This window comes from Pithys albifrons, chromosome 1 (genome assembly GCF_047495875.1).
Source record: "Pithys albifrons albifrons isolate INPA30051 chromosome 1, PitAlb_v1, whole genome shotgun sequence".
Classification (NCBI taxonomy): domain Eukaryota; kingdom Metazoa; phylum Chordata; class Aves; order Passeriformes; family Thamnophilidae; genus Pithys; species Pithys albifrons.
In genome coordinates this window covers 102,124,176-102,377,208 of record NC_092458.1, presented here as the reverse complement: position 1 = coordinate 102,377,208, position 253,033 = coordinate 102,124,176, and the positions used below count along the sequence as shown (strand labels likewise).

Here is a 253,033-nt window from a genome sequence, read left to right as displayed (position 1 = left end):
TCCTTTCATGTGACCCTGCTAACTCAACTGTTAGAACCATCCTTGTTAAAAAGAAGGTAAAATTCTGGTTATACTGGTAGTACTTTATTTTAAAATCATGTCTCAGTAGAAACATTCTCATTATACCTCTGAACTCCTCCATCTGGACTGCCAAGTTCAAGACTGAAATATTTTGTCACCGTTAAACCAGCCACATCACTTGATTCAAAATGTTTATGTTTAGCATAGCAGCAACATCTAATGGACTGAAAATACTGAGTTGAGAACATTTCAGTAACTTGTTGGACTGGATGATCGTAAAGGCCTTTTCCAACCTAAATGATTCCATGATTTTAAAGTGCACTTCACAAGTGTTTGTTATTGTCTTAGTTGAGGACCTTTTATTTGTGTTTATTGTTATTAATATCTGTACACCAGTGTGAACTTGTTTTGGGATTCCTATTCTCATACAGAGATTGTTATTGGAGCAATATAGGGCATTACAGCTGACAGCTTGTAAGCAAAATAAGCTGACATTGAACTCCATTGACTGATAAAGAAGTGTTATAAGGTCCATTCACACAGGTTTATGGGGAATGTTTTTGCTGACTAGACGAGTATTTTGTTTTTCAAGATCATACATATTCTTAAAGGTTGTGGGTTTAATACATCTATATGAGAACTACTACAACATATTTGGGATGATATTGTATATTTTTTTTCTTTTGGAAGTAATTCTTAATATGAATGATGCTAAATGAGATAATTAAAGGAGAGGAATTAATTGACTGGTTTTGAGGGTAGTAATGCAGAACTGCATGCATTAGACATATGACTCAATTACCTTTTGCATCATTATTTCAGAATTGGAGACCACAGATTCTAATCAGGCACCAGACTGAAATTTTATCATCTTGTAACTTTATTGACATCTCAGCTGGTAATGATTTGAAACTAAGGTTTAAAAGTGCTGAGGAGGGAGACACAAATACTGAGGGTCTGCCTTTAGTTAAAATTGTCTTACTTTTGGAGCTAGTCTTCTGAAAACCAAAACTGAATGGTGCTAATGGCAGTTTTATCAGAAGATAGCAACAAAACAGTTCTCATTTACATTGAAAAAACTGAGATACCAGTTGTTGAGTTTGTGGTTCGGGTCACACAACAGCCATGGAAGTTCTTTTTGTAGGTGGTGTCACTGTATTTGTCTGGGATAGCAAAGAAGGAATCCAAGGAATTAGTGATTGGTCATAGTTTTAAGGAACTTACTTGTGCAGTTACTTGATAAAAATTAAGTCAGTTTAAAAGAGGAGATAACACTGTATCAGAAACAGTTGGAATCCTCGTGTTGGCTGTTACCCAAAACAGCTAAAACTCCCTGCAGAGCATTAGTTTTTCTTTGTCCAACACTACTTATAAAACAACTGCTAGACACCAGATAGTATTAAAAATTTAGTTTATAGTCACTTTCAGGTTGCAGAAGTTGAATGGTTGTTTAGATATGTCAGGAAAAGTGCTTGTTTCGCACAGCTTTGGGGAGTGAGAATTATTGGAAACATTTCATTTTGTCTATTGAATTGCTTCAAGTATTTGCTAGTAATGATTTAAACAAGCTGTGAGTCTTTGGTAGTAAAAAAAACCACATTGTCCATAATCTGAAATCTTAAGACACCTTTTTTTTTCTAAAGGTGCAACCTTTGCAACCTGCCTGTAACCTAAATGTAAGAAATCAGCATTTAAGACCTGTATTTCTAGTCCTATGGGACCTACCTGTCAGAATTCACTGATGAAGGTAAAATACCCCCATCTCAGCAGACAAAAGCAAATTACATAAATTATATATAAGAATATGTAATATATATATCAATTATTGATTGTAATAGAAGCAAATATGGATGGCACTAAAACTGTTTCTTAGAAATTAGATCTGCTTTTTATTAGAAGTTCCTCACAGTTGGGGAAAGGTAATTCGGGATGAGAAAATGTGTTAGCTGTTTCTTCAGTTTTTCAATATTCTTACTTTCAAGGGCTCTGCAGGAGCTGCTTCAAGGAACTGGGTTTGCATAAACTCAGCTGCAGAAGACAATGAGAAACCAGCGTGTTTTATACAAATCTTGTCAGGGTGAAAGCTGCAAACAAAAATGAATCTGCAAGAGTGAGAATGTGAGAGCTGAGCTGTAATGAGATTAGCTAGACATTAATTAGACACCTGCAGGGTGCAGTTCTGTAAACTGCAGGGTTAGGATAGAAAAGATGTTAATTTTTTTCCTCCATGAAAGCAATGTTTTATTCCAGAAACTTACAGCCTTATTCTTCCTACATCCTGTGGTGTCCAGCCTGTTGGGCTCCACCAAAAGTGCTCCATGTGAGAATCTGTAATACCCACCTTGGGACTTTGATGTCCACACTGAGAGCTGCAAAGGGAGGTCATGGACAGTCAGGGAAGACGTGAAAGTTGCTGTGAAACTTGAGTCTTTCTTGGCTCTTTTCCTGTAAAATTTGCTGAGGGAGGCAGAACTGATGGGAAACAGCTTGGCTAAGAACCATAAATTAATAAGATGACCTGAACTGTACTCAACAAGGAACTAGAAGCTGTAACAGAAGCTTGAACTTGTTCTCAGGAATAATTCACCCAGTCTACAGTGAGCTTTGTAAGAATAAGAATTAAAAAATCACCTGGTGGATAGTTTTAGAGTAGAGTAGTTTTTATGGAGAAAATTGGTGTCTGTCTTTCTTGCTCTACTGACTTTTCAACCCATGGAGCAGTTACTTCTAAAGGGTTATGAGCAAAAGAGCACAAGTTCTGTGAAACTGAAGAGCTGGGTCAATGTGGTCATGCCCAAATTATTGTGCCCAGGTAGGAAAATAAAGCCTAATTCAGCCTTTTTGCAATCAATAGTGTACTGTTATAGACTGGCCACTTGCTGAATTTTGCTCAGCTGGAGAAGCAGGAAAAAAAACATGAGAGCTGTAATTTATGGGCCTGCACATATCAGGATGGAAAGACCTCAATTATTTTGGAAAACAGGTTTCAACCATTAGTTTCATTGAAATATTTTGTCAAAAGGAGGATAGTTCTTCAAGGAGAGGCAGTAACCAGCCAGAGCATAGTACTTACCCATAGCTGGTTTAGGACACTAACCTGAAAATAGCAATAGGAATTAATTATGTAGAAAGCTGATAAAACCAGAGAAATGGCAATAGACCCCAGACCAGAAGGTGAATTAGACCATGCTGGAAGATACAGAGGATAGAGAAGCTTTGCCTGGGTGCTCTGCCAGGGTAATCAAGGGTCTTTGCCCAAGACTGAAGTAAAACTGGCTTGTGTTGAGGGAATGAACATGTCCTGACAGAAAAGTGCTCTACAAGTTTATCAATATACATACATACATATATTAAATATATAAATAAATATACATACATATATATATAGGGGAAGGGATGTCTGCCTAGGGTCTGCTTGGTCAAGTAGTATTGCATCCTTGGGACTCCACTGTGCAGTAGAGAAAGCTGAAACAGGTGAGTGCTTTAATATTTCTTAATTATTGTTAAATCAGATCTGGCTGAAGAGAACAAATTGAGAGAAAAAAATACCTTCCTTGGAGGTGCAAAGCTGCTTGGAAATGTCAACCCTCAGGCTAGAGGAGTTACTGAATAGACTGAATATAAATGCAGGTAGAGCACTGATGTTGGCTGAAGGTGCAAAGCAAGCCATAGGGGATGGAAACAAAGCCATCACTGAAAAACAAAAATGCAGGGAAGCAAAGAAACTCCTGACTCAGCTGAAGCAGCTCTGGGAAAAGCACAATGAGAGCCATAGCCACTGGCTGGGAGCAAAGGGCCTGTCTACTGTTGGTTTCCTCTCCCACAGAGCCTCTGTAACTAAACCAGATGGTGTCAAGGTAGTTCTTGATTTTATCTTTGCTGGCTGCTGACCGAAGCAACTGGCACTTACCATCACATTGGGCCAGGAAGTAGATAGATAAATGAGTATTCCTTCTATCATTTTCAACAGTGCACACCCAGAAACAGGTCATTTCTCATTATCTAAGTTTCAGTGAAGGCTTCTTCAAACCTGCTGTGATTAAACTTTGGGAGTCCTATGCAGAATTATTTTCAATATCAGATATGTCTGGTGAGCAGACAGCTTCCAACACACTGTTACAGTACAGTGTTATCCAAGGAAGCATTTTATGTGACCCATTTAAAGACTTCGGTCTTGAAGCCTCTGCCTGCAGGGGGATCTTGTGTTTCATTTTTTTTTCTAATTCTATCTGGCCTTGTGATTGTACAGGAACACTCACTAGAGAGAAGCATACTGTAATGATCTACATTTTTCCTGCACTTTTCCATTGCTTGAGTTACCAATGAGAATTTTATTTCAAAAAGTTTGTTCAGTGCAGAGAAATTCACTAACTTCACACCAACTCAATCTGACTTTGGCAAATAATTTGTGAATTACTGAAGCTATTTACTCCAGTAAGTACTTTGCTCCTTCCTTTTACTTATATCACCTTGAAAAGTCTTCAGTGAAATGGGAGAACTGAAGGCAAAAGTACTCCCCCTTCCTGACTGGTTCCAGGGATTGTGCTGGCTCAGCATCTGCCTTTTTGCCAAAGGGCATTGGTGCCAAAACAAGTCCAGCAGTGATGTTCTCCTGGGAAACTCAGCCTTTTCCCTTCTTCCAGAAGACATGCTGTGTGCAGTCTGGTTTTCAGGGGATATTTCCAGCATCTCCTCTCTCAGCTTGAACCTAGAAAATTCAGGTTTTCCCTGTGACCTTCAGGGCAATTAGTTTTCTGCATGGAAAAGGGGCAATTTCCCTTTCCAATACTTATGTTAGACAGTGAAAAATGCCTATCACTTGCTGGAACTGAAAACTTTAGTAATTAAACAAAATCCTAATCTGAAGCCATGGCAGTGGTGGCTCAGCAAATCAATAATGGATGTAAGAGCAGCAAACATCATAGTAAGAGCTCATAGAACTTCTTTTCTCAAAAGATGAGTCTAGCTGCACCCATGGAGACTTGTGACTAAAAAAATTCATAAAGATAATTCTGCCCCAAGAAAATTAAACCTTTTTCAATGCTGATCTGAGTCTCTGAGAATTTCTTTACCTATCTTCCTCTTTGAGAAGGATTCCTCCACCCGCACCTATCATGTATTTAGAAATATAATACTCATGTTTTCTTGCCAAAGAAGAAATCTTAATGTATTTCCTGCACATCTGTGTATGCCAGAATTGTCCACAGCACATTACAGCAATTGTTGATATCTTTCAGAAAGAGATATAATTCTGATTTATGCCCAGATCATACAAAACACATTAGGCTTTTGCATAATATGTGTTGGCAGCCAGAAGCAAAATTATTATGAACATGTGTTAATCACTTAGAATTGTGTTGCAACTGCTTTGCCCTTTAATGAGAAGCTTGTAGACTTAATATAACATTAAAAGACAATTAATACTACCAGAAGAACCAGGGGGAAAAAAAACATACCAAGCAGCCAGCCTTCAGTAGGACAATTTTCACCTTCAGCCCCCATGACAGCTGATTCTGAATCTTCACTCCTGTGTGACTGAAAGAGAGGCCCCTCTGTGCCCAGCTCTGTCCCTCAGCTGCATAGGCATGCTCCACTTTGCTCTTACTCATTTCATCTATAAAGAATTTACAGTGACGATGAATAATTCAAGTACAACTTCATTTGGTATTAATCTGGGTATTAATCTGGTATTAATCTCTCTTTAAGAGAGAGGTCATTGGTTGCTTTCAGATTATGGAAAGGAATGATTTGCCCAAGATTTTTGGATTTCAGAGGAACTGAGGCATTTTTTGCATGCTGTAGGAGGAACTTGTTTTGAGTGGAAAGAAACTTCTCTAAAATAAAGTTCTGCTCCAGTACCAGCATCTCCCAGCTGATGTCACTCTGACAATGGATTCAAGCACAAATAGTTGAGAACAGAGAGAACACCAGCACTCTAACATCCACTGATGCTCCTGAGTAGAGACACACTTGTGCTGGGGGTGTAGGAGGGAGATGCATTAACACATGTGGTGGAGCTGAAGGCTCAGTGTGGGCACCAGTGGGTAGCCAAGCCCATGCTGTGGGGGCAGAAATGGTGCAGGGCATTATCCGGGGCATTTCCCAGGGCATGGGACCCCTGACCGTGGCCACCTGCCACCCTTAGGCTCTGCCCTCGCCAGCCCCCCTGCTCACGGTGAAGACTCTGCTGCAGTGTGTGGGGATGGGGATGGGTGGAGAACATCTCCCAGCAGTCTGATTGCCCCTGTCCTTCCTGCAAGAAACAGGAGGGGCCGCCTGGGAGTGCCACGGGGATTTGGCAGCTCGGTAGGGGAAGTTTCTTGTTGTCCACCTCTCTGCAGAGTCATCAGGCATTTGCATCCCAAATATATTATTGCCAGCCAAGAAACAAATGACTAAGGCTGCCAAGGGCGTGGGGGAAATGAAACCCCGAAGAGAGGTAATGGTGAATGTGCTCCAAGGCTGTGCATGTAGCTTGGTCGTATTCCACATCAGAACAAAGCCTGGAAAAATCAACGAAGATAACATGCAAAAGCACAAAGAAGTATAAAAACTCAAGAAAGTGAAAAATATTTATAGAGTCAAAAGTAAAGAATTAATTATAGGTATGAAATGTATCTATAAGTTTATGTATATGCATTTATGCTAGATATAAAAGTATATATAGTATAAAATGAGTAGGCCTAGCACATGAGGGAAGCATAACAGAAGAGTGAAAAGTAATGGCAAGTAGCAGGATGTTAAAAACATGAGGAAAAAAGACTCTTCATCTTCTATAACTGTTGTCAGAACTCCCTCTTACATTACCAAAATAAGACGATGCCACATGGCAAAGTTTTGTGTTGAAGGCAGACCCTTTGTTTTTTCCTGTGAGAAAGTCATGCATGTGTGTTAACTGCTTAAGTGGGTGCCTGCAGAGTGACAAAGAGCTGAGAGCCACAGTGACAAAGCATTCTCAGGGCCCCTGGTCTGACTTTTCAGTAGTCTGGCACAACTATGCTGAGAAATATGAACTACCCTCAGTTTTTTACCGGATTTTTTTAATGCTGCTTCACACCATTTAGTCCAAAAGCCCAACAGACCTTCCCACTTGCTCCTGCTGCACCTTCACCCTTCCGAAGCTGCTTGTTTGGGTTCCACCTTCCCGGTCCTTCACCTCCCCACCAGCTGCAGCTGCTGGCTGGGGACACAGAGCTTCTGCATTTCTTGCTGCAGGCAAGATGTGTCTTCTGGGGCAGCAGGTAGTGAATTCATGAATCCGCTGAAAACTGTTATTTTCAACCCAGGCTTTTTCCAAGTATATGAAAGTTACTCTGTACTTCCTAAACAAGCACTTTGGTTGCCTGCTATGACACCCTCTGGAGATAGTTGTTGTGGTTTCTGAGCTTTGAGCTGAATTAAAGTGAGCATGGTTAGCTGCAGTAAGACTAAAATCCCAACACTTCTCTCTTCCCTAGGGGAATAGTGTCATGTAGCATACAGAGCAGCAAAGCCACAGCAGACAGAAGTCCCTCCCTTCACATGCGAAGCAGTGTATCGACAGCACTCCCCTCTCAATGCTATTGATTTGTTCTCTGACATTTTCAGTGGTGTGCTTGAAGCACTTCCACTGAAGTAATGCAGGAGGTGAAAAGAGGCTGTGAAGCTACCCTGTCCCTGTGCCTCCTGTGTCACAAAACTCTGCCCTCAGGTGTTTGCTGGAGAGGCATTACATTTCCCTGGGACCGTGGGCATTGCTGCAGCTTCCTCTACTAACCTTGGGTTGTGCTTTCAGTCTCTTGCTGGTAAAATCCTGGGTGTATGTGTCTGACAAGATGAATGGAGGGTATACGTTCCGTTAAGCACATATACAAATTACAGGGAAATTAATAGAAGACTGCAGTATCAATAAAGAGGACATCATCTTTAAAATTCCTACTCACTTGTGCCTGATTCCAGCTTCCTAATGAGCTGTTTCTAAAGATTTATGATCTTTTTACCTCTGGCTTCAAAAGCAGGGCCATTTTTATTAAAATATCATTCCTGTTACACTATGACATAACTTAATGTTTTAGTGAATAGGAGACATGGGGGGAGTGGGGCGACCACTCTGGGGCTGCAGTTCCCACAGCAGTAGAGACACCCTGGCCTTTTCCTGAGTGAAGCCTGGCCCCTACAAAAGACCCCTACAAAGGGCACAAGCCATTCATTAAAACATGCACAGCACTTCAACCTCCCGAAGCGACGTTTTGTTAGGAGCTGAGAGGCACCACTGCCAACCTCTTGACCTGCCCCTGGGTCTGTCTGCAGACATGAAGCTGAGCAGAAGCACAGACACCTCCAGGTTTCACAGGGAGCATCCCTGTGCCTTGTGTCTTCCCACCACAAGGTCACAGACAAGCCAGGAGCACTGGTTCAAATGGGTAACCTTTTGGGTGGCCATCATAGTCAGTGCCTGGATTTTGTGCTTGCTGAGGACGATAAATGATGTGTCCCGACTATTTGGCTGTGCATTTTTGAGGTGTCAGAGTCTGACCTGGAGTGTCAGCTGAAAAGCAGGACCAGAGGCCATCAGAACTAGCAACAGTACATGGCAGAGGCTTTTTGAAATACGAGTACGTTAAAAAAGCTATGCTTCAGAGAAAGGTAAGCCATGACAATAAACTCATCTGGGTTAAAAATGACAAGTTATGATGTTTGGGCAGATATAGTAAAAATACAGATTTCCACTTGTGAAAACATACATGACAATTATACATGACATAATGTATAATTACATATACCTAACATTTGTATAGATTAGATGAATTATTTTTTTTAAAATCTTCATGGTATGTTTTGTTTGGTTTATTTTCCAGCTGGATCAGTTCTGCGATCCTGTCAAAGTTGTGTCCCCATGAGCTGTTGTATGAACTCAGCAGAGAAAATTGCAGGAGGACAGAAACATGTACGGGTATGTGACAAACTCTTCTCAGCTTTGCCACTGGCAACAATGTCCCTGGGGCCACACCTGAGAGGTGCCTCAGGGCTGATGCTTAGCTCCGATCGCTAAAACTTTGCTTTCTCAGTTTGTATGTATGTATGGCCAAACTTTGTGAACGAAGATTTGGGCAGGGCTCTCCCCACCTGGGTGTGCCCTTCCAGCCTGCGCAGTGGATTTTTTAGGTGAGGCACAGCATGCACAGAACTGGCCCCACCGTTTAAGTCCTAAGGTCCATTTGCCATGGCTGAGCGAGCTTGGACAGAGACAGTGAAGTCCTCAGGACTGTCACAACACCTGGTACTAACCAGGGCTGACCCTGCTGAGCATTCGAGATGTGACAGGATCGGATGCCAGGGAGGCATTGAACTGCCAGGGGACGATCCCCACTGAGACCCGAACTCACAACCTTGGGATTCGGAGTCCAGAGTGCTCTCCATTACACCATGGGACCACCCTTTTCTCAGTTTACTGGAATGTGATTTGTAAAGAGACATGAAGGATCAGCCAACACCACTATGTGTCCTTAGCATTAGTAATACACCACTGAGCACATCCCTGGAATGCCAGTAGCTGGTAAAGTTACACTTGGGCTCCAATAACTGGCCTCATGGTGTTGCTTGACAATTGGAGGGAAGCCTTCTTGCCTCAGATTTCTTGGCAAGTGGTAGGTGGCTCATCTCAGTGTGTTGGCACTGAGTCCTGCTCACAATGCATTATAGGGTGCCATGCTGTCACACTTACAGAAATCAGAAGCTTCTCCCTTCAGATGATTTGTCCTTTTCCCTTTTCCTCATTTTAAACCCAGTCTAATTTTTGTTGTTAAGATATGTCACTGTTGATGGTGCTGGAACCTATAATTCAGTAGCCAGTGGCAGCCAATTCCTGCATTGATAGTCAGAACAGCAAGCTGGGTTAGTGGATGCCTAGAGAGAAGTTAAAATGGGGTAGCTATTTTCAGGGATGGATTCACTAAAATGCCTCAATGAGCAGTAATTTAGAGACACAGGAGTCTCACATTTTGTAACCACTATTCTTTAACGAGGCAGAAAGTCCCCCCCTTCCTTCAACCACCATATTAATCCTCAATTCTGTTAAAACTATGATATTTTTCATTTTCATAGGCTTCCTGATCTGCAGTCACACTGAACCTCAAGGCAGCACATCACAGATTTTCAAGAATCCTGTCTCTTGAGCTAAGCAAACCCAAACAGATGACTGTGTGCATTACTTACACTGTTTGACTCATGCCAGCGTCCTGCTCCAGGCTCCGATGTCAAACAACACTGACAGACTGAGGCCATGGCACGTAAAAACTGATACTCAGATCTGAGTTCCCATAGCACTTGCAGGTTTGAGCAACTGGTGGTGTCAAGGTGAAGCTTACTCCTCTTCAGCTGTGACTGTGCAAAGGCAGTCACTAAAGCAGCAGAGTAGGGGGAAATGATCCTCCTGCACAGAGGGGTCTAACAGGTCCTTGTGATACCTTCTGGATTCTGTCTGGGTTTTGCATGATGTATGCGGCAGGATGCTCTGCCTGGAGTGGGGATAGAAGAGCTCAAATAAAACCCTGTCTGCGAAGCTCTCAGTAGTAATGGAGAAGGAGCATCACTCTGCTTTTGTTGTTAAAGAATGCTGAAACTAGCCAGACTCATCAACCCCAAAGTTAATCATCCTGAGTAAGAACAATATCTCCTAATTGATATAAACTGGCACGGGTGAGGATGTGACAGCCAAAGTACCTGATAAAGGAACCAACAGGTGATACTACTGATAATGTGTGTGATCTTTTAGGCTAATAATAATCATTATCATGATCACTTTAAATAAATAATTTTATTTCTATAAATATATTTGGTTCTTCATCCTTAATCCTGTGGGACAAAGTTGGATAAAGGCTCACATACAACTAAATAATTCTTTAGACATAAATGGTTGACCAGGTGTGGGATTAGGATTGGATCCAGCTGCAACTAGGCTCATGTGTGAGGACTTTAGAAAACAAGGGAGTCCTTTCTGCACCTTGTGACTCCACAGGAGGGTCTCCCTGATAAACTTTGTTTAAAGTTCCCTTTCTGCCTGTGACAATGTACAGCTGTAAAACACTGCCCTATTCAACCCTAAAAGAGAAGGCAATATCCAGTCAAGGTTATCCTGTTTTACTACAAGTCTGTTATTTCTGAAAGTTTGATGCACAGATGGAAGTCAACAGGCACCTCGAAGCCTTCTGAGCCTTCCATGCCCATCACCTGCATATGATAAAAAAAAGGAAACCCAAATATTTTGTCTTAGCAACCTGCTGTCTTATGCCACAGTAGGGGCTGCTTAGCAAAATATTTGCTCCTGGCACCTCTGGGATAACCTGATCCTTTCATCTTTTGTCTTGGGAGTAAAAAGAAGCTGAAGCCATAATGAAATATTCTTCTACACACAAGCTGCCCATGTAGTAATAATTATTATGCTGTGATACAGTCTTCGAAATTTGTTTAGATTAGTGAAAAAATCTAAACAAATTATTTAAAGGTTTGTAACCAAGATTAATCAAGTGTTAACTGAATAATGCTGAAAAAGATAGTGTAAATCATGTAAAAACAAGACAAATAAATACAGGTTGCCTGAGAAATTACTCCTAAAAGCACCTGAAATAAGAGAGCCCTGCCATAGTCCCAGGTAGCAGCCTGGGAATGCGTGGCTGGGGAACACTCCTGCAGACGGCAAACAGAGTAGATATTCAGGCAGCGCCAAGCCTAATGGATGAAGTGACCCTCAGCCTCAGGAGTGATCCTGCATCTGGGCAACACAGATGCCCTTGGCTCCTTTCATGACCAGGAGCTCTGTGAAAGTTGTGTCCTGCCAGAAGGAATTGTTCACATGTATCTCCCAGCCCCATTGGAAAGCACACGGACATACAGATGTCAGGAGTGCTTTTCCATATCTATCTTTCATTACAAGCACCAAGGAAAGAAAATCAGTAGTTTTGTAAATAAAGGGATGCCATCAGAAATCTCTCAGCGGAAGTGGTTCATGGATGCCTTGGCCTGTGCTGGATTTTTTTTTCTCTCTTTTCCTCGCTCTGATGTGAAACTTGGCAGCTACAACACAGGTGACCTTGATGGCACACAAATGAGCCTTGGCTTGAACTCTGACTTACCACTTAATCCCCTGCTGGCATTATGCACGGGATTTGACCAAAGGTATTAATGAGTCACTAGTGAAAATAGCAATCTTAAGTGGGTGTTTGATTAACAAAATTGCAGTACAGCTTGTTACAACTGCTGGTCAGAAAAGGCCCACTCAAGATCAGAAAATCAACGCAGTGCTGTGACTGCTCAAGAACCATGTCTCCTGCTAGACCTTACAAAAGGGAATTAATGCCTGATGCTAACACAGCCACTTGTCTCCCCGTGTTTCTGACCTCCAAAGTCCCCTGCAGTTATTAAGATACAGTACAATATTTCCTTAAGTGTGCATTTTAAATTCAAGTGGGTATTATGGGCTTCCTGTGAAACAGATGGATTCCACATGCTCATTTGGCTGTGGAAACATCTGAAGTGCAAAAGGGTCTGTTAAATAAACCTCATTATACATCTGTCTGGTAGAATTTATTTAGGTCTTTACAGAGCAAGAGATATCTTATACCTCATTTTTCTGAGTTAGAGGATAAAAGGACATGACCAAAAAGCAAAGAAGGATCTTTTCCATATCAGCATCAATACTGGCAGAGCTTTTGGTCAGATTGAGATTTTTGCTAACAGAAATTTTATTTTTTTAAGAAAATGCATGGATTTAGGCTTTTCCCATGACATAACTTTTTCTGTTTTCAAAAAATGGAAATATTTTGCCTGAAAAACCTGGATCCAGACTTCTCAGTGTCTTTTGCTATCTCGCTGGAGAGGTAAATATGGCAAGTCCAAGGTGTTGCCCGTGGGGAGAGGGAGCATCTGCTGTACTCCACACACCCAAGCAGGGATCCCCTGCAGCTGTGGAGGATCCCATGCTGTAACAGGTAGATATTTCCCAAAGGACTGCAGCCCATGGAGAGCCCATGCTGGAGCAGGGGAAGGCTGTGCAGGGAATGAATGGCAGATAGAAGCCATTAGGACTGACCACAGCCTCCCATTCCGTACTTTCCTGCAGCACTTGGGATGGAGAGCAGGGAGGAGGTAGAGGAGCTGGGGATGAAGGAGTAAAGCCTGGGAAGAAATGGGGGCAAGGTAAGGATGTTTAATTTTTGTCTTTGTTTCTAACCACCCAACTGGATTTTAATTGTCAACAAATTGAATTACTGCTTGTCCATGACAGTAACTGGTAAGTGATCTCCCTGTCCTTATCTTGTCCCATGAGATTTGTCATCTTATTTTCTCCATCTACCCTGTTGAGGAAGGAGTGAGAGAACAACTGGTTGGATGCCTGGTAGCCAGCCAAGGTCAACATACCAGGTTCGCTTTCCCTTTGGATTTTTGTGGAGATATCAGCTCTTTGGAGACTTGACCATTTTGGCAGCACTGCTGACGGCCACTTGCCAGGAAGGAGCATGCACAGGAAAGTCACTGCTCCTTTTCATCCAGTCTGCAAACCACAATTCCCTGCTGAAGAGGGCACGTGGCTTCTGGTTGTAGCAGTTGCCAGGGAAAGTCTCCCCTCTATGTCTCTGTCTTTTTATGCAATGCCTGGAAGTACATTGTCTCTTCTAAGCTGTTGAGTTGCTGTTGGTCCCCTCTCAGGTGCTCCCTGCTTGTCTAACAGATTTATTTACTCTGCAGCTCTGTTCCCATACCATTTCTACTGTGAGTCATTCCAAAGCTGGGATCAGTGCAAGCTCTCATGTACTGAACCCAAGTATTTTCCTTGATCTGCTGCTTTGCTTTAGTCAGAGAATCATCCACTGCTTGTGGGGCAACAGCCTGAGCTTGTTGCTACTCAATTCTTTTTTTGAAAAAATGAAACTAAACCATATTAAGATGGTCTTTTTCCTTCAGGGTCCTGTGATATCCTCCCTACAGATGACAGGTTGTGTTGGGTTTCCATGGCAAGGTTCTCATAGCAGAGGTGCTGCATGTGTGGCGTCTCTGAGAGGGTGCCAGAAGCTTCCCCCATGTCCAGCAGAGCCAATGCCAGCCCGCTCCAAGATGGACCCACCACTGGCCAAGGTCAAGCCCATCAGTAGCAATGGTAGCACCTCACAAAATTGCAGAATTGTTAGGTTTGGAAAGGACCTCTGGAGATCATCCAGTCCACCTCTGCCAAGGTAGGATCACCTGGAGCAGATGACATAAGAGTGTGTCCAGGTGGGTTTGGAATGTCTCCAGAGAGGGAGAATCCATGACCTCCCTGGACAACCTGTTCCAGTGTTCTGCCACCCTCAGTGTAAAGAAGTCCTTCCTCATGTTGAGGTTTTAGTTTATGGCCATTGCCCCTTGTCCTGTCACTGGGCAACATCCTCTCGACACTCCCATTTGAGACATTCTCATGAACCGATGATATCCCCACTCAGTTTTCTCTTCTCCAGATGTCCTAGTTCAGCAGGAGGGACCAGCTAACCCTGTGTGGTGGTGATCAAAGCTGTGTATTCTACCCCCTCTATTCATTCCCCAAGGTCAATGGGCCATTAGCAGCAGCTGCCCAGGGAGCCATTATCACTTCACACCCAGCCTGAGGGGGGCGGAGCTGCTAATGGGCCATCAACAGCTCAACACCCCCTGGCTCCCAGAGTCAATCACCCATTGTGTGAGTCCCCGCCCAGGGGGAGGGACTGAGAGCTCCCTGAGGGTACATAAGGGGTGGGTAAGAAGACCTTGGGAACTTCTCGTCGGATCCAGAGCAGCAGCAGGACCTCGACAGCAGGAGATCACCGCTCTCGCCCAGACCACAGCCCTCGCCTGCACCAACAGGTTTTCCTTTTCCTTTTGCTCTGGACTTGGGGGAACCGCAGGGGTCTCAGCACAAGGGCAAACAAACCCCCTTGGGTTTGTGCCCCAGGACACTGGGTTATACTGCTGGGGTATTGTGAGTTGAAAGCAATTTCCCTTGTGTGTCAGTGTTGTTATTGTAATATTATTATTAAATTTTAGCTCTGACTTATAATCTCTCTCGTGGTGAGTTCATTTCCCCTGCTGGTTCACCTTCAAACCAGCACATCTTTTGGCGCCCAACTTGGGGCCACGACAGAGAAGTCAGAATTACAATTTCATTTTGTGTATTTGGATACAGAAACTCCCTGACTACCATGTTGCTTGATGTATTCATGTGGATGGTGTATCTGGGCCTGTTCATATTTCGACACATGGGGAACCATGTGCCTGTTTTGATGCTCTCTTTAATACCAGGGAGAAGGATCAAAATTGCTTTATTAATATACTATGTTTATGTTGTCATAACATCAGAAGCAATGAATTTCATTGTGAATGTATATTCAGTCTGGTGTGCCTGTCCTGGTTTGGGTTGTTACCTCTGGGATCTCATTAAAAATAGCACCCAGACTGTGGGGAAAAGAGGCGGAGATGGTTACTTCCACCTTTTCACCTCTGCTACAACAATCATTGAAAATATTGAGCTTCCTTTTGATGTTAGGGACAGCATAATCCTGCTGTTAGTGTTGCTTTGTCTCCTCTGTACTGTATACACCATGTTTAGGGTCAGAACTGGGCTTTCTAAGGAGACTTGCTGGAGGCCTGCCCTGGGAGCGGATGATGTTGAGTGGCACGGGAAGTGGGAAGATATGGGCCAGTATTTGGAGACCTTCTCTCCTCAAATGATCTGGAAATTCACCCCGGAACAACTGCAGGACCCTGCCAAAATGCTAAGCTATGTGAAAGGAAGATGCTCTGGTAGTCCCAGAGATGTGCAGCTCACAGCAACCTGCTGGGCCCTGGCCACTGCCTACCGCACACTGCTTGGTGTGGTACAGCATCATCAGGAGGAGGGGAAAAGGAGCAAATCCACAGGCACCATGTCCACCCAAACCACGGCTGAGCCAGAGAGGAAGAGAGATACATCAACTAGCACCATGTCCACCCAAACCATGGCTGAGTCAGAGAGGAGAAGAGATACATCAACCAGCACCATGCCCACACAAACCACAGCTGAGCCAGAGAGAAAGGGAAACAAATCAACCAGTACCATGTCCACACAAACCATGGAGGAGCCAGAAGGACAACAGAAACCGATAGCAGTTGCCCCTGTCCAGAAAAGAAAATCAAAGACCAAATCAGTTCGTATAGTGCATGACGAGGAAGAGTCAGGACCTTCATCTCAAGCAGAAGAAATGGAGCCAGAAATAATCACCCGGTCCCTATCCCTGGGAGAGCTGCGTGAGCTCCGGAGAGAGTTCACACGACAGGCAAATGAGTCCATCTTGACCTGGCTACTTCGAATCTGGGATGCTGCAGCCAATGATACAATTCTAGATGGGAGTGAGGCAAGGCAGCTGGGATCCCTGTCTCGAGATGTTGTCATTGATCAGGGCATTGGAAAGAGACAGGAAACTCTCAGCCTCTGGTGGCGACTGTTGTCAAGCGTGAGGGAGAGATATCTTTGTAAGGAGGACCTCCACGTACAGCAAGGACAGTGGAACACGATGGAACAAGGTATCCGGTGCTTAAGGGAATTAGCCGTACTGGAGATAATCTTTTCAGAGGATGAGAGATTCCCTAAAAGTCCAGATGGTGTCCAGTGCACATCCCAGATGTGGTTAAAATTTGCACGACTTGGGCCAGAAATGTATTCTCGCTACCTTGCAACATTGCAGTGGAGAGAGGGAGAAGACAAGGTGGGTGCACTGGTCAGCAAACTCAGGATTTATGAAGACACTGTCACTGCTCCATTACGAGCCCACGTCTCAGCTGTGGAAACAAAACTGGCTGAACTGGAAGAGAAGATTAAGGAAGGACTCTTCCATATCTCTCCAGAACAAACGAGAGTCTCTGTCATCAGAAGCAGGCGTCTTCCAGCTAAGGAGAAAGGGTACACTCCATGCGGCAATCTGTGGTTTTACCTCCATGAGCATGGAGAAGATATGAGGAAGTGGGATGGGAAACCCACCTCTTCCTTAGCAGCTCGGGTACGTGAATTGCAAAGAGGCACAACTAACACAGGGAATTCTTCAAGGTTGAAGGCTGCTCCGGTCTCTCGTGGGCAAGGCTCCAGACAGTATAGGAATGATGATGTTATGCCCGATCCTCTTGAAGGAACCTCCTGGTCATATTCACAGGGAGAGCGCAGTGAATACCATGACCAGAACTAGGGGGGCCCTGCCTCTAGCCAGGTAGAGGAGAGGGACAATCGGGTTCATTGGACTGTGTGGATTCGGTGGCCTGGCACATCAGACCCACAGAAATACAAAGCTTTAGTGGACACTGGTGCACAATGCACGTTGATGCCATCAGGATACGTCGGGGCAGAATCCATCTCTATTTCTGGGGTAACAGGGGGATCCCAACAGCTGACTGTACTGGAAGCTGAAGTCAGCTTGACTGGGAAGGAATGGCATAGACACCCCATTGTGACTGGTCCAGAAGCCCCATGTATCCTTGGCATAGACTACCTGAGGAATGGGTATTTCAAAGACCCAAAGGGACTGCGTTGGGCCTTTGGCATAGCTGCTGTGGAGACAGAGGAAATCAGACAGCTGAGCACCTTGCCTGGCCTCTCAGAGGACCCTTCTGCTGTAGGACTGCTGAAAGTTGAAGAACAATTGGTACCGCTGGCCACAGCCACAGTGCACCGTCGGCAATACCGCACTGACCGAGACTCTGTGACCCCCATACACAAGATGATTCGTGAGCTGGAGAGCCAAGGGGTGGTCAGCAAGACTCACTCACCCTTTAATAGCCCCATATGGCCAGTACGAAAGTCCAGTGGAGAGTGGAGGCTGACGGTGGATTACCGTGGTCTCAATGAGGTCACACCCCCCCTGAGTGCCGCTGTGCCGGACATGCTGGAGCTTCAGTATGAGCTGGAGTCCAAGACAGCCAAGTGGTATGCCACCATCGACATTGCCAATGCTTTCTTCTCCATTCCTTTGGCAGCAGAGTGCAGGCCGCAGTTCGCTTTCACCTGGAAGGGGGTGCAGTACACCTGGAATCGACTGCCCCAGGGGTGGAAACACAGTCCCACCATTTGCCATGGACTGATCCAGACTGCATTGGAAAAGGGTGAGGCTCCAGAACATCTACAGTACATCGATGACATCATTGTATGGGGGAACACAGCAGGGGAGGTTTTTGAGAAAGGAAAGAAGATAATCCAGATTCTCCTAAGAGCTGGTTTTGCCATTAAACGAAGTAAGGTCAAGGGACCTGCTCAGGAAATTCAGTTCCTAGGAGTGAAGTGGCAAGACGGGCGTCGCCAGATTCCAACAGAGGTGATCAACAAAATAGCAGCTATGTCCCCACCGACCAGCAAGAAGGAAACTCAGGCTTTCCTAGGTGCCGTGGGTTTTTGGAGGATGCATATCCCTGAGTACAGTCAGATTGTAAGCCCTCTCTACCTTGTGACACGGAAGAAAAATGATTTCAGGTGGGGCCCTGAACAACAACAAGCCTTTGAGCAGATTAAACAGGAGATTACCCATGCAGTAGCCCTTGGGTCAGTCAGGACAGGACAGGATGTGAAGAATGTGCTCTACACTGCAGCCGGGGAGAATGGCCCATCCTGGAGCCTCTGGCAGAAAGTACCTGGGGAGACTCGAGGACGACCGCTGGGATTCTGGAGTCGGGGATACAAAGGATCTGAGGCCAGCTACACCCCAACTGAGAAAGAGATCCTGGCAGCTTATGAAGGAGTTTGAGCTGCCTCAGAAGTGATTGGCACTGAGGCACAGCTCATCCTGGCACCCCGACTACCAGTGTTGGGCTGGATGTTCAAAGGAAAAGCTCCTTCTACTCATCACGCCACTGATGCCACATGGAGTAAGTGGATCGCTCTGATCACGCAGCGAACCCGGATAGGGAATCCTAATCGCCCTGGGATTTTGGAAATCATCACTAACTGGCCGGAAGGTGAGAGTTTCGGATTGTCCTCTGAAGAAGAAGAGGAGCAGGTGACACGAGCTGAGGAGGCCCCACCATATAACCAGCTACCAGAAGAGGAGAAGGAATATGCTCTCTTCACAGATGGCTCTTGCCGCATTGTAGGGACAAGCCGGAAATGGAAAGCAGCTGTATGGAGTCCTACATGGCGAGTTGCAGAAGCGACTGAAGGACAAGGTGGATCAAGTCAGGTTGCAGAGCTGAAAGCTGTTCAGCTGGCTTTGGATATCGCTGAACGAGAGAAGTGGCCAAGACTCTACCTTTACACTGACTCGTGGATGGTGGCCAATGCTCTGTGGGGATGGCTGGAGCATTGGAGAAAGGCCGGCTGGCAGCGCAAAGGGAAACCCATCTGGGCGGCTGAGATGTGGCAGGACATCGCTGCCCGGGTAGAGAAGCTGAGTGTGAAGGTCCGTCACGTAGATGCTCATGTACCCAAGAGCCGGGCTAATGAGGAGCATCGTAACAACGAGCAGGTGGATCGAGCTGCCAGGATCGAAGTCTCTCAGGTGGATCTGGATTGGCAGCATAAAGGTGAATTGTTTCTAGCCCGATGGGCCCATGATGCCTCTGGTCATCAGGGCAGAGATGCGACATACAGATGGGCTCGTGACCGAGGGGTGGATCTAACCATGGACAGTGTCTCACAGGTTATCCATGACTGTGACACATGTGCTGCCATCAAGCAGGCCAAGCGGATGAAGCCTCTATGGTATGGTGGACGGTGGTCGAAATACAGGTATGGGGAAGCCTGGCAAGTTGACTACATCACACTTCCCCAAACACGCCAAGGCAAGCGCTACGTGCTGACCATGGTAGAGGCAACCACTGGATGGCTGGAGACATACCCCGTATCTCACGCCACTGCCCGGAATACCATCCTGGGCCTTGAGAAACAAGTCCTGTGGAGACACGGCACCCCAGAGAGAATAGAGTCTGACAATGGCACCCACTTCAAGAACAGCCTCATAGACACCTGGGCCAGAGAGCACGGCATTGAGTGGGTGTATCATATCCCCTACCATGCTCCAGCTGCCGGGAAAGTTGAGCGATGTAATGGACTGCTGAAAACCACCTTGAAGGCGTTGGGTGGGGGAACTTTCAAACACTGGGAGCTGCATTTGGCAAAGGCCACCTGGTTGGTCAACACCCGGGGCTCCATCAATGAGCTGGCCCTGCCCAATCAGAACTCTTGAATACTGTAGATGGAGATAAAGTCCCTGTGGTCCATATGAGAGGTATGTTAGGAAAGACTGTTTGGGTGAGTCCCACCTCAAACAAAGGCAAACCCATCCGAGGGATTGTCTTTGCTCAAGGACCTGGTTGCACTTGGTGGGTAATGCAAAAAGATGGAGAAACACGTTGTGTACCACAAGGGGACCTAATTTTGAGCGAGAAGAGTTTGTAATGTTTCATCGTATATATGTGTATATATATGTATAGGTAAAAAGGGGATTAATTTGGGAATGACTAGATGGAGTAGAATAAGGGGTGGATAATGTCCTAGTTCAGCAGGAGGGACCAGCTAACCCTGTGTGGTGGTGATCAAAGCTGTGTATTCTACCCCCTCTATTCATTCCCCAAGGTCAATGGGCCATTAGCAGCAGCTGCCCAGGGAGCCATTATCACTTCACACCCAGCCTGAGGGGGGCGGAGCTGCTAATGGGCCATCAACAGCTCAACACCCCCTGGCTCCCAGAGTTAATCACCCATTGTGTGAGTCCCCGCCCAGGGGGAGGGACTGAGAGCTCCCTGAGGGTACATAAGGGGTGGGTAAGAAGACCTTGGGAACTTCTCGTCGGATCCAGAGCAGCAGCAGGACCTCGACAGCAGGAGATCACCGCTCTCGCCCAGACCACAGTCCTCGCCTGCACCAACAGGTTTTCCTTTTCCTTTTGCTCTGGACTTGGGGGAACCACAGGGGTCTCAGCACAAGGGCAAACAAACCCCCTTGGGTTTGTGCCCCAGGACACTGGGTTATACTGCTGGGGTATTGTGAGTTGAAAGCAATTTCCCTTTTGTGTCAGTGTTGTTATTGTAATATTATTATTAAATTTTAGCTCTGACTTATAATCTCTCTCGTGGTGAGTTCATTTCCCCTGCTGGTTCACCTTCAAACCAGCACACCAGACTAAACAGGTCCAACTCCCACAGTCTCCTCATGAAAGATTCTCCAAACCACTCATCATCTTTATGGCCTTTGCTGAACTCTCTCCAATGGCTCCTTGTCTTTCTTGAACTGAGGAGCCCAGAACTGGACACAGCACTCTAAATATGCCTCACTAGGGATGAGTAGAGGGGCAAGGTCACCTCCCGTGACCTGCTGGCCACACTCTCCCTGGATGCATTCCAGGATACCGTTGGCCCTCCTGGGTGCAAGGTCAACTTATCCACTGAGACTCTCAAGTCCTTCTCCACAGAGTTGCTCTCTAGTAAATCAGCCCCCAACTTGTGCTGGTACTTGGGGTTATTCTTCCCCAGGTGCAGGACACTACACTTGCCCTGCTGGGGCATTGAGGCATTAAGGCATTATGACTTATATTGAAATAGGGGGTAAAAAACCCTGCTGCCTGTTTCAGTGCCCATCTCTGACTAGCACAGTGGTGAATGAGCCCACAGCTCCAGAATCTTTAACGAGGGACAGGCTAATGTCTTCATGTGGAGACAAGAAAAGGAGAGAAACCTGAGAGTCTGGTGAGGAACTGATCATCTCCAGGCTTCCTGAGCCTGCTCCTTTTTCACTGAGGCTTCCAGTCTCCTCATCTCCTCTCAGGGCCTGAAAGCCTCCCCTGACATGTCCACTGGGTAAAGCCCAAAGGAGAAGATAACTCCTGGAAGTTGGTTGGTAACGGCAGGTGTAGCATTCCACTGCCTTTAGGCAGCACCAGCAGACAGACCTGGTATTAAAAAGAGCAAGGTATTTTCTCATGTTCTTTTTGTAAAGTTGCTTTGGTCCTATTAGAGCTTGGGGTCCTAAATGGGATTTGAATGCCTTAAAGACTGTGTAAAAAAGGCAACCCCACATTCAAAGGCCTTTTAGTGTCAGAAGGCCCTTTTTGGTAGGGAGAGAGCAACTATACATGCAAACACAGGTGAATCAAAAGTGACAGTATAGGTAGTCACATCACATAGGCAGGTGGTCAACATGAGGGATGCAAGCAAAGAACCAAGATCTGTCCTGTCATGTTCCTAATGGCTATTTGGAGACAGGTTTGTTAATCTCTGGTCTATACTGTAGCATCACAAAAGCCATCTGCAACAGCTGTGTTCAGCAGCTGGTTCCCAAATTTCACTACCTAGCACCCATTCACCTCAGCACCAGATCATCTCTTCTTGTCACTGTGTGGTGGCCAGATGACCCAGGCTGCAGCAGCTCACCCATCCTGGACTGGATCTGCACAGAGCGGAGAAGCAAACCATGAGCTCAGCAATGTCTGAGGCATGACACCCCTGTGGCAGTGTCAGGTATGGATGGATGCTCCTGTACTTCCATTGCTCCCACACTGCTGCATTTAATTCTGATCAGTGAAAGGAACATAGACCACGTACACCCTTAACCTCTCCCTGGTCAGAGCTTATTCCATGTCAGCACTATGGTGGTACTCCTCTGTTTCAGTTCACACTCTTGCTCCAGAACTGGCATAATTTTGAATTTTCATACTAATTTTCTAATGCACACAGAGCAGGAGAAGAGAGCAGCAAAATGACCCCACCACTGATCTCTGCTGTCTGCCCATAGGAATATTCCCCCCAGTTCTTCCTAGTGCTGTCTGCAGTGGTCCAGAGGGAATGGGCTTAATGCTGCAATGAGGCAGCTCCTGGCGTGGCCAGCACTGCCAGTGCTCACAGGACAATAAGGGCTCCCTTTGCTTTTCTCACTTTCTGAAATCACAGGGAAGGGTTTTTCTTTTTCCTACCCCTCCCCTACCTGAAGGTTGTTTTCAAAATGACAAATGCCCTCCTGAGTCAGATTAAGGGGCCATCTCTGCCACTCAGCATCTCGACTCTGACAGTGCCAGCGGGAGATGCCATTTAGGGTGAGCACATGAGCCCAGGTACCACCAGCAGTCCTTCCTTCCTCCTCTCCCTCCCTGCATTCCCACGTGCTGTATTTGGGCTGATGGAGTGTACATCCTTGCCTAGTCCCTTGGGTATTTATTGACAGACCTGTAGATGAATTCTTCTATCCCCTTTTGGACCTGATGGTCCTGTCTTGCCCCTCAGGCTCCTGAGGCAGTGAGTGCAGTGACAACCTGCTGTGTAGATGTCTCGGTTTGAAGGGGAAAAAACCAAAATGTTTTACCCACAAGCAGGGGAGGGGCCTCCTCCACGATAAGCACACCACTCTTCATCAAATTTAAGAAAAGGAATTTTAATACAAGAAGGATAACTGATATATATATATATATATATGTAAACAGACTAGTGCAACCCACTTCCCCAACACCACAAGAGAAAGAAAAAAACAAAACAACAACAAAACCCAGCAGGTTTTCCTCCGGGAGGAAAGGTTATACTTAAGTGTCCATGTCACAGCCCGGCTGGCTGCAGAGTGAGTTTCAGTCCCTCTCCAGCGAGACAGACGAGCAATGAGCTTTCAGATGGACTCAGTCTCTTCCCCCTGTGTTCCCCGTCCAAGAAGCAGAAAGGTACGAGCAACCAGCAGCAAATCCAAGGCAGGCAGCAGCAGCAGCGCGGCACGAGAAAGTAGTCCGGGGTAGGCAGCAACGAGACAGCCAGGAAAACCCCAGCAGTAACCAGCAGGGCAGCCTGCCTCCTTGGAGCCCCCACTCCCACGTTCCGCCGAGCCAAGACTGGGAAGAATATCCAAAAAAACCCCAAAAGAGACAAACCTGCCCCCACCCAAGCGATCAACAGTTAACTGCTTCTTTTGTTAACCGCTGGCCTGGGCAGTTAAGTGGCAGGGGAGAGAATTTACATAATAATCCCAAACTACAACAGTAGAGATGCATTTTCTTTTCCCTGGGGAACGATGGTATGGGAGGTTTAGCAGGTGCCCTCCAACTCTGGCTGTGCACAAGGTGGGGGATAAGAGTTCTGCATCCAGCATCATGATTTTGTAAACTTTGGGTCACAAGCCCCTACCCTGAGGCCTCTCCAAATGATGCTCTCTTTGCTTTTTTTCAAGTGGTTGATGAGTTCTTTATATTACATATGATGGGGAAAGCTGTTGGCTTGTTAGTGTTAGGAAGAGAATATGCAGCTAACATGTGGGATGTGTAAATGTATTTTTAGGAGGTTAAAAATAGGATCCTGAAATGCTGATATCTTAAGTTGTGCATATTACATTTATTTTTTGTCTGTCTCCTTACTGAGGTTTCCATAAGTTGACATGTGTCACTACTTCTGGTTCAGTTCCATATTAATGAATTACAGTGCATTAGTCTGAAACCCTTCCTCTAATGAATATGGCAGCAGAATGTGGATGTTTTAGACAGATTTTCTGCTGTCTTGATCTGCTCAAAAGAAACTAGAACTTCTCACCATCCCTCTCTCTCCCCAGCTGTGCATTACACTGCTGGTGAAGGGTTCACTTGTGGCTCATTTGAGGCAGGTACCTGCAGGCAAAATCTTTTTTGTAGTACAAGGCAAAATTGTTGTGGATCATCAGTTAGCTGGGATATCTTGGGAACTGCAAGTCAACCTGTGTTTTCTTCTCCATTTCTGTCTCTCTCTACAAAACTACAAGCAGGGTTCCTTGGGAAGGAGAAGGACCTTATCCAACACTTCCAGCAGTACACTGATAGTCAGCTTGAACCCTCAGTTTTTGTTTTGATTGCCCCTTCCTCTGGCCTTAGTGTTTTATACCTTTAAACTACCTTGCACCTATTCTGCCAGTATTGCATTTCTAAAATTCAGCTGCTATTTGTTTATGGCAGAGTTACTCAGTATGACCCAGAGCCTGTGGTGCTCTGTACCTGCAGATAATGCAGAGACTGTGCCTGCTGGGGGAATGCTTGGATCTGATCTCTTCTGTGGCACGCAGCCGTGACTGAGTGACACACATCCAAGTCTGCCTTCTCTGACTCAGCCCAGAAGCTCTGTATCCATGCCCACAGAGTGAGCATAGGACAGCTGATCTCCTAACTTACACCCAAACCTTGTGTGCTGCCAGTTCTCCTCTGGTGTGATAAGCAGCATCCACACACCAGCTATCTAATTAATCACTGGTAGGCATAGAGGCAGAGATGGTGTCTTACAGTCAGAATGGCTTTGCACCAATAAATGTTTAATGTTGATTGAAGAAACTTCTTGAAGCAGCCATCAAAAGCTTTAAAAATCTCCTCACTGCCAGACATTTTGAGCAAAAGGTTTAAACTGGTGCCTGTGGGAATTCCTGCTATTTTTTACCCTTGAACCAGACTCCTCTGGCTTACCAAGCCTCCAATATTTGCTAGCTATGTGCTGCAATTTGGTACTTTTGCTCCCAGTTTTGAACCAGAGTCCTTGTAGAGCTAGTGACCCTTTTAGCTGGATCCTTTGTTGCTCCACTGCATCTTGCCTCATTTGAAATCTCTGTCATGCAGCAATACAATTCCTGTGACCAAATCAATAATTTTTGGGTAGAGATGACTCATTTGAGATGACTGTAATGCATAGTGTAAAAGGATAGAAGCACTGACAAACTGCATGGCCTGGACTCACATAACCAGGATAGTGAGAAGACCTAATGCAGCTTTTGCTTTTTGGTGTTATGTCTGGTGAATTCAAAGGCTGGTCCTGTACACTTGTTAGATGGGGAAAGTAGTTACTATGAGCAAACTCAGGACAGCCCAAAGGGTAAAATATAAATCCGTAATTGTTTGTCATACAAAAACTGATCTATGTTCCTTGCTGAGCTGACTTAGGTTCAACTACCTTTAGCTTGTTCCAGATTCAAGATGGAAACAAATGAAAAATCACTTCGCATTTTGAGAGTTGTGCTAATATTTCTTACTGAGGGGGCATTAGAGGTGGAAAGGAAGAGGAGAGGAAGACAGGAAAGACTGACTATGTCTCATACCTGAAAAAGGAGACACTGTACTGACTCTAAATGGTCTGGTTAGAAACTGCTGTGTGGGGATTTGAAACAACTCACCCAAGAATCTTCATGTCCCCTGCTGACATGTTTGTTTCTCAGAGGAATTTTGGTGTAAGATAGATCCCTTTCAGAGACATGAACCTGTCAGCTCTGTTTCAAAAATGCACCTGTGCCTGACAGATATAAGAACCCAAATCACCAAGGGCCAGGGACAATGTAATCCAAGTAACCTTGCTTGCTCCATGCTTGTAGATTGAATGTTGCTACTCAGGAGAGAGAGAGTGGAGTAGGCAAATCTTAGAGGGGGGTATAGGGAGTCCTCCTCTGAGGAAAGAGAGTGGAGAAAGATGTCAGAGAGAAGCATCAGGATTTTTCGTATTAACAGTACATTCACTACAATGACAAAAGCATCAGTGATTAACCACCCTGCTATTCCCTCCTGGTGACCACTGTGTTTGTGGCCCTTGTCAGTGACAGCCATGAGCTCCATGGGCTGGGTTCCATGGGAGGACTGGCACCTGTCGCTTACACGGGACTAGAAACTTCCACTTGACTTTCACCACGAATGTGGTGAGGGCTTGAAAAGAATGATACCAACAGAGCTATGCAATCTAAGACTGGGAGCAGATGCCATGGGTGACAGGAGTCCTTCTGCAGAGATGTCTATGACTCTAATTGTGAGGGTCCACCACAGCCTGTATATGACCAGGCAGCCTTGGTGGTCAGTGCAGTCAGAGCCTCTCTGAGCTAAGCTCAGGATGGGAAGATGAGCACAGCCAGCAGCTCCCACAAAAGAGAGCCTGACAAGCTCTGGGCACTACCTTATCCTGGCAGTCTTGCCCACCCTAAACTGGGTGATGGTTGACTGGCAGGATTAGCATGGTGAGTTGCCTCAGGGCAGCAGCTCTACTTCTGATCCCAGGGATAAGCTCCCAAAAGGTGATATGGAACACCAGAGCCTACTCACAGCTGATGGCTTTGACTGTGGCCACTCACATCCAGAAGCTGCGTGTTTGTCAGGGTGATAAGCCTGCTTGTGTCCTCAAGGCCATGGTGGCCACCCTGGAGGAAATCTTGCCATCCTCATCCTTTGGGAAAAAAACAGCCCAGGACAGCAGACATCAGGATTACTGGTGTCTCAGTACTCCCAGTACTGCCTTCAGGATTAATTTCCCACCCTTGGCTTACAGCCCCTTGGAGAACCGGCTGTTCAGACATGAGCAGGGAGGTGGATGGAGAAGCTGGCTTTGTGGTGCCACTCAGGAGGAGCACCAGGCAAGAAAGAAATAGAGACTTTCCTGGCATTAAACCTTAAAAGGGAGATAATGTGCATACAAACTGAAGTGGGCAGTGACAGTGACAGAAGACAGACGAAAGGACACTGCAGTACTTTCTAGAAGGGGTGGTGTGTGAGTGAGACAGGGTTTGATGGGGTCACTTGGCTCATGAAAGTGCCAGACTGTACGTGCAGACAAATTGTTTAGCCCTAAAGGCTGGTTTATAGATACTCTGAAATAAACACCTTGAATTTAGCTTGTAATAGGGATGTGAGATGCATCAGGACCAATTGCTTTGATCAGCAGATCCACACTTTTTACACTGCATTAATTGCTAAGGTAGACTGAGACAGATGTCACACCAGCTTTCTCTTCATCAAAAGCAGCAGGAGCATGAAGTTTCCAATGCATCTCAGCCCTTATTCCCTGCAGAACAGCTTTTATATTTCATGGTTCCCCTGCTCTCTTTTCCAGTTGCTTGAACAGCTCTATCTAATCCACCCGTGAAAGAACTTGCTTTTTTGTTTTCAATATCGAGACCTAGGCACTCCCCCTTTATGAAGTCCTGAGCTGAACACTTACAAGCTTGAAGTAAAACAAAATGAAAAATGGTATATGTTACAGAGACAACACCTTGACTGATTTTAAATTATTAAAGACCTTTGCACTTAGATAAGAAAAGGTTATCAGTGCTTATTGAAGACTAATTATTTACTGTTGAAGAAGGTCTGACTTTGGACCAGAATTTCTTTCAGCTAAGTGCCATCAAAGCAGATAAAAAAGAGCCACTTCTGAAGAGTTTGCAGTCACCATGGACTGTAGCCAGGTTGGAGGAAAACAATCAGAGCAGACTTATAAACAAATCCATGGGTTTGTGTTAATGGAATCAGAGTTTGTTTTTGAGTTGTGTAATAGTCTGCAGCACCATAAAACTGAAGGAAACATTATGCAGTAGCAAAATGTTGAGAATTTCATTGTGTACATTATGAAGTAGTTTAATCAAAAGCATATGGAGCCATTTAAAATGCCATTTGGCGAACACTGACTTACCTACACTATGCATATATTTAGTGTTCACTATAGTTTTAGAGAGAGATGCATCTACAAGTGTGTATTCTTACTGTGGTTGACTGTGAGACAAGCCATTTTTATGATGACCTTTGACTTGCACCATTTCCTGAGTTGTATAGTTAAATTTGAACTTTAAATATAAAAGTCTATGCTAATGAGAATCTCATGTATTTTAAAAAGATTTGTGGAGCTGAAGACTTCCAAAGACTCCCAATTATTTCAAAATAGGCATAATAGTGGCATTTTTTATCTTTCTTCCCAGCCATCAAGAGAAATTGTTTCATTAGGTATTAGCTGTGTTTGTGTTTTTGCTTACTGTTGGGTTAAGAAAGAATTTGCAGGGGGAAAAGTGAATCTTTATGATTGTCTCTGAGTCTGAAACCCTGACTTTTGGTCTCTTGCCTGCACACAGGCATTCCATTTTGAACAAGTATGTATTTTAGGTATGCTAACTTGGTAAGATTCCACACATAATTTCTTTCTTTCACAAGTGTGCTATGGAAGTGGTTTGCGTTTTTTTTAAGGGCGATTTTATAATCAGAGAAGGGCAATATGATCTTTTGCTCTGTGTCAGCCTCAGCAGTATCAGGGATTTCATTTGGGCTGATGATACACTGAATAATCTCACCAGCATCTCCCCTGGTGCTTTGACCACAGAGTCACGAGCAGCTATAACCATGTGACTGCAGCCAAAGTGAGATGTGAGCAGACCTTCAAGGTCCTGAAAGGCAGAGGCAGATAAGAATGCATAATATATTAAAGTCTCAGGATCTTGCATTGCTCAAGCACATGTTTTGAATGCATAGGACTGTGGATGCTGCAGAATGCTCCTTCTTTCAGCTAACCTTGTTACAGCTCTTGCACACAGCTATCAAAGCCATATGCAGGGGCTCATGGTTTTAGGCAGATCCATACAAGACTGATGTACATAAAAGTTGTGTGTTTTGGGTTTTTTTTTTCAGATGTCTTTGGTTTCCAAGCCTCAGATGAGATCTTACAGTCAAGATGATTGGAAAGCCCTTTAGAGCAAACCAGTAAGAAACCCAGAGGTTGTGGGTGTTTATTCCATATCCTCAGGGCTTCAGAGCTCTGTCTCTGCTTTGTCTTAAAGTAGGGCAATAAATCCTTCCCAGAAAGTAGGTTTGTATGTCTCCTCCTTCCAGAAACTGTGCAAGATTTACTTTTCTGCTCATAAAATACAGTTGAAGTTTTCACTACTTGTTTATTTTATATTAAGCTGATTTTTAAGACAGAACTCCACTACTTCCCCCACCTGGATGAAAAAACCCCAAACTCTCATGACTATGTTACAGAAACTTTCTTAGGTTCTTTTTTTCTCCCAGGCTCAGTTAACTTGATGCTCTGAGATGGCACAAGCTGAGCAGAAGACCCCCATCACATGCTGAACAGCCAACCCCCTGTGCAGGCAAGCTGCTGTGCCTGCAACAAATGGGAAAAGCAGGTTTGACACCTCTGCAGCTGAGGGCTTTAGCTTTCTTGTGCCCTGTATGCTGAGAAAGGCTCCTGTCACTGGGTTTGTCACTGGAGAATAGAAACTATGATGAGATTAACTAACTCTTCATACTCTGAATCATGAAGAGCTGTATCTCTTCATTATGGTACATTGAATGGACCCAAGTTGGTAGGGTCATGGGGCTGAACCCACACTTCAGGAGTGACAATAAGAAAACTGGCTTCCTTGGCACATTTCCCTGAAGTGTGATGGAAAATGTGGCCGCTGTGTGGTCTCATCACCCCCTTGTACTCCTTCTGTCCCAGGAGCAGCCATGTAAAATCACAGGCATCTTGCCAGGACAAGATTCACCTGGTTTTGCTGCAAAAGCAGGAGAGACTCCCGGTTGTTCTAGTTCAGAAAGTTAGGACCAGTTTAGCACTGTATGGGTGTGACCAAAGCTGTGTATTCTCCACCCTCTGTGTCATTCCTCATGAACTGTTAACAATGAACCATTTGCAGCAGCTGCCCAGGGCACACCCAACCCCTCAGGATATAAGTTGGATGTTAAAGAAGCCTGTGAGATACGAGCTGTGATAACTCCCCTCTTGGGAGTCAGCACCTTCACACCCAGCCTGAGGGGTCATGTCTGCTAATGGGCCATCAACGATTCCAAAAGTACCCCCTAACTCACAGAGTCAGATCACCCATTGTGGAACTCCCTGCCCTGGGGGAGGTACTGGGTGTTCCCAGCTGAACCAGAGGCTATATAATCTTGGGGTTTGGGGGCTTCTGGGACCACTCATTGGATCCAGAGGAGGATCAGAACCTCAACAGGACTACGACCACCACTCTCAACCAGACTGTGACCGTCATCTGCACCAACAGGTTTTTCTTTCCCTTCTTTTTACTTTGGACTCAGGGGAACCACATGGGGCTCAGTACAGGGGCTTACAAAGACCATTCTGTTTGTGCCCCGGGGTGCTGGGTTATGCTTCTGGGGTTTGTGGGTTAAAACCAATTTCTCTTGGTATTATTGCATTTATTGGAATATTTTTATTAAATTGTAACTCTGACTTATAATCTCTTCTGAGGTACGTTTGTTTCTCCTGCTGGTTTATCTTTAAATCAGCACACCAGTCCAACAGAGTTTAGCTTGGGGTGGCAATATGGATGGATGAGTGGGGTGTGGAAACTCACTGAACTCAAGCCCATTCTCTTGACCAGGATCTGAGGCTTGGTGCACTTAGGCTGGCCTGTTGTTACTGTGACAGTCAGACATCCCATATATTTCTAAGTGCTTTTTTAACATGGTTTTACAGGGAGAAGTCCAAAATGCCACTTACTGCCACCGTACTGAAATTACTTTTCTGTCTGTAGTTCAGATTTGAAAGCTGAAGCCACTTTCAATCTGCATTTATATTATTTAGTTTAACCATGAGGTCAGTAGCAACTTCACGAAGAATCACACAGAATTCTGATTTTTTAATACTGCCAGAAGGCTAGAGAAGGTGGGAGTTGTGATGAATCCACAAAATTATCATTCTTATTTGCATTATGTTGTTTAATCATTATGTTTAAGCATTCTATTATTTGATCAAAGTCATGCCTAGAATGGTGATTCAGTCCATTGGTGGGACTGGTATACTTTCAGCCAAAAATAAAGAGTCGATTCTCAGGCCTGTCACTCACCTAAAAGCACTTGGTTTTACACTAACGATTATGTGTCACAGAAGTGATTCTGCATTAACACGTCAATTGAGGCCAAAGGCAGTAGCAGCTATCTTGGCTAGACAAACTCTGCTATGGTATTTTTATTATATAGAGGGTCTATATGCCTGCATCCTATCAAAGCCCTACCTTGGATTGCCATGCTCTAGATGGGCTTATCTGGACCAGATGTGGTAGATGTTAAATGTTGTCCAAGGTTCGTGTCAGGTACCGCACACTCAGTCACAGAATCACAGAATCATAAAATTGTTTAGGTTGGAAAAGATCCTTAAGATAACACCCCCAGATCCTTCAGGTGCTCCTCATGAGACGTGCTCCAGACCCTTTCCCAGCTCTGTTGCCCTTCTGTGGACATGCTCCAGCACCTCCGTGTCCTTCCTGAAGTGAGATATCTGGGCAAAGTGAGATAGCTTGGGTGGAACACAGTGGGTATCTAGGAATCTCCTATACCCTTCCCCAGCCTTCAATTTTTGGTCGTGATGGGAAGCAGGATGCTGGGTTCAGGTGGACCTTTGCTCTGACACTGTATATCCATTTGCGTGTGTTGGGTAATAGCCCTGATATGAGTTGAGGGAAATGCCTTGACCCCCTGGAGGGATGCTGGCAGGACAAAGAGACTCCAGTGTTTCCCTGAAAGTGCTTATTGATGGGACGTTACTGAGGAATGGAGTGTTATGGAAATTACATGGCCTTTCTTCGCCTGCACCTTGTGGCACCCTGCAGAGACCCAAGGAGCCACCCCTCAGGCATCTGTCTATCACCCCCAAAGTATTGACTATAGTCACTCAACCTACCTAAAGGAAAAAAAAAGGTATAAAAAGAGATTGGGCATGAGCAAAAACTGGGGAGAAAACTTCCACCATCTCTGGGAGGGCAACCTATGAGCTATCCTGTCTCCCTCCCCCACCCCCTTGGACATTGCAGGGGTAAGCAGCCAAATTCTTACTTTATTTTCCTATGCCTTACTAATTATAATTTGTTATAGCTCACTGGGTGTATGCATGTTAGTGGGAAGCAGCTATATTCTTCCTGTTGCTTTTGCTTTTAGTTACTGAATGTGTTCAAATGTCTGGTGGAGCTGCTGTGTTTCGAATTAGTAATCCTCAGTCAAGTTTGTCGTGGGAGTGGGATACACTGCTGTATTGAAACTTAAGTTTGGTATGCTTCTCTGCAGAATGTGTTTTGTGCCAGTTTCTTTTGTTTTTTGGTTTTTTTTGTCATCATTTAAATACAATCCTGCAGCTAAATGTTATCACCAACTAAGCAACCCCTGTAGTCATTGTCAGATACTTGTATTAATAAAAGTTGTGTCAGGAGCTGTTCTTGCTCTTAAGTGTGGCCCATAAACTGAGTATCAAAGACCTTTCCAGGCAGTGTGCTGTCCTGTGTTGTCTCTTCAGGTGAGACACAGACGGGCTGATCTGGGTTATATAAAGCTTTGATGTTCTGGGATGCTTATAGTTAATAAGTTTTCCCTGGCTAAAGTGTGGTCTTCACAGGAAGGCTGAAAAACTTTCCAGCCTCTGTTCTGTCCCAGGTTCGACAGGCAGTGCTGGGTTCATAAAGTTTTGATTGTTCCGAAGATGCTTTTTAGGCAATAACTTTATATTAATACGTGTGGGACTAGAAATCTTTGCATTTCTGTCCCTCTGCCCCCTTTCACGTGACAGTGTGTTTCTCCTGTCCTGTATCTTTTCTTCTCTGAGTTTGCTTAGGAGACCTTGGGTCATGCCAGTACTATGCAGTGCCAATCAGAATTTTCTGTCTCTACTGTGAGCTTTCATTGGTGTGTCCTACACCCTTTAGGAGGTGTCCTCTGGTCCCTGTTTGGGACACTGACTATGCATTAGAGAGGGTCACAGTGGGATGTGGTTGTTTCTGGATAAACTGCAAATCATGGAATTTGGATCATGGACAAAACTTTTTTGTGGCTGCAGGTGTTTCCTTCTCTGAGAAGAGACTCAGTTGCTTCACTCTATGTGGGCACATGAAAATTTAGTGGGTCTCAGTGTCAACACCTTTGATAGAGGATGTCCTGAAACTTTCTCTGGACCAGGCCAGAACTGGGGCATTAGAGCTGTCCTGGGCAAGCAGTAGAGAGAGGCTTGGCCAGACCTCATTGAGGGAAAGCAGCTCTTTGCTGTCGTTGGCTTGCTCCTCCTGACTCCTCCTTCATTTATGGGGTCTTTTATGGATAACACCTATCCTGGGAGATTGAACTGTGAATGTCTTTCTCTACATCTAGTTTTTATATATCTTTTTTTATATCAACCATGTAAAATTTAGGCTTTGCAAAATGCAGGATGTTGACTACAAAACTCTTTTGGCTACTGATTTTTGGCAGCCCACAGACACTCATAGTAGATTTTCTAGCAACCCTATTGTCAGAACCAGCTAAGTGCCTTGGCAATGTAGGTTTTCTGTGCCAAAGAAACAAAAGACAAACTGTACAACAACACTGTATAGGTAATGGGTACAAATGATATTAAACAAAATACTGGGCTAATTGCAGCACTGTGTCAAGACTGCCGTAGCACCAGACCAGGGGCTTCATCCTGACTCCCCAGGTGCTAAATCCAGTCTAGCCGAGGACCAGCTCCCAAGACCAGCTCCTTCTGGTGTCAATAAGCCCAGCCCCCCTGGCTGGTCACTGGGCAGCACATGTGTGAGAGGTGGAGTGGGATTCCAGTCCTCACTGCTGCTGATGTGATTCTGCAGCACCAGACTGGTCAGGCTTGGGCTGGATCTTAAACATAAAATGCTGGTGCATTCCTGAGTAGCCTGAACGTTCCAGGCACTCAGGTCAGTAAATACTTGGTGAAGGAGCAGTGAGTTCAACATGGTTGGTGTGGGCAGGCACAGCCACACACCAGGGCCAGATGCAGCTCCCCCCAGGCAGCCCCAAATGAGTGTCCTGGGCCTGCAGTTTCACACTGGCTGGGTGTCAATGTAATGCAATGACAAGTGTCTGTGGCAGCTGTGAGCCAGAGCCACCAGGCACAGGGTCTCCATGCCCTGCTGGCCAGCACAGCCCACGGGGGCACAGCCTTCACCCCTCCCCAAGTGCCAGCCAGCTGCTTCACACAAAACCCACATGAAAATAGACCATGCTCTTTTTTTATAAAGCAGGTTGAGAGATAGGGCTGTTTAAAGCAAAACTAAACCCAGTTCCTCAGTATTTATTTGTTCTAGATTTGGTTTTTGTCTTCCGAGGAGCTCTAGAAATCAAATTAAGATGCCAGAGCTCAGTTCATTCTTGCCAGCGTGGCAGGGACTGCTGCTGGCCATAGCTTGGGTTTGCTCCCATCTCAGTACAGTGGCTGGTGGGGATGCAGAGCTTTTTTCATTAACCCTTTTTTAGAGGAGCAGCATGTGGGGAAAATGCGATTTTTTCCAATTTTTCTCCCAGTCTAATTAAATGAAAAAATGATCCTGCACTTGCAATGCACCCAGAGCTGTAGCCCAAAGTAGCATTTGGGCATAGTTAAATGGAGTCACTGTGGTGATCAGGGACTCAATATAACCATAATTACCATGTCCTATTTTGAACCAGCAGCAGTGTCACAGCTAGTTCAAGGATCTGCTTCCTGCAGGTGCTGGTCAGCCCCTGCTGAGGAGTGTCTGCTAGTTGCCAGCTAGTTTTTCTCCTCTCTCTATCATTATTTAGTAGCACTTAAAAAGACAAATGCCTACCTTTTGATCTAGATTGTATCCTATCTGAAACCGATAAGGATCCTTTCCTCCAATGATCTGCATTAGAGAAATGGGGTTACAAACATGGATTTATGCAATAGCTGGGGTTGAAAGGGACCTCTGGAGGTCATCCAGTCCAACAGCCTGTCAAGACAGTCACCTAGAGCAGGTGACACAGGAACACAGGTGGGTTTGGAATGTCTCCAGAGAGGGAGACTCCATGTCCTCCCTGGGCAGCCTGTTCCCATGCTCTGCCACCCTCAACAAAAAGAAGTTCTTCCTCATGTTGAAGTGAAACTTGTGTTTTAGTTTATGGCCATTGCTCCTTGTCCTGTCACTGGGCACCACTAAAAAGAGTTTGACACCATCCTCTTGGGACCTGCCTTTGAGATATTTTTTATTTATTGATGAGATCCGCTCTCAGTGATCTCTTCTCTCGACTAAATATGTCCAGCTTCTACAGTCCCTCCTGTCCTAGTTCAGCAGGAGGAACCAGTTAACACTGTGTGTGGGGTGATCAAAGCTGTGTATTCTACCCCCTCTATTCATTCCCCAAGGTCAATGGGCCATTAGCAGCAGCTGCCCAGGGAGCCATTATCAGCTTCACACCCAGCCTGAGGGGGGCGGAGCTGCTAATGGGCCATCAACAGCTCAACACCCCCTGGCTCCCAGAGTTAATCACCCATTGTGTGAGTCCCCGCCCAGGGGGAGGGACTGAGTGCTCCCCGAGGGTACATAAGTGGTGGGTAAGAAGACCTCGGGAACTTCTCGTCGGATCCAGAGGAGCAACAGGACTTTGACAGGAGGAGATCACCGCTCTCACCCAGACCACAGCCCTCGCCTGCACCAACAGGTTTTTCATTTCCTTTTGCTCTGGACTTGGGGGAGCCACAGGGGTCTCAGCACAAGGGATAACAAACCACCTTGGGTTTGTGCCCCAGGACACTGGGCTATACTGCTGGGCTTTTTGTGAGTTGAAAGCAATTTCCCTTTTGTGTCAGTGTATTTATTGTAATATTATTAATAAATTTTAGCTCTGACTTATAAGCTCTCTCGTGGTGGGTTCATTTCCCCTGCTGGTTCACCTTTAAACCAGCACACCTCCTCATAAAAGAGATGGTCCAGACCCCACACAGGAGGCACTAGTTAGAGACACTCTCTGGTTCAGTGTCCAGTTCAGCTTTAACTAAGAATTGCATTAAACACAGAATATTTCATTGCCTCTATATAAATCCCAATGGTTCTATTTGGAACCTTTCCTGTATAGTCAGACAAACAAATTTCCCAGGACTGTAGAAAGTCACAGGGAAGATTTAGGGCTTCCTGCTTCTAGGAAGGAGGTGGAAGCGAGAGAGCAGAGCCATCCTGACTGAACCTAATCATGCTCCTCATTTTCAAGTAGTGGAAAAATTACAGAGAAGCACAACCAGGACACTGCACACAGCATTATTTGTAACCTGTTCTCATATGTCATTAGGATATTTTCAATCTCGCTGCCTGGAGGTATTTTAACAGCAGCTTAACCACCACCCACAAAATCCATTAGTTTAAACAATAAAAATGAGCCATTTGGCCACACAGTGAAGGCCCTAAAATTGCTTTGGTAACTGCTGATATAATAAGGATGGAGAGTTCAGAGCTGTGCAAGGATCACAACAGACTTAATGGCAAACACAGCTGTTGTGAGCTGTTTTCTGCAAGGGCAACACCAGGCCCCGGTTTGCTTTTCCTAGAGCAAGGGTGGCTGGAGAACTACAGCATCATCAAGGCTGGAAGACACCTTCAGGATCATCTAGTCCAACCATCAACCCAGCACCACCATAATCACACCTAAACCATATCCTCAAATTTTGTTCTTCATTTTGGAGAAGCAAATTTAGCAAGAGGCAGGTGCTGAAAGCAGAGCATGCCACACACAGACATGTTTTTTTAGGTGGCTCCACCATCATGTGCCTGATAATGTCTGAAGCTTCCCCTTGCATCTGGTACCCATTAATCTGAGTAAGCCAATGCAAACCAACCAAGAAGAGCACTGTCAGACACCAGCAGGTGTGTGAGAGGCTGAGGAGGCTGGGGCTGGCCCCTGTCCCTGCCTGGCATCACCCCCACCAGCTCTGCTGATGGACCTAAGTGCAAACACGCTCTAACCCCATTCTGTTGAAATGGCACAGCCTAGAAGATTTTTCCCATTAAATGTATCAACTCAACAGCCAGGGACATTTTTATTTATTTCCCTACCCCTTCAAGAGTCATTTCCTCAGGGCTGGAGAGTGGAATTTTGTTTCCAGCCTACAGTGGGCATGCAGCAGCCCAGCTGTTTATTGCTGAAGGAGTTGATGCCCAATCACTCCCACACTTGGAAATGAGGCGCTCGGCTACTGTCCTCTGTCAGCTTTTCTACTTTATGAGCCCATCAAACTGTTTTTATTCATGCTTAATACAATCTTTCCACAATAAGGAGCTTCCATGGCTGGAGACAGGCAGGACCCTGCCACTATTACCTGCTCATCAGCTTTCAGGATTGCAGAAGCTGTGGGACCATTCCTCCTGAAGTTTCAGGAACTTTGTTCATGCCTTGTGCTTTCTAAGCACATCACAGTGTGCATTTATTGCCTTTCTTTCAAGAGAGTGGCTGTCTGGAGGGAATCATAAAACCTGACCACTTAATCAGTGGATAAAACTGAGTGATTTATTAACAGATCATCCACAAATAGCAAGAGCAGAACCAGTGTCTCACTGGACACATAACCCCACACTGAGAGGCTTGACTGTCTGGGAATTACTGTTCAAAGCAATTGCATTTTTCTATAACTAGAATTGAATGGGATTATGGTATTATAAATGGGATTTGCTCTAAAGGCCAGTGGCCCTCTGTATCTTGTGGATTACTCCAGCTTCTCCTAAAAGGAATTTTGATAATGCTTCCTTAATGAGACTGGGCTAAATTGAATTACATCCTGCCTTCCCTCCAAAGTGGGATCTTATTCTATGATACTGGACACGCACACAGAAGAGAGTCTTACATATTCCTTTCTAGAGGATATGCATGACCTATGTAACAACACTTACACAGACACAAACCTAACCCTAAATATTAGTAAATTATTTAACCTCTTTTTTTGGGCAACTTGGGACCTGAAGACCTCTGGTCACCATCATACATTATTCTGACCCAAACAGCTCAGTTTTAAAACTGGAGATGGTAAATCCTCTGTGAATATTTTGTAAGTTCTTTATAATGCAAGGATACACCAGGGCCTACAAATAAAATCTCTTCCAGGACTCTGATCCTGTGAGGTGAATTCCCTGGATGTAGCAGGGATGGAAGAGTAAAGAGTATATAAACATCTGGTTGGTAACAGGAAATAGGAAGGTCTCCGGTTTTTTGCACTACTGGTTTTATAGTAGCAGGTGCCTCCCCATCATCCTGAATCTTTGCAGATGGCTTGTGAAAGAAACTCCCTGCCCTATCTGTCCCCTCTGTGACAACATCTCTCCTGGCCAGTCAGCCAGCAGAGCTGTGTCCCAGGCCAGCAGGTGAACTGGCTGAACAGGCAAGGTTTTGTGGAAGATCATGGATGGGGAAGGAGAAGTGAATTCAATAGGGCTGGAAACCATAATTTTCTCCTAGCTGAGGTCTGGAGCAACTCAGCCACTCACCACTGCAGCCACACTTTCATCCTGCTGCGGAGACAAAACCTGCAGGTGATGTTGGAGAAGAGGCTGCCACGACTTGCAGACAAACCAAGTTAAGAGGCTTTCCCTAGAGAGATAATGCTGTCCTTATTCTACTCCTAGCTCTTCCCTCACTTCTGCTTTATTTAACCCATCTGCTGTAGAGAAACAGTAATTTGTTCCCTTTTCATGCAACATACACCTTCAGTTTTATTCCACAACCCAGCTTGCAGCTCCATCAACTGATGCCCAAGCTAAAGCTGAGGAAGCTCTTAGCTGAACAATGGGCAGACGGTGCTGGGCTGGGGTTTATGTGTCACAGCCCACCAATGGTTTTGCTCTCCTCCTGCAGCTTTTGGGAAAAAATTACCACTCGTGCTGTTTGACCTTACCCTGCGCACCTGTTGTGAGGCAGGACTACCAGGCTGGATGGTCCTGCAGCCTGGGAGGCTCCTGGTTGCCATCACCGATGGAGCATGTTTCAGTGCATGGATCTTGCCAGAAAGCCATTAGAGCACTGGTGGTGAGGGAAGAGCTTGCTGGCAAATGGCTCCTGAGGATGGATAGGGAGGTGGGAGGTTGGTTACTCATCCGTGCCACGCTGCTCTGTGTGAGCGAGGGTGGCTGGTTGGCGCAGAAATACACCACTACAACAGGGCTCCTCCAGGAATGTATTTATTTACATTAAAACACTATTATACAAACTGAAAGAAAGGAAAAGGGAAAAATAATAAAAGAGACAACATCCTAGAGGAGAAACTGTGCCAAAGTCAGCACTCCCCCTTTCCACCCTGTCTCGCTGCTGCCCTGCCTTCTGCTCTGGTCTGACTGTGAGTGCCACAATCCTTGTAGGAAAATCCTTCCCAACCCTCTCAGTGTGAACATCCATGTATTCTGTTTAAATGGCTTTCAGAAATCTTAATTTTGTTCCTCCAAAGAAAACTCTTGCCCACACATTCTTTTTTGAATTTATTTATGTAACACAGTGTAGAAAGCTGTCAATTCATAAGCAATGGATCTGTACAATCATCCTGCAGAGGACCCCTGTTAATTTTCGGCCAGCAGGCACTTCTCCCCCCAGAAGTGCTCACAATTAACAGGGATTCTGTTTAAATTTTTTTTTCAAGATCAAAAAGATACATGGAAAAGAAAATAAAGTTTACCTTTCAATGCCTAAAGTGTGCACATAAAACAGGCACAAAGAAACGAATGTGTATTCCCATGATTTCTACATCACTAATACAGCAGGAGCAACAATCTGTACAATAAAATGCAGCTGCAGAGGAAAAGAATTTCAATAACTCATCTGGAATACTTTTTAAAAAATGTTGTTTTACTTTAAAATGCATAGTGATCAGAAAAAAATGCTCAGCAAAGAGAAGCAGCTAAACCCCACAGACACAGAAAGCATCCCCCATCAATTCTTAAAGCATATTTCAATTAGGACTTAATTTTTGTCACAAATCACAAGAATAATATACAACTGGCTAAGGAGCTACATGATAAATAATTGGGAAAGAGAATCTATCCATGCATTAGTTAAATACAGCTAACCTCTTTACAGTACACAAAAAACATTCATTAATAATGTAGTGTAAAGACTGAAATGTAAAGAGAAAGAGAGAGAAAATACATTACTGATTTTATTAATTCAAGTTCAGGCATCTACTTGTGTTACAGCACAGCTGTCAAAAGGCGAAAATGAGTAAATAATAAAACAGAGTGTTTTTCTTTCTTTCCACATTACTCTACAACTGAACACCAATGGGCAGTGAAGCAATCATTCTGCTGTCCAACTCATGAGGCTGCTGTGGTGTCCTAGTTCTGCATCTGTTCAAAGAACTTGTAGGTTGGATTTTCGTAGCCATTTTGCTGCATCTTGGAAAGGTGGCGTTCCTCTGGTGTCACTGCAGCATCGACCTGTCACAGAAGGGAATGACCAAAGTCAAATTCCTGCTTAATTCACAGCACAACCTTAGGGCCATCCAATGTACTTTGTACTCTTCCCTGTGCATTCAGGCAGACAGCATCCTCTGTCTGGTTCATATTTTGAACAGAGTAATATGCAGAAGAAGATAATGCACCAAGAACAACTCTGCAACTGGTTTTTTTGCTGCAGGACTTAAAAATCAGCTGACCAAACTCAGTCCCAGCTTTAGTTTTTTGTCTGGCTCTGGAAGCATGCAACTCCACAGACAAAAAAGGGGATAAAGTTTCCATCTCCTCACTAGTCCCTCATTACCAGGTTTCCCCCCCATCCATAATATATATTGATATCTATACCTTTTGAGATCAGATGGATCTCAAAAGAAAAGAAAATGCTCACTAAAAAGCTGAAGAAAGTGGCCTTCTGTCTGCACTGTGCTCTCAGATCTGTCACAGGTAGGGTGGTCTTGAGACAAAGAAGAATTAATTGGAAAAAACAAAATGAGGGTAGCAAGGAAATCGCAGAATTGTCAGGCACAAGGTGAGCTAAAAAATCCCATTATTCTCATGGACACAGAATCCTCTGTCTCCAAGGTCGAGTTTGGTTAAGTTTAGTGACAAAAAACTTCATATGTCTATACTGGTTTTATTTCTACTTAACAAAAATTGACCGTTCTTGATTACTGGGAAGAGAGGCACAAAGGTCAGTCAAGACTTCTCAGTTGAATACCTACAGCTCCACAGATTATTTTCTTCCTTCACTGGACATTACAGTAATATTAAACTGTCTGAGAACAGGCTCTAAATCTCAATTAGCTGTTTTACCTCTGCTGTATGTACTCAATAAATGTGTATTCAAAACCTACTGTATCCTGGCTATTTTGCTACAGCCAAGAACTGCTTCTCAGTTATTTGTTTTGCTACCTGATATTTCCAGTATTTGACAGCTCTTGAAAACAAAGGCAAAAAGTGCATTTTACATTGCCAAAAATTTACAAACAGGAAGGTCCCTAAAACTCTACCCTTAAATATCAGGCATGAACATTTTCCTGTGGATTCCTGTAAACAGTGACCTCTAGTAAAAACAGCAATTCACGTTTAGCATCAAAACAGACTTCAGGATAATGCAAAGTGTATTCTGTCAAGAAATCCTAACTTACTCTATCTAAGCTTTTAATAAAAAAGCAGAGGAGGAGAGGTACCGATGTTTGATACTCACTTGAAATCTACTCTGCAATACTAGTACATGCTTGGGACAAACACAGGCTGCTCAGTTTATTTTTGCAGCTGTTCTTTTATTGGGGTAGGTTGCAAGAGTACCTTTCCCGCAGTACCACCAGAAAATGGTTCCTCTCAGAGCCATCTCCTCTTTATACAATCTTTTATTTGCTCTTTAAGAGAAGGAACAGTTCTCTGTGTGGCATGTGCATTAGATTGTTCAGAAGAACTGCTAAACCCAAATCTGATCCATTTTCTGATTTGTGCCCCTTCTAACTCTGCTTGTCTATGCTCCAACTCTCAAATTGCATTTTCAAGCAACACTGTATTTTCCATAAAGTATCTTGTTTTATATACAACAATTACGGATTTTTGTGAAATACCCAACTTTAAGGGTTATATATTGCTTTTGCTTGCTCATGAGCTGTTGTGAACTTCTCCATAGCTGGGAGTGCTCAGCCTTTCAGCAAGCCCTTGACTCCCATGGTCAGAGAGCACCATGCCAGGCAGAAAGGATCACTGGGCTGAGCTGACACCGGGCTCCCTGTGTTTCCAATTCTGCAGTATAACTCAAATTTTTAATACTGCCATTCACAGGTTTTCTCTCTTTTTCTAAGTTGTATTTGCATGCAGTAATTCTCTTATGCAACAATCCACAAATCCATCTATCCCTTCAATTCCTGTGATATGCTTTTAGGGACCAAGCCCCTGTTTAGCGGTCACTCTTGCTTTATTTCCCTTGTTTGAGAAAGTGGGGGATAGCGTTTTTCCTTCCCTGCACCTCTCCCTCACAAGTGACAAACTTTTCCATCTGAAGGATACAGGCTTCCCCTGGCCAGCCCACGTGAGCGCTGAGTGCTCAGCTCAGCTGTCAACAACCATTTTGATTCATAAAGGACAGGAGAACTCCTGGGAATTTCACAGCCAGTCTCCTCTTTACCTGCTTGCTCCCAAATCCCCAAGACATCCCTGTACAGTCATGTGCTCACAGACAGGGTACAGCTATGCATTTGCATTTTAAAGACTGGTCCATACCTGCTGCTCCCCTGTACCCTTTCCTAGTGGTGGGGCTCAGTGAGGGATGGTGAGACCCATCACACCTCACAGTACCCACCACTGCAATCACCCAGGGGCTGGGCTGCTTCACCTGTCCTTTCTCCAGGGGTTACCAACTTCTCCCTCCACAAAAATACACCATCTAGAGCCATATGCAGTGGATCAATACCTGGCAGTCCCTCGATGCTGTTACTGTTCAGCAGAGCACTTGTTTTCTGTGTATGCCAGCAGTGAAACAGCAGTAGGGCCTAACAGTGAAACAGCAGTAGGGCCTAACAAATCCTTTCCTTATAGATTTTCTACAAACATGCAAAAGGCCTAATCCCTGTCCTGAGGACCATACAAATCTAACAGCATTAACTATGTCTGTTGTGACAACGTCGCCCTGTGCCATCTGCTGCTGCTGAGGTTGTCACTATCATGGCTGTGAAGGCAAGAACAAAGCAGGGAAAATGGTAAATGTCCCTGTAGCCTTTTCAGCACTTACAGAAAACAAGAGCAAAAGTAGGTGCAGAAGAAAAACCACCCTTCCCTTCATTTTTGGAGGGGCTGCTGCAGCACCAATCAGCCCTCGTTCCTGTGCACTGTACCACCACACTACTGGAGTATCTAGTGCTGCTCCAAATCAACCAGTGAGTTGCACAATTCACAACTAAACCTACTAACAGATTTCTTTCTAGTATGAAATTAAAGCTCAATCTGAAGTTTTGGGGTTTGATGGACCAGGAATCCCTGTGTATCTATACATGCCCAAGTGCATCTTCCTTTCTCAGAGGCTCCCTCTCTAGGCTGGGATGCAAAGGGTGGGGATGCCAGAACCTGTGCTGGACTTCTTCATCTTTAAGCTCCAAACAACACCATATTTAACTTTGTCACCTGTTTTAGTTTAAGCCTCCCACTCAGCACTTCTTAGTCAGGACTAGAAAATGTGGTAAGTATGCAGCATAACCTGCTTGTGGGAAATGGGGTGAGACACCAACATAAATTAAAAAGTAATCAAAGAAAGTGCGAGGTAGAAGAGACTAAAGAATTGACAAGAAATTTGGAAGAAAATCAAGGAGGAGAAAAAGATTAGGCAAAAAATATGAGAAAGGACAGTAAAAAAAGACTGAATTTTAACACCTTTGCACAATATTCTATATTAAAAAGTCTCACTTTGATGAAACCACTTTCTCGTGAAAACCCAATAACCTCTGAAATATGGCATTTATAGATGAAAGAGATTTACTGAAGCTTCTACTTGCAGTCTTAGCTCATTTTTCTTTTAAATTTCCCCTTTAGCCTTTAAAATGACTAGTGCTGGTACTGCCTCTCCTTCCTGTCTGCTGCAGGACATCCATCTCACTGAAAACCTGTGTGCACTGTCTGCTCATCCTGAACAGTCTTCTCTTCTACTCCCTGTTACCCATTTTGAGGCTGTCAAATTCCTCTCGTTCCTTACCTCTGCCCTAGGTATTGCTCTGCCAAATGACATTCTTTGAACCCAATTATCTCCTTGTCAGTAAATCCCTAAAGCCCCTCACAATTTTAAGAAGCTTTTTGCACCCATTATGGAGGTGGCAGAAGCTGAAAACAGTGTGTAAGAGGTGTGGGCACACTTCTCTTCTCTATGACATGATGTCTCTCATGAAAACAGTTCAGTCAGGTAGATAAACTCTTTTGAGACTGTTTGTTCATATATTCCCAACCTGCAATTTCAGTGCCCCCTGTGCTCCTGCTGTGAGCCTTCCTGTTGTCGCCTCTCCTCACATTCTCCCGCTGGAGGTGCTGCCTCCATCAGAAAGCAAATGAGTTTTGAACAGAATATCCTCAAAGAGGACAAGCTGAGATAATCAGCTGTTGCCCAATGCACAGAAAAGGTGAGAATCTCTATTTTGCCACCTGCTTTCATGGAGAAAATAACCTCCTGCAGACAGCTGAGGTGGGTGCACCAGCAAAAAACACTTTCATAACATCTGTCAGAGCCCCTGTGTGCACATATAATAAATAATTTTCAATCTCTCAGTCATTTATTTACTTAACTTAATGAGTACTCAAAGTTCTTAACCTAAAGTTCTTTTCCTGGGGAGCCTGAACCACTTTGGAACATTTTTATTCTCAGACTAGGGAAAAAATCATCATAACACTTCTAAATAGGACAAGTATATCCCTCCTCAGAGCTTGAAAAAAGTTTAACAGGATTTTTAATAACTTATTTTGTTAAAAAAAATGAGAGTGAAGTGAGAAAAAGTACAACAGAGTTGAACGTTTTGCAAGATAGGAACACAGGTGGAACAGGATCTGTTTTGTAATCCCATGTCCATTATCACAGAGTTAAATTCTCACTGTAACTTCTGACACGTAACAAGAAGGTTGCAAGATTTGTTAAAAATATAGTCAGCCAACCTAGAGCTGATGTACAGTTATTTTTACATCAAGTGATTCTGCTCTTTCATGCTTTTTGTGCACAGCACATGAGATGTGCACCGTGGCTAAAGAAATTAATCGTCTTTAGAATGGAACAGCTTCATTTTGAAGACATTTTGATACTAAACATCAATGGTATACGCAACTTTGGGTGGGTTTTTTTGTCCTCAATACAAGTACTACAAAATTTTCACCAACTTCGGACAAAAATAGATGTTATGCCTTTCTTGCAGGTGAGAAGCTCAGAAAGTGAGGCCATGCACTCTGCCAAGACCACAGACCAAGTCTGGCAGAAGGAGGAATCCTGGCTGCCAATGCCAGACACAATGGAGCAAATCCACAAGGCAACATCATCTCCAGTGTGATACTATAAATCAACCAACATTCTTGGTACATCCACACACTAAAAATTTATAGTTTTATCTGTAAATTTTTTTATTCCCTAAGTGATGCTGTCATTCTGACATGAGTTACTTATTCAGCTTGTGCGTGTTATTTCTAGGCCAATGTTTCCAAGTTCACTGTCGCCAAAGAAAGCTCACAGAAATCCAGGATTACCTTTTCCATACCACTCTATCAGGCAAAGCCCACCTGGAATATTAAGGTAATACTGCAATAATGGTATGTCTACATTCAATGTTTGATTTGGGGCTTTGGCCCAGCAACCCTCCAGGCCCTTCTGCTGTCACTAAATTTGGCCAAAGGAGAATTTCTGGTGGCACAACCATTGGTGCAGTTATCAGCTGGGTGGTTTTAAAAATAACACCTGCTTCAATTTTCTACAAAATGGGCTGAAAACTATCATACTGGAAGTTTAAGCTGAGAGTCCTGCTTGCTATTTTCTGCCTCTTGGTCCAAAATACTGCACAGGTTGGTATCTGCAAATCTCACCCCACATAGTTGGTGCTCTTTTCATCACATCTCGGGAAGGTTTCAAACTACGTGGAAAAGCACAGCATGGACAGAGGGATGCACAAGCACAGGCTTAAGCAAAGGCTTACTCAAATATTTATTAGACCTTTCAATGACCCAGACAGTGGAATAAATGCATCACGCAGCATGTGTGTCTCTAGCAAGAACAAAGAAAGGTTCATTTGACTCTAGGTGAAACCAGCATAAAGCATGGACTTGATCAAGACTTAAGTTTCAATGAAAAATGTAAAATACCAATACTGGAAGGCAAAAATATAAAAGTCTCTTGAGTGCTTGCTAATACAAGTATGATCTGAAAATCATATACACAGCAAACTAAATAGGGGGAAAAAAGTTACATGAACCTCCTTTCAGTTCTCATAATTAAGTTTTTCTACTTACAGAGATCTTAAGGCCATGCAACAGATGAAGTATTTTAAATTACTGTAAATTGACCACAAATTTCCTTGGTAGAGAGACAAGTTTTATATATTATTTGTTTCTCAAATCTGTGAGTTTCAGATTATTCATAAATCAAAAGCTGTTCGTGGCAACAGAAAATCTTTTGAAAGGACAGAGTAATAAAATATCTGTATAGGGAAAATCCTTGCAGTGTACAGCACAAGACATGGAAGACCAGCCTCAAACATTAAAGCTAAATAAAAAATCAGTGTGTGTGTGAATTCTCAATGACAGTAAATCCAAATGTTTCCTTTTGTGCTCACTGTCCTTTCTCCTATAGAATGTGATTGGTCTGGGAGAGGTCCAGAAGAGATTTTTGTGGTTTTACACCCAATGTAACATGAGCTACATTGCATTTGCGTTTACCAAATAAAGCAATTTTATTCCATGCTGCAAGATTCAACTATGACAATTCTGAACATAGCCAAAACCACGATTTCTTCCTTTGAAAATCATTATTTCTAGAGCAGTGTGTTGACTGTGATGTACAGGTAACACCAGTTATGCCTGGAAGCCTTTTCTTACCTCCACAACCCCATGGTGAATAGACGTGTACTGCTTCTTCTTCAGCATCACCAAAGTAATGACAATCACTGTTGCTATGACAACGCCTCCCACCATTAGTCCAATGATGGCACCTTTATTTGAACCCACATCTTCAGCAAAGAACACCTACAATAGAAGAACAAAGGAAGGCAGCTAATAAAAAAGCTCATTGTATATTTGACTAATCTGTCCAGCTACCACAGCAATATAAAGCCTATCATCAGTAATTAAACAGCATTGCAAGTCTTCCTAATTACTCAAACCTGGGTCACTGTGCCACAAAGTGCTCATAGGTGGGCAAGAGCAATTTGGGAAATCTATACGGTCTGAGGTGTGGCAGTTCTGTGGCTTAGTAGGGGACTCAGCTTCATGCTCAGATTCACACAGGTCTTGGACAGTAGCTGCCTTTTTTTACCTGAGTGAGTCCAGCTAATTGCACAAAGACCAATAAGCTTTAGCAAAGTAACCCAGGAGCACACACATTTCCCTATTTTTAGATTCTAATCATAAAAGTGTTCATAAATTTACATCTGTGTGGCTTGTTTGGACTATGATGCATTTTTTCAGTAGACTAGTAAAGGACCTGTAGCACAACAACCAGATGGGAGAGAACTCCCACACCAAGGAGACAAGAGTCAACAAAAACTAACATGCTGATTTAAGAGACCACCAAGGGGTGTTTCATGATTTTGCAGGGCAAAGGGAGAATGAGCTGTACCTGGATGATGTCAATACTCATGTGTGACCTAACAGGTAACAGTGCTGTGAAACCCAGAGAAAATCACTTGAATTATATGCACTGATAAGGCAAAACAGAGAACAGCAAGATGCTTTACTATGCATTTAATAAGACTGGCTTTTATCAGCAGGAGCAGGTATGAAAAAGTGGGTGATTGTTTTCACTGTCCTGTTTTGTATTCAAGGAATACATTGGATTATTTTGCATCTATGCATATCTTAGAACCCTTTTGTCCGCTTGTCAACAGCAAGATTATTATTATTTTTAGCCAAAATGGGCAAAAAGGATTAGAGAATAAATTACATTCACAGAATTGTAACACTACCTCATGCTGAAAGACTAAATACTTTGACAAGTATTTAACGAAAATGTAGAGGGAAGCAGGAAACCAGCTGAGAAGTATAATGAGCTGTATAACATTTGCACTCTTTAAGACACATAACCTTGCTCAGAGAGGTATTAAAGCATACAGTATAAATATTTATATTGTTCTTAGTCACAGGCAAGAAATATATTTAAACAAAGTTAAGAATTCACTAGAAAGTACACAGAATGGACAGTGTTGACATGAGCTGATGTGAAGTAATAATTTCTCTGTCAATTTTACCTGCCCAGGACTGAAATTCTGTTACTATACTATTTTTGAGCACTGTGAAGTGCCCCAGCTAATATGCACGTGAAAGAGAGGAAGGCCTTAAGCACTCTGTTCCATGAAAATCAACTTAATGTACACTTCAAAGGTCAACATCCATAAAGGAGAAAATAACTACTATTTCAGCTCAATTCAGAGGTTTGTGGTATAAAATACAATGTGCAGATCAATCCAAAGCGATATTCTTAATAGACTGTTTCAGAAAATCCTACCAAGACACAGAAGGAAAGCACAGATTAAAGTGTTCTCTGCTTCCTGCTTTTGAATTAAGGCTAGTGGAGAAGGGCCTTGGATAGGACATGGTGTGTGGTAAGGAAGCATTGCCCTGTAAGCATCAACCCAGTACTGTCTCAGCAAGACCGGACTTACTGCTCTGTCTTAATTGAAAAGATAATTTGGAAGACAACTCACTAATACTTAAATAGTGGTTGTACCTATCAGTACGAAATATGGCAATAAAGGCTGTAAAAACTAGAAAGGTCCCATTGTAAGCAATGCACTCCCCCATCAGCCACAACAGTAAGGCGAGTTCCCAGCACCAAATTGCTTGGGATAGTATTAAGACACTGAACAGTGCTGATGGGAAGTGCTTATGACAAACCAGTATCTACTGTGCCTAAACACATTCCTGCAAGTTCCTTTCCTTAAGTACAGGTTTGCTCCATCCGAGCTAAGCACATCAGACTTTCCCAAATTAGTGCTAATGCATTCTGGATTAGCTCTTCAAACTGGGAATTCTCAGTTTTCAGCATCAAAGAGATGGCAGAATATCTTTTCACACACTGATTGCTGAGTTCAAATGCAAATTTGAGCCCCATGTTAATTTTAATTTTCAGCACTACCTAGCTTTAAGAATATATCAAGAAAAAAAGGTTTCAAGTTTAATATCAGGATATTGAAAGCCATGGAACTGGAAGCAGAAAGGTTTATAGTCAACACTACTGTATGGGTTCTTCATTGCTTATTAAGGGTTTGAAAAAGCTTTTAGAAGATGCTTGTTTTTACTATGTTGCTTTTGGTTTTTGATTTTATGTTCATAAGAAGCACAGCTCAAATGGGGAACAATACTTTGCTCCTACATGCCCTTCACCTGTTAGTAATCATTTAATATACCTTAAGGAACAAAATACACAGATACAGCCAAAGTAAAATTAAGGTCAGTGGAGAAACGCCTCTTATCCCAAGCAGCCAATCTTGTGAAAAGGTTATGCTCCATGGAGTTCAGCCTCCTTCATGCACCACCACCATCTGTTTTGACAGGAAAGGAATCTATTCCTGAAACGGTGTCAGCCTATTTCTTGCTGCACCATGCTGTGTGCCTTTTTTATTTTCATTTTTTAAACTTAGCTTTTTCCTTCCTTTGTATCCCTTCTCTTTAGTTATGAGACCATGACAGATGGACTGTGGGACAAGTATTGTGCATATGACCACATCCAGTGACATGGCAGTGCAAGGACAGGAACTGTCAGAATTTCCTTTCATATGAGATTTGATGACTTTCCATACTTTCTGCTGACATTATTCCAGATTTACTCTCACTGGAAAGAGAACCAGAAAAACCATAATCTGCTCATGTGGTGACTTTTTGTTGGCACTTTCAGCATCCACATCACTGAGGGGAAACAAGGCCAGTAAATGACTCAGTAGCTCGAGACTGAATCAACAACTCAAAACGCACGTGTGGAAAGCACAGTTTGTTCACTCACCAGCTTTTGATGATGAACTTCATACCCTGAGTCATGCCGGAACTCAGCATCCATCTTCACTTCAGATATCTCTTCTGTTTTAACGTTGGTCAACCCTGACCCTGCATTGCATCACAAAGACAATTCATTAAATAAAGTCAGTGATTCGGATCCAGTGAGATCCTGCTCAACTCCACCCTCACCAGAGCAGAAGGCACTGGAATCATTCGCACACAGGAGGTGGGAAGCAATGTAAAAGGGAACCAAAAGGAAAGTCAGGTACATCTGATGTTTCAGTCCCACTGAGGTGACACAGAATGAGCTGATAAAATTTCTCCTGTGCTAAACAACACTTAATCCACCACAGCCATATTGGTAGGAGAATCAAAGGCTTTCTGCATGAAACATGACATGAATTGCACTGTGAGGGACCAAGAGAGGCCTCCTGAACTGGCTCACAGACTGCAGACAGATCTGCTCTGACAGTCTCTTTAGCAATGTCAAGAAAATTTGTTGTTTAGGCCAAAATCTTTCTCCTCCCCAACCTCAGACTGCTGGGAGGAAAAAACGCAATACCCATGGTGTGAGGAGGGGAACCCAAGAACTGCATTTTCTTGCTTACTGTGAGTCTGCACCTTTTGCACAAACAAGTTACTAAAATGTCTGTGAAGTTTACATAGTTCTCGTTTTCAGATTTCATACTGCTCAGAATTAGTGATTCAAGCCTTGTCTTCTCTCTGAGACATAACCACCCCTCTTGATTAGAAACATCCAGTAAAGCAAGTGAGCACAGCTTATAGCAATTGTAATTGTAGATAGTTTGCAATCCTGGTCTTCACTTATGAGTGTGAAGGGGAGATGCTGCACTTGTCTAACTGGAAAGGTGAGGATTTCCTCCTGGAAAATAGCCTTAGGAGAATGAGCCAGATGTAACAGCAGCAGAACAGTGTATCCTGTATGTGTATCCATGAATCCTGAAAAGCTGGCTCTGGTTTATACAGAACATATGGATATTCACAGAACTGGTTATTTTCCTTCTCAGAATCAATGCTCTGACATTTGTCTTTCTTTGAGGTACAAACACTGCAGAAGAAGGGTGTTCATGAGACATTATTTTCCCCCTCTACTGGATATATTAAGAACAAACTGGTTCATATTCCTTGTCTGTATTTATTTTAGCATTTTGGCACCCCCAGTTCTTCTCTCCAAGGCTTCATTTTTCGTATCTTGGGCTGACCTTAAGCTCTGATGCAGAGGAAGAACCTTTTAAAATTCTCAACATTACTGACTGCTTATGTGCTCCACTGTCTCTCTGGATTCTAAATAAATTCCTGAAGAATTCCATGTGCCAATGAGCTTCACAGGACTTAATGCAAGAATTATTGCCCTTTGACTGCCTTTGAATGTGCAATTTCTTTTTTTTCATTAAGTGCTGGTTTATTTTTGAATTGTGAGTCAGCAAGAATAGACCTTCCAAAGAAACTCTCTGGACTGTATAGACAATCCTATTCTAAGGTTCTGATCCTTCTTTTCATAGGAAACCATGAAAAGGAGAGAACAAGAATCATCTTTATGGAATAAAGTATTTATAGTTATTTTCTTGAACAGTCTGCCTGCCCTATATATTCTACCTTACTATCTTTTTTCTTCTTTTTTTAAAAGAATAAAAGCACTTAATCCCCTACAATTTCTATATTAAACATCTGGGTTTTGATGGTACATCACAGTACTTACACAGCTATATTATGACATTTACATACAAGAGACTATTTCTAAATGCAAGAACCATAAAGTACTTAAGGAATTGCAGTCTGAAAACAAACAATATGCTCTGTCAGTGGAAAGCAGGACAAAATGGAGGTGCAGGAAACAAGACCCCATGTGGTACCTGAAAACAGGTTTAACTTTTTATCCTTGAAGCAGCTGTGGTTGGTTTTCCAAATTAAGAGTACAAGTTACTCTCTCTTGTGCATCACCTCAAAATAGCTCCTACACCTGCATCAACAGGAAATGGGGAAAAGGAGAACATGTATCTGGCTGTAAGGAAGCTCACCTCTTCAACCTCTTCATCTCACCCTTGCCTGTTTGGTTTTAGGATTCAAAGCAGGAAAGGGGTGAAGTCCCAACAGTGGAATACCAGAGCTTCACACAGACAAACTATCCCAGAACTTGTTTCACTGACCACACTTGCACCCTCTTATAAATACCCTGGCAAAAGCACCATGTGGAGATTCCCCAGTGCACAGGCCTAGGAACTGTATTACTTTCCTGTTATAGCTGGCAAGTTCACTGAAGCTACAAATATTGATTAGAATAGATACACAGACATATGAGATAAATCAGTGAGGAATCAACGTGTCTTTTCTTGAGGGAGTCCTGCCTTCCAAACCTCTTAGAGGTGACTTGGAAGAGTTAGGAAGCACAAAGAAAACAGTGATGATGTTTGGAGTAAACCTGAATTTCCAAAAAGCCTTTGAGAAGGCCAGAGCTCTGGCAGAAGCTAAGGTGCCAAGAATAAGGAGGTAAAGTCCTACGTAACTTCCCATAAATGATTAAGAGAAAGGAAATGTAATGTAAATACACATCCATTTTTCACAATGGAGCAAGGTTACCAGCAGGTCCCATAAGGATCTGTGCTGTGCTGTTTGCAAAGTGATCTGGATAAGGGAGTGAGTAGTGACATAACAGTTTATTAACAAAAAATAAAAGAAAAAATGAGGATAGTCAAAGTAAAAACAGCTGCAAAGAAGTGCAGAAGGATATTACAAATTCTGAGTGCACAATAAAAGGGAAATTATATTAAATGCTGATATAATATAAAGTGGTGCTTGTGCAGATACAAAGCCCTAACTATACATGCACAGTAAAGGCTCTAGTTTAGCTCTGCTCCACCCAGATACAGAGACCTTGCAGTCCCTGTGAGTAACTCTGTGGGCACTTGGCTCAGCAGCAGTCAAAAAGGCAAAGACAAAGCTGGGAGCAGTTATGAGAAAACAGGAACACTGGTTACAACACTGGTTAAATGATGCACCCTCTTTTTGAATCTGGCTATTCTGGTCAGCCCCCCTCGCACAGAGGCAGAACTACAAAAGATACAATGCAGGGAGACACAGATGATCATGGGTATGGAATTGCTTCTGCATAGGCAGGACTAAAATCGGGAGTCTTCAAACTGGAAGAGGCAAATGAGGAGAAACATGGCAGAACCCTGTGACTGTGAATGACAAGATGAAAGTCTACAGGAAATGGTCAGTTATTCCTTCTCCTAAGAAACACAGGACACCAATAGGGCTATGACACAGCAGACTAAAAATTAACACAGCAAAGCATGTGTACATATACAATTTGGTACAATGCAGAATTTGACTGTGGAACTCACTGGCACAAATCACAAGGATGTTCAAAATATAAATGAACAAATGTGAAGAAGAAACGTTCCTCTAGGGCTACTAAATGTAACAGTGAAAATAAAATTTCCAGTCCTGAAACCTGTCAAATGCTTGCTGCCAAAAGCTCAGTGGATGTGCCAGGGGTATAAGGCAGAGGTGAAATCTGTACATATCCTGTTTGCACCACTGCTAAAAGCAGAAAAATGGACTTGGGCACTTGTGCTCTTGGGCTCTGACCCCTTTTGCTGAAGGCAAGTGGCAGCAGCTCAGACTGTGGTCTTTGTCAGCCTCAGTTAAACAGCCAAACACCGTGGGCAGGAGTTACAGCAGCGTTTCAGGGGCAGGACAGGTCACACCAATGAGCAAAAGGGGGTGACAAGTTCACGAGTAGTCTCAGCTACTGGAAAAATGTGGACTCAAGCTTCCCTAAAGCCACAATACTCTGAGAGTTCCCTTCACTCCTCCCATACCCATGAAACAGTTGCATGGGATCCACACTCCCATGGCATGCAGCAGGTTAAACTGTCTTTTTTTGCCTTGAGATCAGGCATAATTCTTTTGTCTTGAGACAGGTGACCAAGGTCTGGTGGCCTACCTGGCCTCACCAACACACAAAAATGCCATGGGATCTGAACACAAGGTAGGACCTGATATTAGGAAGTTAACCATGTTAGACTTACTGAAGCTTGTTTTTGGCAGATGGCACAGGCAAAAGGTCAGAAACAGGAAAATCTACTGTTGCACTAACAAACCTGAGAGCAATTTTTCCCTTCCTACCTCCCTTTGAAATGAGGAAAAAGACTTCTAAAAGTACAGCTAGGGCACACTGGTGGTCTTCTGCAAATAAGAGAAGCATGACATTGCACCAAAATCAATTAAGTACCTGGTATGAGACAAATATACATCTATATGGGGTTATATATGCCTTTTCACAATGTTAAATTATAGAATTGAGACTTTCTATTTAACAGATTCTCTTTATTTCCAGTTCATTCACTTTCCTGTCCTGGACACATGCTAAAATCAAAGATAAATTTTTCAAAGGTAGGAACTGAAGAAGTAAAAACTTCAGGGTCTTTCCAAAACCTTGATCAGAGGTAAGATGTAAGGGCTTCCTAATACTCCTCTACCCTTACACTGAAGACAAAGATACAAAGAAAAGTTTGCTCTCAGACAATAACTTTAATCCTAACAAAAAAAAAATGTCTTTTCACTACAAATTCTAAAACACATAATACAAACACAAATGCCAATGTACAAGATGAGAAGTGAGAGCAACATCCTCACTTGAAATTCACAAATAAGAATTATTAACACCTTTTCTTCTGAATTAACTACTATCTTCAGGGAGTGGCATTCCTAATCACTTCAATTTAAAATTACTTCACCTCAGCTGGCAAATATATTAACTTGCAGCTCCTTAATAAAACTGACAAAACTATTTTGGTATTCAAAACCACAGGCTTAAAAGAATCTAGTGAAATTCAACAAAATGGGGTACCTATGACAGGCTTTTAATTATATAGCTGTTAATAAGCAATAGTAACTGCTTTTATATATGCACATATACCTATGCATGTGTGCTCACTACATAGCCAAACATCAAAAAGAGTAGTGTACAAATGCCTTATTGTTCCTTGCCCTAATGGAAAAACAAACCATATGGAGGGAAAAACTATTCATAAGAAATAAAAACCAAGTAGCTGCTCTGGGGAACACTCACACATCTGAGCTTCTGTGTTTGTGTAAATATATATTTAGGCTATCAGAAGAATAACAAAAAAAAGGATACAGTGAATTCCACCAAGGATGCAATCAGGTGTACATTACCTGCTACACTACTTGTAATTGCTCCATCTACTCATTACATAAAGAAATACAAAGGTTTTGTGATTTTGTTTTGCATGAATCTGAAACAACAGTAGCTGTGTCTGTGGTCTAGAGTTAAAAACTAAGCCTTCAAGTGACACTCAGTTGAAATGACTTGATCTGGGAGGTCTCAAAACAGAGAGAAGCAAAGTAGCAGTTTGAGCAAAGGAGGCACTGACTGCACTCAGGAAAACATTCAGCTCCATGTCCATGAACTCTTGAGTCATGGCAAGAACAAGAAAAGATTTGTTGAATCACGGCCTGTTGTAGGAGTAGTAAACAGCTTTATCTGGGTAAAGCTTCATCTAAAATAAAGCAGGCAGATGGAAAGGAATGCAGCCTTTGAACAGACATTTGGGCAGACAGCTGTGTGTTCCAACTAGAAGTTCAGCTATTACTTCCATATGACCCTGTGACTTTGTGCAGGTCACTTAATTTTGAAATGAAAGAAGAATGAAGATTGTATGAAGACTATATACTCAGTTTTGTAAGGACAACTCAAGTATCTTTGAGGACTATGCGGCATTTTGAAGACTGCATGGAACTAAAACTTTCTGGTCCGTCCTTTGAAGTTAATGGTGGTTCACTTTTACATCATGGATGACTATGGGGCTCTCAAATTAGAGAAAGCAGAAAATAAGTGCAAAACAAAGAATCTAATTTGATTTGAGCATAAAATAATTCTCTCAGAATACACGTGTGTAAAAATGAATAATCAAAGTAAGTAAAATCTGGTTCAGTAATTCTGGCATCTCAGTGCAGATGCTGTGCATATGTACCTATAATTGCATTCCCAGTTAGTAATTATCTGATTTATAAAACAAATCAAAATGATTTAGTGGAAAAAAAAACATTAATGATTTTTATTTGGTAGCTGCGGACAGTTCGTTTAAGTCACCTGTATTGAACCAGCAACACTAAGATAGGGAAAAAATATACCCTGGCAATTTCTGGCAATAAAATCATAAATAATTCACTAAGCTGCTATATGCTCTCACCTCATACAGACTGCAACATATGTGCTAATGATTCTGCGGAACAGCCATTAGGCTTTACTGACCCTCTGGAACTGTGACTTAAAATAAACCCCTCAGCCTTTTTATATAATGTAATAAAGACACCATGTCATGACTTATCAGCAGAAGGGCCAGGGACATAGAAGCCGCTTTATGTGCAATATTTCCTCAAAACAAGTAAATGTTTGCAAAAACGATCAACTGACAATGAGCTGGGATAATGCAAAAAAATCCCAATAAACCTAAACTTTACTTCATGGAAGAAACCAATAAAGTTAATATCGTTAAATCCTTGCATTGTGAATTATGGACATCCTGTGAGTGATGTAATTACAGCTGTTAGTGGTATAATTACAGCCACAACTCTGCAACAGATGAAAATACAATCTGCTCTGAACAGAGCACTGGTTGTTTTCTTTATCACCTTCAATTACAGTAAATCTGCTGATACTAAGCAACATCCCTTCTGATAGCCAGTTTTCTAATCTTCACTCAGTTTCACTCAGGTCAGACCTGCCAAATTAACATGAGCAAAAATAAGTATATAAAGATGTTTTAATATGTATTTTTATGTGTGTATTTGTCTCTCTATATATGCACACAACACCAAGAAAAAGTTAATAATAAACAGGTACTCAAAATTCAGCTGCAAGAAATTAAGGAATTTCATCATGAAAAAGTGACCTCTGGGGCAGAGGTGAGAAGGAAACACCACTGAAAAAGCTGTTACAGTGAGGCTATCAAGGAAAGAGGTCCTCGTTCTGTCCGAAGCTCTTCCTATAGTAGGTCTCAGGCTGGACTGGAGCCTTCTTGTGTCTCCCTGTATGAAGCAATTTCTAAATAACACAAAATATGTCATAAATCTGTTACATCTGTGCTGTATTAAAAAATAGCTCACTGATGACCATTTAGTACATCTAAATATTTTCCTTCCCTTTGACCTTTTACTATCTTGTTTACTTCCTTTTCAGGAAAGAAATCATAAGAAAGGGTTTGAGGCATAATTCTTATTTTTGCTCGCCATTTGTGAATTAAGAAGGGGAAGGACAGTAAACTGAAGCACAAGGTTCCTTTTCAAGCATTCATGTGAATTACACAGATGTTTCATCTATACTAGGAAATGGGATTCCCCCTGACATTATTCTTCTCCTGGGACTGATGTAGATCATATTCCAATTAAAGCTTCCAACGTGGACAGCCAAGATGGAGTGCAACAGAGGTGGAGGTTTAGATGACCGGCACAAGGTTCAGTAAATGCTTTAAACTTGGTCCTTATTCATAAGCTTTTCTGCTCTATGAACTGGAGAACTCTTCCTGACTTCATTCATAGACTTCATTTTTTGAAAGAGAGAATGGTGAGGTGAAGTAAAAAGATTCTAGGCTCGAAAAATACTATTATAAACTAAATACTTGTTGGACCAGATGATCCTCAAAGTCCCCTTCCAACTGTGTATTCTATGACTCTGTGACTCTCTTCTTACTGTGACCAAATTATCTCTCTTGTGGGAAAGTGACAAAGATGATCTGCATGATTTTGATCTACCTTTAAGAAAAACATGGTGATCATTCAAAGAATGTTGAGTGGGCAGAGAGTGGTAAAAAGAAGATCAAAAAGAGAAAAAAGGGCATGTGTTTGCTTGTTTTCTTAGTCCTTTCAAAGCTCATTTTCTTCAAGCATTCTGAGGAACTACAAAAAATTCACTTGTTCTTATTCCCAGGCTTGGACTGTTGCAGGTTGACATGACACCTCTATTTTCACCCAGAAGGAGGTCACCACCTTGTTCCCTTAAGCCAAGCAAGCAGAAACACCAGTGGGACCATGAAAAGGGCAAACCTTTCAGGAAACCTGCAAGAAGCTGGGCAATCAAAACAAAAAGTTACAAGCAGCTGCATGTATTAATCTGCCCCCAGGTCCCTTGTTATACTTATTCACTGTAGAATAATCCACTACTTTTTAACATTTTGCTTTTTCAATGAAGAATAGCCCCAAACTGTAAAAACAGACTATCCCAAAAGGACACTGACTGCCCAAGAGGTTTTTATTTTCCTTTTTGAACCTTTAATATAGTAATTTCACTTGTAATAAGCAAGTAAAAGAGTTTTAAACCACAGATTTTTAAACCAACAGAATCCCTTTTGTGTTTCACAAGACACATCCATTTGCTTTCCTCTATTCCTAGTTTATGAAGATACTCAGACTGATACAGTTTTTTGTTGAACTGAAATTGTATCACAGACAAATCACTTTTGAAGGATGATGAAAAATCATGTTGACATTTATTGACAGAATCTGTCTCAGTAAGAAAAAATTTGCCAAAGTTTGGAAATGGTGATGAAAGACATAAGGAACTTAAGGTCTACCAGGAACAGTGAAGAAAACATGTTTATGAGATGTATACAGTACATTTACCACTACTGTAAAGTGTCAGAATTCCTATTTCACATGTACATGTAAGACACTTTATACTGTGAAACTGGGAATGCAGGCACAGCAGTAGAGATTTCAGTCTCTCCAGAGAGGCAAGCAGGGATCAGTGCAGTGCATCCTTGGCAGGCTGGAGGGGTTTACTCTCTGTGCCGAACACAGAGGATGGGCCTTTGCAACACTTAAACTCTGTGCTAAGAGCCAGGACGGAGGCCCAGGCCCCTGGACAGCACTATGTCTGCACTCGAGCAGAACACTGAGGAAATATCCCATGTGATAGTCACAGTGCAGAAGTTACTACACCTGCTGGAAATTTCAAGACATAATGGTCACACACTGAAATATTTTTTACCTGTCCTCAGTAGTCTATTGTACCCATTTGCAAAGATCCCTCATGACCTCTGTCAGCCCTACTTTTAGTACTATTTGTATCACCCCAATCAACAAAGTGCTCTGGTAAGTTGACTAAAACATGTAACTTCCCTCTGAAGCCAGAAGGCAGCAGTGTGAGGAACAGAAAGGAGGAAGGCACAATATTTAGTAATAAATATGGGCCTTGTACAGGAGATTTTCAAGATGACTGAAACTAAAGTTGTTAATAACCACAAATTTTAATATGACAATAAAAATTCTAGATTGAACTTACATTACAAAATTCAGATTAAACATATTAATGTTTCATTTGCGATGATGTTTCTAGTGCTCTTGGGGAAGAAATCTAATCCAGAAGGCAGATAATGCATTACCGGGGGGATGTCCCCTGATCCCATGGCTTTTAGCAATGTTGCACAGCTCTGTACCTCTTTCCAGGTTCTCATAATGGAATGAACTAAGACTGTGAACACAAGTGAAGATGTCAGACTTCTAATGCAGTGCTAGAACAAACCACCTGTCCAGTTCTGACATGTATCCCAGTTGCTGCAACATAGGAGCTTATTTTACCTCCCACTGTTGCAATTTCTGTAGCCAGTAAACACGGTGAGTTATCAGAAAGATTTAAACTCTGGAAAGGTGTTGTCCATAATGCTAATAGATGTTTGGAGGACAAGATGAAGGGAAAAATTGAAGGGCTACAAATTGATCAGTTTAATCTGATCTAAAACAAAACCCCACAATTATGATGAGAGACAAGTAATTCTGAGCCTAAAATATACCAATCTCATCTAACTGTGTGTTGGAGAGTAACTTCTGAAATAAAAGGCAGTTTGGTCTCAATGAAATCAGCTGTTTCCAGATAAGCCTAAACAAAAACCAGAGGAAAAACAACCCAAAATGCAAAACAAGTTAGCATGAAAAGCAAAAGTGTCTTCCTTTTGAAAACTGAAACATTTTAACTTTCGAGAACATCTGCAGCCTGACCTAAGATAGCATTACTTTGAAATAAAAAAAAAAAAGGCACAGATACCTACAGAGGAGAAACAATCACCCTTCTCTGTCCTAGAATGGAATGAACAGCTGTGTAAAGGTGTCCTTAGGGAATCCAGAGGGTAATACATATGAATTTTTAGATATCTGGAGTTAACTAAGATAAGCAAAAAATATTAATGCCCTCCAAAATTCTGAAATTGTATGCAAATTCTGTAATTAATTCTTTATTAGCCCAAATTTTATTTAACCTGTACACTCTACAGAAAGGATTTGACATTTCTATCATACATTCCCAAATTAAAAGCAGTGTCTGCACTGCGTGGTACCAACTCCAGCCCCTGTGGGAATCTGAAATCCAGCTTACAGCAAAAAGAGCTAGAAATCAAACAGCAAGCCTTGGTCAACTGAAGGCTGAGAGAAATTCCATCACCAAGAACAGAGGAAGTCTTGGTAATGCTCAACTTGAAGATAAGCTGTCTCCTGCCTTAATATAAGAAAAGAGTCTAGAATGAATGTTATCAGATTGTGTTGTAATCCCCTGCTGTCTTCCCTCCATAAATTCCTGAAATTACCATAACCCTTCCTACCTATTAGCATGTGTCTCCCTGAAACCTTAAAAAGTGGTCAGGTGTTCAATAAAGGATTCCAGTTTTGTTCCCCATGCTGGGATCGTGTAGTTTTTGACCGTCTCAAGCGCCTCCTGCACCTGCCACAGCATTATTGCTGGAAGGGATGAGAACTTCATATAAATCACTTGTGTGGGTCCCACTCCCTCTGCAAGCACATATCCTGAGCACTATGGACACAAGACAACACTCACACACGGGAATTTGTGTCGGAACACTTCCTTGGGTCATGGAATAGCATCACCTTTTACAAGAGGGTTACACCAAAGCAAAGGTTAATCCTTTCAGCTCAAGCAGACCACATGCATGCCAGGGTAGGTAAAAGCCATGCAAGTTATATACCTGGTCGTGTGGTGAGTCCTCTGTCTGCAGCCGGGCGGGCATCAACGGGCTCAACTGGGCAGGTGCAGGAAAGAAACAAGAAAGCAAAGAAAAATAAACAAAATCCCCAAAATCATAAAGTCTAATGCTCTTCTGTTGGGACAGTGCAGGAGACACAAAGTGCATAAACAGAGTTACCAAAGCAACAGCTAGGAAAGATGTCCTGGAAGTAAAAGGAAGGGATGGGCATGACTTCACAAGGAAAGCTTCACAGCTAATGCATCAATTTTATATCATATTCTGGTTACTACTTCAAGTGAGAAACCATTAAGATCAAAGAATTTCTGCCAATAGAATGACACTATATTCATTACATGCAAACCTTTTACCACTGTATGACCAGGACCAGAACTGGTAACCAAAACAGACATGATGAGATTCTGTAGCTGCTCTTAATCAACACTGACTTGTAAACCTACTGAATCCATCCTTTTCCCTTTCAACAAAGATATTTTACAACACTAGCTATAAGGTTTGAAAAAATAAAAGTGCATTTTGAAAATACAATCAATACTTCATTCCCGCATGTTCTGATTTGTAGACAGCATATTTGTCTTTCAGTTTTTGAAAGGGAACAAAAGAAGAAACACCACTTTCTATCCAGCTGTGTCATGCAGTTTTACAAAACTCTTGTATTACCCTACAAAGGATTTATCATCTAAAATCTAATGTTGATGGAACTCACTGACATTAACAGAAAAACAGGATTTGCAAAACTTAGAGCTGTTTGAATCAGTGCCTACTGCCTCAGTTAAGTCCAAAGATACTGGAGATTTTAATTAAAACATTCAGGTTTTTACTCCTTTTTTGTTTCTCTTTTGCACCAATCCTGTTGCCTTCCCTATCTACCCAAGTGGCAGTGTCAGAAAGAACTTCAGTTCAGAAATGAAGTTCCTTAAGAATTGAGAATTTTTAGCATATGGTATCTCATTCATTTGAATTTCTGGATTCAGGTATGAGGCTTCAGCAGCAGTAAGTGAGCAGCAACAACATAAGAAATGTGACAGCTTTCAATCACAAAGATCTGCTCATCCTACTTGGCACCAGAAAATCACACAAACCTGAGGATACTGCTGACTTAAGCAATGGAACTGCCCATCTTCTCAGAGAATTTGTGCCTATGTTCCTGTGGGTTTGACAGACAACCCACCATGCTTATAAGTGAGAGCCTGTAAGTGTCTCCCATGTCCTTTGCACACAGGAGATGACTGCAACAGCACCTGCCTCTGGAAAAAAAGCAGTCAGCCAGCTTTAGAGTAGCTGCAGAATAAAAGAGCATTGGCACATCTGACTTGCATTTCCAGAAGGGCAAACTCTTCACAGAGCTCACTGGTCTCTGGTGCTGCAGAGACAAGCCACCAAGTCACTTTCCTTCACAGCAGTTCAGAGTGACACCAGCAGATCATGTAATTGCTTTCCTTACATAGCTCTATGCAAACCCCAATTTCCACCCTTAACTAAAAACTACAATTTTGAGTCTTTTCCTATTTACGTCTTCTGACAGTTTTTCAATATTGTTGGCACCAACCCTCAGGCAGGTCAGCAGTGATTTTCAGTGGCAAGAAATGAAGGGAAGGAGCAACCAAAGACCAAGAGTACCCAAACAGTTCCTGGAGATCCCTCCTCTGCCACCGTGGCTCTTGCCTCCTCCCTGGAAGGCTATGTAACCCTACATGCCCACAGCTACGGAGAACGGAGGGAGCAGCTAAAAGGACAAAAGGATGGAGAAAGTTTCTATTGTACAGTAGCGTGGACCTGACCTCAGGGTAATGCAGCAGTTGTGGTGAGGTGAAAGTATTAATAATAAACAATTCTTCTTGTCATCTGTAATTTTGGAAGTCCTTTACAGGGGAAAAGGCAAACATCACTGGCACAGTTCATAACTGACACAGAAGAGAAATGACCTGGTCAAGGTCACAAACCAGTTGCAGGCCAAAAACTGGAGGCAAAAGCTAAGAGACAAGGGTCTTCCAAAGTAGATTGTGATTCCAGGCAGCACAATACAAAGAAAGGCTGGTTTCAGGAGAGCCCTTTCAAATTTCATTTGCATTTTAAAACTTGCTTGCTCTGCCCCAGTATTGATGTATGCACAAACCCAAGCTAACTCTTGTCTGCTCCAGTAGATCACATCACCTCACAACAGCTGATGAAGAGAGGAGAAACTTAAACCTATTACAGCATTGATCAATAATCAAAATTCAAAGATATACTGTGTGTTACTATAAAAACCTGCATTCATTTTGCTACTCAAGAATGATATTTCTCTTTAACATACTTCTATGTGCACAGAGGTGCACAGACAGACTCATCAAACTAAATTGGTAGGTATCTGCTTACACTGACTGCTCAGGCTTCATACAGGCCACACATCCCACCTTTATGTAACACTAATACACCTCAGAAGAGCAAGAGAGAATATGTTTGCTTCTCTTTTCAAAAATAAAAGAAAGGTGCATTAAAGAGCTGGTACAAAGCAGGAGGTGGGGAGTGCGATGTGATGCTCACCTACCAGGAACAGTGTTGAAGGGAGTGACTGGACAAGTCATAAGGATAACACAGTAGATTTACAAGAATCTCACTTCACAGAAATACTTTGTCAGGCTTTGTAAGGCTCTACCTGTAAGTGCAGACTAAAATACAGGGAGCAAACCCCCAAACCCAGTTAGTCACTGGCAAAATGCCCAGGGGCTTGGCAGTGCCAGAGCTTCACAAATCTCGGGGGTTTGCTCCCATCTCTGAAAGTGTGTTTTTCTTTGTTAAAATACCATTTCCTGACAGTTTGGTGGCACCTACTGCAGGGTCCTCAGAGAGTGTTTTTTACCAATCTAATTTGAGTCACAATACACTCAATATCCAGTCAGCTATGCCAGTAGTGTAGTGAATTACCTGCTGCTTTGGATTGACTTCTGTGGACATTTACAGGGAATCCACCTCAAGGGAAAACAAGGAAGGAAATACTTGCAGAAAATACTGAGCTAGGCTAGACTTTTAAGGTCTATTTATTTTTAGACTATTTTCATTTATTAATCAGTAAAAGAAATTTTAGAAAAATAAACTATTTGCATAAAACCTATCCTTTCACCTAAAAATGCAGTTATGATTGTTTGGAAAAACTTCACATGGAGTCATAAAACCTTAAGATTTCATGGAAGCATACCAATCCAATCTGTTATTAAATCTCTCAGTGAGACCTGGGATTAGATCACTGCCATGGAATGGGAACTAACGACAAATTTAAGGTATTTTTTTGTAGTATAACATCATCACTTCTACATAGAATACTGGGTACTTAGAAACCAAGATTTAATGGCTGCACTTCCTACCACTTTTCCCACAGTCACATTTTGGTTTAAACATTCCCCAAATGGTTCATTAAAAACAAGTCTCATCGTAGTGTCTGCTAGAGGGCACAAGATCCCAGGTCCTAACCCAGCCCACTCCAGGATCTGTTTTGTTGCCTCTCAGACACTGACAGCCCTATCAGAAATTTAACAGTAAAGCAAATTTGCAATGATGTAAGTAATTTACCTGATGTGCCTGCTCAGGACTGAAGAAAACCACTGCTTACACAGCACAACAACTCTTTGCAGTGAGGAAGTTGGGACCCTCACTCTATCAGGAAACCCACTTGCACGTGCTGAGCTGGCAGCACACTGGGTTTGTGTTCAGCAGAGTTTTAAACAAGTTGACTTCATACGTCAAACTAGACCAAAACAGTATCAACAACTGACCCTGCAACTTGCTTGCCATCTGAAAATCTTCTGGTAGTCTCTCTTCAACCTGCTGTGTCACTCGCTCAGCATGTTTCCCAGACACCAGGCTGTTCACAGGGAACATGCTGTGATTTCTTGGCAATGCTGAGCACCCTCAGCTCTCACCCAAGTAAACAGGAGCTGAGATGATGACCATCACTTACACTGCCATGGCCAGTCACTCTGTGGTATCTGAGGTCTCTCTAGCAGATGATTTTTGAACTGACACCTTTTTTGATCAATGGTTATTCGTTCTAAAAGGGTAATGATTTGCTCAGTACTGCATAAGATACAAAAACCTTCTTCCATAAGGGAAGCTTATTGTTTGAAAAATAGGCTATGCAGAAATACCTTCAGTGGATGGGGAAAGGAAAAAAGGGAAGGAGAAAATCATATCAATTGTTATTTACTTCTTGCTACTTCCAAAGCATATTATAAGAGACGGAAACCACATTTTTGGAAGCTATGAAGGCAAAGCCTGAAATAAGACAATGGTCACAGAGAAGACAAATGGCACAGTCAGTCCTGGGATTCTGGAACAAAGAGCTGAGAGACAAACACAAAGGAAAAAAAATGAAGCTGTGAAATTCCCTTTTGATGCTTTAGGCAAAGGTATAGAATAGGTGTCTAAAGAAAAAAAGAAGGTATTACAGGCATGATCACACTAACAACGTTGTGGATTTGGTAGATGACAGAGAAGCATAATGAAAAACAAGAAGGACTTGAAGAGGTTTAAGTCACCAAATAATTTCCACTTCTGACTGTTCAGACTTGAACAATAATAATGGTTGGCCTAACAGACTTGTTTGCTGCAATAGCTTCATGACAAATACAATTCTGATATAAAAAACCAAAACTAAATCCCAACAACTTGAAAGCATGAAAGTTAAAAGAGATTTCCACAGTAAACATTAGGAAGTGCTGCAATAAACCACATACTGCATTAAAACACACAGGATTCATAATTAAACACTATTTGATTCCAGGCAGGATAGTTTTTGGTTTTTATTTGCTGTCATACATTTCAAAAGGAGAATCATGCTCAATATACTTGCCTATGGGAATTCAGTGTCACACTGATGTACTTTTCATTATTAAATTCTGAGCTTAGCCAGGTTTCTGAAGGAAAATTCCGCTTTTATGATTAAACTGGAGGTATGTTTGGGTGCACCTGTCTACCTACCAACTTGGTGACTGAAATCAGTACATTCTGAAAGCTGGGAACACAGACATCAAAAGCAGTTAACCCTTCCCCAAGATTCATAAAAGCAGGCAGTGGTTATAGAAACTGATGCCCTGGATGCCTCAGCTATGGGAAAAAACTGCAGCATGAGCTGCACTGGAAAATTCCTGCAGGACAGACACCAGCAGCCAGATTGTGACCTGCTCCTGGCAGACAGCCTTGACATGTGCACTGTAGCAGGCTGCAGCTCGTTCGCCAGAAAAATGAGGTTCATCCTGCCAGCCTGGCCAGCGTCTGCAGCCCTCGCCTGACGCGCTCCAGCCAGCTGCTCTCACCGTCACTGGGCTGCAAGTGCCCTTCACACACGTCTGCAGCCCTTGTCACCTCCTCCCACCTCCTGGACCCCAATGCAGGCCCCTCTGTTGGGTTTGCTCTGGCTCTGTTCTTCTCCTTGGTCCCTCCCTGGCACTTTGATTTTAGCCCCACTCCTGAGCAGCCTCTCCTCTTCCCCTCAAATCTGCCTTGCTGATTTGCTGACCTTTGTGCAGCTCTTTTCTTTTGCCTGATCCTAGGCTTCTCTGACTCCTGAGGACAACCTGCTTTGATCACAAAACTGGTTCTAACCCCACTGATTTCACCAGACACCAACAGCAGACCTGGCAAATCCACGTCCATGTCTCATGCTTCATCTCCCAAGCAGCCAGTTGCCCACAGTCATTCACACATTGCCTTAGAACCCATTCTGAGGGCAGGTACAGCCTAAGACAGTGGCTTCGAATGACTCTGGGGAGGATATTAATGTCTGTGCAGTTCAGCTACAAATTACAACTTTGTCTGAAAAGATTTCTGTAGTTCCAGGCTCTGTGACTCTGCTATGGCTTTGCAGTTACAAATTTTCACTGATGTGATTAAGTTAGCACCAGCAACTGTACAGTTGAACTGATAGAGGCAAATAAACACAATAGGAGGAACTTGAATGACATGATCAAAGTCCCTCAGGTTTCTGATTAATTGGCTCTAGTGCCTAAGTGAACTACCAATTCCAGATTATATATAAATTATTAAAGCAGTGTGCAGTCACTTCAATAAATTAGCCCATGAAAACATAAAATACTCCTCAGGAAAAAACTTTTACTAGCCAGTTGCATTGCTGAGCATGTAGAACATTTCTGCAGTACATTCTAGACAACCACTGCAGGGTGGGAAATCAAATCATCTGTCATCCTAGCATTGTGCTCAATCTGTAATAATTCTCATACCAGCAAATAAAAAGCTCTACCTTAACCTAAACACTCTTTTCATTGTGGCACAAATCTAAGACTTATCTGCCTCCCTTGGGTCATTGTCATGTATCTTATAAAGACTGTCACTCATAATCTCCTCGAATTTATTATAGTTGTTTCTAAAGGAAAGAAAGCTTAGCACTGAAGTGTATGTTGTGTCTAAATTCCGAATTTTAGTCAGCACTTTCTGTTCCATCAAAGACACACAACTGACATGGCAGACTAGCTCTGAACTAACATTTCAGAACCTCTATCCTGCTTATGTCAGAAAAATGTCAATTTTCAACATGAAGAGAAACCATAAAGCTCAGAATATTCTGTGTTTTCTCTCTCTACTGTACATACCTTCATTTTCAGTATTGGCTGGAACAGAATCAACTCCAAAGGGATGCCATGGCTGAAGGTCATCTAGGCTGAAGTCTCCGTCCACTGGAAGAAGTTCAACTGTGGTCTTGGTTTCCGTCAATGAAGGCATGAGAGCATCATTTCCATAGCTGATTCTGGGTTCGCTGATCATATTGGCCAAAACATCATCAGAGTAGTTCTGTTCTTTCTGAAGCAGTTCATCTGCAAGGAAATTTCAGTGCAGAAATTATCTGAAAAAGCCTGCATTTCAGAGGATTTATTTTCAATGCCATCAAAGTAATAATTCACTGTTGCAATACTGTGTTTTCTTATGATAAAGAAAAACATAAAGGCTCAGAATAGTCAAAACCCTGTGATAAGCACTGCAGCTAAATCAGGCACTTTTTTGAAATATCAACCAGAATGGCCCAATACTGTTTCTTACCCACATTTCCACCACATAACAGTTCACAGGTCTGTGCTATACAAGTTTCTTGACTCTCACCACTTTTTAAAGGAAGCACAAAACAACTCCCTCCAACTCCAGCCACCCAGGCCTCCGGCTGCATAGACTGTTTGAGCCTGGACCTACTACCAGAGGACAGTATGAGAAGCGCCTGCATACGATGTGAGCAGGTGAACGATTTGCTGTGTCTGGTGGCAGAGCTAAAGGAAGAGGTCGATAGGCTCAGAAACATAAGGGAGAGTGAAAGGGAAATTGACTGGTGGAGTCACACCCTTTCCATTCCTACGGAAGCCCAGCAGGAGGTGGTGAAGCCCAGCCCCTCCTGCCATCAGGCAGACGGAACAAACCATAGGGTTGGGGATGAATGGAAACAGGTGCCTGGTCGTAGAGGCAAAAACACCCCCTCTCGTCCCCTTTCACCTGCCAGGGTGCCCTTAAAAAACAGGTATATGGCCCTGGACTCGGACAGTCTGTTGGAGGACAGTCAGGAGGAGGATCTATCTAGAAGATCTTCTGGTTACTCCCAGCCTACCGGACGGGTTACGACTACAGGTAAGAGGAAAAAGAGAAGGGTTGTTGTAATCGGTGACTCCCTTCTGAGGGGAACTGAGGGCCCTACATGTCGGCCAGACCCGTCCCACAGGGAAGTTTGCTGCCTTCCTGGGGCCAGGGTGAGGGATATTACCAAAAGACTTCCTAAACTTATCCAACCCTCAGACTATTACCCACTGTTGGTTGTCCAGGTTGGAAGTGATGACATTAATAAAAGGAGTACCAGAGTAATTAAAAAAGATTTCAAGGCACTGACCCAATCTCTTCAGGGGACAGGAGCACAGGTAGTAATTGCTTCAGTCCCTGTGCTAGCTGGGATGAATGAGGAGAGGTTTAGGAAAGCCCAGCTTACCAATAGGTGGCTTAGGGGATGGTGCTATCATCAAAATTTTGGGTTTTTTGATCATGGCGCAAACTCTGTGTTGCCCAGTCTCGTCAAACCAGATGGGCTTCATTTATCTAGGGAGGGCAAAAGAACTGTAGCCCATAAGTTGGCAGGGTTAGTTAGGAGGGCTTTAAACTAGGTTTGAAGAGGGGAGGGACGGCAACTGGGCTCTCCAGAGATAGGCCTAAGGGCATAGAGCCCGAGTTGAAAAGGAAATCAATGGCCCAGCTGAAGTGCATGTACACCAATGCACGCAGTATGGGAAACAAACAAGAGGAGCTGGAAGCCATAGTGCAGCAGGAAAACTATGACATAGTTGCTGTCACAGAAACGTGGTGGGATGAATCACATGACTGGAGTGCTGCTATGGGGGGCTACAAGCTCTTCAGAAAGGACAGGCAGGGAAGGAGAGGTGGAGGGGTGGCTTTATATGTTAGAGAGTCTCTTGACTCTGTTGAAGTTGAGGTCAGCAGTGACAAGGTTGAGTGCCTGTGGGCCAGAATCAGGGGCAAGGCCAACAAGGCTGACACCCTTGTGGGTGTCTGTTACAGACCGCCCAACCAGGATGATGAAGGAGATGAATTATTCTACAAGCAGCTGGCAGATGTCTCAAAATCTCCAGCCCTTTTTCTTGTGGGTGACTTTAACCTGCCAGATATCTGCTGGGAGCTTCATACTGCAGAGAAGAGGCAGTCAAGGAGGTTCCTGGAGTGTATAGAGGACAATTTCCTTCATCAACTGATAAATGAGCCTACCAGGGGTAAGGCCCTGCTAGACCTACTGTTTACAAACAGAGAGGGGCTGGTAGATGATGTAGTGGTTGGAGGCTGCCTGGGGCACAGTGACCATGAAATAATAGAATTTTCAGTCCTCAGGGATGTAAGGAGAGCCACCATTAAAACCTCTACCTTGGACTTCCGGAGAGCAGATTTTGGCCAATTCAAAGAACTGATTCAGAGCATACCCTGGGAAACAACCCTTAAAGGCAAGGGGGTCCAGGAGGGATGGACATGTTTTAAGAGGGAGATTTTGAATGCACAGCAACAGGCTGTCCCAGTGTGCCGAAAGGCCAGCCGGAGGGGAAGACGGCCAGCTTGATTAAATAGGGAGATTCTGCAAGAAATCAGGGATAAAAAGAAAGTTTACAGACTATGGAAAAAAGGGCTGGCTACTTATGAAGAATTTACAGAGAGAGCTAGGTCATGCAGGGAAAAAATTAGGGACAGAAAAGTGGAATTTGAAGTAAATTTGGCTATTTCAGTTAGGAATAACAAAAAGTCCTTTTATAAATACATTAATAACAAAAGGAGGGGCAAGGAAAACCTCCATTCTCTGTTGGACTTGGAGGGAAATATAGTTAAGGAAGATGAGGAGAAGGCTGAGGTACTTAACACCTACTTTGCCTCAGTTGTCACCAGTAAGACAGGTGGCCCTCAAGACAACTGGCCTCTGGAGCTGGTAGACAGGGAGAGGGAGCTGAATAGCCCTCCTGTATTCCAGGAGGAAATAGTGACCGACTTACTGAGCCAGCTGGATCCTCACAAGTCTATGGGACCAGATGGGATCCATCCCAGGGTGATGAGGGAGCTGGCAGAAGAGCTTGCCAAACCACTCTCCATCATCTTCCAACAGTCCTGGCCCTCTGGGGAGGTCCCAGATGATTGGAGGTTGGCGAATGTCACCCCAATCCACAAAAAGGGCTGCAAGCAGGACCCTGGCAACTACAGGCCTGTCAGCCTGACCTCCGTGCCTGGCAGGGTTATGGAGCAGTTCATCCTGAGTGCAATCACACAGCACCTTCAGGGTGGACAAGGGATTAGACTCAGCCAGCCTGGGTTTAGGAGGGGCAGGTCCTGTCTGACCAACTTGATCTCTTTCTACGATCAGGTGACCCAGCTGGTGGATGAGGGGAAGGCTGTGGATGTGGTCTATCTGGACTTCAGCAAGGCCTTTGACACTGTCTCCCATAATATACTCCTGGAAAAGCTGGTAGCCCATGGCCTGGACAAGTGTACCCTCTCCTGAATTAGGAGCTGGCTGGAGGGTCGGGCCCAGAGAGTGCTGGTGAACGGAGCTGCATCCAGCTGGCGGCCAGTCACCAGTGGTGTTCCCCAGGGGTCTGTATTGGGTCCAGTCCTGTTTAACATCTTTATTGATCATTTAGATGAGGGGATTGAGTCCATCATCAGCAAATTTGCTGATGACACCAAGTTGGGAGGGAGTGTCGACCTGCTGGAAGGCAGGAGGGCTCTGCAGAGGGATCTGGATAGACTTGAGAGATGGGCTGATTCCAATGGGATGAAGTTCAATAAGGCCAAGTGCCGGGTCCTGCACTTTGGCCACAACAACCCCCTGCAGCGCTACAGGCTGGGCACAGAGTGGCTGGAGAGCAGCCAGGCAGAAAGGGACCTTGGGGTACTAATTGACAGGAAGCTCAACATGAGCCAACAGTGTGCCCAGGTGGCCAAGAAGGCCAATGGGATCCTGTCCTGTATCAAAACTAGCGTGACCAGCAGGACCAGGGAAGTGATCCTTCCCCTGTACTCTGCATTGGTGAGGCCACACCTTGAGTACTGTGTTCAGTTCTGGACCCCTCAGTTCAGAAAGGATGTTGAGGTGCTGGAGCGGGTCCAGAGAAGAGCAACAAGGCTGGTGAAGGGACTGGAGCACAAGTCCTGTGGGGTTGTTTAGCCTGGAGAAGAGGAGGCTCAGAGGTGACCTCATCACTGTCTAGAACTACCTGAAGGGAAGTTATAGCCAGGTGGGGGCTGGTGTCTTCTCCCAGGCACTCAGCAATAGGACAAGGGGGCACGGGCTTAAGCTCTGCCAGGGGAAATTTAAGTTGGATATCAGAAAAAAATTCTTTACAGAGAGAGTAATCAGGCATTGGAATGGGCTGCCCAGAGAGGTGGTGGATTCACCATCCCTAGAGATTTTTAAACACAGATTGGACGTGGTGCTGGGTGCCATGATCTAGTAAATGGACTAGAGTTGGACCAAGGGTTGGACTCGATGATCTTGGAGGTCTTTTCCAACCCAATTGATTCTATGATTCTATGATTCTAATTCAGCATGTTGCCAATAAGTCAGCTGGTGAGAGGCTCACAGAAAGAAATGTCTTTGTAACTTCCCCTTTTTCTTAAATGCTCACTGCCAAAGTTCATCACAGTTCTTAAATCCTAAGTCAACACAGCAGTTACTGTATTAAATTGGGTTTACTGCACTAAATCTGAGGAAACATTACATTTTTAACATATATAACTTCACCAAAAGACTGAAATAGTTATTTGTTAAAAAGCAGTACTAGACATCAGCAGGCAAATGATTCTACAAGTAACCAGGATCTAAAGCTGTGCAGTACTATGTAGGTTGTGGGGTTTTTTTTATTTCCTTGAAGCAACCTGAGAACAATCAAAGAATTTTTCAGCCGCATCAGGTGTACAGAACAATCCAGCATTAAAAATAAGGCTGGAGATTGTGTGTGCTTCATTATTCCAATCCCTTCACACATCAAAGTTCATCTACTCTCATCACAGAAAGGACATGAACCTGTTGGAGCAAGTCCAGAGGAGGCCACAAAATTGACCAGAGGGATGGAGCACCTCTGCAATGAAGAGAGGCTGAGACAGCTGGGGTTGCCCAGATAGGACGAAAGTTCCAAGGAAACTCACTGTGGCTTTTCAATACATACAGGGGGCCTATAACAAAGATGTGCCAAACTTTTTAGTGCAGCTTTTGTGACAGGACAAGGAGTGGTGGGTTTTTAAGGAGGGTCCATTTAGGGTAGATATAAAGAAGTTTTTTACAATGAGCGTGGTAGCAGATGTCCCATCCCTAGAAACATCCAAGGCCAGGTTGGATGGGGTCTGAGCAACCTGATCGAATTGAAGATGTCCTTGCTCATTGCCAAGGAGGCTGCACTAGACAACCTTTAAAGGTCTCCTGAACACAAACCATTCTACAGTTTTACTCTTGATCTCTCCCTTTCACTGTCATTTGTTTTTGCAGGAGCAACACATTATTTTTAAGTACTTTGAGGGAACTTGGTGCACAAGAACACATTCAAGTGAGCAACTGTAATGAGGAAGATAAGTAACTGCTAATAAGGCATCAATGTAATTAGTAAGCAGGTGTCACAGAGCTAAATAGCTCATAACAGGAGACTGCTGTAAAGTTGCATTACTATAAAGAAGTGGTCATGCACGTGAGCACACACAGGACAGCTTGTCAGCACTTCATTAAGGACCCCCTGACTGCCACTGCTTCACACTCACATCTCAACCCTGTAGCAATTCAGGGACAGGAATCACCACTCTACTGCTGGACCCTGTATGTCACTTATTTTCCAGTAACATCAGTGACAAAGGACATGTAAATTTCTATGCACATCCTAGCTTTAGATCTCTCAGTAAAATTCTTTGAATGTAATTTTCCTCCCAACTTTACACCAAACCATACCACCTCAGAAGCACAATGTAACCATGCAGCAGCCCTCAGCAAGGGCCCTCCCCAAGGCACGAGCATTAGACCTGGCACTGCTTCAGTGCCTTTATCAACAATGATGTAATAGGGCTCTGCTCTGCAGTGTGTCTTAAAGACCACCTTGAGATGGCTGATACAACTCTTTGCCACACTATTTCTACAACACTAAATTCAGAATATCAAGAATAAACAAAAAGTTTTAACTTCAGACTCAGGACAAACATGAGGTCTGAATATAGCAAAACTATTTTTTAAAGCAAAATTTCCTGTTTAAATAGCAATTACTTGAGCAGAAGGTAAGCCTGATGTGTACACAAAATTCTGTGATTTAATTTGTTCATTAGAATAACTTAATAAGATATTATAGAAAGCCTACATCGTACTGAATTTTTCTCTTAATTTTATTGAAAACACTGTATAGGATACCTACTAAATCTTCAGAATGGAAAGAAAGTTTGATTTTTGTCTCCTCACTGCACTTACAGTAATCCTTTTCCAAATTAAACCATCTCCTTGTATCAGAGGACAGACACGTGAAGCACCTTGATATTCTGAGCAGATACTGTATCACATGACAGGTATCAATTTTCATTAGAATGGGATGAAGAGATTTTGCAAAGAGGAGATGGATGTTAGTGGCCTGAGGGAGATGTCTGGTGCCCATGGGCCATGCAGGGAGCCACAGATGACTGCAGCTGAGAGCACTGTAACACCGTATCATCATGGAGCACAGGAGAGAGTATCACAGTACTACTGAGCATCTTAGTGCCTGGCAAGCCTTTCTAAACACGGAAACTGGAAGGGTTTTGGGGTGCAGTTCCCCTCCTTTCCACCGTACTCCCCATCCTCAGAGGATGGTGCGGGGCACTTCAGAGAGCTGCAGCCTATGCAGCAGTGGCAGGGAGGGGTGCTGGGGGAGCTGTGCCCCAATCACCCCTTTGCCCTGGGCAGTGCCAATCCTGCACAATTCCTGTCCCTTCCCTGCTGCTGATGCACTCTGTAGACAGCTCCTGCCCTTGGAAAGGGACAAATGGTGCATGGAGAGGAAGGAAGAACTTGAGCTCTGGCAGCAGAGGAGCAGCACCACGTGTGGCAGAACATTTGGGGAAGGTCACAGTGCCAGATGAGAGGCACTCAACTCCCACGATTATATCCAAACCCATGGGGGCTGGGAGGGATTGCACACTAAGTCTCTCTCAATGGTCCCAAGCAGGAGTACATCGTCACTGGCACTCTTAGGCTCTGTTGTTTCCCACTCAGCTGCAGTGCAGAGCACGGACAGGAACTGACCTGCACAATAGCTCAAGTGAGGCAGACAGATACTACAACCAGCAGATTATGATCACATTCATTTTACAAGCAGGGAAACAATGGGCAAAATGAATCAAGCCCATCTGACAGGATGAATCAGACACTGAATGACAGTGAGAAATTGGAAGTGCCTGGCGTAGACACTGTGCTGGAGTCCATCACACTGAGGCAGCTGTGTCTGCATCGAGTAAATGATTTGCAAACAATTGCATCAATCTCCGAACTGCTACAAAAAGTTTGCCTTAGGATTTCCAGTTACTGACACTAGCTGGCAAAGCCCAGGATCAATTTTTCAGTGTTGATTTTGTTCTGAGTATCGATGGCTACTTGACTCATCAGTTACACTAACAGAAAGCCACAGAGCCCCATTGCTACCCATCAACACAGTTCTCCCATCCTTCTTCACAGCTGCCAATTCAATTCCCTCACCCTGCAAAAGACAATTCTCTAAATAAGCAGAGAGTACAGCCACAGCTGGAGGCTAGGATGTGCATTCAAGACTATTTCAGGGTTTTTACTTGTATGGTGAATATCTTATTAGTCACTGAAAATAGAGAGACTACAGGCTGCTCCTCAAAATTACATCTCTCATCAAACCAACACAACAAAAACTATAACAATTTTCCTATAATAAATGTTTTGTTGCGCATCTCATTATCTCCTTGTAGTGTTCTGATAAGCCCTATCATTGAGAAGAACAAAGAAGATGTGCTCAAAAGCATCCGTGACCTTAGGAAAACCCATGCTCAGCTGGGATCTCAAACCTCCGCCCAGCTCTGGATTTGGTGTGAGGGTGCACAAATGCTGCTTCTCCTCCAGACACCCAGAATTTTCCTTCAGATATCTAACCCTTTTCTTTCTTAGGATAAGAGAGAGGCTCATTCCTGGTACTTTAATAAACCTCTTCTTGGGCTTCTCATAATCTCTAAGCAAGTTTCACTCATTCTTGTGCTCACTGCAGGCATTTCCCCATGGGTCAATACTACTCAACAACAGCATCAAGAAAAATTGAAATGAAATATGTTTGGGGAACTGGATAAAGTGTAATACCAGTACACGTGCCTTCAAGACTATTGTCTAAACCCACAAAAGCAAAGAAAGAGCTGAAGAAAGTAAATAAAATCTATTACAAAGTCTTCTGGTGGATGTGGATTGCTAGAAGCCATTTGTCCACAACGGCCCTAGACCACATTTCTATTTGTAAAGCTTTGCAAAGAGCACTGTGCTAGAAAAGATACCATGACGAATCCCAACAGAGGTGATGGAGCCCTGGAATGGCAAAAACCATGCTATGCTCTAACCGTAGCTACCTTTTACTGGCACACAACATTGTTTCTGATGTTGGACTCTGGGGCTACTTCCCCGCCCTTCACTGGCACAGCTATAATGACAGAAAATTTATGTGGAACAGCTTCATTTGCTGCCCAGGAACACCAGCAAACTATTAGCTGTCTTTCAAACTGTAGTTTTTATTTAGCTCCTAGTTTATTATTTAAAATTTCCAAAAATAATTATAATATTTGTTTGCTGTGTTTTGAAGGAGCTCATCTACTAAATGAAAAGCTCTGCAATCACTATTATGTGCAAGGCTTTTGAATTTACTTGAAAAGCAGCTTTAAAATTAGCAATTATAATTTTGGAAGTTCTATAAAGCAATTTAAGGTCTTAAACCAGATTAGAAACAAAGTGCACCCAAAACACCTCTAATTAAGACTCATTAGGACACTACCAAATTATATGCCATAGTTTTGATGCAGCACCAAATCCCTTTTGTTAAATGCCATCTACGTGATAGAACACACACTGATCCAACAAAGATGGGCTTGGGAACCAGCTCAAATAAATTGGTATAAATGCAGAGTCTTATTGTCTTGTATTTATCATCAGTGACCACTCAGTCTGAACATGTGGTTTTCCCAAAGTGAGTTGCTTTTGAGCAGATCCTGTCAAAATGACAAAATTAAAAAGTGTCAGCACCCTCCCTGTTCTTCTTGACAGCAGAAATTGGAGTGTTTCAGTCATAGCGATGGCTCCATTTGCATGGGCACACACATTGCCTGATAGCAGTCTGAAGGCACTCAAACTGTGCACATGCTTTATGTCCCAATTAAGATTCACCAAGAACACTGACACAAACATTTATTACAGTGGATGTGGTAAGAGGTAACATGTTTAGCTGCAGCTTTCAGTTGTACGCCTACTTTACAGATTAATTCAATATGCCATGTTGTCTTCTAAAGGAGTTGCACTGATGTAATGCAGCCAGGTTTTAACTAACTTTGAGTGTCTCCATCTTGCCAGCTGTACGAATCAGAACTCTCTCAGCCTGGTAAATATGAAATCAAGACCTCCTGTGCCTTACTGCAGAGTGAAGCTCCACTGAATTTCAAGCATATTGTTATTCTAAGATGTTTTGCTAAATCAAGCACTCTGTGATCATAATGTTACATCCTGGTAGGTGTCATAATTACAACATTATCAAGCTGCAAAACACAATTATGTGGTATTCAGCATTGAACTAATTGATTTGTGTAGTAAAAGTCAAATATGATTTAGAGAGCAACTCTGGTGAGAACTTTATTGAAAGTGACCTGCCTGCTGGAGGATGTGAGAGTGGTTTTGTTGCCTGCACGCTTTGAGGATGACAGAGGAGTGATATGCTGGATCATTACGATGAAATATTGGAAATGAGCCCATCCTGCAATGCTTAGATCCACACTGACAGAGAAATGTGACCACCCCACCACATTTAAGCTCTGCCTCCTGGCCAGCCTGTGAAATCATGCCACAGACTTTTTATCTGGAAACTTTTACAGCATAGTATGTCTCTCCTTCTCAGGGTTAAAGGGAAACAGAAAGAGCAAGAACCACGGAAAACAGCATTTCATAGTTTTTGTTTTCTCTTCTTTAGTGACATCACCTCTAGGGAAGGAGCAAGTAGCAGCAGCACTCTGCATTTCAGAAATTTCTTATGTGTGTGAAAATCTTTTTCAATAAGGTGAAAAGACTTTGCCTTTTTCAAGTTCTCATAAAGGGAACATTTAAGGTATCATGAAACAATTGACCTAAGACATTTTTTCCTAGAAATCAGTAGGGGAATAACCATCCCATAGCCTTGGACAATACCTTGTTGGCTAAGGACCTAACTTTAGAAAATAGACATCTCAAGTTAAGAATACATGCAATAATTAGAACCATACTAAAACCCCCCATGCTTCTAATGTATTTTCAAAAAAATCACAACTTGAAACACTTCCATTTCTTTACCATTTCTTACTGCCTTCTCCTCTTTCAGCATATGTGGATTTTGCTGTTTCCGGATATAAAAACAACCCAAGCGAGTCTCCTTCTATCATCAGGTACATGGAATAAGGTTTCAGTTCAATTTGCCTTGCTCACTTTTCACCTTACATCATAAAAAAACTCCCAAAGATGTGTATCTTATATACCAAGCAATTGCTCTTTTCCAAGTTTTCTGGTAGCGAATAGTGTCCAAAGCTTGGATGATCCAATTCAGGAAAACATCTATTACTGTGTAATGATTAATTTCAATAAGACCTTAGTGCCTTTTTCATTAGAGATGGACTTCAATGCAAATTTAGTTTTGTACATGGCTATGTAATTACTGAGACCTCTGAGCAAAGGTTCATGAGAATTTCCACACCACTTCTTCACAGAAGAACCAGAATCATCCTCTCCCCTTTTCACAGTCTGCTATGAAACTCAAGGTCTGAAATTTTGTCTAATTGTCTAAGAAGGCTGCTATGACACCCTTTACCTCCAGTGACAGAACACTGTAATTACTACAGATCCTTAACTACCTGACAGCTACATGAAATAGTTATTAACTAAAATTAATATCAATATATGGTTATAGCTGTGAGCACATTTATAATATTTTTAGTATTTAACAGCCAGTCATCTGTTTAATGATTGCAGTTCCCTCACAGTTCAAAGCAGAGAGTATTAAAGGAAGCTTGTGTGATAAAATAAGTCCCAAAAAAGAAGCCTGTGTCATCTTTGAGAGTTATTAAACAGAAATTAAAGACCCTGCTCTTCTCTTTAAAAACTTTATGCCTTTTTGTCCATTTCTGTGGTCTCCTCATTCAATTTGGTTAAATTAATAATATTGCCTCAAAAAGGTAATTCACAATTCATAGCCTCAAAAGCTCTGGATTGAATGCAGAAAAAATCTTACAATCATGTTATGGCACTCTTCTGGGTAAAAATTCTGAATGAAACACAGTATTTTGTGCACTCAGCCCAATGTTTTCAGCACTGACATCTCTCATTTCTAGTATGTTAAAAGTTCCCCTCCAAGTAAGCCATGGCAACAATCCAGTATTAAGGTAGACAAGGAAAAATTAAAAAATATTTGGGAAAAAAATTGAATTGAAACTATACCATAATCAAGAACACACATTATATGTCATCATCCTGATCCACATAACTGTGACAAACTCCCCAAGTTTAAATTTAACTCCATATTTAATTCCAAATTAACATGTCATTAAGTTCTTCAAAATAGGCTGCAGATTCTAAATTAAAACAAATAAACAACTCCACCAATTGTCACTGATATTTCTGTCAGCTGAATCAGTAATGATTATTCCTCCGCAAGCTTATGAATAGAAAAGGCCAAGTACATTTCCATCTTAAGTGGCTTATATAAGTGAAACTACTCTGCAAACCTCCCCATTTTTATGAAATAGTACTAGAGAATTTTATAGTCCATTTTCTAAAAATAATTATTTACTTATTTATTTATAAATTATTTATTGGTCTTATTTACTGATAAAAATAATCATATTTATTTGCCAACCTTATAATATGCAGTACAACTCAAAACTGAAGTAGAACCCAACACTCCATCACTACCTAACACCTGAAAACAGTCAGTTACCCACCATTTTCCATAAGCACTGCTAAAAGTCAGCACAGCAACTTCTGATGTGTACTGAACTTGGAAGCAGCTTAGAAATCACTAAATAATCCATTAAAATATAAAAAATTGAACAATATTGTGTTGCCCCTGATACCTTTGGACAAGAGAGAACATTTATTTGACTTATAATAGTTTAAATCAAAATTCACCAAAACTTATTTATTAACTGCAGTTTCAGCACTTTATAGGCCAAATGTATCCTGGGTTGCCCAAGTATTCTAAAGAGATACATTTATTAAATTTAGTGAATATATCTATGAAGTGGGATGTGACTTATTGTGATGGCTTTTATGCCAGTTTTCATATGCATCATCTAAAAGTAGGTAGCAGAACAGAGCAAAAACTGGAACTCAGAAAATGTGTTTTTCAGCTGAATTGGGTATATGAGAATTACATGGCAGGAGAAGGTTGTACTGATCAAAGATTGTTTTGTTTGCAACCCCACATGCATGGGGACTGACTGCAACATCTCCATCAATCCAGCCATTCTGTAAAATCACATCTCCCCAGCAACTCTTTTCCCTTCGTATCCCAATAGTAAGAGCTTACCTAGCAAGAACACCACAGATATTTTTGACCATAATAAGCACCTGTGAATTTCCACTCTGCACATCTGAAAAGAAAGCTATGTTTGAATAAAGCAAAACTTTGTACATCATTGGCATCAGGGGCACAGCCATACCCCTCAGAATACCTGCCCATAAGGATGCAGTTCAGATGTTAGTGTTTGAATTCCTCTGGACAACAATTCCAGAGACTTCTCTGGCGGTGACGACTGACACATTAGCTCTGTAATATATCATATATAAGGCTATACTACATAGCTTGCGCAGACAGTCTGTAACTGGTTCTCACTGGACACTTGCAATGTGCTGGCATGTAAGAATTAAGATGATTACTTTGCTTCTTTCACGGTCTAACACTCCCTACTAGGAATCTGATCTTAGAGTGAACCACCCAGAATGACACAACTGTGTTACCAAAACAGGTTAACTGGGAAAAGAAAATTCATCATTCAATGGCAAAAATGAAGCAAGAGAGATGCTGTGGAGTGCCTGTGCTCCCACAATTTTGGGCTGCTTCAGTACTTGAGGACACTGACACCATTAACCTGATTTAGGATGACAGGAAGATGACACATTTATGAATAAAATTACACATATATTTTTGCATCAAGAAAATTTCTAGTATCTCAGCATAATGACATTTCCATAAGCAGGCAATGTTTGACCCAGCCAAAGCCTCCCCATCTGAATGGGTGCTATGCTTTCAGAGGGTGCAGCTCAGCTGAGCTCACTTGCTCTCAGATCCTATTGGCAAACTGGACAACTGTAAGATATTTTCAGAAATTTGTTATCTACCCAAAAAAAGGAATGGCATCTTTAATTTGGCACATGATGAACTAACTTACTAGCTCCTTACAGCATAATGGTAGAAGGAATTATTAGGAAATACTAATGAGAGAGGCCGAGAGAAAACATCTCGCTTCATGAGAGACTAAAATCATACTTTAAAATTTTGGTACCACTATGTGTTTTATCTGTAGCATCTCAAAAACAAGTGCTCCAGCTTTTCTTTTCACTTTCACTGAAGACACAAAAGAGCAGGAAATCAACTCTACTAGAAGTTTACAAGCAAATCTGTAGCTATGAGGTACTTCTGACCTATGCTGCTTTTTAAAATCAAACATATGCAGTATATTGATTTAAAATAATACAAATTCAACATTTTCACACAACGTTAGCCCCACTGCTAGCAGAAACAACACTTTCCAAAACAGAATTTCTCAGTCTGTTGTCTTCATGACACCAGAAAACAACAAGTGAAATGACTGGAGATTTAGAACACAATCCTGATGAAATCCACATTTCCATGTATCCAACCAAACAAGAAAAAACAGGAAACAATACAACCAATAATCAAATAGTCAAAGCTTAGTGCACTTTTTTCGATGGTGCACAAGATCACCTCTACACTCCTCCAGAGGGGTAATGAAACAAGTGGACACTGCCTCACTCTGCTGTCGCTGTGACCCCAGAGTGGTCTCATGGTCATAAATTCCCTGTAGGAACTGTAGTGGGGATGACAACTTGGTATTTAAAAAGAAGTGTCCATGAAAAAATACTTCAGGCTGGAGTAATGGAAAGAACACAGAACAGGGACTTCAAGTAGGATCTATCAATGCAGGACAGTACTCTGGCCATCAGCTCCTGACGAAAACCAAGGCAATACCTTTAAACCTTCTCTGCTAAAGGATTAATTATTTTAGAATGGAAGATTTAAATACTCATTGAAATAGCAGATGCTTAGAAAATTAAAAAATTACTTTGTTTATAAACTACAAGTCCACAATTATTATCAGAAGTTCCTGGTTTTCAGTTCTAACACTTGGATCATGAGATCAGATTTCTTAGAGGTTCAGGTGAAACAGAACTGCGTTACTCAAACCAGAGGAAAACACTCTTCTAATAAACTTTATAAGACCTTTTTATTCTGATTAAATTTCTGAACTAGAAAACAAGACGTCCCACTTCTTTCCCTGATGAAAAAATCATGTGAAACCATTTATCCTTTTCTTGGTATCTTTGAGCCCCGGAGGAAGCTGGCTCTTTTACTGGCTGAAGTTCACAATATTTATGAGATGGAAAGAGGGTTTGTGCCGAGAGAAGTCAGGATTCAAATCTTTTCTGAAGAACATTAGTGCCCTTGACAGCACACAATAGACCATTTAGCTACAAAAGACGGGGAGGATATAGTACATTGCTAATGAAAGCATTTCAGAACATCAGTGTCAGTGAAATACATTTATATCTATTTTAATCATCTACAATTCTCTGTCTAATTTTCCATGACAGTTCAATATTCTGGACAGAAAATAAGAGATGCTTAGAAGAGGCAAATGTTGGATCTATTTCCAGGATTTTTTTCCTTCTCTCCTGAGCTGCAGCAAAGGACATCTTATACCAGCAGACAGAGCTGAGTCTCCAACCTGGAGAAGTAACTAAGGTTCTTTGGCTCTTTTAAGCTCCAAAATGGTGTGCAAAATTTACAAAGCAACACAGAACTGTCATTCCAGCTGGCAAATACCCTTGCAGGTTAGAATATAACACAAGAAGGGAGCACAGTTCATTCACCTAGAAGTGCAAATTCTTGCACCTGGCGAACAACTCCATGCACCAAGAAATGCTGAGGGCTGAGCAGCTGAAAACAGCTCAGCAGGGAATAGCTTGGGGTGGGTCCTAGTGGGCACCAAACTAACATGAGCCAGAACTGTGCCCTTGCTGGAAAAGAAGGTGGTCTCCTGGGCTTCACTGGCAAAGCAGGGCAGCAGGTGGAGGAAGGGGACCTTTGTCCTCTGCTCATCACTGGTGAGGTCTGGAGGACTGTGTCCAGTTCTGGGCTGCTCAGTAGAAGAGAGACATGGACATGCTGGAGAGAGTCCAGTGCAGGGACACAGAGGTGGTCAAGGGACTGGAGAGCATCCCTCCTATGAGAAAGGCTGGGAGAGCTGGGACTGTTCAACCTGGAGAAGTGAAGGCTCAGGGGGATCTCCCAATGTGTATAAATATACACTAATGTGGAAGAGGGCAAAGAGGACAAAGGCAGGCTCTTTTCCGTGGTGCTGTTTCAGGACAAGAAGCAATGGGCACAAATTGAAATACAGGAGGCCCCCTCTGAACATCAGTAAACACTCTTTTACTTGAGTGTGACCAAGCACTGACAACTGGCTCTGGGTAGCCCTGCTTGAGCAGGGGAATGGGACCAGATGATCTTCAGAGGTTCCTTCCAACCTCAGTCATTCTGTGCTTCTGTGACATTGTTGATTCCCTACAAAAACCAACTACATAACCTTACTCCAACAAATGGTATCTTCCTATTTATGACATTTAAACAATTGTAAAAATATTTTATAGAGAATAAGAAGCGGCAAAATTGATGGCTTAGTAAAGACCAAAAGTTTGTGATGATTAAAGAAAAAAAACAACTGAAGTAAGCGCGTGCACGCGCGCGTGTGCGTATATATGCACATACATGTATGAACTAGCCAAATGTTTTAAAAAACTATGTCCTTGGGTGGAAAAGGCCTTAACTGTTATTCAGGCAGTCCACCTGAGCCATATGTCAGTATTCAAGCATATGAAAATCTATCTCAATGTTGCCACATAAAGCTTAACACAGACTTCATTTGCTTTTGTGTGAGAACTCTGTGATCTTTAACCACTGACTCAGCAGCACATTTTTCACTGGAGTCCTAACAATCCATCTATTCAGCTGAATGACATAGGTCTTCAAGGGAGAAGATTAAAGGTAAATAACAACTTCACAGAAAATTAAAATTTTTTCTTTGAAAAGCTAAGGTTATTGGATACACACAAGCAAGTCAAATCAATTGGGGGAGAAAGCACAAGCATAGTTAGTGCTGCAAGTCACTCCAGGGCACCTGTGCAAATACACATTCTCTGAAGGCTGCTTTTGACTGCTTATTCCAGTTGCATTATCCTTATGGGCACAGAGGGCAGAGCAGAATGTCAGGAATGGTAAGTCTGTATGACACAGTACAGACACACCAAACAGCCCCTTGAGAACTGGAAGGCAGTTTTTACAGAACCTTTTGCAAGACCGACACATAATCATGCTACTTCTAGAAACTCTGTTTAAAGTTCACTGGGACATCTGTGTGGTGCAGATATACCAAACAAATCTCCATGGAAGACTTGCTCCCATGGAAAAATGTGCTGGTTTTAAAGAGATGAAGGTGGAAATTCAATACTTATGGTTTGGCAAAGATGATGTTTCCTTGCCCCCCAAACTGAACACTCCCCTACTCAGTATTAGCCAAGTGCCTAGGGCAATTTAGAAATGACAATGTCACTGACCACCAGACTGACAGAAAGCATAAAAGTCATTGTCCAACCTTTCTTAGTTATGGATTTCTGTAACTACTGCAGCTGCACACTGGATTTACCTTGGTTGGATTAAGCACACTTGTCAACTGGTGCAAAACTCAACTCTCCTGAGCAAGGGCAACACTGATGACAATTCCTCATCTTTCTCTATGCCAGTTCACTGAATGTGATCTGTCCCAGTACAGACAAATCCTAGAGTGCTAATTCATCTGTGAGGGCAGTTAAATGACACCCCGATATCTGATCTCACCAGATCTTGGAAACTAAGCAAGGTCAGGCCCAGTTAGTACTTGGATGGGAGACCTCCTGAGAATACCGGGGGCTGTAGGTTCTAGTCCTGAGGACTTCACTGTCATCACCGTCCAAGCTCGCTTGGTCGTGGCAGGTGAATCTCAGGAGTTAAACGGTGGGGCCACTTCTGCACACGCTGTGCCTCACCTAAAAAATCCACTGTGCAGGCTCGAAGGACACACCCACGTAGGGACAGCCCTTCCCAAATCTTTGTCCATGAAGACTGGCCATACATATATACAAGCAATTCATCTACCCATGCTTCAACAACACAGTTTTACTTGATCAGAAAAAAAAGGCATTATAACCACACTGATGCATGACATTATTGCATCAATCAACTGCAATTATTGCAATCAATCAACCAGGCCCTCTGCCTTTACTGTAAGAAGAAGACTAGAACTGGTCCCTATGAAGCAACCGAGAACTGCCACCACCCCAAACAAAAAGTAATTTCAAGAATTTAGTAGTCTAAATAAATCATAAGGCAATTACTATTCTTACTTGCCATGTACTAGACCATTCTGTACCACCAAAGTGCAACACCCTTGGAAACCTTTCAACAGCCTTTTAACAAGCTGTTGACACATTTAATGTACGTCAACTTCCCTTTATTATTCTGATATCTTGATACAGCGACCCAACTTCAAATAAAGGTTCAGAAATTGCTTCAGGATCTTAAATAGTTTTGCAGGTAGAATTCTTCCCTTCAGCTAAATCTTAAGACAGAAAGGAACAGATACAGAAAAATGAGACATTGAGAAGTCTTATTGCAGTCTGAAGCACATTTCTAAATAAATACTCAAAATATAGTATTTTAAGGAAGAGGATGAAGAAAACAATCACAAAACAAAAGGTACCGAACAGGACAGACCAAGAGTTTGGTTTTGCAAAGCCCCCAAGGGCATGTTTTAGTTTTGCAATATGAGTCCCCAGTATGAGTCCCCAAACCACAATGGTTTTTTGGACTGTTAGCCTGTGGCAAGCAACTAATGCCCTCAAACTTCTTAAGCAGGATACCACAGAATGAACAGAGAACACCATCCTCATTCAACTCATGGTAAGAAATGCACAAAGCTGTGGATCAACTACAGGTCAGAAACTAGAAATAAGAAATTAACAATTAGTCTAATAAATGCTGAAAGAACAGAGCCAGTTGAGGCAGTGCTAACTTGGCCCTCCATTGACAGGTATAGAAGCCTGATGGTTAAGGAGGAAGGGTTAAAGGAAAGCAAGACTTCAGATATCTTTAGCCTACAGCTTGTCTTTTTTCTAAAAATACAAAAATCTTCACAGGAAGTTGTAAAGCAAATGTCAGGAGGAAAATCTCTCTTGTTCAAATTTTGTCATGCTAGGCTGGAGCACACAAATACTTGACCCAGAGCACACTCCATGAATCTGAAAGCAAGCAGTGATCCGGGCTCTGCCTGGCTTTGTCCTCTCTTCTAGCTATGTAATTTGAGTGTGGTACCCAGAAAATGCTGCAGCAGAACAAGATAGGCAGAGTGGAACAGAATAATAAAATAACAATAGCTTGATTCCATATGCCAAGGGACAGAAGAAATCGTATTCTTTTACTTACTGCACATAGCTGAGTATTTCTGAGCTCAGGTACAGCACTGCTGTGGTATTAATAGACTGTTTAATATTTCATCAGTGGTGGGCTAGAAAATATGGAGCTGAGGACATCAGTTTGGAAATGAGCAACGAAGAGAGAATTAAAAATTCAGTTCACTGTCTGCTCACGTGACTGATGCACAAAACTCTGACGTTGCTTCTGATTCAGAAGCAGTGCCTGCTGTGCCACTCTCAGCAATAAATTGCCTTTTGCATACATGGATAAGCAGTCTAATCAAATAAGGATTTAAAGCAGGATGTGCTCAAAAGACCTGCTGATTTCTTTTAAAGCTTGCTATTGCTTTCTCTGGGCTTCTATACATGTTAAATAGTATATGAGATTTATCAGAGGGAAAAGGTGAGTACAAACACCTAAGTAGGCAAATACCTACAGTGTGCAAATAAATGTATCTTCTCAGATTTTCTGTGCCACTCTCCTATTCTTGGGGCATACCCTTGCTTGTGAGAACACCCATTTAAGGCCAAGAACTATATCAGCTGCCAACAGTGACCTGGTTTTCAGCACATTTGCATTACTGCCCCTTGAGAAATCGCTTGCAGCCAGAACGCCAAATGGTCTCCTGCCCAAATGACCTGCTTATGCTTTCCAAGCTTTGTCAGAACAGTCATGGTCACACAGACCTCCTTCTGCAATGCTCACACTGGCCCTTTTTGCCCTGCCCCATCATGGATAAAACACAGCCAAGCAGTATCCTTTCTCACACATCTAGTGAGTGCCTGTCACTCCACTGGGGCATTTGCACATTGTAGATTGATCAAATGCTTAGCAAGAAAACCCTCACATCGTTTAAGTGCTGCTTTCTACCCTCTGGGTCTTTCCACCTATCCATGTACTCCTACCACAACATCCACTGTTAAGGCCAGGGGACACCAACTGGTGATGAAAACCTGCAGATAAGGACAACTCTTAAATTTTACCTTAACTTCTTCCCACCATCTCTGCTGGAGTTATGAAAACAACAAGAAAAGGCTGTTTCAAAAGGCATAAAAGCCTGCTTTTAGCATAGAAGTTGAATTTCGTATTTTTGGATTCTGCACATTAAAACTATGGCTGTAAACCTGTCTTTTGAGAAAGGAACTTCAAATAAAGCCAGTATTTTTAAAGGAAACTTCAAAGGACCCACTGCTACACCGTGATTTATCTGATCACCAATCAAAAAATCTTCAGATGGTTGAAGAAAACACTCTCGGAGCAACTCTAGAACCTATTTCATACAATTCAAATTCATTGCTCAGAAGAAAGACTTCAAATAGAACAGACAAGAGTGTGCAACTTATTTTCAGGCACATCTGTCTTTCAGTGACAGAACACCACCTACAACTCATGGTTTGAACTTTTGGCAGTGAACTGCCACAAAAGTGTAAGGGAAATTTTCTAGTATTTCTAGTTTAGTTTCAAATAAAAAAAATTATTCATATACATATACACACACACACACATATAAATATATGCACATATATATGTATGTATGTATGTCCCAAGACCTGAGATTCAAATTTCTCAACAACTACTATGGAGAAACTGTGCAAAACAGGTCATAATATCTCTGGCAATAAGAAAAATCTAGTAAAAAAGAGCACGTTATTAGATGTAAGAGGAATTAACACCCTGGTACAAATTCACAGTAAATTAGATATCATTTATTTTGCTACTAAGAGAGCTACTTGTTCAAATTAGGGAAAAACTGCCTTTGTCAGAGTTCTGCCTTCTAAAGGAAAGATTACTCATTCCTCAAGGTGAAAACTGCTCATGAAGAACTCTGCAGTAAAAAGTGAAACTTGAAACTGAAACTACAATGCACAAAAAAAATGAAGTAAAACTATTTTCAACCATGTCTCCTTACATGTAATTTATTAATCAGGCACTGTGTGTGAGATGGTCCTATCTAGTTTATTTTTCAGCTTTTCTGCTGAGCTGAATCAGCAGAATTTCTAAGTAAATGATTCTAAAAAAGGTATTTAATGAAACACTTATCTTCTTAATGAGAGTTGTAATAATTCTGTGAATGCTACCAAGTGCAATTTTACTAGAATTTTACTTCTCCACAGGTTCTGCAGCTGTAATAGATGTCCTTTTCCATGGGTTTAGAAAGAGTAAGGAGGTTAAGAAATTCAAAAATTTCAGAACAGAATTTGAAACAGGCTGATCAGTGCTCAAAACTAGAATACTGAATCCTTTAACAGACGCAATGAGCCCCACAAACTGTCATTAAAACCAACGTGCAAAACCAAGCATACAGCCAATGTTATCAACAAGAATGCTGACACTGAAAGACATTGGGCTTTCTTCTCATAACTGAAGACTATTTTACCTAGATCTGATATTTTACCCAGCTCTGAGAGTGCTTTAATTTGTAGAGAGAAATTTGAACTTAGAGGCTTGTATGCCCAATCCAGTCTATGCAGAACATAGCAAAGCTGGTGGCCTTGAAATAGTTTCAAAAGAAAACAAACTTGCAGTAAGCAGCAGCAAGCAGAGACCAATCGAATCGTGTTGTAAAGCATGGACACTAACTATTAGCCAATAATGTGCTTGTATTATTCACATGCTTTTAGAAGTATGAGATATAAGTTTGTGTGTAATAAACAATAAATTGGAGCATTGATGATCACCTCTGTGAGGAGAAAATCTCTGACTTTGGCACCAGAACTCCAGGGCTCTAGCAACCTTTTTTCTATATTAATTTGTGCTGCTTCTCAGTATGAGAATACTGTATTCATTGCTTTAAACTTTGCAATACTTTGAATAATTTTCAGCACAGCCTAAAACACAAAAAAATCAAGGAAGGGAGAAAATACTCAAGAGACTGTGACAGAGGTTTTCTATGAGATTTCTTAGCTGCTCTCATCTTATTAAAATAATATCCTATTAATTTTAGGCTCTTTTTTCCCCTAAAAATTAGTATGACATTTGAGATTGGGAGTCAGATTTTTCTAAACCACTCAGCAGTTAGTAGACATTTGTTCTCATGTCCCTTCAAAGACTCTGAAATTTCCATTCTATTTCAGTTTTTAGAAAAGAGAAGAAAATTTAGAAGAATGTCCTCACCCACAAGCATTACCAGGAACAGAAGAAACTGAAACTTGAAGCAAACACCCCAAGGGAATGATAACAGTGCACAAGGAAACAAACTGAGCATCTCAAAGACCTATCAGTATTGACATCTTCTTTGCTACAGAAATGATATGTTTTCAAATTGTCATTAAGATGTTACTCCCCAAATGACTCTATGTCAGACTGAGACTGGAGATAGTGCCTCATAATTGTAGAGCACAGAAACACATGGTGAAGGATAATTACTAACCAGTTATCTTTTTGTTTCCTCTCAATGCCTTCCACAACTTCCTGATCTCATCCCCAGCCCCTCTCAAGCCACCTCACAAGTAGAAGCACATCTCCTTCCTTACTTAGGCTTTGGGCAAATGAATCCATCGCTACTACTCCCAGTCTGCTGCCTCCCTGTGTCCTAAATGCATCCTAATCCTTACTGCAGAGATACGCCTCTCTCCCTTGTGTTTTAAAGAAATCAATAATTTATTTAGTCACGTGAGGCTGGTTATTTGTGAAACTGATCTGTTAGCTGCCATTTACATCTTATCAAAAAAGGTGTTCCATCCAACAACTGTCCCATCTCCAGCCTTTACATTTAACCATGTGTTATTTCTCTTAAAGAATCACATTTGCAATGTGGCCCTGGATGGAAGGCAGGACTGCTCTCCCTGTGGCAGCACTCAGGGAAGATGCAAACATGGGACTGTTGCTACTTGATTCATCCACAGCCCAGCTCATGTTCTGGAGATGTGGAAGGGGAGGAGATACCCTTTTACCCAACTAGCCAAGAACTAAATGCAGGGTCATTAGGATATGGTCAAGCTCATACTTACACTTTTCTTGGGTGCTTGAGTCTGCAACTAGGTTTTTAGCTGTGCAATGTCCAAAACATCTACCATGCAAATTAGATATCCAAACTCAAGGATTTGCTAAATCCTATTGTCAAGAGCTGCATCCCTGTAGCATGGAGGCTCCAAATACCAATTAACATATTTCAGGGAAGACATTTATAACAATATGATGATGCCACTGCATGGGTTTATACAGGATTTGTCTTCCAAGTGTTCATTATAACTTAATTTAAAATTTAAGAACATTGGTATGTTTACTTTCCCATTTTTCAGTTGAGACAGTGTATCAATAGGAAAAGTGAGATGATGTATTTTAGCTTTTGGTGGTGATTTTTCATTACAGAAATATATCCCTTATTTCACATTAATAGTTGGCATACCAACTTCATCCTGGATCTCCTCTGCCACAGCAGGCACATTGTAGAGGAAGGAGAGAGACTGGTTCATGCGTTCATATATCACACGTAGATGTGTCATAACCTATGGAAAAAGAGGTATTTTAAGAAGGGGAATACTATGGATAACTTGACATTATCACAAATTTCATATGTTACAGAAAGCAAGATAGTTTTCACTTGTTCCAGGTATAAGATTTCAATATGCTCTATGTACTAAAGCTGTCAAATCCATTACAAAATTCCCCTCTCTCCTATAGCTGCTACAAAAACAGCTTCTAGATGCTTTTCCATAGCAATTACCTGATATCCCATAGGAATGCAGTAATTTTAAGTAGGGATTTACATTTGCTGTGGGGCAGAGCATGTACACAAGCAGCTATTGTGGCAGAAATTCACAGCCTCATTCATCTTTCAGCACCATTTACATTTGCCCAAGTTTTCACAGAACACACAAACCAAGTGAGGCACAATGATTGCTGCATCAAAGTGTTTCAGTTGTTTTGTTTAATTTATTTATTTATTAAATCCCAATATGGCAAAAAGAAATAGCTCTCTGAAAAAAACCTAAACAAACAGCTTTCTAAAAGCACTTGCCAGCATTTTCAGCTGAAAACAAAAATATTTCCACTCAGAAGCATTACTGCATTGCCTCATGTGATTACAGCTCTATTGCCTCAGGTGTCCTCACATTGCTATGGGTTGAGTCACGACATCACATGATAAATGCTCCCCCAGGGTACTCTAAGTATCACCTGTCTTCAGTAGAAAGAGGAATTGAAATGCATTTTAAAAGACTTAGAAGACTGACAGGATAATTAAGCCTAAAAAGGAAAACCAGCTGCAAAAAGCAATTTTAATGAAACAGTGGTAGGATTTCTTAGAATCCAAACACAGTATTTATGGTTTGGAGCAAAGTATTTTGTTTTCCATTTTCTGCTGAAAAGAAGTTTCACAAAAAGATCCTCCATGCTGTATTTCTCGACCTTCTGACCAATTCAAGAAACAAAGATGCTGTATCAATACTCATTCCTGTAACAACATACTAAGTAATACACTGTACTTCTTGCATTGAAATATCAGTTTCCATTCTTCACCTGTGCTGCCACACAACCTGCAGTGGTGTTTGCTATTAAACAATCCAGTGACTTAGAAACTACAAAGTCATGTTAGGTGACAAGACAAAAGCAACGGTCACTGCAGAAGAGTGTTAGAAGGATGCATTTCTAACTCCAGCAATTTCAAGACAGCACGATTTCTGTGTACACATCTGGCTGACATAATTGTTTGAGAAGTCTAATCTGCCATTCAGGGAGGTACATGGTTTGATTTGGCTTTTAGCAATACCAGTCAGTTCAAAAACTATGTCTGGAACAGTACCTGGCCTTGAATCCTGCAGAGGGAACAACAGCAGATTCCACAGATTACAGCATACTGTTTTTACAGCTTATCCATTGTGCCTCCAATTTTAATTGCTGTTTTGAAAGCCAGCTACATCTTCAACCTTGGGGGTTTTTTTTTGCTTTTTTAGCCTTCATGATTTATGAAGGCAACAAAAACTGCTCCAAAACATACACATTAAGTAACATTCAGCAGCTAAAATGCCATGAACTACAGTGCCTATTTTAAAAGAACACATTAAACTCAAGTGCATCGCAGTAATCACATTTATAGACATTACAAGTACCTCTGCAATGACTATAGAAAGGTTGGTTGCAGTCAAATGGCTACAGCACTTCTGGTTCTGCTGCTTCAGCTGAGGGAAGCACAACCATGTGTGGCTGCTAAATCTGCTACTGATGTTTTCCCAGGGGTATTATTTACCAAAGCACTAATAAAGGCTCTCAGCATTAATGCTTTGGAAGGCTCCTCACAGGAAATGCCCACAACTGACTCACTGTCTGGGTAGACAGAAAACCTGTTTTCCAATTCTTAGACAAAAAATCATACCCACACTAACACACCTCTTTGCTTTCCAATGGAGAGCAGATTATTTTTATTGCATGTAAAGCTGTCCATAGAAAGGAGTTGGGCAGTTTGTAAAAAATACATTGACAGAAATTTATGAACAGTTTATGAAACTATTTATGAAACAGTTATGAACAAACAGTAACCCTCAGTGGGGATTACCTGAGACCTGATTTGGGCAGCTTTCTTTGGGTCTACCATGCGGACGTGTTCAAAGTGTTTGAGGGTGTGCTGTCTGTCCTTCTGCTCAGCACGCACATACTTCTTCAGCATGTTGAACACGTGACGAGGCTACAGGGAAGAAAGGGGAAAAAACATCAGTTTAGAACAGCACATGTTCTTCGTACTGGAGATATACCCCAAGCCATCCCAAGACCCTGGTACCTGCAGCTTTCTTCTGAAGCAGGTCTGACTACCGTAAAGGAACATCCACTCACTGAACCCATTCTTCAGGATGCACCATTATATCGTAGTTGCAGGAAATAGATAGGTCCCTGGGGCAGGTGTTCAGGTTTCCTCCACAACCTTTAGTGGAAGTTTAGCTATTGCATTTTCTTGTTCAAGTATGGCCCAACCGGACAGCAAGTTCTATAATAGTTAATGGACACCCAACATCCATTTCTTTTGGGCTTTCCTTCCATTCTCACCATCAGGCTCTACTTGTCTTCTTCCCCAGCTCAGGAAGCCCACATGATCAAAGCTCCCAGTTTTGTAACCTTCACAACCACCAGGCAAAGCCCTCCCAGAAGACTTGTTGAAACCCCAGACTCCACTGGAAGCATTTCAGGGATTCTCCATATGTGGTCTACTATGCTGAACACTCAACCAGTATCAACATCCGTCAACTACAGTTAAACTTTAGCAACAAAATATTTACAGCTGGTAACTTTTATCAACAGTAAATGGAATGTGCACATTCAGATTCAAGCAGAAAGTAACCTGCCCAACAGCTGCAAGGAAGACTATGTGAAAACACTACTTTTATCTAAGCCAAGGAATGTTCTGCTCTACTCTGCACTGGAGTGTCCTCACCTCAAGCTGTGTGCAGTTTTGGGCATCACAGTGTAATAAAGACATTAAGCTATTAGAGAACATCCCAAAGGAGAGTCACAAGAATTGTGAAGCCTTTTATGAGGAGCAGCTGAGGTCACTTGGTTTGTTCAGCCTGGAGAAGAGGAGACTGAGGGCAGAGCTTATTGCAGTCTGCAGCCTCTTCAGGAGAGGAAGAGGAGGGGCAGGCACTGATCTCTTCTCTGTGATAACCAGTGACAGGACCTGAAGGAACAGTCAGAAGCTGTGTCAGGGGAGGTTTAGGTTGAGTATCTGAAAAAGATTCTTCACCCAGAGGGTGCTTGGGCACTGGAAGAGGCTCCTAGGGAAGCGGTCACTGTATCAAGGCTGACAGAGTTTGAGAAGTGTTTGGACAATGCTCTCAGGCACATGGTGTGATTTTGGGTCTGTCCTGTGCAGGGCCAGGAGTTGGACTTGATGATTCTTGTGGGCCCCTTCCAATTCAGGATATTCTGTGAATAATCACAAGACTTGACCACAAAACTTAGGGGCACGGCAGAAAATAATTAAGATGCTGTCACTATTGCTACTCCACAAAACAAAGAAGAAAGGAACCACCAAGCTGGGGTACAGAACATACACATCCAGAACACAGAACTGACTGAAAAGCCATAAGAAAAAAAGAGACAGCCTCTTGGTCTTCAGAAGTTTCTTCATTTAGATACCAGAGTTTGTAAAAATCTTAAGTTTATGTTTGTATTGCAATTCATTTAAATTAGTAAAAGCTATTAAGTATATGCATTAAGGCATATAATTGAATACAAATGAAGGAAAGGTCTGGAGCTGAAGGGAAGTTGAAAATATACATAGACTGATGACAAAACAGTGAAGGTTAAGACTTGTATTCCTATCTACTTTCCTGCTCTGCACAATATTAGAACATCAAAACAGGAAATCTTGCCTAGCATCCAGCTAAGACATTCTTTTTTAATTCAGAGTTTATGATGGATTCTGGAAATCTGCTCCTCCTCTCTCCATTCCTGCTTGCGGTGCTATGCCTGTGCATCCTACCTGAAGCTGCCAAGCAGTGAGAAGACAGGGAAAGGTGACCTTACTGTGCAGCAGATTAAAGAATGTGCAGAAGTGGAAACAGCTGGTCTGGACACTGGCAGTGACACAGGGAAGAGGGTGTGGAAGTGACAAAATGAGTGTCAGAGGGTCTGTGCAAAGCTTTCCAAAGCAGGAAGAACTGTGGGACAAGTTAAAGTTTTAAGACTTAGATTCATGGACAAATATAGAGCCTGAACTAATTTAACATTTACAAAAGATATGAATACTAAGCTATGGAGCTCAAAGATTTAAAAGTCTCTTCAAGTTCAAGAGAAGCAACAGATTTAAATATGTCTGAGGAAAGTAAACCAAAGGTTATTTGGCAAAGAACTGTCGGACAGAAACAGAGAGATGTGAAGCCATTTTCTGCCAGAGAATTAAACTTAGAGGCTCCATGACTGAAAATTCATTCATGAGGAAAGTAACTCCAAGCCCTCAAAGCCAAGTACCCTCGGATGCTGCTGCAAGAAACTGTAGACAAATGCTGGAAAGTGAGCAGTACCCACAATGTTCTGGTAATGCCTAAACAACTGAAATGCCAACTGTAAAGCTTTATAGAAATGAAGGCTAAAAGACCAGAAAGATTAACAAGAAGAAAAGTTTCAAGACAAAATTCTGTTACCTTTCCTGATAATTCAGCTTTCCCTGCCCCCAAGACCTATTAAGGCAACCAGTTAGGGCAGACTAGAGAGAAAAGCATTAATTTGCATTTTTAAAAAAGATATTCCAAATTAAATACCATGTTTTAAACCAGAAGATAATAGCTTTTGTTTTCCTGTAGTGTGTTTTTATTCACTGCAATATGCCAAGAAACTTTACAAGTGGCTTGTTAATAGGCTAACAATCTTGAAAATACCCGTCAAATACCACAAACAGCAGTTGTCACTTGGGTAGTTGGCAGCCCACCTTAAGTGCCTTAGCTAACATTGAGAAATGTCACAAAATTATCACTATAAAGGAGAAACGGATGCATGCCTCTAGCATGTCTGGCCAAGAAATCTTCCTGTGATGGCAGCAGAAATCCATAATTCAAGTTTAGGACAATGCAGAAAGAATATTAAATGCAAGGTCTTTCCTTACAGGAGCAGAGACTGCTTCCTCTGAAGCAGAAAAAACCCTCCAAACCACTAGAAACTAGCCACATGTACGTTTTAAACGCTGATCTAGTGATCTCACATGGCCTAAATGCCTGTGACATTGCTCATTGCTTTGCATATCCCAGTGTGGCAGCCACAACAAACAAGGACCACATTCTACAGCTGAATGTACCTTAGGGAGAAAAAAAAACATTTGATGATTTTCTTCTCAATGCCCAGAACTGTAAGACCTACTGCTCACCAAACTTTAACAAATTCCTGGATCCACAAAAGTACCTCACCTCAAGTCCCACCTCTGTATGGTACTTCATATACATTTTCTTTCAAATGTCATTGTTGAGGGAACTGGTTCTGCTTAAACATCCCACAGATGTAGACACTTTCTGCAGAGATACTTTCAGCAGGATTCGCTCCAAAATCTAATACAGCAAGCAGAGATACAAATCCCTATGATGGTGGGACAGAGGGACCACAAGGAACAGCCAAGGTCAAGCACAGAGGTGGGGAAAGGCACCACAGGCTGAGGAGATGCAGTCAGATCCCATGTCTGAAGCCATTATATCTACAGTCATTTATTACTTTGACCCTGGGCTGGAACCTTCAGACTAAATTATAAATGAAAGCTGTGCTATTATAAGCTAAATTAAGTTCCCAAGGCCTCAGCTCTGACACTGTCTATGACAAAAGAACAAATGGCTGACACATCCCTGGGCCAGCTTGGCACCTCTTGCTCCTCATAAATAATATAGCAACCACCAAACTTCATTAAAAAATTCTGGGTCTAGCACTTGAAATGTTGATGTGTTTTTTGCCAAGGAAAACTGTGTATGTTTAATCAAACACATCTCATAGGAAAACTAACTTGGATCCGCCACCAGGGGCTACCTAAGTCTCAGGAAGCAATTCCACTATTTTCAGTGGTTTGTACCTGTTTTCTTGGCTTGTTTCCTTTTTGCCCCCGCCCCCATCATCTTCCTCTGAAAGCAATTAGGGTGTCACCAATTATGATGATGACTGTGATTTAGGCAGTGACAGAAATGGCCAGCGACTTCCTAAGCAACAGGATCCATCACCACATTCAGAATGCACTTTATTTCATTAGCAATGCTGTTCAGTTAGGACTAATACTGGCTACTGAGTACTCCAAAATCCTGCACTGGTTGTCAAGAAGCTTAAATCTACAGTGTTATGGCAGATACTCACTATTCGGGAAGATGCAGAAAAAATAGACACAAACACATGTGTGCAGGTGTGCAGTGGCCAACCCAAGCAGTGTGAATGCTACCACCATGAGCTTCCAACTATTTTAAGCACACACTGTCACACTGTTTGCTCCCATGAAACTCATTTCAAAGCTCCCCTTTCTCGGCAGTTTCAAACAGCACAGATCGTAGCCCTTTTATAAGCTACTGTGACAGTCCAACAGATGTACTCATGTCTGCAGGTATTTCAGTTGTTTAAAATTCTATTTATGTTGGAGAATGTTGTCAAAATATTATTTTATATGGTTTTCACGAGTGTGTTGGAACTCGCATGCATTCAATACATTTGGTACAAAGTGAACAGGTTCACAGACTATGTCTTTGGGCTATGGAGACTGCCCAGGCTGAAAATGCACCACTAAAAACTGATTTTCAAGCTAAAACTGTAGGGAATATGCCCTGTCTCTTATTTGGAAGACAATTCTTTCTGTGGCTTTATATGCACCAGGGAAGAGGTAAAGACCTGGACTGCAACCCCCTGCTTTGAAAGCATAACCAGACTGTTCTGAAGCTGGTTAACAGGTTTCCAGCTGCACAGGGAACAAGCCAAATGAAATAGAAAACACTGATGGGTCCTTAGCTACCTGGTGGCAAGTTCCAGACTCACTTATTCTAAAATCCAATGTCTTTATTTCAGGTGGCACCAGCACTGAGATAAAGTCATCCTCACAACGGAGTCACCTGTGAGATCTAAAATGCCCCAAACCTGGTTTCTATCAAGTTACATATATGCACACACTTATAAATATGAATACATAACAATGCAGATGCCCTCCCTAATGAACTCTACACTAATCCTAGGCTACTATTTCAGATTTTAAGGGACTGATGAAACAGCACAGTTTCACTGAGGTTGGAAAATGGAAACATCAAATATAGTTTGCATTGCCAGATTCTAACTTAGACTCTCCTCTTTGAAATCTGAAATACTACAGAGAAACCGCACAAAAATTAGAGCACTTCTGTGTATTGAAAATACAACTTCCTGGCTCTGTGCCATGAAAATTCCATGGGAAATTCTGAGCTGGCCTGTCATTTTGATCAAAATTCGCTCTAAATCAGAGAGGAAGGTCCACAATGCTCTATTGTGTTATTTCATCTTGCCTTTAGAGAAAAATTAATCAGCAGTCCTTTCTGATTACTGCTCCTGCAACGTGCAACAATTGCTTCTTTTTATTCACTATTGGGAATACCTTGTGTATCATATTCAGTATATTTTACCTGCTACATTATTAACTAGCAGGTCATGTTTCACACACGAGGAGTAGCTCATTTTAGAAATATTCAAGAAAGGCTGGACAGGATGAATTCAAGACTCATGGGCAAGACATAACTAAACCCCCATCTGGCTACCTGTCCTGTGGAGTTAAAGATGCCTTCTCATAATTTCAGCAAATTTATAACCAAACATGTCACCTTACAAATCACAAACACATGGCTACAGTGATACCCTATGTCTCTCCTCCAAAGGGTTTTCCTGGGGCCAAACAAAATTAAAAGAGTATTTGATTCAGTATCATTATGTGTCTTGTAGTATGTGAAGTTACTGAACTTGGACAAATTAAGACAAATTTTGTTTCTGCTCACTCTTTTAATTCCAGATACAACAAATCTGACAGGGTTTAAAACATAACACTCTGGATTTAGTCACATAGAAGCTTCAGACGGTGCCGGAAAATGGAGTTAGGTGACCATGTTGGTTGAAATATGACTTGGTTTAAAACAAGAGCTGAAATCCATGCTATTTCACAAAAATCCTACTAAGTTAAATGTACGTGAGAAATTCCACAGCTGGAAGTTTATGGATTTGGAGGAGTAGAGCTAAAGGGTGGAGTATTAGAGCTGGACTGCTCCTTCCTGCTGCACAGGAGGATTTTATCACTAGATCAGTAGGAGCGCTTTGGCCTCCTTCCAACTGCATATTTCCACAGCAACCTCGTTGGACTCAGGAAAGGGTTTGATCTTCCCAAACACTGAGGCACTGAGCACGGGTCCCTCTGCAGATTCCTATTTCCTGTCCAAATAAGCCAAACTTGACAAGTTTCAACCCATGCTGTGCTCTCTCTGTGAACAGACAGTGGTCCCACAGCACAAAAAGTACCAGGGCAAATTCTGAAGGCAAAATTCTGAAGGGAGAAAAAAAAGAACAATTCAAATGGATTAATGTACACGCTAGGGTCAATCTTAATGACCCTGCTCTGTTCAGCCAGAATTTACATTTTAGTAAAATAGTGCTGAATTAGAAGGGAAGTATTTAAAGCTAATTTTAATGATTATATGCTTGTTTTAATCTATCTGCAAAGTAAGGAGGGTAATTAATTACCTTTCAAAGTTTTCCTGTATGTTTCCCTCCTCTGAAACCCTTTATTTCATCACTGGGAGCTGGATTTCTTTTCTGCTTCTCTTTGTCCCCCACCACCAGCTTCCCACAGAGAATGTGTCTCTCTTACCAACAAAGATTAGAAAAGGAGACATAAATCCACCAAAATTTGACATGCACGTGAAAGAGGGAATACAAGCAAATTACAGAATCAATCTGCTCACAGAGAATGATGGATTTGAATTCCCCCATTTAACTTGCAAAATGAAGGGGAAAATTTCCAACTGTTTTTAAAACTAGAGGCATATTGCTTCCAGCTGCCACTAATCCTCCTTTTCTGTAGTAAGCCCATCAAGCAGGATGAAACAATACCGTATTTTGACACTGGATACTGAACAGCTGCACCCCATTTTCAAAGGCAACAAAGTAGAGCAGCACAGCTAAGCTGGATCAGGAATCAAGGATGAGGATCAAATTTTAAGTTTCTGGGCAGCCTGCATGACAGGGCTTCTGAGAACCGGAGTACAAATATTTGGGTTTGCTCAAATTTATTTTCTCGTAGACCTCAAAGCTACGCAATTTCCCCTCTGTGTGCTTCCTCCTCCCTTGCTGCCCACAGTGGTTCTCTCAGGCACAACCACTGACACTGGCACTGGGCAATCATCCATTTAACACAAGCAAAAAACCTGCAGTTACAGTTTTTGGTCTGGTGCAGAAGCTGTTCATAAAGGATTCTCAGACTTTTGTATTTTAGGTAGAACAATGCTGAAAATAGCTGTTTTTCTAGGCAAGACCATCCTGACTACCACACTGCCCCAGACCAAAGATCCCCCTAGTTCCATATCCTGCTATCCTGCAAGGAAAGCCTCTTTCAAAGAAGTAAGTGATGACACTTCTCCTCAAGGTTCCCTCTGTCCACAGCTCAAGGACTTTCCTAGACAAAAAGGTTTCTCTTCAGCTCCCCCAAAGAGCTGACTACCCTTGAACACAAGCACCACATGATCTGTGCACATACAGAAAAGAGGAGGTCCCAGTGGGTCAGGATTTCATCACTCATGAAGAACCATTTATCATATCCATGATCAGTCTGATAACACCAGGAGTGTCAGACTCACTGTACTCACATGAAAACTGATCTGCACGCAAGGAGTGGTCATGGATTTCTAGACATTCAAGAGTAAAATGAAATCCTGCTGCTTCAAGTTATCTGCCAGAAGTCCAATAAATCTTGGGAAATGTTCAAATTCAAGTACAAGGCAATAGGTCCAAGTTATTAAACAGCACATGGGAACTACTTCTTTGTACACACACACACATCTACATATATACATCCATACACACCAGATTTAGGGTAATCCTCCTGGCCATGTGCAGCACTTCCAATAAAAAAGCCTAACTTATTTTTAAATTTAAACCCAAATTCTGTCCTTAAAAGTCTAGAGAAAGAGATTCTATGACTTTAAATACTGAGAATCTACTTTTGTAGTAAACATACTAATAGCAAACCACATAACTTGAAGGAGACTCTGAAAGGGGGTTCAAACTGCCAAAGCAAAATACAGCTAGGGTATCAGAGCTGAATTTTCCATTAATCCCATTTTCTCTTTGGCAAAGCAGCCAAAGTTTGGATTCATAGTGTATTTGGATTTCTGGCTCCATATCCTGCAAAGCAGTGAGTGGATTTTATTATTCATTAGGCCATTCAGCTATCATCAATCGCTCCCCAGGTTTCATCCTCACAATACAACCAGACAAATCCTCCTGCTGAATTCAAGGTCAGTGTTTCCATGGGTTTTGGCCCACACCTGACCAGCACTTCTGGGGCACACACCTCAACTATCAGCAGCAACAGAGCACACAACCAAAAAACACGAAAGCAAGGACAGAACCAACAACAAGACTGACCAAGGACTTGTGTAAAGATACTATTTCTTACAATGCTCACTGCTGATACTTTTGAGATGCGTCCCCATTTGGTAGCACCTTCAGCTGATGTTACCTCTGTGCTTGCGTCCTGCTTCTTTCAGAATTATCAACTTTTGTAGGATATATACTCAATATAGGATGCACTTCAGTCTTTTAAACAGTACCTTCAAAACTTCTACTGGAGTCATGTATCAAGCCATGGTCTTTGATATAGCCTTTCAGGCCTGCTGCTCTCCCTCTGACACAGGAAATGTATCATTAATTTTAATGTCCTAGGAGCTGACTACAAGCAGCACAAGACCAAAATGCAAGTTCTTCTGGTCCCGAAGTCACTGTTAACATTTTTGTCCCTTAGACTTCGGCAGCTGAAGTTCATTTTGTGTCCTCTGCTTTCCATAAATAGAAAAGGTTGAGTTCTCCTGTGCCAGGAATGAAGTAGCAGATTTTGGAAGCTACAGAGGCCATTCTCCTGTTATGTGTGGTCCCCATTATCCTCTTCCACAACCCTGGATACCTGCAGAACCAAGCTGTCAGCCTGATCCACACACAGCTTGAAACCAAATTATTTTACTGGGATGCTTTTCAGAGAGGATTACATTTGCACAAGGCTCAACTTGACAGCAGGAAAGTTTGGCTTTAAAGCCAAACGTGACACCCCACCTCGGGTGAATTGCCCAAAACCACACTGCAAGAGAGCAAACATGACCTACAGCAAGTCCATGCTCTCATATCAGCTCACTCTCAGTTCTGAGATGCAGACTCCAGTTTCTTAAAGGAAGCTGCATCCCAGCTTGGAACTCACTAATCTGCCCCCTAATGAGCCCAAGCCCTTCACTACCCTCACTGTGGTCAGAGGTTATAAAAAGCCAATCACACTCAGGCCAAATAACATCCTCTGCCAATTCCATACAGAATAGCTTCATCTTCCACAGATTACTACACCGCAAAATTCATGTTAACTCTTCACACAACTACCATGAAGTCTCTCCATGACGCTTTAACCTAAGTAAAAGATTTCCCTTTCACTTGGCATACACAGTAAAAAGAAGAGAGCTTTTCCACCACAGGGTGGAGAAAAAAGTTCAATGATGGTGATAAAGAACTAAGACGATGATCACTTTTCCATGCTCACCAAAAATGCAGGTTTCTCTGCAGAAGGAAATTCTCTTAAAATACGTAATTTAACCAAGTTAGTAATATTGATGTAATTCCCTGTGAGACCAAATTCACTAAAAGACTCAGCAACGCAACAATGTTTTTTCCATCTAGGACATGTTCAAGGTGAGAGGTATATAAAATATTTTACTGCTTTTCCAGTGTGCAGATTCTCTTCTTCTGGAAGTCACTGACCAGTTACTGTGGTATGGAACATAAACATCAGAGACATGGAAGCATTAAAACCTCAAATCCTCATTCTGAAATTAAGTGTTTACACCCACCAAATCAGACAACTTTGAATTGCTAGTGTGCTGTCTTCACACCATCCAACAGTCCTCACTAGATCCTTTACCAAACACTTGAACAGTTCAGCAAACAAAACAGAAAGTCACAACCATCCTCATCTTTAAGCTCCATGTTGACATCCTGCTGTGCATCACTTGAAGGGACACTTCATCATCCTCCAGCAGGATCCGTGAAGAGCTGCAATTTCTGACAGTCAAATCACTTCCACATCATTTGCTTAAGTATCTTTAAGTATGTGTCTATCCATCTGTAGGTATGTATGGGGGGAGCCTGTGTCTGCATTGATGCACTGCTGTAGTAGCTCTTGCATGTGGAACGCCTGCTCCTAGGTGGACTGCACCCGGGCACACCTCCTTTATCCCCAGGACAACCACAGTGACCTTGGCACAGCTGCAGAGGTTGTGGTACCACACTTACCCTGGGTGGCACAGTCTGCAGGGCTGTGATGTAGTTCTCCAGAGCAATGCGGCGACGGTCATTCAGCATCGCTTCCACCCGGGCCATGTGAGTCTCCACCAGCTGCTGTCTTTCGTTTGCTGCTTCTTGTTCCAGAGATTCCACTTGCTCCTGGAAATGCTGAAAAAAACATCCATCACAACAGAAACAGTGAAGACATCAGCAGAGATCAGCAGACGTGAGCACCTCTGTCTCAAACCACCAAAATCTTTCCCCATGTCAATCTGGTCTGCTCCCAGGAACTCTGCCCTGAACACACCTTGTACTTCAGTGAGAACTCCAGTGCCCTCTATTCATGACCACCTGGCCATATTTTATTGATCTAATAAAAATACTCCTGATATCTTCAGAAATCCTTTGTTTGCCCCAAGACAAAGATTCAGCACTAGAGAATTGTGTCTACAGCAGGGTGGAGTTTGACAAGTATACACCTCCATCATCAATGTGAGTTCATGAGCAAACCTACATAGGGAGAAAAAAATGTCCAACCTGAACAGAGTCACTATAATTTCACACAAACTATTCACCAGGAAATAAAACTGAGCCCAAATTTCCTCCAACAGAGGAAAAGACTGACTTGGTAAAATGCACAGAGAGCAAAGCTGTGGGATCCAATCTGGTTCTGAATGTTTCCTTTTTATAGTTGTGCCTTGAAATCATTCCAGTCGTACTGAATAATATCTGACAGTGGGATTCAAGGAGTGTCTGGCTTGTCAGAACTTTTGAATTATAGTATTATTTTGGATAAAATAATTTTTGGCTGAGGGTTTCTTTCAGATAAAACTGATGGTGATCCCTTCCTTTAATCACATTTTCCATCTCTGCTTTGAGCTTAGGTTCTGCAGCTCATATTAGTTTATCATGGCTTAAATTTTGATAGGAGCCCATGGGAACCAAGTTTTCAGATCTCACTGAAGGCATATCTAAACTCCAGTGAAACTCTATCCCTCTGTGCAGTCAAAAGTCCTACACTACTGTTCCAGGGTCTGGCTGTGAAGTACAGACACACTCAGCAGCCACTAACAGCTGGAAGCAAAAACAGCAATAAGAGCAGAGAATAACATTAAATCTCCATGAAAGTAGGTTTTGAAATTACATCACGACCAGCACCCCTTGCATTTTAAGTGGGCCCCAGCTGAAAAGGCTGTGGTTGCGTTTTCCTTTACCTGGATAACGGCTTTCTTGTCAGCTTTTGGTAAGTTCTTCGCTTGGCGTTCTGCCTCTTCCCACTCTCTCATGACCTAACGGAACAAAACAAGGAGTGTGACTTTCCTATTACCCTCTCTTGTCTCAGGGCTTAGCCACAGTCAAGCCCTGCGGCTCCAACAGTCATCGTTTTACATTCCTCTCCTCCTTTTATCTCCATAAAAAAAGCGGTCGCAACATTTAGTGAAGGTAGGATCCTGTTATTAAATTAAACAAAGATGGTACTTCTGTGTCTCAACACCATGCCAAACCCTCACAACTCTGCTGTGAAGCAACACAGACCTCGACCAAGGGAAGTGAACGTCTCCATGGGTGAACACACTGATCCTTTTTCATTTCAGACAAAAAGAAAACTGCTTCTATCTATGTACCTTGGATAAAATGAATGAATTTCAACTCATTCTGTCACCTTTTTTTGGGCATCACAAAATTTTTTAGATTTATTTGGGCTGCATTGCTGGCCTTTGAGTAGGACAGATCAAAAAATGACACATAATTTGTGCTAGTCCACCTAGTTGTCCAGAAATAGAGGTTCTAGCAACACTCCAAGAATTGAATATATATCTCAAGTACAACACTGACAGATAAATAATGCAGGAGAACTTTCAGTACCATGTCTATCAGCAATGTGAGAAGCCACCTTCCCCCATAACAAAGAGCAGTATTTAAATACTCAGGGAATGGTTACTCTTGCTGTCCATAATGTCTGAAACCTTCCTGCGGTCTTGCCTAGGGCTTTTACTCATTTCACACCTAGAGAGCAACCTCCTCAGGTAACATATTTTACACAGGATCAATTTTTCTCACTGAATGCAGTGCGTACCGATAGATGACTTGTTTATGTGCAGGATTAGCACAATGTCCAAAGTTGACAGAAAAAACCTATAAGCAATTACTCACAATGTGCATTTCCTTTCCTTCCTTTCTCAATAAAACACACATTTTCAAAGAATTTAAGAGAAATATTAAAAGCGAATTTTAAAAAAAGTTCAGAATTCACATGCCTTACTGAAATTTTACCAAGACCAATACTAAAGGCAGGAAAAGTAAGACCTGCTGTGCCTCATGTTTGCAAGTTGAGCCTCTTTCACTTAGTTCCTGTTTTAGGCTTCCCAGTTTTCCCACACACTGGACATTGCTAATCAGGCTCTTTGATGGACAGTACTTGTGGTGCCTCAGGGTACCTGGTTGAGTTGTATCTTGAAAAAATCCCACACAAACCTGGGCTCAAAGAAGACTTTTACAAGTCCCACATCTTGAAATGTAATCCCTCTCGGTTCTATATAAAGTTGTAAGCCTTAATGATTGCCCAACACGCTGACACCTGCACTCTAGAATGACTCAACATACAAGATTTTGTTGTCAAGTTTTCATTTTCCTTTTCACCCCAAGCCTTGGAGTGTATCTCAAGACAGCAATAAATTAGTCATGGTGAAAACAGATCAACTCGCTATCAGTGCAATTATTTATCTGGCCTCAATAACAGGCCAAGAGAATGGAGACTTCTCTCTTGAGAAGCTAAAGTGATGCTGAAAATTTTATAGTGAGAAATCGTTTTGCCTGCTTTTGGGCTTCATCAGGGGCATGGTTAGCAGTTATAACCACAGAGATCTGAAGTTAAATACTTAGAAATCAGTGTCTTAATCTCACCTCACTCTTTTACTGGGAACTGTAAGCTGGAACTTAAGTCCCAAGAACTGTACTCCAACCTACTCAACTGGCAGCCTAAAGTACCTCTCTGATTTACATTATCTTTTCATCAGACAATACTCATTGATGTGCAAATCACAGTAAAGCTTTAAGGCAGTAGGAAAACAAAATTTACAAGGAGACATGAAAATTCATTTGCAAGGAGTTGTAGGAAGGAGGTGAGGACAGAGAACATGATGCACAGAGCATTGAAGTTGCAGGTCACCCCCATCAGCCACTATTCCAGTACTTTGGCATAGGAGATTTACTAATTCTCTGACAAAACAGGACTAGATGACATGAACCAACATCACAATTTAGAGCACTGTGATGTGTTCTGGCAAAAACTTATTAATGTTCAGTGTTGCTGTGTATTCAGTGCACATTAAGCATCCATCTCTAAATGGTGTGCTCAGGCCATATGACTGTGAGGGTGGAGAAAACTTACTTCCTGCATATAGGCAGCATCTTTCTAGGACCTGACATGTCACTGGTGCCAGGAGGTGAACTTATAGAGGATTCAGAAACTACAGGATTGAACCAAGTCATAAACTACAATGATGGGCTCAAGTTTGAGTATTGGCCTAAGTTAGCAACTTATGATTTTCTTGTCCCTTTGTGTCTTCAAAAGATGTCTCTGACATCTTCCTAATACTCTTTTTGACTCTGAAAGATCAGTTGATGTTTTTTCAGAACAATGTTTCCCTTGCCATCTTTATCTCCCTTACTAACAATACTGTGGGTAATGTGACAGACGAGGTCTCTCTGCTTGTTTTATTTCTCCAAACTTTTTAAGGCTTGGAGGGGAGGATGATAAACTGACAGCCTACACAGCTAGCTGGGAGGGATGTAAATTATAGGCTTCAGAGTTCAGCTCTGGTGACATGAGAGTGACTGGCTTGTGAAAATAAACCAGAATGAGACAGCAGTTTGCAGAAACAATATTCTTGTCAAGATTGTTGTGTTCTGAGTGCCGATTTTTTGCAAAAGAGAAAACTTCAGTGGTTGGGAGCATTACTGTGTGTATGGCAACCAACTGGAAATATAGCTGCCTTAAAAGCCACACCACCACCAAGAAAACTGCTCTCACTGAAGACCATTGCTTTAGAGAATTATGAGTCACTAAGAAATATGACACAGAGCTACAGAGGAACCCAAAGAGCCAGAAGGGAAGAAAAAATTCCCCACATACATGTGTCCAGAAGAAGGCTTGAACTTGGCCTCTGTGCACTTATATACCTATTCTCCCTCGTTCACAGCACAGACCTATGAAAGACACACAGATTTATGGCTCTTCAAGTGTTGGTAGCTTTGTGCAGAGAAATAGACAACTTCTGATAGAGATTTAAGCAGCAAGCCATTTCAAAGACAAACTACTTCAGAACTCAGGACTTAGTGACTCTTTGAAACTGGGCTGTAGGGAACAACAAGAAGAAAAGAGGCAGTACGGAAAACGTCATTCATTTTCACAAGAGATGCTAAGTACAAAAATCTCATTACACTGAAAGCAGCAGAAGTCACTCCCATTTTTCACACAAGAGCACAGAAGCATATCTGCAAGAGAAGGATTTATGGCAGACATTTGGGTTACAGCAACCAGACAAGCAGAGGTGATTGCCTGAAAGTTGACTTACTGAGAAGGTCAAAGTCATGCCAATAAGGCATCTACCTTTGTCAAGGGCTTTTGTTCACATTAAGGATTGACCTTTTTTCTGGTAATACCATCGTTAAACCTCTCCAAAGAGCCCTGACTGTAACTGAGGGGGGCAATCCTACTAGCCTGACAGTTTTAAGGAAGGAAACAACCTTCCACACACAGCAGTAGAGATGGTGGGATGCAGGGAGTACATAAAGCATTATTATTTAACATCTTTGTTGGGGACCTGAGAAGAAGGATTGAGTGCACTCTCAGAAAAGTGACTACAAGCTCAGTGATGTAGTTGATGCTCTAGAGGGAAGGGATGGCATCCAGTGGGTCTAGACAGGCTTGAGAGGCAGGCCCATGCAAACCTCAAGTTCAACAGAGCCAAGTGTGGATGCTGCACCTAGATTTGGGCAATCTCAAACATCAATACAGGATGGGCAAGCAGTGGACTGAGAGAAGCCCTGCCCAGGAAGCCAAATGTATCCTGGGCTGCATCAAAAGGAGCATAGGCTGCAGGCAGAGGGAGGGGATTCTGTCCCTTTACTCCATCTGCAGTCCACATTCAGCTCTGGGGCCCAACACAAGAAGGACATGGACCCGCCTGAGTGGGTCCAGAGGAGGCCATGCAGATGATGAGAGGACTGGAGCACTTCTCTGTGAGACCAGGGTGAAAGAGCTGGGGTTGTTCAGCCTGGAGAAGAGAAGGCTACAGGAAGATCTTAGAGCAACCTTCCAGTGTCTAAAAGAGGGCTTTCCTAGAAGGCAGGAGAGGAACTTTCTAAATGTAGCTCTAAAAAGTAGTGATGCATTGATAAGACAAGGAGGAATGGCTCTAAACTGACAGAGTGTGTTTAGATATTAGGAAGAAATTCCTTACTGTGAGGGTGGTGCGGCACAACACAGGTTGTCCAGAGAAGTTGTGGATGCCCCATCCCTGGAAGTGTTCAAGGCCAGGTTGGACAGGGTCTTGAGCAACCTGGTCTAGTGGGAGGTGTCCCTGTCCATGGCAGGGGGTTTGGAACTAAATGATCTTTAAAGTCCCTTCAGACCCAAACCATTCTATGATTCTATAGTGCCCCTGGGACTAAAAATCAGCTGAAGACTGATCCAGGATGTTGGAACAAGTGGCATGCAATGACTCAAAAAAAATCTTGAACACAACATCAGCCTTGTTCTGACTGGTTGAGGACTGCAGTATTTTCAGATGTTTGCTTTGGAAATAAACTTCCAAGAAGCAAAACTATTCTAGGAGACAAGGTATCATTAAGTTCCTATCATAAGGACTCTACATGCTATGATTCCAAAAATACTGTAAACAGTCAGAGGAAAAGTAAATTTAAGACACAAGGACGTCACAAGATGTCTGAGGAGAGAAATGTATAAATATACTGTTCCCTTGAGTAAGGTTCAGGATCTAGTTCATCAGGCTATATAGTGGCAACTAATTAAGTAAGGGAGCAGTACAGGAGGTAACAAACTAAAAAGAGAAAGAGGAAAATGGGAATTGAACCAAAAGAGGAAACAAGAACCATTGCATCTTGCTAGAAGTTTGCATAACTTCTCCCTGTTACACGTCAGAGAGTAGCAAACATTTAAAGGTTACGCCTGAATCACTGAATGACTATTCAGTTTGCATGGGAATGGAGCTTTCCTGGTATGGGGGCTGCATTAGTAATTCTTGGGGAAAGCTTAAAACTGTCCAGGCTACAGTGCCAGTACAAAGAAACTTACACTAAGAGCTTAATTTCATTTTAATTCAGACAAATTTTCATTTTTAGAATAACATCCTTAAGCAGAGCTAAAAGTTAATGGATCAGTAACAGACAGAAACACTGAAAATGCATCATAGGAACAAAGTTACAAGGAAAAATTACAGTAAATTAGCTACACAGTAGTGCAACTGAATTATACTACATTTACTTTTTGTGGTTGTCCCATCCTAAAAAAATGTGCACCAGAGGCTTTCCTTTAAATCTCTTATATTGTTTCTTTGTTATTAGAGCAGAACTGTGACCACTTTTTATTGGCACTGCTATTATAAGCCCTATTTCCGAAAGAGTGATAACGCATCTCTTACAGTGTCCAATAGGATTAAAAACAGTGTACAGTTTCAGACTACATAAATCTGTTGGTTAAAAGGAAAGAAAAGGGTTGATTTGGTTTGGATTTTCAGTCAAAAATCACAATTTTTCCGTTCTTTTGGTTTCAGATGCATTTCATGTTACCTTGAGGCTTGAGACCATTAGATGAACGTCTGTGATCCTACATTATCCCAGGGCACAGCCCTCTGTCCGCACACACAGAAAATGAAACTCATCACAAGCTATGTCCCTCAGCAGCCATGAGGGAAGGACAACTAATACAGCAGCCAAATTCTTTACATAGAGACAAGAATAATCTCACAAAACAAACATTCTTCCACAAAGATACGAAGAATTTCTAATTTTTTTGTTTCCTTTTAACCAGCACAAGTAACTAGCAACTTATGATCGGTGGTGACCCAACCCCAAATGTGGGTTAGGCAGATGAATTCTTAGAGTCAAAAATGTAGTAAATGGCGTGTTTACAGCATGGCAAATTGGCAGAGCACTTGGATGAAGCCTTGAGAAGGAAGAAGAAGAAGGATCATGAGCATCTTATGACTTGATAGACAAACTCCCCCATTTAGGAATAAAGAAATCTCCCCTCACCTGAGACATCCTTTCACGATGCTTAGCTTCAAGTCTCTCCTTGGCTTTCTGGAAATGGGCATGTTCATTCTCATCTCCAGGTGTCTCCAGGTATTTGTCAACAGCATCAGGAGTGCTAGCAGCTGTGGTAGGGACTGGGGTAAAATTTAGAGATAGGGAGAGGAAGAGGAGGGGGGAAAAAGCAGAATTTCTACTTTAGTACAGGGAAAATTTAGGTGGACCAAGCTAGAAGCATCTGTTCTAATTCCCACTGAAATAAAGCCATTCATTTAGTCTCAGAGGAAGATATAAAAACATGGTTTAGGTGAACATCTTGCACACAGCAAATACATATAAACACATTCCCCTCCTGCCCCATTTTATAAACCAGGAGACACTTTTCAGAGTGAACAAAGCAATGTTCTTCAAACAGGTTAGATTCCAAGCAAGGAAAAAAAGTCAAGCAATGACTAAAGTTCATCAGCTAGCAGAAAGCCCTTTGTAAAACTATATGCTTTGTACATTAGTTTATTTTTAAAAGGCAAATTGTAACATATAAGTGTGAATGCAAATACATTTTAAAGCACTTACAGATCCCGCAGTACCTAATGAAGTATCTCCAATTCTTCCCTTAGTGACAGTTTGGCCTCGCAGATATTTACTTTATCTCTAACATCTCTGATTAAGGAAACCCCTCACGGATGCTGGAAATAACCATCCAGCTTGCACTAATTGCCAGGCATTCCTGTCAGATAACTGGGTGATACCTGTGACACTGGCAGTGGAAAGATTTGCATCTGGGGCAACTCAGGCAAAGCAAGCAACAATTCCCTCACTACACAGTGACATCCAATAACCCCTGAACTAATTAGAGTAACTTCTGTGGTAGGCCATAACAGCAATTAAAAAACTCTCCAATGACAATCAACTATTTCAACTATATTGCTCCTAAATATTTTATTATACAACTAGTTTCATCTCCCTGCAAAGTTAGTTTAAATATTTTGACAAAGAAACAAAGTATGCTTAGCAGGATTTTTTAAAAAGAACACTCAGTTTGACTACATGAACTTTAGTGAACTTCACTTACAAAGGTAATTCATTTCAATAGATAGACTAAAATGGAAAATCCAGGATACTACGACACCCCAAATGTTTCTCAGTATCTTTAACAAAAGCAAACTTTAACTGGAAGATCAGAAAAAGTAACAGCAACGAATATTTATTACTATTTCCCCCAAAACAATTTCAAATATAAGCATGTCTATGGTACATTGTTTAAAAAAAAAAGTCATCAGAATGTGAAATAAGACATATCCTAAAATGTTAAGAAAAACTTAGTTCCAAATCCATATTTTTTATCCTTAGATGTATAACTCCAAAAGTAAATCAAAATAAAACCATAAAAATGAATAGAAATCCTTTGTATTTTGGCTGCATTCGAACTCTACAAGTTCTCTGCAATAGGCATAAATGGTTTTGAGTGTTTCTGGTATAATCTGCATAGTGGATTTTCTACGTTACTCAGTGGATCAATGCAAAGGCCTTGCTTGCCTCAAAACAAAAAATAGTAATTATCTACAAGCAAATAAAAAAAAGATCTAATTGGGAAGTCTTAGGCAGTGCAAGTCACCACTCCACCCACCATTATTAGTTGGTTATAAATATTTAATTACAAAATTACATTTTGTAAAATGGTAAACTTTGTTACTGACATGCTGTAACAATCAAACAGGAACAAATAACCTTCTAGACAAGTCACAAAATAGGATGCAACTCATCAGTGGTTACTCTTACAACCTCAGATGGCTTAAAGTCTACAATGTGTTATAGAAAAATAAATTTTTTCTTGCTTTTTTGAAACTCTTAACCAGAACAACCCATCTTGAAGGACAACCTTGTTTGTGCTGGGATCCAGCGTTGCGTGCCAGAAAGGCTACAGACAGTATAAGCAAATAAAAGAAAAAAAAAAGAAAAAAAAAGAAAAAAAAGAAAAAAAGAAAAAAAGAAAAAAAGAAAAAAATCACCCAAAGCTCAGACTGAATGGAAACATTTCTGTAATGCTCAGTTCTATATGTCTTTGCCTTTTAATCTCTCAAATACCAAATCAATTTAATCTCCATCCTTCCTGAAGCTGTAAATAAGCATTGTGCATTTTAATTCCATTTAGAAAATGAAGAGGAAATTTTATTTCAAATCAAGAAGGAATTTAAGACTGTCAGACTGAGCAAAGGCCATCCCTTCCAGGGACTCCCCCAACACCCTCAGGCAAGAGCAGGGAATATTCTTTTGCAATGTTTATCTAACCTTGCTGGATTTTATTTCCATGGCTCTGATTTTATTTCTTTTCCCCAAAAAACTTGCATGAGGTTTAACACTCACACTGTGGTGTGGCAGTGAGTTCCATGGTTCAATCAGTCTCTGTGCGAAGAGGATTCTGCTCTCCCTCACTCTCCTCTCTCTGTCTCTTGACACACAGAAGGGTTCAGACTGGGAGGATGAGATAGGGCAGAGCTCTAGCACACTCACCATCCTTCTCCATCTTTTTCTAACTCTACTAAGTTGTGCAAATGTAACTGGGGAGAAGTGGTGATCTAAACAACTGTCCAATAAATTATGCAGATCTAACCTTTAATTTATTGAACAGGAAAAAAGGTCACCAGCATTTGCACTGAGCTCAGTTAAGCCACCTCTGTCTTCAAGGTTTGATATTCAAAAACTCCCACCTCACACATACAGCCCTGACAGCCCAGATTTTCAGACAGTATCCTTACTTTTCACCAAAATGCTTGGTGCTGTGATTCTGAACAGGTGAGAGCAGCAGGTGCTGAGAACTGGAAAACCTGATTTCAGTGCCTGGTGCAGGGGATGTCAGAGGACCAAGACCCCTCCAAAACCTGTGCTAAATCAAACAGCAACTGGGCATTAAATGCCTCAGATCTGGATGCCCAGGATAGCCAGGCTCTGTCTAGCAGCAGGGATAGGATGAGGGCAGGACATCAATATTTGATAGCAACGCACTCTCCCCAAGCTGATGCTGACCAGGGTAGCACTGATGAAGTGCAGCACTGCAGAAAAGGGGAGAGCTAGTAAACCTGACCTTGAGCAAAAGGCTGCTGTAAGGACATACAGGGCTCTCCACTACCTGCTCCCAAAAAGGAAAGAGGCATGAGAACTCATGGGAGCTTGGGAGACCTGTCTCCTGGTAAGACAGTACATTCACCCACCAGGTGACTACTAATCTGATTTAGAAAATCTCCTGAGAAAAAGATGCCTGACAACAACTTTACTGGAAAGAAGCAATTGAGCTCTGATGGCTGGAAACAGAAGTTAGGCAGAAATGGGATTTCATCCTAACAATGACCAGCTACTGGCACCTCAGGAAAAAAAGAGTTACAAGAACACTGAGCTTTCCTTCTGCATAAAGCAGAAACTTTGCAAAATTTCTTCAGGGTTGTTGGCACAAAACTCTATCCTTTGCAACCCAATACATTTGGGACCTCTGTTTATAGATGTTTTCCAATAGTAAATTTAGAACATTTGGTTGTAAATCAGTTAAATGTAAGGATTCCTTAAAAACCTGCAGCCTGATCTCATTCCATGACCCCACCTGCTCTCAAAAGGATGCACTGCCTTGATTTATAAGGTAACTCATTCTACTGTTGCCTAGAGACTGATCAAAAAGTATGTGTTGTCAGACGTGAAAGAAATGCAGCATCAGCAACATTTTCTTCACACTTGCACCCATTTTACCTGACAATTCCCAAACAGATTTTTTAAAAAATTTTTTATTAGACTTTAAAATCTTAACTTTCCTGGACACACAATACAAATTTAATAATACAGCCAAATTGTGCTCTACACATTCCGTTATTTAACAACAATTCTCACATTATCAGAAGACCAAGAAAGACCAAAAGCAAAAAATACAAGAATATGTCGCCCAGATCCTGTTTTACTATTCCGCATAAAAACAAACAATCCGTCTCAGCATCTCCAGTGAAAGAAAAAGCAGTCGTTTACCAATCCCATGTAAGTGAAAGGATCAGTTGATGGATGTCCCTTTTCTGAATGACATTGGCTGTTGCATATGAGAACCATTTGGAATGAGAGCCCAACTACAATATGGTATTAAGTGGATGCATTCATTGCCTCTGAATTCCACATACAGAACAGCCTCATTAACGAAGGATTAAGATCAAAGCTTTCAGTTGTTGACTAAGATCACAACTAATTACAGCACTTATGACAATCACAAGTACAAAGGAATATCTTCAGTGAGAAGGGTTTCTATTATTGCTGCTGTTGCCTCATGAAATGAGCTGTGATTACAAGGTGGGATCCCCCTGCTTCTGTGAACAAGCTACGCCTCTTACAGCAGGGTGGCAGAGCCAGTGAGCAGAATCTAAATAAGGGGAAAGGAAAATAACGATCACCTTTTTATCACAAACCAGAAAAACTACAGGCTGAATGATACAAGACAAACGAAGGCTGGAAAAGGTTTATCTAAGCCTGTAGCAAATCAGCATTATTTTAAATGTAGGGAAAAGGATGTCCCAGGATGCATTTTTACTTAAGAAGTTGTTACATTTAATACAATTGAATTGTTTAGAGAGACGTGTGTGTTGAACTGTTATGCTTTCTATCAACCTTGGGGCACAGAACACCGTGTCCTTACACACAACATACAGTCTACTGCACTACACAGACAACCAGTCTCACTCTTTGCACTGTAACCTGGAGGACCAGCAGGCATTCCTTTTCACTTGTATTACTTTCTCTTCACACACACTTTCACCAAGACTGCTCTCTGAGCACCATCTAAAACTAAGGGGAGGACAGAGTTCCTTGTGAGAATGAAAACCAGATGTGCCTCCAGTTTTAGTATTTTAGCTTTAAGTAGCAGGTTGCTGCTGCTGGATTTTTAGGGTTTTGGGGGGCAAATAGACAGCACTGCTGTGCTCCAAGTGTTGGCAGCACCCCTGGACTGGCAAGACTTCTGGGAGCCACACCTTTTGCTCATAACTCCCCAGTGCATGTCCCTGCCTGGAAGCTCCCTGCAAAGCAATGAACTGTGCTGATCACAATCAGAGCCTGGCACTCCTGTCCTTCAGGCCACTCAAATCCAGCTGCACTTTTTAACTTTCAGCAAAGATGATCAATAACGCAAACTTTCATTAAGTTATTCACTGTTATTAAGGCTCATCCATTTCAAGTACATATTTATCACTCAGCCTGGTCATGCAACAATTCAGCTGTGTTTTATTTATCTGACAATCATCTTTAAGACATTCAAAAAGTCTTTTAGAGAAAAGTGTTCTTCATAAAAACTGATCCGTTCTGACTACAATGGTGAGGACTCTGAGAAGACAAAACATGGATTAACAGACCAGATAAAACCAAATACATTATTCAGCCAGAACAAAATACATGTGTGTTGGTACTGAGTTATGAAAATAAGCCCCCTGTAGCAGGAGTGGTTGTACGCTCAGGGATAACATCTGAAGCAGTAAAAAGAATCACCAGTTTTGAGACCTGGACTTCTCCACCTCCAATTTCAAGCTGCTTCTCAGCTTCCAAAATTTTGTTAGATTAGATGAATGTTTCTAAAGCGAAGTAGAAAGCACATAGTTTAAAGCATTCTACTGGTGTAATTGTAAGAGATTTCGGGCACAGGTAATGTGAAGAGTTAACACATAAAATAGGACGCAGTGCTTCAGAGGGATGCCCTTTCTATTAATAAGAGTCGGCTTATCTCATTGTTTTAATTACCCATCAAGGCTAAACTACTTGCCATAAAAGCCAGCACATATTTTCTGCAATATTTCATAACTTGCATTAGTATTCTAGGAATAATCACAGGTCAGTGTAGCAACCTGGGCCTGAAAATGATTATAATTGAGTGTTTTGAGAAGGAGAAATCACATGTTTAGAAGTTACATTCTGTCTTTAACTTTACTCTGCAAAGACTGATTCTATTGTCCTTGAATGTTATAATTTAAGTAGTTGGTATGGCATCAAACAACATGCAGCTTGAAAGACAGTTGAGTAAAATCCCTCACAGAGACTTCTTGGAGAAAAAAACCAAAACACCCAGAAAAACATACCATACTCCTATCATTCCTCATCTACTGCGTGATTAAAGTTGATACTTGCCATCTAAACTAGATTTAAGTTCAATTTTCACATATAAAAATCCTTCTGTGTAAGATATATTACCCACCCATGCACATCCAGATAAAACCTGGCAATCAGGATTTCATTGCATGTCCATGAATGCAACTTCCTCTTCACCAACCCTGATAAGCATATCAACATGCATCACATCCATTAATGGCTCAGATCAGATGCCTCCAAGGTCTTTGAGTCACTGCATGCCTGCGAGGAGGCCCTCAGAGCTAATTTTCTTCAAGCATCTTTGCAATACTCTGCTGCACGGTCATTCTTTTTCAGCTTGTCATTGTAATTATATTTAGGAGATTTATGAGGATAAAAAAATCCCATCAAACTTTTCACCTGTTGCATCAAAGAAGAAATACAAGACAGAAGTATTTTCCTGAACATGACTTCTGCCAAGGTAGTAAGTCAGAGTCCATCAAGTTCCACAGAGTAAAAAGGACCAAGACAAAAAATGCTGTCATCAGACTCAACAAGTTACAGCAAACAGTACCCATAATAATACCTTATGCTAATAAAATTCTTAGCACTTGAAATTAGGAATAGTCTATCTCTTGTATATGAAAATATTCATATAATTTCCTTTTTGAATCCTAAACTTTATCCACTTGCTTATTAAAAAGGCCCAGCCCAACACTGGTTTCATGTGTGGCTGAAAGGTGAAATAAAAGTGCAAATTTATACAGATAAGAAACTGGGGAAACAGGAATTATTCACTTGCATCCAGTAAAGGTGGTAGTCAAAATTAACTATTTAAACAGATGATACTGGAACTCATCCCATTGCATCTCCTAGGGACTGAATGACACGGGTCAATGATTGCCAAGAAATGAAGAACTGCAAAAATATGTTTCTCTTAAGATTTCATCTTCACTATTTGAAATGGCATCAACTCTACCAATTCAGCTGAGTTTTCATGCCAGGAAAAATAAACCCCAGCAGATACAGGCAATTCATGTCAGAGATGGTTAAAGAGGGACTCATCTAATCCAACACTTGAGGGATAATGCCCCCTTTACTGCTAATTTGGGAAGCAGCAACACAATTGAATATAAACAGCCTTTTTGACAGAACAATAGGTTGTTTGAGTATAACTGGATTAGTAAATTTTAGTAACGTGTGAATTTTATTTATTCAAATAAAAGACTCTACACTTACTATGTGGAGGACTTCACCACAATATCACTCTTCATAAAGGCAGATTTTTAGGATTTGCAATGTTATCACTAGACTTCTGTGTTGTATATTACATCTTCCATTTGGCTGTGACAAATCAGTATTGTAGCTGGTTGCTGTGGTATTTTCCATGACTACATTCAGTATCAAAAAGAAAAGTATCCCTGCCATGAAGCAGCTTGCAAGCTCTGCTGCTTTTATAGACAGAGGCCCCCCAGCTACCCTATAAAGCTCACAAACAGCAAATTCCCAGCATAGACCATGTTCTAGATGTGGCCTGCTTTATGACTCTGAGGTCCTACTCAACCTCAAGAAACCTCTGTAGCTGTACATAAAATGAGCAATCATCCAGTAAATAAGCAAAAAAAAATAAAAGCAACAAAAAATCCCCAAATCAAAAAAAAAAAAACCCTCACCAAACCCCAAAACAAAACAAAAAATCAACATCAAAAAATCCCCCGACAACAGGAGTACCATCTTCTAAGGTACTGCTGTAAAAGGTACAGATTGTTATTCCCAGTGCACCTCTGGAGAGAAACTGAAGTGACAGAATGCTAGAGGTCATAAATTTTCCTCTCACTTAAGAGCATCAACTGGAAACACGTTAAGACCAATCTCAGTAAGTATCGGGGCAGACAGGCACAATCTGCAGGTAAGCTGAAGTTTACCTGTATGAAAAGCAAAAAGAGTGGATCCTCCATATTATTCAGTCTTGTGTATCACACTGTGTGCAATTCCATGTATATTATTAAACTGTAGATTTTAATGTGTTTCTTTTCATATCTTCCACTTGAAATACAATATCTGCCACTTAAAAATCACTAAGAGATTTAGTAAGTTTGTAAATTCACAGTAATTCAGCTAGAGAAGAAATGCTACTCTTCCTAAATTCACCCAAAAACCCTGGGATAGTGATCTGAAATTATCAAAAACAAACCCACATGTGTTAACATTTAAAATTCCTACTTGGCTTCAGTGTTTACTCAAGGAAGAAGGAAACGGACACCACTGAACCCTGTTCTGTTGGGAGTCCCACGAATTCAGTACAATGATAAAAAACCCCAAACTTCCACCTATTTATAAAAGATCATCTCTAATGATATACCAAAGTTTTCAAAAAGTGACTGTACCACCAGAGCACAGCCCATTCTCACTTTAGGTGAGGCACAAATGAAAACAGTGCCATGAATTCCACTCCTCTCTGAAGACACCCCAGCTGCAGAAGCTGCTGGTAGAACTGTCTCCTATGGAATTGCTGACAAATGAAACACATTTAAGAAAATGGATTTTCTCAGCTTTGAAGTCCCCAAATTAAGACTTGAACATGAACATACTTTCAAAATAGTGCTCATTAAGAAAAACGTATTTCCTGTAGCTTTAAGGATGCTTAAAATGCAACAATTAACAGGCAAGAAAAAAAGTAGTACAATAAATTACTGTTTAGTAGAATAATAAGACAGAAATAATTCCTTTAATAGCAGCAATATATAATTTTTGCTTATTCTTGTCAATATATACCCATTCTGAGGTAATTAAATACGAATTAACTGCCTGACAGATCCTAATGACTTCAAAGCAGCTATTATGGACAGCCACACTTAGAACTTTGAATCCTTATACTGAACAGAAACCATGGACATTACTGAACATTCTTATTAAAAATCAATAGAGACTGAGCATGTGGTCTGGCAGGCTTAAAGAACTGGTAACAAGATCCTTCAAGCCTTCTACTTTTTAGGGCCATTATATATCAATTTCCATGGAGCTGGGTGGTAAATGAAAAAATGTGACAGCAATAGCTCCTACCCTCCTACCCAATAGAGAAATCACTTTTGTCAGACCTCAGAGAACCAGTCAAATCCACTGATCATGGAGGGAGTCTAAGGCTTTGCATGACAGGACAGACTCACCTTTTCAGGTCAAGGCAAAGAGACTTCAGCAACGAAGAAGAATAAAACGTGATTTTTTTTTTGTAAGACAAAGTGTTCAGATTTTGCAGTATATGAGTATTTGTGGTAACAGAACATTCTCACATTTTGGTTCAGTCTAATTTCAATTTATTACCAAAAAACCTGACTCATATCCCACCCTTTCACTCCTTTGCCCACTACACAAGAGAAAACCAGTGCTATGCACTATTTCATGTTACTCTGTAAAAATCTAACTAGTTTATCCTGAAAAGCAAACTAGAGATAGACAAAGAAAAGACATGCTTTAGCATCCATCCTGTCTCCTGTCTAAGAGAGGTTCACTGTTTTGGTTTTTTTTAATACGACATAAGGGACCAACAATAATGTTAACATGAAAAGAAAAGGAATGAAGAAGTGAATAAATAAATAACCATAAAGTGAGGAGGAGGAGGCACAAAGAAGAAACAGAAAGTCTAAGTTAGGGATGATGGGCAAAAAAAAAGACAAGAGTGGCCTACATGGAAACTCTTCTTCACTGTTTTTCTTGTTTTCTTCCACAGGACTGGGATGAGGGCGGTGTCTGTGATACACACCTCTTCCAGCAACATTGTATCACTATTAAACACAAGATGTCACTTCAGTGCTGAAACATTATATTCAGCACTTCTAGTTATTTTCATTAACATTTCTATTCAGCAAAATGAGCAAGAATAAGGAGAAACAGCACAGTGAGACTGAAACAGTACACGAAACCAGAAGATAACAAAGTTGCTTCAGTAACAGAAATAACAGGTGTAGAGATCAGGGTAGATATAGAACACACCCACATGAAAAAACAGGAACAAAAATAGGAGGAAAATAGCTTGGAAAATATATCCTTATAGACGCAAATGTTTGAGAAACTACTGAAGGAAAAAAACATAACAGGGAAAAAAACCTCTCGGAGATACAAAATCAGTTTGAGCTGTGAAAATGAAGTCAAGCACCTCAAGTACTCAACTATATTCCTTAAAGAGAAAATGACATACCAAATATTGGGAATCTCAAAATCAACCAAGAGAAACATGGAAAGAACAAAAATGGCAATGGTCTTGGTATTGTTTGTTGAAATGAATCTGAGGAAGAAAACACCCAATCCAATAACTTGCAGGAGACAGAGCAGAATCTCCTGGGCATATCTGAATATTCTAATGAATATATGACATATAGCAAATTAAGAAATTGTTTCTTATTTCATTTTTTACCTCATATGCTGAAAGAAAACTACCCATCTTAGAAGAGAAGATAATTTATCCTTGAAAATAGAGGATGCAGTCAGAGGCAAACCATGTTCTGCACCTCTGGAAAAATCTTAACTAATACAGCAACTTTAATGTTCAAAATGTCCTTTTGTTATCAAATGCATTAGACTTCACACCAACCTACTGTACAGATCTCTCTTTTCACTACATTTTGTATCTTGTTGCAAAAGCTGATCCCCATCCCTGTGGTATCCTCCTCACTCACATTGTGGCAGATTTCTCCATGTCCCTCCCTGGAGCTTTGCAGGAATAGCTCTAGAAGACCCTGAGATGAAATGCAGTTGGAGCACCAGAGTACCCATCCTGCCTCCAGGACTGCTGTTGCTTCTGCTCCAACAGAACAGAGATCAGCTCCTCTGCTCCATGACACACACAGCACCTTTTGCTAGAGCTCTGCATTTGTTTGTGTGCATATTTAAGCCTCCTCCTTACTGCAAACACTCCGAGGCCTACTTTGGAAAATATTTTACTAAAAAGAGTCCCAACATGCTGCATGTGTTCTGCTTCTCCATGCCCTGTGAGCAGGCACAGCAGTGACTCCTTAACGTGCCTGATGTAAATGGCAGCCAACACTCTCCCAAGAGTAAGTATGTGCTTGCAGATGGGAGGGGAGTGTTCCACAGGCTCTCAAAACAAAACCCAGCTGATAAATCTAGCATCAAATTCATCAGCCTCAATGCCCAGTGATGGAGAAAGCCACTCTTCTCAAACCAAAAACCACACTTTCTTCAGGCAAAATGATCATTAAAACATATGGTTGAGTTAAAGTTTTGTGGGAGGTGATCCACACTCATGTGCACCGCAGGGAAAAATTAAATGTCATTTCCCCTTTTTCAAAGCAAACACACACCAGGTATTCAAATCAAACTAAAACCAACCTAACAAAAAGAAAAAAATCTGAAAATAATTATTCTGGGTTTTTTTTAGCTTTGATTAAAAAAAGGTCAGAAGTACATGAAAATACACTGTAAAAGCTACGAGCTATTTCTGAACTTACCTGAGGCTTCCCTAAAGTTCATGATTTTTTTCTGTACATGCACTGTATGTGCACACACAGACACACAAAACATCAGGACACTTGGACAAAAAATTAAGAGAAGGTGAGTGCGAAGTCTAAGGAAGAGTTAAGCTCTAGACTACCTACTGCAGACCCCACCTACAGCAGCAAGAAGTCACCCACTCCCACGCCGGGTTAGTGAGAGGCTGAGGAGGATGTAGCGGTGAGCGGAAGTGTGGACAGACCGCGGCCGGGGTTAGTGAGAGCCCAGGCCCCAAGCAGGGCACTTACTGACGCTGCCACAGACCGCCATGCAGTATTCCTCCGAGTCAAAGTTGTTCCGGTTTCCGCCGCAGCCGCCGTAAAAGAAGGGCGCGCACTTTCCTTCGGCCACGTCAAAGTACCAGCGGGAGATCATCGCGCGGCACGGACCCGTCTCGGCTTGCTCAGAGCACACCTCTAGTCACAGAGACCCGGAGGAACCACATTTAGCACGTGAATGGTATTGCCTCAGTTTCTTAACTAGGTGCCTCTCCATATCCGTGCATGGGAGCAAGGAAGGAGATGCACCAGGAGGTGTTTCAGGGGACAGAAGACCCTTCCCCAGAGACAATGAGGGTCAGTTTAGAACTGACTCAGATTCCTGCCAGTAAGTCTGCCTATACTTGTACACTTTTATGTTTTAGCAACTTTATCCACACTGAGGGGTGTTTGCCCTCAAACAAGCTCCAGTTTGCTGGCCATGGTACCACTGTGACATTTCATCTGCTTCCAGGCCAGAGGGTACAACTACTGCTGACTGTGGGTTTGCTGATAGCCCTGGGCCGATTCCTACCAAGCAGCCCTGTCTGGAAGGGGAACATCTGAAATCAGGAGGAGCCACAATTTTTCCTGTTGTTTTTTAGCTATATACCCACTCCCTGACCAAACTGAGGTTTTCTAGCTTATGAAAAAGAAGAAAATCCCAAAACTATTTATGCATTATTGTGGAAGATAAATTCTCCTCAGACACCTGTTTATTTATACTCACTGTTGAAGAAACTCCTTTTTGCAAATCTCCCATCATAGGGTTACTAATTCATAGTGTAAGGGCTCACGTATATAAAATTACTGTCATAGCTTGAACCCATCAATGGGAGGAAATCTCATCCCCAGTGAATATACGTATAAGCAAAAAACCTTTGCGCTTGTGTTCACTGTGAGCTGCCACGTTCTCTGCCTACATCCTGCAACACATGAAAACCCAAGGGAAGAACCAAACCACACAAATTAAAGGAAGACAAAGCAAATTCTGCCTGCAATTTGGAGTTCAGCCAATTACACATGTAAATGTATAGCCCTTTACCAATAATGTTCCAAACAGGCAAAAACAGTTTTATCTCTTAACACGCTGCATAAGTAATTTCAAATCTAACACAATGTTAAACACCAGTGCACCCCTCATTCGCTTTCATCCCACGCACTGCACTGGCTGACAAACTGCCACATTCAGCTAGAGGCTTCTCAAGTCTCTGCATACATTTGAATTTTGTGGAAAGCAGATCCCTGAGGGTTGAAAGGTAGGAAGAAGTATCAGTGCATTAGCACTGGAAATGTCCTGCACAGTCTCATATGTTGGCTGCAAGGAAACCCACTTTTCCGAGTCTGCCCTGATCCATCAATTCATTGTCCTCAGGAACACTGCTATTTATAAATAGATTTTTATGTCAAATCATCACTGGCAGTACACCTACATTTCCTTAAATACACTAAATAGGTACAATTTTACATGTGTTTAACTTATTCACACATACTAACTATAAATATTGCCAAGAATCAATTTCAGGGAGCATGTATTTGGTCTGAAAGAAACAGATCCAAGTATGCACCCAGGAACGATGTGCAACAAATGCTGCAATTCTCTACCAAGCAATTAGGGGTAAAAGAATACTAAGATTTTTACTAAAAGAAAAAAACAAAGTAAGTATAATTAATTGTACAGCACATTAATTAAAATTAATTGTATACTACCATATGATTAATTATAGACCATATTCAGTATATAAGTATTTCTTCTGATTTATTTTAAAATCAAATTCTCTCATGCTGCCCCAATTATACAGTCAAATCTTCACACAAAGCTAACTTTGCGTAGCCTTGGAAGAGCTGCCACATGTCAATTAAAAATTAATAGTGACTCTTGACATTAAACAGACAGGTATAATAAAAAAAAATACTGACAGGAAATGTCATTTCAAAAAACACAAAGGTCTCAACAACTCAGTCTTTTCATAGTTAATGTTGTGTGTAGGAAAACCTCTACCCACACAGTAAGTACCTTCTAGGTTTCCCTCGAAATACTAGTTCTGATTAAGTGTGGTTTATTTTATTTTGCACTGCTAAGTGTTCTCAGAATGAAAACAGTTCACAGATTTAATCTGAAATTTCCTATAGGTATCTTTCTCCCAGAAATAGCAGCAAAGATTTTCTTTCAACATGCAAAAGCGAAGGTAATTGTCTATCAAGTGTCTGGCACTAGTGGTAACACCAAACGGGCTCTTTGGTAACCTGAGTCATTTATGCACAAAGATGCACTTGAACAAGTGTTCAGGAAACCACAGAATAATTCTGTAGCTGGGGACTGGCCTCCTGTCTGACCGGTCACCTCCTACCAGGCTGGTGGTGACATCCTTCCTCCCAGCCTGCACAGCCAACCCTTCTGCTCTTGGGGAGACTTAAAAGGTAATTACATCATCACAGAGACAAATGTTCTGCTGTGTTCTAGTGTTCATGACCTAAATGAAGAAGACGTAAGAGAAGGGGAAATGCTCTGGGGTTCACTGTTTCATGCCTGCTCTGTCTGAGGGAAGTCGGTGCTGGTCTAGTTTAGGAAACTTCACGCTCCTGTCATCCCTTTCCCAGTGTCACCAACTCTGTCCACCATTCTGTGGAGGGCTCAGAGCAGCATTCCTTCACCCCTTCTTTGGGGAAGAGACATATTTTTAAATCAGCTTCAATGTCTGGGCAATGGTCCCACCACTTCGGTTGTTGCGCCAAATGCTCCTCATTGTGCCTCTCCATATCCCCATCACTTGTCCTTACAGAAAAAAGTCACCACATCTGCTCCTCAGCTGTACCACCTCAGCTGGGAAGATGGGGAAATGAAGTGCTGAGACGGGAAATTCAATTGGTTTTCTTGGGCTATTAATCGAAATGCCATTTCCCCTTCCTTCCACTGCTACCCAGTGCAGCAGTTAAAGCCTACGAAGGATGGACTATATTAACAGGTATTAGGAGCAGGCAAGTAGCACCCACTGCTAAATAATTCATAAAAAATTAGAGGCTGTCTCTGCTTCATACATTAAACTTGTTGCTTAAAACTGATGCAAAAGCTAAGTTTCTTTTTGCCACTGTGTAATTCCATGTTATTTGATACCACAAATAAATTGTAGCCAGTGAGCTTTGCTTTGCTTAAGGGACTTGCTCACTCTTCCCTCTCCAAAGATGCATTTTTGCCTTTGGCTTCAAGAAACTGGATAAAATTGAAGAGGACAAGTCTTGGCCAAAAGCCAGGTTCATAAACAGTCCGAATTTTATTTTCAGCCACTTACAGTTTTCAAACTATCCTTCTCCAACAGTCAAAATTTCTCTCATCCTCTCTGTGTCCTAAACTGAAGATCACAGTTGCCAGTATCTCCATTCTCCAAAATCTTAGATATGGTAAATTACCTTTGAGATAATCAGGAAAGTATAATTCAACTTTCCTCATTCCAGCCCCTTGAGGTAAAACCAGTTGTTTCTAACCAAGCAGGTGGATCATTCCCTGGAGGACTGTGCTGTGGCAAAGCTTGCTGATTTGCTTTTAAATTAAATAGTTGAAGTGATATAAGTGATATACTGAAAACTAATCAGTTACATTAAACATTGTCACTGACTGTGTTATTTTTACCTTGAAAAAGCAGAGACTTCAGCACCCTAGGAAATACACAGTATTCAGGTATGTGGACATTGATTTATAGTGGTTTTACACGAAGTTCTTCCATAAGCATTCATTTACCAAAATGCTGTAAGAAGAGCTCATTAGAATTTATGTGCAAACATTTTAGATATTTTTGATGATCAGTTTTTACAGAGGGAAATATAAAATATGGTTCTGATTGGTAGTATAATTTTTCATTACCACATAGTTTTTTCTGTTTCTTGAAGAAAACCAATTTCATATCAAAGAGAAATTATAATTGTTTTCTTTTAAAATCTCAACTCCATGTTTTTTTTTCCCCCCACCTGGGAGTTACACTCTGAACACCAACATTTTCAACTTAGAAATCTGAAATAAAACGTAACTTTTACTAGGGAAAAAATTAACGCTACATTTACATATTTCTGTCACTGTAAATATCAAGGCTACTCAATATTTTATTCAGGATTTGAATTTATTTACATGATCATGAGAACTAAGCTCATTTAAATGCTGGCAGTCAGCCCCAAACCTTAAACCAGAAATTAAATTTGAAGAGATTTAAGAAAAAAAGGACACACACAGGAGGAGTTAGACTACTAACTCCAACCTGTTTGGAAGTTGGGTCCTATGTGTAGTTTACACCTCTGAGAAACCTATTTGCCTTAATGCTATAGTAGAAAGGTACCATCATGCTGGCCTATAAATATTGTAAGTTCTTAAAATTAACCATTGCAATGGAAAAGACATTGTACTGATGACCCTTCCAGTACAATCAGCCCTTCAATTTAGAAGTTGATATCTTCAAGTACACATAAAGAAGTCATACTGGGGGTATGAACCAACTCCCCAGCACTAGAGTATGTGTTTGCTGCCCGTTCAGATTGTGTGTCATACTCACAAGGGACCTGAGTAACTCCATAACAAGAACCAAAGCCACTCAGCTGCTTAAGTATATGGGATCACAATCTTGTAATTTACCATTTATATCTCACCAAAGAACAGAGTAATTAAGTGATTAATGCAAGAGAAGCCAAAGGAATAAACCTCTCAAATATGTACCACAAGGTGTAAGTTCCCCTTCATCATGAACTAGTGTATATAACATTACAACTGGAGTAGTTTTGGCTTCCATGTCTCCAGGAACTGAGAGTTATAGTTTGAGGATATTAATATGCATGTATCTATATTAGTCTTCATTTCTTAATTAGCTGAATAAAATTAGACAAGAGTAAATGAATTATTCTTTTAGTTATACTCTTTGTGTTCTGAAGATGCACAATACTGTTTCACTCAAAGAATTAATCAAAAGGGTATATTTAAAGATAATTTCACTGAAACAAAACTTCCTCGTTCTGAATATACGGTTAGAAGAGGCAGCCAAATTTTAGTTTGAGCATTCAAAGACAAAAGCTAATTTCAGAAGAGGTTTTTGGAATTAGGAGAAGACAGCTGTGAAACTGGCACAAACCCTAGGAATAAAGTTGGTGCACAAGTTAACATACTTTTTATAGAGAGAAGTTAAGATGACTTCTCAATGCAATACTGAGGAGAGCTCTTCTAGAACTGTTAAATACCCTAAAATTGTCATTTCTACCCTATGCAATTAAGACTGAATTTCTCTCTATAATGTTTATTCTTAAGCTACTGCAAGGACATATGTAGAATTAAAAAAAATAATTGTATGCTTCACTAGAATACAAAGCCTTACAATTCTGAAGTGGAATAAATATTTGAAAACACCTTTTCTATTTCTAGTGCACAACAGAACAGTTGAAACTAAGGTGCCATAAAGTTACGACTGATGGCCAGAACTCGAACGAAAAAATACAACTTGAGTTTAAATGTAGGTCAATATAGTTTCATGAATGTATGCATGTTTTAGAGAAGATATTATTTCCACATAACTTCACAATTCTGCTAAACACGGCAAGACAGCAACTAGGAGGATTAGCACAAAAGTGTATTCCAGTCTTTTACACAGCAAAACAAAATATGCAGTAATTACTGCTTCAATGACATTTTCTCTAGGGAAACAGATTTTTGGTAGATCCTTGGCAGGATATATATCAAATGCATCTACTCTCCACACTCCAGTTTTACGTAAAACAATACTATTAACTGTGTTTAGTATTTCAGTACTTTTGCCCTTGACCCAAAAAGTAATAGTATATTGCATTCCTGTCAACAAGATTACCAGATCATAAAAAAGACTTCCTCCAACTGCAAAACATAATGACGTATTATATTATGGTGGAATAGCTGTGCTTTAAATTATAATGTGCAATTAAAAGCCACCAGTTAGTCTAATGCAAATCTATTATGTTAATTTTATCAGCTCTCATTCATATGTCAGAGTAGATGATCACTCTTAATGAAGACCCCATAGCAAAAAAACCTGGTACAGTCTGTACTATTCATGTAGCAACCTATCATGTTTTTGTGATAGGGAATACAATCACACATTATCCCTTTCCAACTAGAGCATACTGCATAGTCTTGAAGCCTAGAAAGAACAGGGAATTATTACTTCAACAGAAAGATAATAACTTTTCAAAGAAGAAAGGTTGCCCAGAGAAGTCATGGATCCTCATCCCTGGGCTCAGGGCCAGGTTGGACAGGCCTTGGAGCAACCTGTCTGGTGGAAGGTGTCCTTGCTCACGGCAGTTGTTTGGAACGTGGTTATATTTAAGGTCCCTTCCAACCCAAGCCACTCCATGATTCTGTAATTCTATGTAAGTGAGGCAAATTAATGGAGAAAAGCCCAATTAATCTACCATATACTACTAATATTATCCCCAAATTCCCAGCTGGTCAGTCTAGCAATCAGGTTTAACCTCCTTTGCTTTAAAATAAATGTTGGGTATCACTGAATGGATTTAAAGTCTTTCAGAAATGAAAATCTTCATAAAAAACCCCCAGGCTGTATCAATAATGCTAACAGGTACCATACCAACATCAAGCTACTTTTCTCTTGCCAGGAAACCAGCATATGGCCTCCCTCTTGAAAATCCTAACTGTAAACACAGTTAAAATGTCACAACAGACAGCACTGCTTAAATTCTTCCCTAACTGTTTAAAGAAATCCACCTGAATCAGAGAAACCAAAACCAACTGCCAAAGGTCAATACTCCACTGCTAGAGGAGGCAGGTGAGGCTTATATTGCGGAATTGCCCAAATCTGCTGAGTTACACAGAGAAGCTGCCAAGTGTTTTGTGCCAGGTTGACCCCACTGCTCCCCTTCAATCAGATCTGATTGACTGTGATGTTGACAGGAAGACCTAAGCTGGCATTGCTTATTCTTTGTTTTACGACAAGAGGGACTGATTTTTCTTGTCAAATCCTATGTTGAAAGAGAGCAGAAATGAAATCACAAACAGCTGCACGTGAGGGAGAAGCAGCAATTCTGCTTGCCTTGGTCACATGCTGGAACAATCACCTGGAGCCTGGATGCCTCAGGAGTAGCTCTTAACACCTGTGACAGTAACAGCAGAGAGCAAACCACTCCCTTGCCTAAACCCTGGCCTGCAGAGTCCTTTAACATGCTCCACACAGAGACAAAAATCCAGAGCCACAATTTTCATTCAAGGCTTCATAAATGAGCCATACTTCAGCACAAATTCAGTGCTAACATCTCTCTGTGACTGAGGGTGAAAAATGTAGATGTGACAATAATTTCACTGTCTGAATCCCTGTAATCTCAGTCTCACAGTTGCCTGGATTTAACATCTGAAGCCCAGCAAGAGCGTATCTAAAAGCTTAAACGGGGTCTGCTAATATGCTCCAAATGAACTGAGAGTAAAGATGGTCCCTCACAAAAGGTAAGAAAGTGAATACTGGCAAATACTGCGCTATGGAAAGTTTATTCACATTTTTTAATAAACACGTAAATATGGTTGCTGCAGAAACTGAATAAAAGTACTATCCTCCTGCCAATGGACTGCCCTCATTCTCTAGGCGAGAATAATTTCCTTTGCACTGAAAATAAGTTTTCAAGTGGCTCTACTATTGCTATTTTGGTCACGATTCATTAAAATATGCAGAGAAAGAAAACTGCCTGAAAAATTGATTCTACAATAGCTCAAGTGTCTTTAAAAGTATAACATTACATTTATGCTTTTCAATTATTTATGGCTGATGGCAACCATTCCACTGATCTGGGGGAGAAAGAGATCAGCACCAGCCCACAATGAGATCCTAATTTATGGCTTTAGAACAGTTGCTCTTTGTTGATTTCACATATGAAAAGTAACTCCTCTTGAATTGGACAAACCCACTCTCTGTGCTCTTTAATGCTAAAGACGTAGTATTAGTTACAGCTTCATAATGCACACATAGAACTGGCTGTAAAGGTTCTGTGATGAGCATCCCAGGATATGTCTTGTGAAATGCTTGGGCAAAGCAGCCTGGAACAGAGCTACGTATACAAGAAAGCAGCTCTGACATGTCAGTCCATCTAGAGAGGCTTTCAAGGTGTCTCCATAGCATGGACCACTTTTTAACATGTCTGCTGTCTACAAGGTCCCTCTGCCTCTTTCATTTACACTTGACAAACTTTTCTGCTTACAACAGCAAGACACCAGCAGATGCTCACCACAGAAGTTCCTATGCTGGATCTGCTGCCTGCACTGGGACCACAGGAAGCCTGTGAGAAGCTTTCTCTCATGTGTAGCAAGAGAATAAAAGCAAGGGCCAAGGCTCTAAGTCATTTGAACACTTCTGTGTTTATAAATAAGCACTTTGCAAAGTGCAGCTCTGTCAGATACCACTTACACAAACCCAGGGACAGTCTCTGTGCTATCCATGCCCAGGAGGGCTGGAGGTCAGGAAGCCCAAAGGTGTGTGGCAGAACTACACTGAAAACTTGTGTTGGGAACAGACTGCCCTCACCTCACTTGCACCAAGGTGTGTTTCCCTCACAGTCACTCAGGGCAGAAAATTTTAGACTTGGGAAAAACAGCACAGTATCATTTCATGATCAGCTTTCTGATCATAAAATCAGAACCTTTCTAATCATACCGTTCTAAAAGACTTCTAAAGGACAGCTTCAGTAGTTCATCTCATTCTTTTTATATTCTTCATTCATGTGATTATACACGACTTTCCTGAAGGCTAAGCATCTTAACCTCTTTGAAATGTCACCCTTAGAAAAGAAACATGTTCTACCTAATTTGTCCTCATTTCCACTCATCCAAAATCCCATTAAAGTCAAGAGTACTTATTTTCTTTTTTTTTTTCTCCTCTCAAAATTCATTTACCAGGGAGATCACAGCATTTTATCCCCAGGTGGTAAAAGCTCACATATGGAAATATATTTAATTGGTTTAAAGATTTAAACTCCTCCCACCCTTTCCTCACTGAAATGGCTCTTCAACAAGTGAACAAAACACTCAACAGTTATATAAAGCAAAAATGCACAAGACTGCATTGCCAGTCTTAGAAACAAACATTTGCAAGTGATTTTAGCAAAACTTTGGTGCTTTTGATTAGCAAGTTTATCTCCACATAGAGTGAACGGAAAAACCTGAATCAAATATCTCAGCTTTTTTCCCAAGCACCCTCCTGTACCTGGCAGGTGTAATAAACCTCAGCCAGCACCCTCTGCTCCAAGCCTGCTCTGACAAACACTGGCACCACAGCTCAAGAGAAAAGCATACTGCCACTTGCAAAAGGTGGGACTCTGATGGCACTGAAGTCTCAAGCATCCCCAGAGGCAGGGGGTGGGAAAGCATGGAGAGAGGAAAGGAGCCAGGCCAGATGTTTTCTGCCTCATCTCGTAACTGTCCCAATCACTGCCATTTTCCCTTTGCCTCCTGCAAGTCACAACTCCTTTCTTTTCAAATCTAGTCTTTAATCTCATTTCCTGCCATTTCCAGCACTTACCAGTAAAAATAAAAGCGCTGCAGAACTGGATTTATCTTACTAAGATTTACACCACACTGAATTGTACTTATTAAAATAGAAATACAAGGATAAATAATTCAATTATGCATTGTAGGAGAAATGTGGCATTTAAAAATACTACATTGCTATGTTTTCCATGAACTAGGGTAAAAAGCTTAAAATGCAGTTATGTTAATAACTGCAAAATACAATGAAAAATAGATTTTAGAATTGTAGAGTTCTTTCTTACTCCATGTCTTCTTTTCCTGTTTCCCTGCCCAATACAACTCATTTGTAAGGATCACTTTTCTGCACAGTTATTTCTAAATTCACCTATTTTTACTGAATTACTAATTAATGGAGAAACATTGCAAACAGGTATCTAACAGAAATTGCACAAAATGACTCATCACTGCTATTAATGAGAGACCAAACCAGCTCATGCATCATGCATGATAACCCACACACACTTTCCCATGTTATTTGCTGTGTATGGCAGTCAAATTTTATTTACAGTTACTTTAAAATAAAACCAACCCTTCTGTCTCCATCCACACCACACACAACAAACACACTTCACAGACAGCGAGTCTCTGCACCACCCATGTACCAGAAGGACTGCAGGTTAGAAAGTCCAAAGGGTCATGACAGAACTAACTCCAAAGAATATTCATAATGGGAAGGGAAAGGCAATGGCATCAAACATGCAAATTACAAAAGTCAAAGCACAAAACTACTTTGGATATTTTGCTGTTTGGAACATTGTTTTGTCATAAAGGGCAAACATGCAAAGCAGCAGGATCAGTTTTTCAGCCCCAAGCCCAATGCCTGTGAATTTACCTCTGACAACCTCTTCCACAGACTCTGTAGTTGTGGTGGTAGTGGTTGCAATACTGGTAGTTCTTTCAGTTGCCTCCTCATACTCCTCCTCTGTCTCCTCTTCAATTTCATCACCATCATCATCATCAGCATCAGCATCTTCATCCTCCACAACTGTTAGCTCCTCCTCTTCCTCTGCTTGCTCTTCTGCTGCCTTATCATCACTAAATGAAGAAAGTGGTCACAATGTGTCATCAACAAAATTATTTCAAGACAACATGAGAGAACATTTTATTCAAAAATTCTGTGAGGACAAGAAGTTACTGGTTCCTCAATTTCTCTCCATTCTCTTTAAATAGAAAAGAAAGAATAAGGGACTCTGGAATATCCCAAGTAGTTAGAAATCAGAGATCCGTAATAAAAAACCTGCAAACATACAAACAAACAAAAAAAAAGTCAACATTAGCAATGCAGTGGAGAAACTAGCAAGACACGACGCTGGAGCTCTGCCTTTTGCACAGGAAAAAGAATTCCCATCAGGAATACCATATTTTGACAGCTGTAAAAACATGCTTGCTCCATGCCACCCTCAACCAGTCCATTTTTATTTTGAAAGAAAGTCAAATTTCTCAAAATGTACTCAGTTGATAAGCACACAGAAGCAAGAGAGTTCCTCAGCACTCTCTCACCCAGAGACAGCTTATTTGAAGGGTTCCTGTGGACTACCCTCATGCCTCTCATGGAGGACTATCAAGTGCTTAACTGACCTCAAATTATCTACACTGATGAGTTTTTAATTCTGCTGTTACAAGTGGTGTGTGAATTCAAAGGGCACTTCTACAGGACAACAGGAGGACATACTGAAATTGACTATAAAATGCATTTGGTGGCTTAATATGTCAAGAATTTTCTGGGGTCACTCTTAATTCTGAATCATACGAAAACATGTCAAAAAATGTGCACTTGACTACTGCTACTGCTGCCTTTGAAGTGCTTGCTAAGCTCAGGGACCAGCTGTGGCAAGGCTCCAGGTTTGTTAATCTGATCTTCTACTTGAAATTTACTACTAATGAATAAAGGATCTTTAAATATTCAAATATGCAGTGACTTTCTGTCACCTTCACGCACAAGTAGGTGTGAATCTTTTTCATAGCATCACATATGCTTGAACAGCCTTCTAAGCGAAGTTAACAACTTCTCTCCTTCGCCTCACTTTGGAGACCAAACCTGTAATACTTCATTTTATATATGTTGCCTCCTACAAGTTTGAAAGTGAACCCAGCAAAAAGGAAGACTGTATAATTTTTTTTTAATAGGGTTAAGAAGTGTTGATAGAATTTTTGTGTGCCACAAGCATTACTCTACTAGGGGCAAATTAACTCTCTAAACAAACAAGAATGATTTCCCTGTTCCCTTCTCCCCAGATTATCTGGACTCCAGAAACACAAGACAGACTGAAGCTTTCCACTGGGGAACACCCCATAGAGGTTACAGAAACGGATGGGGTTTAAAGTCACTTTGCAGAAGAGGCTGCAAGAGTCAACCTGTTCCCATTTTCATGGGAGAAAGACTGAAAAAGGGCCACAGAAGCACTTTATTCTACTTCTAATTTTTCTTAATTTCTAAAAACTGGCTTAGAAATTTCACCACCTCCACTGTACAGTCTTCCCTGGAAAACTAATTTCACTATGTCTGAAATGTCAAGCTTCCTGTTTGGTAACTCTTTTCTGAACAATGAATTTCTTCTGTTTTTACTTTCCTTACCAAGTATTTCACCTTTTTACAAAGACAAAATAAACAATATACATATCACCTTTCAACCACAAGAGTTGGATTTGAAAAGTCCAGATCTGCTGCTGACCTCCAGGTTAAGTGGTTTCAAGTCTTGGTTCACTACAGGCATTTAAACCAGGCATGCTAAGGATAAGACATTCAGATTTTGATCAAGGGCATCAGACACCATATTCCTTTCAACATTAAAGAAAGCTGCTCTCTTGTCTTTATCTCACCTAAACTACAAACACAGCATGATTTAAGAAAAATTGCAATTATTTTTCCTCTTCCTTTCACATGAATGATCACTTTCACATACTGGCATGCTCATAAAGGTAAAAAAGGACAACAGAAACAACCTAACAAAACAAACAAAGGAAAGTCAATTAGTCACATAGAAAGCATTTCAAAAATAATTTGTATGCGTGCATCCAATATCCATCTGTTTTCAGCTACACAAAAGCAATCAATTCAACTATGTCAGTCCACACTGCATTTTGCAGTGAAATTCTCAGCATTAAGGCCAAGATTTTTTCCCCCATCTTTGTATTTTTAATTTTTTTTATTTTAATTTTTGGGGAGCATGGTGGCAGAAGACAGTTCTGTGTGTGCACTGCTGGCTGTGACTGCCATTACAGTGGGCCCTGGTTCCCTCTACAGTAACTTTCCAGTAGCAAATACTTGAAGTGTAGCCCCCACCTGCCTCCCCTTTAAGACCTGCTGTTAGCTCAGAAATTAAGACATCTGAGAATGTAAAAAAGATCCAGAAGTAGTAGGAGACTAGGACAGTTTATGGGATCAGTCTCCTGAAAATATTCTAAAAAGCTCATACAAAGAGAGACTACCACATTCTTTCTACTGGCTTGATCACTGCTAGAAAAATCCTATTTCTGCTACAAACACATTCTGCAAGATGCAATCATTTGGGTAGTATTTCTCAGAATTATATTTTATTTAGATACCAAAATGGAAGTGAAGGCCTTGCTCTATACTTATAGAAATAAGATGCCTGAAATGACAAAGTCATTTCCCTATTTAGTAGGGTTTAAAAACTCTCAGGATTGGCACTAGTCTGATGATATAATGAGCTCAGCTGTACTGGGCAGTACAACAGCCCAAACAGCACTGATACGCCAGTCAGGGCTGGAGCCCAGCAAGGCTCGGCAGGAACAACAGCAAGTTTCACATTCAGGATCAAGGCTGCCCACCAAGTCACTCACTCCTAAGCGTCAATCACAATAACCACGATCAGCAGTGCTGACAGATGACCACATCCTGGGGTCCTGGGCAATCAGGGGGCCTTCCAGTGTTTTACAGTAATCAGGGGACTTTCAGCTTCATGACTGAAGACGTGGATTTAGTGTCAACAATGCTCCATCTTGATGCGCTTCTGTTGTCAACCAAGACAGCAGGTGGACTTTGCATATTTAGCAGTATTAACAAAGGTAGTATGTCTTGTAAGAAATATGACAAAATGGGTGTTTCCCCTTGGATTTGGCCACTGTTACCATCCTGACTCTTTGTCAAAGAGCACACACTTGAGAGGGATGACAGAGAATTACAGGGAAGGGAATCAACATCTAAAACATCTGGAATATAGCATGAACTGTTCAGATGGGTGCAAACCCCTCCCTGTTGCACAGCCTGCAGAGCTGTTTCTCCCCACCATTTTCATTTCTCAGTTAGCACCACCACAATGCTGTTTCCCAGACAGCATATCTCACTCATGCACACCTTTCACCTCAGCAATCAATTTAAATCCACTGTTTTCAAGCAAATATTTACTACCAAATTAATGTGAATACTGGTATTTTTCTCAGAAATCTTGGGAGTTTTATTTAATGTATGTAGCACGTGTGCTCGCTTCCTGGTACAATTATTACATTTTATCTTCTTCTGTAAACAAGTATGACTCAGTCTTGTTTCTCCTAGATCCACAATACCTTGACAGCTTTTTCTGTATATCCCCTCGACACCATCCCAGCCAGGGTTTTATTAGCACCACAGACTGCAGTGTCTCATTTACAAGAAATTGTTGACATTTCTCCTTAGCTTAGTGGTGCCTGTGACAGGATTTTTCAAAGGCTTATCAAAAAAATTACTTGATGCTCTGACAAGTTCACAGATTTGTAAAGCCACATTATTATCATCTGAATTTAACAGTTCAGTAGTAAGCAACAGAGGCAAATTGTTAGGCTTGAATGTAGCCACGAATGCGTCTTCAACCCCCTCCCTATAACAGTACAGCTCAGTCTCCTGTCTGTGGAGGCTTCTGGCAAGGAGGGCCAGCACTTTTCTTTCACAGTGGACAGAGGTCACCCTGACTTTGAACCTTCTGCTTCAATCTCCTCACACAGAGGATATCAAGATCCATTCCCACCATCAGGGAAATGATGCTCCTCCTGAGCATCCAAGTAGCACACTGGGTCATTAACACAAATCACCTACAGTCCTGAGTGTGGTAAAATAGGGTATTTGAAGTTTGGTGGTTTCAGTTCTATTTCTGATGCCACAAACACACTGGGGCTCCAGACAGCCTTAAGAGGTAATTGGTTCCTTCCTGAGTCCACCAGAAACACACTGACCAGCCCAAAGGGCATATTTCTGGTTTTGAAACACAAACCTCTGTACAGCTCCTGCCTAGTATGTGTCTAAGCACATAGTTACAAGCAATGTTTAAACCATGGACCTGTAAATGTGTATCTAGTCACCTCCTTTTCCCAACCACCAGTGCAGTAAGAGGTGGCACCAATACAGTATTAATTCCCTTCACTCAGAAATGTATCTCATTCTGAAGGCAAAACCAAAGGAAAAGTAAATGAGAGTGAAGGAAAGTGAGCTATGAGACTTCTTGCTCTGGAAGAAATAAGGAAACGTTAGCAAATGAAAGTTTTTTCTGTATTCCAGTAAGTTGCAGCAGAGGCAGAACACAGATGGCAAGAACAATGAGATTTTTTTCTAACAGTGTTTCAGAATTCATGGGCCAGTAGCATAAAGTAAATTTTAAGAGTTTCCTGTCTGCAGCTATTAACTACAGACAAAAATGTGGCAAAGCTTTCAGTTTAGGATGACAAATAACTATGGACTAATTACCAATATTGGAAAGTGGCTCGTATTTGTCTGCAATAAACATTCATCCACTTTGAAGTATTTACTACCATGATTTTGCCAAGCAACTTCAACAAAAACATACACTCCATCAGTGGCTGACAGAAAGAATGCAAAGGTGTTCAAGACAGATGTTTCAATATCTGGAAAGATTAGCATTCACTACACTTTGCAACTGTATTTTATTGCAGATAAACCATCCTGAGTGGTTTTTACCAGCCACTGAGACTGAGCAAATAGCTGGGGAAAAGCTAATTCGAAGAGAGGAACCAACTCATCATGAGTAACAACAAGCTGCTGCCTGGCCACAGAGAGCAACACCATCTCTGTTGGCCTCAAACAGCTGGGGGAATTAACACAGGAGAAGCAACTGATGCACGTAACTTGCAGCCAGTGCTCTTTCAGCCTAACAGGCTGAGCTGATGGCAATTTATGTATCCATAACCTTTACCACTGCAGCTGTCATCATCCCGTTTCCAGCCTCTTGTGTTTCAGCTTCCCCTAAGCATAAACCCCCAGTGCTCTACAGCAACTGCAAATGAACTTTCAGGAAAGATGGGATGGGACTATCAAGTATTCCACTTGTATTCAGCTTTGCTTCCAGCTGATGAATAATAAGCACAGATACATATTTATCTTTGAGCATAGGAAAGCTTCAGAGCAGAGTTCTTCAGCTGTGGGAGACGAAATGGATAGACCCAACAGGGTGCCTCTACATGCCTTTATAGTTAATGCCTTGAAATAAAACACAAAACAAAAACACAAAGCAAATTACAAGAGCAAGACAAATGCTTGGAATCCAAACAAGAGGATTACTGCATTCAAGGTGGCCTAATTATCAGGCTTTTGGTTTAAAGCAAACCAGAAAGGTGACAGGCAAAGAATCAAATTCTCCCTCAACAAAGCTACACATCTGAGGCCTGGGTATTTTCCACCTAATGTTTTTCCAACCCTTGCATTCTAGAGAGAGTTCTGAACTGAAATCTCAAAGGACAAGTTTTCTCAGAAATGAGGTTTAATACCACCACCCCACTCCTGGTGAATGGTATCTCTAATTAAACATTTGAATCAACACAGGAACTACTTAAAGCTAAAAACCAAGTGAACAGTGCACTTTGGCACATGAGCACTCACTATTTGACTTTGGCACGCTGGCCAACTGCAAGGGTAAGCTGAGTACAGCAACTATGTGATACTGAGCATCCAGGTAGCAGATTTAAACCAGACCTACCAAAGTAGTCTTGCATGGGGAAAAGAGGGGAAAGCAAGTGAAAGTCAAGCGTGAAATGGAGACTTCAGCATTCACCTTGAAAGTCTGTGAGTAGAGGATTGTAACGAAAAAATCTGGGTTTTATGAAGCAGACAGAAGGTATCAAGAGAAAGCAGGGCAAGAATTAAACTGCACTGCAGTTGTGAGATTAGACACAAAGCCAGGAAAGAAAAGGGCTGTGCCAGACTTCCAGTCTATGGAACTGATTTTTAAATGGCTTATTGGCATCAAAGTCTGGAAAATAGCGGTGACTTAAACTACTGAAAGCCTGACCCATAGCAATAATGTTTCTGGTCTGTCTGTGAAGAGACCACAAAAGTAAAAACTCCTCAAAAATTGCTCTGGTTGTTTTCATTAGGATTGGATAGCACTACGTTAGTAAATCAGGTGTCTCACAAGAAGAAGAAATAATGTCACATTTGGACATATAAACACCTCAGATGGGCACCTTCCGCTGCACAGTGTCAGGATGAGCAATTCATATTCACCGCATTTTTCAGACATTCATTTTGTCACTTCTAATCATCTTCCTTTGTGTTTTCCTTTCTTAAGGGGTTACAATTATCTTTATTTTCACATTTCCTAACACAAAATAACCCCAACCAAATAAACTATCTCAAAGGCTGCTTCTGAGTTCTTAGACCTTTTCAAACAACTGAATTAATAACTAAATTAACAAGTGAATTAACAGCTAAATTAACTGAATTCAAACAACTCAATTATGTGAACTTTGTGCTTCAGACTGTCTCTCTCCTTTTACTTTTTCTAACCTCTTAAACAAAAGCAGTATCAAAAATGTGCCTGTTTCCACTAAATTTGCAGTGAACAAGAAAAGTTACACTGAACATCTTTAAAATCCAAATTTTAAATGGAACAACTACGAAAAAAACCACGTGTTCCTTGCCCTACTGCCTCTGACAAATACATTTACCTTTCCCCTTATAATTAAACATATTTTATACCATTAGAAATTTCTTTGCACAGCTGACCCACTTAAAAAGCATGTGTAGAAGGTAGGGGCTAACTTTTCATCTTACAGAAGGTACCTGTTGGCTGGTAGGTAACAATATTTTTCAAGACTGACCTAGTTTTGTCTCCGAAATGAAGCCTTTGCTGGTGTTGCTGTTCTGACAGTTCTTCTGAAGATGAAGGATTAAGCAAGAAGTACGTAATTTTTAGAGAACACAGTAATAATATATTAACACATACACTTTCTTGCTTTGATTACTTTTGCTAAAATGAAACTCAAAAACTAGAAAGTTAAACATACCTGTAGACACAAAAAAAGTCTGGCTTTGTGAGTCTGATGACACTGAATAAATACTATGTTCAGAATCATGGCAGCAGAAAGGTATTGAGTGAATGTGCTGGACGAGGGCAGAGGGAAAATCACCCGCACAGCCCTATTCGAGCCAGCTTCAGAATATCCAGAAAATTCTGGATCTGTTACAACACTTTTGTTTCCACAAAACTTCTGCTGTACTCAGGGAGGAATAGTCCGTGTTTCTTTGTCAAACCTGCTACCCTACAGCTTATCTGAGGCAGACAGTGAACTCCCTGCTTGTGGAATTCATCGTTTTGGCACCTTCACACAACAATCACCGGGTAAAACTGGAAGAATAACTGTTTTACAACTGAGGGAAAAAAATAAAAATATCAGAAGCATGCAATAATTCTGGATGCGTAATTTAAGAGTATGAATAACATTTTTTAAAGAATGTGTCATCTTAAACTCCTTAAATACAGCTGCCACCAGCAGCAGCTGCAAGAGGCCAGAACCTCTGCAGAGTAGATTATCTCCACTTGCACAGCCAGAAGAAAAAGGGGCACTTTTCACACTATTTTTTTATGGTGGCCACAGCATTCCAAGCCTGGCAAAAGACTTCATGGCAGAAAAAAGCATAGATCCAGTACTCCAGATCAACATTTTTTTTAGCCTTTTCTTCTTCACTCGGGTCACAATTTTTTTCATCAGCAGTGATCAAAATACAGATCCCACATGAAGGAAGGTCTTGTCAACATATAATCAAAGCTGAAACATTTGCATCCATGATTGGAAATCTCTTCTGCCAAAAAACCCCAAGCTGTTTGTCTTTGCTGTTTGATCCATGTATCCCAAGTGTTTAGCCTTTGTTAGGAGGCAAAGAGGAAAAAATGTCCTCACCACAGAAAATCCTTTACTACATTGTGCTGTTAAAGCACAGCATCACAAGAGGTGGAATTCTGAAATTCCTACAAACCACCCAAGCTGTTATTTCTAGCACAGTGCACAGGTATTACTGAATGATAAAACAGAGCAGGAACTGCTGGATAACTTTATGAAGCATTGCAGCTATACATCCACCAGCACACGCTCATGGTGCTGTGACAGTATGTGTTGAAAAACCCAGGTGTAAATATATCACTTCCCATTTTTAATGCATTATAAGTAGTTACAGCACTTTGAATGCTGCAGTAAATACCACAATGTCACAGGAACTTCTCAGAACCTCTCACAAATATATCAGAAGGGTTTCTCAAGCTGATTACTATAAGAATATTTTTCTCCCACATTTCAGTCATTATAATTGACAACTTAAAATTGTTGCCTGTTACTTAAGGAAAACACAGCAGGTGATGGCTCTGTTTTGTGAGGTCAAAAAAATGTAACCCTTCTCTGCAAGTCAGTCTTCTACTAAATATGCACTTTTTGATGCCATGATCCTGAAACAAGCTCAGCATTCACTTAAATCATACAGGCTGCCTGCCCAGCTAGAGAACTACTTTCATCAGGGGTCACAAAAGCCTGGGTATCTTCTACCCATCACTTCTTCAATTAGATTAATTTTCTCCACCCACAGCCTCATCCATCACTTCAGTTAATGTTTTACACTCTAATGGTGATTGGATTTGCCAGCTCAGCATGGCTGTAATTACCTCTCCAAGTGATCTCTCAATTCCATTCTAACCTTCCCTGTCCTAACAAGAAATCCAACATTTATCAGTCTCACTAGAATTCTTACTGTTCTGGTGTCCCCAGGTTTTCTGAATTTTATTTTATCAACTCCAAGGTAAAAAGTAAAAAAAGTGTTATTAAAAATATCTATAATGAGCTAGTTGAATATTAAGTAACATGAGAGACAAACCCAATTAACATAAGAATGTGAAACACAGACTGTGCTAATAGTATAGGAAATATGTGAATAGGACATAATACTTCTAGTGTTCTCCAACATAAGCAGTAACATTATCCCTCCAATTTAGTGATGCCTTTGTTCAATTTATAAAGACAAACAATTAGGTTTTATCATTTAAATATTTATAAAAACACAGACGTTTTGAGATAAGCTCTCTCATTACTAATGCTTTAGAATAGGTACAAAGCATTTTTTCCTATTTCTGTTTCTACCAGTTCTACCACAAAAATCAAAACTTCTGATCAATTAGTTGAAGCATTATATTGCAAAACACCTCCTAAACTATCTCCCTAAATGAATTTAGTTTCCCAGAAATACCAATTTAGTGATGGATAACTCTTGTAGTGCACATTTCACCTATTTCAATAATTGGTGTTACTCTCTAATCATGGCAAACTTCAGAGAAAGGGAAAAAACAAGGAAAAAAACCCCAAGTTTGTAATTCCTAGTGTTCATTTTAGGGCACTGACTCCCAATTAGGGACAACTTGTATTACGACAGCTGATGAAAACACTGCCTCTGGCTGTGCCCCTGTGTCACACACAGATGAGCTCCCCACCAAGCAGACTCTGAACCACTGCTGGCACAAGCTTTCCTCAAATTTTTAGGGGTATGAACAGTCTACAATTCAGCCTGCACAGAATGGAAAAAGGGAAATCTTTTTATCCACCTAAATCTAAGTCATTTCCTGTTCCTAAGGCAGAACGTGCAGTACAGACCTTTTGTCCAGCTTCATGTCTGGTTCAGCTTTACCAGCTCAAGTGCTGGGGAGTAAGGAAAGGGTGGATTTTTTTTTAATGTCATGGTTTCTGAAGGAATCATTCAGAAGATTCCCACTGGAGCATTCCTCACTGAAATTTTAGAGACTGACTTTCCAATTTAATGAAAAAGCTTACGTCAATGAGAATTCATTGTTTAACATGAGTGACAAGATGGCCCAAAACCAGAGGAACACTTGAGAGACAAAATGTTAATTTTCTCTTTCCTCCAGTGAACATGTTTTCAAAAAAGAATTTAGCCTCAACACTTCTCTTTCTTGATGAATTAATGCTTTTAGCTTTAGAACAGCAAAAACTTCAAAAGGAAGGACAAGAATGCTGGGGAAGAGTCAGAAGCACAAGTCTTAGGAAGAGTGGCTGAAGGCACTGGGCTTGTTTAGCATGGAGAAAAGGAGGCTCAAGGGGGATGTCACTCTCTGCAACTCCCTGAAAGGATCTGTAGCGGGGTGGGTCTCTTCTGCCATACGAAAGGATGACAGGAAATGGCCTCAAATTGCACCAGGGAAGGTTCAGATTAGGTATTAGAAAAGAATTTTTACTGAAAGAGTGGAATTGGAGTAAGTTGCCCAGGGAGGTGGTGGAGTCACTGTCTCTGGAAGTGTTCAAGAGACATCTGGATGTGGCACTTGAGGATATAGCTTAGGGGTGACTATGGTGGTAACAGGTTGGTGGTTAGTCTGGATGATCATCTTTGACAGCCTTCAGAATTCCGTGATTCTACGTTTTTCTTTTCTTTTGGGCTCAGAGCTGGACTTGTAATTAAGGCTCATATTTTTGACTCAGTGTTGCAAGACAACATTTAGAACAATGTAATTAAAAGAGGAGGAAGAAGAGGGAAGGATGGTCAAGAAACACACTGTCACTGCATACTAGACACAAGCATAAGGAAACATTAAGAAATCAAAGGATTTAAGCAGTAAGAGTCTCTGAAAGACCTGACCCTCCCCCATGATTTCTTCATCTGCAACCCTCCATACTCACGACACCATCACTTTATCCGTCCTAGTTTTGCCTTTTCTTCTCCATGTTGAAGCCATGTTTGCTTCCTCCAGCAAATGCCAAAGAGAATCAAGTATTCACCAAAGCAACAGATAAGGCTGATTAGAGCATTTTGGTTACTTTTTCTTAATCTCCCTGGTCAGCTGCTATGCAATGGCTAGAAATATACCTGGGTCAAACAATCCCCCCCAAAGGCTCTCCTTTCATGCTGTATTTTTAAGTACATTTTCTGGGGGTGGATGGAGAGATGAGCAGGGGAAAAAGAAGGGTGTGAGGAGGAACACAGGGAGATGCAATGGGGAGGATTTTTGTTTTTGAACAGTCCTTGTCAATGAACCCCATGAGCATATGGAACACCATGTAAGCTTGCAGCATTTACTTGCTTTCACCTGCATTCACAATCAAAGCATCAACATCTTCCAGGCTCTGGCCTGCATTACATCTCCTACTGCTCTGGCATGCCAAGACCCAAACAAAAGGAATTAGGAAGGAGCTAGTCAAAAGAACACCTGCAAGAGAAAGGACAATTTTCCAAGTATAGAAATTACTAAATCCCATTAAATTTTACTTTTAAAATTCTTACATGACCTCTTGTATACTATTAAATTTACTTGCTTATGTGTCACTCTACACTTTAGGGCATTTATCATAAACTTGTACTACAGGCAGATATCCCAACTGTCTGCCTACTTTCTGTCAGTGCAGCAGTGTGACATACCACAAGGAGTCATGGAGTTGTTATAACAGGTCGGGATGCTGGATGACTGTGGCCAAGTTAAACACACCTTGTGACTGCCTGATTTAACGACAGCATTGTGGTGAATTCAGATTGTAACTAATTTGATGTTGAGGTTAACTTGCACACATTTGTGGAGAGAAGACTCTGGGTAAATCTTTGTAACATTTATGTCATACATAAGGATGGTAAAAAGAGCTAGAAAGTAAAAAAAAAAAAGAAATATACACTTCCTCCATTGTCAGGTGAGGGATTTCTAACAATTTACTCAGCAAAGCAATTCTGCTGGGTCCCTGTGACTCCTCTTCCCCAAAGAAGCATAACAGGCACATAGATAATAGTGGTTTCACCACTAGAAAAACTGACTAGTTTCAAATTCCTTTCAGGATTTCTTGGATTAGCAACCATTTTTCCAGATACCACTGACAAAAAACCCCTATGGTTCTTGACAGAGTCAAAAAGATACATCGCTTTAACTACTCTTTTGGAGCATCTGAGGGACAAGCACTCATCCTGGTACAGGGTTGCAATACCATAGAACAATATAATTGTTATGCTATATAGCACAAATTTGTTTTAGTTTTATTCAGTTACCTAATTATCAGCACAAAGTGGACTGTATCCTTTTGGATTATTTGTTGTAGTAAAAAAACTACCATATTAACTGTGCTAGTGGAAAGTATGAACAAACCATAAAACTTCACTTGGCAGAAGTTTATGAGAAATTGTAAACCAAATCATTATAAAATACACTATTCCCTACAAATACGATATTTACAACACTGCCCCATCATTACATCAGCTTTTTATACTTCTTACACACCAAACAAACAAAATTAATTTAGCTTAACCTACTGAGGAGAAAAGAATGAGAAATTAAATCTCCTACTTCAGACCTTGAAAATACATTTAAATGGTCTGGAAAATGAGACTGGGCTGAAGTTAAGATACTACCTTGTGCCTCTGAGCTTTGGGATGCACAGAAAAGCTCTCCATACTCTCAACAGTGAGACTCACAGAGCCTCAGCTTTCCTGCTGTGAAAGTAGGGAAATGACAGCAGACTGTTTCCTGCATGGGAAGGAAAGCTTGGGAGGTCTCACATGCACTGACAGGAAGATGAAGAGAGGCAAACGTGAGGCAGATGTAAAAAGAGAAAACCTGCAAGTTTCAAGCTTGGCCATCCCTCCTGAAGATGTTCAACCTTGGACATCAAGAACACCAAAATTTCCAGCAAGTGCCCATGTACAGGCAGGAGGGCCAACAGGCACTGCTGAGCCTCAAGGGCAGCCAGAGCTTGCAGGTCACTTGACTGAGCTGTAACTATGCAGGGAGAGCTCTGCAGCTATACTGAAAACTAGCACTTAAATCTGGCTGTCCCTTGGCAGACTACAAGGTAAATGTTAATTAAAGGTGTGGGTAACAGCAAGGAACGTCACTGCTGACAAATGCTCATGACCTCTTAGAGTTATGGACTATTTCAGGATGAGCATGACATAACATGAATTCAAAAGCACATGTGGATCCTGCCTCTTGGCTTCACGAACAAAACAGGGACGTATATATATCTGTATATATGTGCCACCCATCCCCAAAATACACCCTCACACCTGACTCCAAGTACTGCCAACAAGCCACACCATGAGCAAGCCATATCCTTGTATGTCCAGACCCAGGTGTTGGTCAAATGCAGGGGAGGAAGAACATCCTTCTATGACTGCACTGCTTTGCTTCCCCCTGCACAGAAAAAACACTCTCGACAAAACCAAAAAGAAAACACAGCGCTCCAGGGACAACTGCTGGAGGTGAAAACACAATAGTCTAAAGAAGGGCATTTACAAAATGAACGGCTGCAATGTGATTTCCTCTAAATATTCAGAATCATAAAAGAAAATATTTTAAAATTGAGATCTGAATAGCTTGATATATAAAGATACTTCAAAATATATCACCTACATTTGTTGGATTCTGATCTGTCACAGAGTGTTGAGAAATGAAGATATAATAATCTGCTTTCCAGCCTGTCACCTCTATCTCATACTTGTCATCTTCCCTTTGATTGGGGTGGCTCACAGCTTGGTATTCATGTGGTATTGGTAACTAATTTTAGCCAGAAATCATGACTTATGGGAAGAAGAAATCAGCCAACCCCGTAACTGCTGCAACACGAATGCTGTGGAATTCCTGCCTCAAACTTCTGGCAGAGCAAGAGCACGAAATTCTCCTGAACAACCAGCTTCTGATTTTAGTATCTTTGCATGAACAAAAATGTTTTCCAGTACTTGTAGCAGTGACCACCAAAACAACAGGCAGAGCAAACACAAGAATACCCCAGAACAAGCCACCCTTGGAAGGCACAGCATCTGTCCCATGATTTGAAGTACATCCTGTGTGTGTTAAAGGCCATCAACTGGAAGACACCAACAACTGTGCTCAGCTGACCTGACCCAAGTAAAAGCTACTACAAATCTTGAATGAGGAAAATACTTTAATGGATACAAAATTTAAATTACCACCCACTACTCCACAAAAAATTATTTTTTTTATATGACTAAATTTCAGGAGTATTCTGGCTCCAATGCACATAATTTAAATGTAGCTGGGAAGCTAAAGAGGCAACAAGAAATATGAGTGAGTCAGTCTAAAAGAACTACCAGTTGCTTGGCTTTCTATCTGCAGATGAAGTACAAGTGCCCCATAAAAGACTCTTTCATTTTCCTCTTGCAAGCACTTCTGTGGGAGGGGGAAAAAATAAATCACTATTTGCTTGGAACTTCAGAAATGGATTGAAATGCAATTACAGTTCCCATTCCTGGAGGATACAAAATTTATGAAGTTATTCTTGAACTCATCTCCTCAGATATTAAACTACTTTATGAGGAACAAAATGGACTAGAACAGTAAATTAAATGTTCAGTGACAAACACAAAAAAGATAGAAATAAATGGGATACCTGTCTTGCAAACAGAAGTACTGTATATACACCTCTGTGAGCTCTCTTATTTAAAATAATTTTGGAATCCTTGATCAAATAAATGAAAGAAAAGATTTTTATGTACTTTATGTATAGGTGTATAGGTAATAAACATAAGTTACCTATATAACACGGGAAATAGGTATGTAAGATAGATCTATGTGTCTATCTTCTGTGTGTGTATATATGATGAAAAAAATTAAATGTCCTAATTAGAATGAGGTCTGCACTCCTTTTCTATTCTAAAACAACATCTAAACATCCCATACAAATCTAAATTAAATATACAGCAATGACACAGCAACAGTCCAAAGGCTGCTTTACAAATACTACTGAAAGGGTTATTAAATCCACTGACAGACGTTAGAGGTACAAATGAGAAGAAAGCCCAAAGGTATCAAGATGGAATATGCAAAGTTGCTTGATGCTTCTTGCATCAAACAATCCTGACCATTCACCCCTGTTTATGACTGGAGTCATAAAACTGGAAATTACCATGGAGAAATATATTTTAAAGTTATTCCTTTATTCACAAAGGACTCTTTCCTGCAATGCTTACTAATGCTTTGTCACGAAAGACTTAGATGCCCACCATGACATGTTTTCTCATTATTCTAGGTCTTAATGGCATCTCATCACACCAAATTATGGCAATTCCATCTCTTTCCTTCATCTCTGCACTGTTCCTCAAATTGTTTCCATCTGGATTACTAAAAAGTCCAAACATGACACAATTCACAACTCTTAACTTTCTGTATTGTTCATGTAATTTGGGCCCCATTTATTTTCAGGGTTCTCCTTGAAACCCCTTACAACCAGCCCCAAGTTTTAGACTTTGTGTACAATTTATACAAGATGCAGTATCAGCACCTGAGAAGTAGAAACACTGCACTAGCACAGTCTGAAGTGATGAAAGCCTGGAGAGTACAAAAAGAATTTGAACACAGATCTTAAGTTTTATGAAGAAGGCAATTTTGGAGATTTATGTGCAGTAAAGATGAAGGGTAAAGGCAAGTTTGGCATCTTCCCATCCACCACTGACTTGCCAAGGAAACCTCCATACTCCACCTTAACAGCAGCGTGTTAATGAATCTGTCAAAGGCTAGATATTAAAACACATTTTCTTTTAGATCACATTTAGAAACTAACTGTCAGCAGAAAAGCATTCTTACAGTAATAATGCCTATTACAAATGAAGATATTTCAAAACTTCCACTGGTTATGTTGGCTCATTACCTGGTGCAGGACCCCAGATTGCACACAAAGCATCTTAAGAGTACACTATTTATCACTTAGTTGTCAAAAAGTATGTATTTAAGCATTTTTGTTGTAAATATGGCAATACTTTTCACTGAAGAAATTACAAAGGCATCAAAAAGCGCAGTAACTATTTTAACAATAAGCTTTTCTGTACAAAGATGAGTAGAACAGAACACTGATGCTTTCAATTGCTGTAGGTGCAAGTTCATGTATACAGAGCAGTGACTCTTCCACACTGAGGTCTTTTAGACAGATTTTTGACACCTTTAATATGATGCTCGTAACAAGCTGAAGGGTACAAAGTCACTTTTACCTTCCATCTGCATAGTCTGCATCTGCACCTCCCCACCAGACATCTGAATCATCATCTTCAGCATCAGCTGAGTCAAGATTGTCACTTTCCTCTGCTAAGGGGCAGCACACAAACTCCACACCACGGAACTTGTCGATCCCACAGGGCAGCAGCATGCCATAGTCATGCAGGTTCATGCTCTTCTCACTGCAGGACTGCAGAAAAGAGAAAAAAAAATAGCAACAATATTGTCATAGAGGAAGATGGAAAAAACTGTCCCAGACCTTGAGAAAACATGAAGGGGCTGTTTACTGCCCTAGGAAGGATAAGCTGGTGAACTGCACGATCTCTGGACTTTGAAACATGATTTAGAAAGGTCAGATGTGCATTCAATGCCTGACCACAGATAGCTCCCTGGCAGTGTCCACACAACCTCCATAAGCAACAAGCTCTTCTTTCAGTTTTTCCCACTACAGAAAGATTTGTCTCCTCTCATATACATGACAACTCCATATCCTCTTGTCCAAAGTCCTCACAGGCTCTGCCTCATAAACAGCAAACGTGAAGACAGAACAGCAATTTGATGTACTAATCCCAATACTGATGCATTAATGCTATTGAGCAGTTCATGTAGGATAGATTAATATTTGAAAGACCTGTTATACTGGAAGCACACTGTATCTGGTCTGACATATCTGCCAGTACATTTCCTCCTAGCCTTGTTGGAAAACATTGTGCATAATTAGACCATATAGATATAGTGATGTAGGACAGAAAGATAAATTTATGTATGACAGGTGAAAAAAGGAAAACAGTTCAGTGGTGCACAGTGTTCTTCCAGGCTACTGCCATTCCAAGTTTGGCAGTAGATAAAATGAACTAGAATTTCCCTGTGTGAAGGTTGGTGTCTTAAATGCTTCATTTAAGTACGATCCAAGTAAAAACTGAAAATCTGAGAAGCTGCTGAGCATATTTCAAATTTCATCTCCAGAAGGTGGGATAACATACAAACTAAGAGGTTCCAAACAAAAGAGCAGCCAGAAATCTCCTTGGAAGCTCATCTCGGCTTTTATTCGTAAAACCTCTCTATATAACGAAAAAATGTCCAAAACTCATTAGCAATTGTAACATTAAGTTTATTTCTGTTTTCAGTAAAGCACTGGTAAATTGTAAAAACTCTGTGCCTGACTGCAAAATGTGTTTGGCCAGTCCTAGTTCTTATCAGCTCTCCTACCCTTCTCTGCTGAATTTCATACAGTGCACTCTCTGAGACCTGTTTGATCTCCATGGGCACCTGGCATACCAATATCCACAATAACTAATGGATCATATTTACCCAGGATGATGATTAAAGCAAAGTCTAGGCATTTAGTTCCAGAGCAGCATTAACACGGGAAGCCAGAGGAGGCAGAAAACATGGGGGGTGTGAGTGGATGAGAGATAAAAAACAGTGCTATGAAACAGTCATTGTTCAAAGGTCAGTGGTAAGTATCCAGTCATGGACTCAGATGTGCTCAGATTCCCATTTCCTCCCTTACAAAGCAGAACAAAATGCCATTCATTCAAACATTTGGAACACTGCTCTTTGTTTTCCATGTCAGTGCTATATTTAAAGTCATCCTCAGAAAAGTGACACAGCTTTAAAGGAGAAAGGCAGGAAATTTTAAGACATGAATATACCTCTTTAGCAACAGTATGCCAGTGCAGGTGAGTTTCACACACATCCATCCTTTCCTGGTGAAGGAACTTGCACTTGTCTGGCACCAGAAGGGCATCACTCACAAACTCGCCCACTGCAAGGAGAAAAAAAAAATAAATTAATTTTGCTTCCAATACCTCATCCTGTTAAGCCTCTACCTAGGCATAGAGCAGCTTTTGTGAATGAGTGGCAGGGTCTGTTTGCAGGTGCTTCCATTATGACCTTCTTTCAACTTGCCATTGGAAAACAGCTTCTTTCTTTGATCTCAGAAATACCACGTTACGAAAACCTCAGTGTATATTCTAACTTCCATAGACCCAGGGTGAAACTTGCAGGATCCATTGCAGACGTATGTGGTGCAAAATTAAGTTGGTGGATCCAGCTCCAGGAAGGGGACTAAGGGGACAGGAAGAGGGTGTGAAGGGTTCTGAAATATTTAAGTTTTTCCAGACAAATCTGACACCAACAAATTGTTTCAAACAATTTAGGAGCATTTCTCCTGAATCCCAGCACTAACAGCAACACATTCACCTCAGTTATTTTTTGATGGAGCCTCTTAATTGCAATCTCATTTCATCAGCCAGATGAATTCAGGTTAGCCCAGAAGGCTGATAAGCAAGTAGAGCTCATCAGGCAGGGAACAAGATGATTCATGATCACCAGAGTATCTGGTCAGACTGAAGTGGGGAAAAAGGCTCAAGGACATAACTGACCAGAGAGTGGTCTGAATTCTAAAGTAGAACAAAAATTTACATGCTTATGAAATAAACAATGCTCACAGCTTCAGAACTGACAAATAAGAAGAAACACAGCTCCTAAGTAACATGATTTATTAGACTAAAACCACTGTAATTCTGTACAATTCTGCTATTAAAATTTAATAACCTCCAACATGTTTAAAGGGAAAAATTACAGAGTACTTTCAAGAAGCCCATACACTGAACAGACATTGGATTGTGAAAGCACATGACTCAGCTGGCACAAATCATCAGCTCCTTGCAGACCTACAGGTCTGTAACCTCTAAAAAACTACAGCCTGTGTTAAATGAAAGAATCAAGGTGGTCCGATGGCTGTAAGGATGTAATAAAAGGTTAATTAATCAAAAATAGATGACTACAAGTTTACTGTTCAGTAGAGGGTCATCTTTGGGACCTGATGAAGTGGTCATTGAGACTTACAATTAAAAAGTCAGTTTTAAAACTAACCAAGACCTAAAGCATTAGAAGAAAGTAGAACTTAAATATATACCTTTGCTAACCACTGACACCTGTATTTCATATGAAATTCCTTGCTGTACTTTAGTGCTTTTGATCTGAAGCCTTTAAAGTCAGTCAGTTTATGGGAACCAATAACTAGTTTACTTAAGTCAGTTAACTAGGAAAAAAGGACTTTTTTATTTTTATCCTTCCCTAACACACTCTAATGTCTGCAAAATTATTAACAGAAATGCTTTCTAGAGGTGTCCAAAATAAACTTGCAAAATGAATGAGTTAGAACACTTTCTGGTAACCCAAAATTTGCATCTCCTGTTAAGTCTCTGCTCCTGGTGGCATCACATACAAATCCTGCAGTGAAATTTGAATAAATTTACAGCTTTGTAGGGGACCAGCCTGTGACATACCTGAAGCAACTCAATCCATAAATAAATGGTAATTGTTAATGCTCCAGTGAAGTACCTGAGCACTGGGCGAGCACAGGGATGCTTTGCTAAAGACTCAAGAGCATCTTGATGTCACCCTCCTACTACATGATGACTTCATTCAGAACTGCAGTTATACCCACCCTTCTGGCTGTTCAAGTACACAAAACATTCAAAGCAGCCTTTAGGGCAAACATTTATATAAAACAACAACAACAAAAATCCTGGAGTGGGTTTTACTCCAGCAAACTAAATCCAATGCTTGTGTGTGAGCTTGTGTCATCTGATCTCTGACACACATGAGCACAAGTACAAATACAAACACATCTGACAACCTCTGCACAAAGCTATTCTATTCGCCTTAACACCCTGTAACACTGCCAGAATATTGTGTGTGTGAAGCTAGAAGGCAACTAATGGTATACCCCAGAGTGCTGTGCCAGTCCTTCAAACAGACCTTGACAGATTGGAGAGGATCACAGAACGGCAGCCTGAAGTTCAACAAAGGCAAGTAAAAGGTACTGCACCTGGAGAGGAATAACCCAGGCATCACTACAGGCTGAGGGCTCACCTGCTGGAAAGCAGCTCTGCAGAGAAGGACCTGGGAGATCTGGTGGACAACAGGCTGTCCATGAGCCAGCAGTGTGTCCTGGGGACCAAGAAGGCCAATGGGATCCTGGGATACATTAAGAACGGCGTTGCCAATAGGTGAGGGAGGTGATCCTGTCCCTCAGCGCTAGTTAGGCACATTTGGAGTTCTGTGCCCAGTTCTGGGCTCCTCAGCACAAGAGAGGCATGGAGCTCCTGGCGTGGGTCCAGTAAAGGCCACAAAGATGGTGAGGGGAATGGAGCATCTCTCTTACAAGGAAAGGCTGAGGGAGATGGGCCTGTTCAGCCTCAAGAAGAGAACTGAGGGGTACCTCATCAATGTCTGACAGTGTCTGCAGGGAGGTGTCAGGGGATGGACCAGGCTCTGCTTGGTGATGCCCAGCAATAGGAGAAGAGGCCACAGGCAGAAACTGATGCATAGGAAAGTTCCACTTGAACATGAAGAAGAACTTCTTTACTGTGCCTGTGACCACACTCTGGAACAGATCACCCAGAGAGTGTGTGGAGTCTCCCTCTCTGCAGATATTCAAGAACCATCTGGATGCAATCCTGTGCCAACCTTACCCATTCTGGGATTCTGTGAAAAGTAACAAATACAATGTACCACTGAGTTACAGCCAGCAAATGAAAGATAGAAAGCTTGTATGTCCAAATTTCTGGGCAGTGCAACCAGAGCAGACACCATGGTGCCATCAAAAGTATGCACGAGTATGTAATTAATAAAATAAAGCACTCTAATATCCATGGAGAGAAGGGCAGTTGTTCAATGTACCACTCTCTCATTACACAAATTATAATAATTCAGGATTGTGAAAATCTGGGCAACAGCAATCACTTGCAACTTTACATGTGATTTCTATTGTCATTAGTTCTACTTTTTATTACAAATAAAATATAATTGTCATTACTTAAGACGTACACAGAGCTCATGTTCTAGAAACTTTTTCATTTCCTTTCATGATAATTACTACTGAATTTTAAATGTAAAGCTTTAACCTTTTGTTCTGTTTCTGTTGTTGCTCTTTTACATAAATTATGGCTCAAGTGGCAGTTCGATGAACCAAACTGAAGTCACTTGACAACTGCAACATTTATTTTGCCTAGGCTAGTCTAAGAGAAACACAAATCTCCCATAAAGAAGCACTTCTAATACTTTTACAGGTAAGCGTTCACCTGTATCACTCCAGTCCATGTTTAACTTTCACTGCTGCTGAGTCATAAGACTTCAAGGATTTTTTGCTTTTTTGAACGAGTAACCTGCAGAATATACAGGGGACAGAAGCACACAATGGAAGAACAATCCTGCACCTACAAAGAGAGGGAGAAAAATGCATGGCTCTAAAAATAAGGAAAAACTGTAATACTGTTTCTCTTTGCCAGTACACACCACGACTGAGAGCACTGTTCTTCAGTATATTTTTTGACCAGTGGAGCATTCCAGTCCAGTGCAGGCTGTAATTGCTACTACCAGGTGCTGGTTTTGCAAAATGCAACTCCTGTATTATTTTTATTTCCAGCACAGCAACATACTGACTTTGTATCATGCTGGCTGTCCTCAACACCCCATTCTCAACACTCAAGGTGAATGTGCATCGCTCCAGGCAGCAGCACTGCCTTAAAAGCCTTAAACCACAAACACCACCACCAACACTACCTCTGCCTTATATTTATCACTATTTTCCAGTACTTCTCTGCCTTCTTCAGTATCTCTTGTATTTTGATTACAGCTGGAAATTGTGCTTTGCAGAGGTACTCTAATAATAAAGTGTGATAGCACCATTTGTCTGATGGTGAGCTCATATATCACTAAACTCCCTCAAGTGATCCAACACACCAATAAAACAGCTACTTGAATTGCAGTAGCTGCTTACCCACACTTGCAGGAAAGGGCTGGACAAAACCAGATCCCACTGGCTTGTGAGTTTCAGGCCATCTGGAGAAAACAGCCCTGAAGGAGAATTCTGAGCAGAGGTCATGTTACCACATTATAAACCACCACCCTATGCCTACCACTCATTTAGCTGAAGGCCAAGAACCTGCTGCAAAGCAAGTTGCTTCTTGCCAACTCAAACCTTCTACTGTGTCAGCATAGTAAGTTACAGTTTAATTTCATTTTACAAATCTCTTCCTTCTTCCCCCACAGTGTCAGTAATCCCCCTATTAATACCCAGTTGTCCATTATGTTTGTAGCAGATTCCTTCAGACTGCCCCATCCAGGTGTATCACACATCATTCAACAACAGTTTTAACAGAGGTTATAATGCCACATTTTAAACAGACATTATAATGCCACATTTTACTATTTACTAACTTTATTTCAGTCAAGTACATCCTATCCTCCGAAAAATACTCTTGGAACAACAACAGAATCTTTCTTTTTGTAAAACCAAAAGTTCTGGACCAGAAATTTCATTTTTCAACACAGTTACTAAAGAAAAGCATTAAGAATCAACCTCTAATAAAACTATTAGGATTATAGTGAAGGCACCCATTCACTCATTCTTTCAAATGTTCTCTAGGAACAAAAAGGCACAGCAAGTGGGTACACTCATAGCAAGATGACTGCCCGATCTGGTTAATGGAAGATGTCAGGGCAAAGTAATCACAAATAAAAATACCGTCTGAGACATGGTCCTGATCAGTAGATTTGTCAGTCACTGCATAAACTAGATGGGATGTGAGTATCCATCCAACATTGCACAGAAAGAAAGCAAAGATAAGGTGATAAATGTAACAGAACAAAATCCATGACAAAATCAAACACCTGCTAGCAGATGGCTGCAGATAGTTAGGCTCTAAACCAAAAAACAGGCAGGTTCAAATTATGTTCAGAGGAGTACTTTCAAGCAAAGCCTGTGCTAACTTTTGCACGAGGAGGCAGCACACATGCTGAGGCTCTAGGGCTCAAGGCTTCATTTTAGTGTCACAGATGAGAGCAAGGGCCTTGGTAAAACAAATTTACAAGCTCAAGTGCCTGCACGGTACATATTTGAGAACACTGATGGAAATGTGTATTTCCCTGTGAATTGGCATAGATTATCCAGAGCCATCACACACTTGGTATGGGCACCGAGGAACAGTCAGCCCTGAATCTTTCCCTGTCCCACTTCCATGAGGCTTTGCTCTGCTGCCCTGGTGCAACACCTCTGCCAGCTCTTGTGCCCACCCAGCCACATTTCTTTAATACGTATTATGCTCCGCATACACTATTATATCTATTTAAGCAGCCATGTAACTTTAGGTACTTTTATTAAGTGCAATGCTTACCTAAGTCTTTATGTGTGATGCTTTCTCACTTTTAACACTGGGAATTAACAGCTGCAATTTGCATCACAGTGCAAGCCAAACACCCTGCTCTCAACTGGCAGGCAGTAATGCTTTCTTGAAAATGCTTCTTTTCTTCAGGAGTCCAGAAAAGCAGAAAAGATGCAAAGTATCTAGATACCTTAAAATTGCATTTAATTTTTCAGTAAAATGGATCAGCAAGCATAATTATCTAGGGATAAAATGAACCATGGTGCACTTTGTTATATTAGACTCTATCTTCAGAAGAAGAGGAAGAGTCTGTATCTGTCAAACGTGGTTTCAAGGAGAATTTGCTGCTGTGCCCATCCCCCAGGGATGGATGCCTGCCCCAGCCCACGGTATGGCTTTCCTCTGAACTTGGGCACAACACACGTTAAGCCAGACTGTTAAAGATCTTCAGTCTATTTTGAAGGATTTTAACAGCCTATAGTAAACAAGGGATTTGCAGATTTCTTCAACCTCAAATTTAATTTTAAATAGAAGCTAAAGGCCTCTCCCTAACACCCAATCGTGAGCCAACAGGAATGCAAGGTGGTGTGTCCCAGCAGCTTGAACCACCAGACATTTTTCTGTTGAGTAACAACTCCTGTCCATAAAACTGCCTCCGAAAACAGCTCTGTAGGAAAACTGTTCCCACTCCACCACTTTATCTGTAACCTGCAATATGAATTTTCTTAAGAAACCCACAGCACTGAAGACAGACACCAACACAGACCCAAAATTCAAGGTCAGGAGCCGAAATGACAGCACAACCTGCACATCCACCTCCGGGTCATGAAGTGGGAACAGCTGCAGCCCTTCTGTCTTCCAGAGGCTCAGCCAAAACCAACAATGACCCTAGACAGGTCTCAGTGTCATCTTCAAGTTCTAAGAAATTATTTCCCATAACTATAAATGTGGAGAGGCTTTTAATGTTTTTTTGAGCAAAGCCATCCACTGTGTTTTCAGCATCAAAGGCCAGTGGCTCTCGAACAGACATTTTCACAGCATCAAAGCAAGTGCCTATAGCTTTATTCTTCTTTTCTGCTTCAAAAAAGTCCTTGAATGCTTCTGTAGTTCTGCTTTCAACCAAACTTGAAAAGGTAAAGAGCACACCCACTAAAAAGTGGTTTATTGTTCTGTTATTTAGCATGAAGAGCAACAAATATACCCTGATGTAACAACTCTCAAGTAAAACACTTTCACTATTCACAACATCTATCCATTTATTTGGCTACAAAAGACAACATGCTCTTCTATTAGATTAAAAACTGACTGGTAACTCTACCTGTACTACCTCTTAGCGTCTTGACACTCCTACAACAGTGTTGAGAAATCATGACAATTACATACTTCTTACAAACACTGGAACGGCATAAAACACCCTTGGGACACAAGATCAAGCTACTCCAATGCAATAGACTTGTTATCATCTAAATATCCACACGTGCACCATAATAAGGAGCTGCAGTCTTGGTATGTCGTGGTAAATCTCAGTCCCTCACATGAAATTCTGGAGTTGCAGGGCTAAAACCCTTTAGGTACAATCCAGCAAAGTACAGTTGCTCAGATTAAAATAATCAACTATATACTAAAAAATATACATGTAATTAATTCATAGTGCTTATTATGTCTTCATTTTCACAGGGTATCATACATTAAAAAGTGTTATTTCTCAAACCTGCTTCCTCCTTCCTCTGTAGCTCTTCCATCACAGACATAAATAGAATTTCTGCTCACTTTGCTATTTTCTTGCCTGACTGAATGTTCTGATAATTTTGATAAAATTGTTTTCCTTCTCAGACAGAATGCACAGTCAGGTTTGATGCATTATACCAATAACAGATACATCTGTTTACATGCAAGAAAATTCAAATACACATCAGCACACGCTCTGGCATATTTATACACAAAGGATATAAATATTCTTTAAAAGTTCCCAGCACCTCAACAGTTCACTGTAGCATTTAGTTTATTTACTTTTCTCCTGCTTTTTACTTGTCTCTCCAATCTTCACAAAAAACTTTTGCTAGGAGCTCACTAAGATGCCTTTAGCGTCCCTCTCCTGCTCATTAATGCAATATGAAAAGCTGTACTAAAGCCCATTGTGCCAGTACCACGGGTTATGCCACATGGTGGGAATCCTGCTCCTGTCCCACTTTCCTAAAAGGCCACTAAGTCAAAAAACATCCTCCCAGAAGCTGTTATCAGTGTGACCATCGGGAAAGGACACCCCAAAAAAAGGCTACCGAACACATTTTCCCTTCCATTTCTTTTCGCCAGGCACCAACCACTCACCGTAGCAAACTTTCTTGGGCTGCATCACAAATCACAAGGTTGCCTCTCAAACACAGGTTACCAAGAAACAGGCCCAAATGTAGCCTGCAAAATTCATTTGGGGAAGATGAGAGATTTCAGGATTGAGTTGCTATCCCTTCCAATTTCTCTGTGCACAGGTTACATCAACAGAGCTTCTCCCACAAATGAGAGGGTATTTGTTGCAGACACAGCCCCCTTCCCTCCTAATCATACAATCCTGCCTAACTTATTGGAATTACTGAGGCAGGAAAGGGCAGGAATAATGAAGACTAGAGATGTCACTCTGGACAGCTTGACTCCATCCAGCTTCAGTCACAGAGCTTCTATGTGATTCTGCCCAACTAAACCCTCTTCTCCTCCTTCCATACTGTGCTTAATTGCTTACTGCTCCTTCCCTTGTCTCCTCTGCAGCTGCAGCAGGCTTTTCAGATCCACTTTTTACTTTTCACTCTCTCTTTGCAGCAGTCCTGTTTGACAAATCTGTGAGAGGACATCCTCAGCTGCTCTGGAGGGCTGGTGAACATACTGGTGACCGAAGCACAGCTGCTTACAGTGTTAAAAAAAAAGGGGTGCTTGCTGCAGGGTCACTGGTAGGGGGTTTTGGTGGTTTGTGAAGTACAGGGCTTGATTTTATTGATTTTCCAGGTCCCATCCTAAACTGACAGCAGTATACCTGGGTAAAACAGGTCTTCTGCAGCACTATAGAAAGAACAAGCCATGAAAAGCTGGAAGGTGCTGAAAGCCAAGGTAAGTTAGAAATGAATGCTTGACCCTGCATACAAAATAGAGGAAAGAATTGCTGGGCTCCTCAAACGGGAGGACAAAATAACCAAAAAAATTACTGGAAATTGCTTGATCTACAGAAAAGTCAGCAAAACTCACAGAAAGGAGTAAGTTTTAAAAAAGAAAACTCTAAGGAACAAATTTGAAATGTGAAAGGGTTAATGAGATCATTTGTGAAGATTTAATAAGATTTTGTCAAGATTCTCCCCAAGCAGAATTCGGGCCACAACCCAGTAGGACAAAAAAATTCCAGGAGCAAAGTAGGACAGTGGTACCTTCAAAGATAACAGCATTTTTACTCCAAAAGAAGTTTGTGCCCTCAGGGTCTGCCTACACAGTACTGCCTAAAAGATGCAGTTATATTCCTGCCATGACATGCCACTGCCATTCCTTTTGAGAAATGTCCTGTCCCTACATAACTTTGTACAGCAAGGAGCAGTGAAACACAGAAATGTTCTACCTCAAAGCACTGACCACCCCAGCCTGAAAAAGAAGAGCAAGGAACAAGAGATAGACATAACTTGACCATCTATGCCCCTGAAAATTTTCATGAAAAACAAAACCTGAGAAGTTTCCTTCATAAATGTTTCTTCTCCTTCAAGACAGTTGAATTCTTTTGTTTCCATGCTCAAGTGCACACATCTCTACCAAGTACTTACACATACGGTGCACGAGTGGAAGGAATGGGAAACAAAAGGGAAAGAAAATAAAAATATTTTTGAACCCCACTTGATATGTTGAGGACTTTCTATTACCAGAATGGCACAGTAGAAAAAAAAAAATCCAGATATTTGGGAATAATCCTTTAACCAAGGTAAGATTCTTCTGGTCCTATCCCTCTTTTTGTGACAGGGTTTTAATACAGAGCAATTCTCCATCACCCAGGGTTTAAATCCACCGAAGGCCTGCTGTTGTTCACATCTACTTCTTTTCATAGTGCTTAGCTAACAAAAGTCATCACGGGGCAGGTCTCAGGACCTCAGAGTCATTAGCGGCTGAGTCAATCAGGTAAAACAAAGTGTACCAATACTGACACCAAAAGGTATTTGGGGAACTGGCTGAAACACAGGTTTATTTCTAAGGAAACACATTTTCCAAGAACCTCTGCACCAGAGGTTAAAAACACTACCCAGACTCACTAATGCAGGAAGGCTCAAGAGGAGGAAATATGAATGGGTGCTGCGTGTTCTTGGGAATTGACAGCCTATTTATTACCTCAAGAAAGGACCTATTTCATTCTCAGGACAAAAAAAAAAGTAATCTGTGGACCTCTGAAACAGTCTTTACACTAGATTCATCAGTCAAGTGTTGAGATAATGAAATAAGATCAGGGATACTGAGAAAAAGCCTCAGGTGGGGGGAGCTTTTTGCTGAAGCACATTCTGTTCATAATTTTCAGGCTCTTCTTTTATATAAAGTACACTTCGATTTTTCATGTGCATCTCAAACTATTGTCTCCTGTCTTATAGTCCTCTGACTTTTCTGAGATTCCCTTTATTCCTGGTACTCATGTGCTCAAGTTCTCTTCCACTTACACTTTTTTCATGACTGATGACCTCCTTTATAGCTCTGCCAGGCAGGACATTAAATAGCTGTGCTGATTTAAAGGTAAACCAGCAGGAGAAGTGAACCCAACACAAAAGAGATTACAAGTCAGAGTTACAATTTAATAAAAATATTACAATGAATGCAATGATACAAAGAGAAATTGGTTTTAACCCACAAAACCCAGAAGTGTAACCCAGCACCCTGGGGCTCAAACAGAATGGTGTTTGTTAGCCCCTATGCTGAGACCCACGTGGTGCCCCTGAGTCCAAAGCAAAAAGAAAGAAAAACCTGTTGGTGCAGATGACAGTTGCAGTCTGGTTGAGAGTGGTGGTTGCAGTCCTGTTGAGGTTCTCATCCTCCTCTGGATCCAATGAGTGGTCCCAGAAGCCCCCAAACCCCAAGATTATATACCCTCTGGTTCAGATGGGAACACCCAGTACCTCCCCCAGGGCAGGGAGTTCCACAATGGGTGATCAAAATCTGTGAGTCATGGGGTATTTTTTGGAATTGTTGATGGCCCATTAGCAGACATGACCCCTCAGGCTTGGTGTGGAGGTGCTAATGACTCCCCGGAGGGGAGTTATCACAGCTCCTATCTCACAGGCTTCTTTAACACCCAGCTTACAGCCTGAGGAGTCAGATGTGCCCTGGGCAGCTGCTGCAAAAGGTTCATTGTTACCAGTTCATGAGAAATGACATAGAGGGGGGAGAATACACAGCTTTGGTCACACCCACACAGTGATAAACTGGTCCCGGCTTGCTGAACTAGGACAATAGCAGAGCATGGCATGACTCAAGCACCAAAAAAAATACCAAAAAAAAATGCCAAGAGAGAACTTTTGTGTGGAAAGTCAGCACAGGTCACTCACAGATTAAGAACTCCTGGTTCCCATAGCAGGTGATAGAAACCAGCAGAGCTGCACATCAACTGGCCCTCCAACTCCTGTCCCTGACACTGTCAGGAAAGCTGCCTCTCCCATGCTCTCAATTAACAAGAAAAGCAAGAGACACATGCCATGGTACCTATCTGGCAATCGCAACATGGTAAAAATAACAGTAAAGAGAAGCTGAGAAGGTGCAATTCCTCATTTGATGATACACGATCAGCACAGACCCTTCCCCAGACAAAGCACTACTTAATTTACAGGCACTCTGTAGTTTCAGGTGTGAGTGCTGGACCTCTTCAGGGCTCTCTCCCTTGCCTCAATGGAGTAACCTACTCAGCACTAGTGAGACAGCAGATAAAGGAAAATCCCCCTCATTCAGTTTGAACTATTTTAAATAGTTGAAAAAAAGGTTAAATAGTTATCTAGAGTACGAAAGTCATTAACCATTCCCAGACTTATTCAAGGAAACACTCACTTTTCTCTGTATACAATAAGGTTTTTACAAAGTTGGTTTCCAAAAATGTCAAAAGAGAACAAAGGTCAGCAGCTTTTAAAAAAATAAAAACATCTCTAAGAATCTTTTCAGAAATTATTTAAAATATTGAACATTATATGATAAAGATGACTGCTACTCAAAGACCCATTTTAATACTCTTCCTTATATTTAAATACCAAGCATAATTAGTGGTATTTCAAAAGAGCAGATACATTCCAAATCTTAAGGAATCTTGTAGTTGTGAACCTTTTTTTCCCCCCAGCTGCCTTCAGGTTCTCTCAAGCTACAAAATGTCTGAATTTCAGAACAGATTATGCTTCATAAATGCTACCAAATGCAGAAATTTTAACACTGCAGCTAGTAACATCACATTCAGCTACTGCCGATCTGCACAAGGAGCTGCACGCTGGCTGCCAGTGTTCCTGCTCCCTCTCTCACAGCAGACATGTTTTGCAGCAAGATCTGCAGATACAAATCTTCAAGCAGTTTAAAATTCCGTGCCTCCCTTCTGGCTGAAGTAGTACTTAATGCACTTCACTATGTAAGATGTGCATGGAAACTGGGGGCTCTAAATGGCAACAACATCCAGTAAGAAGTAATTGGATTAATTCATTAATACTCTACATATTTGTATTATTAACTTGCTAAAGACACCAATCAAATGGAAAGATGGAATAAAGATAAGATGCTTGGAAATAATTCAGTACAACTGAGACTGGTAATCCCTGTGCTTTGCATTATTATATGATGAGATGTTCCTCATGGGGAATCCTTGGCATTGGAGTAAAGCATCTGGTATTTGGAGTAAGGCCAGAGGACACCCCACTAGTCACTGATGTCTAGGGGGAGTAATGACCATAAGCTCACAGGTCAGTGGAAAGAATGAAAATGCTACAGACATTTAAGGTTCGGCCATAAAAAGCCATTTCAAATGCTGGCATTCCAATGAGGAAATTACCACATTTTAAACAAGGAAATGTTAACTTCATGAAGGTTTCTGTTTTGTTACCCCAGCCACCCCTTCCTAAACACCATCATATGGCATTGTCTCTTTATAAAAATCTGAATTCCTTTTACTTCAGTAGTCATTTAATTCAGTTGCTGCTTTCCCTCTCTGTCTTCTGAAAAAGAAATCAGTATAAAATCAAGTTCAGGCAGTAAATGTTTCTGCAATAACCCCTGGTGCAAAGGCTCTGATGAGTCAATAAGTAACTCTATAAGCAGCTGTTGAAATAAATAACTTCATAAGCAGCAGTTGAAGATCAACTTTGCAGAAATACCTTGTTGATTATTAACACCCTGAGCAACCACTTCCTGTGACACCACTGAGCACTGAGTATTTTACTTGCCAAGACCAAACTTCCACTGAAATTGTTACCACTTGTGGGCGAAGGACTGTGCCACATTACCACTGACATGGGAAAACAGGAAACCACTTTGAGGTTTTGCAAAAGCCTGCAGGTAACCAGATTAAAAATTACCCAACAAAATGTGATTTTGTTGTATAGAGAGCAAAGCTTTTACCCAGCTTGCAGGAAGGATGGCAGCGTGGTCTGGCAGCTCAGCCACAAGGGCAGGTGGGGAGAAACAGAAGAGCTGACTCACACATGGCAGCTCAAGGAAGGTGAAGAAGTAGATGGGTGGACTGAACACCATGTCATATTCTGCATTCAAAAAGCACCACTTTTTAGAAATGAAACACATCTGATAAACACTGGCATTTCTTCATGTAAGGAGAGTTCTGAATGGCCAGGGTTTTAAGTGTTAAGGCAACAGAGAACTCCCTGAAACCTGTCCACAGCTACAGCATACTGGTTTTGCAGACAATGCCTCCAGAGTCAGAAGCTTCAAGTTGTTTGATTTATGAACCAGATTTGACTAGAAGATTCAAAGCAAAACCTGACTGATTTACATATCTTAGTCTGAGGGAGTTTCCTGATGTCTGGTAAAAGAAAAAAGTTGCAACCACTTAGCAAGAAAAATGCTTTGGGAATTACCGGCTAGTCTGCCTCAATTCAGTTTCTGGTAAAATCACGAATCAAGTCCTACTGAAAGCCATTTTTGGGCACATGGAGATGATAATGTATAACAATAGCCAAAACTGATTCAACAATGATAAATCGTGCTTGATCAACCTGACTCGCTTTCTGGGATGAAATGGCAAGACCGTAAGAACAGATCAATAGATACCAACTACCTTAATTTGAGCAAGGAATGCGACAGCATCTCCTTCTCACAACATCTTTGTATCCAAGTTGGGATGTTAGGGTTTGCATGGGTGAACTCCTAGTTGGGTGAAAACTGCCTGTGCTGTCAAGCTCAAAGGGTGCACTGCGCTCATGGCTGTTACCTAGAAGGAAGTAACAAGTACAGCACCTTAGGGCTTCACTTCAGCACTTGCTTTGTTTAATGTATCTGTCAATGAGGGAAAGACAAACTGACTAATGAGGAAGACAGCACATTAGATTAGACAAATCACCTGCCTCACTAGTTATGTAAATTTTTTGGACCCACTCCAGATATCAGAAAATAGTTTTTTTTAAAAAAACCCAATGCAAATACAATTTCTGGGTTCCATCATTAAATACACTGACAGAGGAAAGCAGGCAGGATCCTGTTCACCAAGACTCAACTCTCCACAAAACATTTCAAGGCTAAGACAAGAAACTAATGAGTGCTACTCATGATGTGGCTGAATTACCTGAGTAACTAAAAGGCAAAAGCTCTATATTGTCACTAACCATCCCATGAGGGCACCCCATAACCCACAAGTCAGTGTAACACACTTCCTGCATTTGGTGAAAGTCAAAAGTTTCTGTGAAGGCCCAACTCCATGTAAATATTCAGTGTAAATATTCCCACCTACAACCCCCCCCCCACACACACTTTATAACAAAACTGCTTCTCTCCAGTCCTCATTGTAAGAATTAACTGGTAGAAGATGTTCATACTTTATCAAGTGAATAATTCCCCCATTTTAGTCTTTTCTCTTTGCGTACATCAAGTCATTACAGGCAGAAACCAAGACAGGATTAACATGTAAGATCAAGTTCTATTGAGAACTGAATCCTGCCTTTAAGGATTAATTTAAACAGTATGTTACATGTAAATACTAAGGAGCACATAATAAAATTATATTTGCTATTTGCACAGACTTTATGCTCAGAAACACTGCCTACTGTCTTAGTCTAATCCACAGCAGCAGAATGACTTTTTTTTTACTTCAAATACCTTGTATCACATCAACAGATAAAAAAATTCAAAGAGTAAATGGATTTCAGAATAAGATGAGCAACAGTAAGGATGACATTAAACTCTACAAGAACAGTAAATGTATCATACTGTAGGCCTACAACAAAATGACCAAATTAGACTGAATAAATCAAGACTAACCCCTGGAATGGAACATTTTCTAATGTATCTAAAAGGTCTACAAAAGCATAAAATCCTTTACAGATTTCTGCCCCTAGTTAAGTGCACCTGAACCATCACTGAAAAAACTCGAATGGCAAAGCACCTGTCACAAGTAAGACAACTCCAGAATGATACTAAAGAAATTAAAGCTAGTACATTATATATTTTAATATACATGCTTTACAATGTGCATATAAATATATGAGCTGAAATGCAACTTACGAGTTCCCACACAAAGAGAACAAAAGACTACCCAAAGTAGTTCATGGGCACTGCTCAGGAGAATGCAAATTCCATTTGGACAGACAGTGAGAAGGTGACAGCTTTAAAGAACAGGTTAATAAATGATCAGGAGCAAAAACTTTCAGAACAGCAGATGAAAACTGACATTAGTCTGTGCAGTTTCACTGACAACAGCAACAAGGCAGCATCGCAGATATATAACTAGAGTTGGCAACGAAAAATGGAGAATAAACACAAAAAAGTGCTCCCGCTGCAACATCTGCTGGTGGTGCTTCCTCTTTCCCAAGTGCCTCTGCCCCAGCTGCCTTCTGGAAGCCAAACCTGTTTCTCAATGCTCTTTTTAAAAGTCCAGCAGAGGAGATACCATAATTCAGGTAAGAATTTTGTACAGACTGTCATGGTTAAAATCTCTTTTTCTTAGATACATTGCCCAGACTCTGTTGTCTAACCAAGGTGTCAGACCACAGCTGCCAGAAGCGGTTCAAGGTGGGCCCCTCTCAGAGAGGTCTGCTGGAGCAGAAAAGGTGCTCAACTGCTTATTGCAGCACAGCTTTTCATGCTTGCAAAGAAATCTGAACCTGCCAGGTCAAAAGAGCTGAACGAGCTGATGTTCCAATCTAGTAAAACAAACACTTTCCTTTTAGCAGCACTTAAAATCTCAGCTTTGCCAAACAAGAGCCCATATCAGTGAGTTCTTCAGCAGGTTCTCCCTAAAGATGCTATTTTATCCCATTTCCCACCCAGCTACAGCTGTCATGTGATAAACAGAAATCTTGAGAGAATAATGGGAAATTATATGGCAGAGAGACAGATTAAAAAGAAGGGCAGCTCTAGGCATCAGTGTCACAGGAAGGTATCATCTACCATTACACAGCTTCTAAGAGGAATATGTGGGCATGAGTTATTCCACATCTCCTGCTGTGGCACACAGGCCAGACACAGTGAAGACACTGTTCAGACTTTCTCCTGTGATGCGCAGCTGACAAAGAGAAGATTTTTGGTGAATGAGCAACCTCAGACACCTTCCTTACAAGCCATATTGTTGGAAGAAGGGAGGGCACAAACAGGGAGAGGTGGCACCTCAAAGCACTCTGGAGGCTCTGAACGGCATCCTCCCACTTCTCCAATGTCCTTAACTAAACTAGCTGGCCTCAGCACAGTGCGTGCTATTTTAGCTACAGTTAAGAGCTTTACATCTGATAATGTAGAAAATCCTGCTGTAAATTGGTTCTGTTGTAACAGACCAGGTAACAGTAATTGTACACAGGCAATTGCTCACACATAATAAAAATGGTATTAGTTTAACTTGAAATTACACCTTCTACTCTTACTAGAATTTAAAAGTTGCTCTTGAAACACCTTGACATAGGAGACATTTTGTAAATTGGTGGCAGTTACATAACCAAAAACTGAAAAAAACCCTTACAGCTGCCTATCATTTTACAGAGTTTCACTAAAAGTAAAGGTGCACAAGACTTCAGTATTCCTCCTTTATGATATTAACCTGGGGCATCATTGTTAGTTAATAAAGGAGAAAAAATGAAGTTAAAAGGTTCTGGGTAGGCTACCCAAAAATGTTAGATTAAGATTCAATCAGACTTTAGTCTAGTAACCTTGTTTCCTACACTAACTGACAACAAAGTGACACATCAAAGTGTTTATTATTTACAAAACAGAGCAGAGGGGCATTTGGAGGGAGATTTCATATTGTAACTAGATGGAAGTTTGACTTTTGGCCAAAATCTGAAACAGGAAAAGAAACATGAGATGTTCATCACTTCAGTGCTCTACAACAACAATACAACAGTGACTGTGATTGACAATTGCTATGTTTGCTATTTTCAAACTCAAGCCAATATTTCAGAGTATAAAACCCAAGAGAGCTAGAAAAAAACAGCTCTGGGTAACCAAATGTTTCATGGGTCATTGGTGAGCATGGGAGCTTGAATTTGCAGTGCATTGTAAATACTGTAAATGTGGGTTTAGATTGGCTTAGGCCAGCCAGGCCAATGCTTCTCTCAGAAATAGGTTGTTCTATGCTCTCCTCTTCCTCAGCTGCATTGCCAGCCTCTTTTCCTGCCAGCATGTCCACACCTGCAACCATCAAGACACCCCTTTCCGAAATGCTATTTGGGGATTATTTATTTTGTCAGCTCAGCTCACGCTTCGCAAAAACCATTTCCCAACTGATCCTTGCTAAATCAAGACAAACTGAGTTGCAAGAAGAAGGCTGAAGGACAGGCAACAGAAGACAAACCTCTGAACACATCCTCCACCTCTGCTCCAGCAAAGTGTGTGTAGATGGCTACTGGCCTCCCTATGGCAGTGCAGAGGCAAACCCTGCCCAAATGACTCCATTGCTTCACAGACTAAAGAAAAAGGACATAATTCAAGATCAGCCAAAAGCAACAAAAATTGGGAGGAGAACTGGAGGTCGATTACAGACCTTGTAAGAGATTTCAGTGTAAAACAGAAATATTCCTAAACATTGTTCTCCAAAAAGATGACACGCATACAAAAAAGAAGCCCATCGTATGCAAAGGAAAGGAGTTTGCCTACCACATATTTTGTGCAGATTGAATAAACAAACCTCAGAAAAGAGGTAAAAGGAAACAGCTGTAGCCACAGGCTCCCCTGCATGCTGTGGATCATTTCTCCTTTGTACTGTGAAATACACGCTTTTCAGGCACAGGAAGCTGTGTCAGGGGAGGTTTAGGTTGGGTATCAGGAAGAGGTTCTTCATGCAGAGGGTGGCTGGGCAGTGGACAGGCTCCCCAGGGAAGTGGTCATGGCATCAAGGCTGACACAGTTCAAGAAGTGTTTGGACAACATTCTCAGGCACATGGTGTGACTGTTGGAGATGGTCCTGGGCAGGGTCAGGAGCTGGACTATCACAATGATCCTTGTGGGTCCCTTCCAACACAGGATATCCTGTGATTCCAGGACAGGGTGCTCCCTGTGTTAAGTAACAAAAATGGTAAAACAGCCCTTTTCCCAAAGGTCTGTAATCTCAGTTGGGTGGACTGGTTCCAGACAGCTGCAGCCACAGGAGCCAATCATGTCAATAACCATTCACAAGGGAAAAAATGACTTGACAAAATAACAGATATTCAGAAATGGCATCCAAGATTAAACTATAATAAAAAGGTATAAAAACTCATCATATATAGGACCAACTCAATTAAGAAGAGCTAAGTGAGAACCTAAAATAAAGACCAGCCTCCTTCACAGTACAGAGGATCAGACTTCTTAAGAAGCAGACACTGCTTATGTATTCATCCGAGTACCTTCTGGAAAAAGAATCAGAAGCTGGTGTTACTACAGAGCCAAAATTATTTTGTATTACCAACATTAACTTTGATATCAAGTGGTTAAGATTCAATTTTCTGTTGACCTAGTTGCAACAATCTACTAGCAAAAAAGGGGTAATTTAAATATTTTACACATCAAGAACTCACTGACAAAGCCACTGGGAGTTAAAGATCAAACACAGTAATGCAGAAAGTAAATAACTTCCAATAATCACGATCCTCATTCATTACCCCAGTACAGTTTTTTGCTGTCTTTCAGTACTTCATACTGAACGATTAGGTGGAATTTTTAATGGCTGGGTTAACAACTTCAGCTTGAGTATAGAAATTCTGCATTTTGTGGTACGTACAAAAAATTCCTTAGTGGAAAACCACAACAGAAATTCAGGAGGTTTAGAAAGTTAATTACTAACTTTTGGGGGTTTTTTTGAAGCACACTCATATGTTCTACTAAAACTGAAGGACTTTGTATCAGCTTCAGGTTCTCATATTTAACTGGAATAAATTCCCCTTTAAGTTCCCTTAGTGATCACTAAGAAAGTTTCAATGTGATTCTGAACATACTAAAAACCCCTACTATTACTTCTCAGCCTGGAAGTTGGTAAGAAACTTCAAAATGTTGGAATAAAGTTTAAATCCATAGCAAGAGCAAAATGCAGAACTGCTCATATGTTCACTAATACAGATGAAATTGCTCATGAGGAAAGACTACACTGTAATCAGTAAATCAGCAGCAATTTTTCAACCTCATAAAGTATTAAAGCTATCAGTTTTATTTTGTTAACAAGGAGGCTGTGAGTATCATTAAGGCTCTGACCCAGCAGTGTTCCCATGAAATGGCAACCCGGGATTCAAGGGCTGGCATGACCTATGTATAAATAGAACAAGTCTAGGAAGTTTAAAACCAACTGGCCATGCACAACTTGTTTGCAGAACCAGATTTTTCACTTCCATGACTCTGTGACTCCCCTATACAGGCATTTTTCTTCACTTTTAACCCAAAAAAGGCAGCAGTGGAGAAGAGTAGAGCAGAGTACAGACTCTTTCAAATAAGCTAATGCAAGTCTTCTCATGAAGAATAAATAAGTAAATGCAAGCATAGGATTAAACAGAAACACCCAGACATTCCCATGAGAGGCCTGCTTTGGTAAGTGAATGCCAGTGCATCCCCACCACTGGGTACCACAGTTCCATGACCTGCCTATAATAACAGGGATGAGCAGCCTACAGAAACTCGCAATACCTCCTGAGCTCACAGGCCAAGATTGGCAGGCAGATGGTGGTGCTAGGAGGGAGGGAAGTAAGAGCTCTCCCTGGAGGGGACAGACTATCCACCCATCAGCAGCCCCCCAGCTTCCTGTGGCCAAGCTGGCTCCCCAGACCACCCTCCCTCCACAAACATGTACACCCCTGTCTGACTTTCACAGAGCTTTCCAAGCACAAAATCCTCACATGCAGTCATAACAGTTCCTTAGAAAAAGTTCTCTACTGCTCCACGTCTTTTGGCAGATGACTTGGATGGAGGGCTGCTAGTTGTAGGCTACTCGGCTGTCAGTTTTCAGTGCTGTTGACAAACCACATGTCCAACTTGGAAAGGCTTCAAGAGAAGCAAATGTAAAACACCCCAACTACCAAAAAACCCCCAAACAAAACCCAACCATACAAAAACAATCCTAACAAGCCACAGACAAAAAAAGTCACCAAAAATATGAAATTATAGAATTTGGAACAGTTCCATTAAAAAAAACCCAATACACCAAATGCAACCGCATCAGAAAGTTCTTGGGTTCTTGCTGCCACTCATCGCATGACAAGCACACTAAAAATACCTTGCTTTTCCAATTTCAAAGAGAGTCTAGTATCTCTGTGGAGTCACCGAAACCTGAATTCCTAGATGGTTAACGGATGCTTGGCTCTTACAAATCATGTATAACCATTCTCAACTTATATTTTCCATTGCATAAGTTTTTTGCAAGAAAATAAACCCCCATTTCAGCACAAAATGTCTCTGGCTACCCAGAGACAACCACTAGTAAAATTAAAGGCTTCCATGTGAAAGAGAGAGGAACCCAAAGGGGATTTCAGATTGCATGACAACCATGCCTGTGTTTGTGGGTAAGGGACTGAAGTGTTGAAGCATGCTTGACCTTCAAATGTTAGCATGTTCATCTTAGAAGATTTCAGATGTTTACACAAGCCTGAAATGCTGTAACTTTCCCCAGGGACACACTCTGAGTGCAGTGATCCATCCAGCAGGAAGGCGGCTGGTGGTGTCCTAGCACAGCTGTGTGGACACAGCCCTGTGGCCCTGGAATTGCAGCTTGCCACTTCCTGGGAATGCTGTTGGGTCCAAGCCTGGCCAGTGTGAGGCCATGCCTCCTTCATCCCAAGGTTGTCAGTGATGAGATCTGACGAATGAACATGTGCTAGACCTCAGTGACTTCTGGCACTTGGAGCACAGTTGCCCCTTTCCAGTTATGGACAATTTATCCTTCTAGGAAAGAAAAATGCTGAGGTACTGTGCTGTCATATCCCATGTACCAGCTTTATCTTTGCCTGAAGGGCAAAGTGCCCTAAGTGAGAAATACTTGAATAAAAATCAACCGTACTCTTTCCTACACTTACTGTAAGTCATTTTGCAAACATTTTTCCAAGGTTATGGAAACCTTCTCCAAAAAGCCAAGCTATCCACTAAGAATGAGAATGTAAGAGCATATTTATAAACAAAGGTCTAAAGTCTCTCAAAGAAAGATAAAATCCTTTTCACAGAAAGCCACTTAAATCGTTAAATACAGGGGTTTGGTGAAAGTATTGCGTAATAAAAAATATACCAAATTTAGAAAACACTTAAGAACTTAAATTTAAAGTGATAGAACTTAAATTCAGAGTGATACAGCTTAAATTCAAGGCCAACTCTATAACTACATAGCTAATATTAATTTCAAATACTGTTGAGAACAATAAAAAACACAACACAGGCATAACATGCAATTCAAGTGCACAGTAACAGTGTTTGTCCAGAGGCTGCTGCCACCCTGGAAGCATTGCTAATTTGTGTTTCATGCAGTAAGAGGTGGTTCAGCTGCTGCCAAATCAACAGACATACATACCCAATGATCAAAACAAGGAACTGTGCCCAGCATTCCCAAAGAATTCACCCACCTGCTTCAGCAAAAAGTCACGGTCCCGTAGAATTACTGCTTTGCTGGCTTTTGCCCATGTACGTGGGATATGGAGCAGTGCACTCTCAGACAAGGAGCATGCATTTTAGAAGCACATCACAGGCCAATCCACAAGACTTTGGAAATGCAGTTTCAATACCATCACTCATAAAGACAAGGGTCCTTCCCCAAAGTCAGCCCACTACCACACCTTTCAATTTCAGAGCTCAAAACAGTATTAATTCTGAGTTTCCCTGTTTCATTTGGTTTCAATGTCAGCACTTAAAAAAGAAGCAATAGAGTTCTTCTGAATAAACACTAGGAAATCTTCAGTTCAACCCATGTTATAAGCCACATATAGGATAGAAATAGTGAGGAGAAAAAATACTTTAAGGTGAGGTCTTTGGTTGGGGTTTGTTTTAGACCTAGAATTAAATGCAGCTATAAGGAAATATGGAAAAACAGATCTGCATTTTTCAGTGAAAAAGGAAAATTAAAGACCATTTAAAACATTCATCAGATGCCACCAAGGGGAAACGAATGGCCATTTTTGTTATACAATATAGTATCATCTTAGCCAAGCTTTAAGTAGAATATCACACAGCAGTCAGGTCATCTGACAAACAGAGCAAAAGGATTTTCCTTCAACATAAATGAAGTAACATCACAACACTCAGTCTGCATCTCTAACAGCTATAATCTAGAATGCTTTAATAAAGCCAATTTTACTGTGGTTTGTTGAAAAGTAGAATAGAAAATAGAAACTACCTGGAGGAAATTACAGCTTGCTTTCCATCTGATGAAGCACTGACATGAGCACAACACCTTAATGCTCAGAACCCAGAGCATTTTTTTGCTGTGACAGAAGAGTATTTTTATTTCATCATAAGTACTTGTTGTGGTTTAAGCTGGCCGGCAGCTGAACTCCACACAGCTGCTTACTTAGCCAGTTCCACACCCTCCCCTTCCCAAAGATAGCTTAATAGGATAGAAATGGAAGTTCAAAACTAATATGAATATACAAAAAAAGCTTTGCAAAATGTAAGATAGCAGATGCTGAGAGAAAGAAGAGGACATGATGAGAGGAAGAGGTAGATATCAAGGTAGGAAGAGGATTACTCGGAAGGAAAGGAGAGGTGAAGAAACATCAGTGTCTGGGGGCAAGAAAACTTGAGGGGAATGGTGATGGACAAGACAGTAGACCTGGTGAGCCAAAGAAGAGAGCAACGCTGGACAATCTGGAGGGAGAGACTCAGTAAGAAAAACTGGACAGGGGCAGCAGCCCTCAGAGAGACAGAAAAGCAGGAAAGCAGCAGGTTAGAGGGGAAAGGACTAACAAATCTGATGGGAAGCACTTTGATGATATGGCAAAGGAGCCCACATAAGCATGAGAATGTCTCTCTCAATCCACAAAAAACATTTTAGCTCACGTGGTCAACAGCAAGTACCTACAACACCAAGAAGGATGTAAGGTGTATGTGAGAGCATGCAGAAATACTTCCCCAAGACAATGTTTCACAACTTCTACAGTCACAAGACTAAGGCCCTTTACACCTGAGGAGTTACCTTGTAGTGAACTGTTGGATTTTGAAACTTTGAAGGCACTCAGCATCTAAAAGATGTGGCAGATGGATGAGCAGCTCATACACACAATGCACAACAAAATATGTAACGATCCAGTGGCTTCTGTTTGCTTGAAACCTAAAACCTGCAAGCCTTAGTTGAGATCCAAGGCCTCCTCATGAAACAGAGGGGGAAATGATCATTCCTCATCCATCCTCTTCAAGCTACTCGTGACTTTGCAAAGCATTGTCAGAGCTTACAGTCATCCTCCTTTCTATGCTGGAAAGATCTCCATTCCCGTGTCATTCCTTCTACAGGAGCCACATCATACTTCAATCACTCACCATCACTCTTAACTCAACTTTGTACTTCTTATGAGGAAGACCAGAACTGCACACAGAGTTCACAAATACAACTGAGTCTGTAACTGACACAATGGTACTGTTCTGTGTCTTGTTCCCCATTCCTTTCCTAATAATCCCTACCACTGCTAGTTTGGGCACTAAAGAACCTATGTTTTCACAGAGCAAGTCATACCCAACGTCTCAATCCTGAAAGTTGGAGGCTACTCACAGTATCACCAGATACACTAAGGTAAATAAGATTAATGCATTTTGTGCTTCTTCCATGAACACTGTTTTGACTACAGCGATCTTTGCCTGCCATTTTACATCCATCCCTGAATACCAAAGACCTGAAATTCCTCATTGTTTGCCTTTATTAACTCTACCTTGAGTGACTTAGTATCTTCATCAATTGGGTCACTTCACAATTTACCCTCTTTTTCTAATCACGCAAACTTTGAACATCACCAGCAAAAGAAATGATCCCTTGAGATTCTGCTGGTGACCTTTCTCTACCTTGAGGATGGATCATTAATTTCTGCCCCTTTTATCTTTCTCTTTATGTAGCCACGTTAAGAGTTTTCTCTTCTATTCCACAGTAGATTAAATTCTTTAATAGCTTCTGATAATGGTCCTTGTTAAATTTCATTTGAAAAATCAAAGGAGGCACACCATTCATGTGACTACCTACTACTTTAAAAAAACCAGTCTCTTGCTCAGTATCATACTCAATGGCAAGTCCAACATTCCTGGGTGTTCAGCACTTCAGAAAAGCATCCCCTTTTCCAAACAGGCTTACTGAAACGTATTTTCAGAATATTTCCTATCACTTTTTAAAAATATCCAGTGATTCCCATCACTGACTCTTGCTTTGCAGTCAACAACTGCATCAAATCTGTTGGCAACATTCAGTCCTACTCCCAGATCAGAATGTATTTAGCATGAGATCTTAAAGCTACTTTCAGTCAGATAAAGAGATTTTTGGGAAGATGCTACATACGCAGATTAGTTTAATGGCCATTTGCTAAGATGTACACTTCCTTTCTCACTTTCTCCCCATCTTCCTTTCCCAAGAGGCTAAAATCAACAGCCACACTTTAATTAGCAGGATTCTCTCACCGCAAAATTAAGTGCTCTGTGTTGAAGAAAAGCACCCAAAAAAAGTATGAATCAGCTCTGTGGCACTACAAAGATGCTCAGATGAAAAGCTCCTGGTCTGTCTGTTCCAAAAGCTGGATGCATACAATGAACAAGCTACAAAACTTATGCAACAGCTTCACACATACACATAAAGGCTATTTCAAGCACTTTACAATTTGCAGCCCAACTACCAACAGATACTTTTGGTTTTGACTTTGCCCTTCAGCTTTTCTCCAGCCTTTCCAGTACAAATTTGGGATGACATTCCTCTCCCTCCTGACCTTTATGAAATGAAACCTATGATCTCTAAAAGGATTGGGTAAGGGTAGAGAAACTTCTGATAGGAAAATTAGTTTTGTTTTCAGGCAGGATCTGAGTGGTGAGTGGTAACTTGGGCATACGAAAGGCCAGGCCAGGGGTCAGAAGGAAACATGGAATAGCTCATTCAAGTGCCCACAGTGGGACAGATCAGGCAGACAGGGCCACCCCACAACCAGCCTCCCTGGTACCTGCTGCACAGGAAGGGAAAAACTATGACCAGGGGGGCAGATTAGCTTCCTCCTTTTCTAAATTTTGAGCTCTTTTAAGTACTATTAATTTAATATTATTAATAGTCTTTCAGCACTACTTTTTGTGGTTAACTCTTTTTATATAAAGTACTACATTAAAACCAGGAATGTGCTGCTTTTAATCCTGGATACCTCAGCCTGGGCAGGGTTATAAGTGACAGAAAACTTAGTCCAGCTAACATTGGTCGTTCAAGCAGGAAACTGTTTTATTGTTTAAATCTCCTAAACATTAAAAAATCCCTAAACATACAAAACCCCCAACAACAGTGTTTGATACAATGTGTAATGCTGTCTTTAGAAAGTAGCTATAAAGAAGATTTTCCATGCCAGTCACCACGTCCTGTGAGTTGTTCCTGAAGTGTGAACACTAGCTGTTCTGGTTTCCTTTGTCTTTGTAAAGTGACAAATAAACATATAATTTTCAATGCTTACCTATAATAATTTTTTTACTGCTTTAGGAGTACATCTGCACAGCTGTGATGTTCAAGATCTCAGAAAGTTTTTGTGTTGTGACCTGTTCCACAAATGCTTTTCTTATTTAAACCTTACTCACCAAACAAGTAAAAATGTATGCATACCTTAAGAATGCAAAGAAATACAGAAATTCAGATTTCTTTCTTCTTCTGGTCTTGTTATACAAAAAATAATATTTTGTATTTACTCTTAGTCATACATAAAGGTACATTTTGGTCACCATGAGAATGCTAATTTTGCTTTATCTCTTCACTTCAGGGTTTCTAAGCCTCCAGCTAGGATTTGGCTAAACCAACCGCTGAACTGAGGTTTGGCTCAAGTGAGGAGGTGGAAGCCTCCAGAAACAGAGCTGTGACTGCCTGAGGACGCTTTTGTGCTACTGGTGGGTGATCTCAATCAGGATTTCTCTGCCCACTCTCTTTTCCTCCAGCTGATATTTTGTCCCCTGACACATGCCAAAGGCCACTTAATTGGTTTATACAGTCCTGTTTTGGGAAGAAAAGTACTTAAAAAGAGACAGTTATAAACCATGAGGCAATAGAGCTACTTAGAATTATAATAAAAATATAAACTTTTTATTGTTTGTATGAACGATCAGTAACCCAATGATGCTTAACAGCCACTTCCTTCTCTATTACTGAAGCTGAATATAAAATCCAGGTTAGAAGAGTTCATGTATAACAGAAAACCATTTCTATTCACTGAGGCATGTCAGGGCATGCTCTTAATTACACCACTGCACAGAAGCACATTTAAGAACACCCTGTAAGAACCAAGGCCCTAAAAGCTTCTGGCAATGAGCTCAGCCATGAGGACACAGGAACAGAAGAGAACTCTGACTGCCATCACTACACCAGAGAGATGTCGACACGCAGTGAAGCACAGCTCTGGACCTGGGCAGGGACCCGCCAAGGCCCTGCTGCAGTGGGAGGAAGCCAGTGTGTTAGGACACATCATTATCCCTGCAACACTTGCAGTTTCACCAAAAAATGTGCCTAGTTTTCTCATCTCAGGCAGAGCCTTCTCATCCACCTGTCAGCACTCTACCAAAAATACCACTAGTAGGCAGGAATTCTGTGAGGGAGCAAAGACAGAGATTAAGTATTTCCCCCAGTGAGCAGTTATGCCTTCCACTTACACCTAGGATTGCTAATACCTGTGGTCTCCCCACTAAGCAATTCAGACTGTCAATATTTTTAGAGATCCTCTCCTTTCTGTCAGCTAGCACTGTCAGAAAAACTAGACATGATGTAGTTGTGTGGGCTGAAACTAAGAGAACTTTTTTATTTTAGGCAGAGTGTGGTGTGAGGCTTGTCTGCATCACTCACATGGCTGAGCAGCGACTGAGGCAAGCAGGAGGCAGAGAGCTAAACTAACAGGGACAGGAAAGCTCTATACAATTATTTAATATCATTCTGTTGATTAGGCACTGCATGGAAAAGCCAGTGCAAAGTGCTTCCAAAGTATCCAGAAGAGAAGCTTTACCATTGCAATCAGAAATAGGTGCACTAGACTGCACTTAGAGGAGGAAAAATAGCAAGTTCTGCCATGTAGCAAAAAATAAACTGGCACTTCACACGCCTGTCTGAAAAAATTCCACTGTTAAAATTGCAAGTAAGCTACCAGAAGAACCCAAAGAACTGCCAATTACATATATCTCTAAATGATTCATTCCAGGCATAACCCTGGTGTTTTCTTAAGTTTAATTGGCTAGGCATTCATATCAAAACTTGTGTGCCTTTTCTTCTACATCAACAAGTGGGTAACTTCACAAGCTGTTAAAATAATAAAGCATGACAAGTTAATAAATATTTTCAAAGATGTTTTTGTTAAAAACTAGAAACAGAAGCCAGCTTTTCACTACATAACCAAACACCAAAATATACTTGTCATATAACCTAATCCACTTGTTTATGAACAAATGACTGCAAGTAATCACATCTTGATTGACAGAGGCTATATACATAATGAGATTCCAATACATCTGGATCCTTCCAATGCTGTCTGACTGCAGGGCTTAGGAGCACACATTAACAGCATAATGAGACAGAATCACATGTGAGCAAGCACTTTACTCAGGACAGTTAATCAATGCCCTGGTAACTCCTGCTTTACTCCACCTCACCACATCCTGTCTGCCATGACCACGACTGATCCACCAAAACCCATGTAACTGAGCCTCTCCTGCCTCTTCAGGGTCATGGTGCACAATAAGCAGCATTCTGGGGATGAACAGAAAATGAAGTGTCACCTTTATTCAAGGTATTCAAAGAGTCATGGCACTGGAACAGGGATGCCTGCTCCCACCACCAGCAATGAACACGAACTGAATTACCTCATTTCACAGCCCACACTGCACAAATTCTCCAGCTGCTTTTCCTCAGGCAAGCAGTAAAGAGAGGAGAGAGCACAAACCAGAACTGCTTATTGTCCACACTGCCCTGACAGAGACACAAATCCTGCCCTCCTGCTGCTGGTGGCAGATCTCCCACCAACATTACATTTCCATGGCCAGATCTGCAGCCATGGTATTTCCCCAAGAACAGTTTCCATAAAACAGCAGAAATCATGGGCTTCTCAGCACTGTCTGATGCAACTCTGCAGCTGTACCACACAGCAAGTCCACTGTCACCATTTTGAAGAGCTGAGTTTTAGAAGCACATGCTTTGTGCCTGCCGCAGGTGTGAGGATGGATGGCAGCAGAACACTGACACTGCACGAAGGACGCGCTCCAGATCCTCACTCTTCCACCAGCACATCCATGGCTCAACATCTTTGCCTAAGTGCCCCAACCCATCCAACACACCCCTCATTCAACACCATAAATTAACTCTTTAAGCTTTGTGTTACTAAAAAACCTCAACCAAACCTCAAATCCTACATTTTTTTCCCTTGTGATGAGCAGTCTGAGACCACATTCAAGTGACCTAAATATCCACCAATATTCCTGTTTTTGTCATAAAGTGGCTAACAGACCTTGGAGCCATAATAAGGACACACTGGAAGACAGTTTCTATAAGCAGGAAGATAGTTTCAAGGCAAAGGCCTTCACTGTGTTCAGAAAGGTAACTAAAATTTACTCAACAATTTCCTTTTCATGGGAAGTTTCCCCTCTTCAACAAACTGTACAGTAATCCTATGTCCCTGGGAGCATGCAATAAATACATTGGTAAGTCAGACATATTGCAGAAGACCATTTTCTCAAAGCCTGCAGATTTAAAAACACTGCAAGGTCCTGCATACAGGGACAAAAGTCATACCTTAAATTTTATTAAAGCCTCTTCTTCTTTGGATTCAAATAGAAATAATTTTAGGGGGCCTATTTCTTATTTCTGTGGTCACTGCAAAGACACATGGCTGACCCAAACAACAGGATTTAATTTTGCCTTATTTAAATTATGGCTTTTATTCTTTAGCTGCATTCTTTCAAGACAATATGAAGCTGTATAATCTAGTCAATCTGACGGATGTTACTAAAGTATAGTGCTACAAATAACTGCTGTAACTACTGTCCTCCGTGAGTATCGAAGATCAAAAAACCCTGGAGCAGCCAAGGGCTACTCCAGAAAGCCTCGGCTGAAGACTGCGACGTAAATGGACTGTAAAGATGCTCTGGCCTGAGAGCAGCCAGATTTCTGTCACTGCTTCTCAACTCTGAGAAAAATAGATGTCAAGATGGAAGAAACTACCAAGCTGACTCAAGATACTCGAGGTGATCCTCACAGCAAAATAAAATTAATACTCAACCCTGCAATAAGCTGCCCACTGCCAAATGTACTTATGGCCCTTAATTCTTACCAGATGGATTTAACAGTGGTCTACAGCAAGGGTCTATTTGGCACAAATTACCAAGGAATGGGCACTGTGAATGTCTAACTTCTGAAACTGCCCACTAGCAGTTACCACACTAAGAACTGCTGAGAAACATGTATAGCTGACAGGCAAGATGCAACTTTTATAAATTACCTTTGAACACTGAAGAAGTACTAGGGAGGAAAGAAAGAAATCAAAAAGCTCTCTAGACTCTTCAGTTCTGTAAAAAAGAAGATTTAGGATAAAGTATTCCAAGACAGACACTACTGCTTAGGGTGATAATTTATAAAATCAGTATCCTCCTAACACTGAGCTGTTAGTTCAGGTTACAAGATGATTTACAAAAAAACCTCCAACAAGCCAACATGAAATTGGATAAAATTATGAAGAGTGTTAGTCTGCCAATGCCATGGGACACGGACAGACTAAATTCAATCAGCTCCCTGCCTCCAGTCTAACCCCTGACATACAAGGCAACAAGAGCATTCAAGATATTTGACTACAACTTTTAGACTACAGAAAAATCGAAGTAATTTAAAAGGGTAACAGTCCAATAGGAAAAGTAAATGAATGCTAAGTTAAGAAACCCAAATAACACTTTTGGGTGGGAATGACTTCTCACAACAGGCTGCACTCCCAACCTCACATGTGAGAAAATAACCCACTCCTTCACCCTCTTCCCCCAGTGTGCTTTCACCAAATGCAAGGAAGTCCAACATTAACCATACACAACAAGCAGAGGTCTGGTTAATAGAGAAATTACAGATTATGGCTACAGTCACCATTTTCCCCCCAGAGGAAGCAGTTATGTGGCCACCCATCCCCCAGTAAACCCCTGGGAACATACGTATCTGAGGTTTATTCTAGTCAGGGTCAAAACATGAATGTCAGCATAGGGGAAGGATTACAAACACAAACACTGGCAGACATGACTGCATAAACTTCAATTCCAATGAAATCAGATAAAAAAAATAACATATGGGGGGATTTTAAAATAGAAAACAGGACTGAAGGGCTAATAGGCATGAAGTGCTTTAAGTCCAAGATTTCTACCTCCAAACCCTACCTCGCTACCTCAGGTAACAGACATACAATAGGCAATAATTTTTCTTTCAAAACTGCAACTGAGGAAAGACACTTAGAAGTCCAAGTTCAGGTCCTCATTCCTGCAAGAAGCTGCATATCGTCCTGTTAAATTTATGAACTTCCTTCTACATTATTAGACTTAATACTTTTACCTTTTGCTGTTGGAGCTCCTTATATTTGTAGATACTTCTTTAAAATTTGCAGATTAAATTTATTCATGGCCAATTTATATTCATTTGCTCTTGTGATGACACTGTCTTTTAGCTTAAATTAGACTGTAAGTTCTCCATGGCACTGACCAAATCTATCCAGGGACAGAGTCCTGAGCATAATAGTTCCCTGATCTAAATTCAGAGCTCTGCTTATGATGACAATAAATAATAAAAATTAGTTTTTATAGTTCCACTAGTCTAATGTACTTCTGCCACATCTCTACTAGTGCAGGGGCATTCAGCATGGAATATGATCAAATAGATCATATGAAGGTGAGACTGAAGTTCTGCCTCACCTCTAACAAGCTGCTTATCTGGCTCTACACATGTACTGACACTACATGCTGATGTTTCTATGCTGACTATGAAAAAACAAATAAAACTCAGCAACAAATGGGTAGAAGAGCAGGACACTTTTAGCACTAAAACTTTCGGTGGAACTGACGAACTCATCTCACGTAGAATTCTGGAAAACACAAAACCCAGCAGTTCCTGCAGTCAGAATTCATAGTGACATAAGCAGGTCCTTCTTATCACTGAAAGTCTTGAATTTGGGTTCTCCTTGAAGGCTTTTGCTCAGAATAAACTAGTCCTGCAACAACAATGATATTCTGCAGGTTTGGAAACACCTGTTTTGAATCCATACAAACAAATATCAGATCTAGAAACTTTACAGAAAAATAAAACTTTCCTGCTACTTGTACAGATTTTGCACACCTGCTGTTTTGGCACCTTTGACCAGACTGGTAACATTGTTGTTAGTCAGTCTGCAGGCCCAGCATTGCGAGGCTGACACAGTTGCTGCCTGGGTATCAGACAGAGCCTGCCGTGTGTTGCATCTATTCTACACAAATGAACAAAAATTATAGAAACATTGTGCATTTTCTGGATATCTTTCATTATTTGTTTCAGAGAATAACTGGTCTGAGTTGCTTTCCATGCCTTTTAGGTGCTCTGGCTTAGTAGAAAAGCAAGTTCTAACTCTGAACTCCAGCATTTATCACAAATCAAATGGTAGTGGTAAAGTAACACATTTAAATAGCTCATGGAACAGTCGAAAGAAAATATTGCACCCAGAATGTTAATGAAAGCAGCAAATTAATATGATTATTTTCCAAATGCAGACAGAAGTAATGCTTAACAAAAACTGAAGGCCTAAACCTCCCTTTTAATTGATTCAAAGCACCAAAGACACAGGAGCGAATACCAAGCAACTGCTACAAAAATAAAGTTTCAGAAAGAAATAGCAAGATGTATAATCTAGCTTTGGCTTTTTTACAATAAAAACAGATTCCCATTTTCTTTCACATAAGAGATATTCAAAAAATAACAGGGGGACACAGGGATTGGTTAGGGAAAGGATGGATATCTTATAAGCAAACAAACCTGTAAACTGGGGGTACATATGCATGTCTGTACACAAAGAAAAGAGCGGAGAGGGCAGATAATGACAAAAATCAGAGAAGTAAGAAGACGACTAGTTTGCAGTCCCTCATGAATTCCCCCATTGGGAACACCAAGATATTTCCTCTCTAGTTAATTCAGTTTCAAAGGACTGAACAACTGGACAAAACCCATAGAAAAGATATTAACACTGAAGTTTTTGAAAATATTTTTGTAGATTTTCTATCTTTTTCAAGAAGAGACTGAAAAAAATAAGAGCAGGAAAAGCAGACAAACTGAGTCACTCACCCAGACACCTGTAGGGAACCACAATATGTGGGTGGCCATTGCACTGCTTCCATCCCCTCTTACACCAGTTCTGGATTGTAACTGGCTGGTTGGCTTCAACAACATTGGTGATTTGCAACTCAGGGTAGACCTAGAGTTAAAAGTAAAAAAAAAAAAAAAAAGAACAAATGTTACCACAAATATCCACTCTGGTTCATGCAATACTGTCACACGTTTGTAAAAGGGACATCATAATACACTATTAATTTTTCCTCTTTTCTCCCTATGCTGGTATGTAATGTATTTACTTGCTAGTTTGACTATGTGCACTCACCTGGAAATCTGGTGTGTCTGTTCATCATTAAAAACATGTGGCTGGCAGATCAGAATAATTATGGTGGTAACAGCTGGCTGTCAAAATTATAACTTGGCCAGTTATACTTGATTAAGCCAAAGATCAGGTAAACAGGCGTTTCATGGTTAAATACCCTCTCCTCCATGTTCCAGCTATTGTAAAAACTCCCTATGTACAGGGCATAATCTCCATACAACCAAAATTACTAGCATGCCTTTATGTTTACCTCAACCATTTTAACAATCATAATTCTTTTCCATTGCATAGTATCCATAACCTGTTGAATCAGTTATTTGTATTTAGGTTTACATGATCAATTTCGAAATTGCTGAGATCAACACTTTATCTGCTCTAATACTGCATTACACTTCTACATCCACAACCAGGTCAGCAGGGCAAACAAGTTGACTAATTTATTGGCAAACCACAACTTTGGCTTTTTACCCCAACTCCCTTTTTCAATTTTACTGTTAATAATGGCTTCTGTGATCACCTTTACCGAGGACAGGTCTGACTTCTGTACAGACCCATCTCCCAGTCACCTCCTACACTCACATTTCATTCCACCAGGAGCACATTCACTCGCAATACAGTGTGAAGGAATTTCGGAGCATCCAAAGCACATTCCCTATGAATAAAGGTTAACAAGAACACATGCTCCTGGAGCACACCTAATCAGTGGTTAATCCACACCACCAGCCAGGGGCAGCCAAGGCAAAGCCTGCCAAATGCACTCAGCGTGCATGGTAAGCCCCTGCTGCTTCACTCAATGCTCCCAATCCAGTGCACCAACCACAGCAGTTGTTGGCACATCCCATGGCTCTTGCTTTTCATATTCAAACTGGCAACCTATCAGCCCTAACATCAAACTCAGAAAAAGGTTCTAGTTTTTCTTGGCCTTTCCTCAAGCAACGCTGACCAATTTCTAAGTGTGTCAGATCTGAGGATTTAGGTGCACTGAAAACCACTGTCTCCTCACACCTATAAGTGGAAAAGCAAGACAGGAACAAGTCTGAAGTAAGTGGAGATGGCCCAAAAACATCCTGCAAAGAAAGAACATAATCCCAAGTAGAGCGAGCTGGGTTGAAATTGGGTGAATTCAAAGTCCAAAACCTGTGCTTGGAAAAATCACTCTAAGAACCTTGACAGCCCTGCTTCAAGGAAATAGGATTTGTCTGCGTCAAGAATCTCCACCAAGCTCATGGCATCCAAGAGCCAGGGCCTTCTGGCACTCTCCTGACCAAAGGTTAAAATCTAACTCTGGCAAAAATTAATTTTAAAGTCTGAGATTTTTGGTAAGGCTGGAGTGAAATAGCCTCCTTGTTTCAAAGACACTAACAAAGAACAGTACAGCCCTCTCAGATTTGAAATCAGTAATCTTTGAATGATTAGGCTCTGGTCCACATGCATGGGAACAGTAGAAAGTAATCAAAGTCTGATTAGAAATAATTGAAAATGACTTCTTACTTTCATTAAGAGACAGGAAGGGAGCTAACATAATTGTAAAATCAAACTATATTAACAACTTAATGCACAAAACAGGGGTAGATACAGTAACAATGCCAAGGAAACAACTACAGGAAGAAACACTGCTTAAACAATGCACTTTATGCTAAAGAAACTGAGTATTAACCCTGCCTTCTAATACAAAATAGAATTTTATAATCAGGTACTTCTTGCCTTGTGCAAGCACCTCTCAGAAGCCATCTGACAGATCTCTGCCAGCTCTGACGGCACCCTCACTACAATCGATGGCTGAAGCATCAGGGAGACTGAAGGTACAGCCTTGGATGTTAATCCAGCATAAGAGATACAGCTCAGTTCAAGAAAGACCACAGGGCAGATCTGTAAACTAAGAGTGAGAGTTTCCTGCCATCAGAAGATTGCAGCTTTGCTTTGTTCTTTTTGTCAGTACATGACCAAGGCCGATGGTCATCCTCCACGTCACAAATAGAACACCATTTTCATATTGCTTGCTGGAAATGGCTCCAGAGGAACTTGCAGCTCCCCCTGCTCCATCAGTGCTTCAAATCCTGAACTCTGAACTGAAACAGCAAGGTTCAAAGAAAGCTCCTCTTTCTTCCTCAAGCTTTTTATCTTTTCCCTTGGGTCCTCTCAGTTCTATCAAACAGATCTGCACATGCTCATGCTCTTGACTCCTGTCACAGCACTGCCAAAATGGATTAGGAGGTCACACAGCAGCAAACTTCACATCTTAACTGCTGTGTAAATATTACACCACAAGGCACCAGAGCTGCCTCAAGTGCTAACAAGCACGATGCAAGAGAAAGATTTGATTTTCTCTGGACACTGCCTTTAGCACTGTCATGCTGCACTCGGATTCCAAGTTCGTACCTGTGAAAACATCACATTCCAGTAATTATAGCCCACAATTACATAAAACTGGGTGCTGTCACAAGCCACGTGCTTAATATACCACAGTGACACCAACACCTTCTCATCAGGGACATCTTAACCTTGCTCGGGGTTAAGTGTCAGTTGTCACTCACAGAAGAAGTAAATGCCTTAAATGAAGTCAACTAAAAAATTTCGCAGTGGCTGAGTGTTTCAGAAAAAAATGAAGACAAAAAATCTCAAACCAATTAATTCATCCACATGACATGTACACAGCTTTAAAACGACCAAAATAAGATTTTGATCCATGAAAACAAAGACACACTCAGTTGCTTTCCTGAGATGCATTTCTAATGAGGAAGTGTACCATTACTGTAGGGCCTCACTGAAACAATAAGATTAGAGGGGGAAATACTTTAATATATTATTTTAATTTTTACTATTTCCCCAAACCACCATTTTAACTGCTGGTTAGTACAGTGGACAAAATTCTAAGTAATTTACAGTATTTGTCAAAAGTACACAAGAACAAAGAAATACAAAGAAGCCTCTTCTTATGTTTCTACACCAGTTACTAAACTCCTAATTTCCTCTGACAGCTCACACAAAGCTCCGTCCACCCTTCATGAGAGAAAACAGGCTTTGAATTTCATTATCAATAGGTTAATGCCAGTGTATGTGCTGAGGAAAGTTCCTCTCACTAGACTTACATAAGGTATTTGCTCTGAATTGAAGTGGGACCTACTTAGTGGCACAGAAAAATGAGTCTCATATTTATTTATAGTGTCCCTAATGAGCTACTGTTCTTTTAGAGAGTCAGCATGAGCAGCACTAGACAGTTGCAGAAGATCCAAACTTGCAATATTATCACAACTTGCTGCAGAGCAACTCCCTTAATACATCTTAAAAGAAACCACAGAAGAAACAGAGATCAACTTAATCTAGAAATTTTAACTGGCAATCAAGCGTTACAGCTACATCTTCATTTACTTCCATTTTCATTACCAGGTATCCTTATATACCTACTGCAGAAACAATACCCTAAAAAGCCACTCAGGCTTCTCAGGATTTCATATAATCTTGCTTACACTTGTGTTTACCCCTACTGGCTCCAATGACATGGATTTAGGACTACAATGTGTATCAGCTGTGTGATGCTTCCAGTTAACTTCTGGCAAGTCGAATCCCTCCCCACTCCCAGGAATATTCGTACAGATAAAAGGAATGAAGAAATGACATCTGCAAATAGAACAAAAATGAGGGTGGTTTTCAGCAGTTGCATCTTTAGCAACTTAGATAATTTGAACATTTCAATAGGGGAAGATAACTCAAACTAGGATAAAGTTTGATTACATCCAGACAGTTCTTGTGCCATCCTTCCACAGCTTTTCCAGAAAAGAAAAACAAAAAACAACCACATAAGTTAGTGGACAAGTTTATTTCCAGCTGGACTATGCAACTCTGTGCTTTGAATATTCTATACTTACAGTATAGACATTACTTTAATACTTTGAACTGTTCACAGAAATTATCAGACAACTTGCTTTTTAAAATTGTAAACAAAAATCACATATGTGATACAGGTAACCATTTATCTACCTCTGAGTTTTAAATGAACCAAGAAGTGGGTTTTTATAACTTTAGTGAAGTAACTGCAAACAGACACTGCAAGAACAAAAGCACACACACATTTAATAACTAGAGTTTAGGAAGACTGTGGCCTTAAAATTGCTTGTGGAAAACATCCTTTGGCAGCAATCACATCTGAAGGACAGCTAAACAATGCCTCAACTACAAAAACATGCCCTCAGTTCCAGATCAACAAATTATTGTTGGTTTAAAACCTATTTCTATATATATATATTGTATATATATTCTTCCCAGTATTTTGCATTGATGTGTTACTGAAGAGCAGTAACAAGCAGACGTGCTGCATTGGCATGTCCATGCACAGCAAGAATATGATAATGATTTCTGAGTCTCTGCAATCTTTCCACTCTACACCTTCAGAAGCAGCGACACTGCAGAGTCCCAGATGTCCCAGATCAGCTGCACCAGGAGTGATGCCACATGAGCAGCAGTGACACAAGCACCATCAACCCTGAATGAAATGCCCTGTTCTCAGTCCTGCAGTCTGTGTCTGGAAAAAAGACAGCTGTATGCAGAAAAAAGGCATTACAAGTCTCATATAAAAATATTCTAATATATTACTGGGTTTTACAACATTTCTATACTACTATAAAGGGCCTTGGTATAACATAATGCTGAATCTTCACAGACTAAGATTTAAACTCAGAACTGGGAATCAAGAAGCAGGAATTTTCATCTGGTTGGTTGTTGGGCTTTTTCCAGGTTTCTTTTTGTCTTCGTTTGGTTCTGTTGTTTGTTTGTTTGGGGATTTTATACTTACTGCTGCAAAGTCATGTAACTTCAAGGTTAAAAATCATGTCCAACTAAAAAACCTCCATAGAAGAAGAACATGAGCCTCACAAACTTTTGTAGAAAGACCCTTCCTTGAAAGCTCTTATTTACACATAAAGAAAAATATTCAAACACTAAATTGCATACACTTAACCACATGCAACTATGGATGCTTATTGCCTTCATATTGCCACTTACTTCAAACAGTTGATGTAATTATTTTGCCTGTTTTTCCAGCAGCTGCTTGCCCAAGTTACAATTTTTAACCCCTGCTTTCCATGCAGCTGTTCTAGTCATAACTCCTGATCAGATCTGCAGGCTAACCAGGTGAAGCAGCACCCACTATAACCGTAAAGTAAGCCCAGTAAACCTCTGGTATGTCAGCTCTGCAGTCCCCTACATTCTGTTGTCAGGGGCACGGACATAACCCCTGCAGTGAATTGTCAGGTAAGGGGGAGAACAGAAGCCATGCAAGGTTTAGAGAGATTTTAACACACCAACACAAAACCACCACTACATGTGGTGGTCAACTTTACTACTCTAGAGAGCCCCAGAGGTCCAAAAGAGCAGCTGTTGTGCCTGACAAGAGACGAACTCCATATTGCCATGCTGGCCATCTCCCAACCACTACATCCCACTCTCCTCCATTTTTCCTCAGGCTTCTTCTGTAACCCACTGTAACCCAAGTAATGTCTTCACTTGCTCAGGAGGAATTATCAAAGGAGAGTCAAACTCAGAACTAGCTGCACCACAGCAGCTTCCCAATTCTCTGTCATGGGCCAACATGAGAAGTAGCAAGGCAATTAAGGAACAGCTCTGTCCCTGTACCACAAGTCCCAGGTACCTTCTGCTGCATGTTAAGCAGCACAACATCTCAGGCATTTGCACTGGTTTCCAGCTGCCATTTGGGAAGAGTGTATGCATATACCATTTTAACCCCACAGTATAAAACAAAATGAAAATAATTAATTCACACCCAATTACTTAGCATAAATAAATAATCTCTGGCTGAATGTCTCCCAAACTAAACAGAATTTTTTCTTTTAATTGAATCCTGACGACAAGTTTCCAGAGACATATCACTTCTTATCTTTAGCCACATCCTCTAGCATCCATCCATAACAGCCTTCAACTTTTAATAGCAGCCTCGCTGAGTCGATACTCAGCCTCATGTAGGGGTTTTACATACTGCTCTTGTAACTATTTCTTTGGGCCCATCTGGCAAATCATCCTCCTTTCCAACATCTTAGCTGCTTCACTGTTACACACAGAGTTGATGTTCAAGTGTTTAATGCCACAAAACTCACCCACTATTTCCACTCCTTTCACCCCAACTCTTGCCTCTCCAATCCACTCATCCTGGCACTCTGTTCCTGCTTCCAGCCTCTCTGCCCACCCAGTGAATCTTAAGTTCAATGCTAAGAGGCAAATGCTCCTCTTCTCTTAAGCATCTTTTAAACTTCTTCATTTCTATCTCCAAGTATGCAAAGTCAGCAAACATTTCAACACTCAAACTAGTTTCATTCTTTACTATCCTATCCTATGCAAAAGAAAGCAAAACATAACAAAACGTGCAGGTGTGTGCATGTGTGAAAAGGGGATATGACGAACCTTCTAGGCATTAACCACAGATGGGGTGGGCAGATGACGGCAGAGATCGAGATCTTGCTGCAGTTTTCACTCTGGTCATGAGAACACGCACTCATTCTATTTTTCTGTGAGCAGGGTACATGCAAAATCTTGGTACAGTATCTCAAGTACTTTGGACATTCAGAGTGGTAGAAATATGAGCTGGTTTTAGTGCAGTGACCAGCTGGGCTGTTTGCCCACCTGAAGGTTCATATATATGTGATTTTTTCCCTTGAAAGTCCCTAATGTGCTTTTATCTGGAATTTCATGCAAGACTGCCACTTACCCTGTAATTCAAGCATTCAGAAAAGCTGCCAGATGTGAGGCAGCCTGCTCAACCCTGAACACTCACACACTGGCTTTCTTTGAGCACTCCCCCCTGCACTCAGGGAAGGCAGAAGCCTACAAAAGCATAAATAAAGCTACATGGTCAAACAGATTCTCCTCACTGCTTTTATTTTATAGCACGAAAGTATTTGTATGCAGCAAGAAAACCATACCAGAACCTTGGCCCTAACAGGGATACTCTGTTTACCCTATTAGGTCTCTAAAGCCTCTCTTGTATAATTACGGAGGATATTCAGCTTTTCATACTGTAAAACCACAGAGTAAACCGGGCTGGACTTACAGTCTCTTCTCAGCTGCCTCCCTGTCCACTCTAAGCACTTACTGGTTTAAATGCAACAAACAGTTCTGCTTCTCCCTGGGCCGAATTTCATATTCACAGAGAGCCAGCAGAGTCCATCTCGTCACATCACCACAAGCCTATTCACAGAGTCACTCTGCTTAAGTTCAAGATGAAACTACATCTGCTTGTTACTCTATGGTATCTCCAGAAGCAATTAAGCAGTTTGGGGTTGGGGAGGTTGGGGATTTTTTGACCTTCGTTTTTTTAATGTGTTTGCACTTTTTCATTAAATTTCTACATGAATAAGGTTAAGTATTAGAGCCATGAGACAGAATTATACCTAGTCAAGCTAACAGTGTATTTTTATCTCTAAGTAACATATCATGTACAAAGGACAAGTACTGCTGTCCTCCCAAGAGGGGAAACCATGGAGGAAGTAGTAGTTTAAAAACAGTAATAAAAATCTCATCTTTTAGACATGATATAAAATTTCATCCACTCACTTCCTCTTTAAGGGTTGCCTGAGGCACTGTGCTGCCAGATGAAGGTGGAACAGTGTAAGCAGCCAGAGAGCCTAGGTCTGCTTTTCCAGGTTCTCCTGAAGGCTGCCATCCCTCCGACAGCACATGGCCATGGGAGGAACGTGAGGCAAAGTGCTGTCCTAGCAGCAACTCCTCCATCACATCAATATACACATCAAGTGCCAGTGAGCTGCATCAGACAATTAATACACAAGGAGAGTGCTTAAATATAATTGTGTTGGCTACAGCACCAGCATCCAAGGGACTGGATGGAATACAGGCTCAGATGATGTGGATCTTCAAAAGCAGTCCTTATTATTCTTCTAAAAAAGCAAACATGAGAAGAAAAAGAAAAATAAAAAAGATAACCCACAAAGCCCAAAAAAAACAAATAATGAAGTCTGACCTTTCTTTTTGTGGTATTATCATAATGAAGATGAAACACCGCATTTTATCTCAACCATGATATATTTCAAAAAGGGCTGACAGGGAAAGAAGCAGATCTTGTGCCAGCAATTTCTGCCCAAAGATGGGGTACTGTTCTGACAGCATGCAATAAAACATAACAGCTTTTTGAAAACCACTATCTGTAGAAAGTTACTATTTCCTTTTCAAAGAAATCATCAATATAAATGGCTATAACATTTAAAATCATCAAATTACTTACCTGAACCATTTTCACAAGCCTCTCCCAAAGAAACCTCACACCCTTTTGTCAAATGGGAACGTATGTGACTGAGCTATGTTTGTTGGGATCACAGTAATAAGATCTATGAAAATGTACTTGAAAAAATGCAATTTTTCCCTATTCAAGTTCTCTATTTTTGTTCCACTGCTTACAAAATGACCTACTTTGACTATGTCAAAGTTGTCTTCGAGGCCATGCAAAAACTGTCACAAAGTAACAAGCCCGGGAACCTATTTTCCATAATCTAATTAATTTATGCATTCTTGAGTTTACTGCAGAAGTAACCAAAGGGTAATTTATTACGCTAAGAGCCCAGAATCAGTTGCATGCATGCCCCAAGAGACAAACACAGTGGTGATTTCCTTTTCCATGAAATCAACTTCAGACTCTAGTACCATAAATCTGAAGTGGTAATATAAGGTCATATTCTGAAACAGTGGTTGTACTCCACCAGCCAGGACACAAGAAAACCTTGCGAGGTTTAGTCCTGTACTGAAAACCATACAGAAAAAGTCAGAGTAATCTTCAAGTTAGAAGTGGACTACCTGATGTTCTTAAATACAAGTTGATCTCAAAACAAAAAAGAAGAAAATTAGAAGTTGAACATGAGGAATGAAACCACAGGGAGCATAGCTGCAGAAAACATTCAGATCACTAACATTTCTTGTTTGTGAATAACACAGGAAACATGTACTTGATGTTTTACATTTCCTTGCCTTGGTCCTTTAAACAGGATACCTACAGTAATAACCTGAGTAGCTCCAAGATGGTGCCACATTTTTCTCTTTTTTTTAGTAGGTCAAACAGAAATGCTTTTTAATCATTCTTGTTCTTGTGGATGAGATATACCTTATACGGACTACAGGTTTAAAATACAGAGAATATATAGTGTCAGCAAAAAATAGGATAAAGGTTTCCTTGTGTTTTTCTCTGACTTTTTTCTCATAGAATCTTTGTCCAGAGTAATCAGAAGTGCCTCACCACTGCCTTGCACAGATATAGCAATTCTGCCCGCAAACTGTTCTCTTAGGAGAGTAACCTGAAGAATTCGTGGCTGAAGATAAATCAGGCATTTCCTACATTCAGTACTAATATTTACTGTATCTCAGATTAAACAAAGTTCACCATGAAAGCTTATCAAGAGAAACTGTCACTAAGCATTTTATGAAGACCTGCCTACTCATGTGAACTTCAGTTTGGAGCCACTACCAAGACAGAAATTCCCAAATCTTTCCCATTTGTGTTTCAAATAGGGAACAGTACAAAGTAACAACACTCCAAGACACAGGCGGTAAATTCCAGTCTGAAAGTTGAATAAGATGAAAAAATGTACTTCAGTCTGATCAGACCCACACAGACTTACTCAAGATTTCATTTTAAACTTACATTATATTGAAGACTTAAATAATTTTCAAATGCAAAAACCCCCTTATTATACAGTAGGCAGTTCATGCATCTGTGGTGCAAATTCTGCTTTATAGGGAACAGTATCTACTGCTCATGTCTTTGATAACACAAAGTACTACTAAAAGCTAATATCCAACAGGATATTAAGAAATCTTCATTAACCATTCAAAACATTGAAGTTCCACAGCTCATTTAGAATTCACTTCTACTTGAACTACACTTACTGTTTATCCAATTTTGTTTCATGACAGAAGAAAAGAAGGAGGGTACAGAGAGGTCTCTAAGACTCACTTGCAAACATCTTTGCAAAGCTTGGAAATTTGTCCAAGAAAGATGTAAATATTCTGCCTCATATTAGTAAACTGTCAGCACCTACGTTTCCACTTGCTAAATCAGTCTGAAAACCCAACTAATTCAACTTTCATCTAAACATTGTGGCTGCTAAAGTCGTAAGGCATCATGCTGAGACCCTGAAGGACGTCCATGCAGGTATTTAACAGAGGACCTCCCAGTCATCCTCCCTTTTGAGAGCGAGGGATTTTAGCCAACACTCCTTGGGATATCAATGCCAGTTTGGAAGCAAAGCAAGAAATTAAATGGGCATCATAAAAATGTGCTTTACCAAGCAAAGTCCTATCATGCTTTTTCTACACCAGACTTCTAAGTCTGCTGGACTGCACACACACACACACAGAGAACAAGGTCTATAGTGGCAGACACGCAGCATCTCCCAAGGCAGCCTAATGCTGGCTTTGCACTTTTTTTAGTACAATTTTAACAACTTACTACTATTCTTTTTGAGTAAAACCCCATGCAGCAGAATATCCCTCTCTGTTGCTGCAGTACTGCAGGAGACCCACCTATCTTGGCTGATTTTCCAGCAGTGAGAACATGAGGTGGGTCTCCCCTCAGCCCCACACTTTGCCTTAGCACTTCCTCAGCAAGCCCCACTACTCACAGGCTCTGTGTTGTGCATGTAGCACAGGTCAGGGGCCAAAGCTTTTGGGTTATTCCCCCCCCCCCCCCCCCCCCCCCCGTACAGGTAATGAACACAACTGCAGAGATGGTTATTGAACCTGGGAGACACGAGGGAGGAGAAAGGTTCTGACAGATGCTGCTCATCAACCAGTATCGAAGCACCAAATCCCCATGTGCATGAAGTTCCCAGGCACTGGGCTGCCTGCAGGCATCTGTATGTTTACCAGGAGCAGCTCAGAAGCATGCAAACCAAAAAACATACTGTCTTAGTGCTCCACCCCCCACCAAAAAAGAAGCTGAACATTTTCTTGCCAGCTTTCTTCCTCCTGCAGTCTGTTCCCACACAGATGGCAAAACATTTTTTGAGGCTTTGTGCTGCATGCTCCACTGAAGCCAGTGGGAACCCTGACACCACCTTCTCTAACAGAAAGACTGAATCCACCAATTCCAAGGAAGTCTGAAAAATTAAAAGCTCCCCCCCCCCCTTCTATAAAAGAACAATCTCAACAGGATTAGGATGATTGCCAAATGGAGAAACCACTTCTAACTGCTCCCAATGACTCAATTAACTACAGTGATGTCAATACCCAGAGAACACTGTTGTGGTGTAACAAAATCCAATCATATCCAATAAAACTTCCACACCAATATAGTGATATATTATTCTCAAGCAGAAACAGGATGTGCATTTCCATGTGCCCAAAGGCACACTGAGAAAAGGAAAAATCAGAATAAAGTCCAAGTCAATTATGCATCCTCTGAGTTGTGTCAATCCTGAATTTTGAAGGACAGAGGAAGAACTGTAACTCTGCACCTGCTTTCCAATCCAAACCACTGTGCAGCTGGAGCATGTCCATGCATATGTTCCTCTGCATTCTGCATCTTGCCAGCAGATATCCCAAACCACTTACAGAATCACAGAATCATCAAGGTTTCCAGTTCTTCAAAATCCACAAAGAATTTTTAATTCAAGTAAATATGATAATTTATTCTATGTCTCTTCTTTTACTTCACAGTAAGACTGGCAAACAATATGTTTAAATTGAAATGATATTTGGCACCCTTTCTCCAAGAGGAACAAAGTTCACTGAATTGGACTGAAATAAACATAAATAAAACAAATTTAACCATTTCAATTAAGGACTTCTCAATTCAAAGGATTTTCAAATTGCTGGAAAACAAACATGAAATCCTTAACAGGTCAGACTGCCTTGGCTCATCCTAGGAGAGATATTGCTTCTCACCTCTCAGAACCACACCTACACTTCTGTTGAAACTTTCAGAAACTAAAAAAATGTAGATCAAAGCTTTAAATGCTCTTATCTTGAGGATTATGTTACAATGCAATCTATTTTATTACTGTGCTCTATGGCTTAGCAGTTTCTGTTGTTTAGAGGAGTAACTGTTTCAGAGATAAGAATGCATGAACGTGAAACATTGAACTAGAATGAAGCAACAAAATAAACATGAGGATTTTCAGATTTCAAATGATCCCGTGTGTAGCTCCTCATACAATGCAAGCTCTATTGCTGAAGCCCTCAGACAACCACCAGGCTGACCCTCTAACAGCCCATAAAACAGAAATGCTGACATGGCTACACAACATGATAAATCAATTTACAAACATCAAATCCACTAGTGCATTATGAAAAAGGCAGAATTTTAGTTTGTTAAAGAACAATGGAAAAGAATATTTATCTTGGAGACCAGCACATGAGGCTGATGTTCCTGAGTGCAGCCACTCCTCCTGTACCTCCAGCTGTAAAACCCTGACAGAAACGGAAGGAACAGCAAAACCAGCAGCAGCTGGGACTCTTCATCTGAGATATTGAGCCCATGTTCTTTTTCTCAAAATCCTTATGGCAGGACTGTGGAGCAAAAGTTTAGCAAATGACCCAAGAAAACTAAATTTCAGGCCACATAATCACTACAAGGATAGTGCATTACATCAGATTTCCTGGCCTTTCATTCATCTCTCAATTCTCCTCTGTCCTTCCCACTGTCATCATTCTGCCCGAAAACACCAGACTTATTCAAATTTCTCTATTTTCACCTGCCTCTTCTCTCTTTTTCTGCACAGGTGCTGGTATTTTGAATGTATGTCCTCTCCACTTATGCTTCTACTGCTGTCCAAATTAAATTGGTGGAGCCACATTCACATCTCTAATTAATTGATGTCCTGTTCTTCATTATAGGCTTGATTTGACATCTGTCTTCTAGACCTAATAACATCAAAAATTTTTTGCCCTTTAAATTGCTCATGTTGTCTTTGTCTATTGCCAGAGAAAACCTGCTTAGGAAAATTCAGGGATTAAAAGGATGTGTTCTTCTGAAAACACATAGGACAAAGTAGCAGAAACATGTAGTGCCTTCAGAAACACCTAGAAAGCTTCTCTTCACAGGCTATTCAAAGACTAGAGCAATGCCATCCCCTGGTCAGCTGTCAAGAAGTTCTGCCCCTGCCTTACACTTTTCCCACATCAGTGCTCCAGCTCATCTGGTCCCTGGTGAGCAGGTCAGAGAGGGAAACTCACCCTTTTCCTGTTTGTTTGCAGGGTTTGGCTTTGTGCCATTTCAGTTCCCTAAACTTCCTCACTGGAAGATCAGACATATGCTAAAATTTGGCAGAGAAAAAATGAGGAGGAAGAGAAGTGATTTTTTTCTGCAACAGCATGTACTGCTTAAACTCAATACTTGTGCTAAACTGCTCTTTAGTTTGGTAAGAAACTCTAAAATTAGCTCACATAATCTGACCATCTTGCTGCAGATCTTCACCTACAACAATTTAAGATGTTTAAGCTGAAAGTCTGCAAAAGCAGGAACATTCAGGAATTTCAAACATAGCTGAATATGAGAGACTCCTCAGTCCTCTGTGTTGCTCCAAACCACAGCGGTGCTCTCATATGAAACACCTGGATCAGAGGACAAAATCATGATAGGAACACATCACACTCAGAGTGGCTTCGATGCATACTGGCTCAAAAATATTAAAAGTCACCCCTCCAGAGTTCAGCAAGGAATTGCCTATTAGCAATTGCCTCTCAGCAATAGTTTACAATTAGTTTCTATGACAATCTCCTCCAAAACATTAAAAAATACACACATATTAATTTACATGGTATTACAGGTTTAGCTTTAATAAGATCAGTCTAATTAAATCCTCTTAGATTCCTTGTTTAGAAGCATACTTGGATGATCCCTTCTGATTTTTTTTGCTCTTAGATGGAGCGTACAGACTTGCCAAGCTGTGTGGGAACTTGGACAAGCAACATTAGCTGCAACACTTCACAGATGTTTGAAGAAACACTCATCAAAATCAAAATTTTTTTTAAGTCTGCAACTGCCTCAAACAAAAAGAGTGAAAACAATACTAAAGAATCTTGATATTGCCTCAAAAAATACCTTAGAAGCTGGATTTACAAGGAATCCATTTAATGACCACAACTCTGGCAGAGCTCTCTTCCCAGGCCAAGTGGAAGGGACTAATGAATGGACAAATCAGGTGCTTTATAAATGCCTAATTATCACTGTTCCTAAAGAAAACCTATGACATGGGATAAGAATCAAATAAAACAAATCGCATTGCCTTATCTTCTAATGGAAACAAAACAGAAACATTGTGCGGTTCCTTCACACAGCTGGAATTGGACATCTTGAATGTCATTACAGTCCCATGGGATCGGTGCTCTTCTGACCTACAACAGTATTTATAGAAAGAAACTATGCTGGCAAAATATGTTGCATCAGGCAATATTTCCTCATATCCAGATGACAAGTATTCATGTTTCAATATTCATACCTGGGTAGAAGAAAAAAATTTAACCATCATATTGCCATTAATGTACAAGTAATTCTTCCATTTTCTCTTAATGTATGCAACAACTATTGGCACACACAAAATACAAAGCTGATTTTAAGAGATATTTTGATGCATCTTCTAAATGCTACACTTTCTAGTAGAAGCTCTTGTCTTAGCTCAAGAGAAGGATGTTTTTCCCTTTCCCTAGCAAGAACTCACCCTAAGGCCTCACAACAATTTAGAACAGTCTTAAGGACCTTAAATCCAATGCTGGTTTTAGTCCCAATATTAAGCCAGATGCCTCAAGAGCTCTGAAAAACTAAAATCTAAAAATCTAAAATCCTTTCAAATCTTCAAATCACCCTTCAAACTTTTTTGTTAGTGATTTATAGTAACACCTCTTCAGTAAAAATCTTGCCCTACTCAAGTAAAGAAACAAAAAAAAATATTAATACCTAAATTTTTTAAACTATTAAAAAGATGCTCTCTCTCCCTAAATATATATATGAAGGAAAAAGGTGGATAAAACCATCAATAACTGGACAGATATTCAGAAACCTCTCCACAATTATAATTAATCCACAACCATCTAGAACAATTTTCTGTTAAGGAACACTCATCTACAAAAAAAGATCATCAGTGGGATTTTTCTATTAGCCAGAGGCATACAGTATTTGGAAGATTAAAGCAGGCACTCAATACAGTGCTACATAATAATTTTAATTGGATAAAAGCTAAGTGGATGATAATGCTACCATATGAATTAGAAATTAGAAAGCAGTGGTAATAAAATGCTTTGGAAAAAAATGGAATGTCCCAGAAATCAAGAAATATTCCCCCATTCAACCTTGGGGCAGTACCCTGCTAGGAATTCAAGGAAGTATCACTTTCCTGAGAGCTTCAAAGCGACAGAACAAGAGAAACTGTCTTTCCCTTTTCTACCTTTGCCTGCAGAACTGACAACTGAAACTCTTCCCAGCTGTAGCCAGCATTTTTAATTTCCATATCTTCCAAAACAGACAGACAGTGGCAAAATGGGAAAGAAAGAAGAAACTTGTCTCCACCAAACAAAGAAAAAAAACCAAACCAGAAGACAGTAACACCATCACCACAAGAAAAAGCAAGATAGAATACAGTAACAAGGTAAGGTAGTAACAAGAGGCAGCACAGAAAAGCCATAAAGCAATCCATAAGGGATGGAGATGATCCAAAGCACATGGAATGCTACACAAAGCATATTACCTATTCACATATATACAATCATGCACAGAGACTTGAGGAAGACCAGAAAGGGATGGAACAAACACTCGAAACCACTCAACACTCAAATCTTGCAGGCGGCCTTCCAGCTCTCAGGAGCACCACTCCCCAGAAGGAATTGTACACTGCAGATGCTGGGGCCATGGTTTTGGTCTTGAACTGGACACAAGTCTCAAGTCTGATATCACTAGGGTACAATTCATGCCTTATTTCACCTCTTGTCCACTTACTGCCAACATCTCTCCAAGAGCCTGTGTTAGCACAGAAGCTGCATCAAGGAACTGGCATATCTCTGAAAACTCTCCCTAAGAATAAAAACTGCATCACAATAGAAAGTGCCAGGAGCTCAAGAGGATCCAGAATGATCTTTAACAAAAGTGAGAAAAATCTGTGTCAGACTGAAGTGTCCATGCAACCATGGTCTGAAAAGGTTGCCTGGGCTGGAAGGAACCTTAAAGATCATCTTGCTCCAACCTCCCTGACGTGGGCAGGGACACCTTCCTCTAGCCCAGGTTGCTCAGAGCTCCATCAAATCTGGCTTTTAACACTTCTGGGGATGGGACAGCACTGGACAACCTGTTCCAGTGCCTCACTACCTTTATAGCAAAGAATTCCTTCCTAATATCTAATCTAAACCTACTTTCCACAAGTTTAACTCGTCCTGTCACTACAGGCTCTTGTAAATAGTCTCTCTTTCCTCCTCAAACAGGGTGAAACATGTGCTCCCTTCACCAGGCATGCCAAGAAGCAAGTGCAAGTGCGGCTGGTCCTTCTGCAGCCTTAAGGAGCAAACCATAAGCACAGAGAACAGCATGCTGATGATAATGTAAAACATTTTCCTGATCACGTGCTAAATGGTTGTCTGTTAGTTCACCTATGAACCAAAAAAGGCAAGAGGACTGCCCCGCATACAGCCATTGCATTCATATATTTCAGAGGATGGAATAAAATATTGTACTCCTGGCACAACTGCCACACTGGTGGAACTCATCAATTAAGACAAGCCATTCACCTTGCACATCATGTCTGTGAAATTCAAAATTAATCTAGGGGGAAATGTAGCATTGCAGCTTCATTACACACTGCAACACACATCTACCTAAATATATATTTATGTAAACAATTCTCATTCATTTTCATCCTTTCTCCTCCCTCAGTCTCAAAGCACAATCACTCTTCTTCCACAAGAAAATCATGTTCTTTCGAAAGGAGCTGGAAATTTGATCATAAAATAACAACACACTAAGATTCTTAAGTTTTTAATTTCTTTTTGAGACATGCAAAAACTTCATGGGGAAAAAATGAGAGGGGACCTTTTTATTATCAACAAAAAAGGCAGGAATCATCTGGCAAAATATGCTGCAAGTCTTATTAGTCACTTGATTTGAAATGTGTTTAAATGGTAGACTACAGTCTGGGCTAAAAATCCCAGCCTTCTTTCTCAAGAAGGTGAGCATACTAAGGCTTAACTGCAGGATAAATATGCCATCAGTAGTAGACTGATGAGATTCAAGCTGTGGCAGACAGAGTAAACTAATTCAACTTTTGCCATGGACCAAAAGTTAAGTAAAACCAAAGACTTCAATAGTAAGTGCAAAAAATGCCAAGATCCTGTTCACCCAAACTTTTCAGCATGACTGTGCACATCTCAGAATATACCAATACCCATTCTGTTGCAAATGTCATTTGTTCTTAAGGACAGTCTGTGCTGCCAAAAATCTGTATGTTTTCCATGATGCTTCATTAAACAGATCGTATGGCTTTTTAGGCTGCTGAATTTGGAGTAGTTCAGGTTGAAAATTCATTTTCACCTTCAGTACCATGGCTATTTGCTTTGAGAAACTAGAAAGAGCACGTTATGCAGCTTGGATAAAAACAATTCCTATTACAATGAAAATGACAAGGTGACATGGAGAGAAACCATTATCACAGCAGCAAAACCATTGTCATTGTGCCTCAAAACCTCAGGAAAAAAAAAGGCCAAACTATTTTTCTCTTTTTAAAATCCTTGTCATCCCTGGCAGTTGAACAAACCCTGTAACAAATCTGCAGAAACTCTCAACAAGGACAAGGACTAGAGAAGGAGGGAACTGCTACCATCAGTCTTGTCTGGAGTGAGTCCCTGAGCAACATGCACAAAAGGATTAACAGATGGTGGCAGGAGGGAGCCAAACAATCAAATAGAGATGGACCAGTCATTTGGTGGCCCTTTTAGGCCATCTACCCAACAGGGGTCATGAGGACTGCTTGCATCTGGGGGTTGTGGGGTGAATTAATGCCTAAGCTTTAGTATGGTGAAACCCTAGCTTGTACTGGCTAAGAAGGAGATTTTGGGGTTCACCAGCAACTTCCCTAAACACATGGCATAAGCACAGGAGGTTTCAGAAAATGACAAGATGGTAATTTTTGGAAGTGTTATGATTAGAGGCTAGATATGTCAACACTGTTCTGTCAATAATTATAATGTTACCTGTTACCTGAATTTACCCTACTGTTTTCTGCTCCATGTAACAGAAAGATAGTTAGGACCATAGTAACATGCATTTATAATTTTGTTATTTCTGTGGAATACTTTTCTAAAGAAACACACACTGAGCACAAGACACATATCTCAATTATCTTTAAAAGAGAGTGGACATATGCCATGACTTTAAAGAAATCGAGCAGCCATGACGTGGTCTCAGAGATGCCAGGTATAACACCTCACAAGGCTAACATATACTTTGCATCTGAAAATTATTCTAAGCATCTAAGCTAAAGTTTGCACAGTGAGCCAGCTGCTGATTGTAAAGTGCACTAGATCTCCAGGCTCCAAGGTTTACTCCATCCTCACAATATCGGCGCCCAAACTAGTTTGACTATAGCTCTGGTTTGGTCTTGGGAGAAAAGACAAACAGTTATATGCATACTTAAAATGGAAATAAACACCTCCAAATTAAACTAAGAGGGGAAAAAACCAAGCATTAGACAAAATTAACTTTTTGTCAGCTATGAGTGTTGTTTTTACAATCCATTTTGGCCAGTGAGTTCAGCACAGATGACAAAATAATTTCAGTCCTTCAAGGAACTCATATAATGTATCCTAATTACCAGACATAAAACTCTACACAAAGAAGCTGCTCAAAATTGTTAATATAATAAAACATACACTGGTATCTTCCATCTGGACAGTTGTTCCCTTTAAACAGGGAATGGAGCACATCTAAATTAACTTCCTACGCTGCATATTCACGTAACTCTGAAACCAGACTTAGCCAAAGGGCAGGCTCCAGGTCGGTTTGATGAATACAGTCAAGGAAGGCAAGAGCTGACAGGCCTCCTAAAAGCACCTTCCTTTGACAGTAACACACCTCCCTAGGGCTTTTCTCCATGTGTGGGTTGGGGCACCCAGCTCCTTCCAGAAAACAACACAAGACAAAGTCCAGGACCAGTGGTCTCCACCCCCCCAGGATATCAGCTAACCACCCATCAGGGGCTGTTGGAAGCAGCTTTCCCCAGGACTAGTTATCCAGCAATTGTGTATGGCACGTTTTTCCCAACATCCCTCCAGAACAGCTGGCACTGCAGTGTCAGCAGCAGGACTCGACTGACCCCAATGGCTTGATGTAAAGTGTCAGCTACACCACTCACACCACCTTAAGGATCCTGGCACATACAAAGGTGTAAACCATCCCACTTACATCAATGCCACGTTGTTCTAACACCTGCAGCACTTGCAACTGACAGATGTTTGCAGCTCAGGCCTGTGTGGTTTTACTTCACAGTAACAGGTACAGTTAATACAGTGGCATGCTACACTGACACTAAAAGAAACCATTAGTAAATTGTACTTCTCTAACTAGTATCTCATTTCACCCAAGAAAGCTTCATTTTGTGATATTTAAATACCAAGAAAAGCCACCAGCTTACACTGAACACAGGGGAACATGCAGATTTGAAGGCACAGGAGATGGATGTACTGTGCTTCCAGAACCACTTTCTGTGATTTGAGGACCAGAGTTTAACTGAAGTCAAGGAAGTAGGAAGGCAACATTCAAGTATCTTCCATTTCCTCTCAAATAAGCAATCTACAGTCTGAGCTTTTGCATCTTTAAACTGTGTGATGTGTTGTCCAAATATAAATTCAGACAGTTCCTGTGCTGCACTGAGCTCCCACTCAAAAGAAGCAAAGCAACAACAAGCAACATAAATCTTTAAAACATGTAGGTGGTTCTGCTTATCCCCCGTTCCTCTCTTTCTGCCCTGCAATGCTCCTCTACTGCTACTTGCTGCATCAAGACTCCAAAATCCTCCTATGCTGGCAATGGATGGGAAGAGGCAACGATGACAATCTCAAGCAAAACATAAAAGGCTCACAGTAAATCTTCTGTGCAAGAGAAATACATGTCCTTCTGTACTCCACGCACCTTCCAGCCCCATGCTCTGACCCCCATTTGGGCATCTGGCAAGAACATCTCTTCTAAAACAGCCAACAAGGAGGCAGAAGAATGGATCTATCTGTAAGTTCTCATGAAAGAGAAGACGATACCTTTTTTTTGTTTTTGAAAAATATCTTCAAGGAGGAAAACAAAGCCTAAGAACAGTAAGTGGAGCTTCACAATAAAAATAAACTAATTTTGTATTATTTTATAGCCAAGGAGCCACAGAGCAAGATGACTGTACTTGCTTATTGCATTTCCACTCTAATTGTCTCTTTTTGGCATGTCCCTTTTGGTCCTTCCCCGCTGGAAAAAGAGCTGAGCACATGAGCTAATGCTACAGGATTGACCAGAGGAGAGCATCTCCCCTTGCAACAGAGTGATTATTGCAGTGCCTGGCACAGAGCCACACAAGGGATCAGAAACAAAAAACAGGATGAACAGATTTCTCATTAAAAGTACAGGAGTAAAACCCCAAACCTTCCCTTGCTCACTATCACTTCAGGGGTAAAAATCCAAATCTTCCCTTGCTCACTATCATTTCAGGGCTTTTCTTGGAGCTAGGTAAAAAAACCCACCACCAATCCAGCATTTCAGCAGAGTTGTGTTAACAGCTGCTGCTCCAGCAAGACAGAACCACCAAGGGAGCTCCCACAGTGCCAGGGAAAGTGAAGAGATGCACTGACACTCAGCCTCTGCCTATACCAATGTGGTAGTTTAGGCCTTAATTTTAGTAGGCTCTGAAAATGCTACGTAGATTAGAAGGGACAAGCATCACCCGACTTAAGCAACCAAAGAGTCATTTCGCATCATCTGACATCACAGCAAGTATAAAAACAGGTGTAGAGAGGCCTCGGTCGGTCCCCTGCATGGCCGATGCTGAGTGAACACGTTTATCACAATGCTGGGAGAGTTAGGCCTCACCACCAATTCACAACTGTTTGGTTCGGGAAGTACACGTTTTTGTTTTGTTATTAGTTTTCTTCTCTCTTGCCAGGTGTCCTTTGGGGGAAGTCTGCTGGGGTGTTTTTGTGGTCTGGGTGGTTGGAATCTGCTGTTGGGTGGGCGACTTGGTAGTTATTGTTGTTCTTTTCCACATTGGTATATATATATGTGTTATATCATATTCTGTTTTTAATTGTCTCTCTTTTGTATAAATATAAGAAGCTTTCCATTTTGGGTTTTGAGGGTTTTTATTCCTCTTCTGGTTTTTTATCTTCCTCCTTTTCCCTTGGTGGGGGGAACACTCACTCTTTGTGCTGGGTTGGTATTTTGCCAGCTCGAACTAGCACAACCAAGAAAAAAGTCCCTTACAAAGAAACAATCCTTCTTTTGGGGAAAAAAACCCAGCATGAATGGGAGAGAAATGAAAGGAAGGAAAAGGTCATATTTGGCAAAAGCAATCAAATATGTGATTTCTTTTTTTTTACATGCAAACTATTTCAATGAAAGACGTACCACATCTCAGCCTTGCTGCCTATTGCTTGCAGTTAATGGAAAAATGCAAATTTGTCCCATTCCTTGACAGCAAGCACTGTCTTCCAGTCAAGGTGAACAGCAGAAGGTAAGGCAAAACCTGCTGTTAGCCCCAGGATACCGAGCATATTTGGAATATCAAGCACAACAACAAGGGGTTCCCCAAAGCTGAGAAGCCAGTTTGAGTGGCATCTACTAGCAATTCTCTACAAATTTATTTCTTTGGTAGATGTGGGTGTTCTTACCCAACCCTTCCATTTCTCTCGTTGGGTCACAGACAAGTTTAGCAGTAGGAAAGCCACAGCAGAATTGTTCACGTTAATGAAAGCACACTGCTTAAACACGCACAAATAATAAACACAGTTTAATTAAAATCTGTAAGATGCCCACTTCATTTTTAGGGAGTAGATCTGCCAGCACTTTGCCTCATGACAGGGCAAAACCCCCCGAGCCATGCTTTTAACTGGATCTAGAGACACTCTAAAATCATGACATGATCACCTAATGTTAAGGTAATACACTGTCAAGCACACAAATTAGGGCTCATCACCACACTAGAGTTTAAATATTAAAAAAAAAACAAGTAACAAATGGTCTCTCCTCTGTTTCAGACAGGAGACAATTTCAGATTTGCAAAAAAAATCCCCAAAAACTTAGGTTAAAAGAAACTTATAATAGTCACTCAGACCTTTCTCTGCTCCACCCAGGGCTCACATCTGAGCCAGACCAAGTTGCTGAGGTCCTTGCCCAGTTCAGCTCTTCCATCTCCAAGGACAGGGACTCCACGTCTGTGCCATTGCATGGCCACTCTCCTTGGCAAAGAATTTTTCCTTATGGAGTCACAATTTGTCTTATCATTCCCTTTGTCATTTAACTATTTACTGCTACTACTTTCCTCTTCGCTTTACTTTTAGAAGGTGCCTTTTTTTTTTTTAATGCTCCCGAAAATTTCAAAATCACCCAACATTCAGCTGAGAGTTACAGGTCAGAGATCTTGTTCTGGAATCCTTCCCTGTCTACAGCATTTGTGGCTAAATTCCCAACCTACTAAGCTATACATGCCTTAAAACTCTCCAAACCTTCTAATCTTACTTCTGTAAGTTCACGTATTTATTTCTGTAACTTTAGACAGACTTACTATCTTGTGGACTTTTATTCACTGATACTCTATTTCCATTTTCTTATTCCTTCCCTCACCCCCAATAATTTCATTATACATAGATCAACTTGATTTGGATTAATCACAGGAGACAACAGAAAAGCAGAAGAAATCTTTGAAACTGTAGTAGGTTAAGTTTGGTAATTCTGCTAGTGATAAAAATATGAATTTCACAAAGCAATTCTCTTAATAAAGAGTCAAAGCTAACTGGTGAACAATAATTTCAATTGCTACTACAATACCATCCTTAATATTAATATTCTAGACTATAAAGCCCAAATGCAATAAAAACTGAACAAAACACTGCAAGAAACAGAAAGAACAATCAGTGGGTGAAAGGACAGGAATGAAGATGCTAAGAGAGCCAAGATTTGAAAAGTGAATTATCTTGATTTCTAAAGAAGCATTTTTACAGGAACTGGTTTGACATTTAGGAAAGAAGACACTATTGCTATGGCAATATGCAATAGCCCCTGCTTTAAAAACAACAATGGACAGAGATGGTATAGGAAGATGTGAGGACTAAGGCAACTCAAACTGTGCCCTTTTGTTTCATGGCATGAAATACTCATTTTCTTTTCAAATTGTCACACACTGGTACAAGGTTATCAACCAAGCACAGCATGGAGACAAAACAAAATTAGATCTACAATCTGTTCTTAGGACAAAAGCGAGTGGGTAATAAGTTTCTGCTCTCAAATATGAAATCAGCCATTGTGACTTCATCTGTAGGGCAAGCTTTTTCTATCAAGAAACTCTGAATGATTCAGCGTGCAGCAGAGGCCAATAACTCTTGACTGCCCCAGTGCTTTTTGGTACCATGGTAGGATGACAGAAGACATGTTACAGCTGACTCTTTCAAGATCAGCCCAGAAAGAACAAGGGCATTTTCAATAATAAACTGTCACCTCAGCTTTACTCAAAATACTTTATAGGAAAGAAGCCCACTGTGCACAGACTATACAAAAATTATCCCCCAAGGACAGAAGAAAGAGACACAAAATTGTCCAACAGTCCCAGTGCCTCCCACAGCAACCAATTTTTGAAGCCGTTTTAACAAGTGCTGGAGAGAACCTCTTTAAAAAGGATGAAAAGGCAATGGAGCAAAAGAGGTAAAAAAAATCAGAAAGGGAAGGTCCCTACAGCCTGAGCTCTCCATGCCTGCACCTACGTTTTCAGAACTAAAACCACAGCAGTGTTCCCCAAGGACAGCACTTACTTCCTGGCAGTACTGGAGAATCCCCTCTTTTGTCCCGATGCAAGTCTTGGTGCCAGAGGGGTCCGATTCCCACTTTCCGTTCTGCACGTTCATGTGCATGTTGAGTTTGCCACAGAACATGGCAATTTGAGGCTCTGCCAGCAACCCGGCATTTCCATCAGCAGGCACCTGGAACGAGAAGGAAAAAGATGTTTTAACCTCACACCTCTCATTTCAGTCCATCCTAAGCAGGAAAAGCTCAAGCAAGCCTGAAACAAACTCTAGACTCAACCACCCAGGGCAGGAAAGGCTGAAATTTTTTACTCAAGCAAATTTGAGAAATATAAGGTGGGGTCTTCATAGAAATCCAGATTACAATAGTGTAACAGATTTTAAAGCTGCAACCAAACTATTTTTGGCCCAAAATTGTCTTCTTACCAACGTGAGCTAAACAAAGAACAATGAACACAGAGCACGATTGCAGAAGTTTAATTTTCAAACATACCTGGTGTACTGGGAGGGGGGAAGGGCTCACTAACAACTAAACTAAAAAATTAACAAGTTTTCTCAAAGAGTTTCATAAAATCCTCACAGTGCATCTTTTTTCAAGCCCCTCTGTAGTTCACCTACATGTGGAACAAACAGGTAAGACACAATTTAACAGCTCTCCACTGTCCATGCTCCAAAGAGGGCCCATTGCATTCAAGGTACAGCACAGAATGCATTTAGGCTTAAATATCTGTTTTTAACTTTTAATCTTTCTGCTAGAAAGCTTCTCAAGAGGAAAATTAAAATAATTTTAAAAGCTCATGATAAACTGAAGAAGCAGAATTATGGTATTACAGGAGGTGGGCAAATCCCCCGTAGTAGTTGCCCCACTCTTTGTTTAAACAAGCACAAAAGAAGACTTCACAAGTTTTCTAAGCCTACAGTAACTAAAAAAAAATCACACTAAGAAACATTGTGGGAGGGAACATCTAACTACCCACTGGATTAGCACTGGAAGTGAAAATGTCACAATTAAAACAAGTATTTAATTATTTTGGGGTTTTTTTTAGAGAAAGGAGAGAACATGTATCTTCCTGCCTTCTTTAAGATGCTACTATGTTAGCGCAATTAGGCTTTAAAAACCAAAAATGCAGGAAACCTCAAGTGGCAGAGATTTCCCTTTACTATTGCAATTTCTCTTCTCCTGTGAAATAAGTAAGCTCTGTACAATGTAACAATCAACCATCACTCTCTTTCCACTGGGTAACTGGAGAATTTCCAATAACTGGGATAACACCTTGTCTGGCTTGCCTTGATCAGCAAAACTATCACATGCTTACTCCTTCTAATGTCTTCAGAAACTCTGGAGAGCAACACAAACATGACACATCTATAACAATCTGAAAAAAAATACTGTCCAAACTAATGATTTTATTTTTCTTTATAGATGTAACATAACCCTATGAAAATTCCAATATACCCAGAAATTAGTCATTCCACAGGTGATGTGTGAATGTGAACTCTATTCCCAGACGGCTCCTCCAGCTGAGATGTCTATTTAATTAATAAAGCACACAGCAATCACACTGTGGCAGATTTTAGATTTTTTTTCACTCTAAATCGTAAGTCGTAAATTAACTGAGAACTTGCCTTGTGGTTTTGTAACAGGGGGTCTTTTGTTGTCTTCTTTTTTTCCTAGCTACAAAGGCAGATAGACTTGGGGGGGAAAGTGCTACCAATTTAACTCTAACAAACACACAACCTGTGACCATCTACTTAAAATCTCATTCCCTTCAGAAAAGCCATGACATCTCCCAACTTAATGAAATTACCAGAGCAAGTCATGATCACATTTAACCTCCTATAATTTGAGCTGACATGGCCATACTAATGACCTGCTCAGCACAGCACTTCATCTTATTGATTAGGACAGCTAAATGTTTCTAATCGTAAAGAAATAGTGGAGCAATTAAGACACTGTAGAACAAACTAAAGCATTTGGACAAAAGAATCAAAGAATCACTTAGGTTGAATAAGACGTTTAAGATTCCTAAGTCCAATTGCAAACTCAACACTGCCAAGTTAAACCAAAATCAAAGCCAAACATAAAAGATAAAATTTAGCTAAGAACAACTAATTTCAAGAGAGGTGTCTATGCTGTGCACTTTACTAATAATATAAAACCTAATCAATTATTACTGATTTTAAGAGAATCCAACAGCAGTTTGATCACAAGGGGACTGAACAACAGTACTTGGGGGGAGGGGCGGGGAAATGCAGCACTTCGTTTAAACACATACACTTACAAATATGAAAAACAACTCAAAAAAAGGCACCAGAGTGAAATCTTAGTAAAACCAGATGCAGTGATAAGCAATTTATCCAACACATACTATCATAATATTTTAAACACATGAAGGAAGGAATGAATCCCTGGTTACATCAAAGGTATATCCAGCTAAAATATGTGAGCTGGTGACCAATTTTATATACTGCTCTAGTCCTCTTCATAGTCAATGGTTTAATTAATTTACATTCACTCCCCAACACGAAAAAGTATCTGCGTTCCAAAGCAATTAAATAATCTAGAGCACCGATCTACACAGATAAGCAGCTTCTATATAGCAGTGCTGAACAACATAGAGCCACAGTCCACTGTTACAATAACGCCTATAGTGGCAAATCCTTCCTTGGCTAATCCTAAAGCTCTCAGGCAGATTAGTCTCCTAAAGAATAACTCATGTGACACACATTACATTAACAGCAACTATTTGCTTTATTAGTATTCCCCAAAAGTAAAAACTCCAAGCATATTCATGGAACTGTAATCACATATTATTTCATCTACTTTGCACAGGACCTCGAAGAAGTAGCATGGGCTTTTTTTACTGCCCCTTCGCAAATCATTAAGGAACAGTTTAGACCAATTACCAGAGCATCTCAAGGTAACTCCAAATGTTATGCTTGGGTTTTCTCAGTATATCCAGTTTTCAAAGATGAAGCAAGACTACTCATCACTTGCACAAAACATCCAGATCAGAGATCAATTTCTAGAATGGGAACTACCTAAATTTTAAAAATGGCAACTACAGGATTCTGAAAAAATTACCTCAATTGGTTGTACACTACTTACAGCTCTGTGTAAGTTCATTATTCTAACATGTCACAAGACAACCAAGCACCAGTCTGTCTTCTCTTCATATGAAAACCAAAATTATTAACTTTCAGAAGCATAGTAAAGGTAGAAATTCTGAAGAAAGGCTCCATGGTTGTGGTAAAGCACAGTGCTGATAGTAGGGTTTCCCTTAAAGAATTTCAGCATTTCAGACGTCTGTCTTCCAGGCTCAAGGCTCATTTCATACACAGCTGTGACATTTCATTCTTATGAGCAGCTAAATACTCAAGTGCTTAAAATACTATTTTGTAGGAGAGAAACTTAAAACACCTTTGAAGGACACATTTTCAGTATTTTGCATACTCTCAAAGAGAAAGCAGGTGGAGATACTAAAGAAAAATTCCAATCAACAATAAAGACTGGAATCAGAAAACAACTCCATAAGATAAAGCCCATTGGGTATAAAACTGCTTTGGATATTGAAAGAAGGACATAATCCAGCTGTTTTCCCCTCGGATAGGTCAAATTTGGACAAAAAAAGGTCAGTCCTGGCAAAGTTATCTGAATGGCACTGTTTAATTGCTGGAGTCTACCTTTGTTTTTGTTTAGAGAAGGAAAATAGTCATTACAAGTATTAATTTGAAGTCAGAATGTTACATACAATACAGAAAAAAAGAAATCATGCCAGCAATAAAAGACTAAGATTAAGAAAATCTGTTTCTTTACCATGTTAAGATGCAGTACAGAGATGCCTCTGCTTACTGGTCTTCCAGGCCTGGCAATTTAGTACATCTATTTGAGGGGAGATGCAAAGTGTCTTTAGCACATCACTCCACATCCACGTGGCATGACGGATGCTATTTATACCATTTCTGAGGCACTCAAAAAGGATTTTGGTAGCAGAGTACAGAGAACTGAAAGACATCTATCTAATGACAAAACTGAAATAAAGAATACCTTACAATAACAAAAAAAGCACGTGGAGTTTTTTAGCTCACTACCATTCCATCTTAACATCAAAAGGTCTTTTCCTATCAAACCCTATCGTTATTTAAGACAAAGCAGAGCCATTTTCCCATACACTCCCTCTGACATTGCTTTGTGCAGTTACAAAAGCAATTAGTGTATTTACTAATAGCTCTCCATAATCCCTGTCTCACCGGCAAGTGTTGTCTTTTTTTCACAACTCATGTTACATTCAGAAAACAAAAGGCAAGGTTTTACCCTCAAGAGGTTTTCCATCAAGGAACCAACAAAGTAACTCAACTTCACTCCAGATAGCTCTGCTATTAACTTATAATTAAGGACTACAACACATTATGGAAATAAGTATCAGACATTGTACGTGCTGTTATCAAACACTGAAACATCAAAAACCATTCCCCAGAAGTCCCCGTGACAGCTCATATGATTTAGGTTGCTGTATTCTGCAAACACTAACCTGAAGCCCTTTTCATAAGCCTTCAAAGTGTATTTAATTTGTATTAATTGCTTCCTTAGCAATTACTTCTAAGGAGAGAGCATTCAGTAATGACTTCTGTATCTACAACTTGCTCAAGAACAACAAATGCTCTCCTTGTTTTAGATTACTAAACTCATCCCTCCCTGCTATCAATTTTTAATGCTAACATCAATTCCAGACCTTCTACAGGAAGTCAGGGACTACAGTTTAAAGGTTTAAACAACTTTCACTGCCAATAAAAGTCAAAAGGAGGTTCAAACAATGTGAAGAATTAAGTATATCCAAGTAACATGTCAGCCTTCCAATCCATGGCTGTGCTTCCTCCCAAATTTCATGCCATATTTGGGTTGAAATTTGAGGTTTCTCATGAACTAAAGCAGCACCAATTTGCATGCAGAGCAGTTTGCTTCCTCTATGACTATTATTAGGATAAAAGCAAGTCTATCTTTGAAGATGGGCCACTCATAACTGTTTTTTCCTATGAAGAAGAGAGGTAAAAATCAGTGTTAAAGGACCTGTCTTACACATTCAGTGAGCAAAATGTGATACAGACTTCTTATTCTCAGTGGAAAGATCAAGTTTATTCCACTGGACTCTGTTCTGCTGTTCCCTACAAGTGAAGATCACTGCCCAATTCCAGAACTGGGCAAATGAAAATACATGCTTGTGTCACTGGACACAAACCCATGGCTTCTTCCCATCAACTCTGGCAGACTGTATTCTGCTACACTCTGCTGTAGACTTCCTGTTTGAGCCATAAAATACTACTTCTCCTCCTAGCTTTATTAGGAATCTACACAAATGTTTTAAAGGCTATTTATATTTTAAAACCTGATCATGTAGAAGAAAAAATCTTTTCCATTCTTATAAATGTAACCAGGACAAAAAAAAAGAAAAATAAAGCACACAAATTAGAAAAGAAGAAACATCAACTTATTGTCTCCCCACAACTTTAAGATGGCTGTTTGTCAAAACCAAGGAAAATTTTCCATCTCCTCACTTCTCCCTAGAGATGAACAGTGTCGCAAGACTAAGAGGTTGTCAAAATCAACATGAATAATTTAGAAACACTGCTTTATTGTATAATGTTCATATAGAAACAGCAGCAGCAATTACTGTTGTCAACAGCCTAGAGAAATAGGTCAGAATAACATTTCACTGATTGCTCAGTAAAATTACTCAGTACAGTTGCTCCCTCTGGAAGACAAATGTTTCTGGCAACTGGTAAAAAAACCACAGAAAACCCTGGGAAGACCCGCATTTCTTTACAAAAAGCCATTACCCAAAATTTGCTTGAGAAACAGATTCGATCAAAAAAGTTCTGGAAAACCAGAGATGTTTATTTGCCCTGCCTATAACCTATTTAAACCAAGTGCAAATAAATACCTGTGTCCTTTCCTCCTGGTCTGCTTCGTAAACCACGGTCTATGTTACGTTATGCGATGTCCAAAGGCAGCATTGTGCCAACACCTCCACGGCAGCTCAAGGACAACTTGCTCCACAAACAAATTAAAAGCAAATCTGTTTTCAAGCTTGCAGAGGAAGCAATAGTGTTCTCAAAACTATCTATCTTCTGGCAGCCAACCATTGCGCCTCACCCACACCCTTCACAAGGTCCTGAGGCACATGTTGTATTTATTCCATACATCTCAGTTTTAGCGCTTCCCTGAGGTCATGTTCCATAAACCAGCAGAATGCCCCTCCAACCCAGCACCAGGCATTTGTCTACTCTGAAATCAAAATAAGCATCAAAACCAAACCAAAAATATGCCAGGACTAAGCACTGAGTTCACAAGGCTCTCTCATGGAGCAACCGTGAGTGAAGTGCTCCCCTCCTGTGGTAGTTTTGGCTAGGCCTCAATTTAGCAGGCTCAGAGAATCTACGTAGATCAGGAGAGACAAGTATCACCTGACTTAAGTAACAAAAGAAATATTTCATACCAGATGACGCAAACCTGAGATATAAATACAGTAGAGTAGGAGTGTTTTCTCAGTTCCATCATATCTGCAGTAGAAACAGGACACGCTGCCACTGTCCTGCTGAGGCGGGCCTTGGCTGCCCACTGCTACTTCACATTTTGTTTGAGTTCAGGGAAGTAGAAGCATTTTGTTGTTATTCTTTCTGTTCTTTGCTGGGTGCCTTTTGGGGTGTTTTATGAATCTAGAGTAATGAAATCTGGTTTTGGCAGGAGGTAGAAAATTGTTGTTATATCGAACTTGTGTAAGTGTGTGTTATATTGCAGTTTTCTTTTAATTTTCTCTTTTCTGTGTAAGTTTAAATCTTAGAGTCTCCAGGGCTTTTTTTTCCTTTCTCCCTTTACTCAGTGGGGCGAGGGAGGCTTTGACTCTGTATTGGGCAGTTGGCAATTTGCCAGTTCACCCCAAGACACCTCCCCAAAGACCAGGATGAACCAGCAACCCAGTGCTTACAAGAGGTACCTGCAAGACCTGAGCAGAAATTTTGCTATAGTGCCTGTAATGACGAGCAGCTCTGCATACACACGTGTGAACATACACCCAAAAGAGGAGAGATTTCCCTGCCTAGGGCTCCTGGAATGAAGAAGGCCACAAGAGCAGCAAAAGTCCAACTTACATGCAGAACCTACTCATAATCACAGAATATTCTGACTTGCAAGGGACTCAACACTGATCATCGAGTCCAACTCTTAAGTGAATGGCTCCTATGGGGATCAAACCTACAACCTTGGTGTTATTAGCATCATGTTCTAATCAACTGAGATCATCTTGGGGTCCTGTCCAGTTTCACCACGTGAATATTTCCATGCTCCTGTGAGAGTAACTAAAAACTAAAATTTAGCTACAAAAATCAACATCCCTGAATGTGACTATAATTGTGAGAAAGTATCACGAGGGAGTGTCCTAACAAGTCAGAGAAAGTAGATATTTGCATCAGCTACATGATCATAATAAAAATACATTTGTCTATAATTATGTGCAGTGTCAAGAGTTTCCTACATACTGCCAACACTATGGAGCCTCCTACCAGCAATATCTGCTTCCAAAAAAACCCCTAAAAGCCACACTCCCTCAACCTGCAAGGGGAGTCTCCTAATTTAAGAAGATCTGAAGGTGTTTGAATGTGTTCAGAGGAGGACAAAGGTGGTGAAAGGGCTAGAAGAAATGTCATCCCATGAGGAGCAGCTGAGGACTCTGGGCTTGTCTAGTGTGGAGAAAAGAAGGCTGAGGAATGACCTCACTGCTATCTACAGCTTCCTAGGGAGGGAAGTGGAGAGTCAGGTGCTGTGCTCTTCTCCCTGGCATCCAGTGATGGGATGCATGAGAATGATTCAACACTGTGCCAGGCAAGGTTCAGACTGGGCACTAGGAGACATTTCCTTACAAGAGGGTGCTCAAACACGAACAGGCTTCCCGGGGAGGTGGCCAATGCCCCAAGGCTGTCAGAGACAACTGGGCAATGCTTTTAATAACAGGCTGAAACTTGGTCAGTCTCAAATTGGTCAGGCGGCTCTACTGGGGGACCCCTGTAGTTCCCTTCCAGCTGAAATACTCTATTCCACTCTAATCTGTAAGTCACTTTTGTCACAACCAGACCAGCAGCACAAGCAGTTGGTATGTGTGATGATGTGCATCACCAAAGGTGGGAGGCACAATGGGAGGAGAAGGCACAACTCACACCCAAACCAATGTCACTTTTGGAGTCATCTCAGGAGTCCAGAGACAAATTCACAGATCTGGTAGTGAGCCACTGATGTAACAGTAAACTGAAAGCCCTCACGCCTACCAGGTCTCCCCAGCCTGCAGGTACTTCCACATGATTTAGTTCCCATTTAGGGCAGTTAAATGCCTTCCTGACATCCGATCCTGTCAGGTCTCGGAAGCTAAGCAGGGTCAGCCCCGGATTAGTACTTGGATGGGAGACCTCCTGGGAAATGCCGGATGCTGTAGGTTCTAGTCCTGAGGACTTCACTGGCACCATCCAAGCTCGCTCGGCCATGGCAGATGAACCTCAGGACTTAAACGGTGGGGCCAGTTCTGCGCACGCTGAGCCTCACCTAAAATCCACTGCACAGGCTGGAAGGGCACACCCGCGTGGGGAGAGCCCTGCCCAAATCTTCGTTCGTGAAGTTTGGCCATACATACAGTTCCCATTTATTATAAAAACTGCCATGTTGGCAGAAAGGAAAATGATAAAAAGCAGGTTGACCAAAATTATCCAAGACTGGAATGACTTTCAGGAAGCATTAAATTAAGTGCAGCACCAACCAGCCATTAACATGGGGAATGCAGGGCACAGAGAGGGTAGGAGAAAAACCAAGATTTTATAAGCTGAATAAAAATTGCATTAAGAAGATGGTAGTTAAAAAAAAAAAAAAGCTCATCATGCTTCAAAGCCATTCGTTTAGATTTTGAAATGGTGTTTGGTCATTCAGATGTGCTGACTAATAGCAGTAGGATAAACAAGAAACAGACAAATAAAAACCAATCCTGTCAGAAGTAACGATCTTCTATTCATCTTAAAAAAAAGGAGAAAAAAAGGATGAAACCCAGTAACTGTGCAAGTTTGACAAAAGAAGTGTTTAATGATACCAAGAAATATGACAAGTGTTATGATTTCTTTTGGTACATGTGTAGAAATGCTATGATTCTGCATTTAAATCTCATCACCTGAAAGGCTGTCACTACCCCTAAACCAACATATGACTGTTTTACAGAAAAAAAATAAAGTTTTGCACTAAAATAAATCATTGTAAACCATCTAATTCCAGCACTGTATTTTTTATTCCAATGCTCAGAGCCACTATCACTTATTTTACCTTAAATATATTAAGTAGAAGAAAATAAGAGCATATTTCACAGCAATGCAACAGACTATTGCAGCAGAACTATTCCAAGCTCAGTAATAATTTCTGGGATCCTATCATACCCATGAAACTCACTGCTGCAAAACTGAAACCGCAAGGTGAGAGCAAGTATTAAAAAAGGCCCTAAATAAAGTCTAGTTTGCATTTATATTAAAGCTTCTTTTTTCGGTTGCAAAAGAGTAACTTATTTTGATGTAAGTTATATTTTAAACCTATTTCAATGCATGTGTACCTGGGAAGGATGAGAAAAAGAAAATTACTATATGCAGAGCCAGACTCAGTATCATGAAACAAATTTAAATTAAATCACTCAAATACTGAAGAACAATTCCAAGTTCAATGAACTCAATAAACAGGTTAACATTTAAGCAATGTCAACTTCCCAAACGAACTTTATCCCTCAAACGTCAGTGCTTGGTAAGTCATTGACTTATTTTTAAACAGAATAGCAGTCTCCAGAATTAATTTGAAGTAGCTGATGACTGTAAGATAGCTTCACATCTCATTCATCACATTTTCAGCACCATGCCAAGAAATCTCATGGAAGAAGAGTTCTTCTGTATCGCATCCTCACTCCTTTTTTATGCTATTTATTTTTAAACTTTTCCTGCTAAAACTAGGCTGTAAAAGGATGGTTTGTAAGAGGATAAGATTCTGTTTGACAGAAGCCTATATCTTATCTCCACTCCAAAAATTTTATTAATACTTAACCTCACACAGAATTCTATCTTTAATTTATCAATCACAGAATGGCCTGGGTTGGAAGACACCTTAAAGATCATCCAGTTCCAACCCCCTGCCAAGGGTACAGACACCTTCCACTAGACCAGGCTACTCAGAGCTCCATCCTGGAGCTTGAACAGCCTGCTCTTGAACACTGCCAGGGATGGGGCAGCCACAGTTTCTTCAGGCAACCTCTGCAAGGGCCTCACCACCCTCACAGGGCAGAATCCCCTCCCTCCCCTGCTGCCCACACTGCTTTGGATGCAGCTCAGGACACGGGTGGTTTCTGGGCTGTGAGTGCACATGGCCAGGTCATGTCCAGCCTCTCATCCACCAGCAAGCCCAAATCCTTCTCAGCAGTGCTGCTCTTGATCTGTTCATCCCCCAGTCTGGATTGGTACCAGGCATTACCCTGACCCAGCTGCAGCACTTGGTGTCATTAAAACTCATGAGTTTCCCATGGGCCCATTTCTCAAGCTTGTCCAGGTCCCTCTGGAGGAATCCCATCCACTCAGCATCATGTCATCTGCAAATTTGCTGAGGGTGCATTTTTGTTCTATATCGTTAATGAAGATACTAAATAACACTGGTGCCAGTACAGACTCCTGAGGGACACCACTTGTCACTGGTGTCCATGGGGACTCAGACACTGCCCAACACCCTCTGGATGTGACCATCCAAGCACTGTGTAATCCATCTAACAGTTCACCCACCAAATGCAATGCTCTTCAATTTAGAGAAAAGGCTGTTATGGGGAACTATGTCAAAGGCTTTACAGAAGTCCAGACAAATGGCATCTGTAAGCCTTCCCTTGTGCAGTGATGGAGTCACTCCATCATAGAAGGCCACTGGGCTCGTCAGGCAGGACTTCCCTTTGGTGAAGCTGTGCTGGCTGTCTCAAATTACCTCCCTGTCTTCCACATGTCTTAGCATAGTTCTAGAATGACCTTTGTAAGCATTTTGAAGGAGGAAGAAAGAAAATAAGTTATCTATATTACCTCTTCAGCACTCATTCTTTTTAGATCGATATGGGCAAATCAGCAGACTTTGCAGTACAGTCCCAGAACAGAGGACAACACGATTTCAAACACCTCTCTCTGTGTTTGGACTTGTAACTTTCTAAATAAATAAATACTAACAAGAACTTTAAAAAAAACAGTAAAAAAGCCACAATACTGGAGTTGCACTTCCAACCATGACTCTTGTATGACTGATTTATTACACAGTACTAACATCCTGTATTTGTGACAATATACTAATTAGACAAAGTGAGTTAAAGAATACAAGGCACATGCATTTTCCTGAAACAAACTTCCTTGGAAAAGAGATACTGGATTTTCCAGATTGGGAAAATCCTGTAGGCTTGCATCATTTTCCTGTTATAGAAAGACAACACTAAATGACCAAACTCATTACTCTAAACCTACAAAATTATTACTGCAGTGGGCCAACTAAACACTGCATTTTTTAAGCTCCACCAAGAAGGAACAGAAGTTGCAACCAACCTGCTCAGCAGATTTTTCTTGTGTTCTGGGCTGAACAAACTCTCCTCTACCTGAGCAAAATTCATCAGAGCCAGAACTGAAATTCTGCTTGTGAAACAAGACTTCCACTCTACATCAACTGGATTTCAAAGGAAGCTCTGAGGTGGGTATACTATTCTCATTATTATTTATTTTGCATACAGTTCACTATTTGCCCTCAGTACAGAGGCACCATATACCCTGGTAAAGCAGCTCTTCCACAGACCACACTGCTTATGTTCTTCTCCAAGTGATGCAGAATGGAATTGTCCTCTGCAGCCATTAGGCTGAGCCACAAACATCTGAACAGAGCCATGTGAGAAGTCTGATGTAATTCACTGGTTTTAACATGAAGTGTCTCAGCTATTTTGCACTATGACAGCATTCCACATGTGTGCCAAAGGTCCCTCTCACCCTCATTTGATGCAGAACCATTTTCTGCTCAGGCAGGGGTCTGTGAGTCAGCCTTCTCTGCAAGCTGTCTGACTAGTTGGCTTCCTAAAATTATTATTATATTAATAAATTACCAATAATTTCCCAACTTCATTCCAGAAACAATGTGAAGATGAATTAACAAGGTATTTGTGGCATGTGCTGACTTAATGGTTAAAGTGTTTGGCACGATGAGGACTTGCTGACTGCTACAAGGAAAAGTATGTCCAGAAGATCCTTCCTGAAATATTTTTACTACCCAAGATGCCAACATGTCTCTAATTAGACAGACCTTTTTTTAGCACAGAAAAACTCCAGTATGAGAAAGCCATAAGGAACTAATCTGTCAGCACCAGGATTAAACAGCATAACACGTTACCTGGATTCCTTTCAAGGCATGTATACAAGCCTGATACTAGTTGCCACATGACAGAGTCAGATAGCTGACAGTTTTTGATTCATCTTGAGTTGAACAGAAGGTTCAGTTCTTCAATCCTTTCTCTATAAAAATGTATGAAATGTTATCTCTTCACAACAGAAGAAATGTGATAAGAGAACTAATACAGCATTACTAGACATCCATGCTGAAAGACATCCTGCCCTGGATCTGTTTTTAGGATAACTTAAATCACCTGTTACTAAAAATAAAACACCACACCCAACCCTTACTGTCCCATTAGACTCAAGCTATTTTCATATCACTGTGACCCCAGCTGCTCTTTTTTGAGAAGCTACTCCATGTCCATGAGTTTTATTTCATAATAGTCATGTTGCCCTTTCAAAAGAAAGTCTGGCCATCAGCCTCTGATGCTATGCCCAAGCCTCCTGGTCTCCAAGATGAAGCCATTTCTCCATCTCTCTGCTTTCTGGCCCCAGCAGACAAAGAGAGCTTGTTTAATTTTGTCCACCAGAGCAAAAACAATTCCATCATTACTGCATACATAAAATATTAATGATAAAACCCCTAAGTAATAAAGAAACAGACCTACAGAAGTGCTTAATAGAAAAATAATTGGGAAGAATTAAAACAATTCATCATTTTCTCAACTGGGCACGTTTCAGGTTTCAACTCTACAGTTTACATTCTGCATATTCTTTCACAGATCAAATACTACTGCATTATGTACACCATACACATGACCCTTGTGACATTATGGCAAGGCTCAAAACCAAGAACCTCTTCCTTTCCAGGATCTATGAACAATAAACAAGGAAAAATAACCAGCAAATGAAAATGGAGTGAAACGCTCACAGAAACAACTCAGCAGCTTTGTTCAGCAGGCTGGGGAGCAGTAATCCATAATGTGCCCCAGCCCCAATTCTCCCTTCAGCAGGGACCACTCACCAGGTTTGTACACACCCTCTGCACAATCATGACTGACATAAAAGAGCAAATCAAAGGAGTCACTGGCTTGACCATGCAAGCCAATTATTTTATACAACACAAACCTCCCGACTGAAAAACTAAGCAAAACCACATAAAAACTGGACTTAGAGGAATTCAGTCACCCTCAAATAAATCTCCAATGGCACAATAATCAGAAAGATAATTATGATAAGCCTACAACTTTCCAAAATCCATTATGCTATTCAAGAAAACAACAGAAAGAAAATCAACCAATAGGCAGGAAGCAATATGGGACAAGAGGCAAAAAACTCCAAGCCACACTGCCCAGTACATGGAGGCCAACACTACAGAAGTACGTTATGTTTTCTGATTCATACATTTAAATTTTAAAACTACCTGTGGTACCTTACAGCACCAGTTCCCTTTAAAGATAGTCTTCATCTGAATTCTCCCACAGACAGTCTTTTGTAGCAAAGCTTTACTGATTTTAGTGGTTGGAATGTTGGGAACTGAAAAGACAGCAGAGTATCACTCTTTTTTTTCTGTTCACAATGCCTGTTGTCACCATGAGTTCTGGATTTCTGATCTTATTGAGCACTATGGAACACCCCAAACATTGCTTAGGTCTGGAGGGTGAAGAGTAGATCCTGCAAATCCAAGGACTTTCTTCTCACTACTATTCTTATAATAATTTTCCAGTAATACAGAAGTAGGTACCGTAGGCAAGTTCAGTAATGAAAAACACTGATACATGAGAAAAATTGTTCCAAGACACCGCTTACTCTTGGCATGATGTTTTTGTGGTTACCAGAATCTTGCAATAACATCCCACATTCGGACAATGACAGAGAAAGTCACTGACTGAAGAGGTAAACTAGAAACCAAAAAATTGGAATATAAGTTTCTGGGTTTTTTAACTATATTAAAGGATCTGCTAGGTCCATTCACTAACAGCAGCTGCTCTCCATCTTGACAAACAGTGAGAGCAGAAGAAAGATGTCTACACAAAATGCATTTGATTTGAAGGCTCATGAGAAACTCTGCATTCAAAAGCAGCATCCTTGAAAGACTGTATTCCAAATTCATACTAATTGAATTTAACATACGTCCATGAAAGAGACTAAGATGAACTTGGAAGCACTTTCAGATCCTCAAATAATGCAGATAAATGAGACTACTCACTGTTAACTATTGCTATCAAGTACGAAATAACTGACCCAAATATGAGGACATTTTCCTTACCAATAAATAAACTAAAATCAACACAGATCATTAAGTATTAAAAAGGTCCACAGCATTAGCCTTCTCCTCAGTGGGGGAAAAACCCCTCCAGCTTTTTAAATCATGTTAGAACCACATACTTGAAAAACGAACATTTTTTGTCTTATGTACCTCAACTGTAATACTGCTATTTAGAATACATATCTTTCAAACAGTGGCTTACTTGTGGAGGTTTTTTATTTCCCTTTTAAATGAATAATCTTGAAGATTAATACATCATCTTGCTTTTCAAGACTCATCAGCTGTAGCATCCTGATAAACCATCACAAAAGAGGAAACACTGCTTGTTGCTTTAGCGAGATGCAATAAACAAGTTGTACCATGAATGATGCCATACACAGTCCAACAGTGGAAGAGAAGAAAAATCTTTATTTGGTTACTGAGCCTGGTGCTCTACAAAACACTAATGATGTGTAGGGAGTACAAGGAAGCCTTATTTCCACACACTATTGAGAAACAACCACGACGACTGTCAGCTTTTAAGACCAGCTGGGTCACAGTGTGCAGTGAAAGCAGAAATAACATATATTTAATTTTGATTGATGCAACATCCAAGGACTCTAAGCAGGGATGCTGACCCCTCATAGGAAACTCAACCAGAGTACTACATGTGGAGCACAAGCTCCCCACAAGCTGTTCATGATTCAAACACTACAGAGCAGCAACACAGAACAGTTTGTTTCTCCTCACAGATTTATTTGCAGATATTAAAAATCGGTTATGACCTACATTGACAAAAGTTGCCTCAAGGTGCAACAAAGCCTCTTCTTTGGATGTTTCTTCCTCTTCTGATAGAATATGCTCTCTGCAAGTGGTACACTCATTTCACACTCAATCTCAGGACAAGTAACCTTTAAATCCAAGATGCCTTATACAACTAGGTTTCATTTCACTAGTTTTGTGGAGAGGCTAAAAGAAACTCTATCACTGAAAATGTAGTACAAAATACAGCTGATATCAGGCATTATCTTAATACACTGCTCTTATTCCATGTACAGGCTAAGGTAATTTAGGATGACCTATTCCCACCATCAGAAGATTCCCTTCATGTTCTGCTTCCATTTACAGCCCTGTTCAGCTGCTGAAAGCAGCAGCAGCCATGCACACCAGTCACAGTAACTCTGGCCAATTACCTTGAACATATCTAAAGGAATAAAAGAGTAAAAAGATGACCTGAAAGCACATCACAGAGCTGAAAGGTCCAAGTGTTTATCTTCATGTGAGCCTTGAAACCACCTCAAGCACCACCTTCATACAGAAAGACATCAATAATTACTTAGTGCTTTCAATCCAAGATAGCTGGAAAGGTCAGAGATTTGCACTGGAGCTTAGGGTCCTTCTCCTTGCACCTTACAACAAGAGAGGCCAGACAACAACATACAGGAGCAGCCTTCCCCCATCTCTTCCCTTCCTGTCCAAAACCTTGGGAACATGGCACAGTTCCCAGCATTTGCCAAGATGCCAGGAGTGTTCAGTTTAAAACACTCCTGAAGCAGCAGCCCAGTGTTCATCTCCAGCCCTGAAAACCCTCAGGAGCGGACACAGCAGAACCCTTACTTGTGCCTGGCCTAGGCTTAACCATCGTGAGCATTCCACATCACGCTCAGTCTGCAGGGATGAGGCACTCATGCAGTCCAGGCTCTCAAAATGAGAGCTTACCAAAAATAAAGTAATTCCGAGCATTGCATTCCCAGTATGCACATGAATACCAGTGGGACTTTGCTGATGGTATAGTTCAGGCACATCACCCTGAACCACTGTACTTGCAAAACTGAGTGATTTTTAAGAGTCCCTCAATTCATTCCAAACAACAGCACAGTCTTCCCTTTTGCTGACATGGCTACATGATCTTACCCCTCACTCTCTGGGGTATGTGGTTCTTCCCTCCGCTGACACAATAGAGAAGATCATCCATTCACACCAGCACTGCTTTTACTTGCATTGTTAGAACCATGAGGAGAGTGGAAGTTGTTCCAAGAGTATCCTCAGAAGAACACACCTTCTTTAAGATACACTTTTTTCTTTTTCTACATAAAGGCAGAAAATAAGCATCAAATCTATACTAACAAAGAGCTCATTCCAGGCTTCAAAGACTACTGGTAAATCATAAGGATTTTTCTACCTCTAACCATCTCTTCACCTTGGTAAATATTGGTTCACATTACTCAATTGCAAATTCAAACTACTGTGAGAGTTTTGCTTCTTCTACAAAAATGTCTCAGCTTTTAATAGGAAAAACACAGTTACTGCTTTCCCTACACATTCACAGTGAACTGGATTCCATACCCATGCTTTTCAACATCTTGGTAAATCTTTAGAATATGCTTGCTTGACAAGTTTACGGTCTACAATACGTATTTCTTACCAAATTGTATACAAGAATATATTAAATGCAGGTTTGTTTTAAATGTCAAGCCATCAGTTCTCAGACTTTTGAAATAAGTAGGGGGTTTTATAGCATTTTTCTGAAGCTTGCAAGGTTTCAGGGTGGTCATGTCATCAGACCTTTTTGGCCTGTTCTCACAGGACTTGCAAAACTCTCTTCCCCACACAGACACTACATTCTGTCTCCAGCTCAAGCAACTTTCTTATTTCTAATATACAAGCTGTCAAAACATGCATCTACCCACTCTTGATTCAAAACTTTTTATTAAAATGTGTCACAAGCAAACAGCCTGAATAAACAGACACTACAAATCCATTTCAGTGATCACACAACAGATGTGTGTGATTATACCCACAGCAACACCTGAAGCACTAAAAAACTGTTTTAGCTCCTGCAGTAGGGGGCGTGCATGAAATAACAAGGTGCAGGACAGAAACACAAAGATGTTTTCAGACACAGTTACAAGGGAAAGTCAAAACCACCATCAAGTTTCTTTTTTAAGTTCAACACCATTCAGGTCACTGGTCAAGTCCTGCTGGATTGAAACACAAGAAGCTTTGTCAAGAGATGTGCAAACAACCTTCTGAACCACTGAAAAGCCATCACTACCATTGAAGAGGAGACTGAATTAAAGACCTGCAAAAGTTCACATCATACTTTCTGTATTTGTGTATTAGCAAGGTATGCTGAAAATTTGGGTCAGATCTGTAAGGTAGACAGACCTAGAAATGCTTCTACAGTGAGATTCCCCACAGGGATGTCTTTCATGGTCTCCATTTTTAAAAGTACAGATAACATGAAGTACAGGGCCGTTGCAGAAGCTGGTACCATGCTGAGCAGGACACAGTATCTGTTAAAAATAATCAGTGCTTCCATCAAGTACTGGCATCACTTTACTCCAAACACACCACTAAGGAAGGCAGAAACTTTAAACATATATTTGGAGAAATGGAACTGTTATTATTGTGATATCTGTGTATTAAACTGCTTCCAAAGTCTGCCAGAAAAAATAAAAAGTAATTGAAGTTATGATGCAATTTACTATTGCTAAAATTTTATTTGAAACACACTTGCAAGTTAGCAGCAAATTATTAGAAAAGCAAATACCTCAAATTCTGTTTATCAAATAGCTTCTTCAGAACACCATTTCAGCACTCCTTGTCTCATTCTACTAAAAACAGCATATGGCTACAAAACCTGCCTTGTCACAGCCAGTCTTTCACAAATGCCAGGTCTCCAACACAATACAAATAAACTCAGGCATTTATTCTTGGAAGGGATCAGTATTACATGCCTGATGTTTTCATTCTGAACCTGCACTGGCAATTTGTTTACTACATTATGATGTAAAAAAATGCATATGTGTAAAGGCAAGGTAAGAGGTCCTTCCTTTCTCTTTACCAAGGCCAGTTCACAAGGGATAGAAAGCGGATCCTTCTTTCACAACAGGACATTTCTTTTCTTGCCACTAGTAAAATTGGCCCGGTTATAACAAAAACACACCCTGCAAGAACAGGTTCCTTCAGAAAAAAAACAACTCTGGCTCTTCTCAGAGAACAAATACAGTAAGGAAGAGAGTGACATGACTGAGAGGATGCCAAAGGAGGGGAAGGGAAAGTTCTCCCACTTCTTTCCCCTTTTAGCCCACTCCATCTGCAAGCCTTACCCAGAAAGTTCTGCTGACTCTTGACAACTAAAAATGTAAGATGAAAAAAACATGTGCTACTCATCAATCCCAAATAGTGCATTTGTTTTTGGAAACCATTCACAAGGACAGTATCATCTTAAATGTCTACCAAGCTTCAAGGAATACAAAAATAAATGCAAGACCTCAAGAACCAGTTTCAGGAATTATAACTGGACTCCATGGCAAAAAAGGTTCATTTATGTTACACACAATTTTTTCTTCAAATCAACCTTCACAATTGAGAGATCAGAAAGGAACATCATATTTTCATCAATACTGACATGCTTCTGCACTAATTCAACTATCAAAGCTGACCTTAAAACAATCAACCAAAATAAATTCCTTCTCCAACTGAGAATCTTATTTTCAGAAATTCACCAAGGTCATGAAACTAAACCCAGCTTGACATGGCCAGCAATTAAATCCTTGTGCTTCAAAGTTTTAAGAGAAAGCACAGCACATACAGGAGCTCTAACAAATGCCCACATAAAACATTTTTTTTAAAGTATTCAGTTATTTTCTTGGATCTATACACGTCTTCTAATTCCTCTTAGCTCATCTAAGAAAATTAGTTACTTTAACAACAAATCTGAAGAATCGAAAGCAGTATTACTCCTTATAAAAACCAGTACATAAGCTGACTAGAATACCCACCTCTGATTCTGGGCAGGAAAAAGGGGAGGAGAAGAGTCCGACGAAAAAGAAGACAAATCTTCTATTTTTCCTGCACAAACAAGACTGCTATAAAGTACACACTGGTATAGCACTGACAACTCTATCCCATACATCAGCTACATCCACTGGTGAATACAGATCTCAGGCCAGTTTGCCAAGGACACAAGTTAAAGAGTAAAAAGTGGAATTATTCTCTCACAAACAAAACAGTAGTCTCACGGTAGTGTCCCTGACAAACCCAGAGGTGAAGTGTGCAATGCCAGATCAACACACCTATGAGGAGCATCCCTTGTTTTCCCAGAGCAGAAGGATGCTTCCCCATGAAACTTGTTGCCACTGAAGCTGGAGAAACTAGTTATAAGCCAAAACACTCAGCACAAGACAGACCAACAAGAGACTGTTGTGTTGACTTCTTTTGAAGAAAAATGTAGACTATTAGACAATCCCAGGGACTGCCAGCTTCTGAAAGTCAGGACAGTGATGAACTGGCCACCAATCCAGCCTGGGAGCCTGCCCTTCTTCCACTATCCAAGTGAAGGGCCAAGACAACTGACGTCAAACTATCACACAAATGTAACTCAAGTACACATGTATATCGATCACAGGGATTTTTATTTTTTTTAAACAGAAATATTATCCCATTTTCTAATTGTCCATTCAGTTTAGCACAAACAAATCACAACAAGCAGAAAATAAACTTGTCTGTGGTCAGGCAGGCATCAAAACACTCAGTGTAAGCTACAGGATGTGAATGTAACAAGATCACTGAGAGCAGCATTTGATCTGGTTGCACAGAGGCCAAATCGATTAAGAGGCATCACAAGCACCTGAGCTGGAAGTACATGAGACTGAGCAGCCCCAGCACAGAACACACCACAAGAGTCTCTGCAGTGTCTGTCAGCAACAATGACACAGAGCCACAGCCTAATTAACACAAATTGGCAGTGAGGACAACACACAGAAGAAAATAACAGGTATGCATTGATTAATATGCAAACTCTAGGTTATTTTGCTATGGCAGAGGGAATGTGTGGAAAATCAATTAAGCCCACCAAATTAATCTAAGGACAGCCTTCCAGACAGTAATAGAACTAGCTGGCTGTGGCACCATCCCTTAACACACTAGTATAAACAGTATTTATAGAATCTCAGAGTCATTTAGGTTGGAAAGAACCTTCAAAATCAAGTCCAACTGCTCCCCCAGCACTGAAGAGTCCACAACCAACCTGTATCCTGAAGTGCTACAGGTCTTTTCATCCCTCCAGGGATGTTGCCTCCACCACTGCCCTGGACAGTCTCTTCTAGTGCTTGAGAGCCCTTCCAGTTTCAGAGTGCTAAGGTCTCCCCTCGACCCTCCTGGATCCCCTCCAGCACCAGAGCTGTGTGTGTCTAAGGGGTGTAGTTGCAGGTCACTGACCATTTCCCCTTGCATTGTGGGGGCTTCATTCTGCTCCCTCATCCCTGTCTTACAGCACAGGGGGCTGGGAGCCCAGGGAACAACCAGTTTTACTGCAGAAGACTGAGGTAAAGGCAGCATTAAATACCTCAGTCTTTTCTCATACTTTGTCACCATGTTTCCCCTTGCACCCAATAAATGATGGAGATTCTCCTTAGCCCTCCCTTCCTTGCCACATATTTATTGTCTTTATGGCAGTAGAAAAATTCAGCTCTAGTTGGGCTGTGTCTCTTCTAATTTTCTCCCTGCAAAACCTCCCAACATCCCTGCAGTCTGGCCCCTTCTTCCAAAGGGTTTTTTTCCCCCTGCTGAGTTCCAGTCTCTCTGTTCAGCCAGGCTAATCTTTTTCCTCACCTTCTCCTCTTCCAGTGCATGGGGACAACCTGCAGCTGCACTACAATTGATCCATCTGCTTTTGCTTTATGGAAGCAGTTTTGACACACAGCATAGGCTTCACAACATCTACATGGAGGATGAACCATCATCCTCATTATTCAGGTCCCTTCTCAGAACCTCATACCTACCACTCAGGGCCCCCGGAAAGGCGGGACATTTCTGCGGGAACTATTAGCAGGCACACAGGGAAATTCAAGTACAATAAACAAGAAACCTCTCTGCCTTCTTGTCCAGATGCAACACTCACTACTGCCCTAAAAATAACTGAAAACAACTACATAGTGGGTTTTTAATAGCTACAGCATTGAAAGTGAAGGCAGTGACAGAAAAAAGCCTGATTTTTGGCCGCTCTCTTTATTACTACTCCTGACTATAAACATAATTCCAATGCTTTATCTCAACTCAACAGAAATTGGAAGGATACAGTAGCAATAATAGATGTTTTTTCTCAGAAGGATGAATCTTAAAGGTCAAGCAAACATATAAAACACCATCCACCTTCTAAAACAGAACCATTTTGAGTGTCTGGTCAGCAGAAAAATTCAAATGGTTCCTAGTATTTCTCATTTACACTCATTTTAACTTCAACTATGGTAGAAGAATAAAATTAACAGTAGGGTCCAGTGTATGAAGGTTGGCTGGTTAAAACCTCAGGATTTAAACCACTTTGAATTCTTCTTCATGCACAATTACTGCATCCCACAGGACCCCACAACTCCCAAGCTTAAGCACAGTCTATAACCTCACACACAATGATGCTGTATTGATTTTCAGGGCAGTTTTCTCCTGTTTCAGGATGAACTTGGCACAGTAGAAGTGCGAAAAAGAACAATGACTCCCAGGCTTGAAGGATCCTCCTTGACTGAAAAGCTGATGTGCTTATTTATCCCACATCTCACAAGTAGCAGCCTGTGGTCTCTATGATCCCAGATGACTTGCAGGGTACATGATGGTCTTCATTCCTTGAGCAGTAGAGAGCTCTGAAGCTGCATGTGCACACCAGCCAGGCTAGGACCACCTTGGGCACCCAGCCCTGCCTCCAGGCCTGCAACCATCAGAGCACATGACTGATGCCTTTTGCCTCACTTGACATTGCCATAAAATATGGAACAATATCCTCAATAAATGACAAGTGCTGAAGTGACAAGTACATAGTCTCACATGATGCAAAAGCCTAAAATGAAACATAAATAGCAAGTGTTTTCATGTCAGAGTGATGAGATTCCAGTATATTTAGATTTAGGAGTCCAGCTATCTGGTTAAACATTCCCTGCACATCATCAAATTTCAGATCTGTTTTTTCTGTATCCTGAATCACAAGCAAACTCAGTCTAGGTTTCACCAGGCTATTCAAATCTAATTGGGACAGATGAACAGTGGCACAAACTTACAAAGAAACCCATCATGACTACTGCATAAAGTCCCTGCCTCAGAATCTTCATCCCTGCAATAAGCACTGGTGCCTATCAGTATCAAACATTAATAACTTCACAGTAGTCGAAACAGCAACTACATGAACTTGGGTTTACACATTTTCTGCTTCCATGAACTTCCAGAGACCAGAGATCACCCTCTAGAGAACCAATTTCAGACAAAGCCAGTAGCTTGGCTTTCAGCATCAAAGAGTTAAGACATCTCCCTCCAAGATCAGCAGAACTTTGACTTTTTGTTTCATTCAAAAGCAGCAACTCAACATTTGTTTTTTCTTAGCCACCTCCACGGATCTCTCCCTCTGCTGCCAACCTAGCACTGGAGCACCAACTCCAGCAAACATCTGAAAACCACAAGTAAAAGTAATGCTTTAGTGAGAGTATTGCTGCATCCATTATGGTTTATTAAGCTTCTGAAAACATTGCGTGCTCTCTGCAAAAGACAAGCCTGCACTCAGATGCGAGCTGCCATATCCAGCTGTTCCTCTTCATCCTCTTACAGCTCCAATCTTTTCTCACTTCTATGTCCCTGACACGCAGCAGAGCCCAGCTTCTCTGTCAGCTTGATTTATTTGCAATTACAGGTAAGACAGAACATTTCTTCCAGCAAAAACAAGGACTGGGGAAGACATGCTGGCAATCAATGGTGCAGTGACTAGAGAAGTGTGTGTGCTGCACACAGTCACTGCTTCTCTAAGTACATTCAGCTTCAAGACATGCAAAATGCATAGTCAAGACAGTATTTGCTTTAATTATACTTGGTCATGTATTCCATCTGCAAGATGCCACTTGCAATTGGCATTCATCGAACTTCACTATTTTAAATAACTACCATTGGTTGACTTGATAGATAATTAGCACAGAAATACTCTGCATTGAGACAACAGATCCCCCATAATGCACATTTATTCCTCATAGACTGAAAAGTAAAGCTCTCCAGGAGGTTAAGAAAAAATTATGTTTCACCGGTATATATGCTCAAACTGGGATTATCACCTAGATAACAGTAACTGACCATGGTTTACTCTACCTTGATCATTTTTGCACTTCCAAGAATCATACTGGGAAATACCCGCAGCAGTTGCTGAAGGAAGACATTGCAGTCTTGTCTAAACCTTTTGTCCAAGACCTCTGAATGTAAAATTTTTATGCAATGCTACAAAACACTTCCATAAAGGGGCATGTGCAAGCTTCTCATTAAAAGCTTTTGAAATTACAGGAAATATGACAGTTTCTTCCTATATTCCTTCTTAGTTCTTATTTTAATTAAGCAGATCTTAAGAAAAAAATTAGTTGACAGCTGGAAGCTCTTAACAGATTGTTAGTTTAAGAAAAACATAGGAATAGATAAGAAGTAGCAATTTAATTAGTCTGGTAAAAATTCTGAAAAATACATGATGCTAGCGTATTAGCATCAGCTTCTTTGCAAGTCACCTGAGTATCTGACCATAAATTAATTATAAATGGGCACTTCTTATATACAATTATTAAGAACTACCTCAACTCAAGCATAACATCTGAACTCTGCTGCTAAACCTAACTGTGTTGTTCCTAGGGAAGAAGTAAAATATGAAAGCTGAAAAAGAATTCAGATGCTCAGTGAAGAAGATGTAACAGCACAAAACTAGACAGTAATTTACCAGCATCACAACTTTCAGCAAAAGAGCATATACAGATTCACTTCTGGAAACTTTTACTGACCTATAAAAAAATTCAGGGTGGGTTTTATTTATTTTTCTCATTGTGTAACATTTTCATTTTTTCAGGATGCTTTTGCTGGGTTTCCCAATGACAGCTGGGGTGTTCAACCCTACACATACATAGTCTCAGCTGGGATTTTGCTTGATGCCAGGGAGCTGATACTACATTTGCTTGTGCAGACACAAACTAACAGAGCAGACAAAGTCTGATCTCAGTATTACCTGAGCTGCTACATTCCACCTTTGATTTTAATACTCAGAGATAAACCTTAAGATAATATAAGCAGGATGTATTTAGCGTACTATTTATTAAAGGGAAGAGAGGTGTAAGATAACCCCAAGTTTATATTTTCTACTCAAGCAAGCAAATACAAACTCAGAGGTACTAATGAGCCCTGTCCATCTGACTCTCTCTTCAAACAGGCACTCTACAACTAGCCATAATTAGCATTAGTTATCTTTAATATGTATATCCATCAACACACAAGCACACACAGTCTGCAACCCCAACAGCCTGGAGTGCCATTTCAGACTGTTGGATTTCACCTAAAATGGGCTTTATATTTACACTCTATGTCAGTAGCTCTTTTAGCAAGGGTTAAGTTTGACATCTAATGAAGCTGTTCAGTTTCCTCACCAAAAACAAACCACACCTAGGGAGTTACTCTCCCTATCTTCAGCCTGCATCCAATCATAACACAAACCATATCAAAATGTTCTGATAACACCCACTTTGCAACCAGAAGAGAGCACAGCAGCTATTCCAAAGGAAGAAGCTGTCTCTTGCTCTTGCACGGCTCCTTTAAGGGACAAACACATCATCAAAGCCCTTGAGGCTCGGAAGGGATGCCTGGGGAGCCTGGGTTCCAGCCACATGCACACTCAGCGCATTTCCACAGCGGATGTGACCATGCCCTCAGAGGAATGTGCTCACACATGACATGAAGGAGTAACCAAGTGCTTTGTAAGAGATACAGACCACTTTAATCAGTCTTCCCCAAACGGCTGCAGGCCATTTTTTCCCCTATAAAAAGGGGAGTGGTGCTAAAAAAAACATTATCTTCAAGCTGATTTTTTCTCTTTGCAAAGATTATTCAAGACCCTATATCACTGATGCCCTTCATCTGGAGCCTTAACAGGACAGTGGTGTGTAACCACAGCTTCTGGCCACGGACATGGCAGCCCCAGTGCCTTTGCTACACAGGTGACACTGGGACACACAGGAGTGACAGCAGCTCCTTCCATTACACCAGTCAGTCACAAGGATTTCCAGAGAAGTTCGATACTCACATTTTTTTTTAGCATTCACTGTTATATTTCTGACTACGGGTTCGGCAGCTACACTACCTTAGACAAACAGCTATCAGAGCTGTAAGACACTGTACCTCCCACCACCTCTGCAACGGTGACTTCACTAGACATGGAGACCTGCAAAGCAGAAAGGCTGTTTCCACCAGTCCTCAGCGAGCTTCACTTCCAGTCATGACCAATCCAGTTGTGTGCCATAGGCGTCTGTGACAGGCCAGCATGTTTCAGGCATGTTCCTGGAGAACATGATCTAGTTGGGTTTCACCATGATGCTCCAAGGCCGCCCTGCAGCACAGTGTCAAATCCAGTGCATCAACCCATCATCACATTCTCCTCACACATGCTTATGATTTGAACATAAATGCCAATATAGACACAGCATAAAGACACCAGCTTTAATAAAAAGGGAACACCAAAAACACAGAATAACCCAGGTTGGAAGGGACTCACAAGGATCATGAAGTCCAAATCCTGGCTCTGCACAGAACAGCCCCAAGAGTAACATCATATGCCTGAGAGCATTGTCCAAATGCTTCTTGAACTCTATCAGGCTTGGTGCTGTGATCATTTGCCTGGGGAGCCTGTTCCAGTGCTCAACCATTCTCTGGGTGAGGAACCTCTTTCTAGTACCCAACCTAAACCTTCCCTGACATAGCTTCAGGTTGTCCCTTGGGTCCTGTCGCTGGTCATGACAGTAAAGAGATCATCAGTGCCTGCCCCTCCTCTTCCCTCACAACGAAGTTGTAACTGCAGTGAGGTCTCCCCTCAGTCTCCTCTTCTCCAGGCTGAACAGGCTAAGTGCCCTCAGCAGCTCCTCATACAGCTTCCCCTCTAGACCCTTCACCATCTTTGCAGTTCTTCTTTGGATGCTCTCTAATACTTTATATCCTTCTTACACTGTGGTGACCAAAGCTTCACACAGCACTTGAGGTGAGGCCACACCAAAGCACTGCACCATACCATGCTGTACCACAACTCCAGCCTACTCCATCTTCCGTGTTCACTGGGTTAGTTACCCCTTAAGGTTTAACACAGCTTTTCATCAGGATTTCTCAACTGATTGCAGCACATGCCACATAGCCAGCCAAGGCTCAGCACCACTGCTTCCACCTCCCAAGACACTCTAAAAAGAGATGTACAAAATGCACATCCTAGCCCAAAAAGGCTAGGCTTATGGAAGCTGGTCCTCTTTCTTTACTTACTTTGGCGAAGTTATTAGAAATAGTGCACAAACATATGAGACCTCCTGACAGATCAGTCCCCACTGCTCTGAAGTCTGAACTCATTCAGAACTGGTATCTGCTGTGGAGGAGAAGGGGAGGTCTCCCTCAAAGCCGTAACAAATGTTCAAAGCTGTAGGGAGTGTCTCGTCTCCTAAAGAGATGGGCAAAGCTGACAAGAAGATGTGGCTCATATGGGAACTGCAGTGCCTTGCCAGAGCCTACTTTTTGGCCCAGCATGACTCTCCCAGCAGGGCATCAGCAGACACTTGCTCACCCCCATTCCAGAGGAAACTCTTAAGAGCAAAACTTCATTGAGAGAAAATTGTTTCCTTCTAAAACCTCAGAAAAAATTATCTGTGTGGGAACTGTATGTGCTTGCACACAGAGAAGGGAAAACAACAACTCGAGTCAAGTACACCCACATGCTGTGGCAAACAGAGAATTAAAACAGGACGACAAACATCATCCCTGCAGAGGGCCCTGGAGTGGTGCTTCTGGAAGACACACGTGGCATGTAGCTGAAACCCATGGCTGACACTGCAGCTTTCAGGATGAGGACTGAAGGAGGGCAGCAGAAACCAAGAAGCTGAGGTGGTAGCACAGCAGTGATGGTGTGGGGAACACACCAAGCACAAGACTCAGTACAAGTCTGTAAGACTTTCCAGCTCCAGAGCCAACACAGGCATACACTGAGCATCACCTTACCTAGGGATAATTATTGCAAGCAAAGCATGTAATTTTAATGCACCTTTCTCATCTCCTCCTGTCATTAAGAGCTGGAAAGAGAGAGAAACGCACCCTGAGACACAGATGTGGCTGTTAACCCAGCATTAATAAAATATTTGGTGTATGTGTATCTTCAGGTACAACTGAGCTACATCACATTTCAAGCAGTTTCAAGCAACCAAACCCATTCTCTATCTCAGAATTAGTTCTGAAGATAACTCCAGCTACTAAACGTGTCAGTAGTGCAGGGAAGGTTTTAAGGACATGAATTTAAAACCCACCTGTGAAGAAACAAACAAACCAAAAAACCAGTAACCATGACACAAGAGCATATATTTTTATTTAAAAGAAATAAACCAGTGAGTATAACAAATGTTTCTTCATACAAGACATGATACGTCTTGCAGTAGCAAGGAAACAACTACAAAACTAAAACTTTACTGAAGATTAAGGAGACACTGAGATGAAGCACTCCTATTCCTTCATTAACACTAGATTTTTAGCTATGTCTAAACAAAATCTCATTTTTCCAACACTCCTTTCTGGTGTGCTCTAAGTGAGCACTTTCTCAAAAATCCCAGCTGCCTGTTGCTAGTGCCAGCGATCCAGCAATTATGATAAGCATTTCTGAACACCTAATCAAAACAATGCAAACTGTAGAACTGCATTATTGACTTTGTTCTGCAAACACGAATTCATAACCAGTGTGCTGCTTTTGAAAACAAAGCCATTATATCCTTTCCCTTTCTTGGTTGTTTTGGGGTTTTTATAAAGCTATATAGAATTCATGCAATTAACTTGTCAACTGTTGCTTTACAAGCCACTTGCCCATTATTGTTACTTAAAAGAGGATCTAGCTTGCATGCTTAAACTAAATCTAAGCACTGCACATAAATAACACCACATATTGTACATAAACCTAGCTAATAGCAAAAAGACCAACAACAGTCACTATTTGAGCACCAAAAGCACTTTAAAATACAATACATGTGATATGACAAAAATTGGAGAATCAGTACAGGAAGTTTCAAGGATACTTTTCAAGTATGTCCGGGGAGCTACCAAGGGTTCTGTAAAAATAAAAACAAAACCAGAACATACACACACACAAAAAGAACACACACCAAAAAAACCACACACAAAAAGAAGCCTAACAAGAGTTCAAGGTTGGGGGTTTTAATTAAGAAACTAAGTATCATTTGAGGCCTGACACAAAAAAAAACCAGAGAGGAGAAAGATTTTAGACAGATTAAAACAAATCACTAGCACAGATTTCTACAATTACATCTAAAAAGACATACAAAATTTTAATTCAACTCTCTTTAGTTTAACTCCTGTTTCACTTCTATGTTCTTTCAATGTTCTGGTCTTGATACTCATACATACTAACTAGAGAGATAAAGACATAAGGGTGTAGTCAGGATACCCAGTATGCAATTAGTGACATCCACCCCCGCCCCACCTACAATTTAAATAAAGTCTCCAAAGTAACATACAAACAATAAACATTATTTTAAAGGAAGTTCTCCAGAAAGCTGTGACCTCCCCAGTTTCCTTAAGGAAAAGGGAAAGTTCATACACAGCAAAGCATCTCCCATGGGCCAAAGGAGCCACATTCCAACAGGGCAGGCAGGCGGACCCACTGCCTGTGTGTCCTTTCTGTCTCAGATCCATTTTCTCTTGTTGCAGCACAAGCAGAATGACAAGGGGGACATGCCCTTGTAAAGCCTTCCATGTTCTTGACACCACACCAATTTAGATCGCATCAGTGATTTGGCTGTACAGGACTGAAAACATTGAGACACTTCCTACATTTTCATGTGTTTTTTATGACATGCAGTTGAAGTAATGGAAACAGTTGGGTAAGCATAATCCCCCTTTCTTTTCTGAATACTTCGACTCAAAAAAGACCGCATTAGTTCTGGACTTCTGTACTACCTGGTTCAGGAAGAAAACTTCCTATGCTATGACATACTGTTTGTTGAAACAAAGCAGGAGAAGGATGACTCTGTAGGGTACATGTTACTGAGATCTACCGGCTTTTTAATTAGGCAACACTAAACCACCTAAAGATTAATTCGTCATTTTAAGGCTTTCTTTCTATTCTTCCCCTTGATTCTTACAGAGTAAGATGGCTGGAGTGAGAATTGGGGTGGAAGTGGTGTTTCTTTGGGGATTTGTTGAAGGGCTTTGCTCATTTTTTCTAAATTAAGTTTACGTTGGATTGTTTCCCATGAAACAAGAATTAAAACTGTTAAGAGCAAGACAAAAGAAGCTGAACACCGACAAAGACCTGACAGACAGCACTGACCCAGAGACAAACCTCACAAGAATTACAAGATGGTTTATTGACTGTACAGTAAATAAGAACAGGATTTTTCATTGGTGCAGAAGACACTCACAGGCCCCTCAGGACCTGGAGGGACAGCCCCTAGGAACCCATCACCCAGACAGGCTTGAGAACAGCACAGAGCAGTAGAGCTTGGCAAGGGAAGGGAGAACCCACCCACATCTCTGTAAAGGGCAAAGTAAAGATTTGTTTGAATTCTTGACTCAAGACTCTGGACAGGCACGATATGAACAAAACAAATGATACTCTTATGGAATGGTGCAAACACAATTACTTCAGTTTTCTTTCATCCCCCTCAACAGGATCATACCTTACCAGGAGCCAACTTCCAGGGAAAGCTGCTGGCAGCCAAGGCAAGGGTATTGTACCAAAATTTAACATGCAGATTTCGCATGTGCCCAACTCCTCAAATTTTAAATATTTGCCTTACCAAATTATTCTCTGTAAGTAATGGACATAAACAAAGTCTGTGCTCCAGCTTAAACACAGTATTCCCCAAAGACTCATGTGGCCTTTTACCAGCCTCAGCTGTGACAGAAACACGGAAGCTATTGCTCCTAAGATACATTATTTAGTGATCATCCTCACAAGGGTTTGCTTTTTTTTTGGTCTGCAGACTCAAGTCATTAAAAAAAATCAGAAGACCTGAAAGTGCATCGAACACTCCCTATCTGTTAAGGCCATATTCAACTTGAGCCATTCCTTAAGAACTGTTTCTTTAAAATTTCTGTTTTGGAGAGCCACAGGGGATGGCTGAGTGCATAGAGCAGGTACAATGCAAACTTGCTCAGTGCTACCCAGCAGCACCATGGGTCTTTAGTTCATCCATCCTGCTGAAACAAAACCTTTCAAAGGGCTCAGAAAAGTCACCATTCATTTTTTATGGCAATTTAACACCAAGAACAGACACTTTCCAACTTTCCTTGAAGAGTTGTTCAATACCACAGGCATTTTTACCTGTGAAATCCTAAACCATAATAAGCAGTTTGTCACAGAAAACACTTGCTAACAAGAGGTTTAAAAAACTAAATGCATAAGTTTAAGGCTTAACTATGATCTGGTAACACCAAAACGCATATCCTAAAATCAACAAGCAAATAACTTCTGCTGTATTTGCAGACAGTCTTATTGTCCACAAAACATAGTATGACCAGACAACACTGCATTCCACTCAGAGTGTGTAGTTAAGGCACAGGGAGTTCCCTGTGATTTGAACGGAAACATTGATCTAAACTCTTGCATATCACGAGTTTTTATTATATTTCTCCTGTTTCCAATGATGAAGTCCAACATCTTGTATTTGCCTCTTTGGAAAATTAGTTCTGCAATCTTTGCATCTAGAGGCAAGAAATCTATTTCCCTTCTCTGCTAACCCCAAGCCTGTACTTCTGTACTGCCAAAAGCATGTCCCCAGTTTTCTATCTGCATGACTTCCGGATGGGGTACTTGGCATGCCTTTCCTTGCCTGGTATTTCCTCTTTGGGGAGGCAAATAAGGCACTTTTCAGCCTGAAGACTGATAAATTAGATTGTTTTTCTCATATGGTTTTACCTCCAGAGCCGGAATTAAAAACTGGCAGTTTTTTGTTTATTTTTTTTTAAATTACCTCTGTCCATCAGAGCCACTAATTCCTGTCCCAGCTCTCTCTTCCCTATGCCCTTCTCCAAGAGGGTAGGCTCAGCTCCCCAAAACCACATCTAGCACACAACAAGGTAACCCCAAATCCATGCCCCAGACTGCAGTTAAGTCTCACTGCTCAGTTGCAGAGTGCAGAGGGTGGACACAGGCAGAGGAAGAGCCCAGGGCAGGGGGAAGCCCTGCTGAGCACAAGGTGGGCACCCCAGCTTTGCCCAACATTTCCCTCCCATGGCCCCTCCTCAATATGGGCTCCAGGCCCCAACACCCCTCTTTAAAATGAGGCAGCCACCTGGTTACCAGCCTCAATCAAACACTGGTTTTACAGCAGCAACAGAAAACAAGGTTTGCACCCACTACTGCTGAACCTCAGAAGTCACCAGCACTCTACAAGTCACATTTTTTCTCATAAAAGGAGTACATAACAGCCTTTTGTTACTTTTGAGTTTTCTTTCAAGTGACAGATTAATTAAAGCTTTCGTCCTCTTATCGGCTAAGAGATACAATTTCTTTAAAACACATTACATACATTTATGCATGCGTGATATTCTAGAATGCGCAGCCCCTCAAATGAAGGGTGTGCTTCAGATGAGCCAAGCAACCCATGTCAGCCTCCATTTCCAGAGCACGAATCTTGACCTTCTGTATTTCTGCCATTGCCCACAGCAGTTTTGTTAAATGGGAATTTAGTAGTTTAGCATGAATTAATCTAAAGGTGTTTGACAAAGCCTAAATCTCATTTAAACATGTTTTCAGAAATATCATTTAGACTGATTTCAATGTAAAATGGTCTCATGTAATTTTAGCCTGCTGTTTTATCAGCAATTACATTTTCTCTCCAAGGCTCAGTTGTCCACTCGACATTCTTGCAAACACCTTCAGAAAGGCACAAGCTCCTCGATCCAAAGGAACAACCACTCAGACCAGAGCAGGGATGTAATGGAGCCAGTGAGTCTGGGCAAGCCAGCAGCTCAGTGTGAGGGGACAATGCAAATCCTCCCTCCCCAGTGCCACAGCAGGATCAGCATTCACCTCTCCCACCCACCCACCTCATCTCAGCCTTTCACCAAATAAAACAGTTGGTGACCCAAGCAGGCAAGTGCTGATTTTTGTCAGAGACATCACTTCAGGCTGGATTCCAATGGGAGGCTCCCAAGGAAAGGTGAGGCACTTCACCTCCATAGCTCAGAGATGCCATCACAATTAGGAAGAACACATGAAAAAGGAGGAACTGGCTTTTCAGGTGCTGAGGCTGGCAGGAAAAAGGAAAAAGTCCTGACAACTTATATTACCACTGTGAGAATGAAAGGCTATGCCAAAGAAAAAATGAATCTAAGCAAAAGAAACTACCTCTGCTCAGGTCCGCTCAGAAGCCTTCACAACTGTCTCTCATTTGTTTGTGTTTCTCAGCCTTTCACTTGGCCTTTGATTTTTTAGGCTTTGCAATTCCCTTCTTACCCTGCTATATAAAATTAAATGATAAATTGTTATTTGGGTTTTTTTGGGGGGGAAGGGGAGAGTGTTTTGTTTTCTTTTCTTTAAAGCTGACATCCTCATGATAAATCACATTCTCCTGGATGCTGGGATTACAAATTCTCATCTGCAAAGTGCCCACAATGAAGTTCTAGGAGCTAAGGAACACTGAAACAAATACAATTTGGAGTTCCAAAATTCTCAGTTTAAAAAGGTTGCTCTTAAGCAACTTCAGCATAACAGTCTTTTAAGACAGTGAAACTGAACACAAATCTGGCAAAAGGAAACAACAATGAAATTATGATGCTGAAAGATGTGTCATTAAAAACAATTTTATTCCAATTCATAGAGAACAAGAAAACAAGTTAATGGTATACTACAACTCCATTAGCAGCAAATAACTGTGTTACCTAAACATGAGCTGTGTACGTATAAACTCCTGTTTCAGTTTCAAAAACCTCTGAAGTCTCTCGTATTAACACAGCTCCCCAGAAGTAAAAGGATTTGTCCATCCTGCCCCCATCTTGAACTCCTACTGAACATATCCTTTCTTTTTCTAATTGCAATTCCAAACAGAAACTTCATAAATCACAAATTGTCATACTGGATCACTTTGGCAGCCTGCTCTGAAAAGGAGCCATTTTTAAATGCCTTTACTAACAGGTACAACCAGTTTTGCCCCATTCCTGTCATATGTTATCTGCTGTGCTTGAATAGATAAGCTCGGCTCTGGGGAATAGACCAAAAAAGGAGGAACAGGGAATTCCTATCTGGATTAGCTGAAAATGGGTCAGTGGGAACTCAGTGAAGTCATCCATCCCTAAATACAGTTCCTTGGAGATTTCTGCCTTTTGCAGTGACTTGACAGGAACTTTTAACAAACAGGCACTCAAGAGGGGTGAGATGTGAAAAGACTGTTCCTGCCCTGCTGCAAGTCATTTGTATTAAATGCTATTTTATACAAACCTCAGCAAATGTGGTTTCAGAAGTTGGCCCTCTTCGCCAAAGAAGCTGCCTGCTCTTTCAGCTGGGCCAGCTCAACTGCTTGTGGCCATTTTCCAACTCAGACCTCTGAAGCATTTGTCAGAACCTGACACCTACCAAGAATGCACATCTCCTTTCTTTCAACACGGCACAGGATCATAAAATCAGCCTAGAAAGGGGTCAAAGAGCATTTAGAGAGTGGCACTCATACATATACACACACGCTAATGGGCTGTCATTCAAATTGATCTCTCTGAACAGGGGCCACTGTCCCCATCTATTTTGTTTCTTATTTGTTATATGAATAAATTCTCAGAATGAAAGACCGATACTTCTGGTGACTGAAGGCATCTCAAGGGCTTTTTGAATCTACAGCAGAGCACAACAAGATTTAACAGAGGTAGCTCTCTAAATGTTTTTTTAATCCAAATAAATAAAAACAGAAGATGAATATGCAGGTTTCCAAACCAATGTCACGTTACAATCAAGAGCAGAAAAGTAACTAATTTAGTGCTTAAGACTCAAAATCACACAACACACTGGTTGATACTATCAGCTGGTCTGGTATAACCAAACAGGGCAGAAAACTGTTTCCTAAACCGTAACTGTAGGTTGATGCAGAGTCAGGGAAGGAGGCCAGATTCTAGACCAGGTTGTGAGAATAAGAGCTCATCAGACTCAGTGCATTCAGTTTTAAACAAAAAACAGATCAGAGCCAAAGTTCAACTCCTCTTAAAGAGGAGTCCTTTGTGTCCAAATCATTGCAGGCTCGAGCTTGCTACCAACACTGCTCCTGGCAATCCTCAGTCAGGCAGCAAGTGCTGTAAACTCTCATCACAAGAGCACGTTCTAAGTTAGCCAAGCTTACAGAAAATCGTCATTCAGCATTTTTTCAATTTGCTTTACTTCTAATCTTCTTACACCACAGGATTTTTTTTTTTCAAAATCCCCAGAATTTAAATCCAATAACACACAGCTCTAGACTTACGTGTTAAAACCACCCCAGACAGCTCACCTAACAACTTCAATGAACCTATTACCATGTATAAACCTAATTATATTTTTATCAGTAACAGTCTAGGACTCCATCTCTTCATTGCCTGGATGTAAGGAGCTATGTAAGTGACTGCTGGTTTAATGCAGTCTATGCACTAAAATAGCATACCAATGTATGCATATAGTGATTTTAATGCAACACATTAAATATGCAAATATATTGGGGGTTCAAGCATATTTGCAGATATGATATGATACATAAGGTGGATTTAATGCATTATGTATATGCATACATGTATATATGGACATTTGAGAAATATAATTTTTATTTATTAAACCCAAATACAATTTTTTCAGCTTCTGGTTACCACATACGTTGACAAGTCAGAAATGACACTCATTCAGAGTATTCAGAATTTAAGGATGTCAACTAAGCCTAGAGACACTGCCTTGAAACTAGACAAATAATGGCCTGGAGACATTTCAATGCAGAGATGAACCAACCAAGCCATGGATGGAGGAGGCTGCCCAGCAAGGTGGGTCAGGCTCTGTCCTTAGAGCTACATTTTTGAGACTCAACTCCAGAAACCCCTGAGCAGCCTGGTCTGATCCCAGAGCTGGCCCTGCTTCGAGCACAGGGTCAGACCAAACATCCTTGACAGTTCCTGTGGCCCTATCTACTAATTTCTTGACCAAGACTCCACACCCAACTGTTTGTGTTAATTATTTTACTGAGTCACTGAAAATAATTATTCTGCTCAGAAAAACAGCTGTCAGTTTGTCAAGCAATTAGATGAAGTTACTACCCTCTTCAGCATATTTTGCTGAGCTTTGTATTGAAAAAAGACTAGTAATTAAAAGAAACTGTCATACCTCTTCTTCATACAACTTATAAACCAAACTGTTTATTATCCTTCACAGTTTATTAAACACATGCAAGGAGCAAGTCATGAAAAGCCAAAGGAGAGCTACGCTGCTTAAGGGTTTGCCACCTAGTTCTGCACTGATCAATTAAAACTGGATAGGGAAGATGGCCTGTGTCTGTCACACAAATATCTCATGGGAAGTAAAAAGAAAATTTAAAAACATGAAGTTCTCGTTAGCTTCCTCAGGTTTTTATACATGCTTTGTGAGGAAGCACAGCAGCTGATCATGTTTTCTTCATAGAAAAGGCATTTAAGATCATTTGAGTCTCAAAATAGTCTGTTGCTCATTAATCAAACAAAAGACAAATGAGAGAGCAAGGGAGAAGAGGAAGCTTCTTTTTTGACTTTGACTCTTCCATTTGTCCATTTCATTGCCAAGGATCCTGAAGGAGCAGCAGAGCCCAGAGCACCTGCCCTGCCCCACAGACCCACACAGCAGCATCTTAAATGGAACTGCAAAAGGGACCCTGTAACAAATGCAAACATCTGCCAGGGGAATTTGGGAACAGGATCATAAGAAAGAGGAATGGAAAGTCTGTAATGAAAACAAAGAAAAAGGCGTCACTGCCCTTCCCACACTAAAAAGTCATTTCTCAAAAGATCTACTAGGAAACTAAGCAATGAAGAAACAAATATTTGGATACTTTACTAAAACAAACAAACAAAAACAAGAACCTATAAAGCACTACATTACCCAGTTTAAAAAAAAAAGCTTCAAGCAACATCCATTTTGCCAACTAACCTTCTGATGGTCTCTCTGCTTGTAAGATATCCATGTCTCAACTTAATTTCAGTCAGCTGCTAAAGGATTCTTGCTTAGAAAAATCATGCTAGAGCAGCAAGCAGAACAGACATGGCAGAAATCCTGGTAACCTCAGTGTGCTAACGACAAGAAATCTTGATTTATAAAACAGGATCATTCACTCAAATTCACAAGGATAGTTACTGTCTGTTGCATTCAAGTACTGAAACCAGGCAATTACTGAAAAGAGATAAAATGCAAAAATAGCTACTGCAGAATATGATGGCAGCTCTTGGCTAATGGATTTCCTAACCCCAGTGAGGATGATTTACATGAGTGTCAGAAGCAACATGCTAAGCAACCATGGCATCATCATAACATCACTAAGAAATATTTCCCTTAGGGCTACATAAATTAATATTAATCTATGTGTAATTTTAGAAAGGAATTCTTCATGTGTAATACAGAAAGAATTTGTTTTGTTGCTGCTTTTCCTCTTCCCTATACCATTCCCACTAGAAAGCATAGCACAGGTTCTTTGCTGATTTCCAGAAAGCATTTACTAAAATGGCAGGAAAAGCATTTTATTTCAGAAAAGAGATCTACAGAAAATCTAACTCAAACATCAATATTTCACCCTTTAGCATACAAAGACAGTCTAAGTGCAGAACATGCACACATGCAATTTCTATTATGAAACATTTTAGTGTTATAGAAAACAGTGGCATGTTCAAAATATCAGCCTTGAAGTATCAAGACTGATAAATGCTTGATCACAAGTCCACCAGACGTTAAAACCCACTCCGTCATCAAACATAAAGAAATGGGATAAATGCCAAGCCTCAAACATTCATATGGATGACAGAACAAGAAAGCAAGCTTCTGCAGAAATATCAGTACCCATTTCAGTTAATGTTCCCAGGCAAAGAATGTCACTGAAAATTCTGGCTATCACTAAGGCAGACACCATTGCAGAGGTCTCGGAACATGGACTCTTCCCTGAATGGTTTTGGTTCTCTTTCTTCCAAGTACCTTTACAGTGGCAATACCTGCACACCCGTCTGTAAGGCTAGGGCTACAAGGACCCAGCAGAAACGCCCATCCCTCTGTGGTCTATCCTGAAGCACATTCTCAATCTGAAAACCTTATTTTTTACTTCAGTTGTGCACCCAACACAGAGACTTTCTTCTATTGCATTTACACAACAAACGGTTGCAAGAAGCTGCTAAAACCCAAATGAGTCTTTTAACTGGAAGCTTTAAATGTCTGAACAACTGCTCAGCTTGATACACCCCGCTCTGTGTTGGCAAGACCGTGTCTCAGAGCGAAAGCCTGTGGCTGGCAGCCCTGGCTTCATCTCCCGTGGATGGAGAGCTGGGATGGAGTCGCCCCCTCCCACCCCCGGGGAAGGGTCCCCCGGGGAAGGGCGCCTGAGCCGCAGGGCAGCATCCCATGCCCGGGGGACCCCGAGCTTCAGCGTCTGCTGTCAGCCCAAGTGCTGTCATCCACCTCATCCCCACCCAGCCCCCGAGACCCCTCGGCAGAAGGGGATTAACAGTAGAGGACACAGCCGATGTCTCAAGGCCGAGGGACGGCAAGCAGGGAGCGACGGAGACCAGGAGGTAACTCACCCCTCCTCCCACACCTTTTCTGGGGGCGGGAAGGTGGGGGAGCACGGACACCCAGCCGTGTCGGCTCCACCTCCGAGCCCCGGGGGTGCGCTCCCCGGACCCGCAGGGACCGCGGTGCGGGCACACGCCTGGCCCGAAGGGCGTGCGGAGGGACCCTCCGCCCCTGCCCCACGCAGAGGAGCCCGGCCGAGGTGCCGCCCCAGGGATGGGCGGGAGGGGAGGAGGGAGGGCAGGGGCGGCCGCGGAGGGGCGCGGGCAGCGGCGGCCGCAGCGCACACGGCGGCGGCGCCTCCTCTGCTGCACTGCAGAGGCGCCATCTTCCCGCGCCGCGGCCGCGGGGGGGCCGGGCCGGGCCGGCCACCGCCCCCCGGGCACCGCCTTCCCGTGGGGCCGCTGCGCCACCGGCGCGGAGTTCCCCCCGCCGCCCCGCGCACCTGCGCCACCCCCGCCCGCAGCCCGGCCCCCGCCCAGCGGGGGATGCCGCCGGGTCCGCCGGCCGCCGCCCCAGCGGGTCCCCCGTCCGCAGCCCAGCTCCGCGCCCCCTACCCCCGCCCCAGCGGCACAGCCCCCACTCAGGAAAAGTTTCCTTTCCTCCGCCGCGGAGCCGGCGCCCCCGCCCTGCCCGGGCACCCCCGGGCGCTGCCGTCCCGGGCGAGCGGCCGGAGGTACCGGGGCAGCGCCCGGGCAACCGGACACTGCGGGCGCCAACCCCGGCGGCTCCCAGCCCGCTCCCTCCCCGACAGCGCCCGGCTCGCCGCCTCTATTGTTCGGCGGCGGGAGAGCGGCGGCAACCGGGGATGGAGCCCCCCGGGGAAGGCAACCCCTCCCGCCCCGCCGCGGCCGAGCCCCCGCCGCGGGGGCGACTGCGGGCAGACAAAGCCGCGGAGAAGCGGCGGAGGGGAACCCCCGCCCGGCCGCCCCCTGCCCCGCTTACCTCGAGAGCCCGGGCAGCTCCGGCGGCCAGCAACAGTAGGGCTAAGTGGGGCAGCATCGCGGCGTCGGGAGCGGGGAGGGAGGAAGGGAAGGAGGGGTGCCGGCCGGTGAGACGCGGCGGGGTCCGGCTGTAAATCCGCGGCGCTGCCGGGGAACGCGACTGATGTGCGGCGGCTCCAGGAGCGGCGGCGGGGCCGGTCAGCTGATGGCCTGGCCCGCCCCCGAGCGGGCGGTGCGACAGTCCGGCCCGGCCCGGCCCGCGGGGACCCCTGGCGGCGGCGCTGGGGCCCCGCACCGAGCCTGCCCGGCCCTCCCTGCGGGGATCCCGGGGCGCTCCCGGCCCCTCCTCGGCCGCATGGGCACCGCTGGCGGCGTCCGCACACACACCGCACCCGCACCGCACCCGCGGAGCCTCCATGCGCTGTGCACCAACCCCCCACCCGGAGGGGCTGTGTACAGAAACGTAGTTCTAAGGTGCTCACAAAAACGCCCAAATCCAAACATGTTTTGTGTGATTCAGTGATTATTTAACACGTTCTGCCTTTCGCGGATTCACACCACCCTGGTATCTCCCGTTCCTGTTCGTGGTGATGAGTCAGCACAGCCCTTTCACACCTGACACACCATCGATAACAAAGGTATGAAGCAGCATCGGCAGAACTGGGTCTTAAGGCAGGCGAACAAGGAAGAAATCAAATTAAAATGTAGGACTTTGCCAAATACTATTTAATCAGGAGGCCAACGCAAACTTACTGTCTCACCTTCTCAACATCATTGTTATAATTGGTATATTAAAGCTGTAAGGAGAGATTAAGAGTCAAAATTAGGAGTTTCTTGTTGAGACAGCTGCTATCATAGCCCAAAAATTAGTGTGACACAGCCTGACCCTTTCTGCCTCTGACCTACAGACTCAGTGGCAGCATCTCTGCTCTCACCAAGGCTACAAAGACAGCAGCAAATAGACCCACCCTGTAACTGGGACTTGCAGCCATGTGAGGGGCAGGGGATGGACATCTGGAGCACAAGTCTGATGACGAGCAGCTGAGGGGCTCAGCCCAGAGGCTCAAAGGGGACCTTATGCTTTCTGCAACTACTTGAAAGGAGGTTGTATCGAGAAGGGGGTCAGTCTCTTCTCCCAGGTAACAAGCAATAGCACAAGAGGAAAGAGTCTCAAGTTGCACCAGGGGAAATTTAGGTTGGATGTTGAGAAAAATTGCTTCACAAAAAGGGTTGTCAAGGACTGGAGCAGGCTGTCATGAACTGTGGAGGTATTTAAAAGATGTGTGGATGTGGCTCTTGAGGACGCGGTTTAGTGGTGACTCGGTAGTGCTGGCTTAAGGGTTGACTTGGTGATCTTAGAGCTCTTTTCCAACCTAAATGATTCTGTTATTCTGGGATATGATACTATGTCTCAGCACAGTGGCACTCTCATTGCCACTCTCACACTCATCTTCCGTTGAAGTCAGAACTGCAATCCATCTTGGCCAAAGCTGTGTCCAGATGCAGAGGAATGCTTTCCAGGTGGCTGGAATGTGCAGGGAGAGACCATAGTGCGGTAGCATTTCACCCCCACATCCAGGCCCTAGAGTTAGAAGACCGTTCTCATGCTAACATGAATCTTCTCCTACAAGCTCATAAACTGGCAATGTACAAAGGCTTTTGGGGAATTGCTTGAGTCACACTTGCTGAATTTGAGAGATCTCTGACAGGCACATAGCAGATGAGCCTCTTCCCTGAACATACAGATGCAAAGTAAATAGAAGTACAGATAGTAGATGCTTTTGAGAAACACACACCAGGGACACAACAAAACATGTAAATTAAAATTAGTTAAACAGCAACAATGGCAGGCTTAGCTGCAATAATTTAACATTGTTATCTCCTTGTTAAGATAATGATGACATGGCTTTGAAGGGTTAGGGAAGGATTTGCTGTGCAACTTGTTCTAACCAGTTGGCTTCTAAACTCAGCCATTGGAAAAGCAGTACTATGGCTGCAAATAAGCAACATCCTGCTAAAGCTGATGGAGGTCATTCAAAAACAATTCTTCCCTGAAACAATGGAGGCAATCAGAAGGAAGCTCTTTATGAGTTCTAGGGGGGGAAAAAAATTAGCTTCCAGATGGGATGGAGGGAAAACCAAAATAGATTCATGTAGGCCTTTTATTATAAGTTGGCTTGGTAGCTCTTTGTAATCACTTCTTCCTAGTGCTAAATCAAAAAGCATTTCAACTGCTGCTTCTCTAGATCAGCGAAGCCTGTTTCCTTTGTCATGGTGGGTGTGCAGGAAGGCTGTAGGTCCCTTTTGCCTGTGGCTATGAGTGGGGCAACCCATGGAATTGCACATCTTTGGGGAGAGCAGAAAGGGCTCAAGTGAAAAGATGGAGAAAAGTCAAAGGTACGGGGAGACCTCTATGAAATGGTGTTTCCATTTACAGCCACTAAACACCAGTGATAATATCCAAAAACCAGTGACAATATTTGCTTAGAATTTCATTAAGTTACCTGCTGAAAGGTCAGAAGTAAAGACGCTTTTGAAAGCTGTTTGTAAGGTCTACAAAATTTAGAGATTACCTGCTAACAAGGAAAAAGTCAGAGACTGAATCCTATTTTCCATTATTTATCTTCTTTTAGGATCTGTACGGAAGGTCTTTTCTTACTTTCTGTACTTTCCATCTCAGTCTAGAAATTCAATTTTACTAGACCTTGGAAGCTGTCATAGCTGTAGAACAACAAAGCCCACTACCACCTCACACCAGGGCCAACAATGGAAATATTTTTCCCAAAGAAGAAGGCAGCTCCGGTTGAATCACAAATGGATTTGACTTACATTCAAATCTAATATAATGCTTCCAGTAAATAATGCCAAACTATGTCCAGATGTGATTTTGCCTTTAATTGCTGAGTTTTGTTATTCAGTCTTAATGTGATAACTTCCCAAGTGATGAGCAAGCATACATGTCAAGTTTCAGTTTTTGGCCACTTCTGTGCTCTGCCTGTGTATCTTTTTGAACAAATGATGTCTAATATTATTTCTCAGCCTTTTCATTTTAATATATTATGTATGTGCAAACATTGTTCAGCCATTCAATTTCTCATTGAATACTCATGAAGCAAGTGGACCTTATCCACAAATGCTGATATTACACTACAAAAGGCAACAAACCATCTCAGCCTGCTTGTAACCTAATGAATTAGGGAACAGAACTTGTACATGGTTTCTGAAGAGGAAAGGCAGCCCGGGGCATGGACACAATGATGGGATGGTATTGCCAGATATCTCCAAGTGTGTACAAGTGGTTTTACATGAACTCTGCCACTTAAAAATGTTCACTGGATTTCTGATGATGGTGGCTTATTTCATTCACACCAACAAAATTAGTGTTATTAGTGCAATTGTCAGCTCTATTTTATTTGTATTAAGGATACTTCCTCAGACAGAGTCTTTCTGAATGATGCTGCAGCCAGTGCTTTCACAGAGATGATTTGTCCATTTGTTCTCATCTCTGAGTAGAGGGCTCCAAGTTGACAAACATGATTTTTGGTCCAGACTTTGATGCTGACTCACTGTCTCCTTCTGGAGTCATTTCACTTCAGGGCTCACTATTTTCTTTACAGGAGATAATACTGTTTCCCTGCCTTTGTGATTCATGTAGGCAACAGAACAAAGTACGAGGGTTAGTATTTCTGAATGAACCTCTGCAAGTTAAAAACTCGGATCCTACTGAGCTGGCACCTTTTATGTTAGTCCCAGTTAAGGGGTTTTTCTGTACTCTGAAAACTACTACAGCATAAATGACCAGATTTATTTCAGACAACTCCAGGAGGAATTTGTATTTTCGAATAGCACAACAATAATTTTAATGGAAAACTTTTCGGTTTTATGCTACACCTTGAACCACTGCAGGTATAACTAATCTGCTCACTGTCATGAAGGGTCCTCTAGAGACATTTTTTTTTCCTTTGGAGTCAGCCTGCAGCCCTGAGAAAGAGGCTGTCTAAATATTAATCCAAAATAGGAAGAGAGAGATTGTACCTAATCAGCCCTAAACAAGTACGTGCTGTTATCCACAACAATGGACGTGGATATGATTTCAAACAGTGAACAGTTGATCCTTGTCTGAATTCTGCAAAGCACCTTCAGTTTTGGCTTTTACAAATGCAGTACACAGTTAGGTAGCCAGCAGCCATAGCGACCTTCTCAAATGCAAATGATTTGTTCTGCATAGCACAGGAGTATTACGAGTTGATGATATCTGCTGGAGCAGGTACACAATACAAACGGCAGAGCCAAGTGAATAGTGAAATCACAGTCCAAAATCCCAGGAGCGCTCAGCCAAGGAAATGAAATGGAGATGTGGACAACAGTAATTGCTCTAGTGATTAGGATGTGAACATACATGGCCATCACTACAGATCAAACAAATATGGTGTTATTATGGCTTCTTCCTTTGTTGGCAGAAGCTGTTGTTCTTGCCGATGGTGTCAGTAAAGGGTAGATCTTTATGTGATTATGTTTTCCGAATCACTACATAATGCAAATATTCCTAGCAGAATCAGAGTTCCACATCTATTCTTTTTTTATTTTCCCTACTACCAAATCTTCCCAGATATTTTTTGCCTCATGCCTTGTGTGGCCAATTTACTAGGAAAGTATTGCAGCTGCAGGCTTCCTGGTGGTGTTTTTCCTTACCATCCTATATGCAATACATTCAATACAAACATGTTTCTCCCAGCAATTAAAAAAAGCACCACTCAGAAAACTAAGCCAATTTGTTTTCAGGCAAGTCATGTTTGGCATTGCTCAGGAAAAAAAAATCAGCATTTCTGAATGATTAAAGCAAACTCTTGACAGCATCTAACTCCACAGGAAGTCCAGAGCAAATCACACTAGGTTATTTGCACCCCTGTAACTGAAAGTTATGATGTGTTCTTTGCATGAGGCTACAAGATGAGATGTTTATGGTCCTCTTGCCATCTTTTCAGAAGCTTGCTGTACTGTGACTTGTCTTCCCAGATCAAGCAATATTGCAGTTTGAGGTGTGAATATCTCAAATCATTAATACTTAACAAAAACAGAGGCTACCTATAGGATGTCTTTGATTTCTCTCAATATCCAAGGGTACTAGTAAGCTTTTTTAGCACTATTCAAAAGTCATTGTTATTTTTTCTGTTTTGCTTACTTCATCCCCTCCTGTGTTTGCCTGATACTTTACCCATCTCTCCACAGACACAGCTCTCAAGCTTTG

The 253,033-nt window shown here is 41.4% G+C and overlaps 1 protein-coding gene across 5 annotated transcripts; it reads right to left on the bottom strand.

The window, feature by feature from the left end:
• Positions 1 to 39,609: 39,609 nt before the first annotated feature.
• Positions 39,610 to 247,985, bottom strand: APP (amyloid beta precursor protein). Of its 5 annotated transcripts, none has more exons than XM_071562884.1 (17): positions 247,787 to 247,985; positions 208,434 to 208,601; positions 184,142 to 184,271; positions 151,534 to 151,646; positions 149,875 to 150,068; positions 133,510 to 133,712; positions 123,140 to 123,307; positions 111,309 to 111,442; positions 105,245 to 105,319; positions 104,040 to 104,189; positions 93,595 to 93,723; positions 91,450 to 91,549; positions 68,190 to 68,411; positions 61,588 to 61,641; positions 50,574 to 50,674; positions 47,456 to 47,602; positions 39,610 to 40,870 (listed from the first exon to the last, which is right to left on the bottom strand). In XM_071562884.1, exons 1-17 carry the CDS (start codon positions 247,841 to 247,843, stop codon positions 40,769 to 40,771), a joined length of 2,247 nt encoding a protein of 748 aa, XP_071418985.1. In that variant the 5' UTR covers positions 247,844 to 247,985; the 3' UTR covers positions 39,610 to 40,768. The 5 variants fall into 5 exon arrangements, with proteins under 5 accessions (XP_071418985.1, XP_071418976.1, XP_071418995.1 ...); XM_071562875.1 differs by having other exon boundaries at positions 104,040 to 104,198; positions 247,787 to 247,984; XM_071562894.1 differs by lacking the exon at positions 61,588 to 61,641 and having other exon boundaries at positions 104,040 to 104,198.
• Between the last annotated feature and the right edge of the window lie 5,048 nt (positions 247,986 to 253,033).

Excerpts from the sequence above, each read along its gene's own strand:
- APP (XM_071562875.1), bottom strand. The coding sequence starts at position 247,843 with ATGCTGCCCCACTTAGCCCTACTGTTGCTGGCCGCCGGAGCTGCCCGG. Across the intron at positions 150,069-151,533 it reads GGCATACTGTTGCTAAAGAG|TCCTGCAGTGAGAAGAGCAT; the intron begins GTATATTCATGT and ends TCTTTTCTGCAG. Across the intron at positions 133,713-149,874 it reads GCAGACTATGCAGATGGAAG|TGATGATAAGGCAGCAGAAG; the intron begins GTAAAAGTGACT and ends TTCTTCATTTAG.